Raw genomic sequence first — 288,358 nt, 5'->3', positions numbered from 1 at the left:
ACAGGGGGTGTTAAAATTTTATTGTGTGATTCAAACCCACAAGTAGGCAGAGAAAAGAGATTCAGAGGAACACTAGGATAATATCCAGGACCAAGAATGGGCGGAGACTGGTCGAGTTACGTTACAATGTGAACTCAGTTAAAAAAATAGACCAAGAAAACCAAGACATGGTTAGGAGAATACCAAAGCCGCCATTTACCACTCACTCCCGAGAACCACAGAGAAATCATGAATGTGCAAATCAGAAGGAGGCAAACATAATTCTGATCATTACCTCACTAGAATGAAAATCAAGCTGACATCAAACAGAACGAATAACAAGACCACGATGATGCCAAAGTTCGGTATGACAAAATTAAAATTACCATGAATCTGAGAGGAATGGGAGTAAGAGACAGCCGCGACCTGGACCTGGGCAGAATTCAAAGAGAAGATAACCAGTAAAACGAAAGAGAAAATTCTTCTAACCAAACAAGACATCCATGGTGGAATGACAATGCAATAAACCAGCTGAGAAAAGAATAATAGTAATCAACGATTGGAACAGCGGCAAAACAGAAAGTAATCTAACAACGCAACAATCACGTAAGAAAAATCAGGCTTCAGAAAGGGACATTCGTGTAAAGATGATATATTTATAATAAGGTAAATTAGTGAAAAATGACGGGAATTTGATTTAGAAACGTATTTACTTTTTATTAATTATGAGAAAGCCTTTGATAAGGTAAAAAGACCTCTTTTCTCGAAAATCGAAATAGAAGGTTTTCCTAATTACCTTATTAACACCATACAGAGCCTATCTGTAAATATAAAAATTATGAAGTGGAAAGATGAAATACACTAGGAATTAAAGTAGGATCTAGCGTATCATTAAACACTCTGTTATTTGGCGATGACCAGGAAACAGAAGATAATTTACAAAGAGCAGTATATAAATTTAGTCAAAGCGCGATATATTACGACTTGACTACATACGCAAATAAGTAAAAGATCGTGGCTTTTAAAGGAAAGAATCCAATCAAATAGAAAATAATAATAAATGAGAAAATTTTAGAACAAGTGTCCCATTTCAGTTGTATAGAAAGTGGTATTACTTTTAACTGTGACAAATACATTGAGAAGAAGGTTCATAAGTATCAAGCTATCTGTGGAAGAATCGGAGGAACTGTGGGAGGAAAAACAAAAAAAAAAAAAAACACAAATTAAATTCTGTAAAGTTATGGTTGTACCTTCTCTTGTATGTTGTTTCCAATCATAGACAGTAACAAAAAAAAAAAAAAAATCAGGTATACAGGCAGCAGAGATGAAGTTCATGAGATATGTAAGAGACGTTACACACATCCATGCCCGAGGCAGGATTCGAACCTGCGACCGTAGCAGTCACGCGGTTCCGGACTGCGCGCCTAGAACCGCTGGACCACCGCGGCCGGCCGTAAGAGATGGACGGGTGGATGATAGTCCAGAACAAGTGACTACAACACTTAATCCTTGGAAGGAGATGATAATGCTGCTGATGATGAACATACGTATAGGTTAGACAGCAAACGACAAGAGACATCAGGAGAATCAAAAGATAATATGAAAACGACCCGTTAAAAGGAACAAAAGAGGCTGTCTGAAACAATATCACAAGCGACTTCTACAAGACATTTAAAATCAGAATCACAGGATACCAAAATCTGTGTTTCAGAAAAAAGGATGGAGAACTGGCACTGAACAACAAAGACAACTGCGAGCCACATGCGAAGTACTTCAGCGAACTAATGAATTGTCGTGAATCGGGTGAGAGATACTCAAAGGGCCAAGAGATCAAGAGAAACGGCGAGTCAAAGCACCACACGAATTGGAGATCAAGAGACAAATTATGAAACGGAAAAACATCAGAACAGCAAGAGAACACGGTATTGTAGCTGAACTGCTGATAGAGGCTGGGCCCCTTAGCCGGCCGAGGTGTCCGAGCGGTTCTAGGCGCTTCAGTCCAGAACCGCGCGACTGCTATGGTCACAGGTTCGAATCCTGCCTCGGTTATGGGTACGTGCGATGACCGTAGATTAGTTAGGTTTAAGTAGTTCTAAGTTAGTGCTCAGAGCCATTTGAACCAGCTGGGCCCCTTCAGATCAATAACAGATATCATAACAAACATATTGGAGACCGATGAAATACCAGAAGATGGGAGAGCGCAGTTATGCGACCTCTTCGTAAGAAAGAGGGTGGTTACAGAGGGATATCTTTACTGCCCGTCACATACAGAATTGTCAGCGTCTGCTAGACCGGACACAGTTCCAACTTGAAAACAAGATAGGAGGGTATCAAGCAGGCTTCAGGCTGGGAAGCTCATGTGCTGAACAGATAATTTGAACACAGTCTTGCGGGATAAGAAATAAAGAGACCATGTGCTTCTTTGTAAATTTCAAAAAGTCATGCCATTCTGTAGACAGACCATCACTGATTCAAGAATTGGAAGAGACGAACCTCGGCAAGAAGACAGTAACATTATCAAGCAGACACTAACAAAGACCAAACCAAAATTACATTCATGGAAGAGTTATCAGAGTCCTTCGAGATTAGAGGAGATGTGAGACAGACCGATGGTGTTTCACCACTATTGTTCAATACACTGTTATACGAAGTTGTCAGGGAATGTGAAAAAGAATTGAAGATACAAGGAAGTCACAACCCAGTCAAGCTAGGGCGGAAAACCAAAGGACTAGATATTACAAGCTGGCATTCGTTGATGATCTGGCAGTACAGATAAGTCACGGATAGTGCAGTGGGGCAAATCAGTGCCCTGAAAGAGGAGGCTGAAAGGGTCGGACTGCAGATCTCCATCGAGAAAACAGAATACATGTCAAACCAGAAAGATGTACCATAAAATATCACAACAAAATATAATGACATCAAAAGAATTCACACTTTCAAGTATCTTGGGCAGACGATGCAGGCAAATAGGATAGAGAAAGATGCCTATGAACAGAGAAATCAGAAGATGACTAGAGCATTCAGGAGGATCTTCGCTGCTGCTATATAATTTTCTCAAATGCATTTTTTTGAAACATGTGTAAATAGGTCTTCCTTGCTAGCGACATTTTTCTGTGTATGGTGTTTTAGAAATTTATTGCGCTCCATAGTGAGAGATTACCAGAAATCCTTTACGTTTGCCTATCCCTTCGTCAGTATGGTTGATAAATAGGTATTAGTAGAACGTCTTTTAAAATTCATCATAGCTAGATGAGTGCATTGTTCAGGCTCCTTTGAATAAATAACAAAACAATGGAGTGCAATATCGAGTAACCGGAATCTGTTAGTTTAGGTACTCTGTGTCTAACGAATCAGTAAGCTCGCTGGACGAAGTGGAACCCTTCACACAGAGGTTTTCTACTTTCTTTTTCATTTACCTGTAAGGTCAATACGTGTGTACTTGAGTGAAGAAGTCGGAGTTGGCTGTAGAGCATCGTTTGCAGTGACTGAGTTTTTCAGGTACGTGAATACTCACATACAGCATTGAGGGCCAGAAAATTTGCGTATGGAGGAGTAACCTAACTTTTGTGTGTAATGTGCGATCGTTTCCCTCTCTCTTCACTTTTAAGCAGCGGTATACATCAGATAAACCGAGCAAGGTGGCGCAGTGGTTAGACACTGGACTCGCATTCGGGAGGACGTCTGTTCAATCCCGCGTCCGTCCATCCTGATTTAGGTTTTCCGCGATTTCCCTAAATCACTCCAGGCAAATGCTGGGATGGTTCCCTTTGAAACGGCACGGCCGACTTCCTTCCCCATCCTTCCCTAATCCGATGAGACCGATGACCTACACCAGATAAAAGGCAGTGTGACTACGAGACTTGTTACCGGGCATAAATATATTTATGGAATCACTCCATTACAATGTTTGCGATAGGGGAAGTTCATGGATACGTGCCTTTTCCAGAGTGTGTTGAAACACAATTTTAAATATATAGCTGCTTCGAGAATACGCAAGAGCAATAGCAATGTAGAAGACTGCAGTACAGTTAAATACGACATTCGCGATCACTTATGGTTTTTTGGCTACTGGTGATTCATACAGAAGTTTGATGTACTTCTAAGGTGCGCTTTTCACCGATGTGCCACTTAGTACCAGAAGTTTACAACGATTTGCAAGACGGACTCGAAGAACACATTAAAGTAATTCTGAAATAATGCTCGAATGTTTGTGGTCGACCAGTACAGTGAGAGATTTTGAATTTCGTAAAAAGGATACATCTACGACCAGAGTCATGTGACGTAGAAAGTAAGATATACGAAGCCCGTAATAGAAAAGAGGGACAGTTGGCAAGTTACTGCCGATGAATAGGGGAAAACTGTTTGACTCTTACAAAAGTTCAGAAGTGACATATTATTTTAAAGCCAAAACTCCACATGGAGGATAAAATCTTACACTCTGGTTGTTAAGATATTTTTATTTAAAAGTTACTACTGTTTTCGCTTCAACAGAGATGTAGCTTCTGGTTACAGGTGCAACAAAGTGATTGCTTAGAGCCAAGCCCCATCTTTCATCGTCAAGACAGCACGCTAAAAGCTGTGGTCCAAGCAATTACTTTACCTGAAGCTGCGTCTCTATTGATGCGAAACCGGTGGTGACTTTTTGATAAAAATATTTTAACAGCCTTACGGAAGATTTTTATTTACCATGTTCAGAAGTCTTAAGTATCTATACAGAATACAGTTATGGAAGTAAGGGAAATTAGAGTTTAACGTCAAGCCGCCGGAGCACAAGCTAGTATTGAGGAAGAGTGGACAAGGAAACCATCATTGCCCTTTCAACCCATACCGGCATTAGCCTTAAGCGATTTAGGGAAATCACGGAAACGCTGAATCAGGATGGCCGGACGAAGGTTTGAACTGTCGTCTTCCCGAATGCGAGTCGTGTGTGCTAACCAGTGCGCTACCTCATTCGGTTACAATTACGGCTCACTACTGTTTATCATCTAACACGACAGCAGCGAAAAAGTTTCTTTCCATATTGCTGTCTTTTTACGAGGGTTGCCCTGAAAGTAATGTACTGCGTTTTTTTTTTCTCAGCCGAAAACAATGCTAAGAATGCGAAACGTTACGTACGTATTATTTGAAGTCTCCTGAGTGAGTGCACCAAGTTTCCATCACTCCCGACAAATAGGACAGCTACAGGGCAGCTTGAAAATGACGTCTGTAGGTGATGTACGTTACAAGCAACGTGACGTCATGGAATTTCTCACTGCAGAGAAAGAAACTGTGGGGAATATTCACAAACGCTTGTGCAAAGTCTATGGAGCATCTGCTGTCGACAGAAGTGCAGTTAGTCACTAGGTACGGAGGGCGAGGTCATCAGAAGGCGGTTCGGCGGAGCTCCACGATTTGCAGCGGTCGGGGAGACCATCCACGGCCGTCACACCTGACATGCTGCAGCGAGCTGATGTCATTCGCGAGGACAGACGCATTACGACTCAGCAGTTGGTGCTGCATTTGTCAATCAGCAAAGCAAGTGTGGATGCAATTATCCGCATTCTTGGATATTCAAAAGTGTGTGCAAGAAGGGTCCCGCGGTGTCTAGCGGTGGATCACAAATCGCACAGAAAAAATATTTGTCTTGATTTGTTGCAACCTTTTGAAGCTGAAGGGGAGGCCTTTTTGTCCCGGATTGTGACAGGTGATGAAACCTGGGTTCACCATTTTGAGCCCGAAACAAAACGACAGTCGATGGAATGACGCCATTCCCACTCCCAACAGAAGAGAAAACTCAAAGCAACAGCTTCCTCCGTTAAGGTCACGATCACCGTGTTGTGGGGCTGTGAAGGTGTGATTCTCATTGATGTGATGCCAAGATTGGTTGGTTGGTTGTTTCGGGGAAGGAGACCAGACAGCGAGGTCATCGGTCTCATCGGATTAGGGAAGGACAGGGAAGGAAGTCGACCGTGCCCCGGCGTGTGCCTGGAGCGATTTAGAGTAATCACGGAAAACCTAAATCAGGATGTCTGGACGCGGGACTGAACGGTCGTCCTCTCGAATGCGAGTCCAGTGTCTAACCACTGCGCCACCTCGCTCGGTTGATGCCAAGAGACGGTACCACTTACTCAGAAGCATATGTCAACGCATTAACGAAACTCAAGACGCGCTTCCGGCGACTTCGGTGCCACAGCAACCCAGGATATGTTTTGCTGGAACACGATAACGCTTGGCCCCACACAAGTCTGACGATTGCTGAACACACTGCAAAACAGGGTTGGACAGTGCTACCCCGGCCACCCTACAGCCCTGACCTAGCCCCTTCGGACTTCCACATATTTGGGCCATCAAAGGATGCTATTCGTGGAAGACATATTGAGGACGATGAGGAGCTGGTTCACACAGTGAAGCACTAGCTCCGCCACCAGGACAAGGATTGGTACCGACAGGACATATACGCCTTGTTTCGCGCTGGAGGAAGGCCATAGAACGGGATGGAGATAACGTGGAAAAATAGGATGTGTAGATAAAACACCATTCTTTCGTGTGTGTAATTCTCATTATCTTCAATAAAGAATTGTTGAAGAAAAATAATCCGGTGAATTACTTTCTGGGCTATCCTCGTTTATGTAAGTATTACTTTATGTGCTTCGTAGCACTGGTCACAGATGAATCACATGTACGAAATCCGCGATTTTCTCGTTTGTCCGCGCCTACATTCCTGCAGACAACAAACACATCGAGTGTGTCTACGTACGCGCGTTAGTTTTCGAACCGAAGCGAAATAATGTTATTTCACTGCTCAAATAACGTGACGTGTCAGTGGAGTGCTGTCAGTGTGAGAAGGAGGAAACAAGTCTGAGCGTAAGGGGGAAGCTTTTACATACGAGTACAGTGGAACATATGGGCCAGCCATACGGAATATTCTCTACTCTTAGGTGGACAACTCTGGTCACACCTCGGCCATTCCCGCCATCTACCCACAACAGTCTGCCTGATCAGCAATACTGCCTGGCTACACCGCAGTACTGCCGTGTATTACTGACAAATTGCAACAGTATTGCCGACATCACTACTGCGGTAACGTACTGCGGTAAAATATGACCATTATAAACGTAGATAAAATTGCACAACTAGCAACTCGCGCCTAGGAACAGAAGTATCGTTTTTCCACGATCCCTCTTTGAACTGAATGACACCTAACTTCATTCAACGGCACAATAAAAACGTGCCTTTTGCCACGCAGAACTTTGCAGAGTAGTTTTTAGCGTACCACAGGGACTCATTGTGGTAAATCTTTTGTTAATAGTGTTAAGTACAAATCTCGCGGCTGTAGCATTTGATGGCAATATTCATTGCACGAGTCGTCTTGAAAACCGTGTGTGTGGTTATTACGGTTGTTTACGTCTTGCATGTTTCACAACACTGTGGGCACAGTGTTTTCAACATGTCTGAGTATGAATGGAATATTTCTTGGCTGAGCATTAACAGCGCGACCTTAATACTCGAGAATCACAGGTATTGCGCAATCTTACGGCATCTCATGTGCACTTATCACAAGAAACAAGCTAATTTCAGCCACATAATTGTTAACATGAGATGTGGCGAGCGAATTACATTAGAGACAAGGAAAAAGAATCATTTCCGAAAACGGAAAACAGTGCGTGCTACGGATTAGCGTACAATTATCACATTACACAGTCTTTGACGAGATGGAGTAGCTAGTTTGCATCAACGACACAAAAACCTGTACTGCGAGTACAATCACGTCGGAGTGATGTCTATGGACAAGTCAGACTAACGTATGGTTCCCGAATAGAGGTAGTTATCTTTTCAGAAGCTGCTGGGGTAATAGTCTGGTAACAGACGTAATAGCCTGGTCATAGACTGATCTAACCCCGTAACAGCCAACATGGACTTCCTATGTTGAGACTGCAAACGGCGGAAACTACAACGGTTGTACACAGAAGCACCAAAGAAACTGGTATAGGTATGCGTCGGCAACGTCTATATCAGACAACAAGTGTCTAGCGCAGTTCTTAGATCGCTTACTGCTGCTACAATGGCGGATTATCAAGATCTACTGTAAGTGAGTTTGGTCGTGGTGTTATAGCTGGTGCACGGGCGATGGGACACAGTATCTCCGAGGTAGTGATGAAGTGCGAATGTACGATCGTTTCACGAGTGTACCGTGAATATCAGGAATCCGGTAAAACATCAAATCTCCGACATAGCTGCAGCCGAGAAAAGATCCTACAATAACTGGACCAACGACGACTGAAGAGAATCGTTCAGCGTCACAGAAGTGCACCCCTTCCGCAAATTGCTGCAGATTTCAATACTGGGCCATCAATAAGTGTCAGCGTGCGAACCATTCAACGAAACATCATCGATAAGGATTTTCGCAGCCGAAGGCCCATTCGTGTACCGTTGTTGACTGCACGACACAAAGCTTTACGCCTCGCATGGGCCTGTAACACCGACAATGGACTGTTGATGACTGGAAACATGTTGCCTTGTCGGACGAGTCTCGTTTCAAATTGTATCGAGCGAATGGATGCGTACGGGTATGAAGACAACCTCATGAATCCAAGAACCCTGCGTGTCAGCTGGTGGAGACTCTGTAGTGGTGTGGGGCGTGTGCAGTTGGAGTGATACGGGATCCGTGATACGTCTGCTCGGACAAGCGACATGTGCGTAAACATCCTGTCTGATCACCTGCATCCATTCATGTCTGTTCTGCATTCCGACGGACTTGGGCAATTACAGCAGGACAATGCGACACCCCACACGACCAGGACTGCTACAGAGTAGCTCCAGGAACACTCTTCTGAGTTTAAACAGTTCCGCTGGCCACCAGACTGCCCACTCATGAACGTTATTGAGCGTATCTGGGAGGCCTTGCAACGTGGTGTTCAGAAGAGATTTCCGGCCTCTCGTACTCTTACGGATTCGTGGCGTGAATTCCCTCCAGCACTACTTTAGACATTAGTCGAGTCCATGCCACGTCGTGTTGCGGCACTTCTGCGTGTTCACGGTGGCCCTGCACGATATTAGACAGGTGTGTTTTCCTTGAACATGCGATTCTACTGAATGTCTTAATATCGATGGCATCCTGCTGACTAAACAATCTGGAGGTAAAATGGTCCCCCGTTTGGATCTTTAGGACGGGACTCTATGGCTTGTAGCCATCCCTTAATTGGGTAAGTAGATGACAGAAATGAATAGATTGAAGCTATACACAGGGTTCTCTGTTAAGAGATGTCAGGAGGTCCTTCTCTAGCGTTTCGGCAGACATTTGCAATTTCTTTTTCGCGTTGTGTAGGTGGAGTCAGCCCAGACGAATATTGCTCATCACGTCTTTTACGCAATTCCCGGTGTCGACGGAGATCCTCGTTTTGTTTCCCTTTGCAAATAAAACTATTTTTAAAGCGGAATTTCACGTGCCCATTCAATAGAGCGGTCCGAGGTTAGTCTAGTGCGATAATTGTTTCATTGGCATGTATTAACGGAGTCAGTGAAACGCCAAGAATAACGAGTTCTCCTGCAGCGATAGCCTCGACCCGCGCTCACTGCTGCCGCTATGCAGTAACAGCGCTCCTCGGTTGCTGTTAATAGATATCGCCAAAACAAATACCACTAGACTAATCTGGAACCTCTCTGTTGAATGGACACGTAAAATTCCGCTTTAAAAATGATTTATTTGTAACTGGAAACAAACGGACGATTTCCGGCAACACTGGACGTCGCATAAAAGACGTGATGAGCATTATCTGATTAGGCTGACTCCAGCTACATATTAAAAAAAATTGCAGATTGCCGGAACACCAAAGACAATCCACCTGACGACTGTTGGGAGAGACGCCCTGTTTAGCAGAAATGAGTGCAGTACGGTGGCGAGATGAACAGGACCTCTGGTCAGGTGAGTACACGGTTGTAAATACAAAAACATATGCAGTGGATGGGAAGGGAGTGAGACAGGGTTGTAGCCTCTACCCGATGCTATTCAATCTGTATGTTGAGCAAGCAGTAAAGGAAACGAAAGAACGGAGTAGGCATTAAAATCCATGGAGAAGAAATAAAAACTTTGAGGTTCGCCGATGACATTGTAATTCTGTCAGAGACAGCAAAGGACTTGGAAGAGCAGTTGAATGGAATGGACAGTGTATTGAAAGGAGGGTATAAGATGAACATCAACAAAAGCAAAACGAGGATAATGGAGAATGTAGTCGAATTAAGTCGGGCGATGCTGCGGGAATTAGATTAGGAAATGAGACACTTAAAGTAGTAAAGGAGTTTTGCTATTTGGGGAGCAAAATAACTGATGATGGTCGAAGTAGAGAGGATATAAAATGTAGACTGGCAATGCCTAGGAAAGCGTTTCTGAAGAAGAGAAATTTGTTAACATCGAGCATTGATTTAAGTGTCAGGAAGTCGTTTCTGAAAGTATTTGTATGGAATGTGGCCATGTATGGAAGTGAAACACGGATGATAAATAGTTTGGACAAGAAGAGAATAGAAACTTTCGAAATGTGGTGCTACAGAAGAATGCTGAAGATTAGATGGGTAGATCACATAACTAATGAGGAGGTATTAAACAGAATTGGGGAGAAGAGGAGTTTGTGGCACAACTTGACAAGAAGAAGGGATCGGTTGGTAGGACATGTTCTGAGGCATCAAGGGATCACCAATTTAGTACTGGAGGGCAGCGTGGAGGGTAAAAATCGTAGAGGGAGACCAAGAGATGAATACACTAAGCAGATTCAGAAGGATGTAGGCTGCAGTAGGTACTGGGAGATGAAGAGGCTTGCACAGGATAGAGTAGAATGGATTGCTGCATCAAACCCGTCTCAGGACTGAAGACTACAACAATAACAACAACAACAACAACATGGAAGAGTAGGTCCTATTGTAAATAAGAAGGTACGAATGCGGGTAAACTAATATGTAGAGCATAGTGAACGCATTATCGTAGTCAAAATAGACACGAAGCCAACACTCACCACAGAAGCTCAAGTTTATACGCGTATTAGCTCCACAGATGATGAAACGACTGAAAGAAAGTATGTTGACATGAAAGAAATTATTCACATGTCCAGCATGTGGAGCATCTTGGTGATGATTTCGCAACTGTGGTAATGGTTTTAAAGAATATGTCTGCACCCAGTTCCACTTCTCTCTTTCTTTATAGCCACGACAGGTTTCGGCCCCCAAGGGCATTATCTAGTGGTACATGTCAGGCGTCCGTGGCCTGTGTAACTGGTACAGACTTTTTCTTCCAAAATTATTCAGGTAATTACGGGCGACGATAATTTAATTGAGATGGAAGAAGGTAACACAATTGTAGGGGAAGGCAAAAATGAAAAGTTGTAGGAGAACGTGGACTGCAGGAAAGGAATGAAACAGAAAGTCGCATGCTAGAATTTTGGAGGAAGTATAAACTAATCGTCGGCTATACTTGGTTTAAAAATAATAAAAGAAGGTTTATACATGGAAGAGACCTAGAGACACAGGAAGGTTTCAAATAGATTACGTAACGATAAGACAGAGATTTCAAAATCAGATTTTAAGAAGTGAAACATTTTCACGAGCAGGTTAGGTCTCTGATCTTAACTTGTTGGTTATTATCTGCGAATTAAAACTGAAGAAGCTGCAGAGAGGTAAGAAATAAAGAGTTGCTAAATAGCTCAGTGACCGCCAGTACCGTAACTCAGCTTGTTCGGTCAGTAGCGTGACCGTCCTCTGTAACGAAGAACTAAGTGGAGTTTTCATTGTCGGAATCTGGAGGGGGTTCAAAAATGGCTCTGAGCACTATGGGACTTAACATCTGTGGTCATCAGTCCCCTAGAACTTAGACCTACTTAAACCTAACTAACCTAAGGACATCACATACAACCATGCCCGAGGCAGGATTCGAACCTGCGACCGTAGCGGTCACGTGGTTCCAGAGTGAAGCGCCTAGAACCTCACGGCCACACCTGCCGGCTCTGGAGGGGGGAGGGCGGGGGGGGGGGGGGGGGGAGGGAGGTGTCATGCAATATTCGCTCACAAGTGTTGATGAAAACTGGCGTAGAAACGGATAGGACGAAAGTAAAGTGGTAATGTACCAAACTACAGATCCAATTGTCTGGGGTTCGACCCCGGTCTATCGAAGTATTTTTATCTGCCACTTAACACTTCTTTCACCTCTCTAAGTGTTTATTGATGTGAAAAATGCTGAGCTGCAAGGTGGTCAGGAATCCACGATAAACTCTAGGTCCCCATATAACTGTCTGGGGAAGTCAGTTCAAAGGTCGGAGGAAGCAAAGGGCATACACCTGCAACAGGATCACGTCTGGTAAAGCACTGTGGTGTTTTAAACAATTTTCGGATGGGTGACTGCTTAACTTTTTTTAAAAAATATTAAGAAAGTAAAATATATGTAGATTGAAAAAAAATCGAAAGTTTCAGAAGGAGCATTAGGTAGTGGTGGTAAGTGCTATGGTACCAAACTGCTGAGGTTATAGGTCCCTAAGCTTACACACTACTTAATCTAACTTAAACTAACTTAGCTAAAGATAACACACACACACACACCCATGCTCGAGGAAGGACTCGAACCTCCGATGGGGAAGTGAACAGTGCTGGTGCAGACGCGAAAGAGTACAGTTCGGCTGGAGACACCAAAGGGTACAGTTCGGATTGAGACGCGAAAGCGTACAGTCGGTCTTTAGGCAGCTAGGAAGCGAAACGACTTGGAAAATTTCGCATTGTGTGGTATCGCAGGACTTAGTCTCTGAGCGGTAAGCAGCCTCGCGCCGGGAATGAGCTCTAACTTTTCGTGTAAATTTCGAGGTGGAGTATAGTGTTTCGCGATGAGATTGTGAATGATCGAACTGTGTCAAATGTATATGTGCTCGATTGTAATATTAATTCTAAATACGACGACTTTCGCTATTAGTTTGCTTTCTGAATAAACATTATTCTAACAAAATAGCAACTGTGTGGCCTACGTCATTTATGGGTCGTTTATTTAGTTCCCGATATTATTATCACTGTTATTACATGTTATGTTAGCTTTGTATTTCGCAAACTTGCCATCAGCCAGACAATTTAACCAAAGGGTCACAATTTGAGCCAAGACATTTCGACGAAGAGGAACCGCATGTGAGCCTCAAACATATTTGGGATGTTAGCTCGCAAGGAGAATATAAAAGCGAACAAAGTATGCGTGACTATGAGAAATAAAGATGTAGCCTTTAGGAAAATTAGAGAGACCTTTAGAGAAGAGAGAAGCAGATGTAAAACCTAAATCGAAACAAGAAGTCTGGAGTAGACAAGATTCTCTTAATATCTGCCTGCGAAATACCGTCAGACCTCCACAATGTGACTTTTTGTATAATGTTTGACATTGCATCAATCGTTGGAGGCGATCTGAAGGTATATTATTCTTGAAGAATCAAGTTTGCCATGATTTCTAGTAATTCTTTTTACCACCACTACCGGTTTCGACTGATCTGCGCTGTCGTCATCGGATCTTGTAACATTATTAGATGTATATGCTTTTTACAACACTGGAAGTCACATAGTGATTTTGCATCAAATTGTAATAAAAGGCGGCGGGGAAAACAGCATGTCACAAATAAAATGCCACACAACTGAAACATACAGAATCTTGTGCTGATGTCCCGACGTACACTATTCACTTAGCACCATGGCCATTGTGGTGTCAAGTGAGTAACGTGACACCATTGCCATTGTGGTGAACCTGAGATGACAAAGTTTTATAACGGATTGGACAGTGTCTTGAAAAGAAGTTATAAGATGAATATCACCAACAGTTAAATAATGGTAGTGGAATGTAGTCGAGTTAAATCAGGCGATGCTGAGGAATTAGAACAGACAATGGGACGCTAAAAGTGGTAGATGAATTTAACTGTTTGGTATAACAAATGGTGATGACCAAAGTAGAGAGGATATAAAGGCTGGCAGTAGCAAGAAAAACAAGAGAAATTTGTTAATTCGAATACAAATTTAAACCTAACATGGAGGATAAGCAGTTCAAACTTGGAGAGAAGGTTTTGAAGTATGGCGCTACGGAAGAATACCTAAGATTAAAGAGAAATTCGAAAGAGGCCCATACATTAACAGTCAACAGAAATACATCAGGTGTTCTACGGAAAAACTTGCGTGATCTTGGTATAAGCAAAGTAAACGCTGCAACTGACGTCATTGTCCCAGCCGAAGAACTAAACCGGCACTTCACATTACCAACAACCACAGTTGGACCACAAATGAAGCAGAGACTCGTTGATTAATTCGTGGGATATACGAGTGTAGCGACGAAAAATTATGTCCAAAGCTTGTTACTAGCAACATGCGTATCAGATCATCATCTACTGGACACGATGGCGTCACAGTCAAAATAATGAAGCTTATTATTGACCCGGTACTGCTCGCTATAAAAAAAAATATCTTCAACCACTCCTTAATTCTAATTTTTTTGCCTGAGACTTGTAAAGAGCGACTAATTGACCCGTAACCTAAAAAGGACGTTGCCACAGCACCCTCTGGTTACCGATCTATTGTCATTCTTCCTGCACTGTCCAAAGCCTTAGAATATATAGTCCGCAACGAGCTAACAAACTACCTAACTACAAACAACCTACCAGACGAATACCGATCAGGCTTCCATAAACATCTCAGCAGAACATCTATCTTAATAAAGGTAACAAATGATATGAAGCTTGCCATGGATGCACAAGGGACTTAAGCAAAGCTTTGTCGCCTTTGACATTTTACTTGCCACACTTAGCAACCTAAATTTCTTGCAATGTGGTGTGTTATAGTTTCATTCGTGCCTGACGTCTCGCCTGCCATGCGTCATATCCGTCACAATTAAGTCAAAATGGAAGCAGATAGTATCAAACGTCCCCCAGGGTTCGGTATTAGTTCGTATACTCTTTTCATTGCACGTAAATCATGTCATCAGTCCCGTCCAACTGCAAATACCACAGGTACGCTGATGACCTAGAGTTGTATCTAAGTGCAGAACGTATAAACCTGAAGACAGCAATGAAGAATCTCAATAGCGATCTGCGTGCACTGTCAAAACTGGAGCAGGATATAAGATTAAAGCTCAGTCCATCCGAAAGCGGTACTGGTTGGTCATTCTAGGCTCATTAGCCCAAATATCGACACTCCCTCTAAATGGGACCTTTATTAACTTCTCCCCTTCAGCAAAGAGTCTAGAAGTAACACAGATGAAAATCTAAATTGGACTGAGCATATGACTGCAGTATGGAAGAAGGCATCGGCCTCTCTCCAAGCCCTACAAAAATATTAAAAGCTCTTCCCTCATGACCTGAAAAAGGAACTTGAATGAATACTTATACTTCCAGTTAGTGATTACAGCGATGTTATCCTCTAAGGTCTTTCTCAGGGAAGCTTATGGCGCCTGGAACTGGTTGTGAATGCCTATGTTCGTTATATCTGTGGTGTTCGACTCTTTGATCATTTTGATCATCATAGCTATACTGACTGCGTGGAGACAAGCGCAGAAATTTCCATACCATCTGTCTTCTCTACCGTCTTATCAATGAACACTGTTCCTCATATCTCGAGCTTAACGCTCTTGTCCGAACAGCTTGGCGGAAACACCCGCTCCCATCAGAGCCAAATCCTTTCAGCCCCATTCCGTCGTTCAGGAGGTTTCTCGATGTCTTTCTCTGTAGCAGGAACCTGATTCGCGAAATATCTCCCACATTGTATTAGAGAATTGAATAACGTCTCCAGATTCAGAAGACAGTTAATGACATCTCTACTAAAGCAACAATAAGGATTACCATTGTCCTTGTATGCACTCGTTACTCTTCTATATCGGTCTTTCCACTAAAAACTTCCTCATTTCCCAGTATTTTTACTCGATCTGGTCTCCTTAAAATTTCCTTTCCCCAAAACTCGCTACATCGGAAAACATGTATTTTGCACACTTATAAATTCTTTTTATATCTGTCACTATCATTATTGTTATTATTGTCACTATTACTATTTTTACTGTTATCATTGTTAGTGGCAGCAGCTGCAGTAGCACAAGTACTGCCATTATTAACTTTATTAGTTTCATAGTCACTAGTATTTACTCACATCGCCATCATTTTAATACAATTTATGATATTAAAATTGTTATTTCTTATGTAATTACGATGTAAAAAGACACTGCATGTGTGAAACCCAGGTCCATAGGGGAGGACCTTATGGCTTTAATCAGGTAAGGTTTAATTATTTAATTAATTAAAAGGGTCGGTCGAATAACTAATGAGGAGGAACTGAATCGAATTTTGGGAAAAGCCAAACTACATCAAAAGTACGTTATGTTGATAGAGCGCAGTCTGAGACGTCAAGCAATCGTTAATTTAGTAATGGAGCGAAGTTTAGGGGAGGCCAGTAATCATATTCAAACTGGTGTAGATTGACGACTGATTTGATGCTCTCCATGCTACCTAGTTGTACGTTAGTTCGTTCGTCTCTGCATAGCTACTGTAGCCAGATGCATGTGAACCTACTTATTGTATTAGAGTCTTGGTCTTCCTCTGAAATCCACCCCCCCCCCCCCCCCCCCCCCACACACACACACATACTCACACATTTCCCCCCATTACCTAATTGATGTTTCTTTGATGTCTCAGGTTGTGCACTATAAATTGATCCCTTTTTTTAGCCAGATTTTCCATAAATGCCCTTTTTCTCCAACTTGGTCAGTACCTCTTGATTAGCTACTTTGTCCACCCATCTAATTTTCAGAATTCTTCTAAAGCACTGCATTTCAAAAGGTTTTATTCTCTTCTTATCTGCCGGCCGGAGTGGCCGAGCGGTTAAAGGCGCTACAGTCTGGAACCGCACGACCGCTACGGTCGCAGGTTCGAATCCTGCCTCGGGCATGGATGTGTGTGATGTCCTTAGGTTAGTTAGGTTTAAGTAGTTCTAAGTTCTAGGGGACTTATGACCACAGCAGTTGAGTCCCATAGTGCTCAGAGCCATTTGAACCATTTTTCTTCTTATCTAAAGTGACTACTGCCCACGTTTCACTTCTGTACAACGCTACACTTTAGACAAATCCTTTCAGAAAGACTTCACAACATCTTAATTTGTATTCAGTATTAAAAGGTTTCTCTTTTTCAGCATTTCTTTCTATTGCCAGACTGTTTCCTACACTGCGGTGAAAAAAGTCATGGGACAGCAAAATGCACTTATACACATGGTGATAGTATCACGTACGTAAGCAGGGGGCTGTAATAGTATTCAGATGATTCATATGAAAAGGTTTCCAACGTGATTATGGGCGCAGGATTGGAATTAACAGACTTTGAACATTGAATGGTAGTTGGAGCTAAAAGCAAAGGACATTCCATTTCGGAAATCGTTAGGGAATTCAATATTGCAAAGTCCACAGTGTCAAGAGTGTGACGAGAATATTTTAGGCGTTACCTCTCACCACGGATATAACGCAGTATCCGACGGCCTTCACTTAACGTCCGAAACAGCGAAGTTTGCGTAAAGTTATCATTGCTCAGAGACAAGCAACATTATGCGAAATAATTGCAGAAATCAATGTGGGACATACGATGAATGTATCCGTTAGGAGAGTGCGGCGAAATGCGGCATTAATGGGCTATGGCAGCAAAGGACCGACGCGAGTACCTTTGCTGACACCACGATATCTTCGGGCCTCGTGACCATATCGGTTGGACCCTAGATGAGTGGAGATCGTGGCTTGGTTGGATGAGTCCAGATTTCACTTGGTAGAAGCTAATGGTAGGGTTCTTTTTGGCGCAGACCCCACGAAGCCATGGACCCTAACTGTCAACAAGGTACTGTGCAAGCTGGTGGTGGGTTCATAATGGTGTAGGCAGTGTTTACAAGGAACAGACTGGGTCCTCTGGTCAAGCTGAACCGATCATTGAATGGAAATGGTAATGTTCGGTTACTTGGAGACCATTTGCAGCCATTTATGGACTTGATGTTCCCAAACGCGTCACCTGACCACAATTGTTCGCGACTGGTTTGAAGAACGTTCTGGACAGTTCGAGCGAATGATCTGGCCAACCCGACATGAATCACATCGAACATTTATAGGACTTAGGATAATACGCTGTGTCACTCCATTCTGAACTACAGGTTCCCTTTCATTTCTTTCGATCCTGATAAATGCTGTCTGATTTCTGTACTCGTACAGATTGCGAATGCCTTTTGTTCCCTGTATTATAGCCGTCCTATTATCAGAATTTCGAAGAATAGTCCAGTCAGCATTGTCAAAAGCTTTCTCTAAATCTGCGAATGCTATACATAACGTTCTTAATCCTTTCCTCCGTGGTAAGTCGTAGAGTCAAGTATTGCTTTGTGTGAGAATTAACTTACGTACTTTACCTGTTTTCAAGAAATGTTTTTAAGTTTAGCTGTCTATAAAGTTGCAGAAGTCATTATAGATTGTCAAAATTTACAGTCTAAGACATAAAAAACGACGCACCATGAAGAAGTTATGCAAATTGGTCACAAACTGTAGAGGACGGAGCGAGAGTCGTGCTTTGGCAGCTCAGATGGTAGAGCACTTTCCCGCGAAAGGCAAAGGTCCCGAGTTCGAGTCTCGGTCCGGCACACAGTTATAATCTGCCAGGAGGTTTCATATCAGCGCACACTCCACTGCAGAGTGAAAATCTCATTCTGGTCACAAACTGATATTCGTATAAGTATGGGTGGAAAGTGCAAAACTGTAAGCCTCGGCAGGCGATGGATGAATGTGTGACGCTGCAGCGCACTTTCACCGCGCAGCTGGCAAGAATAGGGGCCATGTCGATACTGGGACATAAAATCTTTGCGAACTTCATTCCTTATACTCAGCTGGACAGTAACTGTGCTTCGGAGAGAGGCGCGTGAACGATACACGCAGATGTCAGCATTTGAGAGGGAACTTGTAGTTTAGCCCAAACAAGCTGGTTGGAGTAATCGGCGAATCGCTCGACATCTGAATAGGTGAGATGCCACTATCCGACGACAGGAAGCGGTCTACCAAGAGGGACGAATAGAACGAGAGGACCGAGCAATTCTCAAAGAGGCACACAGAGCCCCGGATTCATCATCATCATCGATCCGAAGTGCAACTGGTGCTTCAGCGATCCTGGCCTTACATTTCAGCAAGATAATGTCCGCCCGGACACGACGAGAGTTTCTACTACTTATCCTCTTGGTTGCCAAACCCTATCTGACCAGCAAGGTCGCCGGAACTCTCCCCAATTGAGAATGTTTGGAGCTTTACGGGCAGAACCCTCCTTTTTGATGATCTAAGGCGCCAATCGAACACAATTTGGCACGAATCCCTCAGGAGGACATCCGACAAGTCTGTCAATCAAAGACAAATCGACTAACTGCATGCATAAGGGCCAGAGATGGACGAACGCGTTTTTGACTTGCTCAGTTTGTGAAGCTCATTCTCTTGAATAAATGATGCAATTTTTCTAAAATTGTAGTCATTTGTTTGTCTGCACACGTTCATCACCTCCACCGATTAACGACCCATTTGGGTCCTTCCTTCATGGTGAGTTTTTTCTTTTTTTTTTTTTTGTCTTGGAGTGTAACAATCATATTAAAGGTAGAATAGGTGCAGAAAAATGTATGGGCGAATGGAAAGAAGAGGAAAAAATTTAAAAAGTAAAGCCTGTGGAACGGCAGAGTTTTTGGTCACATCTTTGCAATCACGGAAATCATAAGAACTGTAATATCCAAAAATGGTTGTTGTAAATTTTTTGTGTGGCCACGATATGACCAATCCTTCTTAAACTATTATATTACACAATGATACTCCAAGTGTGCGTATAGTTAGTTTCGCCTACATTGCCCTGTTTTCTCGGGCGTGGTGTGAATATATAGCGACAACAGAATACTTATTTGTACCACACCGTGACTGGGGCACAATTTTCTGCTTGTTGTTAGCAGCTGCCTTGACGAATAGGCAATCCGTGCACGCCTGCAGACCTGACTCATCGCGTCGAAGTTTTTCTCCGCTCGGGGACAACGTGTTGTGTTGTCCTTACAATCGTATTGTCGTATTTGACATTCCACTCTTGAGGTGGCTGAACGGGCACGGTCTGAAAGCCAATAAAATGAAACAAAAAGGATCTGACTCAGATATTCGTTCCCACTGATTTTCTCCTTATCATTTCCGAAAAAAAAGTATCAAGAGTTCCTCCACCTCAGAGCAATCGAAGGTAAATAAAAACAAGAAAAAAGTGTCCAGTTGTATCACTATGTTAAACAACAAAAAATGTTTCCCAGCAGACACGGACAGGCGTCATTGATTTAGTGTTGTTATAGGTGAAAGTGGCAAGACATCGCATCGTGGAAGCTAATTTTTAGGTCTTGAAAATACGAATGGATGTGCCCAAAAACAAGTGTCCTGTAATTTACTAACTACTCATGGATATTGCTAATATTTATAGAGTTCACAAGGTCAATTATCTCGATATTTGCAACTACGAAGAAAGCCGTATCTTCAGAACGAAATGGGTATAGTACTTGTAAATTCTTGGAGCTTCGAGATACCACAGTGCGCAACAGAATTAAAGGATCACTTCGATGAAACCCCGTAATTGTCTCCCAATGTTGCATAAGTTTGAAATTTGACTCAAAGGTGCCTACAACGTTCCTCTGTAATAGTGCAAAAGAGTGGCGCCCTGCGATGTCACTCTTGCATTCGACAACGTTTCAAACAGTAAGGTGTCGAAAGACACATGCCGAAAAAAGCCAACAGCTCTGAAGTTCATGTGACATCGAGGTCAGACAGAGATTCCGAAATCAGATACTGGATTGCAACTCGACCCCATAAGCAGATATAGACTCAGATCACAATGTACGAAGGTCGTTCGACAAGTAATGCCCCACTTTTTTTTCTCAGAACGTATTTATTGTTAAGAGTCAGAATTTGGTGACAATATACATCAACATGTCTTGTCCATATCCTATTTTTCTATGTAGCCTCTATCACGTTCTATCGCTATACGCTGACGTTGTGGAAGAGCATGTACTCCCTGCTGGTAAAAGCTCTTGTACTGTAGGCACAGCCATGTTTTCACTGCACAGAAAGGCCTCCCCGTCGCTCTCAAAAAGCTCCAACAATTCAGATGAAATTGTATTCCTCTGAATCTTGTGGTCCGCTGTGAGCAGTCGTGGAATCCATCGTGAGCATCTCATTGAATACTGGAGAGTGTCGATCATTGCAGACGCACTTCCAATGCTGACCGACAATTGTAGAGCCAATTGTCGAGTTGTGATGCGCCGGTCGGCACGAATAATGGCATCCGCACGGTTCAGCATGTCTGGAGCAGTGACTGTGACAGGACGACCCGAGCGTGGCATATACTGGAGCTCTGTTTCTGTACTTCCCGAGGCTGTAACTTTCTTTACCCATCGTCCAGTTGTACTCCTATCAACTGCAGCATCGCCATACACTACACACAAACGTTTATGGATGTTCACCATGGTTTCTTTTTCTGCAAACACGAATTCAATAACAGCACGCTGCTTGTAACGTGAGTCGAATGTTGACTCCATTTTGACGCTGTACTACGGCTCCGCCATCGACGAGATTGGTTCGAGACTTCACCGGCGCACAGAGCAAACATCAAATGTTAAACATCAACAAGGACGTTTATCTATGCATATTAACGGCTTTTTAAAAAAAGTCGGGCATTACTTATTCAACGACCCTCGTAGTAGTGATGATGATAGGCTGAAGTTTAAGAGGTTAGTCAGAAAGGACCAGTGCGCAAAGATGGGGGATACGGATGTTCTTAGGAACGAAGTGATACGGTTGAAGTTTTCTAATGATATAGATACTGCGACAAGGAATAGTTCAATACGCAGTTCAGTTGAAGCGGAGTGGGCATCTCTAAAAAGGACGATAACAGAAGTTGGAAAGAATAGGTACAAAGAAGGTAACTGCGAATAAATCAGAAGAAAAAAACTGAAGAATTATTTCACCTGATCGATGAGAGAAGGAAGTACAAAAATTTTCAGCGAAATTCAGGTATATAGAAATACACGTCGCTGAAGAGTGAAATAAACATGAAGTGCAGGGAAGCTAAGACGAAACGGCTGTCCGAAAAATATGAAGAAATCGAAAAAGAAATTATCAGAAGAACTGAATCAGCATACTGAGAAGCCAAAACAATCTTCGGTGAAATTAAAAGCAATGGTGGTAACATTAACTGCGCAATGGGAATTCCATTGTTAAATGCAGAGAAGAGAAGAGAGAGGTCGATGTGATAGAAGAAGAAACGGAAGTCGATTTAGAGGAGATAGGGGATTCAGAATTAGAATCAGAATTTAAAAGAGGTTTGGAAGACCTAAGCTCAAATAAGGCAGAAGCGGTAGGTAACATTTTATCAGAATATCTAAAATCATTGGAGGAAGTGGCAGCAAAACGACTATCCACGTTGGTGTGTAGAAATGTGTGAGTCCGGCGACATACCATCTAACTTTCGAAAAAGTATCATCCACACAATTCCGAAGACTGCAGGAATGGACAAGTGCTAGTATTATTGCTCAATCAGCTTAATAGCTCATGCATCCAAGTTGCTGATACGAATAATATATAGGAGAATGGAAAAGAAAATTGAGGATGTGTCAGATGACGATCAGTTTGGCTTTAGGACAGGTAAAGGCACCAGAGAGGCAAATCTGTAGTTGCGTTAATAGTGGAAGCGAGACTAAAGAAAAACCAAGACACGTTCATAGGATTTGTCGACCTGGAAAAAGCGTTTGACAATGTAAAGCTGTGCGAGATGTTCGTAATTCTGAGGAAAATAGGGGCAAGCTATAAGGAGAGACGGGTAATATACAACATGTACAAGAGGCAAGAGGGAATGAATTATAAGAGTGGAAGACCAAGAAAGAAGTGCTCGGATTAAAAAAGGTATAAGACAAGAATGTAGTCTTTCGCCCCTACTATTCAATCTATACATTAAAGAACCAACGATGAAAATTTAAAAAAAAGGCTCAGGAGCGGGATTAAAATTCAAGGTGAGAGGATATCAATTATACGATTTGTTGACATTGCTAGCCTGAGTGAACGTGAAGAGCAATTACAGGATCTGCTGAACAGAAAGAACAGTCTAATGAGTACAGAACATGGATCGAGAGTAAATCGAAGAAAAACGAAAGTAATGGGAAGTAGCAAAAATGAGAACAGCGAGAAACTTAACGCCTGGATTGATGGTCACGAAGCAGGTGAAGTTACGGAATTCTGCTACCTACATAGCAAAATAACCAATGACGGTAGGAGTAAGGAGGACTAACGCTGTCAAAAATGGCATTCCTGGCCAAGAGAAATCTACTAGTATCACACATAGGCTTAATTTGAGGAAGAAATTTCTGAGAATTTACATTTGGATCACAGCATTGTATGGTAGTAAAACAGGAACTGTGGGAAAACCTGAACAGAGGAGAATCGAAGGATTTGAGACGTGGTGCTACAGACGGATGTTTTAAATTAGGTAGAATGATAACGTAAGGAATGTGGAGGCACTGCACAGAATCGGAGACGAAAGGAATATGTGGAAAACACTGGCAAGAAGAAGGGACAGGGTGATACGACATCTGTTAAGACATCACCCAATAACTTCCACGGTACTAGAGGGAGCTGTACAGGGTAATAACTGTAGGGAAGACAGAGATTGGAACACATCCAGCAAATAACTGAGGACATAGGTTGCTAGTGCTACTCTGAGATGAAGATGCGCAGGAGAGGAATTCGTGTGGTTCTCCTTCACAGAGGTGTCACAAGAAACGATGAAATATGGTAAAGGGATTTAACGACCTTCCCATCGTATATACAGTGTGTTTCAAAAATGACCGGTATATTTGAAACGGCAATAAAAATTAAACGAGCAGCGATAGAAATACACCGTTTGTTGCAATATGCTTGGGACAACAGTACATTTTCAGGCAGACAAACTTTCGAAATTACAGTAGTTACAATTTTCAACAACAGATGGCGCTACGGTCTGGGAAACTCTATAGTACGATATTTTCCATATATCCACCATGCGTAGCAATAATATGGCGTAGTCTCTGAATGAAATTACCCGAAACCTTTGACAACGTGACTGGCGGAATGGCTTCACATGCAGATGAGATGTACTGTTTCAGCTGTTCAATTGTTTTTGGATTCTGGCGGTACACCTGGTCTTTCAAGTGTCCCCACAGAAAGAAGTCACAGGGGTTCATGTCTGGCGGATAGGGAGGCCAATCCACGCCGCCTCCTGTATGTTTCGGATAGCCCAAAGCAATCACACGATCATCGAAATATTCATTCAGGAAATTAAAGACGTCGGCCGTGCGATGTGGCCGGGCACCATCTTGCATAAACCACGAGGTGTTCGCAGTGTCGTCTAAGGCTGTTTGTACCGCCACAAATTCACGAAGAATGTCCAGATAGCGTGATGCAGTAATCGTTTCGGATCTGAAAAATGGGCCAATGATTCCTTTGGAAGAAAGGGCGGCCCAGACCAGTACTTTTTGGGATGCAGGGACGATGGGACTGCAACATGGGGCTTTTCGGTTCCCCATATGCGCCAGTTCTGTTTATTGACGAAGCCGTCCAGGTAAAAATAAGCTTCGTCAGTAAACCAAATGCTGCCCACATGCATATCGCCGTCATCAATCCTGTGCACTATATCGTTAGCGAATGTCTCTCGTGCAGCAATGGTAGCGGCGCTGAGGGGTTGCCGCATTTGAATTTTGTATGGATAGAGGTGTAAACTCTGGCGCATGAGACGATACGTGGACGTTGGCGTCATTTGGACCGCAGCTGCAACACGGCGAACAGAAACCTGAGGCCGCTGTTGGATCACCTGCTGCACTAGCTGCGCGTTGCCCTCTGTGGTTGCCGTATGCGGTCGCCCTACCTTTCCAGCACGTTCATCCGTCACGTTCCCAGTCCGTTGAAATTTTTCAAACAGATCCTTTATTGTATCGCTTTTCGGTCCTTTGGTTACATTAAACCTCCGTTGAAAACTTCGTCTTGTTGCAACAACACTGTGTTCTAGGCGGTGGAATTCCAACACCAGAAAAATCCTCTGTTCTAAGGAATAAACCATGTTGTCTACAGCACACTTGCACGTTGTGAACAGCACACGCTTACAGCAGAAAGACGACGTACAGAATGGCGCACCCACAGACTGCGTTGTCTTCTATATCTTTCACATCACTTGCAGCGCCATCTGTTGTTGAAAATTGTAACTACTGTAATTTCGAAAGTTTGTCCGCCTGAAAATGTACTGTTGTCCCAAGCATATTGCAACAAACGGTGTATTTCTATCGCTGCTCGTTAAGTTTTTATTGCCGTTTCAAATATACCGGTCGTTTTTGAAACACCCTGTATAAGGCTCACCGGCCATTTGACCATGTTCTTCTATGCGGATGCACAAACAGTGCCCGAACTCTTACGGGAATCGGCAAAAAGCCGGTGAGTAATGAGCATAATGGACAGGGGCACTAAGAATATAGTGCGGGACAATAAGTTGGGAATGTGGGTCTCACGGAAGGCGTGCCAGAGATAAATCCCTGTAGTCGCACTATCCTATGTGTCCTCGGTGTCTCAGATGGATAGAGCGTCTGCCATGTAATCAGGAACTCCCTGGTTCGAGTCGCGGTCGGGGCACACATTTTCAACTGTCCCCGTTGACTTATATCAACGCATGCATGCAGCTAGGGGTATTCTTTTCATTGTAATTCCCATCGTGTGACACGTTAATGGTGGCGGTGGGCAGACTTGTGGTGAAGTTTGGTGCCATGTGACTTCATAACCCACTTTGCACGTCACATGAACTTCTGAGTTGCATACTTCGCCATGTGCTGTTCGAAGCGTCTTCGAGCCCAAGGGAGAAGTCGCAGGGCGCCACGCATTTGCACTGGTACAGAGGAAGCTTGTAGGCACCTTTGAGCCAAATTCCAAACTTACGCGTTGGAATGGGAGACATTTAAGGGGTTTCGAAAGTAATCCTTGAATTCTGTTGCGCAGCGTAGGATGAAGAGTCAAAAACATTTAGTTTACAATTAAGGGCGTCAAATCCATAGGTTGCAGGAACGATTTCTTTACTACCAGTTTGTTCGCACTTCGTCCGTAGTTTCAGTCACAGTGTGAGATCACGAGAGACAGTTTTTTATGTTTCAATATTAAATAGTGTTGTGGCTGGGAACAGGTAATTTCAAAAGTGCGCGTAGATTTTCACCAGAAGGCCCCATCAATTCTCTCACTTGCTGCCGATATGTATTGCGAACGGCAGCAATTGGTGCTCTCGGGTTTCATTTCCGTCCACATATGCACTTGTTTAGCTTGATACGTCGATATCTCAAACATATTGTAGATAACTATCTCGTGGTCGTAAATAAAGTTGACCTTTTCTTTAAAAGATACCACAGCTTGTCTGTCAATGAGTGCCACGGGGAAGGTGCAAACAAACTGCGCCGTTGTCAGTCCACCAGCCGTTGGCATTTGACTCAGCTTGTGTTGGCGATAATTACAATCCCCCTTCCCCTGCAGAAACTTCAAACGGAAACTGTGCTACTAAAATCGGTATACGTTGAAGAGGCTTCCGGTCCCAGGGGAGTTAAAAAAAGGGATCCCTACCGCATTATTTAACAAGGGGACCGCGCCTACCCCTCATCACCCATTTCGCCCTAATTTATGGTATTGCAGGGCTTCGTCAAAAACTATGGTGACAGAATTGATCAAGCGTTTAGAAAAAAAAATAGCATTTGTGGTGAATGACGGGTGAGGCATGAGCAGTTTACGTTCGTGTAGTTTCCAAGCAGTGGGTGATACAGCCAAAAAAATACGGAAGCGTAATCCGCAGGTCGTGGGACCAAGTCCCTCTGCGAGAACTTTCTTTCTATTGTTCGTTACTTACACAGCAAATAAACCGATATAATGCTCAATTATTGTATTCATTGATATTCTGATAAAAAGACGTAAATGAAATGCAAAGGAAAATTTGGCATTGTAAACAGATTTCGAGGAAGGGGGTGTAAAGTCTACATAGGAGCTTCGTAAACAAAATTAGATGCCTTTATTATCTGACACCTGACATTTTGCATGTGCTTGGGTAATATCTACCTTATAAACGGGGGAAGCAATAATTTTCTTGTCATCTTGTGCACGTCAGAAATCTCGTATTTTTACAATTACATGGTTCTTATAAAGTTTCTAGCTGGCCGTTGTGACCGAGCGGTTCTAGGCGCTTCAGTCCGGAACCGCGCTGCTGCTACGGTCGCAGGTTCGAATCCTGCCTCAGGCATGGATGTGTGTGCTGTCCTTAGGTTAGTTAGGTTTGAGTAGTTCTAAGCTCTAGGCGACTGAAGACCTCAGATGTTAAGTTCCATAGTGCTCAGAGCCATTTAAAGTTGCTATACAATAGCGAACTTGATTTACGTTAGTACAGTTAGGCAGCAAACCACTTGCAACGCATTATTTCGCCAGATATAAGCAAGAGCAGCTTGTAATGAGCAACGGATGGATTCTGATGCTGTCATTTCGGTATGTGCTTTCTTTACCGCTCTCAACGAGATAACAGCAATTCTGAACCTTTTTGATCAAATTCTTTAGATGACAATAAAAACAGATATCGTAGGATTGCACAAGCGGTGTGGCGGTCGCCTTTTGGTGGGGCGTGACTTTACTACCGCACGAGGGCAGTCATCTTGATAACTCACATCGTACGGTTGTGAATTATTTTTTTTTTGTCCTCCCCACGAGTCAGTTAAGACTTTTTTCTCCTTCACATACAGTCTCCTTCAAATACAATATTATGTTATATATTCCAGACTGCTGCTATAGTAATGTACTGTTTTATTGTGATGGATCAATTTCGGCTAGACTGACATCTTCAGACCATCTGCGAAAGTTACATAATATTCTTATTTTATTATAATGTTGCTTAATTATATTTTCGGATGCACAAATTTTGAACTGTGTCCATATATCATCTGTGGTCGCTGTCATTCTGTACTATTTACAGTGTGGTGTAGATTTAGGACTGTTATCCTACAAGCTGTGGTTTGCTGCCGTTGTTAATCCTCTTTCTCGTATTTGTTTTATAATTTAAAGCTTTATCGTCAGATTTAACAGACTGACAGTTGTTACAGTTGGTCAAAGATGCTATGCGATTACAGTTGCTATGATGGAGGCAGTTGTTTGTGTGTCTCTGCGTTATCTTTGGTTAGGAGTTCAATAAAATTTTATATGAAATGTTTTTGTTTTAAATCCGTTTGTTCAATTAAAATGTCATGAGGAGGTTGTGTGCAAGTAGATTTCTATCTCTTCAAATAGGTTCATTGTTAAACCTTTAGGTAATTTTTGTAAAATTTTCATTGGTAACTCCATTTGTTCTGCGTTGTGGTTATGCTTCTTTAAGTGGTTGAAGAATGTAGATGAGTTATTTTGGGTTATTCTCGTGTGCTCTCGATATCTTATAGTGAAGTTGCGCCCTATCTGTCCTACGTAAAATGTCTTGCAATCCTGACATTCGATTCCATATATGTAAGCATTGCAAGTAAAACAAATTTCCCACATACTTAATCGATTCCACGACCTCCTGATTAGCGGTCTGTATTCTTTCCGTTGAGCCACCCACTGCCTGCTATCAACGTAAACATTAATGACTCAGCCTCGCCCGACCCGAACCAAAAATGTTATTTTTTTTCCTAAAAGCTTGGCGATTTGGAGATCCCTCTTCCCTCAATTTCATTTCTGCCCAAACCTTGGATACACCGTAAATTTGGGAGAAATCAGTGATGACGAGGAGGCGAGGTGTAAATGAGATTTAACGACTTTTGAACTTTCCCACGAGAGTTAGTTCAGACATAGCAGTAATTATTCAGAATTGTTGATCCACGAATTATATATGAAATTCACAAAACTGGACGTATGTGACGTCCTTTTTCGTAAATGGAAGAGTATTGGAGCACAAAGTAAATACTACGTGTGGCCACTATAGAACAAAAAAGTGCAATACAGAACACTGAAGCGGCAAAAGTCTCAGCAAGTGGACAAGAGAAATCTGGGGAAATACAGAACTATAAAAATTCAACACCTGCAACTTTCTGGCAGACTGAAATAGTGTGGCGGATGGGGACTCGAACCTAGGACCTTTGCCTTTCTTATGTAAGTGCTGCATTGACTGGGCAGCCGAGCACGACGCACGACCCACGACCCACGATCCATGACCACCCCGCCCCCCCCCACCACCTCCCCCCCTCTCACAGGTTTTCTTCCGCCCGTATCTCTTACCTCTCCTTCTCTACTTTAGTTCTGCATGCCTTGTATGACTAGCACTCCTGACTCTGCGGATACATGGCTTAGCAACGGCCTGAGGGATTATTTCAGATTGAATTTTCACACTGCAGTGGAATGCATTACAGGTTCTGAGTAGTGCGTGGATACCTCGGTCGGTGAGCACTTGTCCGTGAAAGTCAAAGGTCCTAGGTTCGAGTTCCGGTCCGGCACACAATTTTAACCACCCAGGAAGTTTCAAAGCAGTGCACACTCTATTGCAGAATGAGAATTCTTTGTAAAAACAATCGCCTGGGTGTAGCTAACCCATGTCTCTGCAATAACCTTTCTTCCAGGAGTCTGAGTCTCGCAAGATACGTAGGAGAACTTCTGTGTTGTTTAGAATGTAGGAGATGAGGTACTGGCGAAAGTAAAGCTGGAAGAGAGTGTCGTGAGTCACACTTGCTCAGTCGGCAAAGCACCTGACTGTGAAAGGCAAACAGCCTAGGTACATTCCCCAGTGCAGCACATAGTTTTAATCTGCCAGGAAGTTTGAAACCAACGCACACTCCGCTGTAGGGTAAAAATTCATTCTGGAATTCAGTAACTGCCTATTAGTTGCAAAATGACATATTTTGGAAGGAATGAGGCTCTTCACGCCTGTTAAATACTAGGCTAACTCAGTAATCGTATCAGGACGCTATTCGAAGTCACCATGAGATAATATCAAACCAATGCCATGCATTTCTTACATTTTAAGCAGATGTAATAACCAACTGGAATAGTTCGTCGGTTGGAGGATACATCAACTGCACGGTCTAGGAAAAATAGTGATCCGATCGATACTGTGAGAAAATACACTCGTACGTACAGAACCTTAACTGAGCCAGCTATGTAATGACGTCCTATACTCGAATCCATAAGCTCGCAGTAGCGTGTAATATAAGTAATCCAGCCAAGCCAAGAACTTCCTGTCCTTACCAGCACAGTAAGCAACCACGTAACTTTAATCCAGGGCCGGCTGCGGTGGTCTCGCGGTTCTAGGCGCGTAGTCCGGAACCGTGCGACTGCTACGGTTGCAGGTTCGAATCCTGCCTCGGGCATGGATGTATTTGATGTCCTTAGGTTAGTTAGGTTTAAGTAGTTCTAAGTTAAAGGGGACTGATGACACAGCTGTTCAGTCCCATAGTGCTCAGAGCCATTTGAACCATTTTTTAATCCAGGCGTTGCTGACATAAGTGGTCTTTACATTCCACTGGATCATTTCCATCAATACTGTCAAAGGTAATCTAAAAAATTCCTCCTAATAGCTCTCGCATTCAATTATAAAACCATTTTTGTTAAAATGACTTACTGATTCCTCCAGGCTCTTCGACCCGGTCGTCGCCAGTACCGATCGATCAGGATGTAGTCGCGGTTGACCACGGCGCTACTCGCGGTAACATGCTTCAACACAATGTGTTGCGGGTGCAAACGGACAGCATACAGTCAGGTATTTTAGAATGTAAGCACAATTTCATACTCAAACAACCTACTCCTAGTATCCACAAGTAATACCTCGTCATCTCTGTAGACACGACTTGGCGCCATAAGCAGTCTACTCAGTTTCCCTTGCGTGCAAACAAATAGATGTCTATTACTTTTTCAGAACACGTCACTAGACCAGGCCAACGGCCTTGCCACAGTGGTACCACCGATACCTGTCAGAACACCGAAGTTAAGCGCTGTCGGTCTTGGCTATCACTTGGAAGGGTCACCGTGCGAGTCTGGTGAGTGCTGTTGGCAATTAGGGTGCACACAGCTCTTGTGAGGCCAATTTAGGAGCTACTCGACTGGGAATTAGCAACGCCAGTCACAAAAACTGACAAAGGCTGAGAGAGCGGTGTGCTGACCACATGCCCCTCAGTATCCGCATCCGGTTATGCCTACAGGCTCAGGATGACACGGCGGCTAGTCGGTACCATTGGGCCTTCAAGGTATGTTCGGAAGGTCTTTGTTTTGTTTCTGTCTCTAGACCAGGGATTTTCAGCGGATCAGATAGAAGCACAAAACCCTCCGAGGTAAAACGAGCGTCACACAAGAGCAGCCATCAGTCCCAGCCGTCAATGCATTGTGAGGTGTCGGACGGTATTTACACGGTTGGTACTAAACCATCAACGAGGAACACATCCAGGGCGCGCCTCTAACAAGGGCAGTCTCTGTTTCTCCCTCCTTTAACATTCCCCCTTCCCCCATCCCCCCCCCCCCCCCAATACAACGTGCCCGTGCCCCACAAAAAAGTGAAAAACGCAGGATGAGAGGAGGAAACGAAGTGTGTGTGTGTGTGTGTGTGTGTGTGTGTGTGTTGGGGCTTACGGTCGCTCTACGTCGAGGTCATCAGCGCCCTGACACACATATCAAAAGAAACGAATGTGGACAAATTTAGTAAAATGGAAGCATACACGCAAAGAAAGCGGGAAAAGATTAAAATGCTGTATATGAAAATAAAACGTAAGGAAAACGAGAAAGGAGCGTCAAGGATGCCACAGGAAACTGGCTGGCCACGTACGTAAAATATGGGCGAGCCAGTCATGCTGTGAACAAATTAAGACTCTCCCTAAAATCTTGGTAAAAACATTGAACAAGTCACAGAACATTAAAACTGTAGCCACATTCATTTGAGTATTTCCTAAAAGAGACAGCAGATCCGCCGGCAAGCCAGCCGCGGCCCGCTGGTCAGAAAATAAAACGCAGTCCAATAAAACGTGGCGCACAGTGACCTGGACGCCACAAGCACCACACATTGGAGGGTCCTCTCGCCGGAGCAGGAAGCCATGCGTCATAGGACTGTGGCCTATCCGAAGACGATTGAGGAGAACCTCGTCTCGTCTACGAGGTTGGAAATAAGTACACCACACTCGCGTTGTGGGCTTGACTAAACGGAGCTTATTGTCAGTCGTTTCCAGCCACTCATCCTCCCACCGACGTATGACTCGTGAGCTCAATAGCGAGGTGAGTGCGTGCAGGGGAAGGCACACTTGCGGATCGAGACACGCCTCCTTGGCTGCGATACCTGCCCCTTCGTTCCCAGCAATGCCGACGTGCCCTGGAACCCAGCAGAAAACCACCTCCTTCCCCAGTCGTTGTAGTTGGAGGAGGGCAGCCTGGATGTTCTATACTATTTTATCTGCTGGATACAAAAGTTGCAATGAGTGAAGGGCACTTCGTGAATCGGAACAGACAAGAAATTTTGGACGGGCATAGCATCTCATCTGCTCCAGCGCCACCAACATCGCAGACAATTCTGCATCAAAGACAGTAAATGCTTGATGCAGTCGGACCTTGAGGACGCGATCTGGAAGAACAACAGAGCAACCAACAGAATCTTCCTGTTTCGACCCACCCGTACAAACAGCTACATAGAAAATGTTGCATTAAAAACGGTGGCAGGAGTGTAATCTCTCTTCTAACGCACCAAATCTAAAATCACTCTGGTCCTCTCCAGTAACCCAGGGTGGCAGGCGGTTAAAACCCTGGATTTGGGGCTGTACGGGCTCCACACCAAGGGTCTCCAGCACACGTTGCACACGGATCCCTAACGGCATCGTGGCTCGTGGACGGTTGGAAAAAAGGCGCTTCAGAGGCGGACAAGCAGGTGAGGTTGGAGCTGCAAGAAACTTACAAGCCTGGCGCACCAACGGGAGCTGCCGCCGGATGGTAAGTGGCGATTCTTCCGCCTCAGCACAGAGGTTGGGTATGGGACCAGTCCGATAAGCACCAGTGGCCAGTCGAATCCCCGCATGGTGGACAGCGTCAAGGATCCACAAATAAGCGAGCCTCGCTGACCCTACACCGTGCACCCGTAGTCCAGCCGCGAACGCACAAAAACCCGATAAAACTGGAGAAGACACGCCCTGTCCGCTCCCCAAGACCTGTGGCTAAGGCAGAGGAAGAAGAGAACGAATAAAATGAACACACACACATTTATCGGCAGAAAACTGAAAACCCGTCTTTGCAGCCCACTCCTCTAACCGCCGCATTGTAAGTTGCAACTGAAGGATCATCACTCCAACACTGGAGGAGGAACAGAAAACAGCAAAGTATTGGACTCCTTACCGTAGACGTTGTACTCTTGATGGCTATGGCAAAGAGGGTAACACTTAAAACACTGCCCTGGGGAACACCATTCTCCTGCTCTAATAGAGGAAGCGAAATGGGATTTTACAGGTACAGAGTGCATGCGATGTTATTTCAGTGATTACAAAATCGAGTCAAATTTACAAAGAACTTGACAGTATTAGCCAACTTATCAGTATGATGGTTCAAATGGTTCAAATGGCTCTGAGCGCTATGGGACTTAACATCTATGATCATCAGTCCCCTAGAACTTAGAACTACTTAAACCTAACTAACCTAAGGACATCACACAACACCCAGCCATCACGAGGCAGAGAAAATCCCTGACCCCGCCGGGAATCGAACCCGGGAACCCGGGCGTGGGAAGCGAGAACGCTACCGCACGACCACGAGATGCGGGCTATCAGTATGACCTTGCACCGCCTCTGGCCTGGTTGCACGTATTGAATCGTTTGGGAAGGGTGTCATAAAGTCGTTCTATCCTCTCCTGAGGCTAGTTGGCTCACAACTGTTGTAACCGGTCCGTTGTATCCCGGATACTAGCGTTGGGGCGAAACTGACGTCCGAGCTGGTCCCACACACGTTCTATCAGGGACAAATCTGAGGTCTGGCTGATCACCAGAGTATCTCGACATCAAGCAGACAATCCATGGAAACAAGTACCATGTGTACACGATGAATGTCCTGTTGACCTATGGCACTACGCTACAATCGCGTGAGAGACGCATGAGGACGCAGGATGGCCACAGCGCACCGTTCCCTCCATAACTACCAGCCATGACGTGGAGTCGTATCCCTTGGCCGCTCATACCATGACGCCAGGAGTAACACAGTAGAGCCTCTCATAAACATTGGATGAACGGGACCTCTTCCCTGGTCGCCGCATATTCGCCGAGGACGGTCATCCAGGGTAGCCCAGGACTGCAAGTAATCGCTGAACGCAGTACGACGCCACTCATCAGTACAATGGTTACCACACTGGACTCGCATTCTGGAGGACAACGGTCCAAATCCGAGTCCGACTATCATGATTTAAGTTTTTGTGATTTCCTTAAATCGCTCTCAATGCCGCGACGATTTCTCTGAAAGGTCACGGTCGAATTCCTTCCTCCTCCACGAAACTATCCGAGCTTGTGCTCTGTCTCTAATCGCATCGTCGTCTGTGACGGTAAATCATAATCTTCCTTCTATAGCAGCAATTTGCATTTTGATGTTAACGGCAGGCTGCGCATGGGACGGCAGTTCTCTAGTCAGGTTCCTATAAGCCAAAGAGCATTTGTGCAGGACTATACAGATTGCTGCAGAGAGTAAATTACTTGTCCTGCGATGGAAGGCGCAGAAGTGAATACGTCGACCTTCCCTTATGGTGCTCGGACGTGGTCGACCGGAATCTTGACGACAACTATAGACGTTCTCGCGTTCCCAGGGAGTCCAACATGAGGCCCTTAGTACGTCCTCGTGGATGCGTGGTATCGTTGCCAGCTGGGAGGGAGCCAATCGTGCCATTGATAGTTAAAAGTTGGTACACGGGCAGGCTCAGGAGGAGTCTATCGTTGCGCTCTGCCTTGTGCATCGGCGGAAGTGTTAGCCAGTTTCGAATGCCTTAGTTTGAGTTGATGAAGTCGTACCACGACTATTGTGGTGTGGGGCCTGCACGGGGGCAAGATGTACTGTGTATCCATTACAAGAATGATGGTGCCCGCCGGTATAGTCGCGGTGTGCGATGGTGTTCACAGCCCAAACCAAAAGGAGTTTGGTGGAATGAGTTCGGATAAGTGGAGCGTTTCCTTGATCCTATTTTCTTGCCGACAATATGACAGAGCATGCCGCCGCGTCCTCTGTATGCTGTTCCGTATAGGTCGTAGAAGCGATCACTATGCTACGACTTGTTTTGGACCCATCCACTGTACTGGAATCTGGCAGATTTTCATCTATGACGTACCGTCTTTTAGCGGTATTTTAATTTGACGGACAACGAATGATGGGTAAAAAGATATCGGCCTTTTCCGCTCTAATGCTTTAATCATACACTATGTGATCAAAAGTATCCCGACACCTGGCTGAAAATGACTTACAAGTTCGTGGCGTCCTCCATCGGTAATGCTGGAATTCAATATGGTGTTGGCCCACCCTTAGCCTTGATGACAGCTTCCACTCTCGCAGGCATACGTTCAGTCAGGTGCTGGAAGGTTTCTTGGGGAATGGCAGTCCATTCTTCAGGGAGTGCTGCACTGAGGATAGGTATCGATGTCGATCGGTGAGGCCTGATACGAAGTCGGAGTTCCAAAACATCCCAAAGGTGTTCTATAGGGTTCAGGTCAGGACTCTGTGCCGGCCAGTCCATTACAGGGATGTTATTGTCGTGTAACCACTCCGCCACAGGCCGTGCATTATGAACAGGTGCTCGATGTTGTTGAAAGATGCAATAGCCATCCCCAAATTGCTCTTCAACATTGGGAAGCAAGAACGTGTTTAAAACATCAGTGTAGGCCTGGCTATGATACTGGCACGCAAAACAACAAGGGGTGCAAGCGCCCTCCATGAAAAACACGACCACACTATAACACCACCGCCTACGAATTTTACTACACACGCTGGCAGATGTCGTTCGCCGGGCATTCGCCATACCCACACCCTACCATCCGGATCGCCACATTGTGTACCGTGATTCGTCTCCCAACACAATATTTTTCCAATGTTCAATCGTCCATTGTTTATGCTCCTTACACCAAGCGAGGCGTCGTTGGCAATTACCAGCGTGATGTCTTATGAGCAGATGCACGTCCATGAAATCCAATTTTTCTCACCTCTCACCTAACTGTCATAGTACTTGCGGCGGAAAATTCCTGTGTGATGATCTGGATAGATGTCTGCGTATTACACATTACGACCCTCTTCAACTGTCAGCGGTCTCTGTCAGTCAACAGATGAGGTCGGTCTGTACGCTTTTGTGCTGTACATGTCCCTTCACGTTTCCATTTCACTATCAGATCGATAAAGTGGACCTAGGGATGTTTAGGAGTGTGCAAATTTCGCACAAGTGACACCCAATCACCTGACCACGTTCGAAGTCCGTTGAGTTCCGTGGAGCGCCCCAACCTGCACTCTCACGATGTCTAATGACTACTAAGGTCGCTGATATGGAGTACCTGCCAGCTCAATGCACCTAATACGTAAACGTATGTTTTTGGGGGTGTCCAGATATTTTTTATCATATAGTGTATGTTCACCTGGAGATGTGGCTTCTAGTGCCACGAAACCGGTTGTATGATCTAATAAAAAAATATAATAAGTGCTTAGATGTATGGAAATTATGAGATTAATTTTTCGGCGTGTCGGATAAGCACAATAAGCTGAGCTATGCCTGTAAATGGGTAAAGAATCTTTTCATAAGTTCCACATAAACGAAATATGCTTACTAATTAATAATGTTAAGTCCGATCGCCCTATCCACCTACAAAATCTTGACCGTGTTCATCATTTCTTTTGCAATCAGATCTTCGTAATAACTCCGAAGTACACAGGTGGGCTTCTTGGACTTTTATACACTCCTGGAAATTGAAATAAGAACACCGTGAATTCATTGTCCCAGGAAGGGGAAACTTTATTGACACATTTCTGGGGTCAGATACATCACATGATCACACTGACAGAACCACAGGCACATAGACACAGGCAACAGAGCATGCACAATGTCGGCACTAGTACAGTGTATATCCACCTTTCGCAGCAATGCAGGCTGCTATTCTCCCATGGAGACGATCGTAGAGATGCTGGATGTAGTCCTGTGGAACGGCTTGCCATGCCATTTCCACCTGGCGCCTCAGTTGGACCAGCGTTCGTGCTGGACGTGCAGACCGCGTGAGACGACGCTTCATCCAGTCCCAAACATGCTCAATGGGGGACAGATCCGGAGATCTTGCTGGCCAGGGTAGTTGACTTACACCTTCTAGAGCACGTTGGGTGGCACGGGATACATGCGGGCGTGCATTGTCCTGTTGGAACAGCAAGTTCCCTTGCCGGTCTAGGAATGGTAGAACGATGGGTTCGATGACGGTTTGGATGTACCGTGCACTATTCAGTGTCCCCTCGACGATCACCAGTGGTGTACGGCCAGTGTAGGAGATCGCTCCCCACACCATGATGCCGGGTGTTGGCCCTGTGTGCCTCGGTCGTATGCAGTCCTGATTGTGGCGCTCACCTGCACGGCGCCAAACACGCATACGACCATCATTGGCACCAAGGCAGAAGCGACTCTCATCGCTGAAGACGACACGTCTCCATTCGTCCCTCCATTCACGCCTCTCGCGACACCACTGGAGGCGGGCTGCACGATGTTGGGGCATGAGCGGAAGATGGCCTAACGGTGTGCGGGACCGTAGCCCGGCTTCATGGAGACGGTTGCGAATGGTCCTCGCCGATACCCCAGGAGCAACAGTGTCCCTAATTTGCTGGGAAGTGGCGGTGCGGTCCCCTACGGCACTGCGTAGGATCCTACGGTCTTGGCGTGCATCCGTGCGTCGCTGCGGTCCGGTCCCAGGTCGACGGGCACGTGCACCTTCCGCCGACCACTGGCGACAACATCGATGTACTGTGGAGACCTCACGCCCCACGTGTGGAGCAATTCGGCGGTACGTCCACCCGGCCTCCCGCATGCCCACTATACGCCCTCGCTCAAAGTCCGTCAACTGCACATACGGTTCACGTCCACGCTGTCGCGGCATGCTACCAGTGTTAAAGACTGCGATGGAGCTCCGTATGCCACGGCAAACTGGCTGACACTGACGGCGGCGGTGCACAAATGCTGCGCAGCTAGCGCCATTCGACGGCCAACACCGCGGTTCCTGGTGTGTCCGCTGTGCCGTGCGTGTGATCATTGCTTGTACAGCCCTCTCGCAGTGTCCGGAGCAAGTGTGGTAGGTCTGACACACCGGTGTCAATGTGTTCTTTTTTCCATTTCCAGGAGTGTATATTACCGTACTACTTGGAATAATAACTCAACTCTTCACTGTATTATTTCTTCTGCACACATCAAAAATACAGACTTTTTACTTATTCTCACAACCAAAATGGCTACCTCTGACTTCCCTCTAAAATAACGCGCGTCTACCTTCGTTCATTAACGGAGAGCGAGTCCTTCCTCTTACCGAGGAACAGGGAAAACATCTTATGTTTTTTAATGCTTGAAAATCAAAAATATATTAAGGTAGACGCAAGCTCTACGCTGGGCTACCGCATCACCTTTTCTCTTTGCCTTTGAAGAAAACGAAAACATAAAAGCAAGAAATGCAAAAGGTACATCACAGTTGTGGTCCAGCAATAAAGGACTAAATACAGCCGAGGCGGTTATTAATTAATACCCAAGAGGAAACTTAACTGTATTGCGCCGATCACAGGTGTTCGTATTCATCACCAGCTGGCGACTGTCAGAGAAGTTTATTTCTGTATTTCTCTGTTTGGATTATATATTAATGTAATTAAAAACGGTCCTTAACAATGTATTAACATTTATATGGAATTATGTATTTATTGTTTATGCAGTATACAAGATGATAATCCAGTTAACCGTCACAGTGCCACCTGGTGGATGTAAGCGGTGGTCGTTGTGTTTACGCCATTTCTCTGACAGTCGCCAGCTGGTGTTGAACACGAACACTTCCAATCGACGCAATAAGTTATTCTTCCGTCTGTACACAGTAACTTTACATTTGACAAGCCGATTTCTAGTGAAGTGCATATGCAATGAGAAACGACTTGCAACAATGACGGAAAATACGTGGTAATGTTTTAAAGACTAACAGATGTTATAATTCCATAGTTTGAGTTACAAGATAATTTATCGAGTTACGATATCATGATTACAAAATACTTTTCCTATCAATTTCCGGTCATTCCCTTGCAGATCCGTTGATGACAGCATAGCTCTGTCGAAACTGGGCCTCCAGTGTAAATGATTTTTAGCTATCTTGGCTTGTGTAGTTTTCTTCAGTTACCAGCCAGAACCGGTGTTACACAGTATTGACGTGATGTCTCCTGGGGAGGCGGGGGAAAGGGGGGGGGGGGGGAAACATGTTTAGCGTGCAGTGTGCTTACTTTTGCAAATTAAAATGAGTGGTTAGCGGCCGTTAGGCAGGATTTTGTCATAAAAATGGTTCAAATGGCTCTGAGCACTATGGGACTCAACTGCTGAGGTCATTAGTCCCCTAGAACTTAGAACTAGTTAAACCTAACTAACCTAAGGACGTCACAAACATCCATGCCCGAGGCAGGATTCGAACCTGCGACCGTAGCGGTCTTGCGGTTCCAGACTGCAGCGCCTTTAACCGCACGGCCACTTCGGCCGGCGATTTTGTCATACTTTCTGAACAAACGATGTAGGCCCAGGCAGTAAGACTTCGCGTAATGCATCTCGGCAGCGACTCAGCCGGGTCTTGTGTACACAATACCGTAGCGCTCAGACTGCCTGGTGCCTGGCCTAAGACAGAGCGTGGCGTGGCTCTGCTATCGCGACTGTCCTGTCGCAAGTGTCCTTGACGGACCCAAAAGGTGCGCCGTCTCTCTCTCTCTCTCTCTCTCTTTCTCTCTTTCTCTTTCTGGGCGGCGCAGCCGCCCAGGCTTATTTATTTTATTTTATTTACACGTCAAGCTCCGTAGCACCAAGTTGAGGAACAAATCTCCAAGATCATGGAACATGTCATTACGTGAAATTACAACATAAAAATAATAACAGATAAAAATAAGATGTTTATGAACCCGAAAAATGTCAGTCCCCACAAGTTTAAGTAAACGCAGTCAACAATGCAACAAGAATCAGCTTAATTTTTCAAGGAACTCCTCGACAGAATAGAAGGAGTGACCCGTGAGGAAACTCTTCAGTTTCGATTTGGAAGCGCGTGGATTACTGCTAAGATTTTTGAATTCGAGCGGTAGCTTACTGAAGATGACTGCAGCATTACACTACACACCTTTCTATACAAGAGTTAAGGAAGTCCGACCCAAATGCAGATTTGATTTCTGCCTAGTATTAACTGAGTGAAAGCTGCTTATTCTTGGGAATAAGCTAATGTTGTTAACAAGAAATGACAGTGAGGAATATATATATATTGAGAGGCCAGTGTCAAAATACCCAGACTTGTGAACAGGGGTCGATAAAGGGTTCGTGAACTTACACCACTTATTGCCCCGAACCGCTCGTTTCTGAGCCAAAAATATCCTTTTAGAATGGGAAGAGTTACCCCAAAATATAACACCATACCACATAAGCGAATGAAAATAAGCAAAGTAGACCAATTTTCGTGTCGAACGATCAACCACCTCAGATACTATTCGAATACTAAAAAAGGCAGCATTATGTCTTTGAAAGAGATTCTGAACTTGGGCTTTCCACGACAGTTTACTATATATCTGAATACCTAGAAATTTGAACTGTTCAGTTTCACTAATCAAACGTCCATTCTGTGAAATTAAAACGTCAGGTTTTGTTGAATTGTGCCTTATAAACTGTAAAAACTGAGTCATACTGTGATTTAGCGTTAGTTTATTTTCTACAAGCCATGAACTTAGGCCATGGACTGCACTATTTGAAACCGGGCCAATGTTGCACACAACATCCTTTACTACCAAGCTAGTGTCATCAGCAAGTAGAAATATTTTAGAGTTACCTGTAATACTTGAGGGCATATCATTTATATAAACAAGGAACAGGTGTGGCCCCAACACTTGAGTGTACTCAACTCAGACCCCACATCACAGCCATTCTCAACATTGAGAATAATGACCTTATACTGTCTGTTGCTAAAGTAAGAGGTGAACCAATTGTGAGCTACTTCCCATATTCCGTAATGGTCCAACTTCTGGAGCAATATTTTGTGATCAACACAATGAAACACCTTAGCTAATCAAAAAATATACCGAGCGTTCGAAACCTTTCGTTTAACTAATCCAGTACCTCACGGAGAATAAATAATATAGCATTTTCAGTCGCTAAACAATTTCTAAAGCCGAACTGTACATTTGACACCAAAACGTGTGACATAAAATGATCAATTTTCCTTACATACACACCCTTTTCAATAACTTTATCAAACACTAATGGCTTAGAAATAGGTCTAAAACTGTCTGCATTATCGTTTTCTCCCTTTTTATAAAGCGGCTTTACTACTGAGTACTTTAATTGTTCGGGAAATTGACCATTCCTAAGGAAAAAATTACAAATATGGCTAAATACAGGGCGAGCATGTGCAGCACAGTACCTTAATATTCTGCTAGGCACTCCATCATATCCATGACAGTCTTTAGTGTTCAGTGATTTAATTATTGACTCAATCTCCCCCTTGTCTGTATCACAGAGGAGTATTTCAGACATCAGTCTCGGAAAGCATTTGCCAAGAAAGTTCGATCGCAGTCTTCGAGAGCATCAGTACTGAGTAATACAAAGACGTTTCTTAGCCTGCGTTCAGCGAGTGGTAATGGGGAACAGTTATTGCTTGTAGGAGTCGCAAGCAGCACCTCAAGTTAAGTTATATTTATTTTCTTATTAGAAGTAAAGTATTGTAATAATTTGAAAGTTTAATGTGCACATCATTTTTAGATTCCTGCCGCCAGCCGTCGCAACTTTTCTCCATCCTTGTTTGTGTCATTGCTGACGCCCTCAGTAGCCAACACAACAAAGTGTAATCGCCTGAAATCAGCAGAAAGAATCACTCGTGAGCTACAAAGTGCTATCAGCAGTCTAGCTAGAGCAGTGATTGTATTTAATAAGTTAAAAAGAATCGGGTACAACGGTCGAGCAGCTCCTCATAAGCCACACAATTTGAAACTTAATAGTTTTTACTTCAACTGCTGAGTGCGATTGGATGCAAGTAAACCTGCTTAAACTGCTGAGTGAAACTGAATGTACTCTCACTTTGCTTGTTTTTATCGCTTCAACACTGGCCTACAGAATTTGTCCTAACAAACAGAACTCACACTTTTCCTATTCATTGATTACCCACAATATTCAACGGTAACGCGATCTGACTGCTTTAAAATTAACTCAGAAGATTGGCCCTGAATTAGTAGAAATCCTAACAATAACTTATACATTTCATAAATCAATTACCTCACAAAAATCTTCATTACACTAACTACTGTCACACAGCAAGCGCCAATACACCCAGGTAATTACAAGATTCGAACTACTGAAGGCTCTAACTACTAATAGGCATGTGGTTAGCAAAGGAAAGATTTTGTTGCAGAGCGAACAATGTATTTACCTTAAAAATGTGCCAACCAGTTCAAAAATTATATAATCATCAGTAATAAATTTCAATGACGGATTTACATTCAGACCGTCTGCGCGCTCTAATGCTGCAAACTTCCAACACTGCTAATTATTAATCTCAATCCTCCATCACTGCTGACTGCTCACATCTACATCTAAATCTACATCCGCACTCCTCAAGCCACCTGACGGTGCGTGGCGGAGGGTAGTTTGAGTACCTCTATCGGTTCTCCCTTCTATTCCAGTCTCGTATTGTTCTTGGAAAGAAAGATTATCTGTATGCCTCTGTGTGGGCTCTAATCTCTCTGATTTTATCCTCATGGTCTCTTCGCGAGATATACGTAGGAGGGAGCAATGTACTGCTTGACTCCTCGGTGAAAGTATGTTCTCGAAACTTCAACAAAAGCCTGTACCGAGCTACTGAGCGTCTCTCCTGCAGAATCTTCCACTGGGGTTTATCTATCATCTCCGTAACGCTTTCGCGATTACTAAATGATCCTGTAACGAAGCGCGCTGCTCTCCGTTGGAGCTTTTCTATATCTTCTATCAATCCTATTTGGTACGGATCCCACACCGGTGAGCAGTATTCAAGCAGTGGGCGAACAAGTGTACTGTAACCTACTTCCTTTGTTTTCGGATTGCATTTCCTTAGGATTCTTCCAATGAATCTCAGTCTGGCATCTGCTTTACCGTCGATTAATTTTATATGGTCATTCCATTTTAAATCACTCCTAATGCCTACTCCCAGATAATTTATGGAATTAATTGCTTCCAGTTGCTAACCTGCTATATTGTAGCTAAAAGATAAAGGATCTTTCTTTCTATGTATTCGCAGCACATTACACTTGTCTATATTGAGATTCAATTGCCATTGCCTGCACCATGCGCAATTCGATGCACATCCTCCTGCATTTCAGTACAATTTTCCATTGTTACAACCTCTCGATATACTACAGCATCATCAGCAAAAAGCTTCATTGAACTACCGATGTTATCCACAAGGTCATTTATGTATATTGTGAATAGCAATGGTCCTACGACACCCCCTGCGGCACACCTGAAATCACTCTTACTTCGGAAGACTTCTCTCCATTGAGAATGACATGCTGCGTTCTGATATCTAGGAACTCTTCAATCCAATCACACAATTGGTCTGATAGTCCATATGCTCTTACTTTGTTCATTAAACGACTGTGGGGAACTGTATCGAACGCCTTGCGGAAGTCAAGAAACACGGCATCTACCTGTGAACCCGTGTCTGTGGCCCTCTGAGTCTCGTGGACGAATAGCGCAAGCTGGGTTTCACACGATCGTCTTTTTATAAGCTCATGCTGATTCCTACAGAGTAGATTTCTAGTCTCCAGAAAAGTCATTATTCTCGAACATAAGACGTGTTCCAAAATTCTACAACTGATCGACGTTAGAGATATAGGGCTATAGTTCTGCACATCTGTTCGACGTCCCTTCTCGAAAACGGGGATGACCTGTGCCCTTTTCCAAACTTTTGGAACGCTACGCTCTTCTAGAGACCTACGGTACACCGCGGCAAGAAGGGGGGCTAGTTTCTCCGCGTATTCTGTGTAAAATCGAACTGGTATCCCATCGGGTCCAGCAGTCTTTCCTCTTTTGAGCGATTTTAATTGTTTTTCTATCCCTCTGTCATGTATTTCGATATCTACCATTTTGTCATCTGTGCGACAATCTAGAGAAGGAACTACAGTGCAATCTTCCTCTGTCCAACAGCTTTGGAAAAAGATGTTTAGTATTTCAGCCTTTAGTCTGTCATCCTCTGTTTCGGTACCATTTTGGTCACAGAGTGTCTGGACAGTTTGTTTTGATCCACCTACCGCTTTGACATAAGACCAAAATTTCTTAGGATTTTCTGCCAACTTCTACTGGCTGTTCACCTCCAGCTGCCATCACCGCTGACTGTTAACTTCCAACTGCCAGTGCGACCAACCACAGAGTCTCTTACAGAGTGCGCACAACGCTGTCAGAGTTATTAATGCAGAGCGCTACATAGCGCTGCCAACATACAAACACATAAATAGTCTACTTACAAATTCTATACTCAGTACAAAGCGACACTTGAGGTGCTGTGAAGACCGAGGCCACTTGCCAGTGGTCGGCTGGAAACTAACGATTTGGAGTGACGGATAACGCTACACCCCGTGCAAATCCGATGTAAGAGTTTGGGTTTGGCGAATGCCTGGGAATGTTACCTGTCGTCATGTATAGTGCCAACAGTGTATAGATGAGATGATGCTGCAGTATGGGGGTACTTTTCGTGGTTTGGATGTGATCCCCTTGTTGCGCTTAAGAAGACACTAAGTATGGAAGGACGTAAACAGCTTTTACAGTAGTGTTTTCTGCGAATAGTAGAGATGCTGATTGTTTGTATCAGCATGACAATGCATCCTACCATAAGGCAGTATCTCTGCGATATTTTGAGCACAATAACGTTCCTGAAACGGACTGGCCTCCACAGAGCCTCGACATGAAGCCAATGTAAAATCTCTGGGAACAGTTAGAGCATCGCCTTCAGGCGTCCAACGTCACTAATTTCTCTGGTTTCAGCTCTTGAGGAAGAATAAGCTGTCATTCTTCCACGGACATTCAGACACCTCACTGAAACTGCACTACCAAAATTCAAACCGTCATAAAGGCGAAGGGTTAACGTACCTCGTATTACCGTTCACTAATAGGTGCCATTTTGATCAGATGACGTACACAAGTTCCAAGGATTGGACAAAGTATACCCTTCTGATATGTTGCGTTGTCCACCTTTGGTGTCCAAAGCAACCTGTATCATCCAGAGTGCCCATCCATACATCATATTTATAGCACTACACATACCCAGAACAAGGATGATAGTGCTGTTGGCTTAATTTGCAGAGTTGAATCGCTGTACACGTGTCTCGTCTCACTCTTCAAGTTAAATCCAGACTTGTGTAACGTGGGTAGGGTTGCCGGACGTCTTGTTGCCATGTGCAAGTTCCTGGAAAATCGGTTTTCCGGATTGGGCGAAAGAACAACAGAGGCTGTGGATACGCAATGTCCGTGATAGTGTTGTACGCGGTACACCTATACGTGTAGAAAATTTGCATGTGCTTGTTGAAGGACTACGTTCTATCAGCGGAATAACCTCTTCTACTTCGCCCTCATTCTCTTCATTTGCAAGAACACGCGAAATATGACTGCAGTGATTCTCGCACAGTTTTGTGAAAACACGAATAAACACTCTAGAATTTGGTGCCCTGCGATTAGGGAATCGTCTACCGTATTATCTGCAAGCAGCAGCAGCGGCGTCTCCATTACGAAAGCGTTATACAAATACGATATCGGCTTACTCCATATTTGTAAATACCTGCGGCACACTTAAACGATGCAGTAAAATTGGTCAGCGGATGATGACCAAAATCACAGTTGAAAATTCAGCTATGTAAAATCAAGTACAACTTCACAACTTGAACTTCGAAGCGAAAAAGAAAATCTGCAAGCAGACCCACAGCAAATGGAGTACGAAAATGCGAAATGAAAACTAATCTGTGTAACTATTAGGTTGGTGCATATGCACGTAGCGTTTTTGTTTTGCATGTTGGCATTCCGGTTGCTGTCGGTTTATTTATCGATTGTCATATTCTTATGTGCAGTTCAGTATTGCTATTTGAGTTTACCTTATTGTCATTATGTCGTTTGAGCATAATGAGTGAAGCTGTAGACACTAGAAAATGGAGTGCCAAGTGAAATCGGAACATTTCCGATATTTTCTTCTGTTTGAGTTCAACAGTGGGATGACAGCAGTGGAGGCAGCCAGAAACATTTGCGCCGTGTCTATCGATAATGTCATTGGACAGAGCACGAGAAGAATATGGTTTTCTCGTTTTAAGGAGGGTCGTTTTGACATTAGTGGCTCTTCAAGTTCAGGGAGACCCTCGGAATTTGATGAAAATCTTTTTAATGCATTAATTCACAGCTCTCCACTTCATTGCACTCGAGAACTGGCAAATGTGAAGAATTCTGATCATTCCACTATTGTGCGACATTTTCATGCAATGAGGAAGGTTCAACAGTTAGATAAATGGGTACTGTATGTTCTAAACCAAAGTCGCAAAAATCAGCGAGTGGTCCTAAGTGCATCTCTGCATGCTCGTCACCAATTGGTTCGTAAACAACCTATCCTGCATCGTTACTGGTGACGAGAAATAGTGCCTATAGACCAACATAAGGAAAAAAAAGAATTATTGAGCCCAAACAAAGCAGCTACTCCCTGTACACTCTCTGTACAAAGACCCACGCACTCCAAAAAAGATAATATTGTCCATATGGTGGAACAGCGACGGTGTGGTGTACTACGAATTGCTTCCCCTAGGTTTAACCGTCAGTGTTGACAGTTACTGTCAACAACTGAGACGTCTTGCAGACACAGTCCAAGAAAAACGACCAGGAGATGGGTTGGGAAGTCATTCCACACCCACCTTATTCACTTGAGCTTGCATCCTCAGATTTTAACCTTTTGCGCTCCCTGTTGAACAGCCTTCAAAGAACTTCCTTTGCGAATGTGGCTCAACGAGTTCTCGCTCAAAACTGCGTGATTTCTACAGTCGCGGACTCGAAAAGTCACCCCAGCGTTGGCGGACTCTTGTAAATAGTGAAGGAGAATATAGACTGAAGCACCAAAGAAAATGGTATAGGTATGCGTATTAGACTAAAGAGATACGTAAACAGATAGAATACAGCGCTGCGGTCGGTAACGCCTATGTAAGACAACAAGTGGCTGGCGCAGTTGTTGATCGGTTACCGCTGCTACAATGGCAGATTATCAAGATTTAAGTAAGTCTGAACGAGGTGTTATAGTCGGCTCACTAGCGATGGGACACAGCATCTCCGAGGTAGCGGTGAAATGGGGATTTTCCCGTACGACTATTTCACGAGTGTACTGTGAATACCAGGAATCCGATAAAACGTCAAATCTCCGACATCGCTGCGGCAGCAAGAAGTCCTGCAAGAACAGGGCCAACGACGACTGAAGAGAACCGTTCAACGTGACAGGGGTGCAACCCTTCCACAAATCGTTGCAGATTTCAATGCTGGGCCATCAACAAGTCTCAGCGTGCGAACCATTCAACGAAACATCATCGATATTGGCTTTCGTTGCAGAAGGCCGACTCGTGTACCCCTGATGACGGCACGACACAAAGCTTTACGCCTCGCCTGGGCCCGTCAACACCGACATTGGACTGTTCATGACTGGAAACATATTGCCTAGTCGGACGAGTCTCGCTTCAAATTGTATCGAGCGGATGGCCGTTTACGCGTCTGGAAACTACCTTGAATCCATGGACCCTGCATGTCAGCAGGGGACTGTGAAAGCCCGCGGGGCGAGGGGTCCTACACGATATTAAGCACGTGTACCAGTTTCTTTGGCTCTATATATATATGTGTGTGTGTGTGTGTGTGTGTGTGTGTGTGTGTGTGTGAGTAGGGTAATTCAACTGCCCCTACCTCTGTCGTTTCATGCAACCAGCAGTGTAATTTCTAGCCTTCCCAAACCACGTGTGAGATTTTCATATTCTCTTGCTCAACACGTACAAACTGTTACGGCGCTCCCTCCTACTACTGTACAAATATTTGCGACTGCACAAATTATTTCTAGCATCGACCTTTCTTGGTCTTCATTGATGGCCTTATTTAGGCCGCCGGCTTAGTCGAGCACTTAAAATTGAAAAATTGACATTTGCGTAAATGTTACCTAACAATTTTGTGAACTGTAACAGCATAAAATAAACAATTACATCATTGTATTCGTCTGACCTGCTATTGTGCTTGCCAGAGTTAATTTTGGATCGAATGGTCAACGTAATTAGCTTTAGTGTAACGGTTAGAAAAATCGATTTTCCTTCGTGACCCTCTTGGTCACGTTTAAATTAATAATGTTTACGAAGTAGTCGACCTGCTGATGGAGACGTAGCTCAAACAGTAAAACCAAATATGGTCGAATATCAATAGTAGTTCGTGTAGTTGGATTTTTGTACCGTGGTGGGAAGGTGTTCCACGAACAACAAACTAGAAATCATGATTGGTGAGGGATCAGTGTGGGGCGAAGGAGCGTTTGAAGGTCATTTTCGTAAGTTTTTCTTGAATAACTTGAAAACCGTAGCCCCCAGCGAAAACATATCTCTGTACAAAATTGAACTACATTAAAAATACTACAAAAGGATCCTGTTCATTTTTCCTGTAGGACTCACAGTTTACACGTGGCGAGCTAGAGGATACGAACGTCTCGCGCGCGGTTTGTGAAGGCCAGATTGTGGGTTCCAACCGAAAGACCTGGTTTCGATTCCCGGCCGGGTCGGAGTTCTCCTCCTCTCGGGGAGTGGGTGTTGTGTTGCTCTTACGTTCGTATCATCGTAACTGATACGAAAATCGTCTCCAATAATCTGTCGTATCGCCTCACCATTATTGAGATGTATGGTTAGGTACGAACCGAAAGCCAATAAATTGAAATAAAAAAATTGTGATTTCAATAAAACGACAGTGGTAGTGGCAGCTGAATCGCCCTGTACGTATATTGTATACATATAAATGAAACAAGGTAACAGTGAACTTGTTAAATGTAACGTCTGAACATTGTTGAAAAATACGCGATACTCACTCAAATCACTAACGGCAGCAAAATACGAGAAGCAAGGAACTCATTATTGTATACCATTACAAATATACTCATGAAAACTGTTTTGTGAGAAAATACATAGAATATTTCTTATCGCTTTGCACAGGATTTGCTGTTAGGTCATAAGGATATCAAAGTATGCCGTCCTATTTAATCTGAGGCTTAAACAGCGCAACCTAAGCTACTTAGTTAATGAATTGGGTGTGACACAAAGGGCGCGTGCCAATCTTTCAAATGGACGCCACTTCGACTACTTAATGGTCTCTTATCACCTCGTTATCCAATCTGTGAAAGGGGACCTACAATGTTATTTGGAATCCGAACCAGGTGTCATTCCTGGCGACTCCTCGCATCGTTGAGCGGGAAAAGGTAGGTTAAAGGGAGACTGAAAATTCCCGCGGTCCGGACATGATTCGATCTCACGACCTGTCGGTTTCCAGTCATGCGCTTTTCCACTAGACCACCAGGCCCGATCCATGTTAAAGTGAGCTATCACAACCTTGCAACAAGTTAGGTAGCATTCTGGTGGAGTTTGTTGAGGTTTTCAGTACTGAGGTCCATAGCCTGTAAGCATATATTAGTTATTCATTCTTATTAATTATTTATTGCAATTGTGCTGTACGTATTAGTCTATCACAATCAGTTCTGATATTATCTGTGTTTTGTTTCTCACGCATTTCCGTAAGTTCTCTGTATATATTGATCACTTGATATTGGTTAGAAGCGGATGTCAGATGTTACTGATAGACCATAATTAAGAAAAGAGGCATCAGTAATTATTTGGTAAAGCCTGTTACCTACATGTCACAATTTTTCACTTAGTGACCTGGTTAATAAACTCATAATTTCTGTTTTGTAATATGAGTTAATGTACATTACAATGCAGCTTTTCTGCTGAGGTTGATAACACACCCTAATAAGGCGGTGATCATCCCCTAGGAAGTCGTTTCGAATTCTAACGATAGAAGAAAATTAAATCACTAATATTTTGCTATAAAGCGAAGTAGATGTGCTAGTGTACAGTACCCTATCTCCAAACAGTGTTCCTGCTTCAGTTCTTTCCAAAACGGCTTACGATGTGAGAGCCCATGTCATTGATGGCAATAATTCGTCCGTAGGGGTGGGAAGAAAGAGCTTGGCGGCTAACATGGTCGTGTTGGAATGAAGGCTATAAAGCGAAGGCTTTATATTTTCCATTCTTCACTGATGACCATAGATGTTAAGTCCCATAGTGCTCAGAGCCATTTGAACCATTTTTTCCATTCTTCAATTTTCGTAATCGTCTAGTCGAACAACAACACAAAGACCACGGTACACTGTACAGCATACGCATTAGCAACAGTCTTCTGCAAGACACAGATACTCATATGACGAACTATGTCGAGGAAAGAATAGGAAACTTAACTCAGTTTATCAGTGTGTGGCATGAACGCCATGTGTATGAGCGACAACTTCGCCTAGATACCATGTTTCCCGGTCAGCGCCTCTTGCCACCAGATCACTACCATTTGATGTTCGGTTATTTAAACAAAGCGTTATTACTAGAATAAGGAACTCGGAAGTAACTGCTCTGTTACGCAGCTACACTTGAAAGAAGAACTGAACGAGAAGTGGCTGTGTTGAAGACATTGTAATGGTATTGGGAAAGAGCGCGATTCATATTCCCATCTCGCAATGATGCTTTAGTTTTCGGTCGGTATCTCAAGCAAATAGAAACTAATTGATGAAAGGATGGTACGAAGATTAGGGTTTAACGTCCCGTCGACGTCGAGATCGCTACAGACCGCTGGGTGGGAATTTGAACCGCTGTCCTTCCTAATACGTGTACAGGGCTTTAGCACCAGCTGAGTTCCTTGCTATTAGTTATTTGGGACAGCATAAGGCTTCCGGTCAAACCCAGGTAAAGACACTTCATCTACCCTCTGGGGCACTTCATGAGTTAAGTTTAAAATGATTTTCTTTCCAAAGCTTCAATACTGGAAGTATGAGGGCTCCGTCAGTAATTAACAGGCCTTTCATCTTATTTAAAGCTTTTTATGAGACGTTTATCGGCACTTTGGCGACTCTACCACATAGAAAACAATGCAAAAATCGTATTTCTAGCTAACATATGGAAATCGGTGGAAACCGTAGCGGAAGACTACCAGAAATTCTAACATGAATGTCCTCTGCTTGACTGATAACAGTGGGTGAAGGGCAGGAAGCACTTTGTGCGAAAGTGATAAGCTAAACAAGCAGCGTCTTGTTCCGCAGGACATTGAGGAGAGCTGCTGGCGTGACGCTCTTGCCCTTCGTGTTAGATCGTTCATCTACTTTGACTGCCCCGTTTACAAATGCACGAATGTTATTTCAGGCGGTTTCTAAAATCCTTTCAGTCTGCCTCAACTGACGTACACTGAAAAGTGCAATAACTTGTTGGCTGTGACTGCTATACCAGTTTTTCCAGGAAGAAACGGCGCCACATCGATACCTGTTTATAATTCCATGGTTGGCTCGTGCAGGCAGGGATGGGTCGTTATACCCTACGGATACTCCAGGCAATACATATCATATACAGGTGCTATGTCTTTCGCTGAAATTATTGAGATATAATACAGAACTTCATTAGTACAACTTCCGTACATTCACCTGTTCCATACGTTTATCTCCCTACCTGTCCATTAATTACTTACATGCAACCCTCCTTTGTCCAAAATATTAATTTCTTTCGTTCACTGTTGAGATTTAAGAGACAATAAGCGAACTGCCATCCATAAAACTAAGGTTGTGAAAATATTTTCCACTAACACTTATTTCTTCTTCATTTTCCCAGTTTAAATATCCGAAAACTTCCTCTGTGCCTTTTAAGACTTGTTTTGACGATCTAAAATGTCACTAGGCGGCTCCTCTTTCAGTTTCCAATTCCTTATCACCCTGACGAGATCTATTAAAAACTGCACCGTTGTCGTATATGTATAGTAAGTAAAGTCACGAAAAATTCTTGACAGATTTCCTTCATATTTTTACACGATATTATAACGTGCATAGCCTATATATTTTTTCAAACAACAATGTACAGGTCTTCTGTTAAAACCGATTGCAAGAAAGAAAATGCTTTCCCATAATGCGCTGTGAAAATGTGCGGTTTCGTTTTGTTTCTCGCTGTCGGTTTTACGTACTACAGCAGGGCACTTAAAATGGTAGATCGTGTGCTGTGAAAATGTGCGGTTTCGTTTTATTTTTCGCTGTCCGTTTTCCCTGCTACAGCAGATCATTTAAACCAGTAGATGAAACTTTTCTCCAATAATATATATATTGTTTCTCCGAATACATGTTACCATCGAAGTGTGCAATCAAGGCACTGTATAGAATGCCTGGTAATATATAGGATGCCTAGAAGATTTTACCGAAGTTTTTATTTTAATTTTAGTTTAATACTTTTTCTAGGAAATGCATAAAATGCCTACGAACTTTATAAAATGCTGGATGGACAGAGACATAGTATAAAACTACAACGGAATAACTGAATAAATTTATATATTTAACGAAAGTTTAATTTTTAATTTTTTTGATTTAATCGTATGGCTAGGGCCTTCCGTCGGGCAGGCCGTTCGCCGGGTGCCGGTCTTTTAATTTGACGCCACTTCGGTGACCTGCAGTCGATGAGGATGATAGGATGATGATGAGAACAGCACAACACCCAGCCCCTGAGCGGAGAAAATTCCCCGACTCAGTCGGGAACCGAACCCGGGCCCAGAGGATTGACAATGCGTCACGCTGACCATTCAGCTACCGGGGCGGACGAAAGTTAAATTAAAAAATGAAAATAGCACACTTGTGTGTGTCTAAAAATTGGCTTATCCAGAAGAAGATATGATTTAATAGTTTTTTAATAATTACTGATTAGTAATGAACTGTTCTCACGATTATTACAAATGTATATACAACAAACAATAACTGAAGCTAAACTTTCAAATTTATACACATCAAACCTATAGGCCTATTTCTTTTATGCTTTATTTATCGTAGCAAGCCGAACTGAAATGACATTAAGAATTGCAAATAACTTTTCTTTTTACACACACAAGCACCTGAGATTCTAGCAAATATTTTTATACATCCAATTCACAAATCCTTGTCCAGTCTTTGTAGATGGCAGAGTTGCAACTGACCAGAGAGATGCTTCTTTTTGTCTGTCGGAACTTCTTCGGACTTTACGACAGATCTCTTACTTGTTGCAAACCGTGACGTTGTGCACAACTGCCTTGTAATTCCTTCTTTGGTACCCAGTTTATAAAAAAACATCATTTGTCACATAAACTATGACAGTCAAAACATTGCTAGGGTCCCTACGAACTTTATCAGTTCTATATTTTGACGAGTTATATTAAAGTATCTAGTAGTCATCGACATAGTCTCGTCCACCATAGCCAATAGAAGAATGGGTCTCATAAAGTATGCTAAGCAGATGACCGTCTAGTACGTAAAAATTGATTACTCCACGTATTTCATTCACCGGTTGCATCAGTTTCTGCGTTCCCTGAACGTTCATTACAATGTACTTCTTCATTAACCAATAACGACGAGATTGCTTCTTTTCTCAGTCTTAGGTGTACTCACGTCCCTTATTATTTCAGTACAGCCATCGTCCGTTAGAGGAACGCTGTTTCTAAAAAAATACTCCCGTTGTCTGTAGCTCTCTATAAAAATTTGGTTTCATTGCATCTGCACAATCGTCGACCACAACAGTTTCATAATCATTATATGCAGCCTCCATTCTAGCGAAAGTGACACTCTGGCACAACACTGAATGCTAACCGAACTGAACTAAAACTGATATAATAATAATCTTGTGGATCTTGTAACTGTCAAAATATTTAAATTTTCTATCTTTCATACTTTTCCTTAAACGTAACAGGCGTTCTATTAAATGCCTAGATAAAATTTTAAATAAGGTTCATCCATCATCACCATCACCTCAGTGTATTTGCTGGATGTATTCCAATCTCTGTTTTCCCGTACAGTTTCTACATTCCACAGTTACCTCTAAGTACCATGGACTGATGTCTTAACACACGTCTTATAGTCCCGTCCCTTCTTCTTGTCAGTATTTACCATATGTTCATTTCTTCGCCGACTCTGCGGAGAACATCTCAGATACTTCTATTCGCTTGGTCCGGCTTGCCCATTGTCCATCATTAACTACCATGCAATGCTGTGCTCCAAACGTACATTCTCATAAATTTATTCTTCTGGTTGAGGCCAACGTTAGATACTAGTAAACGTCTTTCGGCCAGTAACGACCTCTTTGTCTGTACCAGTATGCTTTTTGTGCTCTCTTTGCGTCGTCCGTCATGGGCTAGTTTGCTTGCAACGTATCAGAATTCCTTAACTTCGTCTACTTCGTGATCAGCAGCTCTGATAAGTCTCTCGCTATTCTCATTTCTGCTACTTCTCATTATTTGACTTTTCTCGATATCCTCTTAGTCCATATTCTGTACTCATTAGACTGTTCATTACATTCAACAGAATCATAGTTCTTCTTCACTTTCACTGAGGATAACAATATCATCATCGAATCTTATCACTGATAACCTTTCACCTTGAATTTTTTCTCTTGAGCATTTCTTTTATCTCCGCCATTGTTTCTTAGAGCTATAGATTGAACAGTAGGGGCGAAAGAGTACATCCCTGTCTTATACCCGTTTTAATCTGAGCACCTCATTCTTGGTCTTCCACTCTTTTTGTTTCCCCTGGTTCTTTACATATGATATATCAGCCGTCTCTTCCTATTGCTTACTGCTAATCCTCTCAGAATTTCTAACATCTTGCACCTTTTCACAGCGTCAAACGATTTTTCTAAATCGACATATACTATGAGCGTATCTTGATTGCTCTTCTGTCTTGCATCCATTATCAACCACAACATTAGAGCTTCCTCTCTGGTGCCTTTACCTTTTCTAATGTCCAACAGATCATCATCTAACAGAGTCTCAGTTTTCTTTTCCATTCCTCTGTATGTTATTCTTGTCATCAGCTTGGATGCGTAGGACGTTAAGCTGATTGTGTGATAGTTTTTTGCACCTGTACGCCCTTGCTATCTTCGGAATTGCGCGGATGATATTTATCCGAAAGTCTGATGGTACACCATTAGTCTCAAGATTCTACACACCAACTTGAATAGTCGTTTGGTTGTCACTTACACCAATGATTTAAAATTTCCGGAGGAATGTTCCGTCTGTTTTATTTGATCTTAAGTCTTCCAGAGCTCTTTTAAATTACTCAAACACTAGAGCCCCAATGTCTTCCTTATAGACTTCAGTTTCTTCTTCTATCACGTCATCAGACAAATCCTCCCCCTGACAGGGGCCTTCAATGTACTCTTTCCACTTATCCGCTCTTTCCTCTGCGTTTAACAGTGGAATTCCCATTGTACTCTTAATTCTACCATCGTTGCTTTTTAATTTCACCGAAGGTTGTTTCGACTTTTCTATATGCTGAGTTACATGCTCCGACGATCATTTTTCTTCTTTCTTCACACTTTTCCTGCAGCCATTTTGCCTTGGCTGCCATGCACTTCGTATTTATTTCATTCATAAATGATTTAGAGGTATGATCAAAAAGTAGTGAATGTTTGTTTTTCTTAAAGAACCTTTATTTATTCATCTACATCAAATTTGCCTCCTTCAAAGTAACCCCTTCAAATACAATAAACTTGTACAGCCGTTGCCGTGCGGGGTAGCCACGCGGTCTAGGGCTCACCCCGTCGGAGGTTCGAGTCCTCCCTCGGGCATGGGTGTGTGTGTGTGTGTTGTCCATAGCGTAAGTTAGTTTAAGTTAGATTAAGTAGTGTGTAAGCTTAGCGACCGATGACCTAAGCAGTTTGGTCCCATAAGGTCTTACCACAAATTTACAATTTTTTGTGCAAGCGCTTTCTCCAGTGTTGCATACATTTCTGGAACTCACTTTGCGTTATGCTGTTCATCTCCTTCATCAATAGCGTCAAAACGACATCCTTTCATGTTTTTTCTCAGCCTCAGGAATGGAAAGAAGTCTAAGGGGCTAAGTCCGGCGAATACGCTGGCTGAGGCAACATAATGGTTTTTGCTTTTTGCCAAAAATTCACGAACAAGAATCGAGGTGTGAGCGGGAGCATTGTCGTGATACTATTTCTACAAGTGGTTTTTCCATGATTTGGTCGTTTTCTGCAGATTGCTCCACCCACACGGCGCTTAACTACTAGGTATTTTTCCTTATTGTCAATAGGACAATAAAGCAGGAATACATGATGCACTGGCCCACTACAAACGAAGAAAACATTGAGAAGAACCTTCACATGTGATCGAACTTATCGAATTTCTTTCGGTCTTGACTCTTCAGCCAGTTTCCATTGGGACAACTGGGCCTTAGTTTTGACGTACTGCCTGTATACCAGTGTCTCGTCACATGTTATAACCTTCTTTAGAAGTTCTGGATCGTTGTTGGCTTCATTCAGCAATTCCTGAGCGATGTCGTTTTTGGTCGAAATTCAACAATTTCGGAACAACCTTAGCTGCTACACGTTTCATGCTCAAAACACCCGAAAAAACTGCTTGGCATGAGCCGAAGGATATGCCCACATGATCAGTAATTTCTCTGATGGTGATTCGGCGATTTTCCAGAACTCTTCTTTTTTTTTTTTTTTTTTTTTTTTTGCTTCTTCCGTATTGTCGTCGGTAAGTGATCTGCTAGGGCGTCCAGGGCGATCGTCGTCTTCTTCTCGACCCTCTTTGGAACGTTTATAGCACTCGTAAACTCTTGTCTTACTCAGCGTAGATTCGCCAAAGCCACAGTCAATATTTCGATTGCGGTGCTGCGCTTCATTCCATTTTTCACGTAAAATTTAATGTAAATTCTTTGATCCATCTTTGGCGAAAATAAAAATTGCCTAGTACTCGAAAACACGTATAACCTTTCCGACTGTGAACAAAAAACTAGATATTCAAAACAGCTGAAAATTCAAACATACGGCAGGAACATGTGTGTCAACGAGACAAGAAAAACTTGAAAATCGGAAGTATAAAGCCCGTGAAAAAAAAAATCCTGTTACTTTTTAATCACACCTCCTATATTCCTTTATTCCTATCTTTCCCTGGACATTTCTGTACTTCCTCCTTTCTTCTGTGAATTGAAGTTAGTTCGGAATTATCTTCCTTGCACCTCCGTCTGACTATCCGATATCTGTGGTGGCCATTTTTGGAGGTGGCCACTGCTTTTCATGTAAACTGCATACTGTGTTATTCCTTATCGTGGTATCCACAGCCTTAGCGATCATCAAACACGTCTAATCATTCATCAGTACTTCAGTATCCGACCTTCTTCCACATTGATTCTTCCTTACGATTTTCTTAAACTTTCGTCATTATTACTGAATCATGATATGAGTCTATCTCTACTCCTGTGTATGCCTTACTATACAATATCTGATTTCTGTATCTGACCATGATGTAATCCACCTGGAATCTTCAAGTGTCTCTTCGGCTTTTCCAACCATACCTCCTCCTCTTGTGATTCTTGAATAGAATTTTCGCTGTTGCCATCTGTAATTTATTACAGCACTCAATTAGTCTTTCTCCTCTCTTATTCTTACTACCTAGCACATATTCTCCCGTAACCCTCCCTCTCTGTCCTGCTTAGTATTAATAACGAATCCTACCCCCGTCACACCATTTACTACTGCTGCTCATATTACACTATATTCATCTGACCAGAAATCGTTATCTTCTTTCCATTTCTCTACACTGATGCCCACTGTATCTATACCGACACTCTGTATTTCCTTTTCCAGATTTTCTAGCTTTCCTACCATGTTCAAAATTCTCATATTCCACGCTCCGGCTCGTAGAATGTTATCCCTTCGTCGGTTATTCCATCTTTTTCTCATTATCACGTCCCCCTTGGAACGCGCCCTTCCGGAGATCCAAATGGGGGACTAATCCGGAATCTTTGGCAATGGAAAGATTGTCATGACACTGTTTTCAGTTTAGGTCAAATATCCTGTGGATACACATTATGCGTCCTTAAATGCAGTGGTTTCCATTGCCTCCTACATCCTTAAGCCACTGATCATTGCTGATTCTTCGGCATTTTTGGAGCAGTTTCCCATCCGAAGGGCAAGAGAATGCCCTAACCCTCTGTACGCTCCTTATCCCTCTTTAACAAGGCCGTTGGAAGAGCGAGGATGACTTCTTATGCCAGAAGTCTTCGGTCGCAGTTGTTATAATTAATACGCTAATCAGCAAAAACATTGACCATTGCCCACCGCGACCTTAGATGCCGCCTGATGGCGCTGCGGTCACTTGACGCGGTAACAAAAGTATGTAGGTGGAGCAGAAACGGATGGGAATACCCCTCTCGAAGATATAGACAACAAATGGGGAACTCATTTTGAGATAAGCGACTTGGATTATTATTACGCAGAGCCTGTCAACGAGTGCCTCGAAAACGGCGAAGCTAGTCGAATGTTCAGTTGCTGCTGGGCTACCACTAAGCGCTAAATGGTTGGACGTCCACGACTCTTCACAGAACGTGGGGTTCAGAGGTTTGTCTGTTCTGTAGAATAGCATAGATGGTGATCTGTGGAATCTCTGACGAAAGAGCACAATGCTGATGCACGCACAAGTGATTCGGGGCGCACAATTCGTCGTACATTGTTGAACATGGAGCTCATCAGCAGACCACCCCTCCGTGTTCACATGGTGACCCAACGATACCATCCATTACGACTGCACGTGACACAGAACCATTGGGATTCGACCGTCGATCAATGGAAACGTGTTTGCTCTTCGGGTGAATCACATTTTCGCCTCACTATGAAAGTTGTTATGTTTTAACTATCAAAAATTGTAATAATTATTATTAGCCTGGCGACAGATTACTGGAATGTGTAAAGCTCAGTCTCTGACAATATTATCGTTATCTCTACTTTTCACTTTTCCCTAAATATCGCAAGGTAACCTAGTGAACTTTATTGTCGTTAAGATAAAACCTGATATGTGGCCGTACAACTTGTATTATGAAAACTCTTATTCTGACATGTTAGTATTCAAACATTTTCTGTAACCTCCTACTATCGGACAAGTCAGTATTCTGATATATAAATTGAATGATCGGGAGGGATCTGGTCAATAAGCCTTAAGCGGTGTGAAGGAAGCGAAAGGAACCAACAAAAACTTTTGATTTACTGTTGAGACTCGGTTGCTATTAAGTCTTCGAATGAAGCACTAGTGAAACGCCGGCGGGAGTGGCCGAGCGGTTCTAGGCGCTACAGTCTGGAACCACGCGACCGCTACGGTCGCAGGTTCCTGCCTCGGGCATGGATGTGTGTGATGTCCTTAGTTATATTTAATTAGTTCTCAGTTCTAGGGGACTGATGACCTCAGAAGTTAAGTCCCATAGTGCTCAGAGCCATTTGAACCATTTTTTGAGCTAGTGAAACGACTGAATTCACAACATCCAGGGATATATGGCACTACACGACCTTGTTGTTTATTTGGAGAGATGCATATGGGGCCTGAAGATGGCATAGTGGAATGCCGAAAGTAGTAGCCTTCGAAATAAAATAAAATAACGTCTCAGTTACAGGGCCGTTGGAGAATTTCGTTAATACTGGCAATTACTTAACCAGCGGGTGTCCCCTGTCCATGATGGATCAACAGAGATCGTACCCGATTGTTTTATATCTTCCTATGAACGATCATTGTACCACGTGGACTGCTGGTGACACTTTCGGACTCACAAGTGAGGGCTTCCGCCGATTTCATGAGATTTTTGCAACTACCCTTCGCAGCGCTCGTGGTCCCTGTCCGTCAGTGCATGAGAGGCTGCCTGATCTTGATTTAAATGTGGTTGTTCCTTCTTAGTTGAAATGGCTCTGAGAACTGTGGGACTTAACTGCTAAGATCATCAGTCCCCTAGAACTTAGAACTACTTAAACCTAACTAACATAAGGATGGTTCAAATGGCTCTGAGCGCTATTGGACTTAACCTCTGAGGTCATCGGTCCTCTAGAACTTAGAACTACTTAAACCTAACTTACCTAAGGACATCACAAACATCCATGCCCGAGGCAGGATTCGAAACTGCGACCGTAGCGGTCGCGCGGTTCCAGACTGTAGCGCCTAGAACCGCTCAGCCACTTCGACCGGCTAACCTAAGGACATTACACACATCCTTTCCCGAGGCAGGATTCGAACCTGCGACCGTAGCGGTCGCGCGGTTCCAGACTGTAGCCCCTAGAACCGCTCGGCCACTCCGGCCGGCTGTTCCTTCTTGTTTCCACTCCACAGTCACATCGCTAACAGACGACTTGACAGCCTTAGAAGAACTGAAATGTTCATGATGGATTTGTTTCTCACGTGACATCCAAAGACTAGCCCACGTTCGAAATCACTTACCTCTCCTGACCGACCCATTCTGCTCTCTTGTCTACTGAGAACGCAGCGAGATGCGCCGAATGGATCTGATGAACCCTACTGTTTTAAATGACCGAGACCGTCAGTAGCTCATGCCTTCTATCTGAGATGAGAGCAATGAATCTCATGGGTTTATGATGTAATAAGTGTTATTTTTTGTCAGTGTATAGCGATTTTTTAGAGTTTCTTTAAATGCTGAATTGCCGTGTAATGGTCATCTTCGGAAATTTTGTGGTGTTCTGGTATAATATCTATGGGCGAATGAGTGGGTAAAGGGAATTGTGAGCTTTTTTGAATAATGATTCGCATTTTCTTTTGATGAGTCCTGTAGTTTCGGGGAAATTTGTTTGCATGTAGAGATCTCCATTACACAAATAAGGGGCCGCCTTTATTGCCAAGCACGAAAGCTTGTTTTGCACTGATCGAACTTTCTTAATATTAGTGTCACTAGCTAGCGACCACAGTTCCGATCCATACGCATTGCTGCTAACACTGTACTTCTGTAAATTTTAACCTTACATTTAGTGGCGAGGCCATTTCATTTTAGAAGTGGGTACAGCTGATAGATGAACTGCGATCCCTTACTAAATATCTGTGTGATGTGGGCATTGAATTTGAGGCTTCTGTCCAATACCACGCCTAGGTACTTGGTGTTAACTTTCCAGTCTAAGTTTATGTCGTTGAAAGTTATTTTGAAATTAAGGTTCATCCTTCGATGAGTAAACATAATTTTCTGTGTCTTTACGCTGATGACTGTTATTTTCTACAGGTTTGCGCAATCCCGTCAGTCCTCCCAATTCCTTTTTACTTTCGGGTCCGCCTTTCGTGACATCCGCTGGGCAATTCCGCATTACATGGCGGTGTCGGAATACTTTTGATCAGATAGTGTAGTTCAGCCTGGAGGCTGTTCTATAATGTTTGTGAGGTGTTTTTGGTACTACGACTTGTCTTGAAGACAAACCACGATATTTATGTCAATATTATCGGTGATCAAGTACCAATTTCTTCGATGTCTTCCTGATGACTAAACAGTGGATACTCTCGTCTTCCAAGATGACAACATCTATGTTCACAGGTCGTACATTCCTGGTTTGACGACCGCCCAAGCATCTTATCGCATATCAACTGAGCCGCTAAATCACCCACACAAATCGTCTGGGATCATTTCGGAACAGCGTGCGAAACGTCCCCTTAGAAAAATTATATACGTGACTGGGCTTGAACTGACATGCAATGTTTTTAGCGCAACGCAATCTGACTTTCAATAACCCTACAAAAGAATGGCCCCGACTAACATTAACCTATACCTTTCACAAATCACTTACCTCACAAAAATCTTCGTTACTCTAACTACTGCAATATAGCGAGCGCCACTACTGCCAGCTAAATAAAAGATTCAAACTACTGAAGGCACTAACTACTGATAGGCATAGTTAGCAAATGAAAGATTTTGATAGAGAACAAATGATGTATTTACCTTAATAGTCATAATATATATAGGAGTTCATGACATCCAGTCTTACAAATTTCAAAACTCCGCCATCTCTCTCCCCACATCCACCACTGCTGGCGGCTCACCTCCAACTGCCGAACCAAACTGACCGCTGTTAACATCCAGCTGCCCAACACTACAATGGCAGACAACAATGCAAACTATCCACAGACTGCACACAGCACAGCCAGTGATTTTCATACAGAGCGCTACGTGGCGTTACCAATAAGAAAACCTAAACAGCCTACTTACACGTGTGAAACACAGCAGTCAACACCGTCGTAATTTTGTAGCTCTAAAGGAGCTAATCACCGATGTGAGACTTTAACTGGATAGTACATACAAAAAGGAACTTCTAGACTCTCTTATTCGCCGAACTGAGGCCACTATCAAGGTGCGTCACACGGTAATTGCTTCATGTCTCCCAGGAGTGACATATCTTTTGCCCGGTGTGCTCACTTCTAAAAACTAAAAACAAACAAGTAACCTAAGTCAGTTTTTACAACACAGACAGATTTCATTTCTTTCCCTGTATAACATAAAACTGCAATAAAACAAAAACTAACGGGTCGATGGTGGGTAACCAAATGTATAAAATACATTATAACTATTCGGTAGTCGTGAGGAGATAATAAACGAAAGTTTTGACACTATACGAGGTTTGCGATTGTGGAAGTACTGTGTATGACAACTCGTCTGCATCTTCATCTACATGACTACTCTACAATTCACAATTAAAAGCCTGACAGAGACCTTCAATCTATTTCTGTATTTCAATGATCGTTTTCCCCTATGTAGGTGTGTGTCAACGAAATATTTTTGGTTTCGGAGGAGAAATTTGGCACTTCAAATTCCGTGAAAAGGTCTCGCCGCAATGTTTTCGTGATTGCTACCCCAATTCATCATATCCGTGACACTCTCTCCACATTTTAGCAATAATACAAAACGAGCTGCCCTTCTTTGAGCTTTTTCGATGTCCTTCGTCAGTCCTATCTGGTACGGATCCCATGCTGCGCAGCAGTAGTCCAGAAGAGGACGGACAAAATCGTAGTGTAGACAGTCCCTTTAGTAGACCTGTTGTGTCCTCTTAAGTGTTCTGTCAATATGCTGAGCCGAAAAAAGTCATGCCTCCTAACACCGTGTCGGACCTACTTTTTCCCGGCACAGTGCATTAACTCGAAGTGACATGGACTCAACCAGTCGCTGAAAGTCTCCTGCAGAAATATTGACACATGTTGCCTCTATAGCCGTCCGTAATTGCGAAAGTGTTGCCGGTGCAGGATTTTCTGCACAAACTGACCTCTTGATTATGTCCCATAAATGTTCGATGAGATTCATGTCGGGCGATCTGTGTGGCGAAGTCGCTTGCTCTAATTGTCCAGAACGTTCTTCAAACCCAGTGACATGGAGCATTGTCACCCACAGAAATCCTATCGTTGAGTGGCTGCAAATGGCTCCCAGTAGCCGAGCAGAACCATTTCCAGACAATGATCGGTTCAGAGCGACCTTAGGACCCAGTCCATGCTATGTAAACACAGCCAACACCATTATAGGCCATCACTTACTTGCACAGTGTCTTGTTGACAACTTGGGTCCATGGCTTCGTGGGGACTGTGTCACACTCGAACCCTTTCACCAGCTCTTACCAACTGAGATACGGACTCATCAGCCAAGGTCATGGTTTTCCAGTCGTCTAGGGTCGAACCGATATGGTCAGGAGCCCAGGAGAGGCGCTGCAGGCGATGTCGTGCTGTTAACGAAGGCACTCGCGTCGGTCGTCTTCTGCCATAGCCTATTAACGCCAAATTTCGCCGCACTGTTCGATACGTTCGTCGTACGTCCCACATTGATTTCTGAGGTCACCCCAGGCAGAGTTGCTTGTCTGTTAGCACTAACAACTCTACGCAAACGCTGCTGCTCTCGGCCGTTAAGTGAAAGCCGTCGGCCACTGCGTTCTTAGTGGTGAGATTAATGCCTGAAGTTTGGAATTTTCGACACTCTCTTGACTCTGTGGACCTCGGATTACTGAATTCCCAGGCTATTACCGAAATGGAATGTCCCATGCGCCTCGTTGCAACTGCCACTCCGCGTTCAAAGTCTATTAATTCCCGTCGTGCGGTCATTATCACGTTACCTTTTCTAATGAACCAGCTGAGTGCAAAGGACACCTCCGCCAGTGTACTGCCCTTTTATACCTTGTGTACCCGATGCTACCGCCATCTGTATATGTGTATATCGCTATCCCACGGCTTTTGTCACCTCAGTGTAAAACACAGTCGGCCGGAGTGGCCGAACGGTTCTAGGCGCTACAGTCTGGAACCGCGCGACCGCTACGACCGCAGGGTCGAATCCTGCCTCGGGTATGGATGTGTGTGATGTCCTTAAGTTAGTTAGGTTTAAGTAGTTCTAAGTGACTGATGACCTCAGAAGTTAAGTCCCATAGTGCTCAGAGCCATTTGAACCTTTTTTTTTTTTTTTTTTTTTTTTGTGAAACACAGAAACACAGCCTTCAGTTGACTTTCCTCACGGCATTACCTATGTGATCGTTCCACTGTAAGTTATTGGTAAGTGTAATCCATAAGTGTTTGGTTGAACTGACAGTCTTCAGATTTGTTTGATTTATCGTGTAACCGAAATTTAACGGATTCCTTTTAGTACACATGTGGATGAGCTCACACTTTTTCATTATTAAAAATCAATTGCGACTTTCCACGCCATACAGATATCTTGTCTTAGTCATTTATCAATTGATTTCGATCTTCTGATGACTTTATTACACGGTAAATGACAGCATCATCTTCAACCAGTCTAAGAGGGCTGCTCAGATTGTCTCCTAAAGTGGTTGAAATGGCTCTGAGCACTATGGGACTTAACATCTGAGGTCCTTAGTCCCCTAGACTTAGAACTACTTAAACCTAACTAACCTAAGGACATCACACACATCCATGCCCAAGACAGGATTCGAACCTGCGAGCGTAGCAGCAGCACGGTTCCGGACTGAAGCGCCTAGAACCGCTCGGTCACAACGGCCGGCTTGTCTCCTGAACCGTTTATATAGATTAGGAATAGCAGAGGGCCTATAACACTACCTTGTGGAACCAGATATCACTTCTGTTTTACTCCATGTCTTTCCCTCAGTTGCTAACAGTGACCATTCTGCCAGGAAATCACAAATCCAATCGTACAACTACATATGTACGCAATGTCTTTAGAAGTCGCGTTTGGGGAACGGTTTCGAAAGTGTTCTAGAAATGTACAAATACGGAATCAATTTGAGGTCACCTGTCGATAGCACTAATTGTTGTTTGTTGTTGTGGTCTTCAGTCCTGAGACTGGTTTGATGCAGCTCTCCATGCTAATCTATCCTGTGCAAGCTCCTTCATCTCCCAGTACCTACTGCACCCAAAATCCTTCTAAATCTGCTTAGTGTATTCATCTCTTGGTCTCCCTCTACGACTTTTACCCTCCATGCTGCCCTCCAATGCTAAATTGGTGATCCCTTGATGCCTCAGGACATGTCCTACCAACCGATCCCTTCTTCTAGTCAAGTTGTGCCACAAACTTCTCTTCTCCCCAATCCTATTCAATACCTCCTCATTAGTTACGTGATCTACCCACCTAATCTTCAACATTCTTCTGTAGCACTCATTACTTCGTGTAAATAATAAGAAAGACATTTAATGAATCCCTGCTGACTATTTGTCAATAGATCATTTTATTCGACGTAATTCGTAATGTTCGAACACAGTATATGTTGCAAAATCCTTCTGCAAATTGACTTCAGTGATACGGGTCTATAATTCAGCGGGTTACTCCTATTGCCTTCCTTGAATTTTGGTGTGATCTATGCAATTTTCCAGTCTTTAAGTACAGATCTTGGGCTGCGAATCGCCTGATTCTTGGAGCCACGAATTCACATCTTGCTAACGAGGTGTTACTAAAATTTTCCGAAATGACAGTTACGAAAAGAAAGATAAATGTCGGTGACATTCATGATGAACCAGACAGCAGCCAAATTTAGGCTTTTAATGCGCCAACGTCTCAGGGAAAAAGAAAATGCCAAAACAAACTCCTCTGCTAGTGAGTAGGTGAAACAGATTGCGGGATGTTACTAATAATCTTGCACGATATTGTACTACTTCCGATATTCATATGACATATTAATTACAAAAGCCCCTGAAAGAATTGGTGTAAACAGGCACAAAACAGTTTTAGGATAAATTGTTTACCAGCGAGATTTCTCTACGTACCACTCTTGTTGTCTTAGTCTATATGGTGCACCCGAACTCCACCGACAAAACTTTGGAGGCTGTTCAGGGGCATTTTCTGAGTATTCTGGTATAAGGGACCCGCGAATTCCAGAGGATTATTACAGAGTAATTGCATTTAGTTTGATTTCTTTCCCCCAATTATCATTGTATCTGTATTGCCCTGGAAATATACAGGGTGTCCCAGCTATCTTGTCCACCCAAAATATCTCTGGAACAATAACAGCTATTGGAAAACGACTTTCTCCGGTATCAATCTAGGGCTGGGGCCCATGAATGTACATATTTGGAAACATTCTAAAACGAAAGCATATGTGTTTTTTAACACAAACTTATGTTTTTTTAAATGGACCTCCTATATTTTTTCTTCAGCAATCCATAGCATGACAAAGCACATACACAATGGCGTTGATTGCATCGCAATATTCCCATTACATCCCGAGATATTAAGACGCGAAGTTGACGCTTGAAACACCCGACATGCGCTGCTAGCGCACGTCCTGAGGCTCAGGCGTGCACCCCATGCTGCCCGTAATCGCGATGCGATTGAGATGCGTAATCACGCTCCCATACTTATCAAGAGGTCCGAAACGAATAATACGGTCTGCTGCCATCCTGCATTAACGTCGTACATTCCAGCAGGTATTTATTCCGTAGGCTAGGGGTGATGCGGTTCTGTAACATATGTGTACCGCAACGTTAGTCACAAAGTTAACTTCGCTTATCGTTAATCCGTTACTAAAAAGGTAATGTCGTTCAACGTTAAAACTTTACTGTACTGTAGATCTAGCGCAAGTGACAGTTAATCATTCACTCGTAATAGTAAAATTCATGTTGATGGTTTTAGTGAAACGAGCAAGTGGACTAAAAGTTTTACCGTTGTTTAGGTAAAAATGTTTTGATTTGGGAAGTTCAGGTAGAACATAGAAGATGAATGTAAAAATGTTTAACCAATTAGTTTTATTATCACATAATTATCAATGTTATGTTTATCTAATGCGTTAAATGACAAATTGTTGCAAACAAATGTTTCTTAACATCACTGGGTAAAATGGCCCTTTGTAGAAACTTCCACTGTGATACCAGCACTACATACTAAACACAGCGTTCACATCTCATGCTCAAAGTGATGCCCATTGGCTTACATACATAGGGTCACTCTGCGGATGGAGGATGCTCTACTTCGTGCTACTGTTTCCTCTTTGATGGCTGTACAAGCATCAATAATGCGTTGCTTCATGTCCTCTGATGTTGTTGGTTCATGTCGGTAAACAGCATCCTTCACTGCTCCCCAAAGAAAATAATCCAGCGGTGTAAGGTCCGGAGATCGGGCAGGCCACCTAACTGGGCCACCTCGTCCAATCCACCTACCAGGGAACTTACGGTTCAGAAGTCGTCGTGCTCGTAAGGCGTTATGTGCAGGGCATCCGTCATGCTGATACCACATGACCATTCTCCGGTTCAGAGGTACGGTGTCCAAGAGAACAGGAAGGTTGTGTCGAATAAATCTGGAGTATTGTCTGCAATTTTGGATGCCATTTATAAAGAAAGGTCCGATAATGGTATCTCCAATAATCCCACAGCAAACATTAACTTTCCACGGACGTTGATGCTCTACCTGACTGAGCCATTTTGGATTGTCTGCGGACCAATAATGCATATTCCTCATGTTGACAATTCCTTTGTTGGAGAATGATGCATCGTCGGTAAAGAGAACATCTGCAAAAAAATTTGGATTAGTCAGAAGTTTTCGCTGAGCCCACCGACAAAATGTTACCCTCTTGCGGAAGTCATTTCCATGAAGGTCCTGGTGTAAATGAACATGGTAAGGATGAAATTTATGACGTTTAAGAATACGCTGTGCACTTGATTTCGACACACCAACTTCACGTTCAATTTGACGTGTGCTGATTTGAGGATTCACAGCTATGGTAGCGAGCACAGCAACTTCAGCACGTTCATCTGTGCATGTTCTAGGACGATGTCGAGGTCTTGGATTTAAGCTTCCCGTTCCACGTAGACGAGATGTGAGACGACCAAACATCCGGCGCGAAGGCGATGGCTTGTCAGGGAATTGTCTTCCGTACGGTCGTTCTGCCTGAACAGCATTTCGTCCACCTACAACAGGGTACAGTACAGGTATGTAGATAGGGTAGAAAACAGACATATTAACTTAATAATCATAATGTTCGCTAACAGTACTATCAACAAACAAGCAATCTCATAACGCATTTCTCGTCAACGTACATTCTCCATAGATCAGCAGCATTTCTACCATATCTTCATGTGTGTACATTATACTGTACAGTATAAGTTCCACAACACAACGTTTATTCACAATGTGTACTACCTCCGTGCCGTCACTAGATTACTCTGATGCACGACTACACTGGCAAGCGGTGTACTGCAAACCAAAGCAACAACAAATGGTATGCTCGGAGGGTGGTGGAGTACAGGAGTTTGCATGGGTCGCAAATCATAAAGAAGGCGAACTGTGGCAGTAGTGGGAACTACGTTGGACACTTGACTAGGTAGAGCCAGGCCCTGCGCGACAGGCACAATGGGTCATATAACGCATTAGATAAACCTTATTTTGGGTGTGCAGGATAAATAAGACAACCTGAAGGGGGGAAACCGATCGGTACTGGTTCGTATTGTGTACGTAGATACGTAAAACGTGCAAGAGGGAAACCATCATGTGCTTATGAGAGTTGATGGCAGCAGACCGTATTATTGGTTTCGGACTTCTTGATAAGTATGGAGGTGTGATTACACATGTCAATCACATCGCGATTACGGGCAGCATGGGGTTCACGCCTGAGCCTCAGGACGTGCGCTAGCAGCGCATGTCGGGTGTTTCAAGCGTCAAATTCGCGTCTCAATATCTCGGGATGTAATGGGAATATTGCGATGCAATCAACGCCATTGTGTATGTGCTTTGTCATGCTATGGATTACTGAAGAAAAAATATAGGAGGTCCATTTAAAAAAACATAAGTTTGTGTTAAAAAACACTTATGCTTTCGTTTTAGAATGTTTCCAAACATGTACATTCATGGGCCCCAGCCCTAGATTGATACCGGAGAAAGTCGTTTTCCAATAGCTGTTATTGTTCCAGAGATATTTTGGGTGGGCAAGATAGCTGTGACACCCTGTATACTAAGGTGACAAAAGTTATATTGCCTGCATATATACAGATGAGGGTAGTATAGCGTACACAGGGGATAAAAGGGCATTGCATTGGCTTAGCTCTCATTTGTACTCAAGCGATCCAAATGAAAAAGTGTCAGACGTGACTGTGGCCACAAGATGTGAATTAACAGGCTTTAAACGCGGTTCTAGGCGCTTCAGTCTCGAACCGCACGACCGCTACGGTCCCAGGTTCGAATCCTACCTCGGGCATGGATGTGTGTGATGTCCTTAGGTTACTTAGGTTTAAGTAGTTCTAAGTTCTAGGGGACTGATGACCTCAGATGTTAAGTCCCATAGTGCTCAGAGCCATTTGAACCATTTAAACGCGGAATGGTAGTTGGAGCAGACGCGTAGGACATTCCATTTCGGAATTCGTTAGGGAATTCAATATTCTGGGATCCACAGTATCAATAGTGTGCCGAGAATACCAAATTACAGGCTTTACCTCTCACTTTGGACAACGCAGTGGCCGACAGCCATCACTTAACGGCCGAGAGCAGCGGCGTTTGTGTAGATTTGTCAGTGCCAACAGACACGCAACACTGCGTGAAATAACGGCGGAAATCAACGTGAGACATTCGTCGAACGTATCCGTTAGGACAGTGCGGCGAAATCTGGCGTTAATGGGCTATGGTGACAGACAAGCGCCTCTTCCGAGGTTGTGGCCATATCGGTTCATCCAAGACGACTGGAAAACCGTTGCCCGGTCAGATGAGTCCCGTTTCCAGTTGGTCAGAGGTGATGGTAGGGTTCGGTTGTGGCGCAGACACCTCAAAGCCGTGGACCCACGTTGCCAGCAAGGCACTGTGCAAGCTGGTGGTGGCTCTATGATAGTGTATCCTGTTTTCACATGGAATGGACTGGATTCTCTGGTTATCTTCGGCTACTTGGAGCCCATTTGCAACCATTCGTGGACTTCGTGTTCCCAAACAACGATGGAAGTTTTACGGGTGACAGTGTCATGTTTTCAGGGCCACAACTGTTCGCGATTGGTTTGAAGAAACATTCTGGACATTTCGAGCGAATAATTTAACTACCGAGATTGCCCGATATGGCACGCAATTGAGAGGTCAGTTTGTGCACAAAATCCTACACAGCCAACATTTTCGTAATTATGGACGGCTGTAGAGGCAGCATAGCTCAAAATTTCTGCAAGGGACTCCCACGACCTGTTGAGTCCGTGCCACGTCGGGTTGCTGCACTACGCCGAGAAAAAAAGAGGTCCGACTCTATATTAGGGGGTATCCCATGGCTTTTGACGCCTCATTGTATTCTGAAACGGTGCAGATGGGGCGGTATGCGCTTTATGTCTTATTTGGCAATAAATTTGTTCCATTCGGTCAGCTTACTTGCTGTAGACAACAGTAGCGCCCACTTTAACCTTCGCCCTCGATCTTACATTCAATACTACTCGGTTTCGTTTTGTAGGCTGTTTTTTCAGCAGCAGTGGTTGTACGCTAACAATGATACACAACAATATGGCCAGGTTTATTGGTGGAAAGTCGGTAGATATGCGCCTCGGGTATGGGGGTTTTTCACTGAAAGCAACGGAAAAGCGTCACAAAGATGTTATGCTGATCTTTTCCCGCAATGACATCAGTTACACAGCCTGTCAATGAACAGTGACGGCGCTAGGCGAAAACTGAACTTCGGCGACGAATCAGCTTTGCGAGGCCTCTTTCACTTTCCAGTCAGAAAGAAAATGTTAAATTAAATCAGCTGAATTACACACTAATAATAATTAAACACAAATTTTATTGTTATAATAGACAAGGATTATTGCAATGACAAAAATTATATTAAACAAACACACATTAAAGTAAACTAAACATCCGGCTGTTCGCCTCGCTTAATCTTTCTAAGATCACGTCGTAGTTAATAAGAGCCGCTGCTTCCGCTTCAATTGATAGTACTCACAACGCAGATAGTCTTTTTTGGCACGTCGTGCTTCTTAACCCTCTAACGATAAGGTTGGGGTTGGATCCGACCCCAGCGAGTCTGTTTTGTTTATAACTCCCCATTCTCTTTTCTGAGAGCGCTGTGGTTCCAGCTACCCTAGCAGCCAGTCGTCCCGAGAACGTAGAGGAGGCCACGTCAGTCTGGTGAGTTACCTGCAGCTACCCTCTCTATCCGAAACCTACATTACCCGCGCTCGGGTTGGATCCAACCCCACCTTACTGTTTACGCCACACTTATTAGTTTCTTTTGTGGGGAGGATTCAACCCCATATTGATGTTTATATTACATCTTACGTCACACTTATTAGTTTCTTTTGCGGGGAGGATTCAACCCCATATTGATGTTTATATTACATCTAAGTTTTGTTTTCTCTTCTAGTATCTTACTAAAATGGCGCATCAACTCCTTAGAACTCCTGAGGAGATATACAACGAGTTTCTCCGACAGGAGGCTGAGTCAGAGGATGGCGGAAACATCGATGCAGAAAACTGTTCAGAAACCACCTATTACATTATGTGTACAAAGACATTTATTATTGAGAACTTTATATTTCGAAACTGCTGACACTATAATTATTTTCTACAAGTAGTAAGAGATGTTTCTCATTTACTTCCTATCTTTGGAATTTCTAAAGCACTCAAGTTTCTAGTTGATGACTGAATCTATTGATTTTTACTATGTTTTCAATAATTTTATAGAGAATATATCTATTAAGGTATTTTTTTGTAATCAAATTCCTATTTTTTTTCCAAAGTGCTTTATATTCTTACTTATTGACTATAAAAATAAAAAAAATTGTTATAACAAATATTATATGTGTTTAATTGATAATAAAACTTTTTCCCATTATTCATTTTTTATTTTACCCCGAAAAATCGATATTTGGAGGGTGGGGTCTGATCCAACCCCACCTTACCGTTTATGTCAGGAAACTCCACCTTACCGTTAGAGGGTTAAGCATGTCTTAATCAATTTCAACTTTGAGAAACTTCTCTCGGCAGAAGCTGTATTGACCGGAACTGTGAGCATTATTGTGATTGTTATGTAAAGATTTGGATATACTTCTTCCAATTATTTTCTAATATGTACTGAATAAGTTATTTTGGGTCTTTGACTGAGTCCTGTACATTGGATTTTAAAAGTAGGAGTTAGTTCCTCATAAAAGTTCGAAAGGCTGCATGTTGCTTTTGGCCTCCTCGAAGTGTTGTACCTAAAACATCACAGTGTTTGCGGAGGTCGTCCTTGGATAACGATTTCAAATAAATCATATCGTAAATAAAACGAAACCGTTCCAAATATTTGTTGAGCGATTTGAATAGACATTCAGTGTCTACTGTTGTAGCATCTATCATTTTTAAAAAAGCTAAATCTGTATTGTATTTCAGCAGATTGTATGGGTTCATCAATTTGTTCATAACCGAACATTCGTTTTTTCTGTGCTACTCTTTTTTTTTTAACTGAGACTCAATTTCGTAACTACTATTTTCTACTAACGATCGAGCTTCTGCAACGCTCATTAAATCCTGTGTTACGGAATTCTTGAATCCAGTCACGAAATGAACGTGAAGCATCAGTACGGTAGCGACTTTTCAGGTTCACATGAACCGATTGCCGTAGTTTACTTACATTGTTGACGCGTAGTAAAATCTCACACCACACGTGTATTGCAAAAATAAACTCAAGAGTTAACAATCCCTTCAAGACTGCTTCACAGTCGCTAAGAGTTTCAGAATCATCAGTTCTATTTTTCAGGTCACTCACGCTTTCGATGACACCTTCAAATTGCAAAAATATCGCTTTTGCATCTCCGATTCTATTTTCCCATCGTGTTTCAGACAGAGGTTTCAATGTCAATTTCAATTTAGTTTTTGTAAGATCCCAACGCTTCCTTGATTTTGTAAAAAGCACATAAACTTCATTAATGAAGCCGAAAAATGTTTCAGCTGTTGTAGAAGTGTTACTGGCATCTAGCAAAAGCAAGTTCCAACAATAGCATTCGCAGGGCGTAAACAAAGCTCATGGATTAATATTGAGTTATTCTTGTTCTAACACCTTTATTAATGCCAACCATATTGGCACCGCTGTCATATCCCTGTCCTCGACAGTTCTGGATGTCTAGGCCATTACTTTCTAGTTCCTTTAAAATGGCATTTGTTAAATACTGTCCCATTGTTCCTGCAGTGGCAATAAACCCAACGAAATATTCCTCTACCTCTCCTGTTGAGAAATTACAAAATCTTAATATTATTGACATTTGTTCCACACGGCTCGAATCCCTGGTACAATTGACCATAAAGGCATAATATTTTGCTTGTTTGTCCCTGTCTATAATTTTGTTCATAACAGATTTGGACATTAATGTAATTAATTCATTTTGTATGTCGTGGCTCAGATAATGCTGACAAAGTCGCTTTTCGTTAATACGTTGCAAGTGCTCTTTTAGTTTTAGATCATATTTGGATAACAATTTAAATAGGTCTATAAAATTTCCACTGGTTCCGTTATCGTTCATGTTAAGGGATTCTCGATGCCCTCTAAACGCCGAATTATGTGAAGTTAAGTATTTATAATATCGATCAATCTTTCAAACAAGCTACACCAATACTTATGTGATTCTCTAATCAGTCTCTCGTTTTCCTTATCTATTGTTTTTCCGTATTTAATTGCTTTACAGAATTCCATCAATCTAATCATGCACTCCATGTGTCCTCGACTTTGTTCATGCCTTTGCAATATCCTACTCAGATCTTTCCAGTCACAATATCCTTCTTCTACCATCTGTGTCTGCAAATGTGAAAAAAGTTGACATGGAAAGCAATAAACTTTGTCTTGAGATATGGAGTAAGCTAGCCACTGTTGCTTTTCGCCATTACTGAATTTTCAAGTAAAGTGAAATTTAGTACAATGTCTTTTATTTGCATCTTTGGGGTAACTTTCATCAGGTCTCTAGGTTCTGTTAGGGACAATTTTGAGTTAAATCATGACGCTGCGAATCTGTTACTGGAAATACCCACTTTACAGGATCTAATTCTATAAATGACTCTCTTATATGAACGGTTTGCTCTTGATTATCACTTCTGAAGTCTGTATTCGGCTCACAATCTCGGATCACAGCAGTTTCACCGAACTCTGATGCTGTATCAGAAAGGGTAACAGATTCATTCGATCTTGAAGCTGGTTCTGTTTCAGAAACTAAAGACACTTAGCGAGAGCTTCATCGGAGGTCTCTGGAGCAGTTACACCTGAAGTTTTCTTAAGAAATTTCATCATACTTGAACTCGTAGCTTGGTTGGATATAATCGTCTCAGCCTTTCTTTTTCTTTTTGATGCACTGGATTCCCATTTTCTCCCATGTCTCTGTTTCTTGAGGGTCCTCCAGACATGATGATCTAAAAAATCATTTTGTCCTAAGTACGTTGATAAGCACAGTATGGTACATAGAGCACTAAGTGTCATAGTATAGAGCGAATAGCCTGTGCGATTATCATACATGGCAGAATATATACACTCCTGGAAATTGAAATAAGAACACCGTGAATTCATTGTCCCAGGAAGGGGAAACTTTATTGACACATTCCTGGGGTCAGATACATCACATGATCACACTGACAGAACCACAGGCACATAGACACAGGCAACAGAGCATGCGCAATGTCGGCACTAGTACAGTGTATATCCACCTTTCGCAGCAATGCAGGCTGCTACTCTCCCATGGAGACGATCGTAGAGATGCTGGATGTAGTCCTGTGGAACGGCTTGCCATGCCATTTCCACCTGGCGCCTCAGTTGGACCAGCGTTCGTGCTGGACGTGCAGACCGCGTGAGACGACGCTTCATCCAGTCCCAAACATGCTCAATGGGGGACAGATCCGGAGATCTTGCTGGCCAGGGTAGTTGACTTACACCTTCTAGAGCACGTTGGGTGGCACGGGATACATGCGGACGTGCATTGTCCTGTTGGAACAGCAAGTTCCCTTGCCGGTCTAGGAATCGTAGAACGATGGGTTCGATGACGGTTTGGATGTACCGTGCACTATTCAGTGTCCCCTCGACGATCACCAGTGGTGTACGGCCAGTGTAGGAGATCGCTCCCCACACCATGATGCCGGGTGTTGGCCCTGTGTGCCTCGGTCGTATGCAGTCCTGATTGTGGCGCTCACCTGCACGGCGCCAAACACGCATACGACCATCATTGGCACCAAGGCAGAAGCGACTCTCATCGCTGAAGACGACACGTCTCCATTCGTCCCTCCATTCACGCCTGTCGCGACACCACTGGAGGCGGGCTGCACGATGTTGGGCCGTGAGCGGAAGACGGCCTAACGGTGTGCGGGACCGTAGCCCAGCTTCATGGAGACGGTTGCGAATGGTCCTCGCCGATACCCCAGGAGCAACAGTGTCCCTAATTTGCTGGGAAGTGGCGGTGCGGTCCCCTACGGCACTGCGTAGGATCCTACGGTCTTGGCGTGCATCCGTGCGTCGCTGCGGTCCGGTCCCAGGTCGACGGGCACGTGCACCTTCCGCCGACCACTGGCGACAACATCGATGTACTGTGGAGACCTCACGCCCCACGTGTTGAGCAATTCGGCGGTACGTCCACCCGGCCTCCCGCATGCCCACTATACGCCCTCGCTCAAAGTCCGTCAACTGCACATACGGTTCACGTCCACGCTGTCGCGGCATGCTACCAGTGTTAAAGACTGCGATGGAGCTCCGTATGCCACGGCAAACTGGCTGACACTGACGGCGGCGGTGCACAAATGCTGCGCAGCTAGCGCCATTCAACGGCGGAAGCGGGCTGTAAATATGGTATAAAGAAAAGTAAGTGTATTTTCCGTTTAACATCCATCTTTCTACGGCGATCAGCTTCCTCCGTAAGTATATAATTTAATAATTTATTTTAGAAAATTTTTTTAGTCTGTATGAACGACTTTACAACAAAACAGTCTCCTTCGAGTTCCATGCGTTACTGCCGTCTAATGCGCAATCGCTGATACGCGAAAAGATATACTGCGCGAATCGTGTGATGTATAATAGGCCTACCACAACCAGTCTGCAGTCCCAAACTTGTATGCTTGCGCGCTGCCGCATAGGTGTACACCTTAGATGCAACTTGTAATATGACTTAACTGTCATAATGTTGCCAGTCGACCCTAGAGAAATACTACTACATTTGTACGGAAACAGAGACGGACAACTAAGTAGCTAAAATTTTAACAGGTTCAACAACTTTTTTGCGAGGCCCCAACAGGCGCAAGGCCGTCAGCGCTCGCTGGCGTCTAACGCCGCCACTGTCAATGAAAGTGAAGCACTCAGAAGAAACGGTCGGATGTCAAGGTAACTTCGTGCACGTAAATGGCTACATGGACTTTCCGAGCATAGTGTTTCTGTTATATAGCTAGAGAAGGCCGAGATGCACGCGCTAACTCACGCAGGCTGGCGTTAGGTCTGAAACAGCATACGTAATGAATGCTATAAAGAAAAGTACGTAGCTGCTGGAATACTTAACTTTAATCCATCATTTGTATACAGCGTTCTTGATGATACAAGTGAGACTCTCTCTAGAAATGGTTAATGGCGCCTTGCTAGGTCGTAGCCATGGACTTAGCTGAAGGCTATTCTAACTATCTCTCGGCAAATGAGAGAAAGGCTTCGTCAGTGTAGTCGCTGGCAAAGTCGTCCGTACAACTGGGGCGAGTGCTAGTACGTCTCTCGAGACCTGCCGTGTGGTGGCGCTCGGTCTGCGATCACTGACAGTGGCGACACGCGGGTCCGACATGTACTAATGGACCGCGGCCGATTTAAAGCTACCACCTAGCAAGTGTGGTGTCTGGCGGTGACACCACAGTTTACGACCCTATTGTGGCACTTCCGACCAAGCGGTTTCGGACCGTGGTGTTTCCGGCCAGGTCTTCCTCCACTGCTGATCTACGTCAGTCGCTCAGCAGCAGCGGACGTGCTGTAACCGTCATTCTGGCAGTGTCCTCGCCCACAGCCCTCGTTTCTGTGCGATTTCGTATGCCACTTTAATTCTATACACCGCGAGTAATGGAGTAATGACAACAACGAAAGGAATTATGTCTCTTTTCAAGGGTGGTCATCGCGACCAGATGCACAGAAAATGTGGAAGTATACGAACTGGTTGTGTGTGAGTTCCGGACAGAGTAAGTGCCAAGACTTCAAAAATTGCGAGTGGCAGAATCGTGGCTGAAAAGCGACATTCTTGACTACCTGACGAAACGGATGCGTAGAATAAAAAACGAATCCATAACTGCAAGGAAAGAGTCCGCGAAGAAAAGACAGTGCCTACTTTCCAAATTTCTAAAGAGGAACTCCAAGTTTTGGAATATAAAGGTTTAATTTTCCTCACAAATATGCCAAATCATGATAACTCCAAGACTGTATTGTATAGAGCAAGAAGAGCAGGTATTGGGACGACGTAGCCTAGTTTACACGACGACATTGGGTTGCGCCACTCGTTGGAAGGAATGAGTTGCACGCAAATGGTTTCATGTTTGACTGTAGACACAGCGCCACCAGTATACACTTCAGTTTCGCCGTTTTGAGGGTCTGTCTGTCGTGTCTGAAACTAAAGTTTTGGCAGCTGCACGTCGCACGAGTTGTGATGGAGTTAAATCTAGTAGCGTGGAATCACTACATAAGAAGAAGAAAAAATAAGAAACGTGTTTCGATTCGTGACTGGAGTTACTCAGCATCCTTGCTGAAATAATTTATAATGGAAGACCCAAGAAGTTCTTTCAGTTATCTTAGAATGTCACGCCGGCCGGTAGCCGGTGTGGTCGAGCGGTTCTAGGCGCGACAGTCTCGAACCGCAGGTTCGAATCCTGCCTCGGGCATGGATGTGTGTGATGTCCTTAGGTTAGTTATGTTTAAGTAGTTCTAAGTTCTAGGGGACTGATGACCGCGAAGTTAAGTCCCATAGTGCACGGAGCCATTTGAATTTAGAATGTCACGAGAACTGTTCACGTTTCTTCTAAGTAGAGTTAATTATGCGATAAGGAGTAAAGCTACTGTAATGCACGAAGCATTGTTGCACAGAACTGAAATTAAATATCATGTTGCGTGCATTACACTCGGGAACACTCGGCATGTTATAAGATGCGGTTTTAGTTGGTGCTGACACTTTTTCCATTAACACCAATAATTATTAACATTAACAGTAATAATTATTAACATTAACAGCAATAATTATTCGAAGGAGGCCGCATTAAGAAGAGAATGGTTTTGAAACTACTCTCTTGAAAATAGATCTGTACAGTGACAACATTTCAAAATTCTAACATATGTGAATGGGGACCACTGCTGTGACGTTATAAATAGATGAATATTGAATAAAGAATGCAGCTTCTTGATTTGTGTAGCCTTCCCTCCTGTCAACAATATTCCTTAACAAAGAGTTGGCCAACTCGAACGATGGGAATTAGTCTTGTAGACGAGAGCAATGCCACATCTAGAATTACTTGTATTTTTCTTAATTCAGTTGTATATGTGCTCCTAACCCAATAAATTTTGCCCTGCAGCTCAGATACTGTCAAACCATGTTCTGATCGCACGTGAAGGTCTCAGGAGCAGCAATATGTTGCTTATTTTTGAAATCAGCATCACTGAAATCCCACAAACACCTCTGCAATGCATAGATATCCAAAAAGCGAACAATGTTCTCCGCTCCCCATTTCATATTTTAGTTTGTCTACACTCCATGAACACACACAACCTCAAAACTCATGCAACTAATGTCGCTAAAGTTGGAAAACGCCGAAAGTGTTTAGTTTCGCCAACCCCGAGTTGCGCAAACGAGCGGCGCGCATGCGCCGTGGACGGTAGCATGGTTGCGTGCAACCTAGTGTCGTCGAGTAAACTAAGCTTTAGGACCTGGCTCTAGTTCAGAGATTCATCTGCTCCAAGAAATTTTGAAATTAAGTGAAGTAATAACTGTTTTTTTCTTTTTCTTAATTACGATCGGTTGCCATAAGAAACTAAACTCTTCAGTAGATCGAAAACATTTGAACGTATACTTACCGATAAAAAAGTTGAACGAGGAAGTAGTAAAAGCTGTACTTGAAATTACGAACGTTTCCATTGGCCTCCTCTTCAAAAGAGAAGAAAAGGATATGTAAATCTTGGCAAAAGTGTAAAAGACATTATAAATACATGTAACGATTCACGGATTTGAGAAGATGTTACAAAAAATTAAGGGAGAAATTAAAACTCGTAAGATAAAAAGTTTAATCATTTCCTGCAGTAATGTGGTAGAAAGGAAAAAACTTAAAAATATATAAAAAGGAAAAAACACTTAAACATGCATGTGTACCATGTGCAAAGACAGTCTTAATCTGGGACAGAAGTGGAAGAGATGTTCTCATTATTAAAACGGCCGGAAAATCCACGGCTAAAATGTTTGTTGTTGGAAATACTTCATTGACGTCACGGGTCGTAAACTCGCGGTCGGAAAGTTCATGACACCACATAAGCACCATAGCCGGGAATGTAAATGATAAGATTTGCAACTTTCTTTAACAGGTAGAAAGTCCACCAGAGTGTATTATTGTTCGTGTTTTGTATTTTGTTACCGGGCCTATTAGCCTATACAGGGTGATTCATGAAGATATGCAAATACTTTAATATGTTATTCTACAAGTAAAACTAAAGAAAAAAGTTCATATAAAAAAAACATAGATCCGCAAATATTTAGTTATGAAGTTATTGTTTATAAAAGATTTTCCCTGAATATTTAGTGACTTTGCTAATATGGAGCCGCCGCGAAACTCTACGAGGTTAAAGTAAAGCACAATTTCCATTTATTTTGTTGTTATTGGTCTGGTGAATCTAATGTCCGTCCCCGGTAGCTGTGTGGTCCAGCGCGACGGACCGTCAATCCTAAGGGCACGGGTTCGATTCCCGGCTGGGTCGGAGATTTTCTCCGCTCAGGGACTGGGTGTTGTGTCGTCCTAATCATCAACATTTCATTCCCATCGCCACGCAAATCACCGAAGTGGCGTCAAATCGAAAGACTTGCACCAGGCGAGCGGTCTACCCGACAGAAGACCCTCGTCACACGACATTATTACGGTAAATCTAATAAAACATGTCCCAAACGAGTATCTGCGGTTATTTTCCAGAACATTCAGAGATGCTAGAATTGTTAATACAAGTAAATTTGTTTACTTTCCATTAACAATGTAGAAACGTTTACGTCATTGTTGGCAACCGTTAGTAAGTTGTTTCAGTCGTCTCCTAACCTTGAAACGAGTTACTTTTCTGTATTGTTCAGTGAAAGAACGTAATAATAACAGTGTATTTAAATGAAACTACATAGTAACTGTTGTAGTTTGTAGATTATTTATGAAATAGGGATGCTTTCCAAATTTACGACGGAGGAATATGCCGATATGGTGTTTATTTATGGCAAATGTGATGGTAATGCTACGACTGCAGTTAACGAATGTCGCGGACGTTATCCGACTCAGATTACGAATACACGAACCATTAGCGGAGTATTTCGAATCTTACAGGAGACAGGTTCTCTACCTACTGCAGACACACGTCTGGGCATTGTTTTATTAGATTCACCAGACCAATAAATAAAATACATGGAAATCGTGCTTTACTTTAACCTCGTACAGTTTTGCGATGGCTTCATTTTAGCAAAGTTGCTAAATATCAGGCAAAATCTTTTATTAGCCATAACTTCGTAACTAAACATTTACGGACCTATGTTTATATGGCTTTTTTCTTTAGTTTTACTTTTAAATATTTGCATATCTCCGTGAATCACCCTGTATAAGAGGCGAGACCAGAGTCAGATGTTGAGTGATCATTGTGAAGGACATGGAGAATCTGTGTACTCGTGTGAGACAGCATTATCAGCACCTAATAGTGTTTGAAAGGGACATAACTGTAGGTCTCCATTTGGCCGGCCGGTCGAACCGCGCCATACCCAGATTTGTGAGGTATTCGGAATTGATGTTTGACTGCATGGGAATGCGAGGGCAGGCATTCTCGTCCTCAAGGTCCCGGTCGACCACGTCTGACCAACACAAGGGAGAATCGCCACACTGTGCACCAACGACGTGGTAACCCTTCACATCTGCGCTTGCCATCCGAGTAAAAGTAATGGACTGCTGGCAACATTCAGTGTCATTCCGCATCAGTCGTTGGAGGCTATCACCAGCCGAACTAAGAAATTACCGTCCCATACGTAGGTTGGTGCGATCACTACAACACGAACCGCTGCGTTTGAAGAATGATGCCGTTACCAAGAAGCATGGACTGCTGATTAATGGCGTCGCTCTGCACTCAGCGATGAGTCGCGGTTATACACTAGCCTGGATGATCACCTTTGACCAGGGCATGCTTCCAGTGTTTTGGAGAGTTACAGCGGCTTTAATCTTGGCATCATGGTATGGGAAGCCGTAGGGTATGACTTCAGGTCACGGCTGGTAGTGACTGAAAGACCGTGACGGCACAACGGTGCGTCACGAACATCGTGCGTCCTTGTGTTTACCTCTAATGCCACAGTACTGTGGTGCCAGTTTTCAACAAGACAATCCTTGGCCACGCATGACACATATCTCTATGAACTGTCTGCGTGATGTTGAGGTACTCCCGTGGCCAGCAAGATTCCAAATCTGCTCCTGATGACACGTATATGGAACCAGCTCGAGCGTATTCAAGTGCCAGCATCCGGTACATCAAGGAGCAACTGCAGCAGTTATGGACCATCTTACCTCAGAAGAGGATACAACGGTTTTAGGACACCATTTCAGCCGAATCACTGCATTCGGGACCTCATTTGGATGAAATAAGCTATGGAAGGAGTCGATTTTCCGCGAAATCAAACTGATTTGAAACTCCCAGTGCAACAGTTATTGCGCGCCAGTTGTCCATAAGTGTAATTTATCTAATCTGAAAATCCCAACTGACATCGTAATACAGTTGCACTGCTAAAATTCCATTACTGTAGCCGTTATTTTAAAAGCTCTACGATTTGGCGAGGTGAGGTGCCAAGCGTTTGAGTAGGTGCCAGTGGGGATTTGAGGCGAGAGAGAGCTTTCCACTGAAAATATTATTAGAATAATCCTATAAAAATAATTTCATCTATGTCTTTTACGATTAATGGATCCCGCGGATCAGTATTAAGACGAAGACATCTTTGTTATAGATTTTTGTGGTGAGGGCTCCTAAACCTGCGTAGCCTGTGCAGAAATGCGGTCCTGATACTTAATCTGTATGATTCTTCATGTACTGTTACATATAACATGTTCTATATAACCTTGTCACCATAATTCTTCATATATGTTTCCAACTATCAGAACAACATTTTTGCAGTTGGTATTATGAAGGGGGTAAGTAATTTGTTGTATAGTCTATACTGGTAAAATTTCCCGGCTATTTCTTTCCAAACAGTGACTAGTGTTTGATTAAATAGAAACTGAATAATAATGATTCTACAATGGCGAATTTTGTTGCTCGTTTTTTGTGAAATATGTAATCTGTATCGAGCGATGAGGACTGCAACATATTTGATATTACAGCCTGCTCCGAAATGAAAAGTAAGAGAAACTTTAATGCGTTTAGCCTTCGGTAGGTAAAAACAGCAGATAGTGTGACAAGGCTCTTGTCAGTATAGGCCGCCGCTGTGTCTTAAACCACTCTACCTTAATTTTGTTTTTTCTTCTCTCACAGAGAGTGTTTTCTCTTCACGTGTACATCTTCTCTCTCTCTCTCTCTCTCTCTCTCTCTCTCTCTCTCTCTGTGTGTGTGTGTGTGTGTGTGAGAGAGAGAGAGAGAGAGAGAGCGAGAGCGAGAGTGTGCGCGCGCTGGCGCGAGAGATGTGGTGAGGGAAGAGGAGGGGAGCTAGGAGAGGTAGCTGTCACGCTTCTGAATTCATTCACGTTGCAGAAGCTGGACATAAACATCTGCCAAACGCAAGTAGCGGTTCCGCATCTTCTTTACGAAGCATGTTTTGTACCGGTATCTTAGTAAAGTTACTAAAGGGAACAGGAAAAAACCGCAAGGAAAGTAGCAATATGTGTCTTATAGAAATGTCCATTGCACTTTACGAAATCATCTTTGATAGCTAAAGAGACGGATTATGTGCCAGGTGGATGTCCTGAAAAAATAGTTCGTCCAATCAATTATAATTTTTTTTAAAATCTTCTGGCACAAAGTTAATGACCAGACACCTGAGACAATGTTGGTAACCAGTTTAGTATAATTTTCAGTCGCGCACTCTGTAAAATAAAGGATTGTAATGTATTTTACTGTTCAGACATTAACAAAGCACATTACTAGCAGTGAAAGAGGAGTCTCATTCATAAAACCTAACGCAGTAGATAAGATTCAGATAAATCATTCTCACAGAGGAACTGCCGTCGCTGGTAAATATTTACAGGTACATGTTCAAAGAATAGCTCCTTTCTTGACACAGAATAGTCCCAAGGCGTCTTATCAACAGCGGAAATCCAGTGTAAGCAAGACGCCCGATCTGCTTGCCCGTCCCCTTCTTTATCTCTCCGGCCCCCTGCCCTGCTCTCCCTCCACCAAATCTGTTTCCGACCATATACGTAAAATTGTGGTGAAGGGAAGTTGCGACATGCAGGAAGTAGCCTACCTCCGAGGGGTTATGAGTACTCTCCCTCCTCCCCGCAACTCATCCCATGACCCAACAGCACACGCTATTCACTCGTTCCGTCGCTCGCGTTTGTCATTCGGGATGGAGCAACATGGCGGACATGAGACATGAAGTACGGGTTGAAGAGCGTTTAAAAATAAAAATCGGTAAGTTATTTAAACTGTTAAGAGTATCTTTATTCAATACTTTGAAGTTTAAAGCATGAAGTTCTGTCTTCCTTGTCCAGTCTGTGAGGTGTGTGCTTCGGTAAACGGTTATACGTTTCATTAATGTTTGTCAACATGATATTTGAACAGGTGGTGCGAATAAGATAAACATAAGCATGTAAATTATTTTCTGAAGTTGTGAATCACAACGCAGTAACGTTTAGAAACAGATCCTTACATAACGAAGGCTTTCAATAATTATCAGCTTCGATTTTGCTTGGTTAGCTGTGTTAGCTACGGTGTGTAGACAAGCTACTACTGTACCCGTCCATTCATACGAGTACTTCAGTAGTCAAAATCTCTTTATCAGGAAGTCATACATAACATAATATCACGTTATTTCATAAACTGTATTAATGGTAAAATTAAGATCCGAGAGCCAGACCTTGTACAAGATAATGGTTAACTTTTTACAATTGGGACATGTATGAGAGTGATGATAAATGCCGTCCATTCATAAGTGTTGATTGACTATTGGATTCCCAGGAAATTACTGAATGAACGCCTTGCTTCCTTTCGATGATGAATGAAGAGTAGCAAAAAATGAGTAATCATTAGTAATGTTACTAGGCTCATACTTACTGCTGCAGCAGCATTTTGAATTGATGTTATCTGTTCTGGGAACTTGTTGACTGTGCTGTTGTATAACATTTTATATTAGTTATGAATTATCAATTGGAGTGTAAAGCATGCTTTATAGAAGATACCATATCCGTATTTCTGATATTTCTGCTTTGTAAAAAGTCAAGTTCCAGGTACTAATACATGAGACGACAAAAATCGAAATCAGAATAAATAATGGAAGGAAATTTTAATGTTTACCACATCACATGTATAAGAATCGTCTATATAATTTGACTTCTTCGTTAGGAGAGTGGAGGTCTGAAATGTGTAAACAGTGTGATAGTTTACCATAATGTTCTCTATAAGAAAACTGAGAACTGGAGAGAGAAGACTTTTGTTAAGATATTACGTACATTGTCAATGTTTCGAATGTTTTTCACTAACTACAATTAGTTCAGTGCACATTTGTTGCTTAGCATCTGAATTTCTTATTGTTAACATGGAACATACAGTTTAGTTATCAGGAACAACTTATTTCTTTTGTTTATTTGGCTCTGAATTAACAAGTGTGTTAAGTTAATTGTCTGCATAAGAACGTCTGTTCAAATCAAAATAAACAATGGAAGGAAATTTTAATGTTTACAAGACCTCATTTATAATGTTTGCTCAACAAGTCCTTTATTGAATAGTAGCAGTTCTCAGTCACAAATGATACTGTATACTCCTCTGGCTTGATTAAACCACAAGTATTTAATTGCATCTCATTCCTAGAATTAGTTTGCATTAGAGCTGGAAATCTTTTTTTCCAGTTGTGACTCAATCTTGTTGACAAATGTCATATATATGAGAATCTGTTAGTTACCAAACAGTTTGGGCAAATGATACTCATAAATTGTATTCTTTGATTATCTCCACTATGTAAACATTACTGTACTAAAAATTAGTGTGTGTAAATAGTTGTGCACAGATGTACTGAAAGTGAATGTTATTTCAGTTTTAAAGTTTTTATTTATTTATTTTTCAATCTAAATACTATTTGATCTCATCTACTCCATCACTTTCCTTCTAGGTGAAGCAAAAAATCTCCAGTGTCGTAGTCATGGTTCAGTTGGTCAACGTGATGTGTACTGCACATTGACACTTGATCAGGAAGAAATTTTCCGCACTACTACTATCGAACGAACTCTAAAGTAAGTATTTTAACACTAATCTGATGCTAGAAGACAAGTGCTATATTTAGAGTAAATGTCTCTGTTGCTACCTGTATCTGATGAATGTTTCCAAAAGCACTATTTCAATTATTTGATCATTTTTGACTGTTGGAGTTTAAATTAATTTGTGCTGGTCATTTGATCAGACTTTACTGGATTTCATATTCAGCTTTTGCAAAAGAAAACAAAGAATACCATATATTGCCCATGTCATCTCATGATGAAAAATTTGACATAACTGGCTATGTAAATGTATTATGTTGCTTGATGACAGTGAGATATTAATAATTGTTTGTGCTGTACTATGTTGTTGTTATGTACCTCAGTGGAAGTGATCACAAACATTTTTGTTACTAATGGTGGGAAAAGAAGTGAGTAAAATATTATATGACGGGAATAATATTAACTGTGATTAGCATTTAAGATTTTCATAACTCTGGTCATATTGACCAGTGTAGCTACTGTTAAAATATATTTTGCTGTTGATTCAAACTTTATCATATTGCCTGTATTTCATTCAAAGTTCAGGTGGTGCTAGAATAGTATTTCAGTTAAGCTAATTTTGATGTAAAGATGTTAATTTATCACTTTGTTGCAAAAATGAAACTGCCAACTAAGAAATTGCTCTTTTATCAAAGTAAATGTCAAAAGTTAGTGTTCTTTTTTCTGTAACAGTATCAGAGTTATTTTATGCACATTCACAAAATCTTGTTTTAACAGCCCCTTCTTTGGTGAGGAGTTTCAATTTGAAGTACCAAGAAAATTTCGCTACTTGTCAGTGTATGTTTATGACCGGGACCGTCATCTGAAACAGGACAAGGTGCTGGGGAAGGTAGCCCTGAAACGTGAGGAACTGAATAGCTATCACAATAAAGATCATTGGTTCCTCATTCGACCCGTCGATGCAGATAGTGAAGTTCAGGTATGTTGCTAATTTTTAAATTATCGTTTTTATTGTGTGCCTTGTGAGAACCAATATTTTAAGAGTACCACACTTACATGTGAGAATGCTTACCAAACACTCTTCTGTCGTTTATTGTCATTATCCTGAAAAAAGGAACAGAAAATTTTCTTTATAAACTAAACTTTGTCCTTACCCCCCCCCCCCTCCCCCCCCCCCTTTATGCACACCCTTCTATTAAAAGTAGCACTTTTCTTCAGTAATGCTATTGTAGTGATGTGGCATCTGATAAGCTACTTACAAAAATCACAATTGAACATTTTTCTCAAGTGCTTCACATTCTGCCAGCTGTGAGAATGTCTGGATTAATTACTGGTATAATCTTGTGGTGCTGTTCTATAGTCTTCAATCAGTAGTGGCACTTTCATGTTTTATGTTGTACATAAATGACTGCAAATCACTGTTAAGACTGACAAGACTGAAGGAGCTTCTTTGGCTTCATGTTACCATTCTTCATACAACTTTGATTCAAGACGGGCAAGCTGACTACTATGTTTGATAATTGCCATGAAGGGTGGCAGTTATCTTACTGGTTTCTCAGAGCTACAGTATGTGACAAAAATATCCGGACACCCCCAAAACCATACGTTTTTCATACTGGGTGCATTGTGCTGCCACGTACTGGCAGGTACTCCATATCAGCAAAGTCAGTGGTCATTAGACGTTGTGAGAGAGCAGAATGGGGCGCTCCACGGAACTCACGAACTTCCAATGTGGTCAGGTGATTGGGTGTCACTTGTGTCTTACGTTTCTACGTAAGCTTTTCCACACTCCTAAACATCCCAAGTTCCCCTATTTCTGATGTGACAGTGAAGTGGAAATGTGAAGGGACACATACAGCACAAGAATGTTCAGTCTGACATTGTCTGTTGACTGATAGAGACCGCCGACAGCTGAAGAGGGTTGTAATGTGTAATAGGCAGACATCTATCCAAACCGTCACACAGAAATTCCAAACTGCATCAGGATCCACTGCAAGTACTAAGACAGTAAGGCGGGAGGTGAGAAAACTTGGATTTCATGGTTGAGCAGCTGCTCATAAACCACACATCACGCCGGTAAATACCAAACGACGCCTCGTTTAGTGTAAGGAGCGTAAACATAGAACGATTGAACAGTGGAAAACCATTGTGTCGAGTGACGAATCACGGTACACAATGTGGCGATCCGATAGCAGGGTGTGCCCAGTGAATGTCATCTGCCATGTGCGTAGTGCCATCGGTAAAATTTGGAGGCACTAGTGTTATGGTGTGGTCATGTTTTTCATTGAGGAGGCTTGCACCCCTTGTTTCGTGTGGCATTATCACAGCACAGGCCTACATTGATGTTTTAAACACCTTCTTGTTTGCCACTGTTGAAGAGCAATTTGGGGATGGCGATTGCATCTTTCAACACAATCGAGCACTTGTTCATAATACACGGCCTGTGGCGGAGTGGTTACACGACAATAACATTGCTATAATGGACTGGCCTGCACAGGGTCCTGACTTGAATCTTATATAACACCTCTGCGGTGTTTTAGAATGTCGACTTCATGCCAGGCCTCGTCGACCGACATCAGTACCTCTCCTCTGTGAAGCTGTGAAGAATGGGCTGCTAATCCCTAAGAAACCTCCTAGCACCTGATTGAATGTATGTCTGCGAGAGTGGAATCTGTCATCAAGGCTAAGGGCAGGCCAGCACCATATTGAATTCCAGCATTACCGATGTAGGATGCCACAAGCTTGTAAGTCATTTTCAACTAGGTGTCCAGATATTTTTGATCACGTAGTATATATTGGTGTCACTCACTGTGAAATGTTTTGGGAATGGTAGGGAGTGTGTCAGTAAGTGATCCTAAGTAGTTAATCAGAGAGGAGCAGTTAGGCACTGTGAATGGGAGCAGTGAGTTGAAGGTGTCAGATTCATTGAATGAGGATATATTGGGGAATGATAGTGGTCATAATGTCTTAAGACATATACGCCATAATAATGAATATAATTCTGATGCGTACAATATAGAGGTGAAGTTACATTGCAAAGTGATGTGATATGTCAACTTGCAACTAGATTACTAACATGATCGTGGACCTTGCTACAGAGCAGTGTATCACCACAACCTTGTTAAAAAAAAAAAAAAAAAAAAAAAAAAAAAAAAAATGGGGCTGGGGATAATATTGGAGGCGTGACAGTGACATTCTTGTCAGATTTCCATTTTTTTCTAAGTAGATGTATGTAACACACACCAAAGCATTATGGTATATTTAAATTGTAGTAGCAAAAAGTTTCATTTAATGGAGTTGACAGCCATAATGCTTTGTATAAATGTAAGATTGCAGAACATAAGCCCACAAACCTTGATGAGCAGCAAAACTATAAATGGAATGAATGAAATGCACTTCAGTGCCTTTATGCTTAACATTAGCATCTCTGTCCTTTGTTTACTTTTCTGTGTACACATTGCTGGCGAAAGTTTTGGAAAGAGGCACTGACAGGCAGACTGGATTTTCTGTGCTGCGCTTAGATCGGTGATGAACATCTTCACAAAGCCAATTGGAAGATAGTTTTATGTACACAATGAGAGAATGTGATGCATGGCTCTTGCCCAAATGAATGTAACATCTAATTTGCTTACAAAGTATGGTATTGTTCAATTTACATAACAGAAGAATCAGTAATAAATGTAAACTCTTCCACTGCTATGTGCATTTGTATGACACACATAGTCTTTTTCCATTTTCACCATGTGCATCATATTCAATCACTCAAGGGCTCATGAATATTTGCCTGTTCTGCATACACATCACAACTTTGTTGAAAGCAAATAGGTGCCACATACTACTGGCCAGTGACAAAAGTTCTGTGGTGTAGGTTATGTAGTGACAACACCAGATGACAGTGGTTGTTACCTCATTATGGTGTAGTGCCAGTACATGTTCCTCACTGGTACTGGTGTTTTGTTTACATACATGACATTGGATTGTGCTAGTTTTCAAAAAGACTTTGTGGATACACATGCAAGTTACGGATGATACGTCCACAGATGGGACGAACAAAGTTTCATCTTCCACTGACAAAGACAGTGGAAGTGAGCTGTCATGTGAAGGGGTGTCTTTTACTGATGGGGTCTCTACTTCACAAAATAAGTGGTCTGATGTGCAGGGAAATGTAAACAGTTTTGTTTTTTCTGGTAACTGTGGAGTGGTCAATACACTTTTTAGCAATCTACATGCAAATATTTGTCCCACTAACGTTTACAATTTCTTCCCTGATGAAGAAATATGCAGTTTCATAGTGAAGGAAATAAACAGTTTGGGTGAACAAAAGATAGATATTTGAATAACTGCAGCAACATTGTGACAAAGAAAATGTAGATGAACATGATGAGGTGTTCAAAATTGGGAAGCTTGTGGACACACAATTCCACAAAGCTTTAACTCCAGGTGAAGTTGTTTGTATCAATGAAACAGTGGTTCCATTTTATCAACGGTTACGCTTTTCTTCAGTACATTCCTGGAAAGTGTTTGAAATAGGGAATGAAACTGTATAAAGTGTCTGCAGTAGGTGGGTGTACTTAAATGTTAAAGTGTATTGTGGAAAAGTAGTTAATGCTATAGACATTACAACTACTACCACTACTACTACTGTGGATTTAGTGGAGTCACTTTTGAATTCTGAAAGGATACTTTTTGTAGAGAACTTCTACTCTTCTATAAACTTAGCATATGTTCTATTAGAAATACAACCTTCTCATTTGGGAACACTCTGCAATAAAAGGGGCAAATCCAAAAACTGTTATCACTAAACCATTGAAGAAGGGGGAAATTGTGGTAGTGGAAACACAACACTGTGGCATGACAAGGGCATCATTTTTTTCACAGCCAAACACAACCTGAGCTTGTGGCAGTGAAAGTGAGGAGGAGTGAAAAATCCAAATGCAGTTGTGGATTACATTGCAGCCAAAAACTTCATTGATCTTTCAGATAAAAAAAAAGCTACGACTCATGCCTGAGGAAGTCAGTGACGTGGTACTGCAATGTGGCTGAAGTACCACAATGTGGCCTTTGAATTGCTATTCAGTACTATGTTTGTAAATGCTTGTGCTTTGTATGTTCAAATTAAAAAACAAAAAATGGGTATCATTGCTTTCAGCAAAGCTGTTGCAAATGAGTTACTCGGGATTGATGATGATCAGGAGACACCAGTGAATGGGAATCACAAACTGGTTGAAACTGCAGTGAGATGTTGACGTTACCAGAAACTCTCCATAGCAGGTGAACAAAGGCATGCTATCAAGCATAAGAAGCAGGTGTCATTGAAATACCAAATCTGTCCTCAAGACTTTTATGCGCATGGCCTGTCCCCCCCCCCCCCCCCCCCCCCCCCCCCTCCGCCCCCGCCCAATGGACAAATGTGTAAAAAAAATTTTTTTCGTTTTGATAAGTGAAGCAGTTATATGACTGGTAGTTGGAGTTTTTATTTGGCATTAATAACGTCTTCCTAAGATCAAGAGTGATGCACATGGCCCTATAAAAATTCTATTTGTATCTTAAGATTAAAATGGACTGTGTGCATCATATTTCAGGGTGTATACGATCCGGAAGAAACCCGGGAATTTTTTCATCCGGGAGAAACCCGGGAATTTTTTAGAATTCCGGGATTCTTCATTGTTTTAGATTTCAGTTTTGTAGGTTTGACGTGTAAGATCAGATACGCTGACAAAGAACTTTAGTCCACTACTGCTGAATAATACTGCAGCAATGAAACATAAATCAGAGAATAACACCAAAATAAAAGTTTAGTTGGATAGAAAATTGGTAATTTACACAATGCACAGACCAGTTTGCCAACACCAAAAAGTGTCAAAGGCTTTAGGTCAAAGATTATGCAGTACGTCCGCAACAACTAACGTGCATTCGATGTGCGTGATGTCACAACTGTTTAAATTTCTAACAGATCACCAGAAAATATTACGAATAGTGGCTTGAGATGCGTTACTTTCAAAGTAAATTTCCATGCAAGATGATTTATGTTACATGTGAGAATGTGCAGTGAATTTCTTAAATCACAGGGCTTTATAACTCTCATTCAAAACGTAACGCTTTGAGGATCAGCTATTTGAAAAATGTCGGGCCCAGAAGATAAGTCATTTATGCCACTATTTAAAATTTTGCCGGCACATTTGTATTTGATATGACTTAATATGTAACACACGCTAAAAAAAGACCGAGCTTCAGGTTAGTTTTCATATTTAATGTTGTTCTTTCATAGATAAAAAATTATGCAATCGATGCCAAAAAGTGTAATTGACCTTAAAAAAAAATGTGCATAATGTGTTACTGAGCAATGTCACAAGTCTCTTCATGCCAGAACACTTCGACTTTTCTACGCAACTGATAATCATTTTGGCATGATTTTAATTGCCAAATTAGAGCCTGTTAGTAGGCCTACGGACTTCCTATCATTGTAGGACTAATAACAGTGGATGCCAATAGACGATGCAATTCTCGTTCGTACATACACATCTGCTTATGAGTTAACCGGTGTAGAAACGCACTTAGCTGAGTTGAGCGAGCTCGGCATAACTTCGTAACGTGCGCGCCGCGGCCTGTCTTTCTCGTAGGCGCCGCGGCCTGTCTTTCTCGTAGGCCTCGTGCTCTGAATAACTGCCGTCATTCGATAGCGAGGTCTCGTGACATGAGCTATGACTGGCTGACAAAAGTGCATCGCTCAACGCAATCTCTATTTTAGAGTTTCGGAAGCTACTGTGCTGTAATTTGTGGAATTTGTGTAAATACTTTCGCAATACGAAGATAATTGTCTCGCATCAAACAACTTTCCAAACGCATTGTTTTTCCAGGATTTCGTTTCCTAAAGTGGTGGGACATCCTCCGCCGGTATAAGACCTTTATGATTCAAAGGACTGATACGTTTTATAGCTCCGAGGGAAAGTATACTGTTACTTAACCCAGATGTATTTTCACCCGCTTTATACGCAATTTCATCCGGGAGAAATTGTGTTTTTAACCGGGAAAAATCCGGGAATTTTTTTTTTTCTTGTCCACGTAGACACCCTGTATTTGAGCACATCGTATTTATCAGGTTAAAACCAATTTTTTTGTCTTTTCATGGATTATCAGATATACTGGCTTTAGTTTTTTAAAATAATGTGAAGGAAAAAAAAGTCATGGCCAAAATGAAAAATTAACCAAAATGCTGCTGGTAGTAAAAGTGTGCAGAAAGATAGGAAAATATATTTGCTCAGCACGAGTAACAGGATACAAATTACAGAGTTCTTGAAGTTCAACATTGAATATTCCACTCCGAGGATGTAAATATAGAGCAAAAATGGATAAAAACGAAAAGTATTATTCAGTATGGATCAGACCAGTATGTGCTCAGCAAGGTTTTGTGGGATGAGGAAGACCTACTGTGGTTCAACGGCTTCATTAGAAAGTTACTACAAAAAGCAGAAAGATCTTCAGGGCACCCTTTTATACAAAGTCAAAGTGTAGCTGAACAAAACCAAAATGAGCATAAGGAGAGTAATGTGAGAAGCACTCAATTAATTTGCAATTAAAATTTTTCCATACAATCTGACAAAAAACTCTTAAGAAGTTTTGGTCTTGCCGGAAGTCACTAAATGTTTCTGAATCATCTGTTTAATCACTCAGTGAACATGCTAACACCAAAATGGGATGAAGCAGATGTAAGGCCAAAGTTTTCTTAAACTATTTCACAATGGACTATTGTAATATGGTTCAGTCACTGCACGTGTGCTGAATTGAGAGATATTGAGGGAAGTGATGGCAGAATATTATAGATTTTCCACAGTCACCATGATGTTCTGCTATCATTGTTTTTTTGTGTTAGTCTAGTGGCACATAGCATTGTTGTTCTGCCATACTTGTGGTGACTGGCCTCCCTGTGTCCCCCCAAGTAATTCATGTACTCCTTCAGCATTGAGATACTTAATACATCCTTGAAACTTGTCATGTCATGGATCATGTGGCTTCTGCAGAAAATCGGTTTGGAACCCCATCGGTGAAGAACATTGCGTAGTCTTTTAATGATGCTCTTTACATTTGATAAGTGCACTTGGGGAAGCTTCTCTTCTTTGCTTTCTTCTCGTTTTGTTCTGGTTGGCTGTGGTTTATAATGTTGTCATATCCGTTGGTGTGAAAGATGTGGTATAGTGCACCTCAATTCTTCTTGTATATTATTAGTAACACTTATCCGGTGGGCACAGACAGTCATTGTATGAAGGACAGAATACTTCTGAATTGGATGATAGTGGTTCTCCTCATGCAGATACTGGTTGGTGTGTGTTGGTTTCTGTTTCACTATGTGTCCCGTTCAACCATTGGTGGTTCTGCATACCTCGGCATCAAAAAATGGTACCACACTGTTATTTTTGGTTTCACGCATGAACTGTACGTTCTTATGCAGGCTATTGAATACTCAAGTATGTTTCCCAGCTGCACTTTTCTGTGTGACCAGGTAAGGCATGTGTCATCTACATACAACAGAAAACGACGGGGCCATAGGGTGCATGAGGTGGTGGTGTTTTATCAAAAGCTTCTAAAAAGAATTCCCCAGCAATGGGAGAGCCCATTGCCACTCCTTGTAAATGCTTGTAGTATTTTTCCCACCAGGTGAAGTATGTTGATGATGGGCATAAAGGCACAAAATCACAGATACCAGGTGTGATCTGCTCATGTGCTCATTGAGAACAACTGGGGCCCGTTGACACATCACATTGTCATCCATAAAAATTCCACGATTGTTTGAGAACATGAAGTCCATGAATGGCTGTAGACAGTCTCCAAGTACTCAAACATAACCATTTCCAGTCAATGATCAGTACAGTTGGATCAGAGGACCCAGTCCATTCCATATAAACACAGCCCACACCATTATAGACCCACCAACAGCTTGCACAGTGTCTTGTTGACAACTGGGGTCCATAGCTTCATGGGGTCAGTGTCACATTCAAACCCTACCATCAGGTCGTACAATCTGAAATTGGGATTCGTGTGACCAGACCATGGCTTTCCAGTCCTCCAGGGTCCAACCAATATGGTCACGAGCCCCTGAGAGGCGCTGCAGGCATGTCATGTTGTTAGCAGAGGCACTTGCATTGGCCGTCTGCCGCCATAGCCCATTAAAACCAAATTTCACTACACTGTCCTAATAGATACGTTTGTCATACATCCCACATTGAATTCTATAGTTATTTCAAGCAGTGTTGCTTGTTTGTTAGCACTGACAAACTTTACGCAAATGCCACTGCTTTCAATTGTTAAGTGAAGGCTGTCAGCCAATGCATTATCTGTGCTGAGAGGTGATGCTTGAATTTTTGTATTCTCAGTACACTTTTGACACTTTTTATTGGTGTAATATTTAACTCCCTAACAATTCCCGAAATAGAATGTCCCTAGCATCTAGCTCCAAATATCATTCTGCATTCAAAGTCTGTCAATTCCCTTTGTGTGATGCTGCCGTCATCTATATATGTGAATATCACTATTCCATGACCTTTGTCACCTCTGTATACATAGTGAAGCTATTTTCAGTTTATAAAATGAATGCTTATTTTCAGTAGTTATGTGAGCTTTTATGTCAAATAGTTCCTGTTAACAGTGGCTGAGAAGTGCTCAATTTGTAAGTTTTATGTTGTCAGTGACCTGTGTAGTGTCGGTGGAAAAGGGAGTGGGTTGACAAATGTGGCACCCTGCTGCTGTCTCCCATTGACAGCGTATTGTAAAGCCATTTGCGTTGTAGTCACACTTATCTCACCATTGATTGTGGAACTGGTAGACTGCTTGTAAAGTAGGTTGCACTGAGTGGAGTCACTTCCCACACATCCACAGTATTTCTTCCAAGATGGGTGTAAATATGTCTGATGGACTGATTGTATTCAAGTCTAGAACAGTAATCTGTTGTAATTCATTGCTTGACTTATGTCGAAGTACCGGAAGTTCTATAGCACCTAGATGATCTGCCTCTGTTCCAGAGGCAGACAGATCAAGCCTCTGGGCCTTTTAGAATAAGAGGTGAGGCTGGGTGATGCATTTGATACTCCTCGGGCTGTGAAAATTATTCCAGATAGCAATCGGGGAGACAGTGAAATTGAGAGCGTTTAATACATATTGACAGTATCTTACACTTGGGACAGCAGTGTGTATATGCCCAAGAAAATGTGGAAAAAACACGGGAATTTTGTCATCTGGGAAAAATCTGGGAATTTTTCATTGTTTTTGTTTCCAGTTAAATTTTTGTAATTTTGACTTGTAGGAACTGATACTTTGGCCCGCTACTGCAGAATAATACTGCAACAAGAAAATATAAATAAGAAAATAACTGCAAAATAAAATTTTAGTTGCAAAGAAAATGCGCCATTTACAACAAAACAACTGCATGCACAAGTGTCTGCCAACAGCGAAATGTGTCAATGGCTATAGGATGAAGACTGTCCAATACTTCATAACAGCAAACTGCTTTTGATGAGTGTGATGTCACAACTGTTTACATTTATAACAGGTTGTGGAAAATTATTGCGATTGGTTGTTTGAGAAGCATTATTTCAAAGAAAATATCCTTTTGTCCAAGAAGAATTACGTTACATGTGAGAATGTGCAACTAATTTCTTAAATTGTGGAGCATTTGACTGTCATTTAAAAATTAAATCTTTGAGGACCAACAGCTTAGGAAAATTTCGAGCCAAGAAGATCAGCCATTTATGCCATTATTCAAACTTACCAGCATGTGTGTGTTTAAAATATCTTAAAGGGTAACACATTAAAAAAGACCAAGCTTCAAGGTATTATGCAATAATGATGGTAAAATGTATAATTATGATTTTTTTTAAAAAAAGTGTGGGGTGAATTAGTGAGCAATTTTGCACAGAATTGACTTTTCCATAGAAAGTGCTCATCAGAACATTTATTCAGCCAGGTAACCCACAAAATGTTTGGTACATAGCAGTGAAATTTATAATTGTGCTTGTCAAAAATATTCATCTGCTACAATTTAAGCTGTGCTCTTAGCATCCTGTCTAAACACACCCTCAGGAAAAACAGCAATAAAATTTTGATGACTAGCATCGTTGGTGAAAGCATGTAGATATATTGAATGTATATTAATTTAAACAATCAGCTTTTCCTATTTGTGTTTTCACACGGCTGAACAGTGATGTTATTGGCTGACTACATCACAAGTCCTATGCTCTCAGTATCTGCTGTCATGGGCTTTTACAAAAGCAGATCACAATCACAATATCAGTACTTTTGAATGTTACCAGGCTGTAATTGGTGGAACTTGTAATTTATTTCCATAACATGAAAATGTGCGTGCTACTGCACATCAAAGATCTTTCCAAAACACATTGGTTTTTGGTCGGTCTCATTTCCTAAAGCGCCGGGAGTTTCTATGCCGGTATACAATACCTTTACCATTCAAAGGATCTGCGAATTTTACAACTCCAAGGAAAATTGTATTGCCACTTAAAGTGAAAAAAGTCTCTGCCCCCTGGTGCGATAGAGTGTATTATCATGTGGGGAAAAAATGTAAATATGGGAATCATTTTCCTTTTCCATATATACACCCTGGGCAGGAGCTTTAGTGCATCATACAGTTAACAGCTCCAGCTGTTGAGCTGTTTTTCGTAACAGCTCGCTCAGTGACTCCAAATAAGTATGTGCTTAATGAACTGAAAATAACTCCATAATATACAGGGTGTACATAAAGTCTGGAAACACTTTCAATTATTTATTGCACAAGAACTAAACATTGTACAGATGTCATACATATTGCATTTTGAAGAGAAACTCTGAAAGTTTTTTTACAGACATGTGATATGCAAAGCATGAGTGGCTCGACAGACGTCAATATGGTAATCAAATTCTTGTCGTACCCGTCCAAGCATGGCATCTTCGACTGTGGCAGTTGCTTCTTGTATTCTCTCCCGGAGCTCTGCTACATCATGTGGTAGAGGTGGTACGTACCCCAGATCTTTAATGTGTCCCCACAGGAACAAGTCACACGAAGTTAGATCTGGTGATCAGGGAGACTATTTCATGGAACAGCTGTCCCTTTCTGTAGCACGGCTGATCCACTGATGCGGCAGCTCCGTGTTCAGGTACCCATGAGCTTCACAGTGAAAATGGGGTGGAGCCCCATCCTGCTGAAAAATCAAAGGAGAGACCGATTCCATTTGTGGCATCAACCATTGCTACAACATATCCAAGTAGGAATATCCAGTGAGAGTGCTCTCGGCGAAGAAGAATGGCCCGTACAGTTTTTGACGTGACAAGGCACAAAAAACATTTACTTTTGGGGAATCACGCTCAAATTCAATGCATTCGTGTGGATACTTTGTACCCCAGATTCAACAATTATGCCTGTTCACTTTCCCATTAGTGTGAAAAGTGGCTTCGTCGCTAAAAATTAAGCGATCAGCAATGCCATCCCCATCCTCATTCAGTTGTTGCAATTACGAACAAAACTCAAAATGCTTGTCTCTGTCATCGTCATTGAGCTTCTACATTAGCTCCAATATGAATGGTTTCATACATAGCTTCTGTCACAGGACTTTCCGCACTGTCATTGGAGCCATTTCGAGTTCGTGGTATGCACAATGCACAAATTTCTTTGGACTCCTTGTGAATGTCTGTCTTACGCACTCCACATTCACTTCACTCGCACTGGGATGTTTGCTTCTCTTTGCCGGGCACATGCAACCCATCGTAATGAATTTGTTGTGCTATTGGTAAACGGCCTTCCTTGTTGGTGACTTCTTACCGTACTTGCTTCTAAACATCTGTTGAACTGCTGTAGCGCGCTTGTTTTTGTCGAACTCCAACACACAGAAAGCCCACTCCTCACCTGAACTTGCCATATTTGCGACTAGAGCTATCAACAAATTACCAAACAACACTGTCGCAGTATACATGAAAAAAAAAAAATAAACTTTCAGGGTTTCTCTTCAAAATGACATATGTATAATACCTATACAGTGTTTGGCTCTTGTGCAGTAAATAATTGAAAGTGTTCCCGGACTTTATATACAACCTGTATAATTACAAGCACAGTGAAGTTATTTTGTCTCCTCACATATGAGAATTGGATAGAAAATGCTGGGGAGCTTCTGTTTATAAACTGAAAAGTGAATACTGCTTGTGGTGGGGGAAGTTTTTTCCCAGAACAACACTAAAGGTGCCACACAGGATAACCAAGAATCAGTTTCCCCTCTAATGGTGTAGAATAGTGTGAAGAGATTTACTTAGATTCTGTCCATAATTGTTTCATGGGTTGGTATTATTGATAACTCATGATAATGGTCAAAGTAGGGAGGATATAAAATGTAGACTGGCAATGGCAAGGAAAGCTTTTCTGAAGAAGAGAAATTTGTTAACATTGAGTATAGATTTAAGTGTCAGGAAGTCGTTTCTGAAAGTATTTGTATGGAGTGTGGCCATGTATGGAAGTGAAACATGGACGATAAATAGTTTGGACAAGAAGAGAATAGAAGCTTTTGAAATGTGGTGCTACAGAAGAATGCTGAAGATTAGATGGGTAGATCACATAACTAATGAGGAGGTATTGAATAGAATTATGGAGAAGAGAAATTTGTGGCACATCTTGATTAGAAGAAGGGACCAGTTGGTAGGACATGTGCTGAGGCATCGAGGGATCACCAATTTAGCATTGGAGGGCAGTGTGGAGGGTAAAAATTGTAGAGGGAGACCAAGAGATGAATAACTAAGCAGATTCAGAAGGATTTAGGTTGCAGTAGGTACTGGGAGATGAGGCAGCTTGCGCAGGATAGAGTAGCATGGAGAGCTGCATCAAACCAGTCTCTGGACTGAAGAATACAACAACAACATCATCTGCATCTCATGTAGTGTTATAGCATTCTGTGGGAAATACACACACATCTCCCCCCTTCCAACTTGTTCTGTCCCTTCCTCTCTCCTGTGCATGTCTGCACACTTTGTCGCCAGTAATTCATAAGATGCACTGTGATGGGCAGGTCAACCTTGTGAAATGCTCATTAGTTCTTCCTGTGATGCGATGGGGTAGATAAAGTGAGACATCACCTGCTCAACCTTCAGTTTGCAGACCTATGTTGGAGGTAAGTGCATAAACACAATCAGGTGACCTGCATTCCCTCGTGCTTCTACCACACACACATCTTGCCCCCTCAGTCCAATTACACCCCCAGATAAAAACACAATTTATCCCTTAATAAGGTTCTATTGAACTTACATGTAGTACACACATTTAATATTTGTTTTTAACCCACTTTATTTAAATATTAACATTAATATTTATACCATTAAACCAATATTTTTAATAATCTGTGATTTTCCATCCCCTGCAACACAGAAACTATTAGTTCCGAAGAAAAATGAACAGGAACATTTTTGTGGGAAATTTAATGTAGTTTATTTTGTACTGGTAAACATTTTTGCTAGGATTCACAATTTTTTAGTTATTCAGGAAAAAACATAAAAAAGTTACCTTTAATTACCCCCACTCACCCCAACAGACAGGCCCTGTTCGTCAGAATTTTCAGTAAGTTGTTCATGAAACTTCTTCCCCCTGCTGTACAAAAACTTGCAACTACACAAGTTTTTTCTCCCAAATCAACATTGTTTTGTTTTCATTGACTGGACAAAATGAGGTCAGTCAGCACACGGGTGGCAGAGCAATAATGCTACGTGCCATTAGGTCACCAATAGTGGGAAACCCCTGTGATTGTTGACAACTTATCACATTGCAGGGAGCTCATGTACTAGCAAACATGCCAACACAAAATAAGAAAGGCAGTTGAAATTATTAAGCAGCATTGAGAGAGGATGACTGCAAACTTGTGATGTCATGGTTGTCAGCTTTCGCAGTCCAGCAGGGCACAAGTGGTCGCGGGGCAGAAGCCTCACTGGACATTGGTGCAATAGCCTAAACAAATGGGTAAATAGGAAATGTCAGTGTATGCCCACGGAAAGCCAAGCACTGACAGACACCAACCATTGACAAGCCATATAGTCCATGAATAGCCTCCTTCCTACCCTCTCCCTCTTGTAATGACTAGGCTGTTATTACAATATAATGGCCTAGTCATGACAATAAAGTTCCAGAAATGTGGCGTATTAATACTGTTAGTTTGCTGTATATAGGTTACCCCTCCTATCTTGCCCTGGCATTTAACTGATCGTGTGGCACAGCCTGTGGGTCTGTTTATTTTTCACCTTGAGACTTCACTTCTAAGTGAAGTCACTAAAGTGACCGTTTTCTACACGTCTGTAGTAGCTGCTGCAGATTGATAACAGTTGTTTTTTAAAATTATTTTGAAGATTTGTTGCATACCTTGAAATTGTATCAGAAATTCCAATGAAATACATGTTCAGCCTGCTATCCTCTCATTCGCTACTTCTGTGTGTGTGTGTGTGTGTGTGTGTGTGTGTGTGTGTGTGTGTGTGTGGGCGGGCACGCGCATGCATGCATGCTTGCTGCTTGTCTTTTTTTGTTTTCTTGTGCTACCCCTTCCTTTTACAGCTTTTTAGTTGTTATGACTGCGGTATGAGCACTGACATTACATTCTCGTGTGACATTTGATTCTTTCTGTTAGTCAATTAATAATTTCTCATGGAAACCATCTAAACTGGTCTTGCAGCAGCTATATATCTGTCACATCCTGAGGCAGAAGTTAGAAGATTTCTCTTGGAATTTGGTGTGTTATACATAGAGGGGATAGTTTTGTTTCAAGTGTCCCATGATAGCATTCCTCCATGTGGTTCCATTGGTGCTGGGTGTAGCAACAACATATGTGGAGTGACAACTAGGTAGGCCAGCAGAGTTTGCTAGGCAGGATAAGGGGTATTCAGATGCATCGAAGCACCTCTCCTACCCCCTAATTTGTTGAAAGTCCATTAAATTATTGTGACACAAAGGTAAGGCTTTGTTATGATAAAAATGATGGGATTTCCTTCAGTGTTGTTTGGAGATAACTCATTGGCATCACTGAGTGAGTAGGCATGGTGTTTAAGACTCTGGGCTTATCTTTTGAACCTCTTTTTTTTTCCTTCCTGATAGGGCTCAGTTTCGGAATTATGGCAGAATGCCTGACCTTACCAGGTCTTAGACACTTTGCTGGCTCCTGTCACAACTTTACTATTCCTGTAAACATTGTCCCACAAGTAATTATTTTGTTTACTGCCTTCCCTTTTGCACCTATTTTTCTTAAAATATGTGGGAAGATATAATTTGCTTGCATCTAGACCATAAGTGTTGCATTAATCTCTCAAATTGACAGTTGACAATATGGAAAAATCATACATTTAAAAAGTAAGGACATTTTATCTAGTTTTAAATATTTGGTGCTCATAACAAAGTTGCACATGTGGAGCACCACCCATTGACTATTTATGAGGCCACAGAAGTCATTGTTGTAATTCAGTAGTCACCTGGCTGCTGTTGAAAACAGATAACTGCCTGTGAAAATTTTTACTCCCACCAATTGTGAAGTGTATGCTGTTACTTGATTTTTGTGTGCTAAATGATCTACAATTGCCAAAAACTTATCTGGAGTTGTGCTTAGCTTATGTGCCTATAATAATAAGAGCAGGAAAGCCCAGACAATGTTGCAGAGACTAAAAGTGGTTGTGCAAATGTGTATGATGAAGTGCTTAGTGGCAGATCCAGTATCCAAACCAATGAAGTTTTGCAACAAGTGGACCAGCAATTGCAATCTAGTTGGTAGTTGGTGTTATGGGTGGTGATTTTCTTCCTATTAGAAGCACGCTACTTACAGATATTGTGACAGAAGGGCCCCGATATCACAAATTGTGTGCAAGGTGGGCACTGGAAATATGCACTGGCCAACACAAACACCAAAGAATGTCAAGTAAACGAGGTGTTCTAGACCACTGTCAACAAGATGGAGATTATTTGTTTTCTAATATTGTTAAAAGTGACAAGATGTGGATGTTTTACACAAGTACAATGGCACCATTTAGCTTTGCCAGAAACTAAAAAAATCAAGCACTCTTCTTATTAAAGTTGAAAAATGATGGTTACCATTTTTGGGATGAAAAGGGCATTATTTTGGTTGGTTTCAGGGAAAGTTGGTCAACAGTTAAAATTAATGTCTTACATTACATTGTCTACCACACACCAGATGTCATCCAAAATGATAGCACAGAAAACTTTCGTTCTGGAAAGTCCATCTCCTCAAAAACACATGTGGATGCACTGCCGGTTGTACAAAGCATAAGATTCAGCACTTCCGTTGGAAACTTTTCTGTCACCCATTTTACTGCACTGACCTCATTCCCAGTACTTAAGTGTTAGCCTTCTTGCACTTGAAACATTGAGTTGGTTGGCAACAGTTTGATGATGAGACAATCAGTACTGCCATTACCAGCTGGTTCAGTTACCACATGGAGATATACGAGGAGTAGTAAAAAATATTTAACTCGCATGATAAAATCAAGCTGCGACCATGAAACTCGGTTATGGTGATAGTCCTCTACATATTCATCCTTCAATGCTTCACAATTTTCCAAAACAGAGGTTGACTTGACAAAAATATCCTTTGTGGAAGTCTGCATCTTGACTGTTGAGAAAACGATCCATCCTGAAAATCACTTTGTCATTCTATGTATGGTTGCCATGCAATTTGTGTTACTGTGTTCTTTCCAGAATGAACTGGGACTTTGTTATGAAGCTAAAAGACCCCTGGGACAGCCTCCCATTCCATAACACTTGGTCTCAACAGCCTCCCCTAAGCTCATCAGGAGATTTTGGTGCTATGCTCCTGTGATAGTCTGTATGAGAACACTGTTAGCACCACACTATGGTAGCCCCAATATACATTTAGTATCATCTTTCACAGTGATTCTTGGGTATTTTTTTTTTTTTTTTTCAGTGGTGAATCCACATGTTTCCACTGCTTGCTTTGATTCTGTATCTCAGAGCTATAGTGATACACTCAGCAGGTATCTGTAGCGATTAGATGTCTAAAGGAGTCATCTGGATTGACTGAACCCAGTCCCAGCATTTCTTCTGCTTCTGCTTCTGCTTCACTTCAGCAGGCTTTTTGAAGGGTTGTGAGCATTTGTGATACCAACTAGGCAGCAACCTTAGTAATGTTCAAAATCTCGTACAAGATGTTGAAAAGCAATACATGACTGATTTTCCACTATGGCCATGATTGTGACAAGCCACTCACAGAGCACCATTGCTTCCAGTTCTCATGTGACTCTTGTTTCTTCACAGGAAATGATCATTTCGTTCATTATCTTTCAGAGTTATTTGACCACATTAGAAATGCTTGCAGCATCTAACCAATGTGTCATATGATTGGTGGGTTATTGCAGCATTGTTGCCATTCAAATACAGAAAACCTATTAGCACAGAATACTCTACTTTCTCTGTGGGCTGCACCATATTGTTTCGGTGCTACTTTCCGTGTGCTATGGTAATGTAAGGTAGGGACTTCAGTGTGTACCAGGCTGTAGACATACACCTACAAACAAATAAAAATTACATAATTTAATTTTTTTATTGTTATTCAGCCTTTATGATTTTTGACATAACAAAGTTTTTAAGTGTCCAAGTATACAATAAATACAGAAGAGGGCTTATAATTGAACCTTGAGATGAATCTTGCTTTCATGTTCTGGGACCAGTTGGCTTATTTTTGTACTCTTATGAAGAAAACTTGAAGAAACTAGTGCAGCATTATAAAAAGTGCTTAAAGAGAGAAAATATTTGATAAAAACTTACTGTAGAAGCACAGTACGCTAAGTCACTTTATCTCCACATTATGTATTTTGTATGTCATTGTTTATATGACACGCGCATCGCTATGCTGTTTCACAGCTGCCAAAATGGGTTTTAACTGTAATGACCTCAGCTGTTTTGCACCCAAAAAATATTGTTTGTATTTTAACAAATTTGTCTCGTGTCTTTCAGTACTGTGTAACAAATTGTATCTTTCATGGATTCCCTGAAAATCATTTACTAATTTGTATTACTGTAGAAATTGTTCACTGGCAGTCATTAGTATGAATGTCTACATTGTTACTTTCAGAATTTATGCTCTATAACCAAGAGGAAAACAAGTTCACTTTAATCATTAATAAATAAAACTTTTATTTTCATTTTAATGTGTACAAAAAGCATATCTTTTTCAGGGTAAAACACATATAGAAGTTAAAATTGAACCTGTTATAAAATCAGTTGATAATGAGCAGCAGAACAGTAGAGCAGTTGTGAGGTACGTGATTATCTAGCACAAGTGGCTTATTTTTAGAGCCTCCGGTAGTAAATTTCTGTACTATGTTTAAGATAATCTGAAATTTATTACTGACTTACCAGTATGTTCCAAATGGCTGATAAGCTGTTGTAAAGTATCTCTCTCTCTCTCTCTCTCTCTCTCTCTCTCTCTCTCTCTCTCTCCATTTTTTATTTTTTATTTATTTAGTTATTTATTCATTTTTTTTTACATTGAGATTCATTTTTACAAGCTCAAGCATATAATTTCATGGTCTGGCTTTTAAATGGTATTGAAATTGTTAAAATACACTTTTTATTATGTTGATATACACTTTCCATTTATGTAAGTCAACTTCATCTGCAAAAGAAGTTTTGTAGTATGTGTATGAGGTTGTTGTTGTTGATGTTTTCTTCAGTCCAGAGACTGGTTTGATACAGCTCTCCATGCTATTCTATCCTGTGCAAGCCTCATTATTTGCGAATAACTACTGCAGCCTACATCCATTTGAACCTGCTTACTGTATTCCTCTGTTGGTCTCCCTCCATAATTTTTACTGCTCCTCCCACTTCCCTCCAATACTAAACTGATACCTTGATGTCTCAGAATGTGTCCTATCAACCAGTCCCTTCTTTTAGTCAAGTTATACCACAAATTTCTTTTCTCCCCCATTCTACAAGGGTAAGTCAATTATTATCCACAGTTTAGTTATATTTTTGTTTATTTTGGTATAAGGTCTTTTTACATTGATGTGCAATGCTTTGTTTATTTGTTGTTATATATGTTTGCAGTTTTCAAGTTGCTAGGTTAGTTTCGTTAATGCCGCCACACGGTTAATCGTGGCTGCACCGCTGTCTATTTGCACCAAAGAAGAGCAATGTTCAGGGATCAGTCTTTTGTGGTCAGTAGGTGTATTAGGGGCCGAAATTCATTGAAGACTTTCGGTACAACAGGGCAACAGTGTTTTGCCACACTGGGGTGTCTACGAACGGATTGAAAAATTCCAAAACTGTCGCACAAGTGTTATGCATGATGAAGGAGCTGGAAAACCGTTTACCGCCAAAAATGAAATGATTCTCTTAGACAGATGATTAACTGTTGACGAAGTGGCACATCTTCTGGAAATTAGTCACGGTTCTGCCTTCAACATCATCCACAACAGACTTGGGTTTCATAAAGTTTTTGCAAGATGAGTCCCAAAACAACTCACACAATTGCATATACAAACGCGCTTGGACATCTGCAAAAAACATTTGGATTGCTGTGGTAACACAGAGAACAACTTCTAAGACAGGATCATTACTGGTGACAAAACATGAATCCATCGAGTCAGAGAGTAAATAGCAGAGTATGGAATCGAAACATCCGTATTTGCCGTGAAAGAAAAGTTGAAGACTCAACCATCTGCAGGAAAACTGGTGATTATGGTTTTTTGGGACGCACAAGGTCCAGTATTGGAACATTGTGGGGAAAAGGGCACAGCAGTAAACAGTGTACGTTACAGTGAGATGCTTACTACCAGGCTAAAGCCTGCAATTCGCAGCAAATGCCGAGGATTGCTGTCAAAAGGTGTTGTGCTGTTGCACGAAAATGCCCGTCCGCATACTGCTGCTCGCATTGCTGAAACACTCCAGAAGCTCAAATTTGAAGTACTGGATCATCCTCCATATAGTCCCGATCTTGCCCCTTCTGATTACCACTTGTTTGGTCCACTCAAACAGGCACTAAGGGGCCGTTGATTTGCCTCGGACGAAGCGGTGAAAGTAGCGGTGCATTCCTGGCTCACAACTCAACCGAGAACCTTCTTTTATGAGGGCATCAGGATGCCTGTACAGCAGTGGACCAAGTGCTTTGAAACACAAGGAGACTACATCGAAAAATGATGTTCTTGAATTTTCTTATTTGATTACAATAAAATTTTATAACTACTTTGCAGATAATAATTGACTTACCCTCATATTTAGTATTCTGTCATTGTGTTCCATAAAATGAATTAATTGGAATAACTTCTAGCATTTTATTATTATTATTATTATTTATTTATTTATTTATCCCCCCCCCCCCCCCCCCTGGACACTTTATTGCCTATGGAAGGTATTACAAAGTTGGTGTTACCTGTCATGCCATTTCTTGTTGACCCCTTTGAAAACATGAGAATTCTTTGCAAATAGACTGCAGCATGTCATTCTTAACTGAGAGGAATATTGAGGATTACAAGTAGCTTTTTGTGTGCACAAAGGGATTGTCACAGCTGTTCATTTTTATACAGTATCCATTTTGCTGCATTTTGTAGAACATCTTCTATGGCTTCAACACATGTTGGTTGTATACATACAACAAATGTCCTATAATATATCCAGATATGTTACTATATTTCAATTTTTTCGTTAGTCTTGTATTAGGTATGAAACATTATTTTTAAGTGCAAGTTTCATTTTAAATAAATGTTTAGTTCTACTTAAAATATTCTGAGCTCTTGCTGTCACACGTGTTGTTCTGGAACTATATCTCTTTGCCCTGCGTACACCAAGATGTCTGATTTTCAGCATTATGAATACATCTCACTTAAAAACATAACTTTCTCTGTATGTTTTCTTTTTGTAAAATAGTTTTGCTTTTGTTTATGTATTTACTGTTCATAGTGTTTCAAACTGTCACTGTGTTAATTAGTCATCTTGAGTTCATTTTGTAGTGTTTGCATGCAGTTCGTTATTTGTTTGCATGTTGTACAGGTGCATGTGTTATTTTCTTCTTTCTCCCCCCTCTCCCCTTCCCTCTCCCCCTCCCCCTCTCCCTCTCCCTCTCTCTCACTCCCCCCTCTCCCCCTCCCCCCCACTCTCTCTCTCTCTCTCTCTCTCTCTCTCTCTCTCTCTCTCTCTCTCTGTCAGGTACTTTAATGGGAAAGGGAGGAAGTGGCAGTGATAATAGAAGTGCACACTGCCACAAACTGTACTTCTTCCTGTTGTCACAGTTGGTCAGAAAAAGTTGCTGAATCACACTATACCATCAAATTCCTACACATGCTTAACGAGGCATGGGTGTGGCGATCCAGCCTGACACTCGTAGTGCCATATTGTGTCAGTTAGTGCTGTCGGTGCTGTGTGATCAGTATGCAGCTTTGTGTTGTGTCGACTGAGGCATCAGTGGTTCATTCCTTGGACCAGTAGTACCAATATGGATTGACAGCTGACCACCTCATGTTCTCTGTTTTGGCACACCAGGGGGCTTGCCACTCTTTGGCAGGTTCATGCGTTGCTACAATGAGACCCCAGCCTTTGCAGCATCTTTTTCCTTCCGTGCTGCATGTCCATCCTCTTGCCGTTCTTTTTATCCCTCCCTTGGGGAACATGTCTGGGATGATTTGGGAAATGTGTTCTGCATTTTCAGTAGTCAGTATCGGACCAGTGTCTGCACTGTTTTTCCTTTCTTCTTTCTTTGTTCCCCATCTCCTGTCCTTCCTCCACTTCTGTGTTTGAGGTTCCTCTTTTTCTTATTCCTCCATGTATGCTCCTGAAGGCCAGCCCATGCATCTAATGTGTAACAGGTGACTAGGTAATGTGTAATTCCCATCCCCGGTTGACAGGTAGGGTTTGCAAGTACCCCTGGTACACACCAGTCCCAGGAAAGGGTGACTGTCTAAGCTACTATCTTCCCAAATTGCAGATCGGTCCCTCTGTCGGGTGTTACGGAGGTGTGAACTATCACCTAAGGCGGGTGGGCCCCCTTCTGAAGGGAGCTCCCAGTTGGAAGGTGCGCGCCATGGAGATGCTATCAATCATAGGGGATTTTCTCACAATGAGCCAATCATTTTCTTTACAGTCAAAGTCGACAAAATGTAAAAGGAATGAGGCTAATGATTCAAAGACCGTCTCTGCAGCACCATGGTTCCTCACGGTTTCACATACTGAAGACGGTCAGTCCTTTGCTATGGTAAATCTGTTTATTGTTCAGAAAGGGGTTGATGCAGTTTCTGGCCGTGTGAAATGCTGCTGTTGTTTAAGCAGTGGCACTTTGCTTTTGGAGACTTCTTCTGATTCTCAAGCACGACAACTGCTTGCAGCTTCGCTCCTCCATGGCTATACTGCTGGTGTCGAGGCTCCTCGAATGCTGAATTCTTCCTGTGGCATTATTTACACTAGGCTGCTTGATGGCCTGACCAAGGCAGATTTCCAAACTTAACTCTCTGTGAGGATGTCATAGCAGTCCGTCGATTGATGAAAAAGGTAGATGCCTCCTTAGTACCCACATGCACTGTTCTTGTCACTTTTTATAGATTTGTTCTTCATTCAAAGATCAAAGCAGGTTAGACCTTACATTCCGAACCCAGTGTGCAGCTACCAGTTATAACCACACTAGTGTGTCCTTTCAACACCCAGCCAAATGTGTCACCTGTGGTAGGGATGCTCACAGGGGTGATTTTCTGCTTCCTTCTCCCCACTGTATCAACTGCAAAGGCGACCAGAACCACCTCCTCCCAAGATTGTCCCATGCATCTCGGTGAGTGGGCTGCCTAAGAGATACGGGTGAAGGAAAAAGTGCCTTACCCGGTCGCTCACAAGTCGTTGGCCAGTCAGAAGCCCTGCATTCCACCATCCGGCACTTATAGCACTGATCTTTTTACTTCTCGCTCCACAAAGGACATGGCCACGCAGACATGCGACCTCAAATTCTGCACCGCAGTTGTAAAATCACCCAATGGCATTGTAACAGCCCCATCTCCTCATCCATCTGTGCAACAAGCCACCAAACTTTTGCCTCATGGGGCGAAGTCACCTGCTGCACAACCAGCAGGCCGGAAAGGAGGGAAGGAGTACTACGCAAGGACTTCATACATCCATCGAGCCTACTGGAAAGGCTCCAAGGAGTCAAACAGAGGCAGATGGTCTTCTCTTTTGCTGACTCAGAGATTCTCTTCGACAGTGTCGCCACGTGATAACCCTGCCAGTCGACATCCATGGTGCCAGCGCACACCACCAACCGTTTTTCTGCCCTGGACTCCACAGACCAACCAAAGGAGAATGCTGACTCACCTGTAGATCTCATGGAGCAGGATCCTCCAATCTCTCTGCCCTGTAGCAGTGAGTCTTCGAAGGCTGGCACTCGGCAGCCACCAATGTGACAATCCTTCATTTTTACCCTCCTCCCCTTTGCTCATTATCACTATCTTCGAATGTAATGGTCGCGGCCTTCAGTCCAACAAAGAGGACTTACGGCTGCTCTTAGAATTGTAATGTGTGCTTTTTCTCTGCCTCCAGGAAACAAAATGGTGTCCTCATGACCATTTTGAGCTCCCGCAATTCTCCTCGGTCTGCTTTGACCTTCCCCCCGAGGAGGGCATTGCACTCATCGGTTAGTCATACTGTCATCTGAGATGACGTTCATAGTCAACCCATCTCCCTGACTAACCAGCTTCAAGTTCTTGCAGTTTGTCTTTTCCTTCCTCGCTTGAACTTTTCCCTTTGTACTGTTTACATCCGCCTGTCATTCAGTGTCACTGAGGCAGACTTCCTCCAGCTTATTGGGCAGCTCCCTCACCCCTTTCTGATGCTAGGTGACTTTAATGTGCACCACCCCCTTTGGGGCTCTCCGAGAACATCTCACAGAGGTGCCCTCTTGGCCGACCTTCTCAATCAATTTAGCCTCATCCGCCTTAACGTGGGAACATCCTTGTTCCTTTCAGATTTCACGCACACCTATTCCCATTTGGACCTCTCCTTCTGCATTGCCCAGCTTGCCCATTGTCTCGAATGGTCCATTCTCTCTGACGTACTCGAACGACCATTTCCTGTGTGCTATCCGTTTGCTAACACCTATCACACCTACGTGCACACCCAAATGGCAGCTTTCTAAGGCTGACTGGAGGCTTTACTCCTCCCTGGCATCCTTTGATGAACCACATTTCCCCAGTTGTGATGACCAGGCAGAATACCTTACAAACGTTATCCTTACCGCTGCTGAATGTTCCATTCCTTGCTCTTCCCCTTTATGATGACAAACTGTGTTCGTTACAACCAGTTGGGTGCACAATGTTGTCATGTTCTTTGAGATAGTGTAAAAGCTAGAGGTATTTCATTTAATAGTTCTTTTAATAGTTCCACTCCCTCTTCTGCCATTTGGGCCAACCTCTGGCGACTCTCTGGGCCCAAGGTCCATTCCCCAATTGCCAGCCTGACAGTAGCAGATGATGTCATAGTGGACCCAATTGCTATCCCCAACACCTTGGGCTGCTATTTTGCACAGATTTAGAGCTCCTTCCATTCTCACCCTCCTCCTTCCTCCATCGGAAATCGAGTGGAAGAGGCTCGGGCGATACCCTTCTCTTCTCAGAATCATGAGTGCTACAGTGCCGCCTTTACTATGAGGGAGCTAGATCATGCTCCCACTTCATCCCGATCCTACACCCCAGGGCCAGACAATGTTCACATTTAGATGTTGCAGAACTTTGCCCTTGCAGGCTAGCAATTTCTTCGTAATACGTACAACCACATCTGGGCAGAGGGCACGTTTCCCAAATGCTGGCAAGGATCCATTGTCATACCAATACCTAAGCCCGGTAAGGACAAACACTTTCCTTCTAGCTACTACCCCATTTCTCACACCAGCTGTGTTTGCAAGGTGATGGAACATATGATTCATGCCTGGCTATATGGTGGCTCGAGTATCGTGATTTACTGATCACTGCACAGTGCGGATTTAAAACACATACGCCTTTCTGCATCTGACCACCTTGTCAACCCATGTCACGAATGTTTTCTGTGAATACTATAGTGTGGCCGTGTTTTTGATTTGGAGAAAGCCTAGGACACCGGCTGGAGGACTGATATCCTCTGTACTCTCTACACGTGAGACTTCCATGACTGCGTGCTCCATTTCTTTGAGGAATTTTAAAAAGACCAAGTTTTCAAGGTCCTTTCATGCGTCATACCTGGCTACCTACTGTATGCGTCCCTCAATGTCCTACGTGTCCTCAGCGGAACTTCCTGGGGAGCAGATTGGACCACCCTCCTCCATTTGTACTGGTTCTTGTATTCAAAACTAGACAGTGGGTGTTTTTTTTATGCATCTGCAAGTCTGCCCACCTTACGCCGTCTCATTGTAATCCACTATTGTGTCATCCGTTTGGCCACTGGTGCCTTTTACACTAGCCTGGTTGAGAGTCTGTATGCAGAAGCTGCCAAACTACCACTGTCTTACTGCCGTGACATCCTCCTCAGCAGATATGCATGCTGTTTGTCTGCCATGGGTGGCCACCTGTCCTATGCCTCCTTCTTTGATGATTCCTTTGATCGCCAGTATGGGGCATGTCCCTCTTCTCTGTTAACTCCTGGAGTTTTCTTCCAGCTCTTTCTCCGGCAGCTTAACTTTACGCGACCTGGCACTTTCCCGATGGGTGTGAACCCTTCATCATCTTGGCTTGGTGCAGCCGTAAGGACACTACTCCGGCCTCACTGACCTTCGCACAGAGCTTCGAAATAGTACGTTTGTGTACACTCATGGCTCTCAGACTTAGTCATGTCAAGTGTGTCCTCATCATTGACACTGAAATTTTTCGGTATTTGCTTCTGGAACGCTGCTCAGTATTTACAGACAAGCTCTTCACCCTGTATCAGGCCATGCAATACACCCAGACACACAGGCTTTTCAATTGCGTCATCTGCTCTGACTCTTTGTGCCCTTCATAGCCTCTGTGTGCTGTACACCGTCCATCCCTTAGTGCAGCGTGTGGCGGTTCCACCTGCTTTTATTTCTTCATTTGTTGTTGTGAGGGTCGACATACTGTGTTGCTACACTGGCTGAAAAATGGGGTTTGTGGATTCAGACACTGACTTCTTTAAATGATGTAACTGACAGATGCACAGTTACGTTTTTCAGTACTTTAATTTCACTGTACACAACCCCATAATAATACGCAGTTATATGGCCAGTGCACTATTATTTAACCTTCGAAAAGCCTCATTAATAGTTAGCAGGCGAAACTCCACAAACTGCTACAATAATTTCTTGTTGAACATATACGAGCAGTAAAACCTAACCACTAAGTTCACATTCCTAATGAATAATCAGGTACGTATGGAGCTGACACTGTCACTGTTTTTACACACGGCCTAATTGTTTAACACTTGTTCCACAGTTAATTTGAAGCATTGTTGTTGTTCTAACCAGCACATGTGACTCGTCTGAAACTCAGACGTGGGCTAACTTAACTGCCTAGTGACCAAAATCGGGCCCTTATATATCATCACAATAATCAGTACTGAAACTAACATTGTTCGAAGTTTGATTTATGGAAATTACAATTAAAACTTAACTCATTAAATTAACTGAATACATCAAGAAATTGGCTCTTTTTAACAGTTTCTTCTACTGCAAGAGTTAGGCCGAATTATTTGTTTAAATTGTGAAATTTATATATATATAGTTATGCAAACAATACTTTTGACAGAACTGTTAATTACTTTGGAGTTAATGAAGGGCTGGTTTTGCTAACATGTTTTCGAATATAGCCAAATAGATACTTTAAGATTATTAGTATTTTGTCTTCCAAATGTTTACAATTATTACAGAATTTATACTTGTTTATATGTCAACAATAGAATTTACATTATAAAACAATTACTGATTTCACCCTGTAGCAAACGATACTAACGAGGAATAGTCAAAATAAATTAGAAAATCACTTACATACATAAAAACAAGCACAAAATTAGATCTGGTGTTATTTACTTTAAAACTGAGGGCCAATCTTTCTCTTTTATGGAAATGCAGATTATATTCACTTATGTTAATGATAATTAGTTAAAAATAACAAAACGAATTTAAGGAAGAAGATGGCAAAACAAGAGGGGGAATTAAAATTATCTCAACTTGCTTAATCACTAGCGGGTCCAGGAAAGCTGTCACTCGCTCACTCTTGATGGAGCCACTGGACGTTTATGTGGGTTCCTGGGGGAGACAAGGCTGCTGATACTGCTACGAAGGCTTCAGTTCTGGTACCTCAGCCCACTAGTCCTTCCATTCCCTCCAATGATCTCTGTGTTGCCGTCTATTAGCAGGTGGTGTCACTTTGACGTTGTTATGATTCTCGGCGCCGGTTGTTATGATGACAGGTGGTCGATGCTAAATAGAAACATATATTGCAGGTTTGGCAGTGAAGTCTGTAAGGAGCATAGTTTGTATCTGCAACAACTGAAATAATTAGTAGTTGTTGATAAAAAAGTAATATATATTGTACTTAACTTGTGTTACAGGCTTCTTAATATGCTGCATACTTACAATTAATTACAAACATATCTAGAGAGGCAGTACTTATGCCATTCATGACTAAGTGCCTTGTTAGAGGTTGCTTCCTGTCATCTGAAGGCTATGCTACATTCATAGTTGACGTCCCGAGCAAGAGCAGACGAGAGCTCGCTAGATACTTGTCACAAGCTGTGGAGCGGTGCTAGCAGTAACTCCTGGGTCCAATGATATCTATTATGGACCCGTGGTCGATATCTGCAGCCCCTAACGAGTGTGGTATCAAAAGTTGATACCACTTTCCTCCCCCGCAAATCTGTGAACGGCCGTTGAATATGGCTTACGACCGCTGGGTGGAGGACCCCATGCTGATGTAGTCGAGGAGGTGAGGAGCCTGACTACAGGCGAGGCATGCCCACCCGCACCCTGCCATTCGGACCAAGGGCAGACAGAAAACGCCGGGAAACCTCCTCCAGGGTGCACATCAACATGAGGTGTCTGCACTTCAACAACAATGGCAGGAGCTGAAAGGTCGACCTCCATCGGGTTGGGGCACTCGACCAGCAACAATGACTGGAAACCAGGAAGCGCAGACTGTTCTACGTCAGTGGACGGCGTTGTAACCAGAACGTCACTGTACCCTATCACAGTTGAAGGCACGCGGTCCATATGGTCATCAGGTCACCACAGCGATGCTGGCACTGTGGGCGACTCCGGCGCGAGACATGGCATCCGCGGTGGCGCATTGTCGTGTGGCGCTGGCACCCAGGGGCAAGGAGAGCAAGGAAGAGGTCCACACGGGGGCAGCCCCGACAGTGCCGACACTGGAAACAAAGGGCAAGCGGCAGAGACCCCATGACTAAAGAGGCGCATCTGATTCTGATGCCTGCGCACTTCACCAGATGGACCTGATATGACATAGTGCGGCCAAGATTGTGAAGAATGTGACCTTTCCACCACCGACGATTGCTGTGGGATGACGAAAACAGACAGTATCATCTGGCAAGAATTTGTGCCTCTGAAACGTAGTGTGGAGGGTGCAACAAATCGGAGTTCGGTGAAGACGACCGTGCGACAATTCATCCGGTGAAGCACCGTCGTAGGGCCGAGATTGGTCATTGATAAAAGATTGTTCTCGCTAGAATGGGAGTCGCTCAGTTTATACATTTGCAACTTTTTACATCCAAATGAATCTTTCAGCTGCTCTGTTCAATTGAGGAGAGAGCGGTGTTGAAGTTAAATGCTGAATGCCAGTAGATTCACAAAAGGTTTCGAACTCTGCAGACACAAATTGAGGTCCATTGTCGGTGACGACGACTTGTAGCAATCCTATGGAAAGGGTAGAAGACAAGGCTTTGATGGTAGCAGACGATGTCGTTGATGACATGCGAACAACAAATGGAAAACTGCTAAAACAATCAACAAGAATTAACCACCGTGTGTCCCAAAAAGGACCAGCGAAATTTAAATGCAAGTGATCCCATGGCAAAGTTGCCTTAGGCCAAGAGAGAAATTTCTGCAGTGGTGCGGATTGGTTTTCAGCACACACAGAACGAGAACAACAAATCTTGGTTATGTCAGCGTCAATTCCAAACCAGGTACAGTGACGGCGAGCTAACTGTTTTGTCTGTACTATACCCCAATGGCCTTTGTGAAGAAGTCTTAGCACAGTTGACTGCAATGAACATGGAACAATAACATGAGACTGATCGTTCTCCGTGCGGAGCAAGAGGACACCACGTTGTACAAAGAGTCATTGTCGACAAAAACAAAACGATGAACCAACAGATCTTCAATCCAATTTTTAGACAAAGGCCACTGCGTAGTAACATCACGCAAAACAACACTTAATACTGGGTCGTTAGCTGTTGCTGTGGCTATACGACGATAGTCAACAGGAAAACTTTCTACAACATCATCATTTTGCACATGGATGAGTCCCCCCCCTCCGGGTTCGGGGGTTAGAATAGGCCCGCGGTATTCCTGCCTGTCATAAGAGGCGACTAAAAGGAGTCTCAAATGTTTTGGCCTTATGTGATGGTCCCCTCTCGGGTTTGACGTCCATCTTTCTAAATTGTTCCGAAGAGCGAGCCAATTGGGGAAGGGCGCCTTACATGGTGCACTGTGTCCGTCGTGCATTGAGACCTTTAGCCGGCTTTTTCGTCGTTACAATGGTGTCCCGCTCGTTTTCCATCTCTTGGGCGAGGATACGTCCCTGGGTACGATTACCACGCTGCACTCTGCAGTGTTGCTTTTAACTGTGACGACGACCTTGGACATTTTTGCACCTAAGATCCAGCACAGTAGCCAGTCCGTTGTGGTGGGGCCGCCATGTACCCTCTTGGTTATAGCCCCCTGACAACACAGGGATCGCTCTACTGATGCCTGCGCCGTTAACTCCCCACGTATGCCAAGGAGTAGATGCCCATCTCCCTGGGGCATCGGGACTCCCGGCAATGGCCGTCCTGCCAGGTGGCTATTGCTGCGGCTGGGTGGCGCCCGTGGGGAGGGCCCTTGGTCGGAGTAGGTGGCATCAGGGTGGATGACACGCAATGAAGCGTGGCACATCTTCTTTTGCTGGTGGCCAGCCACCAGCAGTCTCTAAGCGTTCGAGGGCCCATTTTAAAGCTAACGTTTATGACCCCAAATCATTCCCCTCCCTCGCCACACCATGGGAGGAACGGAAGGCATTGAATGAAAGTGAGACGTATTCGCGCAGATATCTTGTCTGTACCAGAGCTGATGGGGAATCTTTTATATCCGTGAAGCCTCAGTTCTTTGAAGAGCATTTAGAGGACAAGTTTGGGGAGGTGGAGGGCTTGTCCAAGATGCGGTCCGGATCGGTGTTGATAAAAACGGCATCCTCCGCCCAGTCGCGGGCCTTGCTCGCTTGTACTAAGCTCCATCACTATCACGCACCATAAAAGTCTGAATATGGTCCAGGGCATTATCTTCCACAGGGATCTTCTTTTACAGTCCGATGACGAGCTGCGCGCCAACTTGGAGCGCCAAGGTGTCCATTTCGTCCGGCGCGTCCACTGGGGTCCGAGGGATCGTCAAGTTGCCACCGGTGCCTTCATCTTGGCCTTCAAGGGTGACACGTTACCTGAGAAGGTCAAGGTGATGGTGTACCGTTGTGATGTCAAGCCATATATCCCTCCCCCGATGTGGTGCTTCAAGTGTTGGAAGTTCGGCCATATGTCTTCACGCTGTGCTTCCGACCTCGTCTGTCGCGATTGCGGTCGATCATCCCATCCTGATCATCCCTGTGCCCCGCCTCCAATCTGTGTGAACTGTGGTGCGCACCATCCGCCTTGCTCGCCAGACTGTCCGATTCTGCAGAAGGAGCGGGAGATCATGGAAATCAAGACTCTCGACCACCTGACGTACACTGAGGCGAAGCGGAAATATGATCGGCTTAATCCAGTGCGCATGACAGCTTCTTATGCCGCAACTGTCACTCCTGCTACAGTTCCATCCGCTCCAGTCAGCTCTCAGAGTCGAAGTCCCACACCTGCCCCCTTGATGGTGGGGGGCCCTAAACCCACTGTTGCTCCTGCTCCATCTACTTCAGGAGCAACACCCCCCCAACCATCGGGGACATCAGTTCCCCCTTCCCAGCCAGAGAAGCGTAAGACTTCTTCGACTACTCTCGCAAGGAGGGGGTCCCTTGGGGACCTCCATTCACAAGTTCCGGCCAGCGGCACAGCAGACACCCGCAAGTATCTGAAACAACCACCGGTTGCTGGTCGTAGGGTGTCGCGGTCGTCTTCAGTCCCTGAGACTGACCCAGTACAGCCCTCCCAGCCAGAACCACCTAAGGCACAGCGCACAAAGCAGACCAAGAAAAAGGCTCCCAAGCATACTGACATTGCGGTGGCACCTGTCCCACCGCAACCTTCTCACTCTGCATCCGAAGATGAGGTGGAGATTCTGGCGTCCACAGAGGACCTGGATCTCGCCAGTCCCTCGGACGCAATGGATGGCTGTTGTACAGGTGGTGACTCAGTAGCAGCAGGGGCCCCGGAGGCGTAATCTGCCTCCCCAGTCCCTTCACGCCTTTCCCATCCATGGCCAATACCATCCTCCAGTGGAACTGCAGCGGTTTCTTCCACCATCTGGCTGAGCTCCGCCAACTTATCAGCCTTCATCCTTTCCTTTGCATTGCTCTGCAGGAAACTTGGTTTCCAGCAATGCGAATCCCTGCCCTCCGTGGCTATCGGGGTTATTATAGGAACCGAGCAGCTTATGAAAGGGTGTCTGGTGGCGTCTGCCTCTACGTTCTTAACTCTCTTCACAGCGAGTCTGTCCCTCTACAAACAGCGTTAGAGGCTGTCGCTGTTAGGGTGGGGACGCCGCGGGCTATTACCGTCTGCAGTCTTTACCTTCCACCGGATGGTGATGTCGCGCTGCCTGTCCTGGCTGCACTGAAAACCCAATTGCCGCCACCTTTCTTGTTGCTGGGCGATTTCAATGCCCACAACCCTCTATGGGGTGGGACTGTCTCTGATGACCGCGGTCGTACCGTGGAGCATTTGTTGGCTCAGCTCGACCTTAGCCTCTTGAACACCGGTGCTCCCACGCATTTCAGTGTGGCCCAGGCCTCGTTCTCGGCCATCGATCTCTCTCTTTGCAGCCCCGGACTTGTCCCATCCCTCCACTGGAGAGTGCATCCTGACCTGTGTGGTAGTGACCATTTTCCCATCTATTTGTCACTGCCCCAGTGTCAATCTTCTGGGCGCCTGCCCCGCTGGGCTATCCACTGGGCTGACTGGCCGGCTTTTACTTCCGCTGCAACCATTGAGTCTCCCCCACAGGGTGACATTGACGAGGTGGTCCGTGTCTTAACCACGTCCATCATTTCAGCGGCCGAGGCTGCCATCCCCCGCTCTTCTGGACTCCCTCGGAGGAAGGCTGTCCCCTGGTGGTCGCCGGAGATTGCCGAAGCTGTTCGCGACCGTAGGCGGGCTCTCCAGTGTCATAGGCGGCACCCGTCTCTAGAGACCCTCATCGCCTTTAAGAAGCTCCGTGCCTTGGCCCGTCGCCTTATCGCACGGTGTAAGCAGGAGTGCTGGGAGAGGTATGTCTCATCCTTGGGCTGCCGTGTCTCCCCCTCGATCGTGTGGTCCCGGATCCGGCGGATTTATGGATACCAGCCCCCTTTGGGTGTCCCTGGGATCTCCTTGGACGGCGCTGTCCACACGGATGCTGCCGCCATTGCTGAACACCTTGCTGCGCACTTTGCTCAGAGCTCTGCGACTGCTACTTATCCCCCCGCCTTTCGCTCTCTAAAGGAGCGAGCCGAGCAGACGCCGTTATCGTTCCACACGCGTTGTTCTGAAAAATACAATGCTCCTTTCAGCGAGAGGGAATTCCTCGCTGCCATCGCCGACTGCCCTGATACGGCACCAGGACCAGACTGCATCCACGCACAGATGCTGAAGCATCTCTCGAGGGACTGCCAGAGACACATCCTCACCATCTTTAACCGCATTTGGAGCGAGGGCGTGTTCCCATCGCAATGGCGAGAGAGTCTTATTGTCCCCATCTTGAAGCCCGGTGCGGACCCACTGGTGGTGGACAGCTATCGGCCCATTACCCTCACCAACGTTTTGTGCAAATTACTCGAACATATAGTGGGGCGGCGTTTGTGTTGGGTCCTTGATTCGCGCGGTCTCCTCGCTCCATCCCAGGGTGGCTTCCGTCGGGGCCGGTCTGCAGCGGCCAATTTGGTGCGGCTGGAATCTGCTATCCGTACGGCCTTTGCCCGACGACAGCATCTCGTTGCTGTCTTTTTTGATCTGTGGAAGGCTTATGACACCACATGGAGGCATCACATCCTTGCTACGTTGCATGAGTGGGGTCTTCGTGGTCAGCTCCCGGCTTTTCTTCAAACCTTTTTATTGCGCCGCTCTTTCCGGGTGCAAGTGGGTGCTGCCTCTAGTTCATCTTATATACAAGAAAATGGGGTCCCGCAGGGCTCGGTGTTGAGCGTCTCCTTGTTTCTAGTGGCCATTGGTGGTCTGGCTGCAGCCGTGGGGTCGTCGGTGTCTCCTTCTGCCGACGACTTCTGCATCTCATTTAGCTCCACGACTACGGGAGTCGCCGAACGCAGGCTGCAAGTAGCCGTTCGCAAGGCAGCATCATGGGCTCTGACTCATGGTTTTCAGTTCTCTGCAACCAATACTCTAGTTATGCACTTCTGCAGGCATCGGACGGTCCACCCTCATCCTGAACTTTACCTCGACGGCCACCTGCTTGACGTGGTGGACACTTGCCGCTTCTTAGGCCTCGTCTTTTATGCCCGGCTCACATGGGATCCTCATATTACTCAGGTGAAGCAAAAGTGCTGGCGGCTCCTCAACGCACTCCGCTGCCTGAGCCACACCTCTTGGGGTGCGGATCGCTGCACGCTGTTGCAGTTATACAGAGCCCTTGTGCAGTCCAGGCTTGATTATGGCAGCCTGGCCTATGGGTCTGCATCGCCCTCAGTGTTGAAGTTGTTAGACCCCATACACCACTGTGGGGTTCGGCTTGCAACTGGCGCTTTTCGTACGAGCCCCGTGGATAGTCTACTGGTGGAGGCCGGGGTTCCCCCGCTGCGGATTCGCCGCCATCGACTGCTCGCCGACTATGCTGTCCACGTGCATTGCTCGCTGGGCCATCCCAATCGTCGCCTGCTTTTCCCTGCCATGTTCCTCCATCTGCCCGAACGGCGACCTAGGTCTGGGCTTTCCATAGCTGTCCGCATCCAGTCCCTGCTGTCGGAACTGGGGTCTTTCCCTCTTCTGCCTCCCTTCCGGGTCCGTGCACCTACGCCTCCCTGGTGTTTGCCCCGGCCATCCGTCCGTCTGGACTTGGCACAGGGACCCAAGGACTCGGTTCCGCCTGTGGCCTTCCGTCGCCGTTTTCTTGCGCTCCTCGCCTCCTTTTCGGGCTGTGAGACTGTCTACACTGATGGTTCCCTGGTTGATGGTCGCACTTCCTACACTTTTGCTCACGCTGCCCATGTTGAACAGCGCTCCTTGCCTGCTGGCTGCAGTATTTTTACTGCAGAGCTGGTGGCCATATTGCGCGCTCTTGAGCATATGCGTTCCTGTTCAGGTACGTCCATCGTCATCTGCAGTGACTCCCTGAGCAGCCTCCAGGCCATCGACCGCTGCTATACGTCTTCTCCTCTGGTGTCCTCTATTCAGAAGTCTGTTTCCACCATTACCCGCTCTGGTCGTTCGGTGGTCTTTATTTGGACGCCAGGTCACATTGGCATCCCGGGGAACGAACGTGTCGACAAGCTGGCCAAAGGGGCGATCGACGCCCCAGCTTTGGAAATCGGCCTCACGGCTCGCGATCAGCAGCTGGTGTTGCACCTTAAGGTGCTTGAGATGTGGACTGCTGAGTGGCGTGGCATGACATCTCCGAATAAACTGCGGGCTGTCAAGGGGATGACCGATGTGTGGCGCTCCTCCCTGCGGGCTTCTCGCAGGGACTCTGTCATCCTGTGTCGGCTGCGCATAGGCCATACCTACGTGACGCACGGTCATCTTTTGCGTCAGGAGGATCCCCCCCTGTGTCGGTGTGGGTTCCGGCTGACGGTCGCCCACATTTTGCTGGAGTGTCCCCGACTGCGCACCCTCCGGCAGTCTTTTAATCTCCCGGGCACTTTGCCTTTGGTTTTATGTGACGATGCCTCCATGGCTGACAACGTTTTAAATTTTTATCCGTGGCAGTCCTTTTTATGCTTCCATTTAGGGCAGTCCTGCACCTTTCCCTTTCTGTGTCTTTTGTCCTCACGTCTCTCAATATTTGTTGCTGTTTTGGTGTGTCGTCGGATGGTTGACTCTTTCCCTTTTTTTTTTGTTCTTGTGGTCAGTCAACCAGTCTCCGGCCATCTTCTTTTCTTCTGTTTCTTTCTGTCTGGTGTCCATCTCTACTCTTCTTGTCTGTAGTGTTTGTTGGTGCATTTGTGTTCTTTTAGTGCCTGGGGGGGGAGGGGGGGGGGAGTCTCCTCCCGCCCCTCTGGTTTTTACCTGCTCCGCACATTTTCGGCTCGCCAGTTTTTGGAATGGGGGACTGATGACCTTTGCTGTTTAGTCCCCCTTAAACATCCCAACAACCACCACCACCACCACCACCACCACCACCACCACCACATCGATGAACATACAAGCCTGATCGGAAGAGTCATACAGCGTGTCTTTAGCTATTGGCAATCGGGATAAAACGTCGGCATTACAGTGCTGGGCAGTAAGCCGATACAACATGTCATAATGGTAATGCAACAAAAATAGTGACCAGCGAATAAATTTTTTAGCCATACGCGGAGACACGGGCTTTGGCGGGTGAAACAAAGGTCAAAGGCTTATGGTTGGAGAAATGTAAACTTGCGACCATATAAGAAGTTGTGGAATTTTGTAACTCCAAAAATCAAAGCGAGCACTTCCTTCTTGATCTGCGAATAGTTACACTGCACAGAGGAGAGTAGCTTTGATGCAAGTGCGATCGGGCGGTCGCGCAAACCAAATTTGTGAACCAGAACAGCTCCTATCCCGAAATCAGAAGCGTCAACCATGAGGACAAGAGGTTTCACAGGATCGAAGGGCGTAAGACATGTGCTAGATAACAAGGCAGGTTTAAGCTGCTCAGAGGCATGTTCACATTCAGGCGACCAAATGAACGGAACGTTATTTCGACACAGTCAATGTGATGGTGCTGCAAGAAATAATACGTTAAGCAAAAACTTGTGATAATAATTGAGCTTGCCTAGAACTGATTGCAATTCTTTAACCGTCTTGGGTGCTGGTAGCTCTGAGATTGCTCTTAAATGATCCAGACTTGGATGGATGCCTTGAGAGTTTATCACATGTCCCAAGTAAGATAACTGTTCTGAAAAAATGTACACTTGTCCTTATTGAATCTAAGTCCATTTTCTCAGAGCACTTCAAAAAACTGTCTCAAATTTTGCAAATGTTCTTGCAGCATAGGACCAGAAACTACGGTGTCATGTAGGTAATTACACACTGAAGGAATCGACACACAAAGAGTCTGTAAGTACTGCTGAAATAGTGCCGGTGCAGAGGCACAGCCGAACGGAAGCCTTTTAAATTTGTAGAGACCTAAGTGCGTATTCATGATGAGAATCTTATGGGATTCTTCATCCGCAGGAATCTGAAGATAGGCATCTTGCAAATCTAATGTAGAAAAATATTTGCCTGGACACAATTTGTCTAACAAGTCTTCTGGACGTGGCAAAGGAAATGTTGCAACAAGTTGAGGATTGACAGTGGCTTTAATATCCATGCACAGCTGCAATTTGCCTGATGATGGTTTCGTTAAGATAACCAATGGTGATGTCCATAACGATTCTTTCACCAGTTCAATTACCCCTTGATCCTCAAGTTCATGCAATGTTTGAGCAACTTTGTCTTGAAGCATGTGAGGCACTGTGCGAGTGCGAAAACATTTAGGCTGTGCATTGTCCTTCAATTGAATATGCGCCTGAAAATTGTTCGTGCAACCTAAACCTGGCGAAAAAATGTCAGCAAACTCTTGACATAGTTGAGAAACACTGTTTGTGGGAACACTTTTAGTGACGGCTAGTACGTCATCGCGCACATTGAAGGAGAATACATCAAATAAATCAAGACCAAAAATATTTACAGATGATGGTGAACACAGTACATGAAAAGAAATCACCTGAGTTTGTCCATGGTTTGTCGCTGTCAAACTACACAGTCCATACTTTGACCACTGTAGGTAGCTAACGTAACATTTACATTACGCAATGGAGGTGAACTCCACAATTCGTAAGTTTTATGATTCATTAGTGAAACAGACGCTCCAGTGTCCAACTGAAGAGAATCGTATGATTTTGAATGTGCAAGTCGACAAAAAGTTAGTACTGCCGTCGGCGAAAAATGTCGTTCTGAGAAGCAATGTTCACTGACAAATGATGACAGGCAGATCGGGCGTGGCAGGACTTCTTTCGTCAGCGTGCACTATCATCACGAACAAAAGTGTCACAATCGGGCAAAGTCACCGGTACTGGAGGAGAATTTACAACATTTATTTCCATTGCATGTGGCTCATTGTGATAGGAAGTCTTATTGCAGGAACCGTTCCGGCGGAATCTACTTTGTCCGGAAACGTGATAATGTTTTTCAGAGTTCTGTCTTTTTAAGCACACTGCCTAGACATGTCCCGCTTTGTTGCAAAAATGACACACGGCCTTGTGCGATGGGCAATTCTGGTGCGAGTGCTTGGAATTACACTGCGGGCATGATAGCAACACGGGCAGCTGCAGCCGGCACTTAACAGGTGTCCATTTCCTGGAAGTGAATTGGGCCGGTGTGTGCTGAGCCAGCACAGCGGCATGTATATGTGATGTGCGCACAGCTGGCTTGCTAACCTGACAGACAACAGGAATTGATTCCAAAGAATTTGCAGCAAAGTTCAAAGTGTCCTGTCTGTCCAAAATGTCCACCACTTGTTCTAAAGTGGGGCTGGATAATTTAAGAATTTGCTCTCTAATGCATGTGCCTGACACGTTTTGCGCAATAGTGTCCCGTACCATGATGTCAGAATATGATATTCCACAAGAACATGAAAATTCACAGTCATGATTGAGGCCTTGCAAAGTTGCTACCTACTCACAGTAATTCTGCTGAGATGCACGTTTTGTGCGGAAAAATGCGTACCTTTTTGTCAGAATGTTTATATTCTCCTTGTAGTAATTGGTCAATGCTTTAACAAGGTCTTTGTAACTGTACTGTTCTGCCAAACTTCTTGGGAATAGTTTGAGGAGAGGCCACACCAACACAAGATAAAAGCACATGCAGCCTCGTTTTACCTTGAATGTTGTTTGCAGCCAGATGGTGTGAAAACTGCACCTGCCACTCCTGCCAGCTCTCTACACTGGCGTTGGACGCGCAAAACGGCAGTGCTGTGGCCCGCTGTACGGTCAGCTCCTGTGCAGCCAGTACATGTGACACAGTTTGTTGTTGTCCCTGGACGAGCTGTCCCAAGGCCTGTAGTAGTGCACTGGACTGCTGATTCTGCAATTGTAACAGTTCTGCCAGTACATTTTGTTCCCCCAGATTTGCCATCACAAATAAATCAAAGAATCACAATCGGGAGTAGGAAAAAATTTCCTGCACACATCAGTCATACAAATTGGAGAGGATGGGTGGCGCAGCCCGGTACATACTCTAGAAATAATCCAGACACAAATGAAATAAACGTCTTCTCCGATTTATCGATGAATCAGCTCTGCTGTCACTGCTCAACTTTCCTATAAAGAACTGAACTATCATCCTCGTCACCATTTGTTATGATTCTCATTGGCAGTTGTTATGATGACAGGTGGTCAATGTTAAATAGGAACATATATTGCAGGTTTGACAGTGAAGTCAGTAAGGAGCTGGCTGCATGGTTTGTATCTGCAATGACTGAAAAATTAGTAGTCGTTGGTAAAAAATAATATATATTGTGCTTAACTTGTGTTACAGGCTTCTTCATATGCTGCATACATTTAATTACAAACATATCTAGAGAGGCATTAATTATGCCAGACTTGAGTAAGCGCCTTGTTAGATGTTGCTTCCTATCAGCTGAAGGCTATGCTACATTCCTAGTTGACATCCCGAGCAAGAGTGGACAAGAGCTCGCTAGATACTTGTCACAAGCCGCGCAGTGACACTAGTCACGACTTGCAGGTGCAACGATATCTATTACGGACCGTTGTTGATGTCTGCAACCCCTAACAAGTATGGTATCGAACGTTGATACCACAAGCATCACCACTGGTCCACCCTTCATGGAAACAAGCTCCAGGAAATTAAACCTCTCCCAACAGCATGGACGATCTCCTCTTGGCCATATTGGCATAAGGAGATCATTTTAGCAAAGTCATATATTGGGCATTGTCTTTTTAGCCATTGCCATTTGTTAAGTGATGCTCCCCACCATTTTGTGGTCATTGCCCTCAATCTTTGACAGTTCGCCATTTACTGATGGAATGCGTATTTTAACCACTTACATTCCAATTTATCCAGAATGAGATTTTCACTCTGCAGCAGAGTGTGCGCTGATATGAAACTTCCTGGCAGATTAAAACTGTGTGCCCGACTAGGACTCGAACTCGGGACCTTTGCCTTTCGCGGGCAAGTGCGGGCGAGTTCGAGTCTCGGTCGGGCACACAGTTTTAATCTGCCAGGAAGTTTCATTCCAATTTATGTTTACCATCTGAGCTATCAGCTGTTTTAGCAAATGACGTGTGGCTTGTCAACCACATTTTACTTTTTATCTGTCATAGCAATATGCCGAAGGACATTTAACCTTTAGTTCAGGATCTCTGTTTCTCTATGGAGTATTTTATGGACCTTTCTCCGAGCACCTGTTTCTCCCTCCCCTTGTTCTCCAGTTCTGATGTGGGCACATATGACCCTCTTTGTTTATGCCCTAAAACAAAGCAAACTCTGTTTTGGGTTATCCTTCCAGAGGGCTAGCCTGCCTCCTAGCAACTCACAATATGGCAGCACTGACATTCTGCTAATTGCTTAATTTTGCTAGTTGTAAAGGGCCTTACTTCTCACCTACTGTCGGTGCTCAAACAAATATGGTGTTCTTGTATAACATTGTTAGATGTATTCATTTTTTATTTTCCATTAATTTTCAAAGTGTCCTGTACCGATATTATGTCCTTCTGATTAAATTATGTATGATAGTTGTTGTTGTTGTTGTTGTTGTTGTTGTTTCTTATTTATCATTGTGTTTTCTCTTTCTTTGCTGGCAGGCTTATTGAGTGCAGTGACCTGACAATAAAAAATGGAAACTGTGATCCATTTGCAACTGTAACTATGTGCTACTCTAATGGCAAGCAAGAAACAAGGAAAACAAAAGTTAAGAAAAAAACTGTTTCCCCTCTGTTCGACGAAGTCTTGACATTTGAAGTGAGTGTCACAGTACGTCTGTATTACAGGGAATATACATTTCATTCTTTACCAGGAACTTTTTGTCATAAATATTAAGTGCAGGCAATGTAGTTGTCCAAATTAATAAGTTGTCATCTTTTTTAAAATAACCTTCAACTGTGTACTTACACTATGATAAGTTTCAGCAAAACTGATCAGTTCAGTGAATGAACAATTTACGACAGACAGTTTCTTGCAATCTGCTGGAAAAATTGTATGCGTTGTAACATACAAAAGAAATTCAACTAGGTTGCAAAGCACCTGAAATGTAGTTCCACAGAATTATGTTAGAAATTAAAAATCAGTAGATGTATGGAGGGAGCTTGAAGGTAGAAACAGATTAAAGTTGTGATTGACCACGTTGTGGGTATGTGTGTTTAGGTTTCCATGGTCAGTGTCAATTTGGTAAAGTTCTATTAGCCAGTCTGCCTTGTTTTTTTATGAAAATATATAAGAACTCTAAAACAGAAGTGAGTGTTTTCTTTAGAGCAAAGAAATTGCTGCATTCTTAAAAAGGTGGTTTTCCCTGTGTATTGATAGTTATCTGATAACCAGTGTCATTATTGTAGGATGTCCTTAGACTGTCTTAAAGACAAGAGGTGGGAGGGGGGGGCAATTATATGGGAGGCTATTGTTTCTATTATTCAGTCAGATAATTGGCAGACAATAGCAAATTAGTGGTCTGTAATGGGCAGTGCTTCCCTACAGAAAATCATTGTCAGAAGGCAATTCTTTTGGGGTTGTTCGTTTAATTGGTAGGAGTCAGTTGTAGTGGAGCTACTGCCTGTCTCTTTGGGCTGAGCTTACTGGCAGACAGGCCATTGGCAGCTTGTAGTTAGAAATTGATGCTTAATTGGTTGCTTATGTTCATCATTTAATAACTCCATAAGACCTGCATGCAAGTGAACAGACAAGTGGCCACAAGAAAACTGTCACTGTGACATCAATGTCTTCCTGCAGGAACTCATTCTATTAAGTTCCTTTTTGTTGTTTTACTGTTTTCTGCCAACCTTCTTTTTAAGCAGTACAGGCAGTAGCAACTGCACTGTCCTTGGCAGTGCCACCAGCTATTTCGTGAACACAGTTCTCTGTTATTGTAGGCACCCAATAGATCATCAGAGGCCATAGCTGCATTTAGAGGAGGCTAAAACATATTCCCCTGTGTTTGTTCTTTAATCTGAAAAACCTCAGCTTTGGATTTTGGTTATCTGTAATAGAGCTGTAAGGTGAGAATTAGAGTTTACTGTTGGTCCTCTGACTGCAACAGTGTTCACAGTGCTTAAGTTTATGTTGCTAGATCATTGTGTGTTATAGGTACCAGGAATCCTCGTTTTGTTTGTGTATAAAGGGAGAGAGACTTTTACAAGATAACCCTTCCCCTTAGGAACGAGGAGAATAATAAACATCTTATGCATTCTGAATATTTACTGAGATTTAATTGGATATATGGAAAAGTTACACAAACTATTGGGGCTAAAACTAAATGGTAAACACAAAAATATACTGTTGAACAGCTAAACTAGGGGAACTAGAAAATGATTTTGCTAAGCAACTGTTAGGGATTGATAAATTTCATGTTCTGATGGAATTAATAAAAGTGTGTATTAAAACACACAAACTAAAGCATAGTACCAATTCAGTGTTTGATGACACAAAAAATGTAAATTGGGTATTTAATGGGACATTTCTATTGGAAGCAGACAGTGATGAACTTCAGAGTACTATCATTGGTGTTCCAAATAGTAGCAAGAGCTTGAAAGGCCATTCTGGAAATGCTGTTGACGTGGGAATAAATTATTTACATGTGGAGTAATTTAAAAACTAAGTGGCCTAATATAGCATTCGACATTAATTCGCATATTTAACTGTATTTCAAGTAGCTGCTTGAATAGGTGCATCTAAAGCTCTGACATTCTGTAATGTGTTTGATATTTTGAGGAAACAGCAGCAGTTAGCAAGTATGAAAGGCAATGTGTACATGTGCCTATAAAAGATTTTACATATAATAAGGAAAGTTCAGGCAGATTGTAAATAATTTGAAGTAAAGGAGACCATTCACTGAATAGTCGTTGACAGGTGCACACACAAGATAGATGAAAACTTTGCAAGCATTTGGAAGAAATCATTACACATATGTGCACGCAAACACGAACATGCATCCCCCCCCCCCCCCTCCACACACACACACACACACACACATACACCTGAGTGCCTACATTGTGCTGAATGTCTGCTATTTAGTTAAGTGTGCATTAAATGGTGTCATTTTCTGTTTTGTAATATCCAAACCCCGGATGAAAATTAGAATTACCAAATGTTTATCTAGTAGTCGTATGAGGGCTTAATCTTCTTGTAAAAAGTAGAGGAAATGATTTTAATGCCAGTTGTCTAAGGTCTTTATCTGCACTACACATGTCATTGCCATCCTGACATTTTCAAAGCACAGATAAAAATAAGTAATAACTGTGGAAGAGTAACTCATTATCATTATATTTGAGTGTAAATAAGAACGTGAATGCATACACATGATCTGAATGGGCAGGAGCAGCTCTTGCTACATCAAAAATGTGAAGGGAGTAGTGGTGACAGAGTACAATAAAATTTTATATTTTAACAGTACCCACCATATTCTGCAGTGCTGTAATTATTTAAGTGTTTGCATTGACTGATGTATGTATTACTAAATGTTCACTTTAGACGTTGGCGATGGCTTACTGCTTGGCCTGTGTTTCGTTGAATACATCTATGTTGAGATTCTTCCCAGTCAGCCTGGAAATAGTTGTACATTTTTCTGTTTAATGTCCTGTTAACAACTGTCTTGAACCTAAACATTAAACATTCCTTAACTCAATTTTGTGTTTGTAGCTTCCAGGTTTGCGTGGCCAGAATCATGACAGGGATACATATTCAATTCAGCAAGAAGATGTTGAATTCAATGAACTTCGTGTGAGCCTGTGGCATGATGCACCAGGGATGTCAGACAATGTATTTCTTGGAGAAGTTCGCATACCTTTGAGGGAGCAGCAACAGCAGCAGTTAGCAAGTACAAATGCATGGTTAGTAAATAACAACTGTGAACGAGTATTTTTGTCAATGCGGATAGGCACTTGGTGCAGGAAGTGCCAACTGAGCCTTAACATAGACAAATGTAATGTATTGCGAATACATAGAAAGAAGGAGCCTTTATTGTATGATTATATGATAGTGGAAAAAAACACTGGTAGCAGTTACTTCTGTAAAATATCTGGTAGTATGTGTACGGAACGATTTGAAGTGGAATGATCATATAAAATTAATTGTTGGTAAGGCGGGTGCCAGGTTGAGATTCATTGGGAGAGTCCTTAGAAAATGTAGTCCATCAACAAAGGAGGTGGCTTACAAAACACTCGTTCGGCCTATACTTCAGTATTGCTCATCAGTGTGGGATCCGTACCAGGTTGGGTTGACAGAGGAGATAGAGAAGATCCAAAGAAGAGCGGCGTGTTTCGTCACAGCGTTATTTGGTAAGCGTGATAGCGTTACGGAGATGTTTAGCAAACTCAAGTTGCAGACTCTTCAAGAGAGGCACTCTGCATCGTGGTGTAGCTTGCTGTCCAGGTTTTGAGAGGGTGCGTTTCTGGATGAGGTATCGAATATGTTGCTTCCCCCTACTTATACCTCCCGAGGAGATCACGAATGTAAAATTAGAGACATTCGAGCCCGCATGGAGGCTTTCCGGCAGTCATTCTTCCCGCGAACCATACGTGAGTGGAACAGGAAAGGTAGGTAATTACAGTGGCACATAAAGTGCCCTCCACCACACACCGTTGGGTGGCTTGCGGAGTATAAATGTAGATGTAATTGTCATGTACCTCTCTACCAGTATTGAATACTGCTTGTGACTGTGCCACACTCAGTGTATAGTAATTAATTATTTTTTGTATTTGTTTATTAAATTTATTTAAGTGAGGTACAGATGTGATATTTGTTGTGGGATCAAAAAGAGAGTGATTTGCTACTTGTACCTCAGTCGGGATAAGATGAGATAGCAAAGGTTGGCACCAAGAATTGGAACATTTGAAGTAGATGTTGGGAGCCTTGTAAGTGGTCAGTATCAGCAGACATTCAGTTGAAGTAGGGTGGTGCACAGCATGAGGTTGTCGTGAGTGTATATTGCCATCATGGTGACAGAATGACAGCTGCATGGAGTGTGTTTCAGCACCTATATTATGTCCCACCCATTGATCAGTTGGCTTCTTCACACACAGTTGAAACATGGGTTTGAACTTCAAAGAAACTGCTCCAACTTCCTTTTTTTAATTAAAAAAAAAAAAAAAAAGGCCTAGAGGACATGTATTGTTGCGACAAATACTGACAGAAAGAAGTTATGTTCATGAGGAGGGGGGTATTAAGCACGAGAATTAATTATTGAATGCCAAATAAGAGGTATTTCTGTTTTCTGTTGGAAGAATAAGCTCGCTGGACAGAAAAATAATGTTTTTGAGGCTAATACTGAGTAACAACAAAAAGCATTGGTGTAATCTGTGATTTGCTATGGCATCAACTGGATAAAGTCTTCATTGTCCAACAACTCCCGAGACAACATTACAGGGATTTCAATTTGGTTCACGTTCTACATCTTTGTGAGACAGTGCTGAAGTCTGATCGGTGCTGGGCATTAACCACAGTGATCAGTTGCAGTTTTAATAATGTGTACTTGATAACTGTCTTTTTTTTTTATCAGGGCTGGATACAGTACTCATTAAGGTGAGAGCCAGATGGCAAAATCTATTTTTTTTACTGCCCAGTGCAGTCATTGTTATTTAAGTTGATTAAACATATCTAGATTGTCACATACTTTCCTCCATTTCACCACCCATTGTGCCAAATTCTGAAAAATTTGTGTGATAAACATGATGGCACAAATTGTTCACATGCCAGCGGACACGGAAACACCTGACAAAATAAAATGTTTCCGTCAATTGTTCATGTACGTACACTCACATGGAAAACTTTGTGGGCAGGAGTTAACATGCAATTCCTTGCTTGTATCTTTGTGCTGTCCTCTGACAGGAAGCATGTGTGTCAGCACATCATATTACAACTGCAAAACCTACCCCTTCCATCACAGAATGATATTGAGTATCTTCATCTGTATTTGCGCTCTGCAGACCACAGTGAATCCATGGTAGAGGGTACGTCCCATTCTACCAGTTATTAGAGCTTTTTTTCTGATTCCATTCACTTCTGGAGCGCAGGAAGAACGACCGTTTAAATGCCTCTTTTGCATGATGTAATTAATCCAATCTTGCCATCGCAATCCCTATACGATATGTACATGGTTGTATTGTATTCATAGAGTCATCATTTAAAGTCAGTTTTTGAAACTTTGTAAGTACGTTTTCTCAGGATAGGTTACATTCACCTTCCAGTGTCAGCCAGTTCAGTTCTTTCAACATCTCTGTGACAGTGTCCTGTAGGTCAGACAAACATGTGACCATTAATGCTGCATTCCACTGTATACACTATGTATTCCCTCTTACTCCTATGTGCTTGGAATCCCACATAATTGAGCAATACTCTAGAATGAATCACATAAGTGATTTGTAAGCATTCTTCTGTGTTGACTTACTCCACTTCCCTAGTATTCTACCAATAAATCGAAGTCTGCTACCTGCTTTATCCACGACTGAGACTAGGTGATAGTTCCGTTTCATGTTCCTGTAAAGTGTTACATCCAGTATTTGTATGAGTTTACTGATACCAGCTGTGACCCATTGATACCGTAGTTGTAAGATAATACATTTTTTTTGCTTTGTGAAGTGCATAATTTTATGTTTCTGCACATTCAAAGCAGGTTTCCAATCTTTGCATCACTTTGAAACCTTATCAAGGTCTGATTGAATATTTATGCAGCTTCTTTCAGACAGTACTTCATTATAGATAATCGAAGCTGCAAAAATTTGAGGCTGCTGTTAATATTGTCTACAGGATCATTCATATACAACATAAAAGTCAAGGTACCCAATGCACTTTCCTGAGTTCACCTGAAGTCTACATCTGTCGACAGCTCTCCCTCCAAGATAACTTGCTGTGTCCCCTCCCAACCAAAAAGTCTTCAATCCAGTCACAGATTTCACTTGATACTCTATATTATCATACTTTTGGCAATAACCGTAGATGTGGTACTGAGTCAAATGCTTTTCGGGAATCAAGAAATACTACATCCACACCTGACTGCTGCGATCCACGGCTTTCGATATGTTGTGTGAGAAACGAACAAGTTGGGTTTCGCATGATAGATGTTTTCAAAATCCATGTTGGTTGACATGGAGGAGGTCATTTTGTTGGAGATACCTCATTATGTTATATTCTACAACAAATGGATGTCAAGGATATTGGATGGTAGTTTTGTGGATCATTTTTTGCTACCCTTTGTTTAGATGAATGCGACCTGTGCTTTCTTCCAACTACTGGATACTGTTTTTTGTTTGAGGTCTCTCCAATAGGTTATACACTACTGGTCATTAAAATTGCTACACCAAGAAGAAATGCAGATGATAAACGGGTATTCATCCGACAAATATATTATACTAGAACTGACATGTGATTACTTTTTCACGCAATTTGGGTGCATAGATCCTGAGAAATCAATACCCAGAACAAACACCTCTGGCCGTAATAACGGCCTTGATACGCCTGGACATTGAGTCAAACAGAGCTTGGATGGTGTGTACAGGTACAGCTGCCCATGCAGCTTCAACACGATACCACAGTTCATCAAGAGTAGTGACTGGCGTATTGTGACGAGCCAGTTGCTCGGCCACCATTGACCAGACATTTTCAATTGGTGAAAGATCTGGAGAATGTGCTGACTGGGGCAGCAGTCAAACATGTTCTGTATCCAGAAAGGCCCGTACAGGACCTGCAACATGCGGTCGTGCATTATCCTGCTGAAATGTAGGGTTTTGCAGGGATCGAATTAAGGATAGAGCCACGGGTTGTAACACATTGAAATGTAATGTCCACTGTTCAAACTGCCGTCAATGCGAACAAAAGGTGACCAAGACATGTAACCAATGGCACCCCATACCATCACGCCGGGTCATACGCCAGTATGGCAATGACAAATACACGCTTCCAATGTGCGTTCACCGCGATGTCGCCAAATACGGATGCAACCATCATGAAGCTGTAAACAGAACCTGGATTCATCTGAAAAAATGACGTTTTGCCATTCGTATACCCAGGTTCGTCGTTGAGTACACCATCGCAGGCACTCCTGTCTGTGATGCAGCGTCAAGGGTATCTGCAGCCAGGTCTCTGAGCTGATAGTCCATTCTGCTGCAAACGTCATCAAACTGTTCGTGCAGATTATTGTTTTGCAAACGTCCCCATCTGTTGACTCACTGGCTCCACGATCCGTTACAGCCATGCGGATAAGATGCCTGTCATCTCGATTGCTAGTGATACGAGGCCATTGGGATCCAGCACGGCATTCCGTATTCCCTCCTGAACCCACCGATTCCATATTCTGCTAACAGTCATTGGATCTCGACCAATGCACGCAGCAATATCGCAATATGATAAACCGCAATCGCGATAGGCTACAATCCGACCTTTATCAAAGTCGGAAACGTGATGGTACGCATTTATCCTCCTTACACGAGGCATTACAACAACGTTTCACCAGCCAACGCCGGTCAACTGCTGTTTGTGTATGAAAAATCAGTTGGAAACTTTCCTCGTGTCAGCACGTTGTAGGCGTCGCCACCAGCGCCACCTTTGTGTGAATGCTCTGAAAAGCTTATCATTTGCATATCACAGCATCTTCTTCCTGTGAGTTAAATTTCGCGTCTGTAGCACGTCATCTTCGTGGTGTAGCAATTTTAATGGCCAGTAGTGTAGTTTATAAGAGGGGCTAACTCAGCCATAAACTGAGTATATAACATGATAGTACTCCATTGTGCAATTGGGCTGTGTTTAATTTGAATGGTTTCAGCTGTTTTTTCAGTGCATCTGACAATAATATCTAGGTCAATCATCTTTTCAGTATTCCGAGAATTAAATTGGAGCAATATTCAAGGGTTTCATTTGTGGAGGGACATATGAAAATCGAGTTACAAGATCATGAAAGTGATAGCTTCTACTCGTCAAATAGCTGAAGTATGGCTTCAGCTGCCGCAGACTGTGGTCCTGTGTGATTAGCAACTATCCCTTTCATAATGTTGTTACTTTTCATCCTGGATTTTTCCATTGTTTGAAAATAGATGTAAGCATTTCTGCTTTTGCTTTGCTATTCTCAATTTCAGTTCTTGACTTGTCCTTGGGTGACTGGATACTAACTTTGAAGCCTTTAAAAGCATTTACATATGACCAGAATTTCTTTGGGTTTTGTGAAAGGCCTTTTGACAATTTTCTCCTATAGTAGGTGCTGAAGGCTTCACACATCGTCCTCTTGACTCCCAAATGTGTTTTGTTTAGCATCATCCTTCCCAATGCTTTGTTTTATGTCTGTTAGGCAATAGTCTTTGTTCCTTTAGATGTTTCTTTACAGTGATAGTAAACCATAGAGGGTCCCCTAATTGAGAAATGGTGTACTAGGTTCATATCTATCCAGTGCATAAACAAGTATTTTTTTTAAACTTCAGCTATAATTTTTGTACTTGCTCTTGTCCTGAGCTCAAAGTTGCAAGTTTTTCATTGTGAAATGACACTACTGCTTATTTGTGTAGTTTGCTGAACATATCAATCTTTCTACTTGTTTTAGTTGCTCTTTGTACTTTGGTATTCATTCTCACTGTTACTGTCTCATGGGCACCAGTACCAGCAGCATGCAACCAACCCCATAACATTCTGTTACATGGGTTCTGGATCCACTGTTCCACATGACATCTGAAAATGTTGCATCTTTTTTTGGCAAAATTAACATTGATAATTTTTTAACAATTAGACACTGAAATTAATAGGTTGTCATGCTACATGCTTGAAGATGAAGCATTAGTGCATTGAAATTTACAGTTTAAAAAGCAGATGATTGGGGAGCTTTTTGATTAGAAAGTTTGCTTTTGCAAAAACTACTTTTTTCTCGTATCGTCTTTACTTGTGTTCTTCTTTTAGTGCTATTTAAACTTTCAATAAATTATTGTTTCTGCTGTGGAACTGTAGCATTTTCCCATTAGCAAATAGAGTGCTTCTCTGATTTGGCCTCAACATTATTTTTATTTTCCTACTCAATTCAATAATTACAGAATCTGCAGAATATTGTTTTTACCTTTTTTGTCATGAATAGCCATGCAATCTGTACTTGACAGTGCTACAGACAGAACCAACAATGTACTTAGAGCAGAAGTGGAAATGAAAATAACTGTATTCGCACATTACGGGAAGAGTTTGTGTGGTTGAAATTCATTGACTGATTTGTTCTCCGGTCATTATAGTGCAGAGTGCAGTCACTATAAACTGACAGACTGCCGGAAGCCCATACAAATTAGAATTAAGTCGCACAGAGGGAAGAGGAATGATGCAAGGAAACAATCCTTGCCTGCTTTTAGCAGGGCACATCCATATTCCATGTTTCTGCGGAAGCTGGACTGACACTTGGGTCATGGCGATTGCTGATCCCTTCTGGTATTGTGAGGATTGTAAATGTGTGAATTCAGGCCCAACCTTTACCTATATTTGACACAACCACATTTCAAAAACACCTGCTACATAATAGTGCCACATTAAGTTTCTCGCATGATAAAAAATTTTGAACGTAATGTAGCAGCATTTCTTTGTCCTAAGATGTTAGGCCCCATGACTGAGCCCTATGTTGCATTACGAGGTGTGTATCTTATACAGACCATTCAGCCAACCACAGTAGATGTGGCTCTAGAGCATTGACCATACTGATATGTCATTGCAATCATGTACTTCTTATTTTGCAAATGTTTTCATGCACACCTTTTCAAATTGGGCTTAACTAAATGAGACGATGTGCAATGCCAGTAATCAAAACTTGTTTGTATTTTCAATATTTATATTCATAAAGTAAAGAGGTTTAAAACTTTGTTTAATAAAATAATTCACCTGGATACAATTCGTTATGAAATAGAGTTTATTAGATAATTTCGTTTTCGCTTTTTGAGGCAGAATTTGCTTAAAAATTCACATTTATTGCAAATGTGGATGTTCCAGGCTCCTACAAAGGGGATACTCTGCTGTACAACACTCATTAACACATCTTACATCATTCTCCCCTTGGTATTTCAGCTGCATCTTTTTGCACCCTCCACACCAGCAGTTACTTTAAGTTACTGTTAGCTTTGATGCCTACAGTGCTTAAGTTTTTATCCAGTTAACTTGTATAATTGTGAAATTCATAAGATCTCCTTGTTGTTAACTGTTGCTGCATGTTGTTTTGAAGGAAAAATTATATTTCTCTTTTTGTTGTTTCATTGCTGCGACTCCAAATGTAACCTTTTTTTTTTTTTTTTTTTAGGTATTTCCTGCAGCCCCGATCTACTAAAAACCGACCAAGTAAATCTGTTGGCAATGGTTCAGGCATGTTGGGAAGTCCATCCGACAGTCTTGGATCTCTCAGATTAAAGATTCACTACACAGCTGATCATGTGTTTCCTAGTCATGTATACAGCCAGCTGCGTTCGTTAATATTACAAAGTGTACATATTGAGGTGAGTATCATTTGTATTTTGGTACTTGACTATTATCTTTCTTAACTTAACAGCAGGTGGAATTATGTAACAGTTCGTTAAATTCACACACACACACACACACACACACACACACACACACACACATACAAATAGGCAGGACAGCACTTGCCATTGGGAGGTGTAACTGAAGTATATACAGTAGATATGCATAAAAATAAACAGCAGCAGCACACTTTCCGAGAGCTAAGAGTGCTATTGTTAAGTATTTCAATCAGCTATATTGAATGTTGCACATCTTGAAAAGCTGGCTATCAGACCTGTCTCCTGAATTTAATAAATTTTGAACTGTAGTTTTCCTTTTTATGTAATTATGAAAGTTTCTTTTATTTTAACAGCCAGTCACATCGAGTGCAGCATATATACTCGGAGAGATAGTGCCTTGCAAGTTGGATGCAGCCCAACCACTCGTGAGAGTGTTTATGCACCATGGAGAAATCGTTCCAATGATTCGCGCACTTGCACAGTGGGAGATTTCTAAAGTCACGTAAGTTACACTCGATCATTTTGTACAAATTTAATGTGTAATTAGTAGTTCCTGTGAAAATAATTATTAGTATGAAATCTGAAAAAGTATAAATGGTCTATTGGAATATGCTGAATTTTGTATCAGCTGATAAAAACTAACAGAATACTTTCTAGTCTACTAGGTAGCCACTACATGAATTTTTTATATTCTGAACATAAAATATTATTTCTTCAACAGTGTGTAATGTCTACATCTACTTAAAGTAATGTCAAACAGAATTTCTTATGTTACAATTTAAGTCACAGTCCTACCTATGTATACATTGTAGGCAATAAAATAGTTACACATTTTTTCTTTGCAGTTTGAAAGCTGTTTGCTCTATGAAGCTTTGAAGTAGAAATTTCAAAGATCTCCTTGGTTTGTTTCAGTGATGCAAATACAATTTTCCGTGGTAACACTTTGGTTTCAAAAATGATGGATGAAGTCATGAGATTAGCTGGTCGCCACTACTTACATAACACACTTAGACCAGCCATTGACCTCGTTTTCCAGGAACGCAAACCATGTGAAATAGATTCCAGCCGTTGTAAGGATCCTAGTATAATACAAACAAATTTAGCTAATCTTAAGGTAACGAAATTCTCTACATTTGGAATATTGTAATATGACAGTATTTTTATGCATTTATAATGCTGCTTAGATTTGTTTTCTGTTATCTCAACAGGAGTACGTTGAAATTATATTTCAAGCCATCACATCATCAGCTCTCCAGTGCCCCACCGTCATGTGCCAGCTATTCCATGATCTCAAAGAGTTAGCAAGTACTCACTTCAAAGGTAATCATTTCTCTGTAGGCATATTTAAACCAGCAATAAGTACCTGGCCCGGTTTCTCCTGATGCCACTTCTTTGCATTCCATTGAGTCAAACTCAATTCAATTTGCACTTCCTGTTAAACACAATTTTCCAAAGTCATTTTAAATTTGGACATTTTTGGCTATGCTTTACTGTGACTATTTTTGATATTGAATTAAACAATAAGTTAACCATTACCAGTAACAGTTTATTTATTTCAACTAAGTGTTACAGAGATTTGAACCATCAGGAGGATTTATATGAATATGATAATATGTGTATCTGTTGTGTTACAACTTTAGAGTAACCTGTGACACCGTCATCAATAGCCAGGGCTCTTCTTTCTGTCCTGCTGCATCAAATACACCTTCTGTTGGTGTATGTGATTTAACACAACAGAAAAAGTAGCCTGTGTCCACTGAAGATACTGCCACAGGTTACCCGAAATTTTAACCCAACAGGTACATTTCTTATCAGCCACATAAATTCACCAGGTAGTGTAAACCTCCAAAAGCTATTGTGGATATAAATAAATTGTGATTGTTAACAGTGAACTTGTTTCATTCTCTTTCAAAAGCACATTTTTTTCCGCCAAGCATGTGTGTAGAAAGTTAATGAAAAACCAATTCTGAACAGTTATGAGACTGATGGACAAAGCAATCAGATTCATTTTTTCCCACTCTTTTACTAAATACACAGGACCACAGTCATCACCACTTGAGAAAACAAAGTATTCCCTCAGCTGGAAACACAAAATTATGTTTGAAATCAGTTGTGATTACATTGTAACTCATTTTAAAAAATGATCCCCTTAAGCTGAATTTTAATTAGATGTCTGTTACTTTCAACAGATTGCAATTAATTTTAAACCATTTGTGCTATAACTTTTCTTTGTCTCTGAAATCATTTTGAGTTACAGGAATTGCTGTAACATAGAAACTGACACATTTTAATTAGAATGTTCTGCAGTTTTATTAGCCTAGATACTTAGTTGCTAAAAAACACTAAGTGAGCAGTCATTTTTGACTATCCTAACTGGCGAGTTTTTAATTCATATCCAGTGACATCCTCTTGACAGAATTCCTCACTTTTACTAGAGATTGGTGTTTTTCCTGGATGTATTCATTATGCAGTATGATGTGACACACAGTTTTTGCAAGTCAGTTGTTAGTGACAACTGTAACTTCGGAATTATACATCTAACTTGGTAAGCTGTCTTAATGTGGATTTTATGTCTGTCTGTATACAATACAGATCATGACAGATTTGTAGCTGGCTCCCTCCTTAAAAGAAATTGATAAGCCATAACAATGAAGTTAGTTTTCTGTGTAAGCTTTTTTAAATAGAATTAAGAGAGATTTGCATCTTAAGCGTCTTAAATGGTTAATTTCATTGTCCATGGGTTCTTAACTGTGTATTGCATAAAGAATGACTTGCATCTGAAGTGTCTTTAGCTTTCGGCCAAAAGGTCGTCTTCTGAAGTAGAAAAACAGGCAAGCATGAACGCACACGTGCGTGACTGCAGTCTCTGGCTGCTGCACCAGATGGGTGTAGTAGTCCAGTGGTAGTGATAAAGAGAAGACATGTGGCAGAGAGAAGAAAAGGGGGAGGGGGGTGTTATAGTGCAGCTTGTGGGAGTGTGCAGGGATGTGGTTGGGACAGAGTAGGGCTGCTAGGTTAGTCAGGAGATTTGGGGAGGGGGGAACGGGAAAAGAGAGAAGGGGAACAGGACTACTGGGTGCGTTGGTGGAATGGAATGCGCTGTTGTGCTGTAGTGGGAGTAGGGAAGAGGACAGGTTAGGGCAGAACAGGAGGGACTAGTGAAGGTTGAGTATGGGGGTGGGAGGTACAGCAATGCAGGATATATTGCAGGGAGAGTTCCTACCTGCATGTTTCAGAAAGGATCCAGATGGCACAGACTGTGAAGCAGTTGTTGAAATGAAGCACATAGTGTAGGGTAGCATGTTCAGCAGCTGGGTGGTCCAGCTGTCTTCTGGCCACAGTTTGTCAGTGGCCATTCATGTGGACAGGCAGCTTGCTAGGTGTCGTGCCCACGTAGAAAGCAGCACAGTGGTTGCAGCTTAGTTTGTACATCAGATGACTGCTTTGGTCGCCCTGCCTTTGATGAGATAGGATATGGCTTCATTGGACTGGAGTAGATGGTGGTGGGAGAATTTATGGGACAGGTCTTGCATCTTGGTTTTTTGCAGTTATATGAGCCATGAAGCAAGCCATTGGAGACAAGTGGAATAGGGATGGAGGAGGATATTGCGCAAGTGCAGTGGGCAGTGGAATACCTCTGTGAGAGGGGTGCAAGGGATAGTGCGTAGGATATTCCTCATTTCAGGGCATGATGAGAAGTAGTCGAAATTCTGTTGGAGAATGTGATTCATTTGCTGCAATCCAGGGTGGTTCTGAGTCACGAACGAAGCACTCCTTTGTGGCCGTTTGGTAGGTATTGGGAAGTGGTAGGTGACTGGAGAGATAAGGCATAGATCTGTTTCCGTATAAGGTTGGGTGGGTAATTTTCATATGTGAAGGTGTCAGTGGTAGCCTTGGCAAATTTGGAGAGTTACTGCTTGTCACAGTTCTTAAGGGTGTTCTACAGAGTTGTTTTTTCCGTTTTATGTTCAATATTTAGATGACTGACCCAGCCATTGTCTTCAGATGGTACTAGATTTGTTACTGAGTGAGGTGGTGCTGTGGTTAGCACGCTGGACTCGCGTTTGAGAGAATGGCTATTGAAATTTCTGTCCGATCATGCAGATTTAAGTTTTCTGTGATTTCCTAAATCACTCAAGGCAAATGGTGGGATCCTTCCTTTCAGAAGGGTACTGCCAGTTTCCTTTCATATTGTTGTGCTCCGTCTCTAATGACCGTGCTGTCGATAGGATGTGAAACTATAAACACTCTACCATCCCTGGTTTTGCTGTTACGTGTACACACTACCTTCGCGCCAACTAGAGTGGTTGTTTTCATAATAAACTACAATATACACTCCTGGAAATTGAAATAAGAACACCGTGAATTCATTGTCCCAGGAAGGGGAAACTTTGACACATTCCTGGGGTCAGATACATCACATGATCACACTGACAGACCCACAGGCACATAGACACAGGCAACAGAGCATGCACAATGTCGGCACTAGTACAGTGTATATCCACCTTTCGCAGCAATGCAGGCTGCTATTCTCCCATGGAGACGATCGTAGAGATGCTGGATGTAGTCCTGTGGAACGGCTTGCCGTGCCATTTCCACCTGGCGCCTCAGTTGGACCAGCGTTCGTGCTGGACGTGCAGACCGCGTGAGATGATGCTTCATCCAGTCCCAAACATGCTCAATGGGGGACAGATCCGGAGATCTTGCTGGCCAGGGTAGTTGACTTACACCTTCTAGAGCACGTTGGGTGGCACGGGATACATGCGGACGTGCATTGTCCTGTTGGAACAGCAAGTTCCCTTGCCGGTCTAGGAATGGTAGAACGATGGGTTCGATGACGGTTTGGATGTACCGTGCACTATTCAGTGTCCCCTTGACGATCACCAGTGGTGTACGGCCAGTGTAGGAGATCGCTCCACATACCATGATGCCGGGTGTTGGCCCTGTGTGTCTCAGTCGTATGCAGTCCTGATTGTGGCGCTCACCTGCACGGCGCCAAACACGCATACGACCATCATTGGCACCAAGGCAGAAGCGACTCTCATCGCTGAAGACGACACGTCTCCATTCGTCCCTCCATTCACGCCTGTCGCGACACCACTGGAGGCGGGCTGCACGATGTTGGGGCGTGAGCGGAAGACTGCCTAACGGTGTGCGGGACCGTAGCCCAGCTTCATGGAGACGGTTGCGAATGGTCCTCGCCGATACCCCAGGAGCAACAGTGTCCCTAATTTGCTGGGAAGTGGCGGTGCGGTCCCCTACGGCACTGCGTAGGATCCTACGGTCTTGGCGTGCATCCGCTACCAGTGTTAAAGACTGCGATGGAGCTCCGTATGCCACGGCAAACTGGCTGACACTGACGGCGGCGGTGCACAAATGCTGCGCAGCTAGCGCCATTCGACGGCCAACACCGCGGTTCCTGGTGTGTCCGCTGTGCCGTGCGTGTGATCATTGCTTGTACAGCCCTCTCGCAGTGTCCGGAGCAAGTATGGTGGGTCTGACACACCGGTGTCAATGTGTTCTTTTTTCCATTTCCAGGAGTGTAGTATAGTAGGTTGCATCAAATTGTGATCACATTTTTCTCATTGTTTATGTTAAGTATCTGGGCATAGGATCTGACAGACAAAATACTAGTAACAGTTGAAAAAAGAAATGTGTATTTCATTTGGATTTATTCAATATTTTAGATTTGTTGCCATATGGCAACAAATCGAAAGTATTGATTAATTATTAATTGTTCAATTATAGACATATGGAAACACAATAAGTGTTATCATTAAGTATTATTTTATGTACCTTAAAAATCTATCTGGCAGAAATAATTCTCTCTTTCAGCTACTTTCACATATATTTATGTTCTCTCAACCTTTAGCAAAGCTTTTTGATTTTGAACTGTGTCTGCCAACACAGTCCACCTTGATACACCCTGACTCTGTGTGTGTGTGTGTGTGTGTGTGTGTGTGTGTGTGTGTGTGTGTGTGTGTCAGTATCAGAGGGTGGGGGGGGGGGGTGTACATTTTTTTAAAATGTCATTATTAACTCAAGGATTCATGCTGGTTATAGTTTTTAAATTAAGAATAGCTTAACTGGTATTTCTCTCTCTCTCTCTCTCTCTCTCTCTCTCTCTCTCTCTCGCTCTCTCCTTCTCTCCCTCTCCCTCTCTCTCTTCTGAAATAATACTTCAGATTTGTCAAAGGGAGAAAATAACAGGACATTAGGCATAGCTCATAAGATGTGACAATTAGAAGCTGGGGAAAGTGCTGCTGATGAGGAAATTATGTGGCCATTGATAGGAGTAGCATTAAATGTCTTGATACCACATTTCTACATCACTTTGCCTTTCTTGAAATATTACAAAACTTAGCACTAGTGTTTCGTTGCTATATTTGATTTTCTTGGGTCACTGATTTATATTTGCTTGTGATTGTCACGTAGTATTAAGAACTACATTCAGTTGTTTTCCTTCATTTCAGATAATAAGGAAGTCAAGTATTCAGTTATATCTGGTTTCATCTTCCTCAGGTTTTTTGCCCCTGCCATTTTAGGACCGAAGCTGTTCGATTTAACAACAGAACAAATAGTAAGTTGATACATTCTTAAACATATATAACATTTATTGTCTCCTAAGTATCTCTGTAGTGACTGTTTAATTCATATAGATTATCATTGTTTAAGAGATTTTGATACATCGTATAATATTTTCTGCGGAAACAGCACCGAAACTAAACACTGTTTGTTTCTTGTCCAGCTTACCCCTTATCTTTTACATTGGACAGCTGGAGCTACTATTTAGTCAAAACTTTTTGCTAGTGAAGATATTTGTAAAGCTTCCCTTCGTTAGATTGCTACTGTATGGACAACTGAATTATTTTAATGTTTTTTTGTGTCAGCTACAGATGGTGCATCTTGAATCACATATGTCAGAAGGAGTGAGTTCTTCCTCTCCCTGCATTTCTGAATCAACAAAATATTGCACTAGCTACGCACATTTTATTTTTATTTACCTGTCTGACCCTAGTTCTCACTTACCTGGAATCAAATACTTTGGAAAATTTGTTGCCAACTTTTGTGATAAAATAGTACTGTGTTGCAGTGTGAAATAACACATCAATCATAGAGTTTCATTATTTAGTGTTCGTTGTATTATATGTCTGTTACTTCCTTTACAAATGATTTGTGAAGTAATTCTTGGCCTTCTGTAGGTCCCAAGTGCTTTGTGTGGAGAAAATTATTTTAGTGGCAGGTATATGAAGGATACAAATATTAATTGGATAGTAAGCATAAAAAAATTTATTTCTCTTCTTGGCAGTAATACTTGAGTTTAGATGAAAGTTACTACTTCACCTCATAGCCTCAATAGTACATTTTCTCTTCTTCTTGCTACTTGCCTCTAAATTGGCAAAGAAGGAACATTCATTGCCTCTGTTGTTGACTATACCAACTCTTTTAGTAAGGTGAAAAACCATTGACGAAGTCTGGACTAAAGTAACTGTTCTTGTATGGAGTGCCCTTCCTGACCTTTTTTTTCCAAATAATAATTTTCTTTCTGTATGCACATTCTTCACAAACTTGTTCAGTATTTCTATTCAGCTTCCCATTCAGTTAGCACTTGTACGTATAAGGCTGTTCTCATATCTCCAAATATTTACAGACCTTTGCTATTGATTTGCCTCTCAATTTGCTATTTGTCGTTGCTTGTTTTTCTGATTAACACATTTTAAAGCTTACTGTCATCTGATTGATATTTTACATATAAGTTGATCAAGAGCTTTAAACATAAATGTGTTACAGAAAAATTTGTCCACCACTTGTAAAGCAAAACATTGCTTTCATCTTAAGGAACAGGCATTTCATTAAATCATCATATCAAAACAAAATAAAATGATACAAACTAGTTTTAGTGACACATTCCTGTCAAAAAACACTGTATCTGCATCTTATAGCCCTTATTACTAAGGACAGGAGAAATAGTTTTATTTTATGTGCAAGTGTGGAGTTATTTGCTGCCACATTCGCCGTTACTTTTTGCCAAATTTGGTATTGTTTATTTTGACAATTTCAGTGTGATTTAGTTTGTCAAATTCTGTGTTGTTTACTTTGCCAAATTTGGTGTTTTTTGTCAGATTTAGTGTTTTTGTCAAACTCAGTACTGTTATCGAAAACCTTCTGGGAAGTCAGCCAGGTAACACTTTCAGCGACCGCTGATATTTCGGTGAGAGAACACCCCGCCATTTTCAAGGCAAACTGCAACAGACAGGCAAAGTACATACAAATTTAAAACCTCGGTTCTCGGACAGATGCAGGAAAGATAACACACACTGAACACTTGTGCCACCAAAGATGACTAAAGTCAGAGCTATGGATAGTGAGACTACGAACTTGCAGGTGAGGTAGCATTGACTCTGTCCCCCTGTGTTTTGACAAGGGAGAGAGCCGGATTCCAAACAGAGTTTAAACAAAAACCTCCATCGCTGTTAACGAGGTTGCTCGCTAATTTAATCCCAACTACCTCCTTCATAAGACTGTCCCAATAGCTGGACGTGCATGCCAATATCTCGGTGTTATTGTATAACATGGGATGACCAGTATCCAAGCAATGTTCAGCAATAGCAGATCTACGTGGCTGCTGTAATTGTGTGTGCCGTTTATGCTCAGTACATCGGTCCTCCATGGTCCTGATAGTTTCACCAATATAAGCCATGCCGCAGCTTCAAGGAATGCGATATACACCCGCGTTATGCAGATTAAGATCATCCTTAATAGAACTCAAAAGCGCTCCAATTTTAGATGGAGGTCGGAAAACACATTTCACATTGTATTTCCATAAAATACAACCAATCATGTTGGAAGTGTTTCCTTCGTAAGGCAGAAAGGCAGTAGACTTAGGTGTCGACTCAGAATTATCATCAACCACCCAATGTACAGTTGGTCAATAGTGCAACACACGTTCAATCTGTCTATCTCTATAACCATTTTGTTGAAGTGTGACTTCAACATCGGACAGCTCAGCTGGCAAAGTCTCAGTGTCAGAAACGACGTGCCCTGTGCACCAGGGTACGAAGTACCCTTTCGTGCTGAGCCGGATGGTGACAACTATTAGCCTGTAAGTAGAAGTCGGTGTGAGTACGTTTCCTGTAGACTGCATGTCCTTCCTCCTAACCAACACTTCAAGAAAGGGAAGGCAACCATCCTCTTCCACCTCCATCATAAAACGAATGTTCAGGTGAATCGATTTCAGATGTTCTAGAAAGGCATTCAAATTCTCCCTACCATGAGGCCAAACAACAAAGGTATCATCAACATATCTAAAGAAACAGGCGGGTTTCAAAGGCGCCAACTTCAATGCACGTTCCTCGAAGTCTTCCATAAACAAATTTGCAATCACAGGAGACAATGGACTACCCATCGCAACTCCATCTGTCTGCTCGTAATACTGGACATTGAATAAAAAGTAAGTGGATGTCAACACATGCCGAAAGAGATTAGTTAATTCAGCTCCAAACCTAGCCTCAATTAACCGCAAGGAATCAGACAGAGGAACACGAGTGAAGAGAGAAACCACATCGAAACTCACTAAAATATCAGAGTCATTCAACCGCAGTCCCTCCAAACGACGTAAAAAATCAGCTGAGTTCCTGATATGGTGTTCACACTGATATACTAGTGAACTCAACAGAGGAGGAAGATGCTTGGCTACACGATATGTCAGAGCACCGATGTTACTCACTATAGGATGGAAAAGAACCCCTTCCTTGTGAACCTTTGGAAGGCCATATAACCTAGGGGGAACAGCACTGTAGGTGTTAAGACTCTTGATAGGATAGTGTCCTGCGACAAACGACTTTTCTTCAGGAGGCTGTTGGTCTTTCTCTCAACACTTTTTGTGGAGTCAGCATCGATTCTGCGACAAGCTGAATCAGATAGTAAACTTTGCATCTTTTGTACATAATCCTGTTTATTTAAAACAATGGTGCCATTGCCCTTGTCTGCAGATAAAATAACAATATTAGGATCAACTGTGAGAGAGCATAAAGCAGCCCTCTCTCCTGCTGTTACATTACTCTTGGGTGGACGAGCCCTAGTCAACACACGGCATACCATCCTCCTAACCTCCTCTGCAACATCAGGAGGTAGTTTGCGAACTGCCTGTTCAATTGAACTAATAAAATCAACTATGTTCAAACTTTTCCAAATGCCGGCCAGTAACGGAATTGTATTCCCAGTCAGCTTGAGTCCATGAGGCACCGTCCAACCAATCCCAAGTGAAGTCAGACAATTCCGATGCAACCATTAAACGAAAACAATACAATTCTTTGGAAACAGAATCCAAACGTCGATGAGTAAAACGAATCCTTTCACAAACAAGAGCCAAGCCAGCACATTGCTTGATGCGATTGGTGGCAGGAGAATTAACATGGTGCACAACCTTGGCAAATGTTGGGACATGATTTTCATCACAACACCTCAGTAAAAACGACAAAGCACATTGCAGTCTAATTCGATAGCTATGAAGTTTATCCAACTTACATAAACACCGATACATTTCCTCCCCACGTGTTTCTTTAGGTATGTTGATGATACCTCTGTTGTTTGGCCTCATGGTAGGGAGCATCTGAATGCCTTTCTAGAACATCTGAACTCAATCCACCCGAACATTCATTTTACGATGGAGTTGGAAGGGGATGGTTGCCTTCCATTTCTAGACGTGTTGGTTAGGAGGAAGGATGATGGATCATTGGGACATGCAGTCTACAGGAAACATACTCACACCAACTTCTACTTACAGGCTAATAGTTGTCACCATCCAGATCAGCGTGAAGGGCATCTTCATACGTTGGTACACAGGGCACGCGTTTCTGATGCTGAGACTTTGCCAGCTGAGCTGTCCCATCTTGAAGTTACATTTCGTCAAAATGGTGATAGTGATAGACAGATTGAATGTGCGTTGCACTATTGACCAACTGTACATTGGGTGATTGATGATAATTCTGAGTCGACACCTAAGTCTACTGCCTTTTAGCATTATGTAGGAAACACTTTCAACAAGATTGGTTGTATTTTACGGAAATACAATGTGAAATGTGTTTTCCGACCTCCGCCTAAAATTAAAGCGCTTTTGAGTTCTGTTAATGGATGATCTTGGTCTGCATAAGGCAGGTGTATATCGCATTCCTTGTAGCTGCGGCATGGTTTATATTGGTGAAACTATTTGGACCATGGAGGACCGATGTTGTACTGAGCATAAACAACACACACGATTACAGCAATCTGCTATTGCCAAACACTGCTTGGATACTGGTCATCCCATGTTATATAACAACACCGAGATATTGGCATTTACGTCCAGCTATTGGGACAGTGTTATTAAGGAGGCAGTTGAGATTAAATTAGCAAGCAACCTCGTTAACAGGGATGGAGGTTTTTGTTTAAACTCTGTTTGGAATCCGGCTCTCTCCCTTGTCAAAACACAGGGGACAGAGTCAATGCTACCTCACCTGCGAGTTCGTAGTCTCACTATCCATAGCTCTGACTTTGGTCATCTTTGGTGGCACTAGTGTTCAGTGTGTGTTATCTTTCCTGCATCAGTCCGAGAACTGAGGTTTTAAATTTGCATGTACTTTGCCTGTCCGTTGCAGTTTGCCTTGAAAATGGCCGAAATATCGGCGGTCGCTGAAAGTGTTACCCGACTGAATTCCCGGAAGTTATTTGAAAGTTGTATACACCAGGAGAAACTCAGGTCTCACTCAGTACTGTTATTTTTGCTAATTTTGATGGTATTTTCATCATCACATCAAAGATCATTATACAGGACAAACTGCAAGTTTAATGTTATACATAAACACAGGCTTCAGAAGATTGGAAGTCAAGTTGGAGTTTAACATTTGATAATTATCAGTTACGAACACCAGTGATAGTAAACTTCCATCCTCTGATTTATAACATTTTTATACAGAAAAATTACAAATTTTGCAGTATCTCATAAAAACTGCCGATTTCACCTTATTTTGCTAAAATCCAGTAATTTTGCATTGTATTTCAGATTATCATTTTCACGAAATTTTCGTGTCCCTACTTATTACAGATTTGTCAAGATTCTTGAGTCTAAGTTGAAAAGTTGCTTATTTAACAATTTCTCTAAGAAATGTTAATGTGTTAAGCAATAGTTGGCTTAATTATTGATTTTGTTCAAATTCTTTACAGGACTCTCAGACAAATAGAACTTTAACTCTTATTTCCAAAACAATACAAAGCCTAGGAAACCTTGTAAGTTCACGGTCTTCCCAGCAAACATTCAAAGAAGAATATATGGTTGCAGTCCACCGAGAGTTTTATACGGAAAAACATATTGAAGCTGTGAGACAGGTACTTAAAGATATTAAAAATAAAATGTCCTGAGAGATTGCTCATTTGAGAAATATGTATTGTATTTCTTATTTTGTCATTGCATTGCATGTATCTGGGCTTGTGAGGGCAAGGAAAAGTGTTCTCACCTGATGTTTTGATATTATTCTGCTCAGTTGTCCACAACCCATGGTCTAGTGATTAGCATCACTGAACCGAGATCAGAGGTCACCAAACTTTTTTCACAGTGGGCTGAATAACTGACAAAATGATGAGTGCAGGCTGCATCACCATTCTGTACAATAGTTGCAAGACAGAATGACATGTCTGGAAAAAAAAAGATGAAAAACTAAGATCTGCATTCCATTTGCACTAGTGAATGGCATGCAACCACCATGTTTATTTACTAAAAGCTATCAAAGAAGATGACAGCAGCAAAAAGATTTTAAACCTAGTGTACACATATGTGAATCTCACAAACTAAGCAGAAAGAAAACATTAGAGATTTGTGATACAGTTATTTGACTTTCAAGATATCGCCAGTGTTTGGATTGGTATTACTGCATCCAATCCAAACACTGCTTTCAAATGTTCATCAGTCAATCTCATTTGATGTGCTGATTTATGGAAATGTTTGCACACATATGTTGATCCAAACACTGATGCCATAAGGCAGCAGATTTCTTCAGTTTTGGAAACTCAGCATCAGGCAAGCAGTGGTAAAATTCAATGAGTTTCTCTTCTCTGTCCTTCCCCTTCAGCAAGTCACTTATTTGCATATCAGTGAGCTCCAACTGAAGTTCAACTGTCACATCGTCAGTGTTACAATTGAATGGATACTAAGATAGAATGATGTCACACTCAGTTCTGTTAAGAGCTGGTAGTCTCTCCAAAAAAATCAATCTTCAAGTCAATATTAATTTTTTCAGAAAGTCGAGGTTGACTTCTTTGGGGATTATAGCACAAAACTCTTTAAAATAATGAAAATGAGAAAACTTTTCCCAGTTGTGCTTCATATAATCACAGATTTGTCTGATATCTTTTGATGGTTCTGTAAAGATTATGCAGGTAGTGTACAACCTGGGAAAGCCAGGAAAAACCCAGGATCTTTTCATCCAGGGAAAACACTGTAATTTCTTGGAACTCTAGGAATTTTTCATTGTTTTAGTTTTCAGTTAAATTTTTGTACTTTTTACTAGTAAGAACTGATACTTTAACCCACTGCTGCAGAATAACACTGCAGCAATGAAACATAAACAAACAAAAGACTTACACCGAAATAAAACTTTTGTTGCAAAGAAAATGCACTATTTAAAGCAAAACACAGTACACACACAAGCGTCTGCTGACAGCAAAATGTGTCAAAGATTATGGAATACTTTGTAACAGCAAACTGCTTTCGATGTGTCTTTCTCATGGGCCTCACTTCAATGAGTGTCATGTCAGAACTGCTTACATTTCCAACAGGTCGTAGGAAAATATTGTGAATGGTGGTTTGAGAAAGGTTACTTTCAAAGTAAATTTCCTTTTACACAAGATGAATTTCGTTATGTATGAGAATGTTCCATGAATTTCGTAGATTAAGGAGTGTTAGACTTACTTAACATTGAGGACCAGACACTTGCAAAAATTTCGGGCCCAAAATACCAGTCATTTATGCCATTACTTAAAATTTTGCTTGGACATTTGTGTTTGGTACAACTTAGAGGATAACACACACTAAAAAAGACCAAGTTTCATGGTTAGTTTGTCTTACTTATTTTAGTTCTTTCATACATTACAAATGCAATAACAATAGCAAAAATCATAATTATTCTTTAAAAAAAAAAAAAAAAAAAAAAAAAAAAAAAATGTGCAGTGAGTTCTCCAGCAATTTCAAACATAATTAGCTTTCCTTGGAAAAGTAAGTGCTTGATGGAACATGTATTCTCCCAGGTAACCTACAGAAGGTTCGGTGCACACCAGTGAAATTTATAATTGTGCTCATCAGAAATGTTCAGGTGCTGCAATTTAATCTGTGCTCTTAGGATCCTATCTAATCACACCCTTGGAAAAAGACAACAAAATCTTTTTGACAGTCAATTTGATATGTGAACGCTTAGCTTGTCTTGTAGCTACATGTATGCATTTTAATTTGAACCATTAAATTTGGTGAAGTGGAGTCTCTTAGTAAGATGCAGTCGGGCTCCCTGTTGATCAAAGCTGCCTCTGCCATCCAATCTACAGCTCTTCGTGCCTATGATAGTCTTGGCATGTCCCAGAGTCTATAATGCCTCACCAATTTCTGGTCCAGGGAGTGATTTTTCATAGGGACCTCATCCTGCAAACAGATGAGGTACTCCGGGCTAATTGTGTGCAGAAGGGTTGCAAAGACAACTGCACCAATACCGGTGCCTTCATTCTGGCTTTCGAGGGGTTTCACTCCTAGAAATGGTCGAGGTTAGGTGCTACAAATGTGAGATGCGACGTGAAGCCATACGTCCCTCAACCTATGCGGTGCTTTCAGTGCTTGCGTTTTGGGCATATGTCCTCCCGCTGTACAGTGGTTACTGTGGACACACACTCCATGAGGGAAGCCCCTGTGTTCTGCCACCTGTGTGTGTTAATTGTGCTGACCACCATTCCCCCACTCACCGGATTGCCTGGCTTGCAAGACAGAAAAGAAGATCCAAGTCCGTGGATCATCTGTCTTATGCTGTGGCTCGCCAAAAGTATGAGAGAATCCACACAGTGTCACGATCTTCAACTTTTGCATCCGTTGCTTCATTTCCTCGTCCTACCTCTTCCTTACCCCAGCCCTGGTCCCCCTCCCTTGCAGTTCCCCCCTTCTTTGGCACCTGCCGGTGATTGGACTCCCTCCCAGGATCCCACTCCCCAGCATATTTCAGGCTGGCAGACTTGTCACCCGCTCTCTTTCAGTTCCAGATCTTGCAGACGCCTGTACTCCCTCTGTACCCTAGCCCTCCTCCACCTCTGAACGAGGAGAAGAAGAAATATAAATACCATGACAAAGCCCCCACCCCACTCCATGCTGAACCCTATGACGAACCCTTCACCAAATGGGAATTCTTGCAGGCTCTTACCTCTTCACGAGACATGACCCCAGGCCTGGACTCCATCCACAACCATATGATCCAACATTTGGACGTTACCCAGAGGGAACATCTCCTCAGGGTCATCAACCACATTTGGCTCACAGGTGCTTTTCCGTCACAGTGGCGAGACAGTATTGTTATACCCATCTTTAAGCCTGGGAAGAACCCAGCATATCTCGACAGCTACCGCCCAACTAGTCTGACGAATGTACTTCTTAAACTGCTCGAGAGAATGGTCAGATTCAGATTATGTTGGGTACTCGAATCTCGGGGCCTTTTGTCCCCATATCAGCGTGGCTTCTGGACAGGACAATCCTCTGATTGACCATTTACTCCAATTGGAATCAGCCAGCCATCAGGCTGTTACTCACTGCCGGCATATTTGCACAGTCTTCTCTGACCTGCTGAAGGCATGCGACATGGCTTGGCGCCATCACATTTTAGTTACCCTCCGTGACTGGGGCTCCCGTGGTCCCCTTCCTATTTTTATCCACAAGTTTTTATCTCACTGGCCATTCTGGTTTCAAGTTGGCACTTCGGTCAGCACCCCTCAGATTCAGAACAGTATCCCACAGGGTTCTGTGCTAAGTGTCACACTCTTCCTCATTGCCTTCGATTTGCTTGTGACCTTTGTTGGGCCTCTGGTTACCCCAGCATTGTATGTCGACGTTTTTTGCATCTGGTGCAGCTCCCACTCGGTAGCGTCTGCTGAGTGTCAGCTCCAAGGCGCCATCCGATGGACTGCTGTGTGGACCACATCTACATCTACATTTATACTCTGCAAGACACCCAACGACGTGTGGTGGAGGGCACTTTATGTGCCACTGTCATTGCCTCCCTTTCCTGTTCCAGTCACGTATGGTTCGCGGGAAGAACGACTGCCGGAAGCCCTCCATGTGCGCTCGAATCTCTCTAATTTTACATTCTTGATCTCCTCAGGAGGTATAAGTAGGGGGAAGCCATAGATTCGATACCTCATCCAGAAACCCACCCTCTCGAAACCTGGACAGCGAGCTACACCGCGATGCAGAGTGCCTCTCTTGCAAAGTCTGCCACTTGAGTTTGCTAAACATCTCCGTAACGCTGTCACGCTTACCAAATAACCCTGTGACAAAACGCACCGCTCTTCTTTGGATCTTCTCTATCTCCTCTGTCAACCCAACCTGGTACAGATCCCAAACTGATGAGCAATACTCATGTATAGGTTGAAGGAGTGTTATGTAAGCCACCTCCTTTGTTGATGGACTACATTTTCTAAGGACTCTCCCAATGAATCTCAACCTGGCACCCACCTTACCAACAATTAATTTTGTATGATCATTCCACTTCAAATTATTCCGTACGCGTACTCCCAGATATTTTACAGAAGTAACTGCTACCAGTGTTTGTTCCACTATCATATAATTGTACAATAAAGGCTCCTTCTTTCTATGTATTCGGAATACATTACAGTGGCTACTCCCTGCACCAAGTGCCTATCCGCTGCAGATCTTCCTGCAATTTGCTGCAATTTTGTAATGCTGCAACTTCTCTGTATACTACAGCATCATCCACGAAGAGCCGCATGGAACTTTCAACCCTATCTACTATGTCATTTATATTTATTGTGAAAAGCAATGGTCCCATAACACTCCCCTGTGGCACGCCAGAGGTTACTTTAACATCTGTAGACGTCTCTCCATTGAGAACAACATGCTGTGTTCTGTTTGCTAAAAACTCTTCAATCCAGCCACACAGCTGGTCTGATATTCCGTAGGCTCTTACTTTGTTTATCAGGCGACAGTACGGAACTTTATTGAATGCCTTCCGGAAGTCAAGGAAAATGGCATCTACCTGGGAGCCTTTATCTAATATTTTCTGGGTCTCATGAGCAAATAAAGCGAGTTGGGTCTCACACGATCACTGTTTCCGGAATCCATGTTGATTCCTACAGAGTAGTTTCTGGGTTTCCAGAAATGACATGATACGCGAGCAAAAACATGTTCTAAAATTCTACAACATATCGATGTCAGAGATATAGGCCTATAGTTTTGCGCATCTGCTCGACGACTCTTCTTGAAAACTGGGACTACCTGTGCTATTCTGTGTAGAATCGAATTGGTATCCTGTCAGGTCCAGTGGACTTTCCTCTGTTGAGTGATTTCAGTTGCTTTTCTATTCCTTGGACACTTATTTCGATCTCAGCCATTTTTTCATTCGTGCGAGGATAGAGAAGGGACCTCCCAAGGCTTCAAGTTTTCTCCCTTCAAAATGTGGGTTATACATTTTTGTCCTCAACCCACAGTACACCCCAATCCAGAACTTTATTTTGGCGACCAGTTCCTCTATGTTGTAGCACAGTCCCGTTTCTTGGGCCGTATTTTTGATAACAAGCTGACATGACTGCCCCACATTCGCCACCTAAAGACTACATATATGTGGAAGCTTAATGCTGTCCACCTCCTGGCCAACAGATCTTGGAGGGGAGGGGAGGGGGGTGGGGTGCAGACTGTTCCACTGTTCTCCACCATTACCATGCTCTGGTCTTGTCCAGGCTAGATTATGGTAGCCAACTTTATGGCCCAGAAGCTTCTTCCACTTTGAAACTGCTTGTCCCTGTTCGCCAGTGAGTGGTGTGTCCGGCTATTGGTGCCTTTCGCAATAGTCCCATCTCCTCACAGAAGCAGGCATTCCACCTCAACATACACGATGGAGCCAACTCCTGGTTTCTTACGTATTTGCCATTTCCCTGATCATCCCATATACCCTGTGCTCTTTGTCAGAGAGGGATGTGTTCCTCCTAACACCCGCCCACAGGTGGGATTGCTGGTTGAGATGCACCTCACTTCCCTCTGTTGGTATCTCCATCTCCACTCACTGGAATGCACCCCATGTCTTTCCTCCCATAGCCCCCTTGGATGTTGCCTAGACAACGAAATAGGACCAATATATTCCAGGGTCCTAAGATCTCTGTTGTTCCTATGGTTTTCCGGCATCTTGTATGTGCGATCCTCGCAGAGTTCCAGGGTGTCACCATATTTTACACTGATGGTCCTAAGGCCATTGATAAGGTGGAATATGCTTTTACGTCATCTACTAGCTTAGAACACCATTTATTGCTGGGATCATGTAGTGTGTTCACAGCAGAGCTTCTAGCCATTCACAGATCCCTTCTTTTTGTTTCTCAGGCCTCCCTCCACAGTGTTTTAATTTGTTCAGACTCAATGAGCAGCCTGAAGGCTATCGACCAATGCAACTCTCATCACCCTTTGGTCTCTGCTTTCCATGACCTTTTTTTCTGCCCTTGGATGTACTACCTGTTCAGTTGTCTTTCTCTGGGCCCCAAGTCATGTGGACATCCCAGGGAATGAACTGGCTGACCGTGTAGCTAGAGAAGCAGATACTTACCCCATTTCCTGTCATGGTTCCAGCTGCGGATATGCGGATTTATGTCAAATCTCTCTTTGCCCAAAAATGGAATGACGTCTGGTGCACTACTGCTCGTAGTAATAAACTCTGCACAATCAAGGAGTCTACTGCAGTTTGGCGCTCTTCCTTCCATTCCTCTCGGAAGAAGTCTACTGTCTTATGCTGTCTACGTGTTGGTCATACCAGGCTCACCCATTGTTTCATCCTATGTAATGATCCACCCCTTCAATGTGGTTGTTTCAGATGACAGTATCCCACATATTGGTGGAATGTCCCTGTCTTTTGGTCCCTTGTGCTAAGTATTGTCTTCCCAACTCCTTAAATTTAATATTAGCAGATGACTCACGGATGGTTGAACTGGTCCTCAGTTTCCTCCATGAAAGTGGTTTTTATTTCCAGGTATAAGGTTCTACTTTAGCCTTGGAGCAGGGACAGGTTGGTTGTAGTTGGGACCTCTTTTCCAGTTTTCTCGGTCTGTGACCCCATGACCGCCCCTTTTTCCAGTTTTTGGATTTGGTCTCACCTTTTATGCCTTTTGCTGTGTGTCTTTAATGTTTGTTATTTTATAATTTGACTCCCCTGACTGGATCCATCCACTTTTAGTAGACCCTCTTTCTTCTGTGACTAACTTCAGAATCGCGGGACTGGTGACCATGCCGTTTGGTCCCATAACCACTCTCAATTAATCAATCATTAACTTTTCTTATTTGTGTGTCTGCACCACATAACCATGATGCTCCTATTGGCTGACTAGATCACTTGTGCCTATACTCTGAATTTGTTGTCATTGGCTAGCGAGATTGCATAACATGAACAACAATTGGCAGACGAAAGCACATTGTAATCTAGATTTCAGTGCTATATTTGGTGGAATTGGCGTTCATACTTTTGTAATACAAAAATATGGAGTGTAAATGTTGCTGCGCATCAAAAATCTTTACAAAACATGTTGCTGGCCGGAGTGGCCGAGCGGTTCTAGGCGCTTCAGTCTGGAACCGCGCAACCACTACGGTTGCAGGTTAGAATCCTTCCTCCGGCATGGATGTGTGTGATGTCCTTAGGTTAGTTAGGTTTAAGTAGTTCTAAGTTCTAGGGGGCTGATGACCTCAGCAGTTAAGTCCCATAGTGCTCAGAGCCATTTGAACCATTTGAACAAAACATATTGTTTTTTACTGGGTTGTTTTTCCTAAAGTGCCAGGAAGCTCTGTGCCGGTGTATAAAACATCCACTGCTCAAAGGATTGACAAGTTTTACAGCTTTAAGGGAAAGTATATTGTTACTTACCACAGAAAAAAATTTACTTTTACGCAAGAAAAAGTGAATTTTCCCCTGGGAAAAAGAGTATTTGCAATCAAGAAAAAGTGTATTTTTAACTGGAAAATCCATGAAAAATTTGTTTCTTCTTTTCCCTACATATACGCCATGTCACAGGTAAGGTTATAATTTTGCTAATGTTTCAAGTTCAGTTCATTTGTATGGGATGTGATGTCGACCAAATATTACAACTTTGAAAGCCAGGTAGGATCAGACAGCTGTGACCAGCTCTGTATTCAGTGAGAAAAATATGTATTTCATTTGGGAGCTTGTAAAAACGAAACAGGACTTTACCGCATCTGGGCCAGTTGACAGCTGTGTGATATGGCGAGTCACAGAATCTGGAATAAATTTCATCTAGAATAGCCTGGAACTGATGGTGATGGAGTGTGCATGTCCTAATGAAGTTCACAGCAGAAAAGATTTGTTTCAGTGCACAAGAAATATTTTAGACTCTCCCACAGAGAACTGAAATGTGATGCAGTGTGTGAACAAAGTGCCCGGAAATTGCAAATCTTTCAAAATGAGTTTGTTCATTTAACATGGTAAATTTAAGGCACATAGCAGCCAGGACGTCACTGCGCATGTGAGATTGTCCTAGTGTTCTAAACATACTTAATTTAAATTTTATAACAATGTCTTGTGTTTGATACATTTTATCAAGCATCAAGTACCATGTGATAACAGTTATATTACGGTATGGCTTCAGTTACAATTGATGATACAAAGGAACACCATATTTACAATTAATGTTCATACATATGATCTGATGTTAACATAAACTCAATCTAACAGTTCTGTTTGAAGCTGACATATAGAATGAATCTTCTTCTTTTCTTGTCTAACATAAGCACCAGTGTTATGGCATGCCCCTCTTCTCTGAGCCAAGATACTGTGATTTCCCTAAATCATTAAGGCAAATGCTGGGATGCTTCCTTCGAAAAGGGCACGGCTGCTTTCGTTCTCCATCCTTCCCTGATTTAAGCTTGTGATCTGTCTTTAATGACCTTGTTGTTGGCTGGACATTAAACACTAATCTCCTCCTCCTCCTCCTCCTCCTCCTCCTCCTCCTCCTCCTCCTGCCAGGATGTTTCCCCAATACAGAGACTTACAGTACACACTTGACACAGCGGTGCATAAAAGCCCAATGCTTGCATCGCCTTGGGAATGAAGTATCTCATATGTTGGGCACTGTAATCTGACCACAGTCAGACTGCTGTCATCATGAAACATGCTCATCCTGCATTTCATTGTTATGCCAAGTGACTGTACAAGAAAACATTCAAGTTCACTTGCTCATCTTTATCTGTGTTCCCAACCAAACCTTACTTGGAAATTGAAGTCACTGATCTTTGCTATATGGGCTATGAGAGACCTCTCCTGCTGCTGGATCTGTGAATATAGCAGGCTTCAGTGACAGTATTTAGCATAGTTTTAATGTGCAAATAGGTAGGATTACAAAGTTTCAAACGATTCAGATTCCATAGTAGTATTCTTATTGTAAGCCATTTTCTATGTACATTACTAACCATCTACATCTACATGTCTATCTACATCTACATGGATACTCTGCAAATCACATTTAAATGCCTGGCAGAGGGTTCATCGAATCACCTTCACTATTATCTATTATTCCAATCTCGTATAGCGTGCAGAAAGAATGAACACCTATATCTTTCCATACGAGCTCTGGTTTCTCTTGTTTTATCGTGGTCATCATTCTTCCGTGTGTAGGTCGGTGTCAACAAAATATTTTCGCATTCGCAGGAGAAAGTTGGTGATTGGAATTTCGTGAGAAGATTCCATCGCAACGAAAAATGCCTTCCCCCCCCCCCCCCCCCCCCCCCCCCCCCCCCCGCCCCCATAATGATGTCCAGCCCAAATCCTGTATCATTTCTGTGACACTCTCTCCCATATTTTGCACGATAATACAAAACGTGCTGCCTTTCTTTGAACTTTTTCGATGTACTCCATCAGTCCTATCTGGTAAGGATTCCATACCGCTCAGCAGTATTCTAAAAGAGGACGGACAAGCGTAGTGTAGGCAGTCTCCTTAGTAGGTCTGTTACATTTTCTAAGTGTCCTGCCAATAAAACGCAGTTTTTGGTTAGCGTTCCCCACAACCATTCAGAAGGAACAATAATAATGTAAGGCCAAGAAAAAAGTGCCGGATTAAAAAAGGTGAGAGACAGAGATGAAGTCTTTCACCCCTACTGTTCAGTCTGTACATCAAAGAATCAATGATGGAAGTAAAAGAAAGGGTGAAGAGTGAGGTTATCAATGATAAGATTCGCTGATGATAGTGGTATCCTCAGTGAAGGAGAAATAAAAATTACGGAATATGTTGAATGCAATGAACATTATAATGAGCACAGAATATGGATTTAGTGTAAACTGAAGAAAGATGGAAGTAATGAGAAGTAACAGAAATGAAAATAGCGAGAAGCTTAACATTAAAATTGATGATCATGAAGTAGACAAGTGTGAGGAATTCTGTTACATTGGAAGCAAAATAACCCATGATGGACAAAGCAAGGAGGACATAAAAAGCATATTAGCACAGGCAAAGAGGTCCATTCCTGACCAATAAAAGTCTGTTAGTATCAGACATCAGCCTTAATCTGAGGAAGAAATTTCTGAGAATGTGCATTTGGAGCACAGTATTTCATGATAGTGAATCATGGACAGTGGGAAAACCAGAAAAGAAGAGAATCAAAGCATTTGAGACATGGTTGTACAGAAGAATGTTGAAAATTACGTGGACTGATAAAATAAGGCATGAGGACGTTCTCCACAGAATCGGCAAAGAAAGGAACATATGGAAAACAGTGACAAGAAGGAGGGACAAGATGATAGGACATTGGTTAATAAATTCCATGATACTACAGGGAGCTGTTGAGGGTAAAAACTGTAAAGGAAGACAGATATTAGAATATATCAATCAAATAAAGAGTTGTTGTTGTTGTTGTTGTTGTTGTTGTGGTCTTCAGTCCTGAGACTGGTTTGATGCAGCTCTCCATACTACTCTATCCTGTGCAAGCTTATTCATCTCCCAGTACCTACTGCAGCCTACATCCTTCTGAATCTGCTTAGTGTATTCATCTCTTGGTCTCCCTCTACGATTTTTACCCTCCAAGCTGCCCTCCAATACTAAATTGGTGATCCCTTCATGTCTCAAAACATGTCCTACCAACCGATCCCTTCTTCTAGTCAAGTTGTGCCACAAGCTCCTCTTCTCCCCAATTCTATTCAATACCTCCTCATTAGTTATGTGATCTACCCATCTAATTTTCAGCATTTTTCTGTATCACCACATTTCAAAAGCTTCTGTTCTCTTCTTGTCTAAACTATTTACCGTCCGCATTTCACTTCCATACATGGCTACGCTCCATACAAATACTTTCAGAAACGACTTCCTGACATTTAAATCTATACTTGATGTTAACAAATTTTGCTTCTTCAGAAACGCTTTCCTTGCCATTGCCAGTCTACATTTTATATCCTCTCTACTTCGACCATCATCAGTTATTTTGCTCCCCAAATAGCAAAACTCCATTACTACTTTAAGTGTCTCATTTCCTAATCTAATTCCCTCAGTACCAAGTGCTAATTTGAGATGATGAGGTTGGCATAGGAGAGGAATTTGTGATGGCTACATCAAATCAGTCAGGAGACAGATGGTACAAGAAGGCGGTATTCAAGATCATATTTATCTGTTTTAGAGCTGACTGCAAATGAAAACAGCGAGGCATTAATAATTAACAATTTTTCCCATATTTTTAACAGGTGTCATGGAGGACAATCTTATGTGTGAACAACCCGAGAGAGCTGATAATTTTATTTAATGTATTGTTAATATATGCTGTGAACAGCAACAATACTGTAATATTTTCTCGAAGCATGTCCTCTTTTATTTTATTTTCTGATAACCCAACATTGAAAATAAAATAATTTAATTGTTGGGAAATCCTCAATCCAATTGCCTATCTCCTGTGATCTTAATAGATATTGTGTAATTGTTTTCAATGTTTCTTGACAACTGGGTTAAATAACATAACCTTCCTCTTACATCTCTACCCACTGTCCTGCAATGACCCACACTATAAACGGCTGTCTCCCTTACAACTGTCTTCCTCCTTTCATCAGGGTATATGTTTTCCGCTTGTGAACTGTTAAAGATATATTGATATTTGTAACTCATACATTATCCAACTGCTTCAGTGTACTTAATTTCTATCTTTGCCAGCCCGTGTGTGAACCCAACTATTTAGTGAAGGTAATTCTAAGAAAATAATAACAATATCAGTTAAGATTTTTCCAGAAATGCATGATTTTCTTTTTTTTAAGCCTAACTTTTTTATTTATTTATTTATTATTTTTTCTCCTTAACAGTTCTTGGAAATAATCTCAGCTTCGTCCAACCCAGGTCATAGAAGTTTAGACTCTCCTGTTGTTCTCAAGGAAGGGTGAGTAACAGAACTTAGTTTCATTAAAAAGGAAAATTGAGTCCATTCCTAATAAACACATCAAATAAACAAGCCATTTTCTATTGCCTTGTGTCATTATTATTGGTTTATCATTCATTAGGAATGATTTCAATTTGTTATAGAAGTTGTGGTATTCATTCAAGTAAGTTATATTAAACAGTTAGCATTCTGTCAGGAAAAGTCATTCAGGAAAGGTATTTTTTTAACTAACTTAAAAAATAAACACCGAAAAATCTTATTTTAGGATGGAAAGTGACAATTTGAATATACAGTGTAATGGTTTTGCTATGGCATAGTTTTTAGCACATAATGAATGCTTTACACATGGTTTTTCAATTGTCACTGTGACTGTGGGAAAGCCACAAAGCCTTAGATAATTTTTCTTTTCAGAAAGAGTGATAGTTTCTGTAATTTACAGAATAATATTGTAGCGTAGAGCCAACAGTTTAAATCTCATTCCGTTTTCTTCTCCTCCCCTACTCTCTCACACTGAAGAAAGTGCATAGAAATTAATTATATAGGTATTGATGTAAATTAATTTGTGTCAGAGGAGAAGCTGCAGCAGGTGGTGGTGGTGGTGGTGAACAACATAGAGAAATGAAGCGATAGAATCACCCGTTGCTTGGAGCCCAATAAATATTCAATTTACTTCAGTGTGGGAAGTTAACATTTAGCACATCCAGAGAGTGTTATTTGTGCACTATGCAGTCAAATATTAAACTTTAATGGTTTTAGTAGGTGAGGTCTTCTACTCAATGGATATTGGCCTGCATTACATTCAAAGTGCTGTATAATCTCCTTTTCAAAAACAGTACTGCATCATGACAGTATCTGATATACAATATGATTGTACAAGCAATGGATACATGATGTTCTGAGCAGTCAACTTATTGTGCAGGTTTGAACTCTGGCCTCATACATACACACACACATCTTCAGAATTTTCTTGGATACACGGGAGGTAGAGGTGATGGTGCAGTTTTAGTTGAAGGTCATATCGAAGAGGGCCAGGTAACAAGTTCTTAGCCTGATGTACATATCATTGGTTTCAGTAAAATTTTGTTCTGACTATGTTGATACATGTTGTGTGATGATAAAATTCTTGTGTTAACTTGATCACAAAATGTCTTAGTGTATACAGCTTTCCAAACTGATTGGATGTTCAGTTCAAAACGGAGGAAGGAAGATTAGAGATTAACATTTTGTCAGTGTGTGTTCCTTCTCCTGCCCCTCCGCTGAATTATAAACTGGAATAGTATGCCATCATACATTCTGCTCGTTGTATGGTTTACAGCCAAACAAAATTGATCCGAAGTTCACAGAGTTTTACAAGAAGTTTTCTCTTTCATTTCCAATGGCTAAGTAATTGTTTAAATCCAACTAAAGGTGACCCAAGTGAAGGACATAGCAAAACTGCAGTCAGAAATGAAAACAGGAATGTGTACAGTGTGATACTGGACTGGCGGCAGTGACGAGTGTACAAAATGGGTTATACTGCTAGCACATCAGAAGAACAATTACGGTACACTAAGGGGTACTGTATTGTTAAATTCTGATAGATAGTAAAACTAATTTTTCAGCAGTATTTTGACCATTTAAATAAAATAAAACTGATTTTGTGGATCAATATGTGATGATAGATCAGACATGGGTCTGCCACTAGAGACTGGAACACAGTGACCCTGCACCAAAAGAACGCCAAGTCAGTTTCACCTATCATAAAGTTGTGACCAGTGCTTCACAAAATGTTTCGAATTGATTAGTTTACCAGTGTAAAACGAAACCTGGCAAACACTGTGTAACTCTTCGGCATCAGTTGGCTGCCACAAGGGGGAAAGCGGAGATGTAAGCTGAATTTGCAAAGAAATTAAAATTTTATTTTTCATCTGACCAATACACATGCACATTAAAATGCTGTCAGTGGGAAAACAAAGGAAATTTAAGTACAAATTTTTGAAACACACACAAAAAATTGTAAGTGAAAATATTTCAGATATCTCTGACAATGGAATACATGTACTGGTATTGTTGTTAGTAGGATTGTAGGGTAGACAACTTTCAGAGGTGATAGTACAGACTAAAACAAGAAAAAAAGTCCACTAAATATGGGCTATGAAATGCATACCATAAGAGCTCTTGTCAGTAGAAGAGGTGTGTTTCACAATAGTGAAGAGTAAGTAATGCTCAAAGTTCTTAAGATATGCATTTTAGAGAATATATTTACCAAACTTTTTTTTTCTTGTTTTGCTCCATAACACCACCTCCAAAAGTCACTACCTTGCAGTTTTAGCAACAACAGTATTAATAAGTGTATTCCACTGTCAGAAGCATCAGAAAATTTTTCCCATATAACTTTAGATTCAATAGTTTCTGGACCAGGGTCCTTTACCTCAAATTGATACATTCACAATTTTCTACCACATCTGAAAATTTGTAACATTGTCATGGAATCACCTTGTATGAAGAAATTTGTGGCTGAAAAAATTTAGAATCCACTGAAGATGTTATGACAGTTGTGGAAGGGTATTTTTCATAGCTTCCAGAAACACGTCCCATGGTCGAAGCACATTCTCATTGAAAAGTTAAACATACAGTTTCATAAAAAAAAAAAAAATGTGTTTGCTATCCAAAAATACAGCCATGTGGAAAATTTTCTCCTTATACTCTCCCTTCTCTAATACCTGTTGAATTTTTTTAAAACTGTACATTTGTTAATTGAAAACATTTTGTCACGTACTTCCATTACTGAATGACTTTCCCTGATGCGGTGGATGGTTCGTCATCAAGACAGACTGGTGACCTTTGCTATTTCCAGTTTCCATGCTGTCACTCTGTCCTAGCATTGTGACTGTAGTTCTTATTTTGTTTTGTCTGATTTTTATGATTAACTTAGAATAAATCATCATATTAACATAATTTTTTTGAAATTTAGAGGCTTGCTTTGTGCAGTTTCAATTTTTGAGACACAGAACAGTTAAATGTTACCTTGATGCAGTTCCCTGCCATGCCATGGTTGGGCCTGCAACTGTGATGTTCATTTTGCAGAGGGGGGAGGGGGGAGAGAGAGAGAGAGAGAGAGAGAGAGAGAGAGAGAGAGAGAGAGAGAGAGAGAGTGTTCACCAAATAGCTGCAAACATTTTTTTCCCCTGGCCTTTAAGTGCAGACTGGTTTTTGGGGATGAAGATAACTTTCCAAAACCTTTGTACAAAAAAAGAAAAAATGTTGTAGTTTGGTGGATTCTTTTCCTCAACAAATTTCAGTATTACATTGCGATTAATATGATTTGTTTGTGTGTTCTCCATACTCATGAGGACAAATTCTTAGTTTATCATTATGCTAAACTTCATTTCTAATTTAACAATTCTTCTCTAACAATACCATGAACTCCTACAGCAATCACTATATTATTCTGATAGTTTGACACCATAATATTGACAATTTTATCTTCTAAAACCAAAGCAGCAGCTGTTAACAAAATCCCCAGTGTTGTGCTCAAAATACCGTCGCGTTGTGACACCGAAGGAACATTTCCACTTCATCTCACGATGTAGAAAGTCTGCAGTAGGCTCATTAATTATGGTACTGTAAGCCAGTGATGTGCAATCCTGAAGGTCATGTCAGTTGTCATGTTAACAATGTAAAAAAACTGTGTTGATGGAACAAACTGCCATGCCATATTGATCCCAAGCAGGAACATAAATAACAACCTACTCCTAGTCAACAAAGCAGGTTGTTTTTTGAAAGTAAATTTGTGCACCTTCAAACTTGGAAAACAGGTATCCTAACAGTCAGGGCCAGTCCAAGAACATTTATGCATTCAAACGACGTACCTAATGTCCCCCGCCCTTACCACCATCCCCCACCCCACTCCACCCCCCATCCCCCTACCACCACCCCCACACACACAACTTTCTTTCCCTCTTACCCTTTCACTCTAGTCTCTTTGGCTCTCCTAGTGCCCCTCTCAGCTTAGCAGCCGAAGCAGCTGCTGCTAGTTGTGATACATTCTATATAGAAACCTTGCAGTTGGGGTGCCTCTGGGGCCCCTCTCTGCTTGGCACCCCCAAGCGGCCGCTGGTGTTACCTGGGACTTAAACTGGCCCTTCCCACAATACTAATTATTATTTTTCTTCCCCATTGAATACATGACGTGTTTGTGGAACATGTCCTTCCTGACGAACTAAGCACTGTATAGTCTCAGAATACCAATGATTCTACTTCCTTGCCACACCATGGCCATATTACTTAGAAAATTTAATCATTGCAAACATCCACAAACAGATTCATTTTTTTTACAAATAAAACCACTATCTTCAACAGCACAACACTGATAGGTCTTTTGAGTGCGAAGAGCCTTTAGTCAAATGGCTTGATGACTATAATTGTGCTTCAGAGCATCAAACTTTCTGTTGATCGTTTTAACAACTGGTTGCTAAATGCATTGCATGACAATTCTTATTTTATTTCTTGTTGTGTGTCAGCTTCTGTGTTTTTAAACTGGGGTGCTTTATATCTGGTAAAACAATTTTTCTGATTTGTGTATATATCAATTTTCAATTTGAAAGCTTCCATTTATAATGAAATTATACTAGATTTTTGGCAACAATAGCACTTGATAGTTACTGTCAGCTGACCCATTGCAAGTGAGTTGTAAGTTTTGGACAAACGTGAAAAATTTGCCAAGGATTTTCAAACCTACTGGGAATAGGAAATATCTTTCTAATAAATACACTTCAGTGATGTTTGATGAACAGTTATCCCTGTAATAGTATAAAAAGTATTAATTTTCTGTCTGTGTGTTCTTTTGGCTCCTTTATTTGGATGTATAGGAGGAGGTAAGTGGTTTAAACGTTTTGTTCTCATGTAATTAATGGGAAATTTTTCTTGGCAGTATTAAAATCCAGCCTTGTAATTACAGTTGATCAGTAAAGAAATTGTGCTTTGCATGTTACAAAGATCTTAATTAGTGATTGATACAGTAAATACTTTTGTGTCTGAAAGACTAATGGATGTGGGTGCAAATGATATAAATAATGTTTAATATGAAGCAGTTTAATGTGTAAGAACCTGTGCATCTCTAGTGGGTGAAGAGTTTTGGGATGTATGTGGTTGTATTCTGTAAGTACACACACATAGTAATAAGTTTCAAGAAAAGAGGTTAGCCATGTGGCATTACTATCTGGTAGAATGAGAGTGATAATTTCAGTTACGAAATTGGAATTGCTTTTTTTATGATTGTGCTTGACAGCATATGTCCTTAACAAAATATGACTGTTGTCACCAGTGCATTTGCAGATGCTTGTTGTGAGTGTACTGTTTAAGTGTTGTTTTCGGGGTATTGATGGTGGTGATGATAATAGAGAATAGAAAGAGTGAAACCTGATACCAGCCGGCAGCCTACTCTTCTTGGATAAGTTCATGGGGGCCAAACCATAACAATAACAAGAACAACAACAACAACAGTAGTAGTAGTAGTAGTAGTAGTAGTAGTAGTAGTAGTAGTGTCGCATGCCCTCAGCTGTACAAGACACTGTAAAGAAGTTTGGGATATAACAAAAGCTTTTGATGCAAAGTATGGTGATCATAATCTCGAAACCACAGTTTTCCATTCTTCTTTGTGAAATATTGACAATGAAAATTTCTTTGCCTGCCTTCAGACTGAGTGCTGCTGTATTAGCAGAACAGTACAAACACTGACTTTTATGAGATTGCTTACTTTCAAAATCATAACAGTATGCAACATTTATGAATATTTACACTCTTGTGTCCTACAGTTCATGAGAACTGTCTCTGTAAAAAGACATCCTAATGTACTAGAACCAAATTTTTCTTAAAATTTATACCAAGGCATTAATTGCAGTTGTTTCCTAAGATAAAAAAATAAAAATAAGTATATATTCCACCTCAGATTGTTCACTTTTTTAAAGTGAAAAAGGTTTACAAATTCCTTGTACTGTTGTCTGCATTTGTATTTGCTCATGAAATGTGTCTTTTGTCATAACAGGTGTCCTAATGCAATATCTGTGATTAAAGAAATAAACTCATCAGAACTTGCTATGACTTGGCGGTTAGTTTTCTTGATTTCTTATCAATCTCTTGAAGAAGGTTTTTTTTCATTTAGAGCTGTACAGAAAGTAACACAAAAGCCAGTAACTGATTTTGCATGAGGTGGAGCAATTGATTTTGCGTGAGGTATAATGTTGAGCACCAGTGTGTGGCTGTAACTGCCTAACCAGAGCTGCAAATTCAGAGAAACAAATTGAGATAAAATAATTGCATACCTAGGGCCAGGAGAAATAGTGTTGGAAAGATGAAGATGATGATGATGATGATGATGATGAGCAGAAAAAACAGCCTAGATAATGGTAGGATCAATAGGCATTTAGACAGTTGAGCAAGCCAGGAGAAGAAAATGAAGCATTTCAAAGGGGATAGCAAATATGTGGATGTCATATTTACAAATGTTGTGTAGATGCTTTATAAATGGTTGAAGATTAAACTGATTAGCACAAGCACTTGTAATTTCAAGAAAAAATAACAGGAAAATGGTGCTAAATTGTTTGTTGATACAGACTAACTTTGGTAGGAAGTGTAGTATTGGAAATTAGCATTATATATATTCCTTTTTATTTACAACGTAAAACTTTCACGTGTATGTACGAGGGTAAGCCAATCATTATCCGCAATTTAGGTTTAGAGTTGTATATTTTGGTAGTACTGTCGTTTTATGTTGATGACGCATGCTTTGTTTATTTGTTGTTATATCATTGCAAGTTTCAAGCTGCTAGGTTAGTTTCATTATCGCTGCCATGCTGTTAATCATGGCTGCTCCACTGTCTATTTTCACCAAAGAAGAGCAATGTTCAGTGATACCATTTTTTGTGGTCAGAAGGCGTATCAGGGACCGAAATTCATCGAAGACTTTTGGTACAGTACGGGAACAGTGTTTTGCCACAATGGAGTGTCTACGAATGGATTGAAAAATTCCGAAACGGCCACACAAGTGTTACACATAATGAAGGAGCCGAACGACTGTTTACCACCATTGAGCGTTCATGTGAAATGACTCTCTTAGACAGACGACTAACTGTTGATGAAGTGGCACATCGTCTGCAAATAAGTCGTGGTTCAGCCTGCGAAATCATCCACAACAGACTTGGGTTTCATAAATTTTGTGCAAGATGAGTCACAAAACAACTCGCAGAGTTGCATAAACAAATGCTCTTGGACATCTGTAAAAAACATTTGGATCACTGTCGTAACGTAGGGGACAACATCTTACACAGGATCATTACTGGTGAAAGAAACATGGATCCATCATTACGAGCCGGAGAGTAAACAGCACAGTATGGAATGGAAACATCCAATTTCGCCGTGCAAGAAAAAGTTGAAGACCCAACCATCCACACGAAAATTAACGCTTACGGTTTTTTGGGATGCATAAGGTCCAGTACTGGAACATTGTGGGGAAAGGGGCACAGCAGTAAAAAGTATACGTTACCGTGAGATGCTTACTACCAGGCTAAAACCTGCAATTCGAAGCAAATGCCGAGGATTGCTGTCCAAAGGTGTTGTGCTGTTGCACGACAATGCCCGTCTGCATACTGCTGCCTACACTGCTGAAATGCTCCAGAAACTCAAATTGAAGTACTGGATCATCCTCCATATAGTCCCGATCGTGCCCATTTTGACTATCACTTGTTTGGTCCACCCAAACAGGCATTAAGGAGCTATCGATTTGCCTTGGACGAAGCAGTGAAAGAAGCAGTGCATTCCTGGCTCGCAGCTCAACCAAGAACCTTCTTTTTTGAGAGCATCAGGATGGACCAAGTGTGTTGAAACGCAAGGAGACTATGTCGAAAAATGATGTTCCTGTAAGTTTCCTATTTCATTACAATAAAATTTTATAACTACTTTGCGGATAATAATTGACTTATCCTCTTAGTTTAAGCCAGCTTATAGAACAGCATTAAAAAAGGATCAGAAATTCACAGTAGGACATCAATATATATTGAAGTGTAAAAGTCCTCTTATGAGACTTCCCTGATTGGGTGTGGCCAGAAAATGGTAGAAATATTATCCAAATTGATAAATCATTGAAGTTGTTATTCTTCTGTCACACAGTCGATCTTCAGTACAATTTTGTGCGATGTTAGTAGTTGCGGTGGTGATAGTCAATGGATGGCTTGCTTGTAGGGGTCATATATATGTTATATCTCCGTGAAAACCTTTTAATATAGTGTTTATTTTTAAGATTTGTGTTTAGGGTGGTTCAGATTTATGTTTACAGTTCTTCTCTCACTTTGTGTGTGTGTGTGTGTGTGTGTGTGTGTGTGTGTGTGTGTGTGTGTGTGTGTGTGCGTGCGTGCGCGCGCGCGCACACGTTTCTCAGGCGTGTGTTTTGAAGAGCTTGATTTATTGCTTACACTCCTCATCCAGCTTTCTTTATTTCTTCTGTTTGTACCTGCACCATTGCATGTGTGTTCACATAACGTAGATTCATTAGTAATAAATTGGTCCTCAGCTGTTAACATGATTTGCTGTATGTTTCAAATTTAAGATGCATGAACTCAAAAACAATATTTTAATTGTGACAATACAATTATTCTTACATTCAAGAGTGGTATGTATGTCATATTGACAGACTTACTTATTGTGTTTCATTTCATATATTTTACCCATCTGAAAGCTTTGTTGATTCTTAATGAATATTTCTAACATATTTGAGAAAAATCATTTTCCGTCAAAACTTCCTACTCACCACATAATAAAATGTTTTGAAAATGTGTGAAATTCCTTCTAGACCTGTCCCATTACAAACCTGTCCTTGCAGTTGTGTGATCTTGAGGAAACACCAATACATTGAGATACCATTGTATGAGTTTGTTAGGTAAGGATTTGTATTTCTAAAGAGAGAAAAAAAAGAGTGTGAAATATTGTCAACTAGTATACACAAACTTCAGTATGAAGTTCAGTGTTGGAAATACAACTTCATTGTTTTCTTTCTTTGGACTGTGTAGTCAAATGCTGTTCATTTATAGGTTCATGTCAATTTAAAAAACAATGCGTGATACACACTGTGCTGTCGTATTATATATTTATTCACAACCAGTTTCAACCATCGATCATCTTCACAATGCAGGCAGACAAATGAAAACAAAGTGAAAACTATGAATATGAACACAAATTACATTTTCATGAGACTTATTAGTCAGAAAAATTAAGTGCACTATCTGTTGTGGCAACTTTACATGTCATACATGCTATTTAACAAGAAAAGTATTCATCATAGCTGACTTACAGATGTCAGAAAAAGACACTTCACACCATAATACCAGGTTAAGCAAGCAGAAAACATGAACTGCATTAAGCGCACAGCACCATTGCTCAGGCACAACACCACCCAGTAGTTTAACACACAAGTGTTGATCAAGAAGCTACAAGCCAGATTGAAAGAACAAGTTCCAAACTATATGTACACTGTAGTATGGTCCCAGAGAGATACATATGCACTAAAATTATAAAAAAGAAATACAACAAAAGCAAATCAAATGGATAAATATTTTTTTCTCCCCCTCAGTACATTTCTTTCTCTCCCCCCTATTTTTCCATTTGATTTTTTTGTGTGTTTAATTTTTCCTGTTTTTCTTTTTCACTTCACTTAATTTCAACACAATGTTATGTAATACAGTGTTGTAATTATATGATTGATTAAATTTCTGTATGACACCGTTAAGTTATTTTAGACTTGGCGTCTCCACTGGTTACATTAGGTTTTGTCCAGAACTTCTGATGCGGACTTGACACTGAAATTGTTTTGGTTGTTGTTTGGTTTTTATGCACTCTTTTTTCTGTGGTTATTGCTTCTCATAATGTTCTAACATTATATGTCTATGTACATTTTTTATTGTGGTAGTGTTCTCACCAAATATTTCATTTGTTATGTGACATTGTGATACCACTGGATTTTTTAATAGTATCTTGTGATTATTATATTACATCATAGTGTACGCACTGTGCAGCTCCTCATGTGGTTACACTATTTGTATACTCACACTTCTGATGTGGATTTGACCTTTTAGTCATTTGCTGCTGCCAGTCTGAATGATTTATGGTAGTTGGATTGCCTAATATGATTGTTTCAATGTCACATACCATTTCATATGCTGTAGGTCTTAATAAATAGTCGGTCTGTTTTTATCATGTGACATTGTAACATCATGTGACATTGCAGTAGCATCATGTGACATTGCAGTAGCATCATGTGACTGTTGTATTGCATATTATTGTACATGACTGTATTTTGTTACGTGGTGGTTTTCACCAAATGGTTGGTTTGTTTTTATCATGTGGCATTATATCATGTAACATTATAATAGTATCATGTGACTACTGTATTACATATTATTGTATTGAAATGAAGTGAAAAGATAAAAAATGAAAAATAAATAAATAAAAATGCAAAAAAGAGGGAGGATTTTTTTTTTTATAAATGTGATACGTTTTTATTGTATTTCTTTTATTGTGATTTTAGTGCATATGTATCTCTCTGGGACCATACTATAGTTTACACGTAGTTTAGAACCTGTTCTTTGACTTTGGCTTGTAGCTTCTTTGATCAACACTTGTGTGTTAACCTACTGGGTGTTGTGCCTGAACAATGGTGCTGTGCATCTTTGTATGTTTTCTGCTTGCTTAAGCTGATATTATGGCATTAAGTATCTTACTCTGATGTTTGCAAGTCAGCTAGTTGTACACTTTTCTGGTTACATAGTGTGTGTGACATGTAAAGTTGGCACAGTAGATATTTTTTGAAAGTACAGTTAATTCTTCTGACTAATAATTCTCATGAAAATGTAATTTTTGGTGATATTCACAGTTTTCATTTTGTTTCCATTTTTGTGCCAGTACTGTGAAGGTGATCAATGATTGAAATCGGTTGTGAATAAATACCTGGTGGTTACAAAAACTTTCCCTATTTAACATGTTATAATGGAAACTAATTACCATATGAGTACCAAACTTGATAGCATTAATGTCCAGAGTATTGGATGCATGATTTCCATGCATCACAGTGCCATCATCCGGTTCCAACTGTGGCCACCAAGTGCCATGATCAGTCATTGTCATTCATAGTCTCTCACACCCGACCAGTGAACAGGAGATTGGAAAAAAGGAGCAGGACATTATTGGTGAAGTTCTACTATGAAAAGAACAGTAATGCTGCAGCTGCACTTCGAGAACATCGTCAACTGAAAGGATTACGGAACGGTCATTATTCTTCACCTGCTATGCGGAGCCGGATGAAGATGTTTGAATCAACTGGAGAACTGGGTATTGCTCCAGGAAGAGGCTGATGATCAGTGCACAACAGGTGGTTGATGAAATTGCTGTTGCCATGGCAGAGAAGGCTGTGCACGGTTCCCAATCGTCAGGGAGTGTGTGTACTGTGTCACAACAGTTGAACATCGCATGGTCCACTGTACGGAAGGTGCTTCGAACCATTCTCAACATCCTATGGACAGGCGAAGATCATTTTTCTCTGACAGGCGAGGTGAACGTACAGAATTACCAAGTGTGACGGTCTTCACCTCCAGCCACTGTGCATGAAGTTCCTCTGTATGGTGAACGTGACACCGTATCGTGTGGCTTCATGGTTATGTTCATTATTGGCTGATTCTTTTTTGAACAGGTTGGCACTCAAGGACCAAAGATTTGCAGTGTGACTGGCCAGCGTTACTGCAATACGCTTTGCCAGCATGTAATAACTTCTCTACAGGAGAGAGAAGCATTGAACTCAACAATTTTTATGGGACCCCCACTGCACATCGCTCAAGAAATTCACCTGCTTCTTCGAAACACATTTGGAAACGATCAAATTGTCAGTCGATCTTTTCCAGGTGCTTAGCTGTCATGACCACATTATCACACACCCTGTTTGTGGGACTACCTGAAGGACAGCGTTTACCAGAGGGACATTCGCACATGCTCTGATCTAGAGCACAGCGTATCAGGAGGGGTAGCCTGAATACCTATGGACATGCTTGATTCTGGTGTGCAGAATGGAATCCTGCACTTTCAGACTCTTCTAGATACTAATGGTCACTGTATTGAGCCCCTTTTGTAGCAATAATGGTTCCGGTTTGTAATGGTATGATGTACCATAGCACCACATTAAAAGTGTTTCAATTGAATTTATTGTGCATTATTTCTCTTTCCCATGTCCTTGACATTAATGCCACCAAGTTTGGTACTCATACAGTAATTAGTTTCTGTGGTATAACATGCTAAATAGGGAAAGTTTAATTAGAACCACCCGATATATTGTAAGACACGGTGTGTATCGTGCATTTTGCGAAGTATGTCGATGCTGTTGACAGTCTGAAAAAAAAAATTTTGATCATTTTTGAAACTAATATTTTAATTTTCTGTACCTTTTCTGTTATTATTAAATATATTTAAATTTTTATCAGGAATTTTTAATAATAATGAAGATTTGTGTACTTTTATCTTGAAATCTGTTAAGTTTATTCACCACTTGACAATCTTATTTAGGAATCTTGAACTTCCTGTCATATTTTTAGATGTGAACTACTTAACCTTTATTTAGTAAGACAGAAGCTGGTATTAGTTTAGTTACAAAGCTGTATTTATACTGTAGCTTAAGTTAGAGAAAGCATTTAAATCCCTTGGAGCTACACCAGTTCTTCTTGTGTCTCCACAAAACTGCACGCTCATGTGAGATACAGCTTGATGTAACACTTAAGTGTAGTGCATTATGATCTTAAGAATGGGCCATACATATTAAATTTCGTAGCAATTGAACTAGAGATAGCTGTCGCGGGGGGGTGTCACTGTACCATAACAATGAATGGAACAGATGTGTCATGTGAATGGATAGTTATCAGACATTGTGCTGGCCATCAACACGACAGTTCAATGCGGGATGACGATACAAGTGATTTCAACATTATGAAAAGGATAGACTCACCATATAGTGGAGATGTTGAGTCACAGCAGGCACAACAACCAGACTACAAAACAGATAAGCTTTCGTTCAGAAGGCCTTCTTCTGTAATACAAACTGACACACACACATTCACGCAAATGCAGCTCATTGCTTCAGCAGCTGGAGGCAGTTGTGTGAGCTGCATTTGCATGAATGTGTGTGGGCCTGTCGGTGACTCGACATATCTGCTATATAGTGAGTAGCAATGTATCCTTTTTGTAATACTGTCATTATTGTGCCCTGGATTTTCCATTGTTCATATATGTAATTTCAGCACATTTTGTTGCGACCAGATTAAATGAGTCCTATGCACGGGTCATTCCATCTCTGTGATTGTGCATGCAGAGGAGTTTTCATGTCCCACCTTATTGAGGTTGTAATGGGAGTATTTTAATGCATAAAATTTCATTGCAACTAAAGTAATCTGCCATGGACAACAATCACATGTTGAAAATGTTCACCGTTCTGTCACAGATTGTAACAATGGAGACATGAGCCTCCATGTAGCTAATCACTGTTTCAATGCCGATCATCATGAGGCAGGGAGCAGCCATATCATCCAGAACCATCTTTCACTGTCATGTACACAAACATGCTCCATACATATACCTCTGCATTGAATGTCAAAAGTAGAGATGCTACTGTGCACGTGGGCGTGGGCATGCACACACAGGAACACCAAAGTTGGATGCTTAAAGGACAGAAAAATATCATTCACACTGATCAGTAGCAGTAAACATTGCTAATGCTGATTGCAGAATATGAATGTGTTGCAAACCATCCTCCTGCTTGCCAGTAGGGCTTCAGTGAGGCATATAGTGGAGATCTTATTACGTGGGGAATGTTTCAATGAGATGACATGAGGTCCATTTTACTTGTGCTATGGTCTCTCTCTGGTGAATAACACAGCAACATACTGCTTGATAATGTATGTCATTTTGTTTTCCTACAGCAGGCCTGTCCAGGAGGTGGCTGGACGAGTATGAGCATTTGCTCTTGGTAGCTGCCTGCGTAATGAGTGCTCCCATTAAAATGAGGCTGTCGGACATCATTATGTAGTGCAGGGAAGCACAAACTGAGCAGTGTCTTCAGAGAAGTGTCTCCTTAGCCTTACACAAAAACGTGTATTCTTATGGTGCGGTGCTTAGTGTAGAGCAGTTCATTTTAAAATCATTGAAAAGCACCATGATGGCAGGCAAAGTTCAGGAACACCAACATCAGTTTACGAGATGCCAGTGCAGAATGCCAGCTATGGTTAGAACTTATAGACCTACAGTGTCACAGGCAGTTGTGCAATAAATTCTCATAGACTTGGATAAACATTTTCCTCAACATAACTTTCCACAACGTTACATGTTTGTAGCTACGATTATGTCGATGTTTGGACCTACATACTTGTGCAAGTAACTTTCTTCCTCAATGAAGAGAATAAAATCAAACCACAGAAGCTCACTGACACACTTCAACTTAAAAGTTTATCTTCAAATTAGCAGTGCTCAGAAACTGGTAGAAGACATTGATGATTTGGTGAAAACATGTGACTAAAAGAGTCACAAGTTGATGTCAGTTTAAACTTCATCTGAAAATGACAATCATCATAAAGTTGTATCAGGCCCAAGAAAAGTCATTTTCATACTTAGCTGACCACGTTCATCACTTAAACTATTAAAAGGAATGTAAGTTTCATTTAATCATCATTTCTCTTCAGCGTAAAAATCTTAGAAAATTAATTTACCATGAAAGGCATTAATTAGGTGACACAAAGCAATATCTGTTTGTAGAACTAACATTAGTAACTGAAGAATTGACTCGTTGACAATAGTTTGTCATGTGGACCCCTCCCCTCCTTTTCCCATACTGTTACACGCGGATCCAAGACAATGCCACCACCATATCGTGCCAAATGGTGTTTGGGTGGATGGAGGAACAATCTGTGGACATTAAGTTAGTTGTGTGTGCCCTGTCCATGTCACCTGATGTCAGTTTTTTTCCATATCATGCCTACCTTCAAGTGATTATTTAATTGGATAGATAAAAAATTTTCTCACCACCCGGTGGTAGAACGCACACATAAAAGATGGTTATAATTGGCAAGCTTTCAGAGCCAGTGGCTCCTTCAGGCAGAAGGGTTGAAGGGGAAGGAAGAGGGGTGAAGGAAAAGGACTGGAGAGGTCTAGGAAAGGGGGTAGATGCCGGGGAAGTCATCCGGAACCGTAGGTCAGGGGAGACTTTCCATATGGAATGAGAAGGAAAGACATTGTTGGGGACTGCATCAGACGAGATTTGAAAACGTGATAGCTTAAAGGTGGAAGACAGGGTAATGTGCGGACATAGATTACTGCTTAAACATCATGCATGAGTTAATAATAGTGAGAAGCTTAGTGCATTGTATGTTGGGGGCGGGGGGGGCGGGGGGGGGGGGGGGGGGAATGGTGAAAAAAATAGATGGGAAAAACAATGAAAGATGTAGAAAACTAAAACAGAGTGAAGCAAAGAGTAGTTACAGTAAAGAAATGCTGTGATGGAAGAAAAAGGCCAGGTGGGTGGTGAGAACTAAGGACATGTTGTAGTGCTAGTTCTGACCTGCGGAGTTCTGAGAAACTGGTGTCTCTGGGAAAATTCCAGATAGCACATGTGGTGAAACAGGCACTCAGGTCACAAATTTTATTTTGTAGAGCATGCTCTGCAACAGGATATTGCGAGTTGCCAGTATACACCCTCTGCCTATGCCCTTTCATCCTAATTGATCATTTGGTGGTAGTCATGTCAATGTAGAAGGCAGTGTTAGTTAAGTGTGACACCATCATGCCGGTTCCTCATGACAATAACTATGTACAGTTTATTAATGTTAGTGGCTTAAGAGTCGGTAGTAATAAGTATTTGTTATTAATAACCATATGAATGCACTATTTAAATATTTCACCATTACAGTTGTTATGTGGTTTTCTTGTTCATTACTGACAAGATTCCCCGTGACCACATGTTGGGGTTTAATGTTCTGAATAATTGTTGGAGCCAGAATCATGTTTGGAGCTATGTATTTCCAAACATTTAGCAAGAACTAAGGGAAAGAGCTGCAAAATAATAATAATAATAATAAAATAAAAAAATAATCTTTTGCTTTTAGCAAACCCTTGAAACGAGTTTCCTCTTCAATGAGTGCTGCACCATTAATAGGGTCAATCTAAATGAAGTGGTCCAATGAAAACTAAGTTCATTGCTTGACCATTTTTAAATATTTTAATTTTTTTATATGTGATTGTCCTACAATTGAGGAGTTTAAAAAAGTTTTTAAAAAAATTTTGCCTTTCACCTTTACTGAATAGTGGCCATTTTCATTTGTAAGTGCACGGCAGTGTTTCACTTTAGAGACGTTAACAAAAATATTAATGTGTCTGCACTGGGTTAAGTTACAACATTGCAATTGACATGACTGTTTTTAGAAAAGTGCCTTCTACAACATTGTCTATGACACAAAATACCCTAAATTCAAAAATAACCAGGCAATATGACCTCCAAAGTCTGGTATCCAAATTTTCAAAAAATCCACATTTTAGGCCCAAAAACAACAAACAAGGAGTGATTTATGAGAGTCTATTTTTTCCTATAGTTAGATATCATACACTACTAGCCTCATATACAGCAAGAACACTTACTAATGTTTCATTAATTTTTTATGAATTTTTGAAATTTGAAAATTTTCATATTTTGCAAAGTTTGGGATTAGTTCTCTCAGGCGGGACTGAATATAAAAATATGATTTTTGCAGTTTGTACACCTGTATGATAGCAAAGTACTGTAAACATTTCAGCACTGATTTCTGACTTTAAACAAAAATGTGAATTTTTGAAAATGAGGAGATAATTTATATTACTCTACAATGCGTTAACTAAAGAAAGTAGTAACACAGTATTATGGCACAAAATTAATACATTCAGGAACAAGGCATCTGACCGATCTCCAATGGAAGCACCTTGGTTAGATGAATTCACTGGTCAAATATCACCCCTTCAGTATATCCTCAACCGCTCACTTGTGCACCAGGCCTCCGCCACAGTGATGGCTGCCTGTTGTCTCTGTTTAACTTAGAAGAACTGAAGACAGCAAATCACTCAGCCACAGACAGCTCTCCAGGCATCGATAATATACACTACAATATGATACGTAACATGCTGTCCAATGCGCTACCACTCTTGTATTTTTATAATCAACTTCGGGATTCTAAAGACTTGATTGAAGCTTGGAGAACACACACAATTGTCTCAGTCTTGAAAAGAGACAAAGATAGTTATCAGACCACATCATACAGACTCATTGCTCTTTCCTCTTGTATTAGTTGACCACAGTATTACTGCAGGTGGGATGAGAGTACTTCAGTTAGCTTATCATGAGTCATGCTGAACCACTTGATAGTATATTCGCAACTTTCATGAAATCATTCACAGTGTAAGTACCACTTTACTTTACAACTGTAACATCACCCCTTGTTTGCAATAATGGCCACACGAGGTCATGTGTAGTAATATCGTGGTTAGGTAGAATTGGGAAAACACTGGAACGATTAGTTAAACACTGATTTTAGTGGTGATCGCAGGAGTCACACAACCTCCTGGCTACTTCCCAGTTTGGGTTTAGAAGGGGAAAAGACACAATTGACATTATTACTCTTTTGTCAACACATAAGTTGACAGTCTTTTCGAAGAGTGGAAAGTCCACAGCTATGTTCCAGGACATCAAGGGAGTTTTTATGGCAGTGTAAACATAGATTTTTTGCTCCATAAACTGAGAGCTGTAGGTGACCTGAAAAAAATGCTTTATGGAGTAGTGTATGATTTTGAAAGGGAAGATGTTCTTAAAGTTCCCAGGTAAAATGATGTGCCCCTGCAGTGTCTCAACTGGCTTCCAACAAGGGGCAGTTCTCAGTCCTTTACTATACAGGTAGTAATAAAAGTGTATGACACAAACTGCAGGACACATTCCTCACATGTAAATGAATAAATTATGTCATATGAACATGCATCTGGAAACATTTTGTTTCCGTGTTACAACTCGTTTTCTCCAATTCAATAACCATGGGAAACACACACAAACAAAATGCAGCTTTTTCTCACAGCAAATGTTCAGTATGGCCTCTGTAGGCATTGATACATGCATCAGTCTGCTGTTGTAGTGAATCTCGGGTGTGCTGATATATCCCCAGAGTATTGCATATGGTTTTGCATAATACAGGCATGGAGACTCTGAACATCTTGTACTGGGGTTCCATACACGAGCTTTCAAATGCCCCCACAAATAGAAGTCCAGTGGGTTTATGCCCAGAGAGCATGGAGGCCAAGCGATTGGTCCACCTCTACCTATCCATCTCTCACCGTATCTTTTACTTAGAAGCCATTGTACAGGGTTATTACAAATGATTAAAGCGATTTCACAGCTCTACAATAACTTTATTATTTGAGATATTTTCACAATGCTTTGCACACACATACAAAAACTCAAAAAGTTTTTTTAGGCATTCACAAATGTTCGATATGTGCCCCTTTAGTGATTCGGCAGACATCAAGCCGATAATCAAGTTCCTCCCACACTCGGCGCAGCATGTCCCCATCAATGAGTTCGAAAGCATCGTTGATTCGAGCTCGCAGTTCTGGCACGTTTCTTGGTAGAGGAGGTTTAAACACTGAATCTTTCACATAAACCCACAGAAAGAAATTGCATGGGGTTAAGTGGGGAGAGCGTGGAGGCCATGACATGAATTGTTGATCATGATCTCCACCACGACTGATCCATCGGTTTTCCAATCTCCTGTTTAAGAAATGCTTCTGCTTTAGCCTTTTCCGTAAGATTTTCCAAACCGTCGGCTGTGGTACGTTTAGCTCCCTGCTTGCTTTATTCGTCGACTTCCGCGGGCTACGCATGAAACTTGCCCGCACTCGTTCAACTGTTTCTTCGCTCACTGCAGGCCGACCCGTTGATTTCCCCTTACAGAGGCATCCAGAGGCCTTAAACTGCGCATACCATCACCGAATGGAGTTAGCAGTTGGTGGATCTTTGTTGAACTTCGTCCTGAAGTGTCGTTGCACTGTTATGATTGACTGATGTGAGTGCATTTCAAGCACGACATACGCTTTCTCGGCTCCTGTCGCCATGTTGTCTCACTGCGCTCTCGAGCGCTCTGGCGGCAGAAACCTGAAGTGCGGCTTCAGCCGAACAAAACTTTATGACTTTTTCTACGTATCTGTAGTGTGTCGTGACCATATATCAATGAATGGAGCTACAGTGAATTTATGAAATCGCTTCAATCATTTGTAATAGCCCTGTACATTAACACCAAAATGAGGTGCTCCATCATGCGTGAAGTATGTTATGTCACAGAGCTAAAGGCACATCTGCTCACAAATCAGGTTGAACATTCTCTATGAAATTACTGTCGAGTGTGGGTGGAAGAAAGTGAGGCCCTACCAAACAGTCACCAACAACGCCGGCCCAAGCATTGACTAAAAGTTTTTGAGGACTTGTTTCAACAGTTGCTTGAGGACTGATGTCTGCCCATACAAGCAGATTATGAAAATGAAAATTTTCTATCTGATCTCATTGAAACGACGCTTCATCTTAAACAGCACTGTTGCGCTCACATTAGGGTTCAAACTTCATTGAATAAACCATTTGCAGAAGAGTACCTGTGCAGAAATATCAGCTGCTGATAGTGCCTGCACACAGTGTCAATTGTACGGATGCAGTTGGTTTTTGTGTAACACTCGCCAGATATTCTTGTCAACATTTAGTGTTGCAATTACTTGTCTTGTACTGACTCTAGGGTCATCGTCAACAGCATGAAGAATTGAAGAATTGCCGCTTCCTGTTGTGGTGTCCTCGTGTTTCTAGGCCTTCCCTGGTCGCAAGTATCGGGCTTAAAAGCCCCATGTTCCCCAAGATGATGATAAATGGCTTCAAATGTTCTCCTGTCAGGACACCTTTGCCCTGGAAGTCTCTCCCGGTACAAGCGTTGAGCACGAGCACCATTGTGTCAGCTAATCCATACATCAAATTGGCATCTGCCATCTCTGCGATTGTGTACATTGCCATTGCACAAGCCAAGTATGTGATTAACTCTATGTAGTTACCCCTGTGCTGCAATGGTCATGCTGATGGTTGAGACAGTAGATGTCACCTGTAAACTAACAATGACATACATCACTTGGCAAAAGGGACACACAAAACAAAACAAAACACTGTCAGTGCACAACATAACCAGACATCACCAAGAGTGCGTGTTCCCCATGATTCTGACTTTCTGTGCTTGTGTGCTTCCCATGATTAATGAGTTAAAGAAAATGAATTGTAACATGGAAACAAAACATTTACAGGCCCAAGTTCATGTAACATAATTTCATCACTGCATGTGAAGAATGTGTCCAGCAATTTGTGCTGTGCATTTTTGTTACACCCTGTGCGCTGTGTACATCATGGCTCTAGAAACAGCTCTTCCCACATTGACTAAAATACTTCAGTATATAGATGGTGTTTATATGTGTACTATCTCCACTAAATAGGCTAGAGTGAACTTCTTAATGTGGTATAACTAGCTGGCTTTTGATTGCTACCTACCTGAGTTGTGAGCAGAATGTGAAATATGGTTAGCACTACTAGTTTGCCTCCATGCTGTAAGTTGGGGCTTGACACACACAACATTTACCATCACTATAGACCAGGCATTTAAGTAAATGTAGAACCATTATTCACAGCACCTGAAGAAGATGGCTAGGTCAGTTGTCCAACTGGTGGCCCAAATTGGATTAATTAACACAGTTTGCGAGTCAAATATGCACCACGAATAAAATACATTGCAGCAGTATGTTTTCGGCTAGTTATTTGCCAAGTAGGAATCATAATACAGAAAGAACATGCACTCATAGGGGTTATAGTAAAGATAGTGCCTAGCTTTTGTTTTTCTCTGAGTTTTTTATAAAAAATCAATTGTAGGTCTTTATCATGTGGATGATTGGTGGTTGCTTGTACAGTGCTGTGTAGTGTTTTGCATGGTTTAGAATGGAATGAAAGAAAGGGAGAGTGTGAAACATAGTGTCAGCACATAACCCACTCCTCTCAAATTGTGCCATGAGCCCCAAAAATGTTTACATCTCTATCTATTGAACAAGCCAGTGTTGTCACATACACTCATTCCATGATTCATAATGAAATGGCATAGCTTTTAACCCAGGACATTACTACATTGTCTGGTGTTCAGGATCTGTGCATCCCATTCTGTCCTCGTACTGAGCAAGGTGATGCTCTGGTAAGAGATTAGACTCTCTTTCAGGAAGACCAAGATTCAAATCTGCCCTGGTCACCAGATTTAGGTTTTCCTTGGCATTTCCAGTTTGCTTAAAGAGATGATTGCTTTGAAAAGGGGATGGCTGATTTCCCTCTCCATTCTTTTATGTTTTGGGCCTGTACTCTGCATGTAAATACTGTGTTGCCAGTAGGAAATTAATAAACCAGAACTTTTCCTTTCTCTTGTCCCTTTGGCAGACAAATGCTGATGAAATTATTTTGCACATCCTTATTCTGCCGTCATTACATGTCATCATGTTAGTGTGCATTAGCAACCTTAGTTGTAGAGCTAGGATATAGTGTGTCAGAATTTGTGAATAGATTTTGTCTTGTGCAGTTTTGCAAAACAGGAAAGTTGAGCAGGAAAGATATTTGAAATGTATAGCTATGAAATATATGTTCCTAGTTGACATTAGGTAGCTAAGGCTTTTTTTTTTCTCTCTTCACATTTAATTATTTAAAGTATGTAATGAGAATGTTAATGGTGTTAACAGCCAAGTCAGTAATTTGTTTTACATATATGTAAAGCATGCCGGACTTGTACTCATAAGGAGAATAACACAGTAGACAGTGATGCAATGACAGCATAGTTAATGCCTAGATGCAGTCAGTTACTAAACTGCATCATACATAGTTATACGAACTTCATTGATGGATAAGAGCGGTTGTTTGGCTAAGACTCAAACCCACATATCTGGTACTTCTGGAAGCACCTAGCTATGAGAGATTTACATCAATGCGCTCCATTGTTAAGGGGTACTCTTTGGAAACAATGTTAAGGGTTTAAGTTTTTCAGCAACCACTGACAATTGTGTAAAGAAGATACACTGATAGAAACATAATTACTGTCCAAAATTGTGCATGAAGCACTGTTTGCCACAATGTACATTATATATAAATCCAAATGTATACTAGCATTTCCATGTAAAAAAGAAAAGGCCTTTCAATTGTGTGGTTTCTTTTTATTTCTTATAGAGTTATGATAAAGCGGGCCCAAGGTCGGAAAAGGTTCGGGCGTAAGAACTTCAAGCAGCGGTATTTCAGACTGACTACTCAAGATCTCACATATTCAAAAACCAAAGGTATGTGTTACAGATGGTGTCATGTGACAAATGGTAAACTATTAGTGTTTTTCTTACTATATCTTTAAAGATATCACTCTTCTGTTAATGTTGTTATTCAGATTCTTGAGTGAGTGGGCAGCAGACAGACGTAGTGGGATATGTGTCTATAATTATTTTCCTTTTTTTATATATTTCATTCTCAGATGACACAAAATATATCAACAACATTGATGATAACATTTGTGTTGCTTGAAGTTGAAACACGTAACAAGAATAGTTTATACAAGGCCACCACTGTGTTTCCCTAAGGCAGCATGCCTAGTCTGTATATAATTACTTTACTGATTTAATAGATACCTTTATAGTTGCCAAAGAGTGCATAGTTGAAATTTTTTTCAGCAACTTGTTTGTCAAGTTTGATAGCAAAGTTATTGTGCTTGCAAGTAAAGTATTTCATTATTTCTGATGTTTCATTGTTCCAAATCAAAATTTACACAATTGTGCTGCTAATAAACAGTGGGTAAAATGTAAGTTGAAACAAACACTGCTGCCACTATGCATCCAGCAATAAAAATGAATAAACTTACTGAGCTTGTTAATTTGGACAGAACAGCTGAGTTATAGATCCGTTTAACAATGAGGATGTAGGTAGAAAATGACACTGTTAGGAGTGAAGACAGTAGATAGATGGAGATCATCGTCTTTGGGTACTAGGGAACGATGGATGGCAGAGGATGTGGAAGAGGAAGAAGAAGACAGGCTGCTGTATGTGTCCAATTACAAATAGGTTGAGATAATTGTTTGGAAAATATCCATTGACCAGTTTCCCCACAAATTATTTTTTGTCTACTGGAATATCAATTTTCATCATTATTATAGCTAGTCTTAATCCATAGTATGTTGTTATTCTTTCAGCAGGGTCTTCATTTGTGTTGTGTGGAATATCATGTGTTTTACAGGAAACTACCAATGTCTTTGGAACTTGCTACAGTCACAGTGATGGATCAGCCTTTGATCAACATTGTTTAACTCCAAGTTGAAAAAAATCAGCTGTCAGGTCTCTCATATTAAGAGGTTTCCAGAGCCTCTGTGACTTGCAGACATTCTTCCACATAACACATACCAGTAACTGTATACTGACAGTTGTAAACCATACATTTCATCATAACCCTTGTCACAATAAAAAAAAAAAAAAAAAAAAAAAACAGCTGTCACTCTTATACTGTATTCACTGTGATTTTGGACTGCAAAATTAACACCTTCAAAATCCCACAATTTGTTTTGCAGTTTTGTTGGATGATCATAACTACAAACACTTGTTAGAATGTTGTTAACTTAGTGGAGTACATCACACATACATTCTGGGCATTTCATTGCAACAGAAAGAGTGGTGTGCTGCTGCCTCATTTATAAAATTGTGTGGCACTGCTGCAGAGTGAAACTACTTTGAATTAATGTAGGCTTGCAGAACATAAATAGCAGGTACAGGCTTCTTTTCTATTTTCTGCACTGCAGCATCATTTTCTTTAATTACCATAAGGTCAACTTCAACAGATAGAGTCTTTGGGATTGGAGTTTCCTCCTATAAACCATCTGAATGTGCAAGTAATGCTGACAGTTCTCTCCAACTACTGAAAAAACATCCCTGAAGCAATTTGATGGATGTGGAGGAATTAAAAGTTTGATGCATGAACCATACAATAATTTCCACCAGTGTGTGATAGCAAAAGATCTTGCAGAGAATCCTAGAAAATTCTGGTCCTATGTGAAATAACTAAGGCGGTCAAAAGCTTCTATCCGGTCACTTATCAGCAGTCTAGAGTGTGTCAATAGGACATAGCAGAAGGAAGGCTGGAATGTGAAATTTTACACTTAAAAATTCTTTCATGCGGGAGGATCACACATACACACCATTATTCAACTGCCATACAAAGCCCTTTATGGAAGACACAGAAATAGGTATCCCTGGCATTGAAAACCAACTGAAAGAGTTGAAAATAAACGAGTCGCTAGGTCCAGATGTGCAATGTAATGCTTCTTTTAAAATTAAGATTGTTGTTACTTGCTGTGATTAAAACTTGACAATGTATACTCAGTAGTGACAGGTTACGTGGCTCAGATAAATAACTTCTTCCTTACTTGATGTCCTGGTATTTGTTGTCAAGTACTGTGTATGTAAATAAGGTCCATATAGTGTGTAACATGAATTGAGTTCAAGAAACACCAAGAAACTTTTTATAACATTTTATTCCATAATGCAACATAGGTCTTATATTATGGAAGTCGGATCAACAGTGAACCTAATGTTCCAAAACTCACTCGCTTAAATATTTCATGACAGTTGTAACATTGTTGTTACAATTAAAAATCATAACATCTTGTTAATTTAACAAACATTTGGAGAAGTTACAATTGCTATTGTTTGATCAATACACACAATTCAGTCTGAAAAAAGTTATTGCAGTAATTTACATCTAATATGCAACACACAGTTTTTTGCTGTTTTCCTAATTACATAATAAATAAATGGAGTAAGGCATTCCTATCATGTTTTCAGCATTTAATTAAACAGACTTTTTTATCATTATTAACAGATGTTTTAACATTTAAACAGAAAGTAACTTGAGTCATTTGTTTATATTGTTTTTGATTGGCAGTCATTATAAAATTTCATAATTACAGTATTACAAGAATTAGTGAATGTAGTTAGATACGTAGATCATACTGATGAATAATAGCTGTACACAATACAAGCTAAACTTCATCTGAAGTATTTTGGCTGATAACTGAAAATGAGCAACTCATTGAAACGTGATTTCATTATATTCTAATTACAACAGAATGTGACAGTTTCAGATGTCCCTACCAGTTGACTAAGCTTTATAACTTTGATATGTCAGTAAAGTACATCATTTGCATACTATATTATCCACAATGTAGTGATTACTGGTAATGACATTTTAATTACCTTGTTAAATGGAATGTGGGTGGTTGCTTAGCCCCGAATGAGCTCAAAAATGTGGTATTAAAGTGTTCAGTATGCTATCTAAGCTGATTTGTTACATTTCAGATGGAATCCCACTTTGGTTTTCAGAGAGTACTCTTTGGCATTGGCCCATCGCTTAGCTTGAATTTACTGCAAATGCCTTGCGTAGCACAAAGTCCCAAGCAATAGCCCTAGTGAATGAGTAAAATACTCCTGTGAATAAGAAGGGTAAAAGAACATACACGCAAAAATTACAAATCAGTATTCTTAACCCTTTGACTGCTTAAGGCGCGCCACCTGCTTGGTGCGCTGAGGTGGCGCAGCCTGTGGTGTAATACGTCTACCTGCGCTGCGTGCCTGTCTCTTGGAGCTGCTGCCGGGACCGGATCAGCCCGCACTGCTCAACCTGCCCTGTGCTGACTATTTCTCAGCTGAATACGGCTTGTGCAGAGCAGCGTAAATTTTTGGCAACTTTGGGCTGTAATATCTCGGGCAATAGTTTTTGTAAAGAAATAAAATTTGGCCATCTTGTACAACTTTACGCATTCTCTTAAGAATAATAATGGAAAGAATTTTACAAGCCGTATTGAACCAGAAAATTGTAGGTAAACCAGCCAAAAAAATAGGCACCCGAAAAAATTTCGAAGTTTGGCTTCTTGCATCTCCTGAACTAATGCTATGACAAACATGAAACTTGGCATGTAGTAACCTAACAACACAAGGTTCCTAAATATAAAGATTCATTTCCATAGCAGTTTTCAGTACTGAATTAATTAAGCACAAAATTGAAGATTTTGTAAAAACGTCAAAAATGCGGCATTTTTGTTCCGATTTTGCTAAAAACTATGCTCCATGAAACATACCAAGCTGTACAACTGGAATGATAATTGACAACGAAAACCAGGCCCGAAAACAATGTAAACTTCTGGTTAGCATGTCTAGTAGTGTGAATGCATGATTAAAATGAGATTTCGAGTGCAATAGATTGACTGCACAACGATAAGGAATAAAAAATTATATTCCCCTACTATTTTCCAACTATCTACAAATTAGTCGAAAAGATGTTGATATTTATGAAAAGATGGAAGCGGGGTGTATTCAATACTTCTTTTTCAAATACCGTTTTCTATTAATGCTTCAAAACCAGTCTCATTCGAACAACAAATTTTAAGTCCCCCCACCGTCCCCAGAAGAGTGAGTTTAATTTTTATTATTGGCTACCAACAGAGACAAAGTAGCAAGAAAAATTGCACTGAGGAAAGAGTTTAGCTTTGCCTTGTTGTCTCTTATTGATCAAAGGCGTTTAAATCAGTTATGGAGAACATGTTTTGTGCAAGTAGACCGAGTGTGATCTACATTTTTACTACTAAAAATAAAAGAATATAACTGTCCATGTTATGTGTTAATAATTTAAATGTATTTTACACAGATTAATGTATGGGTTTTGTTATACTGGCACAATGTACTTGGCGTAATTACATTTGCCGCAGTACAGATATTACGCTATCTCAATCACCAAGTCCGTTCATTTGCCAGTAAACTGCTGCATATGAAGAAGTCAGGCTTCGTTTGAATAATATTACACCTGTTGCATCTATTTCCCATCCTTCTTTTCGATCTGGGCTTTGGACCGGCACTGGCGAAGTTAAAAATACATTTATAATTTTTTTTTTTTTTTTTTGCATATTTGCCTATTTTTAGTAATTCATTCAGAAGCGTCAATAAATCTTCTCAGATTTCGTTCCCAGTGATTAGTAATGCTTCTTTGTATGATAAGTCTCAAAGCAGGGTGCAACACATAATGGAACGTCGCAAGTTTTGCATTGGTATCTAGTTTCCCAGCACACTTTCTGTTTCGTGCAAACCACGTATCTGCGCATTTTTCTGCGAATGTTCACTCACGATAACAGCCGGAAAATGTCTCCCTGTGAATCGCAGAGGATTCTTGTCATCGTAGCACCTTCCCCTACCAGCTTTTCTCCGTTCTGTACCATGTTTTTCTACAATCTCTGTTACGAGAGAAAGGTGAAACTCTGTGAGTGCCATTTTTCGCCCTGTAACTGACTGGTGGAGAGCATGAGCATTTAGAATGCACAAATCCAGAATGTGAAAAAAATATTTCTTATACCATTTCGCAGTCTTACTCACTGATCCCACTGAGCTCAGTAACATGTCACAATGGTCAACTGCATCCATACTCAAATTGTAATCTACAATACATTGCAGTTTCTTTATTAGTTCACCAGTATTTCTGTCAGTCTTCTCTGTTTCAACCATTTGTGTTGTGTGACTTATGGTCAACATGTACACCTCTCTCTTATCGCACCACTTGATAGCAAGGACCTTGTTAGTGGACCTTAACTCAGTTTCTCCTCGTTTTAATTTCTTCTGCAGTTTTGGCATGTTGCGCCTGTTCTTACGGACAGTGCCACATGCGGCTGTTCATTGTGAAGCCAGGGGAACAGGTCCGGGCTGGAGTACCAGTTATCGACATGTAGAATATGACCCTGTTCCAAATATGGTCCCATAAGAGTTGCCACTGTGTCACCCAAATTGTGGAACCCAATTTCTGTTGTTGCACCTGTATATACAATGAAATCTAAAATATACCCACTCTAACAGTCACACAGTACAAATGTCTTTATTCCGAATCTGCTTCGCTTAGTTGGAATAAATTGCTTAAAAGATAATTGTCCTTTGAACAACAAGAGGCTTTCGTCTATACAAAGCTTGTGATGTAGGCGAATATGAATTACAAAACGGCTTACAAACTTTGCCAACAATCGTCCTAATTTTAAATAGACTGTCGCCTCCATTACTCGCAAAGTTATCACTGAAGTGTAACATTCTCAGAAGTAGACAAAAACGGTCTTGGGACATAATTTTGCTGAAAACTTGTGTGTTCAAAACTGTATCTCTGGATCAATAATCACTTAATTTTAACTTCTTAACTTGCGCCATTAGAAGGCAAACAGCAACAAAACAATACATTACCTCAAATCCAGTGTCTTTCCACTTTGACAGTCGAGAATTCACAGATTCTGTAGTACTTTCTCTGGTGTAAACGTAAAAACGATTTGTTTCATCTGCAATAAATTGCAACAGTTCTTGAGACATAAATACCACAAAAAATGACAGAATGCTTGGGTCAGTATCTAATTGACATTTGTGTCCTGAACTCGAGTCATTGAAGGAATGGTTTAACCGCTGGAAATCGGTTTCTTTCCAGTCAAATGCGTCACTTAAGCGCACTCTTTTCTGAACCATTTCACTGTCACTTTCTGATTCCTCGTATTCAGAGGAACTGCTGACTGTAGTTCATGCTCTCCCCTCTGATGTAAAGGGCTGAGGACTACAGGTTCAAGATTCTGTTGAAGACTCATCACTGGTAGCAACGTCAGATAATTCACACTCACTGTCACTCTTAGTGAGCATATCCGGGATTTCTTTATCTGTGCAACCATGGGGCGACGTGACATTTCTCACATAGGAAACAATAAAACTGACAAAAATACAGGAATCTAAGTCTAATTCTGCAAAGAGCAAACATAGCAACAAAGATATATGCACTCTCAAACTACAGTCAGACCACTGAACAGCTACTAGACAAGCAGGGGGAAAAGACAGCTCTGCGTGTATTCATGTCCGTAGCGCTCAGGTAGCTGTGACTCAGCACGCCTAAACTCGTCCCTAGCAGTGGGAAGGCTGGTGGCGTGGGATGCATAAACACTTCCTTAGCGCCGTAGGGAAGACCCATGGCTGCATGTATACACGTCAGGCATGCCAGGGGAACAGCGAGGCATGACGAGTTAACACGTCCACAGCAGTCGAAGGGTTAATGTCAGTTTTGTTACAGAATTCTTCAGCATATTATTTGTTAGAATAATGGAAGAGAACAGTTTCTGTCCATACATCAACATAGAAAGCATCGCTAATTTGAAATTTAGCTTGCACTTTCCTCATGGTACCCTGCAAGGATGATGGGCAATAGGCAGATTCCATATTGTTAGATCTCTGGAAAGTGTTTGACATAGTTCCATACTGCAGGCTGTCTATGGAGGTCTAAGCATATGAAATAGGTTCTTAGATACATGAGTGGCTAGAAATGCTTTTTAAGTTGCAGTTCTATTTGGTGCTCTGAATGTGGAGAAATGTAAGTTAATTTAGAAGAGTAGGAGATAAACAGTGCTGCAGCATTCGAATAGAGTATTGGTGATGTGCTGCTTGACAGAATCGGATCGATTAAATGTGTGATTGTAATGCTGCAAATCAATAGGAAATGGAACGAGCACATAAGATCAGGTGAAGGGAAGGGCTTTAGTCAACTTTGATGTATTGGGAGAATTCTGTTAAGGTGTAGCTCATATGTAAAGGAGACTACATACAGAACACTTCTGTGACCCATTGTTGAGTACTGCTCGAGTGTTTGGATTCACACCAGGTCAGATTAAAGGAAAACAGAGAAGCAATTCAGAGGCAAGTTTTGTTACCGGTAGGTTCGAACTACTCAAGAATATCACAGAAATTCCCTGTGAACACAGATGTGAATCCTTGGAGGAAAGAAGACGCCCTTTTTTGAGAAATGCCGTTGAGAAAGTTCAGAGAACAGACATTTCTGACAAACTGCAAAACAATTGTACTGCTACCAACATACACTTCAAGTAAGGACCATTGTGGTGTGCATATGAAAAATAAAGGCTATTACAGATGCATGCAGACAGTCACTTTCCCTTGCTCCATTTACACTGAAATAGGAAAACGTATGACTAGATGCAGTGAAATGAAATTATTGGCTGGGAGACTGTCTAGGGTTGTTCGGCCACCTGGTGCAGGTCTTCCCATTTGATGCCACTTCAGGTGCTTGATGAAAATGAGCTGAAATGTTTAGGACAACACAAAACATCTAGTCCTCAAATGAAGAAAATATATAGCCCTGCTGTGAATTGAACCTGGGACATGGCTATCAAGGGGCATTGGCATTCACTACTAAACCACCAGGCACCCACTGCCATTCACTAAATGGTGGCGTACAGTGTATGTATGTACATGTAGAAGCTATAATCCACTAGAAAGAAAAATTACATTGAGACTCTGAATTTCAGGGTTATCTCTCTCTCTCTCTCTCTCTCTATTCCACATCAACATCTCTACACAATCTATGACACAACTGACACTAGCGATTTAAGTTCTTGGTGATTTTGGCACTTGGCTGCAGTCCGTGTACACACAGGAGGGAGTTGTCACTTGGTTGACTAAGTTTCACACTGAAAAACAGTGTTAGTATGTTTTGTTCAGATATGTTTAAATGATGGGCAAAAGTTTATATCTTACAAACACAGTGTTACAAGGAAAACTAAGTTTCTGTCTGTTATACATGTAACTTAAGTCGAATACACAATTTATTGTTATTTACAAGGCATGAAATCAAGTACCTGTTTAATATGCTTTTCCTGTTTCATAATAGGAAAGGAACCACTTTGTTCTATTCCACTGGACAAAATACTGGCCGTAGAACGACTACAGGAAGACTCGTTCAAGATGAAGAATATGTTTCAGATTGTTCAGCCAGAGAGAGCTTTGTACATACAGGTAAATATTTCTGTACTTTGTAGACCAGTGAGATATTGCTCACACGCATTATTATTTTTAGCTTCAGTGAAAATCTTTAAGAGAATGTGATGTGTTAACCACTTTGTAAAGGATGTCTTAACCACTTTGTAAAGCATAAGATCTGTACAAAGAGTTTATCATTTTCATCATTGTAAAGACATACAGAAAGTAAAATTCAGTTGTAGATATTGTAGCAGCACACACAGTACAGAATGCCAGTAAAAATACAGCCACTTTAATGTTTAGACCACAAACACATTCAATACATTATCCATCTACATTGCCAGCTCAGTACCAGTTTAAAAAAGAGCGATCCATGAGTGGAGTGAAGCTATTTATCACATGGAACATTACAAAATGAGAATGACAGCACTCCGTTCCAGTGTAAAATAGAAAAACACCTGATGGTGCCGAACGGTGTCTGTGCCCGCCACTGGGGAAGCGTGACTCTCCATACTGTCTGAAGGTGCCGTCTCCTATCAGCTATTGAACTTCGATGGACGGCAAGCTGCCGGTACGATTGATGTGGTAACTACAGGTTACCACAGTGTTCTCCTCGTATCAAGGTTCCTGTAAACTGTGTCCCTTCCCCATAGTGTGGGATGGTGCTTGGTGCTCAGGAAGGCTGTTGGTGGATGCCCACTCTGTCCTAAAGTGCTCCCTTGTTGCTCTGCACTGGAGTATAGGGCCAAAAGTGATCCAGACAGTGATGGCATTGCTGCGGCCTGGTGGCACAACGCTTGCACCGGATCCATGGAGACTGCTTGGGGCATGGGCCAGAACATGCCTCCAGTGGAAGCGGCACCTACTGTCTCTGCATTGCCTTCCTCTGTAATGTATGGCCTTCCACATCTGGGCTCTGATGAACTGGCAGAAGGCTGGAAGTGAGAACAGCAGAGGGTGAGCAAGGCATACTGTCATATGGGGCAAAATCAGTTGAAAGGTCAACAAGAATGGAGGTGAGCAAAGAGAACCAGGCATGGGAAGAGTGGACTAACTGGAAAGTGTGGGAGAGGCAGCAGAGGCCAGTTCTCTACTTAGGGCAGAGTTGATTGTGGTGGCAGGTCACCAGCCTGTATGCTGTCTGCAGTGTGAAAAAGTGCTGCCTGCAGACGACTTTTGGGATCCAGTGCTTGTGGAGAGCGAATGCACAATCCCAGACCGGAGTCGCAGGTGTGAAATGCCCCATAAGAGGGACCTTTGACAACCTGAGTGTGAGAAGCATGAGATTAGATACCATGCATGGCTGGCAGCTATGCAAGAGCTCCATCAGGGTCTTCTCCCCAATGGGAGTGAATCTGTATTAGCTAAGAAAGCACCTGTGTGCCTCATCTGCATAACTGTCACCAGTATACTTCTTCATTTTCGTCTTAAAAGTGTGGATGGGGCATTCTGCTGCATGAACATGTTGAGTACCATGGTACGTGTAAAAATCATGAAAAGTTTGAGAGTTGGATGTAGCACCATTGTCAGCTACCAGGGTGTGGGGCATGCCTTTGATGGAAAAGATGCAAGTGAGAGCCCGCGCCGTTGCACCACTGTGATGGAGTGGCAGGTGACTACGTACAGAAGCTGGGAGAGGCACTGGTGACCGCCAACCAATAGGCATCCAAGAATGGGCTGATGAGATTGAAATGGGCCTGCTCCCATGGCTGTGAAAGCTAAGACAATGGTGATAAACACTGCCGGAGTGAGGCCTGATGGCCTGCTCATTTAGAGCAAGCAGCGATTAACTGTTCAGTCTCACAATTGATTTTGAGCCTGTAGACAGGCAGCGAGCCAGCTCCTTTGTGTGTGAGATGTCCAAATGATCTTGGTATAGAAGATGAAGAATGTCAAGCCTGAGAACAGGTGGAACAACCACCCTTGGAACAGCGTTTTTTGTGAACAACAAGAGAACATCAATGACGAGTATGAGTATTTATCACATAAAAAAATAATTATGAACGGGATCCAGTACAGGAGCAGGAGGTTTTTCAGGCCACCTTTACTAGAACATATCGTCACACTTGACGAAGAACATGGTTGGAGGCAATGGCTTGTGTGATGCGAGATTTGGTAATAAGGGAGCTGTCCAGTAAGTTTTCTTGTCAAAGTAAAAACAAAGTACTTCATCTTGATCAAAACCAGGGTCAGGTTCCATTAGCAAACATGAAAGAGCATCTGCATTTGAGTGCTGAGCCAAAGGGTGGAAATGACTCTCATAAATATACATACTAAGGAACAGGGCCCACCACTGACACCGATGGGTTGTCTTGTCTGGGAAGTGTACCATGGTACTAAAAAGAGACACTCGCTAATGGTCTGTGATCAGTCTCCAAATGAAACTTAACACCGTATAGAAACATATGAAATGAAGCTTCTTTATAGCATAGATAATGCAGGGTGTATACGACCCGGGAGATCCGGGAAAAACCCGGGAATTTTTTCATCTGGGAGAAAACCGGGAAAAACCCTGGAATTTTTCATTGTTTTGGTTTTCAGTTAAATTTCTGTGATTTTGACTGGTAAGAACCAATACTCTAACAAAGGATATTACTGTATCCGGCTACTGCAGAATAATACTGCAGCAACATAACATGAACGGGGGGGGGGGGGGGGGGGGGGGACGAAAATAAAACTTAAGTTGCAAAGGAAATGCGCCATATACAACAACAAAACAGTGCTCATACAAGCATCTGCCAACAGCGATGTGTGTCAAGGGCTTTAGGAAGACTATGCAGTGTTTTATAACAAATTGTACCAATGAGCGTGACGTGACAGCTGTTTAAATTAGATTCGTTTGAGCTGTTGTGGGCGGGCTCTTGAGCATGCACAGTTGAGTCGCGTATGAGTAATACGTTCTCCCGCTTCTGGTTACAGAAGTGTGGCTGGGCGCCACTACTTAATATTGCCCCGGTTCGGAAATACAGTAAATCTGGGGCTGATGCACAGAGCAATCTGAGTTGAGGTGGGTAGTCTCCACGTGACCTGTGTTTACGTTCAGTGATTTTGTTGTTTCCTCTTTGTTTATTGCTCTCACGTTAAATGATAACAAAACGGATTTTTGTGGCCAGGAGCTATCAAATGAATTAAAATACGTTTGCATAATTACAGAAGGCTAAAATATGTCATTAGTTTCAGATTTTATCTCCACCTTTCTGACAGTCAAGCATTAATCGCCTTACAGAACAATCAAGTTATTTTTGCCGGTTTGCTAAAGAGATTTGGCTGAAAATTAATCTTTTCTGCTGAGGCAGTCAATTTACGTGAATCGAAGTGTTTAATTTCACTCTATTGGCTAGTTTCAACTGTTCGCTGCATTTCAGGTGCACATATGGCATTATGCCATAATAAAAAACCAAACATTAGATAATACAGACGGGTGCACCAAGAAAATTTACACATGAATGTGCATTTTAAGCCGAATTATGCGTTTTAGTATAGTTCACGAAATTCTGACGCTCTTGAAGTATCGTCTGATGTGTTTGTTTCTTTTATGACATATGTAAGATCTTTTAATGTTTTACACGTACGAACATTGGGCTTCCTGTGTCATCATAGCTGCGCAAGCACGGTGACGCCTGTTATGTGGTGCTCTCTTGCTGAAACAAACCTATTTCTAACAGGTCGTGGGAAAATATTGCAAATGGTGGTTTGAAAAGTGTTACATTCAAAGCAGATTTCCTTTTATGCAAGGTGAACTATGTGCGAGAATGTACGATGAATTTCTTAAATCACAAAGCGTTTGACTCTCATTTAAAAATCAACTCTTTCAGGATGACCATTTAGAAGAATGTCGAGCCCAGAAGATCAGACATTTACGTCGTTATTAAAAATTTTACTGGCACATTTGTGTGATGTATCTTAAAGTGTAACACGCGCAAAAAGATCACCATTATATGTGGAAGCTTAGCTTCTCTTCCAGCTTAGTAATCTTGGAGACCAATATTATATATGAATGCTATGTATGTTAATTTAAACCATTAACACGTCTTATTTGTGTGGTCGCGCTACTGAAGAGTAATCTTGCTATTGGCTTACTAAATCACGTGTCCTATGCTGCCATCAGCTGGCGAGATCATGTGACATGAGCTATGACTGTTTTACAAAAGCGCATCGCAATCTCGATTTCAATGTTTCGGAAAGTGACATGCGGTGTTTAGTGGAATTCAAATTTATACCTTCATAATACGAAAATATGCAGCGTACATGTTGCTGCACATCAAAAGTCTTTCAAAACTTGTTTTTCCCCCTGGGTTTTCTAAAGTGCCAGGAAATTCTACTCCGGTACATAAAACCATAAACATTCAAAGAATTGATGAGTTTTACTGTCCTGAGGAAGAGTATACTGTCACTTAATGCCGAAAAGTTTATTTTCACCCAGGAGAAAGTGTATTTTTAACTGGGAAATCCGGTATTTTTTTTTCCTTGTCCACGTATACACCCTGTAATGGGAGGAGTCTGCTTCTCTATTTGAGAGCAATTCTTATGTGCTTCATTAAGCATCTTTGATGCAAAAGTGATGAGTTGTTCTGAATCATCAGCACAGTATTTGAGACAATATGACACCTGTGCCATACTGTGATGTTCCATTGCAACCTTAAGCTGAAGTCGCGGATGATAGGTGGCCAAGCACAGAGCAGAATGCAAACTGTCTTTTGAAGTCTTGAATGCATGGTCAACGGCAGGTGCCCACTTCAGCATTGCACCTTTATTAAGCAGCCGATTGAGAGGATAGAAAACCAAAGCTGGGTATGAAAGGAACTTGCAGTGATAAGCGACTTTGCCTAAGAATGCTTGGAACGTCTTCACATTCGAGGGGTTCAGGAGGGTCGCAGTAACTGTTGTGTGGCTGTCAGTCTGCTGATTACCCCGATGAGAAATAACATGTCCCAAGCATTCTGTAGAGGGTTGGAAGAAATGTGACTTTTCCAAATTGCAATCAAGACCTGCATCACCCAAGGTCTGAAACAAAAGACGAAGATTGAGGAAATGGCCCTCAGTGGTGGAACCAGTAATAACAGTGTCATTGGGTAATTGATAGAACACAGTAAGCATTGAGTAAGCTGTTCCATGTAACATTGAAAAATGTTAGGGATGCTTGCAGTGCCAAAACCAATCTATTGCATCTCTAGTGGCCATACAGTGTAGTGACAACAAGAAGCTGGCATGATTTATCATCAAGTGGCATCTGTAAGTGCCCTTCTGACAAATCAAGTTCTGAGAAATATTTACTGCACGTCAGTTTCATCATAAATTCATTCAGTTGAGGAGTGGGAAACTTATCAGCCATGGGCTGTGAATTAACTGTCACCTCAAAGTCACCATGAAGACAGAGCTTGCCCCTCAGTTTTCTGATAAAGAACAATCATGTACACCACTGACTGGACGAAATGGGTTCCATGACACCTAAAGCTATTAATCTGTCCAGTTCTTCCTTCACTGGAGCACGAAGTGAAAGTGGAGCAGGCCTGGCGCAGAAAAAATAAGGTCGCACCAAAGATTTGAGAGTGATGAAGTTATGTGTGCTACGTAGTCAGTAGCTTTCAAAGTCCTGATGAAAAAAGGGCGAAATATTCATTGTACAAATTGTTTAACACTTGATAGGGCACAAGATACAGTGCTAAATGAACAGAATCAGAGGCCGTAAATCCAAAATGCTAGAAAGCATCCAAACCAAACAAATTTTCCACAAATGTACTGTCCACTACCACAGAAAGGTAATAGGTCAAACCAATACCTTGTATGTTGTTTCTACAGTAAACTGGCCAAGAATAGGAATCTGCTGTTTGTCGTAGTGTGAAGGAGGCAACAGTGGAGGGGAACTAAGATGTAGATAAGTATTTGAATTCCAAAGTTAGGTCACTGCACCCATATCCATATTGAGGCATAACGAGGTAATGTTAACATGCACATTGATGAACAGTTTATTAGAAAGAGTTGCAGTCTCTTCACATACATGACTAACAAGATTAATGTCCATGGAAGTGGGAGGCACAGCAGAAGTGATCAAGTGTTGCACACAGTTGCAATGTGACCTTTCTTATGACATATTATGCGGCACAACGCCCAACATTGTGGACTGTGTTGAACAAAATGAGGAGGACAGGGGCTTGTGGAAAGTTTTCTGCCAAGATCATGTGAAGAAGAAGAGGTAAACTGTAAATTTTTGCCACATTAATTGTAATGGTAGTTTTAAAAGCTGATGTCCTTACGGACCATACATGAAACTTTTCTTTTTGGATATTGAAGTATACTACAGACAGGAGAACGTGGCTAGCATATTGATAAAAGGCAGCAAATTTGTGTTCTAACAGAGCTACTGTAACAATTTTATGAATGTCTATTTTTGTAAACAACTGTGGTAGCAAATTATGTTCCATGTGATGTACTAGCATGTTTCTGAGTGACCAGCAACCACAATGGAACCCTACTCCATTTCCGAACTACTTCCAAAAACTGAGAAATGTAAAATTTGGATACCTGCAAGTGTTGGTCTGCTTTGCACAGTTAGGAGTCTAATTAATGGAACATACATTTTGAGAACAGAATGTGCGATTGTGAAGTTGCGCACACCATTATTCATTTTTATTTATTGGAACTAAAAATCACATTATTTTTCATAATTTAGCTTTAGTGTTTTACTTTTCCTTGATTTAGTAAAGTGTCTTCATTATTTGAAAAAACTAGCATTGTATACAGTAATTCCATTTATTTTTAGGCAAATAACTGTGTTGAAGAAAAAGAATGGATTGATATTTTGACAAAGATATGCCAGAGGAACAGCAATCGACTGAAACGATACCATCCCTCTGCCTATATCAATGGAACTTGGCTGTGGTAAGCAAATGTTCGATTTAAGATAGAATCATTTTTATAAAAGTAATTTAGTAATAACAGTGTTATGCAATGAGCTCTGTTCTCTTTGAGAGGGCATACAAAACAGTGAAAAGGAAACATGGAACATTCTGTTATTTTTCCTTCTGTTCTCTTGGGACCAAAATTAAAGTGTGTTAAGAATTCATTTTCTTTGAGTGACCTACCAGCCAGTTCTGGGTATACTATACAGGGTGTTACAAAAAGTGTCCGGAAACGCTTAATTTCCATGTTAGAGCTCATTTTAGTTGTGTCAGTATGTTCTTCCACCTACGTTCAATGGAGCACGTTATCATGATTTCATACGGGATACTCTACCTGTGCTGCTAGAACATGTGCCTTTACAAGTACGACACAACATGTGGTTCATGCACGATGGAGCTCCTGCACATTTCAGTCAAAGTGTTCATACGCTTCTCAAAAACATATTCGGTGACCGATGGATTGGTAGAGGCGGACCAATTCCATGGCCTCCACGCTCTCGTGACCTCAACCCTCTTGACTTTCATTTATGGGGGCATTTGAAAGCTCTTGTCTATGCAACCCCGGTACCAAATGTGGAGACTCTTCGTGCTCATATTGTAGACGGCTGTGATACAATACGCCATTCTCCAGGGCTGCATCAGTGCATCAGGGATTCCATGCGACTGAGGGTGGATGCATGTATCCTCGCTAACGAAGACATTTTGAACATTTCCTGTAACAAAGTGTTTGAAGTCACGCTGGTACGTTCTGTTGCTGTGTGTTTCCATTCCATGATTAATGTGATTTGAAGAGAAGTAATAAAATGAGCTCTAACGTGGAAAGTAAGCCTTTCCGGACTCATGTTCACATAACATATTTTCTTTCTTTGTGTGTGAGGAATGTTTCCTGAAAGTTTGGCCGTACCTTTTTGTAACACCCTGTATTATAGCAGCTTTTTTTGTGTGATCCGGCTCTCTAACATACATTCATTATGTGCACACGTGGCTTTTAGGGAATTTTTATTTTCCAATACTCGATGACTTTTTTGATTATTTTTGTTACTTTTAACCACGCTCATCTGGTTAGCAATTTTAGTACAGACTCTAAAGATCTTGCTGTCACGTACCCAAATCAGTATAACATAACCATTATCACTAACACCACCATTATTATCATCATTGTCACCACCACCACCATCACCACCACCTGGTATTTTTACACATTTATTGAGGTTTTTCAGCATTAAAATTTCAAGCTACACTGCTGCCTTCCCATTCATTGTTACAATCTGAGACAATCTATAGCAACTCCTGTCATCAAAACTTTTGTTGTCCATGGCATTACTCTTGGGCAGCAGGAGATTTCCCCAAATAGTACTTGCAGTAAACCTATTGCATGGTAGCATATGAAAATCCCAATGCTTGCAAGATCTCAGATATTGAGAGTGCCATGTGTTAGGCACCAGTTATGTGGTCTTGCTCGCTCAAACTTTCCGGTATGTCATATCTTTCCCATAAGTGCTGAATTGCTGTACCGATAGTCAGTATAAAGTCTTACAGCATCTGAGCATTTCAATCCCATGACACACTAAGGTCCATTTGCTAAAATGTTTAACTGTGAACCATGGTGCATCTTGGCATTTTTCACTTACATAAATTGTTGTCAGAATTGGAAGAAGCGATAATTGAAAGAAGAAGAAAAATCCTAGTATTAACAGGGTAGACTGTTCTAACACTACCCCATGGGACTCTGGTGCTTGCAGGCAAGCACAGATAGTATGCACCACCTGCAAAGAACCCTATTACTCCATGCTCACAGCTTGTTCTGATGCATGCATGAGCAATTTACCCACCCCAGCCTAGCTCAGGCACACAATCACACAAGCTATAGCACATTTCTTGATTGCATTCATGAGCTGTTGTTTACCCTCCCCTGTGCCCCCCTCTGCCCACAGGCGAGCACTTAAGCTGGAACAGCCTGTGGCACTAAATAAATGAAATATAACTTGAACTGTAGTAAACACTGTCATGTTGTACACATAATTCAAATATGACATTTCAAAATACTAATTATATATAAGAGCGAATGCATATGTATGAGCATTTTCCTTTATTTTGATGTACACCACATGGTTTCTTTATCTGCAATTCAGTTGACATTATCTTGTTCTCAATATCAAACAGCATGAAACTGTCAGTAACGCTGTTGTTAATAGTTGTACTGTTGTCTATATTGACTTCTTTTGGCTTTATTTCATGTTTGTTATTGATAGTAAGTGTAGTTTTGTATCTTGTGTGTCACTACAAATCCAGAGTTTTGGGAGTCAGTTCATTTTCAGTCTTTGCATTTTGTGATAATACTGTGACCTCTAAAAGTGTTATAAACTGCTCGAAAAGAGTTTTGTATCCACACCACAGCAACAGTCATTTGACCATTCACCCACTGTTGTGAGACACGAAACATTGTATACCTGCCCCTTTTGTGCTCGCCCACGTTTAACACCACTGGCTGACAACACTATCTTCAAATTATGGCTTATAGATACTCTGAACAGAACCCAATTGATTTTGTGCTGCCTTTTTGGAGGCAACTGGGAGAGCAGCGTTAACACAGGCAGTACACAATCATCTCTACATGATCATGATAATGTGTATGGAAGGTGAGCAAGGAAACACTTGAATGGAATCTGGATAAGTACACAAATGCACCATTTGTCTGATGCCTGATAATTATCACAGTGGCCAGGTATAAATGCATGTCTCAGCCACACAGTCCCATGATTTAACTAGCGGAGAGGGTCATTCATGTTTTGGGCCTACTGATTACACACTTTTACATGGCCCTTGAGCAGAAGATGCTGCGATCAGAAGCTTATGATCAGTGTGTAACACATTAGCTGCAGAGACAAACCCTGCCTTCTCCTCCCAGAGCAGCTTGTTTAGAGCTTATAAAAGAAACAAACATGTAATGGTTTAATGGCAAGTCACTATAAGCACCAGATGTGGCCTCTTCACTCATTTCTGTAACTAATATTAACAATCACTATGCATGACACCACATGTAGCTCAACACTATATTTACAGTGGCTGCTTATTGCTATGGTACACAATATTGTTACATAGCTAAGGTCAGCAACACGGTGATATTCCGGAGCGGCAAGAAGTCAGCAGACTTCCACCAATCACAGAGGGACCAAGATAAAATGCGGGACTAGTGTATCACGTACAGACGTCAATCTCTCTCATTGCTGCCTATTGTTTTGTTAGTTATTTTGTTCTTATCTTAAGCAAAGTTGCCTTTCTGAATATTGTTGGGCTTATTCCTTATCTCCCAGCTGTCCTTGAATCTAAGCTCATACCTGCTCATAGGTGTGCAGTTAATAGATGCGAAACTTCTATTGATCAGTTTATACATATGAAGAAAGTGTAGTTGCAGTTCAGTGTGTATTACATTGTTAACTGTAGAGCACCATTAAATGCTGGGTGAGTTAATTTATAGACCTTAGGATGGCAAGGCATATCTTCACCCACAGCCCTATCAGTGCTCAGGGGTGTCCAAACGAATCTTCAAACTGGTGACTACACATAAAAGATAATCATCAGTTTGATTGCTCTTATGTCTTGCATCCTATCCTTTACCTTTGCCCTATGCCACCTCTTCCCATTCATGTTAAAACTATGCGGGTTCACAGAACTATACCATAAATTGCATTAATAATATTTGTAAAGTACTGTAAGATACACTTTGGCTTACATTAACCAAATATATGTTATTAAATTTCACTGCCTAAGGCACACTTTTGCTAATTTTTAAGTGCATGTGTTAATGGGACCAGGAATAGTGCAAAAACAGTGGCGGGGAGTATAGTCATCTCCATATCTTAATTCAGAAATGTTGTCTTGATGTACCTTTTTTGTAATCTGTAACTTCATGGTCTTACTGTCTTAGGATTGAAATTATAACAAACAATATTAATTATCAATAATAACATAGCTCTATAGGATCTGCTTCACTAATTTTTTTTCTCCTGTGCAGCTGTAGGTCATCAAATGAATTTGAACCAGGATGCAAGGATGTCTCACCAGGTTCCGAAGCAGGTCTTCAGATGAATTTAGATCCTGACCGAGAATTACAGAGAATTCATTCTTTATTTATTACACATATGGCTAAAGTGGAAAGTCTGAAAGGTGTGTATTTAGCTGCTTTCTTGCATTCTACTTTTTAATACTGCAGTACAAATCTTTCTAACCACATTAACATGATTTTTTGTATTATACAGTCGTATGCACTGCTTTTGGTTAGTGATTGGGTACTTCTTGAGGTTACCTGAAAGTAATTACAATTATTTCATTACGAGTTTTGTATAAGGCACCACATATCAAACATATAGTTATTTTCATATAGTTGTCAGATGTTGTATAAGTGTCCAAACATTTTACCCAGTGCCGGATACAGTTTGAACTCTTCAGACATTTTGCTGTCTAGTACTTTCCACGATTGTTTTTTCTTTTTGTCTTTTCTAAAACCTGAAATACTTCCCTTTCAGGTTTCTTTCCATTCTACAAAACAGAAAGAAATCACAGGGCGACTGGTGGAATTATAAGGGTGGGTGAAAAACCAGTCTCATGGTGTGGCAGCCAGTCCCCAGACTGCAACAATGCAGGCAGGTTTCTCCTCACTGGCTCAGCACTTGTTTCAGCACACAAAGGTAGTTATGTTGGTTAACAGTGGTATAGTGGAGCACACTGTGGACAGTTTCCTAGTTTTTGAGAGGCGAACCAACCATATTTTCGTGTTTGATTGAACCTGCCTTACTTTTTTCTGTCTTCATGGCAGAACGGTCTTTCAGTAGTGAAATTGTTGCTTGATTCTTAGGTCATATCCACAAAATCATGATTTGTTGCCTCTTTTGATTTTTGAGAAAATCCCCATATTTATTTCTATTCTTCCAGGTTTGTCGCATCTCTTCGGTAACTGGAATGTACTCGTAGGATGACATTTTCTGGGATATATTTCAGTTCCGATTTTTCTGGTAACATTTGTCAGACACATTCAGAAAAATTCTTCAAAGATATTCTGATTCAGTTCTGTATAGATCTGATCACAATATGTACATCTTAAGTCAATAATTAACCACTTTTAGAATGAGAGAGGATCACTTGTAAGTTCATGGTTGGCTCAGTTTCTTTTTTGTATGTCTTCAAAAGACTGGTGATTTTTGCTATTGATTTGCCAAACTGTAAACACACAAAACAGACTAACAAATAAATCATCATCATTTAAGACTGATTATGCTTTTCAGTGTTCAGTCTGGAGCATAGTCCCCCTTATAAAATTCCTCCATGATCCCCTATTCAGTGCTAACATTGGTGCCTCTTCTGATGTTAAGCCTATTACTTCAAAATCATTCTTAACCGAATCCAGGTACCTTCTCCTTGGTCTACCCTGACTCCTCCTACCCTCTACTGCTGAACCCATGAGTATCTTGGGTAACCTTGCTTCTCCCATGCATGTAACATGACCCCACCATCTAAGCCTGTTCGCCCTGACTGCTACATCTATAGAGTTCATTCCCAGTTTTTCTTTGATTTCCTCATTGTGGACACCCTCCTGCCATTGTTCCCATCTACTAGTACCTGCAATCATCCTAGCTACTTTCCTATCCATAACCTCAACCTTATTGATAAGGTAACCTGAATCCACTCAGCTTTCGCTCCCATACAACAAAGTTGGTCGAAAGATTGAACGGTGCACAGATAACTTACTGACTTCCTTCTTGTGGAAGAGAGTAGATCGTAGCTGAGCGCTCACTGCATTAGCTTTGCTACACCTCGCTTCCTGTTCTTTCACTATGCTGCCATCCTGTGAGAATATGCATCCTACGTACTTGAAACCGTCCACCTGTTCTAACTTCGTTCCTCCTATTTGGCACTCAATCCGTTTATATCTCTTTCCCACTGACATTACTTTCGTTTTGGAATTGCTACCATAGTCCTTACATTTCTCATCTAGCTCTGAAATATTACTTTGCAAACTTTCAATCGAATCTGCCATCACAACTAAGTCATCCGCATATGCGAGCTGCTTATTTTGTGTTCACATATCTTAATCTCATCCAGCCAGTCTATTGTTTTCAACATATGATCCATAAATAATATGAACAACAGTGGAAACAGGTTGCAGCCTTGTCTTACCCCTGAAACTACTCTGAACCATGAACTCAATTTACTGTCAACTCTAACTGCTGCCTGACTATCTATGTAAAGACCTTTAATTGCTTGCAAAAGCTTGCCTCTTATTCCATAATCTCGTAGAACAGACAATAACTTCCTCCTAGAAACCCGGTCATATGCCTTTTCTAGATCTATAAAACATAGATACAATTCCCTGTTCCACTCGTGACACTTCTCCATTATTTGCCGTAAGCTAAAGATCTGGTCCTGACAACCTCTAAGAGGCCTAAAGCCACACTGATTTTCACCCAACTTGTCCTTAACTAATACTCGCACTTTCCTTTCAACAATATCTGAGAAGATTTTACCCACAACGCTGATTAAAGAGATACCTCTGTAGTTGTTACAATCTTCTCTGTATCCATGTTTAAATAATGGTGTGATTACTGCTTTCGTCCAGTCTGATGGAACCTTTCCCGACTCCCACGCCATTTCAATTACCCTGTGTAGCCATTTAAGACCTGACATTCCACTGTATTTGATGAGTTCCGACTTAATTTCATCCACCCCAGCCACTTAATTGCACTGCAATCTATTGACCATTTTCTCCACTTCCTCAAATGTGATCCTATTTCCATCATCATTCCTATCCCATTGTACATCAAAATCTGAAACATTACTGATCGTATTTTCACCTACATTGAGCAACTCTTCAAAATATTCCCTCCATCTGCCCAAGGCATCAACGGGTTTCACCAGCAGTTTTCCTGACCTGTCCAAAATACTTGTCATTTCCTTCTTACCTCCCTTTTGAAGACTGCTAATCGCACTCCAGAATGATTTTCCAGCAGCTTGACCCAAAGTCTCCAACCTGTTTCCAAAGTCTTCCCAAGATTTCTTCTTGGATGCTGCAATTATCTGTTTGGCTTTGTTTCTTTCTTCAACAACACTTTCTCTGTCTACCTGAGTTCTAGTATGTAGCCATTTTTTGATACGCTTTCTTTTTCCTTTTACAGGCTGTCTTGACTGTGTCATTCCACGAAGCTGTTTGCTTCATCCTACCTTTACACACTACTGTTCCAAGATATTCTTTATCCACTTCTAGTACTGTGTCCCTGTACCTTGTCCATTCCTTTTCCAATGACTGTAATTGACTACATTCAACTAACTGGTACCTTTCTGAGATCGCTGTTATGTACTTGTGCCCGATTTCCTTATCCTGAAGTTTCTCCACTCTTATCCTCCTACATATGGACCTGACCTCCTGCACTTTCGGCCTCACAATACCAATTTCACTGCAGATTAAATAGTGATCAGTGTCATCAAAGAATCCCCTGAATACATGTGTGTCCCTCACAGCCTTCCTGAATTCCTGATCTGTTATTATATAGTCAGTGACAGATCTGGTTCCCCTGCCTTCCCAAGTATACCGGTGAATGTTCTTATGTTTAAAAAAGGAGTTAGTGATTACTGAGCCCATACTGTCACATAAATCCAAGAGTTTTTCCCCGTTCCTGTTGGCTTCCATATCCTCTCCAAATTTAACCATAACCTTTTCATACCCTTCTGTTCGATTTCCAATCCTCGCATTAAAATCACCCATGAGCAGAATACTGTCCTAACAAATAAAATCACATTGAATTCTCTTGCAGAAAATACTTGGTTATTTGATCCACAGGGTTATTAAGTAAGTGCCGTGTAGAAAAATGTATAACTAGCATGCCCTTGTCTTCAAGACAGTGGTTGTCATTACTTATGTATTTCCTGTGCATGATTATGACTTTCTTCTAAAGTATTGTGATTTAGACCATAATTCTGCAGGAAAATGGCTAGTTCATTTAATCTACCAGAAAGATGTGAATTTCTTTTACCAGCTCAACTGATCTACTTCTTCTCATTGCCTGTTCTCAGGTGTGATGTAGTTTATCCTTGTGTTTTTTTGAATCTTCCTCATGCCATTTCAACATTTGTTTTTACAAGTAAGTCCAGGTGCTTGCCAGGGTGATTTATTATAAAAGGAAGAGAAGCCAATTCCATCCTATGACATCATCAAAACTCGTAACTTGGGACTTTATCTAAACTCATAACTTGTGGTTGTTAAGAGAACCTTCACAGTTACCAGTAAAAGTTCAGAGAAAAGTAATGTGATCCAACTTTGCATCAGATTTTGGCTTTTCAATACAGGCTTTATAGGGGTGACTGCCTATGACTGGTTTGTAGGAGAGGGGTTAATATTTCAAAAATGATGGTGAAAGAAGAGACAAATGTGGACCTTCTACAGCTGACAAAATATTAACATGCAAAATGTACACATGCCATTATGTCCATAGACAACTTAATTACAGGTGAAGACCACAGGGGGAAAAAAACAATAGAGCCCAAAAACTGAAATTTTTCAGGACAAGAGACATGACTTTCAAGAGCTAAACTCAGTTACATTTGGACCTCTTCTTTCAACAGTACTTTTAAACTTTAGTTGAGTTCTTGTTTGTTTATCCCTGAAAGTATATTTTACCACCATAATTAGTTAGATAAATAAATAATGACTGGACTGTGTTGGTGTTTCCTCTGAAGTTTGCAGTAAACAAATCAGAGCTTCTTATAACACTATTTATGAGTTTTGTTTTTTTGTTGACAACGAATATTTACGTTTATAAAGATTTTGACCTGTTATAATCAAAGTTCAGGAAATGTGTGTAATAAAAAGACATTCCCCTTAAAAATCGCTTTCATCGATGTAGGTATCTTGTTCACATGGTAATCCAAACTATAGTACTCTCAGGACTCCTTGTCTTCACACAATTTTATTGGATCTGCAAATCCTTGAACTTGTATTTGGCAGAATAATAGGTGCATGATAGAGCTGCTCAGGGTCCTGAAAATGTTGTAGAATGGTCTGCTTCTTCCGTTGATGCTAAGTCCATGCTACAAAGAATAAATGTCTCTATTTTCAATGATTTTTAATTTTGATTGAAGGAATCATAACTGCTTCACTGGCCTAACAGCATAAGAAAGCTTTTCCTGTCTGACTTAGAAGAAAGAAATTTACTCCAGCTTTCATGCTCCATTCACATGAGAGAGCAATAAATGGATATCACTTGACTCTGCCCCTACAGTCCCTTCTCTCCAGCTGTCAGGAGTTTCAACCTTTGCACACTTGGGAATATGTGCCATATTTTTATCTGGCTCCATCAAATAATGGTCACAGACTGGATATGTAAAAGTCATCTTCTCAGAATGCATTAATTCAACGGTCATGTAGTGCAGTAATGGAATAATGGATGTTTTCATTTTGTCCCCCATACGACTCAGTGAAGACATGAACCTTTCTGTTCAGGTAATTGTAGGAAAAATTACAGAGCATTTATACAGCAGCATGTGATCCCTTCTTCACCACAGGCTGGTCATAGATGTACATAATTGATGCCATGGTTTGCTTATGGATGTACATATTTGATGAGCTAGTTGATAAATATGGACATTGAAAATGCAGAAAGAAATCTATGTGAAGTTCACTTCACTAGAGGCTGTATTCATTGTAGGAGGTTTTTACCACAGTCTGTTGCAGTGGCCTCAGTAGATGTTTACATTGTTTTTGGCACTCTTTCCTTTCTGTAGAACCAGTCAGCCTTCTTGAGGTTCTGTATCTCAATTATTTTAGCTTTCTGCTCTCACCATCTACATGCTTCGGTTCAAGGGCAGCTGAAAGTGATGTTGAAGTTTGAGACAAAAATGTGTCTGAATGTTTTATAAAAAATCTGAATGTCTGGATATTTGGTCAGAAAAATGTTAAGGAGGTTCTTCTGGAAGATATACTTTTTGGGAGAGTTTTAAGCTGTAATGTGGTAAATTCCTTCTAAGGCACTAAAAAATTACATTACTGCTTCACAAGTCTGTTCGGCAAGCTTATGATGTCAGTTAGTGTGCTTTCCTCGTCCATTGGCTGGTGGCTTGCCAGTTTTTCTTAAAGATGATTTAATTGTGTGTAAGTGGAAAGTTTAATCCTAAAGAGTGACTGGAATGCTTTGAAACAAACTGGTACCTCTACTGCTTCACTATCCCTTGTCACCCTAACTTGCTAGCTGTTGGAGCTGTCATTTAACGTGGCATCTTCATTCTGCCTGGGTCTGTGATGTGCTACAAGATGCACTGATATAAATCTTGATTAATAACTGTTTTGTGCATCAGTAACAGCACACCCAAGATCATTTTGTGTTAATAGGTAATGCCATTCATTACTAGAAAAATACTTGGCATTCATATTGTCAACATCAGCTCCAGTCTCAAATGAAGAGGTGCGTAGCTTTTTTCCAACATTACTGAGGCGACTGTGTCTTTAAATTTTTTTGTTGATTTTTCATCAGTAGCAATTACATTTTTGTTACTTCCTTCACTTAAAGGATGTTGAAATTCATCACCCAACATTATTCTAGAAAGAATTCAAGCTGCAATGAATGAAAAACTATTAACCAAGAAACACAATACACACATTGTGAATCAAATGAATCAGAAGCTGTAACCTCAAACATACTGACGGTAGACCCTGAATTGGAACACAGCGCGCACATGCACCGATTGTACCTTAACGGACAGTGTTGTTTATTGCCGTGATACAGATTGACTCTGTCACGTGATCCATTGTACATGAATTCTTTAATCATCTGTAACTTGGTCAATGTTGTGATTTTCCCTTGTACTATATACCAAGATCCAACAGTGGACTGAGAAGCAAGCAGTGTACTAATATCTTATTTTAAATTTTTTAGACACTCTTTCTTTTGCCCTGTACCCTTCAATTCCCAAACAATTGGAAACATTCTTTTAATTCAGTTCTTTCAGTTCTTAAAGACAGCTTATGTAATCCATGTCACTGTGAGATTCACGTCTAAACTGCTCTGAACTTTGGGAGAATACTTTCCCCTCTCGTCTAACACTGAGTATTAGAAGTAGTAGACTTTATGCAGAGTCAAGTATTATATCTATATAAAAATTTGCCATCAAATTTGTACATAAATTTGTTTAAAAAGACAGGTAAAGAGTGCAGGTTTGCCATGGAATATAAACTGCAAAAATGAATAGCTTTTCCAGTAGACTAATGAAACTGTCTTCAGCCTTCATAATTTATCGATAAATATTAAGGATTTCATAAAATAAACTGCGCTGCTGTGTTGTTTTCCTGCCTAACATCTCAACACACTGTTTGCAGGTTACCATCCCATTAGCTGACTTTCAGTATTGCTTTCACTTGATAGGTTTTTCACTTGGTATCTTACAGAAACTTTAGTGTTCCATATTTCTCCCCGCCTTATCTGTACTTTTGCTGTTGATATATAAAAGTTTTTTTCCTCCATGGGAGTAATGGGTATTTGTTTAATGTGTTACTGGTATACACATACTAAAAATAATTTTTTGTTACTCTTGGTTTCCAAACATAATTTGCAGTAATTGTTCAGCCTGATTCCAGTGTTAAGAGTCTGCACTAACCAAATGGGGAATTGAAATAAATACACAGCTTTCTTTTTATTTGTGTTTGCTTTAGCACAATATACACCCTATTTATTTTGGGTATTGATGCAACTCCTTTTGTTACAGAGTCCTGTGAATGTCAAGCTGTATATACTGGTGATCTGTGTTTCTTGCCAAATTTTGTTATTGAAGATGTCCAGTCATGTTTCAAGACACTGACACAAATCTGTGAAGCTGCTTATGAATTGGAACAAGAACATCGAAATTATTTAAGATCTTTGGCTCGTGAAACTAAGTATGGGAGCAAGTAAGTTGATAACTGTTTTGCACTCGTTACTTGTGTACTGGTTGGACACTATACGTAGAAACTATTTGGAAGAAGTCCATCATTTCTCAGATAAAAAGATAAGATGATAAAGAAAATATTAGAGATTGCAGTAATACAAAAACCTAAAAATTCTATGTGGAGTAGAATTTTCTCCAAGTTTGTTGCCCCTGGAGAAGCACGTATGTGGAATTCCTGAATTTAGTATTTATTTCCTATCTGATATTTCAAGCATTTTGTTTGCCATTTCAGATACACCCTTACATATTCACTTTATTCATTCAGTACTTATTTTGATTTATATTTTTATGTTGATCATTTGAAATGTTGCTGCATGCGGACACCGCAGTAAATTTTGGACTTTGTTTTCTAGGCAAGCACCAATTGGCGATGACAACTACCTGTTACTTGCTGCTAGTTTTGGACGTATGGACAACAGTATCTTAAGAAAGACTTGCAGTATACCTAACTGACAATTACTTCTTTCATCTTCTGTGAAGTATGGGTATGTAACTTATTAGCAGGAGGCTGCTTTTCTATTGTAAATTCCTATTAAACCCAAAGTGCAAGGTGCTGGATCAAAAGTCTTAATCCAATTATAATAAAATTGAAAGGGAAACACATGATTCAAAGAGGCAGGGCAGAAAGAAAGATTGAAAAGTGTAGAAAGTCAAAATTTGCAAATGAATAATGCGGTTCTGATATATAATCTACAATAATCTCTACTTTTCATATACCTCTCTACTGTTAATCTCTTAGTCTGTGTAGTTGGTGGCGTCATAATTATTAAGTTAGAATAATATATTCAAGTAAAGAACGTTTTTAACCCATTCACTGCAGAGCTCTTTGCAGCAACGCGACAGCTGCATGCACAGCTGGGCGTCTCACAGCATTCGTGGCTGTGCAAGACCTTTTTGGCATGCAGTGTGGCTCGCCTTTAGTGCCACATTGATATTGCTGTTACTGTTGAAGGAGCATTGTGACCACTGCTAGATGAGAAATGGTGCAGGGAAGAAATTTCACTCAGTGCTGCCAACACATTTGAACTTTGTATTTACCGTTTGCTGGTTTGAAATTGATATATGTAATTAACAAATTTTCATGAAAACAGTTTTCAGAGAAAGGTTGGGTACAAAGAGTAAAGCTGTCTCATGCCTACTGAAGTGCTATGCAACGGTAGATTATATAGGTTGGAAGCAGCTGCTAAGGACATATATTCCAAATTCCATTGACAAGTTCCGAGTAGAACTACGTAAATAGTGTACAAGGAAAGCATGACAGGCAGTGCCACACTTTTGTTTTTATTGATATAAACAAAGGGTAATAATAAATAAAAAGGTAACAATACATTTCATAAATTCTTTCTGGTGCAATACATTTTGAAGCATGGAACAAAATACTGTCCAACATCACATCTTTTGCAACAATACCATGATTCCCTTCACTTGTTTCTCTTACTGCAAACAACACATCCTTTCATGGGGTGCCTTCCTTTTCGAGATGATTCGGCAGTGTGCTTGGAATGTGTCTTCCTTGTAGTCATGAGGGGGTTTTCCTCTTCTCATCAGCAGCCTCCAGATTTTGTTGTTTTGTGATAATATTTTTCTAAAAATTCTTGAATATGACTCGCACTTAACTTCAGCATTGACAGATTTTTCCATGTGTGAGCTTTGCACGTGACCTGGGAATTTAGTAAAAGTCTAGAAAGTGAAAAGAGAATTGGTTTTTCGAACACATTCAGTTGTACTTAGTATCATGTCACACTTTTCTACTGCTCGTATTGATTGATTATAATCTAACATGCATTTTGGTTTGAGTTCTTCGAGATTTTTTTGATGGTTCCTTTTTGCTGTTGATGCCATTTCAGCTGTATGATGTAGTCAACAAGCATACATCTCTCCTGTCACACCATTTCATTACTAGTAGCCTGCTCATCGACTATACTTCCATTTCTCCTTATTCGTTCAAGATTTAGCATGTTTTTTCTATACATGCGAACTGTATCTAATGCATTAATTCTTCTGTCATGCAAATACTGGACTTGTGTACCAGTTGTCAACAAAAAATGGGTGCCCTCTTCCCTGATGAGGTTCCAGAAGCATTGTCACTATATTGCTTGATTTTCCCAAATAATCTTTGCTAGTTTCTATTTAATTTGTTGCACCAGTGGAAACTAAGAAATCCAGTTTCACAGTCACACAGAGCAAACATTTTTATTCTAGAAGACTTCTTTTTGACCGAATGTACTGTTTGAAAAAGAGGCACTCTTTGAACAGGAGAAGGCTTTCGTCAGCACACACATTTTGAAATGGTGTGAGAGTAAATCCAAACTCTTCTTTCACATACACTGTTACAGACCGTATTGTGAACAGTCTGTCACCCTAAGAAGAAATGTTATTGTCACAAAAATGAAGCATATGGACCAACAGCTAATACCTGACTTGAGACATTATTTTGCAAAAAATTAAAGTATGAAGAAGAGCAGCTGATGACCAGTATTTTGACATGTTCAACTTGTCATTGTGTGGCATAATCAGGGTTACCACCAGTAAACAGTACATTTCATCCACACACACATCTCTCGAAGCATTTACACAACTATTCCCATGACTAATAATGTTCTACACAGGGTATTTATGATACTTGTTAGTGTCTTGTAGTAGTGTAAGTGAAACTGTATTAGACACAAAAAGATTTATCAAAAATTAACTTAGTGTCCTGCGTGACTTTTACTATATCACTAAGACTTTCCAGACCCTTTTCCTCCTTTCCACTCTTAAGCCTGAAGAAGAGCACTAGTTGTGAAATCAGACAAATTGACATCTTCCTTTGTATTTTGTTCTGCTGCTGTCTGGCGAGTACCGTATTTACTCGAATCTAAGCCGCACTCGAATCTAAGCCGCACCTGAAAAATGAGACTCGAAATCAAGGAAAAAAATTTTTCCCGAATCTAAGCCGCACCTGAAATTTGAGATTCGAAATTCAAAGGGAGAGAAAAGTTTTAGGCCGGACCTCAAAATCGAAACAAAGTTGGTCCATTGTAATATGAGACACAATTTCGGTCGAATGAATGACGATACAGCTACAGTAGTTTGGTTCGAATCGTAAGCTTAGCAGTTAAGCTTTACCAGGTAGCCATTGCTATGCGTCAGGTGCTCCGTCCGTATTTATGCGGGTACCCTTCCTTTTTCACGTGCTTCGTCTGGGTTGAATTGATTGCTTATTTTTCTTTGATCTCATAAGTGCCGTTACTTTGTTATAGGTGTTTACGTCACTCTAAGCTGTAAATGCATTATTGTACTGTGTCACGCATTGTTTGTTGCATTCTGATAATGAGTGTTTACGACCTGTCGCCGCTCGCGGCATCGCTTGCTTTTGTACGCGCTACCGCTGCTTCCAATTAAAATAAATAAATAAATAAATAAATAAAATCGTCTCATTAGCGAAACAATGGAAAGAGACTGCAATTTGTTGTTACTTACACTGCTGCTTTCTTTGATAATGATCAACAAGAACCAAATAATAGACTGCATGTGATAGAAGATGTTGTGAAGGAGAGTTTAGCGAAAATTTTTCTCCGTTTGAATATCTTTGCAGATACCTCTTTAGTACATAACCTTCTGCACAGAAATTAGTCATCTTAGATTTAAAAATCTAGTCAGTTGTCGTGCTTCATTTCTGACTGTATCTCTAATCGGCGTAAGAATAATACTAATATAAACATGGCATGATATGTATATTCTTCTGCGATTGCTGTTGTCTCACTCTAGTTTCGTTGTTTATTAGGCAGACAGGATTTAAATGAAGTAGCACAAAATAATACATGGCAAAATGTTTATATTCGTATTATTCTTATGATGTAGAGAATACTGCGTGTGATTCACAATTCATAAAAGTTCCTATTAGCAACCATCTCTTGTCACAGGTAGGAAAAAATTCAGAACGTAGAATTGGCCATATTGACAAACATCCCAAGCAGTCTTGCCAGTCGGATTTTCGTAGTACATTGAAAGGCTGCTACATTCGAAGATGAACAATACGGAATTTGTATTTACTTCATTGGATAATGTATGAAAATGCAGTGGTCGAAACTCAGGGCGGAGAAAAAAGCTCATCTTCCACCTTTTTATTTTTTTTAATTTATTTACTGACGCAGAGATTTTGGCGCCAGTATTTATCTTTGTGCCTGCAAAGCATGCCTGTGTAGCGCTACATATATTCGACAGCAAAAGTTACTTGTGGTGGCACCTACCAACATTTTACAGAACTTCCGCTTACTTTGCACTCGATTCTAAGCCGCAGGCGGTTTTTTGAATTACAAAAACCGGAAAAAAGCGCGGCTTAGATTCGAGTAAATACGGTAGTTCTCTTTTTTTCCCATCCAAGTCATAGATACTATTATTAGGAGTTATAAAAATACCATACAAAAACTTTCTACAGCAAATTTCTTGCTCTGAATTTGATTAAGAGTATGATTGTTAGATGCAGTTCTCTTTCATTTCTTTTGGTTATTCTTTATGAAGCATGTAATTTTAGTGTAAATGGAGCAGCAGAAAGGAAACATTTCATAGATTTCACTGTTAAAAGGGGCATGGCAGTCTGGTAGAATGGGACATTAATATGTGTATGAAGTCTTCATTGGTTTTCATTTAGAAATATCTCTATCTTTCATCTCTACTTCTGTGAATTTTTCCTGACGCTGTTGATCTGAAACTCTGTCTTTTCTTTTAATCTGCTCAATTCAACTGTAAATTCAATTCCTTTAAATTAGATATTGCCCTCAATTTCTAATATATTAATTTTTTCCTTAATAATTTGCAGGAGACTGTTGCTCCAACTAGAGCTTATTTGGTGCTGTGAAGTTGATGTTTGAGAAGATTAAGTGGTAATTACAGAGCTGGCACATCAGTGGTATTTTGTATTTTTTCAGTTCTTTAAAATTAAGCATGTGAAATTACGTGCTTAATATCAGAAAAGTGTAATTGTGAGGTTCTGAGAAGACAGAAATCGCAGTGGCAGTGTTCAAAAAGGTAGAGTTGAGATTAATGTTTTTTTCGTAGAATTTTTTATTGTACAATATGCATATGTTCTTGCATGCAAACATCCATATGCATAGGAGTGCACATGGCAAGTGCAATAAAACAGCCAACTAGATACTGACTAGAACATAAAATTTCTGCTAGAAATAAAAGTGCATTTGTGATAACACAAAATGGACACCATGTTACTGCTGTATATTTATAGTTGCAAAAACTGTAAGGTACAATAAGAAAAGGGCATTTGTAGGGACTGATAGATGATATGTTCTCATTATGCTGTTGGACATTTTTAAATGCAAAGTTTGGTGCTGTTATATGATAAGAAATCTCATGTGTAAGAATATTGTGTGATTGGGTAACTGGAAGCATTTAGTCATATTGACATTGTTCTGTATCAATCACTTACTTTTGTTTTAACTCTCATTCCATTGTGTAAGACTTGCACACCACACACAACAAAAGTGTTTTACTACTCACTAATTCATTGCTTTATGAAATGTGACTCATAAATTATTTTATAAATTGTATTGCATGCAAAGGTTTTCATTTCTGTAACAATAGGTGCTATTATAAATATATTCCCTGAGATGTTGACAGCTAATATTATAATCCACAAATGCTGATAATGTTTGAAGAACAGATCACAAATTATTCATTACATAACACAAAATTTTCACATGCCTCTTTCCACAGTACTTCCAAGTGCATTATTTACAGAGAACATTCACCTGAATATAGAGAGATCATGTCAATATTTAAAAATTCCTAGCACTGTTCTCTCTTACAAATATGCATTCCAAAACAAACTTTTATTAGATGTGATTGATTGATTGTAATTGGGCATCACAGCCTCAATAAATTCCAATGAGAATATGGTTATTTCCCAAAAGACTTCAGCTACACTGACATCAATGCTGTCTCTCAAATTTTATGGAGTTACAGCAAAACTGTCTCTACACTCACAAGTAAGTTACTATTCTCTTCACACTGACCTCTCTTGAACTGACTTGTTCTGAACTTCAGTGTGAGTTTTCCATTGAAGAGTTGCCTTTTATTCATGTAACACCACTTGTACACTCTTGGCACAGAGTAAATTTGTGCCCAACAAATGGGGAACAGTCCAACTACAAGCCTTCTTTACTATTGAGTTTTACTGAATGGTAACAAAATCTGTCATTACCACTTCCGTCGTATGTTGATGATAATTTCCTGACTTCCACAGTGATTCATAGAAGGAATACTGCTCCGAACTTAAATATATTAGTTACTTACATTACCTCATTAGCTGCTACAGAGTCCTTGAAACAGTTCTCTGACTGCTCAAACACAGAGTGCAATAGTTTGGCTACAAGTAAACAAAAATTTATTTTTAATATTTAACACAAATTTGCCATCTGTTCTTCAGAGAACCCTTATCAGCTTGAATGGTACTGTGAAACAGTGCAGCCTCAGTAGAAGAAAGTAAACTATATGGTCTACAAGTCAACCACAATGTTATTGCACCTGAGTGTGATGGCATTTCAGTCAGCTCATGAGTTTACTTTTGCACTTGAAGTCCTTCAGAATATGCTCTGTTTTTCTAACAATCAGACGACTTGTTCTTGAAGCTATTCAGACTCCACATTGTAAAAAATATTTCTGATAATGGCCACAGGAGGCCAAGTGCAATAATATCTCAGTTGGGTAGTACATAAATTACACAAATAAAAATTGTTATGTTTGAACTGATGAGATTCTAATGCTGATATCGTGTAGTATTGTAAATCATAGTCATGGCTTGCTTCAGTGGACTTCATTAACTCTAAAATTAATAATTAATTTTTACACATCTCATTCATTGTGGGTCACAATGATTGTCTAACATTCAGGTACATATAAAATTGTGACATTACACTTTATCAAATATATGATTATAAACAAAGTATCAATTGAAGGACATTATATTTGCATTGTTCTGATTGTGAAAATTCAAGAGGTAATTTCTTATACATGTTTCACTAGCTCTGATGCTGCACTGTATCCCATTTCCAAACTTTGCGGTATCTTAATGTGCTCTCTCTTTTTAAACCATTGAGGTTCGTGTACTGGCTTCCTCTTTAGATATTAACGGTGTTTATTGTTTAAAGTAATGTTTAATTGAGTGGTGTGTGTGTGTGTGTGTGTGTGTGTGTGTGTGTGTGTGTGTGCGCACGCAAGGGATAATCAGTGTTTTCCTAGCTACATTTATTAAGTTTATTTATTTCACTTTCATAAGTAGTGTCAGAAGTGTTGTATATTAGTTTGTACAGTATTTTCATTGACATGTTGTACTGTGGAGGAAGATTTAGTTTCCTTACATCACAAGAGGAATTTTTTTGTCTCCAGAGAAACCGATTTCATATTTCTGTGTGCCAAAGTGGAACGTGTCATGTATTTTCTTATGCTGACTGAGCAATTGTTATCAGAAGCAAAGAATAACATTTGCTATTAGCAAGAAATGTTCGTTTTATGTTTGTCAAATTTTTAATGACTTTGTACCAATCTGAAGGCTGTGAAATTCAACTCACATTTCTGTGTACTGTTGTGTGTGAAATTATTTGTTCTTGTTTTGTATAGTGTGATTACCTATGTAGAATAGTAATTACTTTTTATTTTACAAGACCATTGTCTTAAGTACAAATGTTGAGCAGAAATGCAAATGTATTTACAAATGACTTATGTACATTACAAGAATGAAGTTTGATTACAAGTGTGTAAGGTAACAATGTAATGTATTGTAAGGTTTTCCCAGTGTTCTCTTTTGTAAAAAAGAAAAAAGCTAACCTGTAAATTTTTAGCTCTCATAATTTTATACTTTAATATAAAGAAAGATGTTATGTTTTGTGTTTTTATACATTATAAATATATATATAAAATGGTTAATATTGACATAAATGAAAATGTTTCATTTTTTATCACGAATTTATCCATAGAGTGCATCCATAGTGCATGTGAAAGTATCTGTTTACGCAAACAAAGTTAGATTTGTTGAAGCTGAAGCTCTATCAAAGGATCAACTAAGGTTAAGTCTTTCAGAATTTGATACGAGGCCTTTTCTCCCAGCAGATCTTGAAAATCTGTTGCAAGTAATGCCCCATGCCAAAATGTAGAAATTTATACGTTCCTTGTGTAAAGCCTTCCTTGAGCTGTTAGTGTTGTTGTTGTGGTATTCAGTCCAAAGACTGTTTTAATGCTGCTCTTCATGCTACTCTATTCTGTGCAACTGCTTCATCTTCACTGCAACCTACATCTTTCTGAATCAGCTTACTGTATTCATCTCTTGGTCTCACTCTCTGATTTTACCCCCCAACTTCCCTCAAATACTAAATTGGTGATTCCTTGATTTCCTTTGATCAAGTTGTGCCACAAATTTCTTTTCTCCCAAATTGTGTTCAACACCTCATTAGTTATGTGATCTACTCATCTAATCTACAGCATTCTTCTGTAGCACCACATTTCAGAAGCTTCTATTCTCTTCTTGTCTAAACTGTTTATCATCAGTGTTTCACTTCTGTACATGCCACAGTCCACACAAATACCTTCAAGAAAGACTTCCTAACACATAGTCTATATTTGATGTTAACAAATTTCTCTTCTTAGGAAATGCTTTTCTTGAAATTGCCAGTCTACATTTTATATCCTTTTTACTTCGACTGTAATCAGTTATTTTGCTGTCCATATAGCAAAACTCATCTGCTACTTTTAGTGTCTTGTTTCCTAATAGTTTCCTCACTATCACTTGATTTAATTCAACTACACTCCATTATCCTTGTTTTGCTTTTGTTGATGTTCATCTTACATAAGCTCTAAGTTAAAATATAATTTCATCTTTTGCAAGTGCTACTGCTGGCCAGGGGAGGGACGCAAATAAAAAGACAAACCAGGCCCTAGTTCCCCTGTGAGCTCCCTTCTACCTTTTCATTATTTTCTGTTTTTACAATATTAACGAGAAAATTAATTTTGTGGTGACTGACCTAATTGTTTCCTTATAGTTTAAAAACATATTTCATTTTGTTCCTACGAAATTTTAGTCACTCATTTAATAATTTTTATGTTGGTTGTAACAATCTCATAACTAAACTGGCAACGGCCTTGCTGCAGTGGATACACCGGTTCCCGTGAGAGCAGTGTGCTGACCCCACGCCCCTCCTATCCGCATCCTCCACCGAGGATGACACGGTGGTCGGACGGTCCCAGTAGGCCACTCCTGGACTGAAGACAATGCGTAACTAAATTGGTTCTGCCAACTTAGTGAGGATGAAGAAAGATCAGAAGATATGAAAGTGCAGAACTAAAATGTGATATAAAAGTAAATGACCATATTGGTCATGGATGAAGCCACGATTTATTGGACAGACTATCAAATAAATGAGAAATTTTGACTTCATTATTTACAGAATTGTGTAACAATGTTGACAGGAACTTCACAATAATGTTGCGTGATCGATTTAGAATCACACTTTCGATATCTATTGTTTGGAGCCTGCAGCTTCGATAGGCAAACAATTTTGGAAATTACCCGAATTTCAGTCTAGAAGCAATCACTAAATAACTAGCGTAGTGAAACCAAGCGCAAAATTTCAGGCAGCGACTTCCATGAACTATGACATGAAAACACCAACAACAAATAAAGACTTCTTCGTGTTCTTAGCGGGAACAAATGAAACGAAAGACCTAGTGATCTCACTCAAAAGAGGGCTACATGACTTGCCAATCTGCTTGTGTGTAAACAAACAAGTGCGAAGATCATAAATATATGTGCGAGATTCAAAAATGTTACATTTTGTGACCATAAGCTGCGTAGGAAGAAGATTCCGCATATCCCATGGCTTACATCTCAACAGACTAGTATGGGGAGGACTTAATTATAACAAGGATCCAAGATTTAGTGAACAGCAAATTGAATGTGCAGTGTTGTGCTACAGAGGCCATCCCTCTTAAGGACAAAAATAATGAATACTTGGGAGAATCAACCACGAACTCCCAGTTCAGTAAAACAATACATCAGCTGGACAAGAGCGATGTTTTTTTAGGACAAAAAACCGAACACCAGATGCAGGTGTATGTGTTTCATGTGTGCCTTTAACAGGCTTCAGTCCACATGAGAATAGTTTATCACTTTTGCATTATAATGTTCAGGGTTTAGGAGACAGAATAGATGCTTCTGAATCATTTATTACAGTACTATCTTCACATATAGTAATAGTTACAGAACACCAGAAAAAAGTGGACAACGTTCAATATTGCAAATTAGAAGGCTACAACCTAGCTACATTCTACTGCAGATCACACAATAAAGGTGGTGGTGTTACCGTCTGCTCCAAAAAAATGTAAGTTGATAACCACCACGGAAAAAGTGCCATGGGGAACAATTTCTGTGTTGCAAAAATTTCGAAATTGCAATATTTTGCACTGTTCCGTTCTGTGTCATAAGTGTATATAGATCCCCCTGTGGAAATTTTGATGCTTTCCTGAAATCACTTGATGGAGTTTAATGTATAGGGTGTCCCTCTCAAAACTACTTGATTTCAAAGACCCAAAGGGTGGGGGGGGGGGGGGGGGGGGGGAGGAGATCACAGTAGATACGACAATGAAAAATGCACCACATTGTAGAGCATCTCAAAGAATTTATTTATTTATCATCAATACACCTCTCCATGTGAACCATTTGTAGTACGAAGAATATCGAGTCTATATTCAATTGCTTGTCAAGTTCTTTGTAACATTTCCTCTATTATTGTTGCAATCACATTAGTGATACGATGTCACAACTTAGGAATATCGTCCACTTTACTCGCATGCGTGCGGTCTTTCACGAATTCCCACATGAAGCAATTGAGCGGCGTAACGTCAGATAAACGTGGTGGCCAGGCAATGGGTCCTCCACATTCCAACCAACGACTGGGAAATTTCCTATCCAGGAACTTGCGAACAGCCGTTGACCAATGTGGCAGAGCTCCATCTTGTTGAAAAATGATGTTGGGCTGCAAGTCTTGTATCTGAGGGTACACAAACTGCTCCAACATGTCCAGACACACTGACCCATTCACTGTTAGTTCTGCAAAAAAGAACGGTCCAGCAGTCCTGTCATGCGTTAGCCCGCACCAGACATTTAGTTTAGGGCTATCACGAACATATCCAATGACAACGTGCGGATTTTGCGAACCCCAGATCCAAACATTATGCCAATTAACCCTTCCTGATAGATGAAAGGTTGCCTCATCTGAGAATAAACATCTTTCCAGGAAGCTGGCATCCATACCAATATGCTGGAGCATATCCGCAGCCAATTGTTGTCAGCGTGGTTTGTCATTCAGCGTCTGATGTTGCAGAATTTGCACTTTGTAAGCACACACATGAAGACACTGATGAACTACACCATGCAGTATTGATCAAGGTAAATCAAGTTGCCTAGATACTTCACAAATTGACTTCTGTGGGCTTCTGAGAAATGTTTGTGTGATGTTCACTGTCTCTTCTGAAACTCCGTAATGTGCACCACCAGAATGTTTCTGAACACTACCTGTTGCCAGAAACTTCCTATACCACTCCTTAATTGTTTCCACATCAGGTTTATCACATTCATACACAAGACGACAATTTATTTGCACAGTAATCGGCGATTTTGTTTCTGCAAACCACACTATGCTTGCTTGCGCTGCTGTGGAGTCGCCATTTTCACTTCACGTGACCATGCTACACTCTGGCGATCGTATTTGGCACTTCTGATGCGGGAATATAAATTCTTTGAGATGATCTACAATGTGATGCATTTTTCACTGTCGTATCTACTGTGGGTTTTCTCTCCTGGGTCCTTGAAATCAGGGAGGTTTTACTGGGACACCCTGTAAATTAATGCCAGGTTGTAGAAGTATGGAGCTAAAGATCTTCTTGGACTATTACCCACACATAGTAGTTCAGTTGATCATGTTATCACAAATTATGACCACATCATCTCAACAGATATCATAAATGATCACCTCTCAGATCATTTAGGCCAAACACTAGTGCTAAAACGTAATACAAAATTCAAACAAAAAAAAGGTACAATCACAGACGAATACTATCTGAAAAAAAAAACATTGCTACACTACGACATACTTTAAGCCAGGAACCATGGGAATCAGTTACAACTACCATTAGGGTCAACAATAAATGGAACATGTTCACAGAAATTCTGACAGCACTTAAATAGGCCATGGAATTTAAAAAAGTGAGTATCCAGGAAAATCAACCTTCAAAACCTGTGCCATTAGATTTTAAAGCAAAAGATCTGAAAGAAAAAATGGAAAACGTATAGTTTACACAGACTGATTAACTCAGAGTGAAATAAAGAACTCTACAAGTCCGCAAAGAAGTCAGGAGAATAAAATCAGAAAGAATCAGCCAACTGATACGAGGTTCAGATAATGTTTCAAAGACTTGCTGGTCAGTTGTAAATAAAATCAGAAACAATGAGACAGAAACTAAAATCAATAATGTACAATTAACTGTGAATAATGAAGATATCTCTGATCCCCTTCTAGTAAGCAATATTTTTAATAATTGCTTCATAGATACGGTCGAAAATTATGTCTTTCAAGTAACAGGATACACAGCACACATTTGAGACCAGTAACAATCAGAACTGCAGTCTACTATTCACAGTAAATGCATATGACATTCAGCAGCTTATTGACAGCCCCAGAAACAAAATATCAACAGGATTAAATGAAATTTCTCCACATCTATTGAAGAAATGTGAACATGAACTAATGAAATCACTAGTTCATCTAATAAACTGTGTTCTCGAATAAAGTGTGTTCCCTGAAAAGTTGAAACTGGCTGTAGTCAAAGCAATACACTAAAATGGGGAAATAAAGCATGTGCAGAACTATGGGCACATTGCCCTAATCTCAACTTTCAGCAAACTGACAGAGAAAATTTTAAAAAATCTTGGAACATTACAACAATGTTGACACATTAAGTGATATCCAGCATGGTTTCAGAAGAGATCAAAATGCCATGTCAGCAGCAGTACAGTCTGTCCATCATGTACTGAAAAAATAAATGAAAAATCCCAAGCAGCAGGAGTATTCCTGGACCTCATTACATGCTCTTATCAGATATTGCAAAGAGTGGTGTCACTGGAGAACTCACGCAATTGCTAGAAATATATTTAAAGGGTAGGCAGCAGTGCACAGAGACTATACACACTAATAAAGAAATACTGGAGAGGAGAACGTCAAGTATAAGAAAGATAAATTTTAGTGTTCCTCAGGGCTTCATTTTAGGTCCAGTCCTATTCATATGCTATGTAAATAATTTCTCTTGACAATAAGCAATTGATCACTACATATGCAGATGATACATCTGGTGCCTGCTATGCTGACAGTGAGCCCAGCCTAGTTGAAGAGATACATAACTTTATCAAAAAGGCAAGAGCTCACTTTGAAAGAGGCAACTTAAAAGTAAGCATAAAAAAACTGAATTATTCATTTTAAACAAAGTGGTCCAAACAGACAAAATACTATTACTGATGAAATTCTACCAAAAGTTATAGTATTTTTGTAATTGTTTAAGTTTGACAGTAATTTTGCATTTTTGTCCTTTCTAGTTTTTTAATGTTAATGGCGACTCACTATAATTGAAACTGGTTAACTGAAAGATACCTGTGCAACAGACTTTGTAATAAAGGCAGTCACAGCCTGCATTTATTATTCTGAAGATAAGGCCGATTGACTGTCGGTCCTTTATTTATAGGCATGACCAGTTTCACAGCATTTTAGCTGCATCATCAGGTGCAATAAAATCAAGTCATGTCCTAACTGAGAAAAGCAAACAGAGTAACCCAGCATTCATAATCATCAATTTTTCGCTACGCAGAACATGCCAAATATGAAATAGCATAAAATAACATAGAACGCTCCTGTGATACAATAAGTAACAGTATCTGATGAGCTAATGGGATCTCATATACCAAAAAACTGATCAAAAATCAACAATAAATGATCATATATGGGACTATGTAAAATTAAGCAGCTCCCCATCACTCATTAACCACCGCAATCAAGCACACCGGATATGTACTAACAGGCAGCTTGTCAAGCTGATTACCCTTTTTGGATGGAGAGACATGGCTACAGAAACGAATTTAGTTGCAGAAATGGTTGTTTGAAAAGTGTAATTCGGAATGTTTTGCAAATATTTTTGCACTTCACTATTGCAAGTGAAAATTGTTTTGATATTTGTTTTACCACGTCTCCAAAAGTGATCCAGTATGCAACTGTGGAGTAAAACCATGAAAAATATTCAACTCTTGCCGTATTCTATGCTGTGCATGTTTGAGAGTAAATGTAAAGTGAAGCAAATTGAGTTCAGGCTATTTGTGAGATTTACAGTATGGGCCTTCTAGTTATGGTTTTCATCTAGAAGCAAACCAAAAAATTTGGTGGTACATAGCCACTCTGTTTGGTAGTTATTAAGACTAAGAACAAATATTTAGTATGACTATTTTCCTTAAAGAAATGAAATTGTTTTTTGGAACATTTAGAGTCAGCAAATTTGTTGGAGTTAAACTGGCTCTGTATGTACCTCATACTTTGCTTGCCGTTCTTGACAGCTCCTATCTATGTACCTTACTCCTACATTTCTATTACCAATATTTTCTTGGGAAGCATTTATGAACTTAGTGGCAGCAAGTAGTATTGACAATGCATCATTCATGACTTTTAATGGAATTCCACCTGTGCCTTACATTTGCCATTTATTGCAACTGTTTCACAAGAGCTTCCACATCAGACAGATGAAACCAAACCACTTCTTACAATTAATTTTTAATGTTGGGGAGGATAGAATTTTTTTGATGACTATAATGTTTCTTCGCATTGAGACACTGAGATTGTCAGGGGATGGGAGATCATATAATATGGTTCACTACAAACAGTGGCTAGTACTTGTACATCTGTGCTGAAATGGTACACTGCCTGACAAAAAAAGTGAAACACCCAGTTGGTGAGGAGGAAACAAAATGAAACTTAACAGCTTGGGAGGGATGTTGTTATTGATTGTTATTGTTGTTGTCTTCAGTCCAGAGACTGATTTGATTCAGCTTGCCAAGCTACTCTATCCAGAGCAAGCCTCTTCACCTCCAAATAACTAGTGCAACTTACATCCTTCTGAATCCAAGAGGGTATATGATGTCATTTCAGTGATTACAGAATGAAATGAAATCTACAAACAACTAGGTAGCATGAGCACAACAGTCAGTATGTTGTTGCACGTCCTCCAGCCTAGGTACATACACCAATTCAGTTAGAAAGAGCTTCATAAATTTGTTGTAGCCTCTCATGAGGCGAGCTGGCCCACAACTCTGGTCATTGATATGCCAGATACTGGCACTGGGAGAGAGTTCTTGATTTCCTGTACAGTTGTACCGGGGCAGACTTGATGTCCAAGCTGGTCCCATAGATGTTCTGTTTGGAATAGATTTAGGGATCTTGTTGCCATTGGGAGTGTCTCAACATTACGCAGGCAGTTCATAGAGACACACAGTGGCGGATTTAAAAATTTTGCGCCCATAGGCACACCATATTATATACGCCGATCACTTCACAATAGCCGTTTTGGGTGGGAGTGCTGTAATCTGTTTCCGTACTCTGCCATTCATTGATCTGAAGGACGCGTCAGCGGTATAGTCTCGCTCAATCAAAATGTGATATGATTCCTAAACGGTACTTGATGTGCGGCAGCGGGTGAAACAAACTTAAAACTGCATTGTGTTAACACACTCTTCTCTCGAAAGACAACGGAAACGAACACAAGGATAATAACTTTTCTTTTACGGCCTAAAAATTCAGCAGAACATGGAGACAACGGATTTTTGTTATAGGCCTACATTGACTTTTAATATGTTATTTTACACCAAACCGTTGAAAATGAACATAAAAAAGTTGTATTACGATCTAAAAATTGAAGCGAACGTGTCATACATTAGAAATTAATACGTGCTTTTACAGAGATGCGTTCAAAATTAAACTGTCGATTTACGATCTAATAACTTGAATGTGAAGCACATTAAAAATTAAAAAAAAAAAACACGTTCGGAATTAATACGTGAATCTGTAGGAAAGTGTAAGAAACTGAAACAGAGATTTCGGTGCACAAACTAATAACTAAACACAGACGAACAAACACAGAACGGGATTTGCTATTACTTAATTTTACAGGCTAGTGTGGAAAAATCAAATTTGTTTTATAATCTAATAGTTAACCTCTAAAGCATTACAGTCTATGTAGCTAGATGCTGCATAATAAGGTTACACAATACATTTAATCCATGTAAGGACTGAACAGTTTTGTGCTGCAGCTACTGCTCTCACAATAGCTCTTTGTAACGTTATAGGCAAAGCTTTTATCTAAGTGCCCACGTTATTTATTAACACCTTTTCATCTGAGCATACTCTTCGATAACATATATTTCCCCGATGACTGTACATTTCAGCAGACACCAAGAATACGCTTCAGTTGTACTATACTACAGTATCAGTATGACTCGACTGTACAGCGCTGCGCGGCCTTGGTCATTCAGGTATTGTTTAATATTGTCGCGCACCTTCGGTCGCGTCTGCACGTAAACGAGATTTTTCTGCGTTCTGCCTTCGGCAATTGTAAAATAAGCACGTAATTTGTAGTTTGCAAATCCAATGACTATGCTCTAAGTTATAATAAAAATCGCATTATAATCTTAAATTTCTAAGAGTAGGCCTAATACGAATAAATAAACAAACTCAGCAGTCAGCAAAGTTTGCGTCTGGCTTTGACTGCAGAAAACTCGTTGATCATACCTTCATAGTTCAGACGGTTATCAGTTAGGAAGACTTACTTCACAACCACCCGGCAGCCGACAAGCCGGCATTCTTGCCGGGCCGGCAAAAGAGCCGTGTCGCTTCACACTCACCCGACTACAGCACGGCATGCCGTGCCGCTCCGTCCTTCCGCCGGCAGACGACAAATGGAGCCCGACCAGTTATTAGCGTGGCTTGTCTTGTACAGACGTTTGAAGAGAAGAAAAAGAAGATTGCATTGGGTTCATCCACTCAGTGTGGGACGAGACGAAATGGGTGCATTCTTTGTTCTTTTTGAGGAATTAAGGGGAGATGAAGATAAGTTTTTTAATTATTGTCGGATGAGTGTACGAACTTTTGACGATCTACATGATCGAATGAAGAGTTCCATTCAGCGCCGCAACGCGTCCTTCCGAGAATGTATCCAGCCTAAACAAATGTTGGCAATTACAATCAGGTTAGTGGGATAAACAATAGTTAAATTTTTAAAAAGTTTATTATTCTGAAAGATGAACATTTTTGTAATCATATTAAAAAATTCAAACATAGCTTAAAAATTGAACGACCCAGCACATGAGTTTTCAGAGATTTGTGATGGCGTAGAGGATCTGGAACATGTCTCTGAAAATTGCTCCACTGCTTGTTGGTAACACTGTGTGTTGGTTGTGGGTCGTTGCCTATTGACTTCTGCATTTGCAATTGGTTGTACCTCATAAAGGGGCAAACGTGTATTCACGTGATGTACTAGGATGAGCGGCAGTATTATTTTTATCCCACGACTTTTTACGCTGTTTAATTTCAGAAACAATCTGCATAACTCTTAATTGAAACTCTACTACCTCATCGTCGTCAAATGTTTCCAGCGTTGGAACTATCCCGCTGAAAAAAGACATATGGCGATTGGATTTTCTGTGCAGTGCATTGATCAGCTCTATCTCTACAGGGTCAAGCTTCCTCTTCTTGTTACTGCCTGATTTCGGTATGTCAGAATTACGTACTTCCTCTGTGAATGCCTCATTACAATCAGTTTCTGGATCCTGAGTATCGTCAGTGAAGGAAAAAGTGTCATCAGGGACTGGTCTTTCCGTGGTCGCATTTTCAGTCAGCGAGAAACTGTCGGCAGTCGGATGTGCTTCTGTTGTTTTCTTCAAAAATTGAAGCTGTTGGCTATATATGTACGTTCTGGGTGGTTGCCTCTCACTCCCAGATTTTAGAGATGACATACATCCTCTCGCTTCTTTGGAAAGAATCGCGAATATTCGCCCCAAATACTAGCTGAAGAGGTACATCACACTACTATCCTTACAAAAAGAAGTTTAAAGGTTTTCAACCTGTCTGATATGAAAGCTGGAAAATTAAAGTGTCGAGTGGTCTAGAAATTAACGTGTTTAGAAAACCAGTATTGCCCACAATATAAAATGTATTGGAAAGCAGTAGGAGAACGAAATTTTGCATTGTAAAACCGTATTTTTATAAGTTATTACACACGAAGTTTAAGGTTTATCGTGCAATTTCTTCTCAACATATGAAAAGCCTGACCTCACACTTCTTTCAAGCGACAATTTTTTCATTAGTCCTCTTTTCAGATCGCCTTTATGAAAATTTGTCATGCAATTTTTTTTGTTATTTCACGTAAGAAGGCCAAAACGTTGTACAATATGTCGTAGATTTGTTTCTTTCACAAATATATTGCCAGAGATATATTTCAACGTTGTCGAAAACTAGGAGCGGGCTGTTGAAAGGTGCACGATAGGGTCAAGTATTTCCAGAAGTATTTAATTGGTTATGTGTCAATGTTCATACAAAATTTAATCAAAATCCGTGATGCAGGAATACTTTCCGATTTTTGATCACTGTGCGTGGATTGGGCCTAATGTAGGATAGTTCATTTTATTCCTTACGTTACAGCACATGCTATATTCAATTTACTTTTCCAGAAAGCTACACAGACATTCTACAATACTGAAACTTTCTTTTCAGATATCTGGCCAGTGGCTGTACGTTCACAGATCTTCATTATAATTACAGAGTTGGCATTTCCACTATCAGTAAAATAGGCGGATGTGTGTGTCAAGCTATTTGGTGTCTACGTTGTGAATATATGCCTTTGTCCACCAAAGAAGACTTCGAAAACATTGCTGCAAAATTGGAGATAAGAGCAAATTTTCCTCACTGCATGGGAGCTTTAGATGGAAAGCATGTTCGTATCGTCCATCCAAGTAACTCAATGTATTACAATTACAAAGGATATTCATCAATAGTGCTGATGGCTGTGGCAGACTCAGACTGTAATTTACCTACGCACAAAAAATGGTTCAAATGGCTCTGAGCACTATGCGATTTAACTTCTGAGGTCATCAGTCGCCTAGAACTTAGAACTAATTAAACCTAACTGACCTAAGGACACCACACACATCCATGCCCGAGGCAGGATTCGAACCTGCGACCGTAGCGACCTACGCACATATCGGCAGTTATGGCAAACTGGGTGATTCTACTATATTTAAAGAATGTTCATTGTGGAAATCACTGATGGAAAAGAAGCTGGTAATTCTAGACGGATGCCTTCCTAGTACAGCAACTCCAAAGGTACCTTATTTTTTTGTTGGTGATGAAGTGTTTCGACTGCATCAACACCCTCTACGACCGTTCTCTGGACACCAAATAACAGTTGCTAAAAGAGTCTTCAATTATCGTCTGTCAAGAGCCTGGAGGTACATAGAGTGTTCATTTGGGATACTGACTAATAAATGGAGGATTTTCCACACAGCTATAAATTTAAAACCCAGTTTTTCTCTTGACATTGTTAAGGCATGTGGTGTTTTGCACAATTTTGTTCTTAAAAACGAAGGCTACAACTCTGAGGATACTCTGTCCATAACTGGACTTGAAAGTATAAGAAGAAGTGAACGTGCATGTGTGGGAATTTCTGCCAATAATGTACGAAAAATCATGAGGGACTAATTTATGACACCTGAAGGATCTGTGACATGGCAATTACCTAAAATTTGATGTGCCACTGATTGTAAAAAATGTTGTGGATGAAGGTTCTGTGAAATGGCAATTATCTAAAATTTAATGTACCATTGATTATGAAAAATGTTGTGGATTTAACATAAAAAATAAAGATATGTACTTACCATAGTTGTCTCTATCCATGTCACACATCCGTTCAAAACCTTCGTTCAATTCTTTGCAGACTTCGATCGATGCATTCCTGGTTTGTATTCTGTCCTTATAACTACTTAAAGTCTTGTCCCATAAAACTGGTCGATCCTGCATTAATGTTATCAGAATTTCGACAGTGATTTCCGCCATGGCACACTAGAAATCTTCAGAACAGGCTGAACCACCAGAACAAAGCAAAACGCAACTGATCGGCAGACGAGATGTGAAACCACCTGTTGCCTGCCCCGCTACACGCGCGGGGTGTTTCCGACAGTCGGCACCGGGCCGACGCAGTGGGGGCCGCCGGCATCCCACGGCATCGGCCCGGCTGTCGGCTGTCGTCCAGCCGGCCACGTCGTCTTTCGGGTACGTGTGAAACGTCCCGTAAGCTCTTCACCCCCACAACCGGGTAGCTGGCGTCGGCTGCCGGGTAGATGTGAAACAAGCCGAAGTCGGCTTCGATGTAAAGAACGGACAAGGCATTCAATCTCTCCTCAGACAACGTAGAACGTAGGTACGATTTCAGTCTTTTAAGAGCCGAAAACGAGTGTTCTGCTGAACAATTTGTGTCATACATAGAGCAGTGTCAACATTTGGAAACACGTACTGGAACGCGAAATGTACACATTCACTAGGGAAGGAAGCCTCTAAATCTGTGTCATATGACGCTTGGAGTTTTGCTGCACATTCAGCAATATCGTTGGGTGAACTGCTCTTACTGAAAACTGTGAAGAAGACCAACAGTGTTTTATAGCTTTATTCCTCCTCATTATTTCGGCGTACAAGTTGTCGAGTACTGGGAGAAATACTTCGACTCTAAATTTTTCTCTTCCAGTCAGAAAAACTTCTTCAGAGTCCGCTTCTTCGTCATCATGAAGTTTGTGTTTTCATGATCTTTTATATGTGCATTCATAGTCTATATCAGTCACAATCTCCATGGATTTACTTTCATAATAGTCGAACATGCCATGAATAGATGCAATAAATCCTACAAGTGATTCATGTAATTCATGCACTACTTTAGTATCAATATTTACACTTTGCAGTTTCAAAATTTACACTATTAAATCTCTGGAGTATGTCCTTCCAAATTGTCATCATGAATAGTCTACTGAGTTGATTCAATAAAGCTGAAGCCTCATTTCGCACAAGTGGTTTTTCAAACGTATTGTTGGCAATATGTGTGAGGGCATTGATAACACCCTCCCAGTTTTCATATAGACTTACACACACTTCCTTTCTTGCTGACCAATGTGTTTTTGATAAACTTTTTATCGTTTTGCTTCCTGGTTTTATGAAAGAAAGAAGTTTATCCCAGCACTGTGTAGAAGCAGAGAAAAAAATTATAAAGGTTTTGCACTGCATTGAAAAATGAACATGCTTCCCAACAAAAGCTTACTGCACCAGTGCTGACTAAATTCAAAGAATGTGCTGTACAAGGCACATAATGCACTTTCGGATTTTGTTCTTCAATGTGTGCCTGCAAACCAGTGTAGGTTCCTGACGTATTGCTTGCATTGTCATATGACTGGCCTCTACAGTCAGTTATATCAATGAAATTTGTAGACAGGGTTTTTAGTATGGCCTCAGCTAAGTTTTCGCACTTGTGTCCCAGGTTTGGTAAAAACAGAAGGAAACGTTCAACAGGATCAACATTCTTAATGTGAAAGATAATTGATCAGTGTGTGAAATGTCTGCAGTAGAATCTACTATTATAGAGAAATATTTGGCCTGTTTTATTTCACTTATGATGATCCTTTTATTTGTTCAGAAAGAAGCTCTATTATTTCATCGCAGATTGTTGAAGAAAGATAACTTGTATGTCCCTGCCCTGGATTTCCAAATCGTTCTATGTGCTCTGCGAAAAAAGAATGAAACTCGGCTATAAGTTCAAGAGCCATCATAAATTGACGATTTTGTAATGAATGGAATCTTTCAACATGTCCGTGTCCACGACTTGTTAGGTTCTTCACTACTGCAAACACGCTTTTCGACACACTGCGCCACTACAATTTTTTCTCTCTCAACATATGACTCAGATTGGTTATCTATTGTTCCAAGTGACTTTTTTCTTGTTAAGAGTAATAACTCAGAATTTTTGTGTTTATGTGAATTCTCATGATGAGATAAAATATTAGAAATATTTTTCCAATCTTCAATACCATTAGTAGCAATCGCGGCCTTACCTCCGAACAATTTACATAGAACAAAAAAAACAGCACTGGTGCTACAGGAGTATACTAGAAAAGCACGAAAAGTTGAATTACCATTTAAAAGTTTACAGTAAAATAGTTTTTGGTCAAATATCTGGGTTTATTGCCTATTGATCTTCTACCATTAGAAAAATACCGCTACAATTTTGATTAATGCCACATTGTAAGAGAATTTCGATTGTTGATTCATTGGCAAGCCATTCTGCAGGATCATCACTAATGAGGTTATTTCTTTTTGTAATGTCTGGCTCGACAGTTAGTTTTTCGTGAAACTCGAAATCAGGAACAATTTGTTTTTCTTCATTTTTAACTTTTGTTTCGTCTGTATTTACTTCTTTTACAACAGCTGCAGTGCCAGAAATATCATAAGTACTACTTGAACTTGAAGTCGAACCGGCAACATTTTTTGCGAAAAATTTATGTACTCTGCCAAGCATTTTTAGAACATTGGCTTCTCGTTCTTGTCTTTCCTTCGATAATTTCCGAAATGCCGCCCCACTTGTCTGCACGTTTGCTTTTTTCACTGTTATTCCTGTTAAGGCACTTACAAAATTGTCAACCAAGAGTCAAAACAAAAGAAAAAAAATTGTAAAAGGAAAGAAAGAAAGACTGGATCCAGTTCCAATCGTACTACACGCACATTAGCACAAAGCTTTTCTACTTTAAACACGGAACACTAGCACAGAGATTTTTGCATTAAACATGGAGTGATGAACTGACCAACTCGGATTACTAGACGTAACTGTGCAATGAAAGAACGACAATGCAGAATAATTTAATTTCATTGTCGCCTGTTTCTCTGTTCTCAGTGAATAGTAGAAGCACACCTGCCGGCTGGAATTCGTCTCGTGAAGGAAACGAAACAGTCCCTTTTTTGGCTTCTGTTTGCTGCGTCGCCGGAATTTTAGCTGGGACGCAAATATGTTCTGAATATTCTTGACACTGTCTTTCTAATTTAAAAAGCAAATAATTTTTGCAGTTTCTTGCAGTGAGCTGTGCTGGATCGACTCTTATCCCACTTATTTTTATAACATTTTAGCAGTTTCTGTGGGCAGAGAAGACAGACCAGAAAGTCTTGTTGGCAGTTGATGTGGCGTGTTGTGATTTGAGTGAACACTGCTGTTATGCCTAGACGCAAATGCATATTTTGTTCCAATATAAAATAAAAATAACCTATCATCGAAGAAAAAAGCTTAGTTAAGAAGTTTAATATAAAATTTGCAATGCCACTTACTATTTGATTGCAGAACTTTGATACCATGCAGGCTGCAGCACAATAAATGAGACAAACGAAAGTTGGTTTCTTCTTCTTTTTTCGCCAAAAACAGTAAGTAAGTAAATAAATAAATAAAATTTTTAAACCTTTGTGAAGTGTATTTCACAAATTATTAGATATTCTGCCTATGTTCTTTTCTTATAAACATTTGTTTCAAAATGTAAAACATTCCCAGTATCAACATGTTTTGTTAAACGGGTATCATTAAATCAAAGCTCAGATATTGAAGATCACAGAGCTTTCACATTTATTTACAGTAATGGAGGGTTGACTATATACTTCCCCGTAATTTCTACAAGGAATTTAAGTAGAGTCGGGTTTTACATACTGAGGCCCACACATGTTACAGTATTTAAGAAACTGTTGATTAGTTTATCACAGCTTTTCAGGGGTACCGGTATTTTCACAGGGAAAATATGGTAGGGTTAAGTAGAAGCCCACAACATTCTCAGATTAATAACGTTTCAAACACTGTATTGTAGATTGCCATCCTGACAGCTTACTTCAAAATATTTTGAACAATCATGAAGATGATATCAGACAGAAATCCAATGTTAAATTTCTATTCAGTCACCAAGTAAACTATGCATATTTCGAAGCTTGTATTGCCGAATTTCGTTCTTAAGGCTAATTTAAACTAGCAAATTGTTTAACAATATTAAAAATTGTTGTCGTTTGCAATTGCAGTTATTTTACAATGTAAAAGGTTAAAATGAGTACAGAGCAAAAAATGCCGCCCTCCTTAAGGTGCTGACCCTAGGCCCATGCCTAGTGGGCCTATATGTAAATCCACCACTGGAGACACATGCCGTGTGTGGATGAGTATTGCCCTGTTGAAAAATTACGTAACAATACTGATGCATGAGAGGTACAGGCTAGATGTGACGTACTGTTGTGCCACCAGAGTTCCCTCAATACAAACAGCTGTGACCAGAACTCATACCCAGTGGCTCCCCACGCCACGACACGAGGAGTACACTGTTGAACCTTTCCAAAACATTGGAAGAACAGGAGCTCTTCCTAGACCATTACCATACTCGCCAACGATGGTCATCCGGGTTAGGACACAACTGCGATTAATTGCTGTACACAGTGTGACGCCATTCATCACTGTTCCATAGTTCCTAGTCACTGCACCACTCAAAACACAGCTGTTTGTGCTTTGGTGTTAATAGCAGACGTGCAAGAGACATTAATTCTCTAGTCATGCTGCTGCTAGTTTCTGACCAATGGTGTGGGATGACACAGAATGTTGCAGGGAGTTCATTACTGATTTCAGGTGGCAGGCACAGATGTGAAGGAGTCATGATAAGCTTGGTCACAACCTCGAGATCTTCTCTTTTGGTGGTAAGACGTGGTCGACTGGAATCTTAGCAATGAGTATGCCTGCCCTCGCAATCCCATCTGTTGAACGTCGGACTGTCATCACATCTGAATGCCCAACTAATATGGATGCAGCACAATTCGACAGGCCGGCCAAATGAAGGCACATAATCAGATCCCTTTACACTCTGCCAGGTGTACACAAACATTTAATTTTCTGTAGCAATGTGTGTGTGGAAATCAATGATGTAGGGCTATCCTACTGTCCTGGAAGATTTGTAGATGAATAACTAAATAATATATATGATCAAAAGAGCGAGTTGTATAAACTTCGAGATTTGTGAGACCGAGCACTGTATAAATCGTGGTACACGCGAGAAACAGCCCCCAAGAGTGATGTGGCAGCAGTTAAACTAAAAATTAGTTATTAGAAATGCCGAGATCAACAAATACAACACGATTCTAAAATCTTGAAAGAGTGGCGTGTCTGCAGATGATATTTATGCTGTTGGTTAGTTTACCATAGCACACGGCATTCTCGTCTATGAGTTTTATCTCTGTTCAATTGTATTTGTGGCCCCTGATTTATCCCGGGGCGAGATAAATCTTTGGATCTAACATTTAGATTTCGTCTTCCTTGTACTTAAGTCTTGTCACAACTCTAATGCCATAAACTGCACTATAACAATAATATCCGCCCATATGCTTTTAGTTGATGCCATGATCAAAGCTGAGCAAATTCTTGAAATTTCGGTGTCCTGTGTGAACACTACCTCATGGTGCCATTACAGAAAGCCAAAAGCTGCGGCGTCACATTAGTTACATGTCTTAATCCAACTTAAATCCGGTCTTCCACAGGCATGAATTTCTTATTCTGCACCCCCCCTCTCCCCCACCCCCACTCCCATAAGTCAAATTACATGTGGAAGCACCTTACTTGCACACTGTCATGCCAACTTACGCTTAAGTTACGGAAGCTGAAAGAGGTTGTACTTTCTTGCACGATGTCGCTTCCCCACCATCGCCTACAAGCTTTCAGCTAATGTCAGTTAGCCAATAGGTGGAACTGCTATGTTCTCGTTCTCGTACTGGTTTCTTCAACAGTACACGTCCAGAATCGTTCGTTTATGTAGGTGAAAAGTTAGCATCGTACTAAAATAAAGGGTTCAGTCTTTACCTAAATAAATAAATACTTTCTTAAGTAGCAACATTTTCTTAAACATGCGATAGAAACGTCATTCTAACATTCAGCAACTGTTTATAATCATTTATTTGTAACAAAGCAGCACACTATCGTTTGAAGTGGCGGAATGGATTAAAAAGTATGGAAATTGAGAGTGTGAACTTGCTGATGTTCATATTATTGCATAATAGACGAAACTGTAAAGATATTTTTTATTTCAGTATAATGACAAATAATTTTTTCTTTTGTTTTTGAGTGTAAATATTACTGTGAAATGGAAATTAATTTGTGGCTTAGAGATTTAAAACTACTCTTCACATTCATTAAAATCCGGTGTAACTATAGCTGTTTGTATTAGCGCTGCCATTGATAATGACTTTTCTGCTCAGTAATTCAGCATTTGGTTACGAAATTAAGTACCGTACCGGTAAAACAAACGCATATTTATAGCATCATTGACCTATTGGAAGACTGACAACTCTGAAAATAAAAACAATGCTGAACTGTTAAGACAAGAGCCTTACTTCCCGTTGTACCTTCAGTGTACTGGAGATAACATAAGAATTGGGAACGAGTGCTTTTAGAATGCAATAAGTACATTGTAGTGACTCCAGTTGCGAGATATTTCAGTGCTACTTGAAATTTAATCTAGGCTCTAATGGCATCTCTCATACTTGTATTAGACGTTTGTACAAAGCCAGAAATATTGCTCAAAAAGATTTAAAAACTGATTTTACTCAGTCGAAAAGGAGTTTTGAACGATACGTCATTGTCGAATGGTAATTCCCTTATTAGCATGTTGAATGTTCCTAAACGATTTCTTTGAGAAATAACATAAGACAAAAGAGATAATTTTATATTATTTTGATACCAAAGATAAGTCATTGCTTGAAGGCTTGCATTTGAACTTTGATTCAGTCTCTAACGAGATCGCCATACCTTGCTTAGTTCTTTGCGGTAAATAGCCTGCAACGCACTTATTTCTCCATTATTGTATCCTTGTTTGCTGCAGGTCAACCAACGCCACCTAGGTGGCGTTGGGTCAACTGCCTGTAATTTCTCTGTTAAAGAAATATAAGCAGCTGTCTCCTCATCTCAGTCGCCGTATTGCTTGCTCTTGTTGTGTCTACTACAAAGTTTGTAACAATTGCCAATGTTATTGTGTTCACTGTAGAGATGGGCAAACTGAAACACGTAACTGTTTTGAAACAAATGCAACAGTACAATGTAATGTTTCGGTACGCTGTTTCGAAACAGTGAAACAGTTTGTGTTTTGTAATCTAATAAACCTACACATTTTATCATCTTCAATGTCTACTGTATAAGTATGTCCATATTAACACAAATGAGGAGCGAGAGCGCTAATCATATCGCAGAAAGTATGAAACTATCACTAATGCTCGGTTTACACTAGCAAGTTATTGCAGCAATTTACATCCGCGGAGGAACTTGCCGCGCGATTTGCGAGTGTAAACATATCGCCAAGACGACTTACGACCGTAGCAATTTATTGCGGAAGTGACTTGCACACGTTTTCCGCTTCCAGTGTAAACACCACGCAAAAAGTATCTGCAAGTAACTTGCAGCTTTTAGGATTTATTTCTATTTCCTGCAAGTAGGAAGCGCAAGTTATAGTAAGCATGCCGTCTGCATAACACTCATATTTAACATTTTACTTAATGTAGTGACTCAATTTTATGCAACTATCTTATGTATTATATGCAAACAAAGTTCAGAAATGGGGAAGAAACGGGAATGGATGAAGCAGGATACAGAACATTTTATTGAAGTCGTGGAGAGCTACCCCGAAATACGGAACGTGCATAACCGAGACTTTAAGGATAGAGTGAAGAAGATGAGCGCATTAAATGAAATCTCGTCGATTTCGACACATCTATAAAAGAAGTACATAGAAAGTAGCATAACTTGAAGACACAAACCCTTTGCCACCTGCATCCACTCGCTTGTTGTTTTAGGAGTCTAGAAAAAGACGATGTGTAATTATTACATGTTCTATTTACTTAGCTTGTCACTTTCCATTTTATGAGCATTAGAAGAAAAAAACATTTTTATAAGCATATCATTCTGTAAAATTCAGTTTATTTCAATACAAATTTAATTTCATTGTTGTGTTTTCACATACCTTCAAATAATTTTCCCTTTTCAAGACGTTAAAAATGGCTCTACATACAACGGGTACGATCAGAGAAATCGTGCTGACGGGAATAGGAAACAAGTACATTAGGGACTTGTATGAGTCTCCTACAAAGAAAAGATTTCAAAATTCAAACTTTTTTTGGTTGTATGTTTCACAGAAATAAATGAAATGCCTATTTTATTCCTAGCTCACCGGTAGCTATAAATCATAGAGTGACTAGCAAACGCTTCTTTTGCTGAAATAGCAGTACCGAAGTTTGTGTCTCGTTTTGATATGACGGGCGCTGTTAACATCAACAAATATTCTAGATCATTTGAGGACATTCTGCAAAAGTTTTCAAAAGTATCCATGTTCTCGATACTAAGTTCTTGCAAAAGGCACCAATTTGCGATGTTCTCATTATCTACTCTCTAACCCAAATACTTCTCTTTTTCTTTTTCACGTTTTGCATTACAATTACAAGAGCTGCAGCATATCTCACCCGCCTACTTGTTATTTTACACTTCGGCTCACACTTGTAGTGGTACTGAAAGCATATGTAAACAGTATCAGCAAGTTGTTGACGCAAGTTTCTTGCCAAAGAACTTGTGGAAGAATCTTGCTTAATTCTTGCGCTGCTGTGTAAACACAGCTGCAAGAGGCTAGCAATAACTTGCAGCAATAACTTCTGCAAGCGACTTGCTAGTGTAAACCCAGCTTTAGGCGTCTTGGCAGTTTCGTATTTCCTGCAGCAAATGCGCTGTTTTCGTGTCGTGTGACTTTCATACTTTTCAATTGACTGAGGACAGCCATAGCTGAAGACAGGAGAACCACCACGCACGGAACTGGAGGTGGGAGCAAACTGCAGAAACTACGGATATGCTACTAGGATTCCCACATTCCGTTAGCATGGGTAATATACCCATCCTGCTATTTTCCATGCAGACCAAGGGAATCATTGTGGATGATAGGCACAGTGACTATAGACTCACAAATAACGCAAAATAATTCGAATAAATAACAAAATATAACAGAAAAAAATTTTGCTTTCAAAGTGTTTCGAACCGTTACTATAAATTCACCATACTTCCCAGCCCTTCCCGTTCGCCATTACACTATCAGTGATATGTCAAACAGATTGCTTGCAATTATACCTACATCAAATTTATGTATATGTCTAATAACTGTCACTCTACACATTTTTTTTATTCAAAATGTTGTAGGCTTACTTGCGTTTCTTAATATGATTACTGTACATGAACAGAGAAGGGTATGTTATAAAAAAGAATGTAATTTAACTGAATGATTTTCACGTATTTATTACACTCCTGGAAATGGAAAAAAGAACACATTGACACCGGTGTGTCAGACCCACCATACTTGCTCCGGACACTGCGAGAGGGCTGTACAAGCAATGATCACACGCACGGCACAGCGGACACACCAGGAACCGCGGCGTTGGCCGTCGAATGGCGCTAGCTGCGCAGCATTTGTGCACCGCCGCCGTCAGTGTCAGCCAGTTTGCCGTGGCATACGGAGCTCCATCGCAGTCTTTAACACTGGTAGCATGCCGCGACAGCGTGGACGTGAACCGTATGTGCAGTTCACGGACTTTGAGCGAGGGCGTATAGTGGACATGCGGGAGGCCGGGTGGGCGTACCGCCGAATTGCTCAACACGTGGGGCGTGAGGTCTCCACAGTACATCGATGTTGTCGCCAGTGGTCGGCGGAAGGTGCACGTGCCCGTCGACCTGGGACCGGACCGCAGCGACGCACGGATGCACGCCAAGACCGTAGGATCCTACGCAGTGCCGTAGGGGACCGCACCGCCACTTCCCAGCAAATTAGGGACACTGTTGCTCCTGGGGTATCGGCGAGGACCATTCGCAACCGTCGCCATGAAGCTGGGTTACGGTCCCGCACACCGTTAGGCCGTCTTCCGCTCACGCCCCAACATCGTGCAGCCCGCCTCCAGTGGTGTCGCGACAGGCGTGAATGGAGGGACGAATGGAGACGTGTCGTCTTCAGCGATGAGAGTCGCTTCTGCCTTGGTGCCAATGATTGTCGTATGCGTGTTTGGCGCCGTGCAGGTGAGCGCCACAATCAGGACTGCATACGACCGAGGCACACAGGGCCAACACCCGGCATCATGGTGTGGGGAGCGATCTCCTACACTGGCCGTACACCACTGGTGATCGTCGAGGGGCACTGAATAGTGCACGATACATCCAAACCGTCATCGAACCCATCGTTCTACCATTCCTAGACCGGCAAGGGAACTTGCTGTTCCAACAGGACAATGCACGTCCGTATGTATCCCGTGCCACCCAACGTGCTCTAGAAGGTGTAAGTCAACTACCCTGTCCAGCAAGATCTCCGGATCTGTCCCCCATTGAGCATGTTTGGGACTGGATGAAGCGTCGTCTCACGCGGTCTGCACGTCCAGCACGAACGCTGGTCCAACTGAGGCGCCAGGTGGAAATGGCATGGCAAGCCGTTCCACAGGACTACATCCAGCATCTCTACGATCGTCTCCATGGGAGAATAGCAGCCTGCATTGCTGCGAAAGGTGGATATACACTGTACTAGTGCCGACATTGTGCATGCTCTGTTGCCTGTGTCTATGTGCCTGTGGTTCTGTCAGTGTGATCATGTGATATATCTGACCCCAGGAATGTGTCAATAAAGTTTCCCCTTCCTGGGACAATGAATTCACGGTGTTCTTATTTCAATTTCCAGGAGTGTATTTTGAATGTGAATAGTATGCATTGTTTTCTTGTTTGGTTAGTGTTTATAAAGCAGATGTTACGCCATTTCGGAATAGGACAGTCAGCTAGAAACGAAGCTTTATTTTCGGATATCTTAAGCTTCATGTTATTGCTCGTCAAAAAGATTTCGACACTCTTGAAAGTGTTTCATGAAGTGGTATGTTGTGTTTCAGTACCTGTGGCAAGTCCGAATCTCGTCCTACACAGAGCGGAATGAAACATCACTGTTTCGATACAATTAGTCCGTTCCAAGCACAGGTGGACTGAAACAGCCTGATTTTGAAACAACGATACAGTTCCTGTGTCTGGCTCAAGATCGAATCTGGTCCGTTTATCCGAGACAGGGGCGGAATGAAACACCACTGTTTCGAAACAGTGAACCACAGCTGTTCCGAAACACTGAAACAATTCCACGTATCGATACACTGTATCGAAACATAGGAACAGTGACCAAGTCAGAACATTTCATCTGTGAGGTAAATGTTCGGATTCATAATCAACTCAGAGAGTAACCACTTGTTCAATCTGTTTAGCAGACACTGTTACTACAGTAAAGATTTTGTTCCATTGAAAGCTCCACACTCAGTTTGCTCATGCCAAACAAAAGTCAGTTATCCCACATCATACTACTCCCAACACGTGGTGCCCCTAATGTCATCTGAGCTGAAGAAAAAGGGTGAGTGACTGCTGCAGAAGTTAAGTATCATGCAAGACACAATCACGTCAACATTGTCCAGACAAGTGGTCTGTTTGCCTCCATTCCGAAGAAACAACCCGATCTTATGATTTACTCAACTGAAAGCTGGTTTTAGCTATGCAGGAATTACAGCTGACTCAACAAAATTCGTTCTCGTCATGAGCCAACTTGTCCATCGCTATGCTGCAGAGGAACAAGACGTGATCACTGTGCTGTCGCCCGATAATTCCTATGAAAAGTTTAAATCTAAGTTAATCTGAAGAGTCATTGCACCATGCAAAGAGTGGATCAGAGAGGCACTGACACAAGAAGACTTTGGTGATTTAAGCTGTTACAATATCTGCATCATCTGCGGAGCAACGCCGCTTCAGTTAACATCCCTGGCAACCCGCTACACATGCTATAGAGCAGCCAACTAGTTTCATAAGTCGAAGCGACTGTGGTATCACAGACAGCAATGTCGTTGGACACAACGGTGGAACTCGCAGATCGGATTCCAGAGGCCATCGTACCTGCACAGGTTAGTACAGTGAAAGTGCCTTGCAGAAGTATGACATAGCACCAACGGTCGCGTGTACGTAATTCGACACGCTGGCATTGAAAGCACACATGCTATGTACACAATTCGGCGTGCTACTGTCTCAGAGCTGTGCTTAGAATGGTAGAGGACATAATCACAGGAGATCCAGAAGCCAATAATCAACAAATGCTACTTCGTCAAACTACCTATGGTACTACCTTAGGTTCAGAGAACATGCATGTAAATGTACAGCAGTATGTTCACACTAACAACAGCTGTTAGGAGGCGCAACCGACTGCTCACCAAAGTTATGGCAGCTGTTTGTTAGTGATAAGATACAATCAGAAGTATTTAATAGACTCCATCTCAAACTTAAGTAACCTGCCAAGTTCTTCAGTCCACCATTACAGACCACCGACTCCATTCCGTTTATCTGCTGCAAACAAATCATCAGTCTCTATGTATGGAACACAGCAGATAGAGTTAAATCTGGGGCTGTGCGGACTATTTACATGGGACTTTACCGTCGCCGATAATAGGACCTGATCTTCTGGTGCATTGCCATCTGCACCAGATGTAGTCAACGCCAAACTGGTCAACAGCATTACTGGACTGATGTCAGCAGGTTTTCACTGTGACATATTGGTGCATAGTACCAAGCTAATACAGACATGCAACGACGAATATGCTGCGCTGCATGAGCAATATCCGACCTTAACCAGGCACGCCTATGCACATGACACATACACAGTACACGATACAGAAACCACAGATGGTCCATCTATATCTTGCAGACTCAGGAGATTGGTACCTAATTATTTGGCTATCGTTAAAGCAGAATTCCATGTGATTATGAGGGCATAATCTGGCCATGAGCTAGCCTGTGGTAATCTATGCTACACCTTGTCCAGAAGAAAGGAGGAGCCTGGCCATCCATGCAGTGATTATTACGCACTCAGCACAAGAACTATGGCTGATCAATATCACATGTAGCTGCAAATATGCGCTACATAGTGCAATAATATTCAGTGTTTTGGACTGTGTGAAAGCATATACACAGATACATATGGCAGAAGATGACATCCCAAAACATAATCACTCCCATCTGGACTCTTTGAGAGCCAATTTATGACATCTGTGTTATGCAATGTTGCACAAACCTGGCAGAGGTTTACTGACTCCATTCTATGAGGACTGCTATTTTTTTTGCATATCTGAATGTGTTTCCTGTCACCAGGAAGCAACATCACTAGCATTTACGAGAAGTTCAAATGGTTCAAATGGCTCTAAGCACTTTGGGACTTAACTTCTGAGGTCATCAGTCCCCTAGAACTCAGAACTACTTAAACCTAACTAACCTAAGGACAGCACACACATCCATGCCCGAGGCAGGATTCGAACCTGCGACTGTAGCGGTCAAGCGGTTCCAGACTGTGGTGCCTAGTACCGCGCGGTCATTTTACGAGACGTATTCAAGTGTCTAGAACGATTTGGTGTGGTGTTGAATGTGGCCAAGTGTGTGTTGGGACAGCCTGAGGTGACATTCCTAGGCCACCACATTTCATCTACAGGCTCCCTACCACTAACTGAGATGGTGCAAACAATCTTACAGATACCACAATTGACGACAGTCAGAAGTTAACACCGGTTTTTAGGCATGCTAAACTGTAACTGCCGACACTTACCCCACATAGCGGAACTGCAAGAGCCATTATATGCGGTACTTTCCAGCCCCAAGATACATGGAAGCACTCCAGTGCAGAGGACTGAAACAATGTACTCTGCTTTTGAGGCTGCAAAAAACGGAATAGCAAACGCAGTGCTGCTCACGCACCCTAATCTGGACACACCTTTGGTGTTAGTGGTAGAAGTGAGTCAAACAGCTTTCGTCGTGGTACCGCAACAATGGTCAGAAGATTTGTGGCAACCACTTTCATATTGCTCTCGCAAATTGTCACCATCTCAGCATAAGTAGAGCGCATACAACTGTGAACTCCTGGCCATATATGAGGCAGTAAAATACTTCCAGCCACAAACAGAAGCAAGGACGTTCACAATACATGGATAAAAAACCGCTGGTCTACACATTCAAAAGGAATAGCGTCTCCTCCAGTTAAACAATATAGAGTTTATAAGCCAATTTAGTATGGACTTAATGCACGGTTCTGGCATTGATAATGTAATAGCTGACTGTGTCTTACGCAACAACAGCGTAGTGAGCCCTGTTGACTTTGCAGAGCTGGCAAGTGCACAGCAAGACGACCAGAAACGACTTTCGTCGATGATACCATATTAACACTGCAGTTGCAACTCGTTGACATTCTGGGAGAAGATGCCAGAGTACATTGCACCATCTCCCGAGGAAGATCTCGCCCTTGTCTCCCATCAACTTTCCGTGACAAGCCTTCAAAAGTGTCCACAACCTGGTGCCTGTCCCACCTTTCACCTCATGTCACAAAGCTTCATTTGACCAAGTACGAAGAGGGATTGCATAGAGTGGATACGGACATGCCTTCAATGCCAGTGCCACAAAGTAGCCTCTCATGTGCACATGCCAGTGGGTAACTTTCCAGATGCAACCTCTCGTTTCGCTCATGTAGCCATTGATGTTCTGACACGTGGACAACATCACCATTCAGCTTCTGCTTTAACATCAGCTTGGCTAGTTAAGTTTTGTGCCCACTACTCATAACTAATGGTTGAAGCATGCAGCTGGCTAGATCTGTGGGTTTTTACATCATAATACTACTAGCAACCATCCTCCTAGTAATTGCATAGTCGAGAGGTGGCACGATTTCCTGAAGGCAGCGCTCATGTGCCATGGTACATCCTGAACTTCTGCCCCCCTGATCGTTCTCCTTTGACTGAGAATAATGCATAAGCAAGATTTGGACTCCTCGACTGTGGAATTAGTGTATGGTGAACCACCGCATCTTCCTGGGGAATTCGTTAAGGCCAGCTCACTACAGTTACCAACTCAAAGTCAGTCGGGATTTCTTCAACAATTAAAAGACCGTATCGCGTGCATACAACCCCCCACAGTCTCCAGACATGGTACATCAACCACTTACACGCCCTGCGACTTGGAAAGCTGCATGGACATCATGCTTTGAACGGACAGTCATAAGCCACTGTTGCAACTGCCATACGTTGGCCTGTATTGTGTCCTATGATGAATCACACGGACTTTAGACATTGTGGTAAATGACAAGCCTACGACTGTTGCCATTAACCATGTCAAATACGCATATAGTCTCAAAGAAGAGACACTACTCACAGCTCTGAGCCTACGGCAGCCACAACAGCAGCAGGAGCAACATGCTGCCAATGTCAACCGACAAAGAGAGCACATGGCTTTTTCCAGCTGGTTCAGTGAAAACGCTCCACTTCCACCATGGGGGATGATGTAATGTCTGCTATGAGGTTCATGCCAACCGGCAATGTTATTGTGTTTATAGTGTGTTTAAAATTAGTTGCGACTTTTGACATATGGCTGACAGGAGGGGGGTGTGACGCCATTGCTCAGGTAACAACAATGGCGAGTCGGCTTTCCCTACCACACCGCCAACAGTTCTGCTGGTAAAGCGCCCCTGTTGACACACCACGAATAAACAGTACCACTTGATGTCACACACTAGACGCATCAATGTTCATCAGCTCTCGTTAAAAGTCGTATTTTCTGGTGTTGAAGTGTTCTGCAGTCGTCAGATATTGTGAACAAGTGTTTTGTCTTGGCATTGCAGTCCATCTGGATAAGTGATTTGCAATAATAGTGTCGTCCAAGAACACTTCACCGGCCTGGAAGATAACGTTCTGTTGTAAAACATTCCTTGGAATTCGAGAATAATAATGGACGAAACGCCATACCACTCTGATGTGATGTATGAAGCTCCAACAATGCAGTGGAGGAAACTGGATATTTTGCTCTGGGCACAAAGAAATCTTCCATGAGATATAGTTGAACCTAGCATGTATAAGATAAAGTTAATGGAACTTCTACTACCGTACAAGACAAAACTTCACACTACCAAGTCGATGAACAGACTTACGGTAATGGACATTGTTTAATCAGGCTTCCTCTGTATCATGTTCATTTAAATCCGACAGAGAATATATGGGCCTAGCTAAAAAGCAATGTGGCGAAAAACAGCAAGTAGTTTAGGCTCACTGATTCATGAAGGATTGTGACGAGTTTTGAAGAATATGTAGCTACTGTTGTTGCCATGTTAGAATCGGCTACGTTTGTCAAAACACAGCATTGTAACGCAGTTGAAATTACGACAGAATCCTGAAATAGTGTATTATGAGACCAGCCACCGAGTGCGAGTCAGGTCAATAATTTTTGAAATGGCCCATTCTCAGTATAAAACTAAATGTGTAACTTCTTCATTTATATTGTTGCAAAACCCACAGCTATCGACTGCCCTCAATAATTACATTATTTCATTCAAAAAATCTGTAGTGGCTAGAATATTGCAGTAGATATGGAAGGTTTGCATATTAATTGTACACTATCATTTGCCAAAATCTTGTTTCGGTATCTCACACCATTACGAGATACCAGAGGAATTTATGAATGTTTTACTCTAGTTTTTTTCACTAATCATGAGTTCGTGATGGAGCACTTTACGTAAGTTCCATTTTCTCGAGATTGGAAACCAACAGTGATATCGCTCCAAGTTCAAAGAAACATTCAATATATTATCTTCATTTAATACACAACAACATGTAACCTAACGTGCACAAAACACAAATTCGTAGCGACACCTATTTTTCACAGCAAACTAAGAATTTCTAGCAGTAGGTACCTATTAACAAGACATCACAATAACTGTGGCCATTAATGAAATGATATACTTTTCATCATGAAGATGGCTATTATTATACTTTAAGATGTGCGAGAATGAGAATTTATTACCGATTGTTTCCATTAAAAAGTGCTTGAGACAGATCGTCGCACGCAGTCAAGCGAGCCTGCCATTATATTGTGGTCACCTGCTGACGCGCCTTATAGCACACACTGGCAACTATGCTTCCATCCACTCGCTCCGCTCCGAACTGTCAAATATCGCAACTAATTTCAAACGCTCTATAGTGGTGCAGTGTTGAGTGTATATGGTCTATGATAACATATGAGTCACAGCTGTCAAACAGCTTCCGCGCCAGTCGCTGGGGGCAATGTGTTTCATAATGTGTTTTTACATTCTCTTGTATTGTTTATTCTTTGGCATGCGAATTTTTATCTGATTTTGTATGTCCTGTGTATATGTGTTATGTTCTTGATTCAGTAACTCAGGGTACAATGTACAATAACAGATTTTCTTACTGTCTCGTCCTGAGTTATATGCACATTCAGAATGTTTCACCTACGCATTAACTGTTTGGGTTCGTACCCAACTTACTGAATAACCACTTGTCCAATCTGTTCAGCAAAGACGGTTACCGAAATAAAGAATTCTGGTCAGTTGAAACCTCCAGGCTCAGTTTGTTCATGCTGAGAAGAGGTTTGATTAGTCCAAATTGTACTAATTCCGACACTCTTCATTTTCCACAAACATCTCTGCGCCCTAGACATTTCTCTAAGTTCAGCAACAAATACTTTAGAACATTGAGGTGTATCTACCACTTCAAGATTCACTGTGCCCACACAGACGAGAAACACTAGACTAATCAAAGAGCTGACTCAGACATGTTTTGCACATCAGGTTTGGTGCGATCTCCTGTTCACATTTTACAAATTGTCTGTGCAGATGTGATAGGTGCCCACCATATAGGTAATTTTATACGTCCACGGTGCCCGCAGATTTGAGCAATTTTGTTCAAACCTCCAGTTCCAGCTTCCAGATTTGCACATACCTCATGTCTGCGCGAATGTACTGTTCACACGTGATGTCCGCATGTAGATCGTTGCACGTGGACGGGTCTTTAAACCGGTCCTAGATTCTATTATTTGCAATATGCTATTTTATAAACTGGTAAACCACAGCTGTTGAAAGGCATGATGGTAGGTAGAATTCCGCTTACAGCTGGTAAAATTGTTGTTTATTAAAGCAGACCGGTTTCGCGGCTTCAAGCCGTATCATCATGTGAACATCATTAAAAGATCATAGGCATACCCACTGCTGCTAATCAAAATTTACTACTCAGTGGATATCGTCAATACTATGACGGGCGACTCTCTTTGTCGTTCCATTGGACTGCTCTTGCCTTGCCCTGCACTGAGCTGCCCTGCTGTCAAACTGATGCAGGCAAATTTTAAGGAAAGGGGCACGTCTTCTTCACTTTTCGGTGGCCAGAGTATTCACGATATTTTCTGAATAGTAAATTTCGACTAGCAGGGATGCGTATGCCCATGATCTTTTAACGTTGTTCACCTGATGATGCGGCTTGAAGCCACGAAACCGCCCTATTTTAATAAACAGCAATTTAGCCAACTATAATCGGAGTTGTTCCTAACATCATTTGCAATAAGATGCTTGCACACATTCAATATTTAATGATATTACTAGGTCGTCAAACCTTCAATAATTAAAAGGTGAAATGTTTTGTGGAATATCTCTTGTTCCTATGTGCATTGCTTGTGTGTGGACGCATCTGTACCCGAAGTGCTTTGTCACGGGAAGTTGTTCGTTCATTTCCAGTTGCTATACCGCATGTGAGGCAGGGTTGTTGACGGTAGGTGTTACAGGTTGGTTATGGAATCTTGTTGTACCTTGTACATCATGTGCATAAAATCATTCATTTAGTGTACTTAGTGTGCACAAAAGGTTAAATATTGTTGTTCGATGATATTTAATGTGGTACTGAATTGTAAATGTCCAAAAGACGTGGCTTCGCGCCATGCCGCTTGCGAAGTAATGTGTGAAGTATTGGTTTCTTTGCAGTCCTTAAATTGTCTCGTTAGAGAAGTCCTTACACGCACAAGATGGGTAGGGAGGACAAAGTAACATGGAAAACCAATTACTTCACAAAACTAGTCGTGAGTATATACTATAAGCTACTGGTGATGCAATTGCATCAAAATTATAATTTTAATATCACACATGAAGGCGATTTACTTTAATCGTTTGCGACCATGTCATGACTTTTTGTGTTACTTAGTAATTAATGTTGTCAGTCGCATGCCTTTTACAAGTGTGCTTATGTTGAGTAACAAATACATATCTCTTTAAGTACTGTGATTGAAAATCTTCCATGAAACTTTGCTGAAAAATATTTTTTATCTTCAGCAATTACTGGACGACTATCCAAAATGTTTTATCGTCGGTGCCGACAATGTTGGTTCAAAGCAAATGCAACAGATCAGGATGAGCCTGAGAGACAGCGCTGTAGTTCTGATGGGAAAGAACACCATGATGCGGAAAGCCATCAGGGGACATCTGGAGCGAAATCCTGCACTTGAGAAGTAAGTTTTTCACTTACAGAATTTTTTCGTTGTTTGCTATTAAACAAGCCTATCAGTTATGATCTGTATATAATTTGTGATGACTATACTTGATTATTTATTAAATTATTTGCAGCTATTCTCTGTGGGATTTTTCCTGTGTATTTGTCTGTATATATCTGTTTTGAAGTGTTCTTTATTTGGGTGTCTCTAAGGCCTCTAGATGGAAAACCCAACTTTATAGCATTTCGTTTTTTCATAGTTCCAAAAAAGCTTCCACACTCACTCCCCAATAACATTGATAAGTTGTGTTCACTTTAATATGAAACGTTAGTGTTGTCAAATTATCTTGAAATGCTGTACAAATTTTTCACTTAAGGGATAAGTTGGTTTCAAAGAACGCTGATACTGTTTATTTTTATCAATAGGATCACATAAATTGTAGGCATAATACGGACATCACAATTCAGTGCATGTAGAATACATGATATAAAGGTGATCAGTTTCTTCTAAGATATGTTAGTTGTAGTCACCAGCTCATGACAAGACTGTTGCCTCCTTCACATTTGTCGGGCTAAATTAATGGGTGGTTGGTCGTGTCCAGCTTCAGAGTAGAAACAGTATGAATATTATTTTAGCATAGGTTGAACTTATACCAATTTCCTATGTTCAGTATTGTTATTGCGTGATCAATGCTTCAATGGAAAATATTTAAATTCTGTTATACAGGCATACAGTTTCCACTTATATTAATGTCAGTGGGTATCTATTAGTCACTTCTGCACACCAGAAACATTACTGAATGTGCATGCAGTGTGATCTGAAAGGGATCAGTATTTTACTGGATTATCTATAGGTTCGTTTGAGCAGTTGGCAGACAACAGGCTGTACTGTGCATGTGCTTGCTCTGCTTGTATGCTTTTCGTCGCATTTCTGTGTGTGTGTGTGTGTGTGTGTGTGTGTGTGTGTTTTTTTTTCCCCTCTGCAATTTTTTTATGTAGCATTTCCAGTCAATTTACATCTATACAGCACTGCAAAAAGCTAATAAGATGGAATACAAATTTCTTGCAAAGAAGGTTTCTGTATCTTACTCGAGAATAAAGGACAATTTTGTGACTATTTCAAAATGCGTAAAAAAATTAACAAGGTTGTCTGAGGCAAAGAAACTGTAAAACTGACGGTTTATATTCTATTCTAGGAATCAATATAATGCCTTGTGGGGAGCTAAAACAATAAAACATGGTATGCTGCCAGTCTACAATTTAGCATAGGGTGGCATTCTATAAGTTTAAGATGTAAACACAAATTAAGAAATAACTTAAGGCCTAGAGGAAGTACTAGACAAGTGCCTTGTGATCAAAAAAATGCTTTTTCACAGAAGGCAGGTTTCTAAAATTCTGCTACAGCTGTCAATATATTTGAAACAAAATATCTAGTTCAAAACTACAGACCAAATTTGCCTACTTAGTCAGCTTCAAGTTGGTTTTATGTATGTTCGTACATATATAGCATTAAGAGATCGTAGTGTCATAAAAGGAACAGGACATTGGAGACTACTCCAGCAGCATCAGAATTTCATAAATCATACTAAAATGCTTCATTCTTATCGCATACATCTACGTCCAAATGCACATGAGAACCTGATATTCAGCTTTTCTATGGTTTTCGTGATACCAATTTTCTTGGAGGTCCAGTATTGCATTCTCATGCTTGGATCTTTATTATGGTATAATGTCATTCCTCCCAGGAAATGAAAATTTGCACTTGAAATTGAACGAAGTTGAAAGTAGCCAATAGTGCAGAATGAAATAGTTTGAAATAAACTAAGTGCCTCAGTGGAAAAAATTAATAGAAACAAATTTCTCTACAAAACTGACAAATGTCTTCATTATGACATTAATGGTTGATTGCTAATAATGTGTAAATAATATAAAAACAGAAATTTGAAACTAATAACTTATTTTGGTGTTTCATGATTGAGAATGTATATTAATTCACCTGATGGCTCCCGGCCACAGAAAACTGTTTTGTTTTCATTTAACCTGGGAGCTGTAAACGAAGAGACCATGAAACACATGCACAGTTCATGTGGAGAAGGACCCCCCCCCCCCCGCTATAACTCAGATTGCTCTGCTCATGTGGGACTCTGGCAGCATGGGCGCATCGGAAAAATTTTTCTGGGTAGCATCTGGCTACTTGCTGCTACTGCTCATACAGCAAACAGCCACGCTTCAAGTAGCCAGAAGTTGGAGAAGGCATTGCTTATACACAAATTCAGCTCTCTGCATGCGCACCAGCCTGATAACTGCTCAAACGAACATTGTCATTGTGTGGTTCAGGGCACTTGGAATTTTGGCAAGTAATGCTCCATATGGTGATTGTAGTTTAGTGTGGTAGTGGTTCCTGTTGTGAAAAATGACTGCCTAGTGTAGCCTTAGATGTAGGTTAGGTTGTGAGATGAGTGTGACTTGATGTACAATGCCTGATTGATCTGTAGCATAGTTGTATGTTTGCATTATGTTCAATGAATGTTAAGTTTTAAAAACTAAAACTGTGAGTTCAGAAAGCCCGTATTAGAAAGTAAAGTATTTTGATGTTTATTTAATACATCAAAGTTAAACAATGTAAAAAATGAAAGGTTGCCACCTCCTGCTGCCCCCATTTTAAATGTGTTGGTGCTGTAACTGTACTGGATGGTGAATAGCAGTACTTCATTCTGAAAGAGGCATATCCTCATGTGTAACTTGGCATTTATCAAGATTTTGCATGGTTTTTTAAAATTCTGAACCTCTTTTCATCCACCACCTCTTGCTTTTACATGCATTGGTGGTCAGCTAAAAAGAGGATATTACTTCCTTCCTAACTAGACTGTTTGTTTTAATTTGACCTACAGTAGTTAGAAAGGAAACAATGTATGGTAAAATATTTTATCTAATATGTAATGTGTCGTGAAAAGTTTGATTTTGGAAATTTATCACGGCTTATTATAATATGCATACTATCTTCTAGAGCTTTGGATGAAATCCTTTTTGTAAATACTCGCTTATGTTAGCAGAAATGTCGGAAATCAGTAATGGCTATTTTATAGTTCACAATCTGGAGGACCAAGTGAATTACGATAAAGCACTCCTGGGTGATTGGAAGTGTCAGATTCCACCTGTCTGCTTTGACCTGTGCCATAATGGCATTGTGGTGTGATACCACTATGGGGCAGTGTTTTTGAGTCGTTCATTGTATGAGGTGTCTTGTCGTATTTGATGGCACCCTCTGGTGGTGGATGTTGATGGGTTGTTTGTGTAAGATTGTTCATTTCAGTATGGGTAGTTAGTGGTGTAATATGAATGTGGAAGTGTTTGCTTTGGTTTCAGTGAGATGTTATGGTTTCTTCTTTTGTGTGTTGGATGTTTGTTATAGTGATACTTTTTAGTGGGTGTGTGGGGGAGGGGTTTGACCAACTGACGTGCTTTTGTCAGAGGCTTTAGTTTGTATGTGATTGGTTTTGGTTGTATTCCATAATAACAGTGATGTTTTGTCTGTTTTATATTCGTGGTATTTTTGTTGTTTTGATTGATCTAGTGAAAATGGGGTTTCGGTTTCGGTGGTGTTTTGAGTGAAATAGGTGTGTGAAGTTTTTTTTTTGTGGTTTGCCACTAGATATCGAGAGCTGTGTTATTGATGTTACGGGACAAAGCAGACGGGTTGAATCGGATTCCTAATGGCTCACTGTTCATAGTACCTTTAGTTGGAATACTGCTTCATCTGCTTTTAATATGTAAATTTTTGTTGTCTCATTAAGTGGTTAGCAAAACATATAAATATATTTGTAGTGTCAAATGAAAGCATCATGTACTTCCATTTATGTAAGTTCCAGGAGTAACTGGTTAGAAATACCAGCTAAGGCACACAGAAATTAATTGCTGTAACTGATAATGTAGATGGCACTGCTAATTATTCTTACACTGTACTGTGTTCATTCACATCCTCAAGATAATTGTTTTGTAAATGTAACATGTTACCTGGTAATACATTAAAGTAATAATACCAAGGGTCGACAGAAGCGTCCAACGCGTCGGCTTTGACCCGTGACGTGAGGGTGTTGTCGTGTGTGACGTCATGACGGCGCGGAGTTTGGTTTGAGTGTGGCTCTCCAGTTCTGTTTTATCTTATTTTATTTACTTTTCTGTTCTGTTCATTCTATCTCGTGAGATTTTTTTAATTTAAAAACACTTATTACTTATTTTAATTATCTGTTTCCTCAAATTTCTGTTTTAGTTTATTATATTTATCTTTCTGATCTGTTTGTTCTATCCCGTGAGATTTTTTTAAAAAGACAAAACACTAATCAGCTACTGAAGCATCTTTATCTTCTATAGGTTGCAGGGGTTATGACCCCTGGGGAGGTAGGTGGGCATTCATGCATGGCTGTCTTCAGTTACACGTTGTAGCTACGCAAAGTGTCTAAATTTGTTTATATTTAGTTTGCCCCCCAACCAAAACACCCAATTCCCCGTGCTTGTCCTGTTGGTGTCATTAGGCTTCTTGTGGAAAGTGTGTGTGTTATTTTTTGTTTCCGCCATATTTGTGACGTCATGGGTCAAAGCAGGCGGGTGGGATCGGACGCGTCTGTATTTCCGATACCAATATGAATTAATCATGTTCCATATCTTTCTTCATTTTGAAGAATAGTTCCCCGCATTGGTAATGATTATGGATTTCTTTATTAGTACTTGTTTTAACTTGATCTGATAAGTTTTATTTAATGTAATTTGACAGGCTGCTGCCACATATTCGTGGGAATGTTGGCTTTGTTTTCACACGAGGAGACCTAGTGGAAGTTAGAGACAAGCTTTTGGAAAACAAAGTACGTGCTCCAGCAAGGAATGGAGCGATTGCACCCTGCCCTGTGATCATTCCAGCTCAAAATACAGGTCTTGGGCCAGAGAAGACATCATTCTTCCAGGCCCTATCCATTCCCACGAAGATTTCCAAGGGAACAATTGAAATTATTGTAAGTATGCAGTTTTTTTATAGTTGGTGAAATGTTAACAGGAGGAAGTTATCTACTAAAATGTTACTTGTTGGAAGTTATGAATATTTTGACTTTCTTTCAATACCCTCAGTTTATGGAGCAAGTTCTTGATTGGCAGTTTCTAGAGTATCTGAGGTTGTTTAGCACCAGTTCTGCTTTGATCAATGCTGAGTAAGAAAAGCACGTTTGAAAGATACCAAGACCGTCACATTCATTCATTTTTTAGAACTGATTGACAGGTCGTGTAAGCATGGGAAGTAGCTGTTCAAACTTGCTCCTAAGTTAGCATGGTTGTCACAAAATCTGGAAAATTTTGTCCAGCACTGAAAAATATCTTGCTTTCTTCAGCTTCAATGGCCAAATTTTAGGAACTTGGGTTGGAGACTTAAGTGCAGTCATCATGATTATTTATAGATGCTTTGTTTGGAGTGCTCAGAAGATTGTGGTCAGCCATTGTTTACTGATCAACAATTGAAAGTTCTAAGTTTTGAATGAGGTGTAAGATTGTCACTTGCAATTTGTGTCACCTCTGGCAATGTTTAAGATAATGCTGAGTTACACTGTGGTTAGGGGTTGTTAAACTGTAGGTGCCCCTATAACATGCTGGGTCAGTTGAAAGTTTGGAGAAAGGCAGTGGTGTAACACCACCACCATGGTGATGCATAGTAAAGCACTGTGGTGTTAAAACCAATCTTAAGCTTCTGGGACAGCTTCCCTTAATAGTAACCTTTTTTTTAATATAACCAGGGTATGATTAGTTTGTCTGAGCCTGCCTTAGGGCATTTTCCCCAGACTTTGCCATTGTTTAGGTGATAAGTTTGTTGCTGTGGGCAAATTATGCCATGCCTGTTGTCACATTTTGTGTAGGTCATATAACCTATTAAACCCTGGCATTATTGGAGAGCTTCATATTTAATCTGTTCTGCTACAACATTTAATTAGGTGGTGGCCTGCATGATTTCAACAAACTGTGAAGTTTTTCCTGAGTTCAGTTTAATAGGGAGATTTTAGTGAGAATATGATATTGGCTCCCTGATTATTTTTTTTTATTCACATCACCCCGTTACTTAGAAACTAATCTGGTTATTGTTACATTTGTAAATCCTGCCAGTTTTACTAAATGAACTGGTTGTTTATAATTAAAGTGGATAAGAAGCAGAATTCTGTGGGGTGTTTGTATGGTAGGGTTTATGGTACAGAATGTGACTGTCCCAGTCTGGATATACGACATTCTTAATTCTGTCACAAACTGTGATCATATTAGCATTTTAGTTAGTGGAATTTCTTCTAAGAAAGTTTCTTGTAATACATAATCTTTAGATAATGTTTAATGCTTTGGATTAGGTTGTAGAATTGGTAAATGACTGTCAGGTGGTTTTTTGTCTACAGGTAAAATTTTAAGTCCAAAGAATGCCATTGTAATTGAATCAGTGACATGTGTTAAGACATATTTGACGTCATCTAATTATAATAGTGTTGCAGTTAGTAAATTTGTGCAAATGGTGGGTGTAAATTTAGGGGATGCTGTCAAAGCCTGATTCTTAATTTCATAACTACTAATTTTCCCTGCATTGTTCTTGTGTTCACTGCTGTGATGAGTGTAACACCTGTCTGATGCTGTCTGACAAACCACCTGGAGCCAGAAATGGCAGAACCCACCATGGTGGCAGTAGCTTGGATGACAGTTGGACTGATGTGCCGTCTGAGCAGTGTTACAAGAAAAGCAAGAGTTAGGCACATTAGGTCACTTCAACCTAAAGATACCAGGTATCAGCTTTGTCCCATAAGGTACAGATGTTGGCTTGTGACATACATGCACTAAAAAAACAGAATGGAGTGCTGACAAAAATCATATTTTTGCAATATCTATTGTGGTGACAATGTATGTTGTACAGCTTTGAGGCATGGGCTAGATTGAAGTGTGACAGTTTGGTTGAGAGTTGGCAAACCAGTATCAAAAGTGTCAGTATGACACATTTATCTTCTTACTCCTCCCAACTATTTGAAGAAAGTTATTTCATAAACATTTGTAAAAAATAGATAGTTAGATTGGGTGAGATTAGAGCTCTGAAGAGATCACTTAATTTGTGATGCAGTCAGTGTGAATTGAAATATTGTCTATTTTGTCTTCAGTAGTCTGTACTAGTTGAGATTTTGTGTGTGTGTGTGGGGGGGGGGGGGGGGGGGTTGGTGTTTGACACATTGTAGTATTACCAAATATTTTAGCACATAATGAGGTGGGTTGTTGGAAGCTTTGAGCAATTTTTGCACAGTGAGATTGTAATCCATTCAGGTGTCAGAGCAGTCTCTGAAAGCTTACCATCTGTTTAATATAGTCTGTCACAATAGTTTAATTTCAAGGACTGGCAGACCCTAAGATTTGTCTGGTGGGTGCCATTTTATGAATGGTAACATCAGTGAAACTGGAACATGTTAATGACATTGAGGTTAACTTTGCTACTTAGATACATCTGAATACACTCCCTGTCCAAAACATTACTCCTAGTGTAAAAGTGCTGTTAGTGCAATAACTACGGTGACAGCTTTAATTAACAGCTGTAAATGCCACATTTGCTAATGACCTTGTTGCAGTGGTAACCCCAGTTCCCGTCACATCACCGAAGTTAAGCACTGTTGGGCTTGGCTAGCATTTGGATGGGTGACTGCCTGGTCTGTCAAGTGCTGTTGGCAAGTGGGGTGTGCTTAGCCCTTGTGAACAAATTGAGGACCTACTTGATAGAGAAGTGGCTGCTCCAGTCATAAAGACTGACAATGGCCAGGAGAGCAGTTGGTCAAGACTGTTAGGGGCTTCAGAGACCTTTTCAGACACTTTTGTGAACACCACATTTGCATTTGCCTAGTCAGTTGAATAGGTGGTATTAACAGATGTAATGTGTCAATATTGCCACAAATAGATATGGAGCAATGAACTGAATATATAAATATTGGAGACATTTTTCAATGTTTTGAAGGAAAAAGTATTGGCAAAGTTTCTCTCACCCACCTTAACTCACCAACAGAAATGACACATGGACACCTGCCGGAACTTGACATTCAAAATGAGCAATTTTTTACTGGAAAAAATAATCGTGCAGTGAGACTTTTGTGTCAATAGTATGAACCTACCACAAAATGACAAACTGTACATGGGTGTTTGATGCTTCAGAAATACTGAGGAAGGTGCAAATGTCGTACATCGGGTAAACACCATCCCAAAGGAGAACTTTCTTGACTTTTCATGTGGTTGTATGCTCATGGGGGAGACTGTAGAACACTTGAAGCATCAACTCTTTTTTGTAAATTCTTGGACTCACTATTTGTGTGATGGTGTCTTTTAGCACTAGAGAAGTTCTCTCTTTAGTATCCCTTCTGCAAGATTGTCACTTGGTGCTGTTTGATAATTTTTTGACATGCAATGATGAAACGGACTTGTGAGAATGGTGATTAAAATGCTTGTCCAGCCATCCAGATTTAGATCTTCCCTAAGTCATTCAGAGCTAATATGGGGATAATTCCTACCAAATGGCACAGCACATACCATTCTTTATCAGACCAAGCTTGTGCTCTCTTGAATGAGCATGTTGGTCTGACATTAACCCCACATCCTTCTTCTGTCAGATGACTGGTATAATTAGGATCAGTTTAAGATATTGATAAAATTCATTAATGGATATATCTAAAGTTCGTGTAACTTTTGTCTTAGCTTTTTGTTTGTATTGGTGGAAGTGTGGAAAGGGTATATTAAAATTTCTTGGTTCATCTGATTTTCTGTGCTTTCTGTAGGCTGTTTGTCGAATGTTTGGGGTTGTTGTCTAAAAGACACTTACTGCTTCCCTTATATACACACTTGTTTTATCTGTCTGTAATGTACGGAAGCTTTAAACCCCAAGTCGTACTGCCTTTTTCAATATAAGATAAACCTTTAGCCTATGAGTGTGTTTGCAAAATTAAGAATAGATTTAATTGACCAATGTAATGGAAGAATACCATTGTTTAAGTAAATTTAAACAGTTGTAGTAGACATAACCTCTTTTGAGATAAAAAATAAAATAGGTGCTGTGAAATTTAGAGAAAGTATTGTCATGAGGGATTGTGAAAGTCAACATTTCAGTGAACTAAGTTTATTTCCCAGTGTAAGATAATCATTAACATCCAGATTTTTCCATAGTTTGGCATTGTGTTCATTGCTTTGAATTTGGTTGAAATTCAGCTTGGGGAGCAAGCTGTGGAGCTTCATTTCTGAGAAATGTTTTTAAGCCTTTATAAATTCATAACTAATTTAGTATCAGTTGAAACTATTACTACATGGAGTAGTAATATCAGAATGCTGAGGATCTGGAGACCATCTTAGTTTTCTGTACAGGTACCTCACTTTCAAGTATTTTAGACATTAACTATTACGCTGGACAGTTAATTTAAAAAACTCTAGTCTTTCTTGGACATGCAAGAATGTTCCAGAATGACTGTTGGTTTGAGGGCTCTCCTGACAGATTTTTTTAGTGGGGTGAGTTGGCTTCGTGAATTTCTCCACAGCTGGTTTTCTTTTATTATCTGTGAACTTCACACTGTTTGGCAGTTGGTATCAGGACCTAGTGGAGGGGAGAACTGTATATGTTACTCTTCCAGGACTGAGGTAATAGAGATGAATTTGATTTGATTTAACTTTCATGTACTCCTTATTTAGCTCAGATTGTGCAAGTGTGTTGCTGATCATAGGTTTTGTGGCTATAAGTAGATGTTAACGAAGCATTAGACTCAAGGCCTTTGTGTTCCAGTGTGGTAGGAGTACCTAGAAGCAGTCGAAGCTTTGAATTAGACCAGTGTCAGATTTGTTACACACTTCTTTCACTGAACCCTGCTCCAGGCTGCAAGCTGGGCTTCGGCCAGCAAGTCTGGTCATAAGGTAATATGCCAGTTCTTTTCCTCTAAGTTTTGTCTGTGAAAAAAGCTTCTCAGGCAGAGTAACTTCTTTACGCTTGAGGCTAGGTGCCACTTTTTTAGCAGTCTGGTGCTCAGTGCAAGTGCTTTTCTGTACTGCAACACTATTCAGTATTGATGTCTTCTGTAATGTGTGTAACTGTTCAATAATGAATGGTATTATAGTGACAGGAAGCTAACTTGTGTTCTTCCAACATTTTGTAAACTAGGCAGAAATAGAACAGTTGTATTCAAAGCAACAAATTGTTAGGTGTTGTTAGATTGTGGATGTGTTGTTTCCTCCTTTTGTCTATTATATCCATATGTAATGTTGACCTTTACAGGAACTGGATTAAAGCATTTCTGCCATTGTATCAAATTCCATGTTAACTGATAGGATTAAACTAAATAAACCCCCTTCGTCTGGTACTGCAAATCAGTCTGAGGAAGGTCAGACAAGTTCTTGAGTGACAGAGGAAGACAAAAGTATAAGTGGTTTTTTGTCAGCATTTCTGTTTTTCCACAGAGGTTGATGACAGATCATAAAGGTGTCAAGCAGTTGTGCAGTTTGTTACTGTCAGTCAGAAAGAATAAACCTGCAAATAAAAAAAATTGCTACTCCACATGGTTATTGTTCACTGCTGTGATGAAGGAAATACATCTGATGCTATCTGATAAACCACCTGGAGCCAGAAATGGCAGAACCCACCAGGTTGGCAGTGGCATGGATGATATATGCACAGAAGTGCTGTCTGAGCAGTGAAGATTGGCCAACTTCAGTCATGATTAATAATTTTATATTCTGTAACATTGCTGTGGTCTGGTTTGATACCTAAATGTAAAATTGAGAGATTGAAAATGGTATTGTAATTCAAGCAACTAGTTAGTACGAGGCATAAGAGGGTTCATTGTCAAAGCAGTCATAGACGTGCATAGTGAATGTTGTGAATTGCTGCAGAATGCCCGACTTAGCTGAAGCCTGTGAGCATTTGTTAAAGCAGTACTTTCATAAGAAGGAAATGTATACTGAACTATTCTAGAGGAAAATTATCTGCCCATTGAAATGAAATGAGCTTGTGGCATTGTTGGCCAGGAGGCCCCATCTGGGTAAGTTTGGCTGTTGAGTGCCCATTAATAGCTTGCAATAGAGCAACCAGAATTATCATTTAAAGTACTGTGATAACTCCAGCAGTATGTTCTAAATTACTGCTGACAGTGCAGCTTTTGCATATGTGTTTATCCTAATTTGTTCGGAAAGCAGTAATTTTGGTAACTGAGGTGCTTTTGTGTATGTTGTAGACTTTGAAACTGTACAGATCGTTTTATTGTAAAACTCATTTAACAACAATCCACTTGTAATTTATTACAGAATGATGTTCATATTTTAAAAGAGGGTGACAAGGTTGGTGCTAGCGATGCAACACTGCTGAACATGTTGAACATCTCTCCATTTTCTTATGGTTTAGTGGTAGAGATGGTGTATGATTCTGGTACCATCTTCGAGCCTGCCATATTGGATATCAAACCTGAAGATCTCAGAGTTAAGTTCATGGAGGTAAGTTCCAGGACTCATTTTGTTACTAATACATGCTATGTGATAGTTTAGATGTATATCCTGAGCTTTGATTTTAGGTATTATAGAAACAAATTTTTGGTTACGAAATGAAATTCACAACATTTTTCAGAATATTGCCTATATTCCAGTCACTTTCAAGTGGGGCTAATGCATGAAGTTTAAATTCCAACCTTGAATTCCATGTTTTCCTAAAATAAGCATTCACCAGCTTGAAAAATCCGTAAATAACATGATTTTACTCCATGATGCTGTTGGAGATAGTATGCCTTTGCCATTAGCAGACCTCCAAAAATGGCTTGGAGCACATAGTTAAACAAGGAATTTGTTTTGATAAAGTAAATTTAAATTTGCTTTTTGTCATAGTCTTATCAAATGTTTGATCAAATATCAGATATTCTAATTGACGGCAATTCAAGTGAAATGTAATATATTGAGTCATTATTCATATGAAATACAGAAACATAGCCATTGTATGTAGTGTTTAGTTTTAATTTTTTCCTTAAGGATAGCTTGTTGGGTTTTTTAGGGTTGCATGGAAGGTGCAGTTCTGTTTCTGGTGAGATTGTCTTCAGTGATGTGAACATTTGTAAGAACAGTAATTTTGCATGCTTGTTCCACATAGGGTGTCTGCAGATTGGCTGCTGTTTGTTTGTCCATTGGATATCCAACTATTGCATCAGCACCTCATAGCATTATCAATGGATTCAAGAACTTGTTGGCCATTGCTGCTACAACTGAAATTGAATTTAAGGAAGCTCAGACTGTCAAAGAATTCCTTAAGGTATGTACATGTTTGGTTGTCTTTTTTATAGTTTAAAATAATAGTTATCAGTTTCATTCCTGTAACATATAAATAGTACAGGATGTGTGTGGTCACAATGATGACAAAAACTGTGTCTGATGCTGTCTGACCAACCACTGGAGCCAGAAATGGCAGAACCCACCAGTGGCAGCAGCAAAGTTGAAAATTGCATATCTGTGCTGTCTGAGTAGCCACGTCTCGTCACAACATAATTTTCCTTTGATATATAGCACTTTATTTTTCCATGTTTGCTTGTGCTTTCCAGCAGACCTAAATTTGTTATGTCTCTTCCAGGATCCATCGAAGTTCGCTGCAGTAGCTGCAGCAACAACAGCTGCTCCTGCAGCAGCAGCTGCTGCTCCTGCAGAATCAAAGAAGGAAGAGGCTAAGGAGGAGAGTGAAAGTGATGAGGATATGGGCTTTGGATTATTTGATTAATTACAAATGTTAACAGAGAACTAGTGTCCACCATTCCAGTTTTGTTGGAAGTTGTACCTTGATTTCTGTGTTTTGTCTGTATTGTCCATGGAAACTCATGTACATTTGTACTTGACTGATATCAATAAAACACCGAAATAACCTGTCATTCCATAATTAACCCTTTCAGTGACATGCTGCTGATTGGTGTGAATGCTGTTCCAGATGCCTTGTGGAAAGACTGCTTTATAAACTTAAAACATTTTCACTACATGACATGTCTCAGTGTATTCAAGCTTGGGATTTTCAGCAGCAAATGATTTTTCTCAGAAATGGAAGAAATCTTATGTTTGTGGTTGTTACTATTATGTAGTAGGTGCTATCAGAATACTTTCCCTGTCCTGTTCCTCTTGGCAAAGAGAGAGAATGGAAATGGAGGGAATATTAGGGAATGCCTTCAGATTGACTTTGAAATGACCCCATATTTTTGTAGCACTGCTGTGGACTTGTCACTAATGAATAAACATTTTCATAAGTGAACATGTATAAGTTCTTTGAAATCTGCCAGACTTGACACTGATACCAAACTGATTTTTCACACAGTTCTTCTGGACATTAAAAACAAAGTAAAGATACATTCCTCAATATTTAATGCAATAGACCAGTAATGTTTTAAATGATTTCTGTTCAAAAACAGAGTATGTAACAATGCAGTCTTGGGCTTTGCTACATGGTACAGTGGTAGCAGTGTCTGTCAAGGTACTGGTGCTTCATACAGTTTGTTGTACTGTGGGAACTGTGTATTGTTTTTCACTGCTTGAAGGGGTACAATACTGAAGTCATAGGCTACAGTTTACTATTGGACAACCATGGCAAATTTCAGTTTTCACACGTCACTGTTAAGGCAAGAGGAAGTGGCAGATGCATGTGTGGGACAGTATTAAATCTGGCAGATTTTTGTGGCATATTAGTAAATGAATAACAAATACTACGTATTTGAGCAGCTAGGGATTGTGCTCTAAATAGTATTGCCTGTGCTGAAACCACAGAAGCTACTTTTACCCATTTGACACTAATAATACTTTTTCATCATACTCCACAATCTGAAAAGATTTTTGTATGAATAAATATTGATTTGAGTGAATTAGAAAACACTGCAGTTAACGTGCAGTAAGGTCAGTTGATACCCTCCAAACTAAAATCCTTCTTATACTGTCCTGAGTGCTTCCATCACTTGTATGTCATTAACTGAAATTTTATTACAAGAAGTCATACAGAAATATTTTTGATACATCTACAGTATGTGGTGCCTTAAAATGGCATACTTCCATAACATGAGTTAAAGTATGAAAAACTTAACTACTGTTTGTCATTTTATTATTACAAACTGTACTGTAAAGTAGATGTTCTTGAGAAATCCTCAATGTGCTTTGGGATAACGTAAATTGATATGTATAAAATAACCACCAAATACAAGCTTCCTTTTTTTCTTCTGTGCGTGTGACTAATGCCACCACTGTGGTGAGTAGTGATCTGGCGTCAAGATATTCTTCCCAGATTTATCCACACGTGAAATGGCTATTGTCCCTGCATCATTGCACGTAGCAGATTCCGTGCAGTATCCAGGGTACATTTTAATTCCTTGTATAAATTTTCTTATTTTGAGAATAAATACAAAAAATAATTAGAATGTCACAAGGACTGTGTGTAATACAGTACTGCAAGGTTAAAAAAAAGAATGAATATTCAATTTCAAAGAAGAATAAAAATTGAATGTCCATGTAAAAATGTAATTGCTAGTGAAATGTGCTTACTCATTGAAAAAATCATTTCATGCTTTCATTTTCTCAATTTAATACATTTACAACTTTTTTATACTCTGGATCACTAAACTATGTGGCATAGAATACCTTACTGAACTGTACATTGTTCCTCTTCCATTTACGCATGGCGTTGGAAGAATGAATGCATCTGCACATATGAGAGGTCATTTCCGATATTTCATCTGCACAGTCTCTAAGTATAGACATAAAAGGGTCTAAAGAACATTTGTGATGTGCTGAAAAATAAATCTTGTATTTTTCAAAGTGCTTTCATGAGGTGTGCGTGGTGTTTTGCTTAGTGCTGCTAGTAAAAGTTTCAATATATTTGTTACACTTGACTATTTGCATCACCTTAAATGCTTCATTTTAGGATCTGTGCCCCAGGCAGGTCAGTGGTTCCCAATGTTTCAGAGACCATTATTCCAGGGTACAAGTAGATATCATCTGGTACACATCTCCCTTCCCCCCAGGAACGATATTAGTGCCCAAGTAAATTCTTTAAAGAAAGAGTTTACGAGGTGTGACCAAAAAATATTAATTTTTTTTGCATCATCTGCTGACATAACCATTGGATGTAAATTGCCTGATCCATCGAGACAGGGAACATCAAGTTGGAACATGTACTGACTTGACAGTGTCGACACTAGTGTGAGGTAGTGTTTACCATGTCTGCACATCATGGGTTTCGAATATCATGTGAACATATAGTTCTGCTTAAAGCTGCAAAAAAAAAAAAAAAAAAAAAAAGTGCCAAAGAAATCTCTCAAGTAAAAGAATTTAAATTTTTAGGTGAATGGATTGCAGAAAATTATAAGGAAAAGAAATCTGTCAGATCAAGAGTCCAGAAAATGGAGATTGCATTTCAATTAACAAAAAACATTTACAACAAAGTCTCTTGTGGAGCTGCAAAATACGACACTACACAACAATAATTAAACCCGAAGCTCCCTACGCATCTGAGACACTAAACCTTCAATACAGAACACTAAAAGAGGGATTAGAAGTGAAAGAACGTTAAATAATGAGGAAAATTCTAGGACCAAGAACTAAAGATAGTGTACATTATCTAAAACCCAATGCAGAAATATATAAAATATCTCCAAAATAAGACACAATGCGCATGAGAAGAATCCAGTTCATGGGGCATTTAGAAAGAATGGGCTCAAACAGGTGAATGCACAAAATCCATACATTTTTAAAGACCAAAACTACAAGACCGAACTGGTACAGACAGACAGAAAAAGACCTGGGAGAATTAGGGTCTCCAAATCTACATGATATTTAAATCGGAAAAATCACAAACACACGGGGTTTTGAGGAAGAAGAGAAAAACTGACACGTGGTCTACGCAACGAAAGCTAGCCCATTCGTTGTTTATGTAGGAATACTGGGCGAAAAGGAAGGCCAACAAATGTTGATTACGTGTGGTCCTAAGTGATCCATCCGCGAAGAAGAAGAATAAATGTTGAAATTGGTGCATGACGATAATATTGCTTAATTCTGAAGACTGTTCAAATGGTATGTGATTTAAAAGTGGAAGGAGAGAAATGTTTGGGTCATGCACTAACCTGAAAATCAGAGGAAACTTGTAAAGAGTGGAAAAAATTGTTTAAATGGGCGAATAGCTGTTAGAGAGCTAACCGAAGAAGTTGGTATCTCATATAGGTCCATATAAAGCATTTCGACTGATAATTTGTGAATAAGACAAGTGCTAAATTTGTTCCCAAACTTTTTAGTATAAACAGAAGGAAAATCTTGTATCACCTTGTGTGGCATTGGAGGATCATCTTCATTCAGATCTGATCTTCATGTCCAAAATTGTAACTTGAATGTAATGGAAGGAAACATTCCACGTGGGAAAAATTATATATAAAAACAAAGATGAGGTGACTTACCGAACAAAAGCGCTGGCAGGTCGATAGACACACAAACATACACACAAAATTCAAGCTTTCGCAACAAACTGTTGCCTCCTCCTTCCCTCTTTCCTGATGAGGCAACAGTTTGTTGCGAAAGCTTGAATTTTGTGTGTATGTTTGTGTTTGTTTGTGTGTCTATCGACCTGCCAGCGCTTTTGTTCGGTAAGTCACCTCATCTTTGTTTTTATATATAAATTGTAACTTGAGATGGAAATTGGCTCTATAGTTACGACCCTGAGACGAAAATCCAAGAGTTCTCAATAGAAAACTGGGTATGTATGTCAATCAAAATCAGAGATCAGTCATTTTTTTATTCAACAAGTGTGATCAAACTGTAAATGTCAAATTTCACATGGGTGTACTGTGACATTTGTCAAACAATTACGAAGAAAGGGACCAGAAAAATTGGCCAATAGCTGACATTCATCATCACGACAACGTGCCATGTCACACCTCACTTTTGATTTGGGAGGTTTTGGCTGGGGAAAGTGTTCCTCCCTGTCTGTATCTGCCTTACTGGATTTATCACAATGTGACTTTTGGCTCTTCCCAAATATTAAAATTGTGCTTTTAGGAAAGTGTTTTGACACGACTCCTGACAGAGAGGGCCATGACAGAGCAATTGAACTGCTGAAAGAAACCTTCCAGAAATGTTTCCAGTCATGGATTCAATATTGAGATAATTACATTGCTAGCAGACAGTACTTTGAAGATTTTCAGAGTCCATGTAGGCTTATTACTTCATTTCTAATAAAATTTATTTACTATATTTTTTTTTATAACATCTACATAGGCCATTTTAAAATGATGAGATATGAATAGTAAACAACAGACTAATGGGACAATTGGTAATGCTTGCTTGCTTCTAAACAACCTCTTTTACAGAATGATGAAGCAGTGCGTCACGAGTGCCACCTACTACTACACAAAAGAAAGCTAACTGTCCACACTGAGAACAGCTACTCTTCGCAAATCAGGATTCCTCTGCACCACTCCTCTCTCTAGTGTCATTTGGTTCACTCACACCTTGCATCCCCACTTAAAACTAACCAACTTAAAGTGTGTGTGCTATACTTATGCCTACGGTGTGTAAATTACTTGATTGCTGGACTCTATTTCTGATCCATAGCGAGTGGAAGAGAAAAATGTGCTAACTACTCTAGTTCAGTAGTTCTGCCACGAGATGTCAGTTTCTCCGCTTGATACCCATGAATGTGCATGTTACTACTGCAAAACCAGAACATGGGCTCATCCATTCATGAAATGTACGGTGGGGAACACAAAGCGTTTTATTGTTCCAAAACTCTGTCTCGATTCTTCTGTTAATGATGATTAGCTAATATCTGCATTTGACTTGCATGTGGTGTCAGTGAAAATTGACATTTATGTTCACAGTTACCATGGGAAGGTAATGAACATCTTACGGAAGTGTAAACACATTGTAACTTGTGCAAGATGAGGGAAGTCTGTTACTGACAGATCATCACTGCAACTCAGAGACACAATGATACTAAAATAATGTTGATTCCAGGAAATAACTGAGGCCTCTTTTTGTTTAAATATTGAGGTATTCCAAAGGTACGGTCAGTAGTTAGTCGTAGAAGTTTGAAAGAAGCTCTTTCGGAAGCAAAGCCGTTATTTTTATGGGCGAGAATGCTTCTCCAATTCATTTATGTTTTGTCAGCCTCTGTGTTTTTGTATACAAAACATTACTAAAACACATTGTAACTTGTGCAAGATGAGGAAGTCTTATTACTGACAGATCATCACTGCAACTCAGAGACACAATGATACTGAAATAATGTTGATTCCAGGAAATAACTGAGGCCTCTTTTGTGTAAGTATTGAGGTATTCCAAAGGTACTGCCAGTAGTTAGTCGTAGAAGTTTGAAAGAAGCTCTTTCGGAAGCAAAGCCGTTATTTTTATGGGCGAGAATGCTTCTCCAATTCATTTATGTTTTGTCAGCCTCTGTGTTTTTGTATACAAAACATTACTAAAATAAATGTGTGTTCACCAAGTTGTTCTTACATAAAATGATTGGCCATCTTTGAATCATATTGCTTTAAATTCCTTGAATTTTATGCCATTGGCTACTGAGTTACTGCAGGGCTTCGTTGAAATGACTTCGGATCCAAGTGAGTGGAAGTTAACTTGTGGCAGCCTTACAACCCAGCGAATTCGAGGAAGTATCTTGTCGGTAAAAGTTTTAGTTGATGACATCGTCATTAAAAAGTATATCAGTTTTATTATGTCATGTGTTTCTTATGCACTTTATGGCATAAACAGCATCTGAAAACACCCATATTCTCCTGGCTTTGTCAGCTAGATTTGATACACAGCAGGCAACTATTTCATGTGCCAATACTATCTAGACGTTGCCAGACCTTTTTATTCAATTGGCTACCATAAGTTTCGTTCCAGCTTGCTCAGCTTCTTAGTTGATTCGATATATGTGAGACTTCACAAGGAGTGGCATTGTTACTTGTGTACACAGCAACAGGTTGAATCTAGTTCTGCAGCAGAGCACAATCATGAACACCACAGTGTGATTTGCAACATTATTATTACAATCCTATGGAATATATTCTCCTAATTTGACAAAACCATCAACTTTCAGCAAAATGTTATTAAATGTAGCTTTTCTTGGAGCTTAACTTTATAAAAAAAACAGCATACTTTTGTTCTCATCTTGTTCTTCCCGAAAATAAATCTCAATTGCTTCCTCAGCCAGTGTGTTAATTCTACTTGTGCATTTGAGATCACTTACTAAAGTTCGGGAACTCTTATCAGAAGATTGTTGCAACAATCTGTGCTCCAACATCTGTCCTTTGGACTACTTAATTTTTAAGAGCACGCTGTCCAGAAGGAACTCATTATCATACCGTATTCTCTTGTTTTTCAATTGTACCATGGGAAGCAAGGAGAGGATCTTGTTTGGTGGCCAGTATCCTCTTTCTGTAACACAAACTGCACTCATGTATTAACAGGGTTCTTTATTCATAAGAGCAAGAAGTTACTTAATGTAAGATAGTCCAGGTGCTGTGATACAAGCTCTTCCATAATAGTCCACGTTAGCTCCACTGATGGTGAAATACAAGTCCTGCTGTGCACACTACTCTGGTCACTAGGCACTGACTGACTCTGAGCTACTGCGACTCCCACAGGGCTGGGACTGATGACTCAACTTGATGACTGACTGGGCCCCTGTCTGCAGTGGTGATCTAAATATTGGCGGTCGAGAGGGCATTGGTAGCGCGTTGTTTGCCTCTCTCCTGATAGGCTCACTTTCTCCGGCATCTGTTATAGATCTTCTCACAACCTCTTTGCCACCCTTAGTGCTGGTGCCAACACAGGTCTAGGAGATTTGACTTAGCCATCTTACACTTTTCATCTGAGACATTGATTTTGGCATTCACTGTTCTTAACTTATTAAGTAATCACAAAATTTCCAGTTTCATGCTCTTCGACATTGGTTTTAACGTAGTCACTAATCCATTCCCTATATTTTCCTTGACAGACGAAACACTGGCAGACACCGCAACTGTGTCTTGTTTACTGCCTTGTGTTCGCAGCTTCATTTTTGCGAGTGTTTTACTGGTGATTTTCTTTTCTGTAATATTTTCGAAAGATATTTCAGTAAACTGGGGAATAAGTGAGGAACCACTCCTGCTTCCACCATTGTCAAGGCATTTCAACATGTTTATGGATATTAAAGAAGTCGTCTGATGATTTTCCTCAGTGAAATGTGAATTGCACACAAAACTATTGTGAACCAGATGTTTATCTTTCAGAGGAATTGCTCTCCCTCATTTTGAAAATTCTACTTCGTTTCTTGAAGGTGTAAAAAATATTTAACCTTTAGTTTCTCTGCAGACAGGTTTGCAGGCTGCAATGAAAAAACGTGGGCACTCTGTGTTCCTTTCTTCTATAGAAACGAGTAAGTAAAACTTTCAACACCTCTTTGTAATCACAGCCTTTCAAAGTTCAGTAAATACCCTTAACAAACTTACAAAATACATGCGGAAAAAAAGCAACACACGCCGTTCAACTACTCATCAACTAGAGTCTCGAGCAACTCGCCACCTTTCCTATGCTGCCTGTTTCCGGCGTGGAGTCAGCGAACTTTCGCTTCTACCCGCACTGTCTGAACTAACAGAGATTGAAAGACTTTACACTGCCAATGCTTTATGTCTGACCATTGCCACTAATAACAATGATGATGAGGATAATAATAATGTAACAATAGTAATAATAATAAATAATAATAATAATGCAGACCATTACACAGTCGCTATTGTATTATACTGCGCTGTGCTACAAATTATTTCGTTTGTTGCAAAGTGGATAATGAAGCAATTTCTGGCCTTTTGCAGGAACTGTCATACAACTCGAAGATGGCATATTCATGAGATATTTAGGCATGTGACGTATATCTCCCAGTTTTACTGTCATAGATGCATGATACATACTGTAGTATGTGTCTAGAGGGTGGACTATGTGAGAAATACATTGAAGAGCCAAAGAAACTGGTACAGCTGCCTAACATCGTGTAGGGCCCCCATGAGCACGCAGAAGTGCTGCAACACGAGGTGGCATGGACTCGACTAATGTCTGAAGTAGTGCTGGAGGGAATTGACACCTTGAATCTTACAGGGCTGTCCATAAATCCATAAGAGTATGAGGGGCTGAAGATCTATTCTGAACAGCATGTTGCAAGGCATCCCATATATGTGCAATAATGTTCATGTCTGGGGCACTTGGTGGCCAGCAGAAGTGTTTAAACTCAGAAGAGCCAGTCTGTAGCAATTCTGGATGTGTGGGGTGTCACATTGTCCTGCTGGAATTGCTCAAGTCCGTCGGAATAAACAATCGACATGAATGGATGCAGGTAATCAGACAGGATGCTCATATATGTGTCACCTGTCAGAGTCGTGTCCAGATGTATCAAGGGTCCCATATCACTCCAACCGCACACACCCCATACCATTACAGAGCCTCCACCAGCTTGAACACTCCACTGCTAACATGCAGGGTCCTTGGATTCGTGATGTTGCCTCCGTGCCCATACACTTCCATCTGCTTGATACAATTTGAAACGAGACTCATCCGACCCGGCAACATGTTTCCGGTCATCGACAGTCCAATGTCGGTGTTGACGGGCCCAGGCATGGCGTAAAGCTTTTTGTTGTGCAATCACCACTCATGAAATGATCATACTGGAAAATCTCCACTTCATCGCTACCTCAGAAATGCTGTGTCCCATCGCTCATGCGCCGACTATAACACCACTTTCAGACTCACTTAGATCTTGATAACCTGCCATTGTAGCAGCAGTAACCGATCTAACAGCTGTGCCAGACACTTGTTGTCTTATATTGGTGTTGTCGACCACATCGCCGTATTCTGCCTATTTACATATCTCTGAATTTGAATACGCATGTCTATACTGTTTTCTGTCAGTCTGTCTTTTTCTTGCGCTTCAGTGTATGTTGTTTCATACGTTTGTTTCAAAAGGTGAAACCTTCACCATATCGCTTCAGCTGTTGATATTAGTATTTGAAAAAAAATGTAAATATTGCTAACTTATGTAACCAGTATACGGTCTTTAAAAATAGTGACAATAGTAATGATTTTTTTGTTATTTTTGCCCAAGTTAATTCCCTATCAGCCTCCTGTCCACATAAAGCGCGTCAAAGTGCTTCTCTACCATTTTCATTAATTTGTTAGACAGTTTACCCACGCTGGCCCATCATTTGGATATGTTGAAAGTTTTGTCAAGTAGTATGTCACATGATCCTTAAATGATAGCTATTTCTGAGAGCAACTGAGTGATATATTGCACTGGTAAGACACTGGGTCATGTTGAGGAGGCCAGCAATTCAAATCCATGTTCACCCATCCAGTTGATTTCCGTGATTTCCCCCACATGAGGCAAATGCTGGGAGGATGCGGCTGGTTTCCCTAGTCACCTTTCCACTCACAAGCTTTAAACCCTAATCTTCCATCCTTATTTCTGGAACACTATTCCTAAGAAGTTAAATTGAGTTGTAATGTCCATACTTTCACACTGCAAGACCTTAGTTGGTGTGGGGACCACACCGTGGTTCAGGTTGAAAAAAATAGATTTTCAGTTTTTATCATCTTTCGATAGATTAAGGTTTTATTTAAGTACCCTGAAAAGGATTTTGCTGAAATAATTTTTTTTCGAGCATTTAAAGAGCATTTTCCTACTACGTGTGTTTGTGTGCCACGTCCACTTTTCTGTAACCCATCCACTGTCAACTCTTAGCCATATGGAGATGCCATTATTAGCAAAATAGAATGTGTAGGCCATGTTCTAAAACGTTTGGGAACTAGGCTGAGAAAAGTAACTGTCGATATGAGAGGAAAAAAGTTAGACGAGGGAAAATTGTTGACCGGACAGGGTCGGTTAACTAAAACTGAAATAGAAAACTTGCAGGTATACTATAGGCAGGTAATTAGGAGAAATAAAGAAAATCTGGAGGCAATGAAGAGAGTTGTTGGGCCATATTCTTCCGTAAGTCCTCTACTGATGATAAGCCATGTCGTGGATTATGTACTGAAAAAGCTGAGAATTAATCCTGGTGAAAATATGATCACTGGGCTGCAACATTGCAGCAAAATGAGGATAGCCAATGCAGACAGGTCTGCATCTAATATGGCCAAGAAAGCAAGTCAAACATCCAGGAAGGTGAAAAAGAAGGTGGAAGACCTGCTAGAGGCCAAAGAATAGCCGTCATATGCAGCAGGACAGTTTTAATTAACTGTAAGTAACAAATTTCAAAAGTTTTTTTCTTTAAAGTCAATTTCCTGCAAACTAAAATGTTCAGTACATGTGCCCATATTATATCAGAAATAATCATAGATAAATGAATGAAATTTTCAGAGACTCTGCATAACATAAAAAGCCACCTCTGGTACTACATTAATCCAAATCAATTTTTCATTATTTTGAAATAGTGAAAGACTTCTGTTTCTTCTTCTTCTGCTTTTACGGCCTCATTGGACCACTTCAGTCAATCATTTCTGGTCCTCTTCTTTGGTATTTTCCCCTTCCGAGTGGCCCAGTATCTCTTCATTCTTTCCGATGCTTTTCGTCGTTCCTCATCTGTAAATACCCTTTTCATTGTATGTCGTTTGTCAATTTTTGGTTTAAATCTTATTCCTGTGTCCCTCAACTTCTTTAAATTTGGCGTTTTGTTCTGCAAATCATCCAGAGTTATTTCCAGTTCTTCCATATCCTCTCTTATTTCCTTAAGCCATCCTCCTTGTTGTTTCAAATTCCAGAGTTTCTCAATAATTTTCCTTGATAATCTGGTTTCTGGTGTCCTCAGAATGTGACCACAAAAAGAGATCCTTTTCTTTCGTATAGTATCGGTGATGGGCTCCAGTTCTCTGTATACCACTTCATTTGGAACTATCCGCCATTGCCCAGCTTTTTGATATTTCTTATTTATGCATGTTCTAGCAATTCTTCTCTCTACTTTTAAAATTTTGTCAATTCTGTTTTTCTGGGTGACTTTAAAAAGAGTTTCACTTCCGTATGTAACCTCTGGTTGAACCACCGTCTTGTAATGTTTTAATTTTGTTTTAATTGATAGACATTTTTTATTGTACGTAGACCATTTTAGTTTTTGAGCTTTTATCATTTTATTAGTTCTTGCTCGCCATGCAGGTTTCTCGTCCAATTTATGTGTTATAATTTCACCCAGGTATTTAAATTGTTTCACTATTTTAATTTCCCTATTGTTCACTGTGATGTGATCTATTACAAGTGGATCCGTTACCATTATTTCAGTCTTTTCAAATGATATCTGGAGTCCTAATTTTTGTGCTATATTTTGTAAGCTTGTTATTTGTTTCGTGGCTTCCTGAATATTATTAGCTAGTAATGCTAGGTCATCAGCAAATCCCAAGCAATTTAGGTTTATTTTATCTTTCTTAGTTCCAATTTTAATATTCATAGGATTTTCCTTGTACCATTCTCTCATTACATATTCAAGAGCACAATTGAATAGCAATGGTGATAAACAATCTCCTTGTCTCAACCCTGTTTTAATCGTAAATGGTTCAGATATTTCTCCTCTAAATTTTACTTTGGATTTGGTGTTTGTTAAGGTTAACTGTATCATTTTTATTAATTTAGGATGAAGTCCAAAATTCCTTAATATTTTCATCATTGAAGATCTATGGATGCAATCATACGCCTTTTTGAAATCTACAAAGGTTATGACTAGTTGTTTTTGCCTTCTTTTGTAGACATCCATAACTAACTTCAAGGTGATTATCTGTTCTGGGCAGCTTCTCCAGGATCTAAACCCTCCTTGATATTCTCCCAGTTCCAGGTCTAGTTGATCTTTACAGCGGTTGTATATTATTCTTGACATGATCTTATACATGCAGTCCAAAAGGGAAATTCCTCTATAGTTGTCTGGATTTGATTTTTCTCCTTTCTTATGTAATGGATGTATTATAGCAGTAGTCCAATTTTCTGGTAATTTCTCTTCATTCCAGATTTTTACTATGCATTGGTGTAATGCTATCTTTACTGGTTCTGCTGCATATTTCCAAAGTTCAGCAAACGTTTGATCTTCTCCACTTGCTTTGTAGTTTTTGAGTTCTTTCAAAGCTCTGTAGACCTCATTAATTGTAGGTGGATTTATATTTTCTGCTGGTGTTTTAATTGGGGTTTCTGTGTTTATCTGAAGAAGTTCTGGGGGATCTTCACAATTTAGTAACTTGTTGAATGTTTCTGCTAGAATTTCTGTATTTTTACTATTGCTATGGGCTAGGTTATTATCTTTATCTTTTAACATTAATGTTGGAGGATCATATCTTTGTAATTGTCTGCCAAATATTTTGTAATAGTCTCTTGAGTTTGTTTTTTCACTATTTGTTTCTATCATTAGAAGTATATCTTTTTGGTACTGACGTTTAACTCTCCTTATTATATTTTGTGTTGTCTTCCTTTGTTTTGTGAGTTCCAAATATGATTTTTCTGTTTTTTCATTTTGATGCCTTAACCAAGCTTGGTGTCGATCCAACACTGCTTCATCACATTCATCATTCCACCACTGGTGTTTTTTCCTTGGATTTATAGGGGCAACTTGTTCAGCTATTTGTTTCAATTTGGGAATTATTTCTTCTAGATCATCTGTTATTTTTATATCCCTGGTTTGTGCTTCATAATCCTCATTTCGTATCAGTTTATGAGGGTCATAGGTTCTCTTCTTCTTCTGATGGGATTTTTTCTTTGCTAATGGGGTTAATTTAATTTTAATTTTTATCATGTAATGATCTGATCCGGTATCTGTCCCTCTCAGTACTTTCACATTGTAAATTTCCTTGTGGTAATTCTTATCCATGCAGACGTGGTCCAGTTGCCATTCTCCTTTTTTCCAGTCTGGATGTTTCCAAGTTTTTAGTTTACTTGGTCTTCTCTTAAAATACGTCGACTTTGAGATCATGTCATGGTTTCTGCAAAATTCCACTAGTCTTATGCCATTTTTGTTTGTTCTTCTTTGTGCTGTCCATTTCCCTATTATGTCTCTATATCTCTTTTCCCTTCCTAACTGGGCATTGAAGTCTCCAATTAAAATTTTGATGTGATTTTTATTAATGTTATTCGTCGTTTGATCTAAGAGCTCCCAAAATTTTTCTGCCTGTTCTCTGTGTTCTTTTTGATTATTTTTATTATTTGTCGGGGCATGGGCATTTATTATTGTGTACATTTTATTTGCAGCTTTTAGAGTTAATGTTGAGAGCCTGGGAGATTGTGCTTTAAATTCTATTATGGACTCTATTATTTTCAGACTCACCACGAATCCTGTTCCAAATTGTGGACACTGTTTCATGACTCTTTTCCCTGGTATTCCCTTATAAATCCTATATCCTTGTGATTCTATCGGCTCCTGATCAGTATTTCTCATTTCTTGAAGTCCGGTTATGAGAATCCCCTTGCGATCCATTTCATCCGTCAGAATTTTGAGTTTGCCTGGTTGTATGAGGGAATTTATATTGTGTGTCGCAATGTAGTTTATTTGTCCTGTCTTGAGTTTTGGTCATCTGTCCGTTTTGGGTATTTTCAGATGCTCCGACTCATCCAAGTTATCTTTCAGGTGACTGCCCACCGTATCCGAGTGCAGTCTTCCTTGGTTATTGCCAAGCGGTGGATTATTCCTTGAAAGATTTCCTTCCATGTTTGACTTTCAAAGGTAGTCAACCTTGTATGGAGCAAGCTCCGAGTTACAACTACGGTTGTTAGCCGTAGAGGTTGCTTAGTGTTTGGTCCGCGAGAGCTATTTTATTTCGCTCAAGTCCGCCGGTAAACCGGTGAGGACCCCCCTATCCGCCACCTGGGACGCGCCACGTCGGAGTATCACCTCTCCGCCTGCTACGACACCGTAGTAGGTTCGTTTATTCTGTTTATTAATCGATTTTACTTAATTTTCCACATCTCCTACCCATTTAAATTTCTCCTCTTTTTCTACCTTATCTTTGGGGAGTACCTGCTAGGCAGCCCGATTCCACATGCTCAATGCATGAACGACCTGCTTGGTTATGTGTGACCCCCTGCGTTTGGCCAGTGGATTTCAATTGTGTAAGCTATGGCCTGGCTGGAAGACATCCTGCACATCACGTCAGCCGTTTTCCCACAACTGCCTACCTGTTCCTGTGCCTGCCCAGCTACTCCTGGGCAAGCACGTGAGCTGGAACAGTTCACTCCGGTGGCATTTTGTTCATGTTGTCCCAGCCGAGCTACACCCTTGCAGTTACTGCTGGATGGTTTCTTAATTTTGCAGTGATCTTTTTCCACATGTCCTCTTAGACTCTTAAAGTAAACAATATATATTCTGACATGACACAGTTGTCAACAGTACAGGGGTTTCTGCAGCAGCCCATGTCATTGGTTATCAGTTTCAGATGAGATGACTCACAAGCAACCTGAATTTATCTATCTATGAAATACAGTAAGAACATGGAGCAATGGTAGCAGCCAGAAGGTAAGCCATCAACAAACATAGAGTTCCACCAACCTGTGGCACCGAAAACAGTCATCAAATTAACTGTACCTTTCAGGGGACACACAACCTTAATTCCCAAAGGCACTTATATTTCTCGTATTTAATTAAAATGGAAATCTTCAGCCCTGCAATTATATTCAGGGTAGTTTGATTTTGCAAACCAGTTATGCACATTGTTTATAAAGATTTGTGTGAGGCAGTTTGTGTTGCTGGAGCATGTATTTTATAAATCCTTTAATTATAGTTAAATGGAAAGAATAAAATTCTGCTATGAAGTATCCATGCCAAGTGATCTGTATACTTGCTCATGTACATGTTGTTTGGCAAGTCAAGAGTGTCATTGTGGTGGTTTGAAACTGGCTAGGTAGACATAATTGGAATGCAGGCTGCTAAAATATTAATTCTTCTCACTGCCAACTTTGGTGATCAGATGATACTGTGCATAATAAGTCTAACACTATAAATGTCATTGTTTCATGTGGTGTTAAGTATCATAGAAATTTCTGGGTAACATGTGAGATATTGAATTTAAGTGATGAAAGAAGAAAATGTGCAGCAAGTGAAGCATGCAAAAGGTAATACAGATGCCTCAAAAATTGAGACTGACAGAAAGTGTAAATTCGGTGAAGAAGAAATGAATAACACAAAATTGCAAAGCTGTAGAAAAATGCATGACTACAGGAAAAATGTAGTGCCAGTCATTAAAACTGCAACACCTTGAAGTCGGCATGCAACAAATGTAAAATTGGCATGATGTCTACTACATGCTTGGGTATACAAAAGGTTATCATTTCAGCCCAACCGTTAATGTAGGCAGAAATAAGACTATATTATGCACTGGGTTTTTCATTGAGAAATCCAATTTAAGTGATGGTTGTTTGGGAGAAGATTGTGTTAAGCCCCATGTAAGAAGGAGAAATGTCTACTAGCACTTGTGGGAATTTGATAGGAATTGGAATATGGTCTACTGAGACTGCACTCTGTTGTTTGGCGATATTGCTGCTCGCACTGTTTGGCATCTCAACTGTCATGTGACAATGGAACTATGGGTTCAGGCAGGCCATACTCAGTGCTATGCAGATCTCAGTGGCATCTAGTGACTATTGTCTGAGAGGACAGACATATTCATTCTGCTGTGCAGAATCATACAGCCGCATCATAAACCTTGAACCAAGAACTGGGCTTCTTTGCAGCAAGACTGATATCCACATGGACAGAATGATGATGTCAGGAGCACTAATAATGGTGCACCCAGTGACAACACAGGACACAGAAGTGGCACCACATTGCCATTTCAGAAGAGTTCTCGTTCTGCATATAGCATCATGATGGGTGTCTCTGTTGTGCTGAGGCTCAGAAGAGGATGGCTTTACCAGATCACTTTCATTGTCATCATATGAGCCGGGCATCTGGTGTGATGATATGGGGTGCCATCGGGCACAAAACTTGCCCACAGCCAGTAATTTGGACATTAGGCATTACATTCCTGATGTGTTCGGGCTGGAGTCTGTGTCTGTATCTTTGAATAAGATAATGAAAGACAGCATGTTTCCCATGTTGTCCTGATGTATTTTGATACAGAATGTGTTTGACTATTGTCCTGGCCAGCACGATCCCAGACGTCATGTCCACTGAAAACAACAGGTCGTGGGTTGCTGAGAGACTGACTCACCACCAATTGCCAGCCACTACAGTAGATGTACTCTGACACAGAGTTAAAGCAGCATGGTCTGATACATCCACACCTGTCATCTAAGCTCAATTTGACTGATGCCCAGCCGGGGTAGAGATGTTGTAACTGCCAGAGGTGGCAGCCCTATGTACAAAATTTCACACCAAGTATACTTATAAACTGACTACAAATTTAAGCACATATTCTTTGCACTAAGCTGCATAAGCACAATAAGTATAATTTTGTTATTTCCTATACTTCCTGTGGTTGTAAATTTAATATTCAGCAGTGTCAATGCCGCATATAGAAGAAAAGATAAGCCACTGTATGAATATAAAGTGGAAGATGTATATAGAAGGGATGTAAAACGGAAATAAACTTTAATGCAATATTAAGGAAAGGGCATAGGAAGTGGATAAAGATGAAGTGAGAAATGTTACACTGTGAGACAAATTTGACATGGTGCTGAAAGACCTAATTCAGAACAAGGCAAATTGAGGTGGCAATATTCCTTCAGAATTATTGAGATTTTTGGGAGAACATCAGGATTAAAAAAGAATGTGCTAACACTAATTCCAAAGAATACAGGTCGTAACAAGTGTAAATATTACTGAACCAACAGTTTAACAAGTCAATGGTTGAGAAATACTAAAAATTATGTGTGTTATTCATTGGTGGATATCTTTTAGATATCTTTTCAAGGAGTTATGCCTTGTAACTACACTTTCAAAATAAGTATTTTCTTAATAAAATTCATCATAAATAAAAAAGAAGAATAGTGGTGTCTGTACTTACCCCATTAGAAGAAAAATTACTTTATTACTCATTATTAAAGCAGTCATTGTCTAAATCTGATCATTTTCCCAGTAGCAAAACATGACTGACAGGTAGAAGAGGAAGTTTTATATCTAGACTAAAATCATTTGCTCTTGAGAACACCTTCTGTTCCATAGATGAATTTTTATTTAAAAACTGGTAGTCTATAATAAGTAAATAAATAAAACTATTTTTAAGTGTAGTTGCATGAATACCACTGAAAAATAATATGTTCATTAATGTTAAAACGAATCATGTCTATATTATCCTGTAAAATGACTTGTTCCACATAATTTTGATAAAAAAGTCGTACAAATAGTCTGCAGAACATGTAACTAACTAACAATTAAATCAAACTAAACTCTAATTATTTACTGGTAAGAGCAGACTTGGGTAGAGAACAATATGGGTCCTGGAGAAATGTACGAACACATGAGGCAGTACGGTCTGCACAATTTATCTTAGAAGATAGATTGAGAAGAAAGCAAACCTATTTGTACTGCATAATTATAGATTTAGAAAAAGTTTTTGACAATGTTGATTTGAATACACTCTTTGAAATCCTGAAGAAGGCAGGGATAGAATACAGGGAATGTAAAGCTACTCACAACTTCTATAGAAACGAGGCTGCAGTTATGAGAGTAAAAGGAGATGAAGAAAGAGTAGTAATTGAGAAAGGTGTGTGACGGGTTTGCAGTCTATTTCCTGGGTTATACAAGCTTAGCATTCAGCAAGGTGTAAAGGAAACCAAGAAGAAATCTGGAAAGGGAATTAAAGTTCTGGGAGAAGGTAGATAAACTTGGAGGTTTGTCGATGAAATTGTTAATTCTGATTGCTATTTCCTGTAAAGAAGACACACCAAGTTGGAGGCAGGCATGATTAAAACACACTCACTTACAGCTATCGGCCATAGCCTTCATCAGTAAAGGCAGACATACACACACAACATTCAGCTTCATACACAAGCAACCACATCTCATGCACACATGACTGTCAACTCCAGCATCTCAGGCAGGGATGCAGTGTCACATGGGATGCAAGCAGCAATCTGGAGGGGATGGGGAAGGGGAAGGGATGATAGTGGATGGGTGGGGAGGGAGACGAATGCTGTCTGGTGGAGTATGCAGGGACTAGACTGCAAACAGGTGCAACATCAGGAGGTTGTGGGGCAGCAGCATGGGAAAGAACGGAACAAGAAAGGAGAAGATTGTGGAAAGACAGGCAGGTGCACTGGTAGAGGGCTGCAAATAATAAACTGCATCTGCCCATCTTTCCCTGCTCCTTTCTTGTTCCATTTTTTCCCATGGCCCTGCTCCACAATCTCCTGATACTGCGTCTCTTGGCAGTCTAGTCCCTCCACACTCCACGAGACAGTGTTCATCTCCCTCCCCATCCGTACACTACTATCCCTTCCCCTTCCCTGCCCCTTCTACGTTGCTACTTGCAACCCACGTGATGTTGCATTCCAGCCCAAGATGCTGGAGTTGGTGGTCATGTGAGCGTAAGGTGTGCTTGCTTGTGTGTGCATATGGACGTTGTGTGTGTGTGTGTGTCTCTCTTTACTGATGAAGGCTGTGGCTGAAAGCTATATGTGTCTTTTAATCATCCTGTCTGCAACATGATGTGTAATCTGTCTTTTACTACATTGTTGATATTCCTGCCTGGAGTTTCCATTGTTTGAAATTGTTAATTCTGTAAGAGGCAGCTGTGGACTTGGAAGATCAGTTGAGGAATGTATAGTGTCTTGAATGTAGGTTGCGAGATGAACAGAAACAAAAGTAAAACAAAGGTAATGAAATGTGATCGAAATAAATCAACTGATATTGAGGGAATTAGGATAGGAAATATGACTGTAAAAGTTGTTTTGGTATTTGAGGAGGAAAATAACTGATAATGCAAGAAGTAGAGATAATATAAAATTCCAAACTGTGAAAGCAATGACAAGATTTCCTGAAAAAAGTGAAACATGTTAACATATAATATAAATATAAGTGTTAGGAAGGCTTTTCTGAAAGTATATGCCTGTTGGGTTGGTTGGTTGATTTGGGGGAGGGGGTCAAGTATAACCAGCAAGGTCATTGGTCCCATTGGATTAGGGAAGGACGGGGAAGGAAGTCAACCGTGTCCATTCAAAGGAACCGTCCTGGCATTTGCCTGGAGTGATTTAGGGAAATCACGGAAAACCTAAATCAGGATGACTAGACATAGGTTTGAACCATCATCCTCCCGAATTCCAGTCCAGTGTGATAACCACTGCGCCAACTCGCTCAGTATATGCCTGTAGTGCATCTCCTATGAAGTGAAACATAGACAAAAGGATAATAGAATCTTTTGAAAATTGTTAGAGAAGAATGCTGAAAATTAGATTGATAGATTGGATAACTAAGGAGGAGGTATTTAATCAGACTGAGAAGAAAACAAATTTATGGCATAACTTAACTAAGAAGATGGAATTGCGATAGGACACATTTCAAGGAATCAAGGGTGAAGGTGGACCTACTCAAAGGTGAAAGGATTGCCCCACACCTGAGTGCTGAAGGCAGAGCACACAATTGATCACTAAAATAATTAGTAATTTGTACTCAGAGCTACTACATTACTAATTTTATCATATGTATGAACATGGTCAACAGATCTGTTTTGTGTGGGTGACAAGCTTCTGAACACTAGATGTTTAATTGGGTCTTCCTGTACCACTGATGCCGGAAATACTTGTACTCTGTAATGGATACTGTTTGATAGCAAGAATGGGTTGTGAGGAAACTTGTATCATGTCTCCTACCATGGCACTGCAATTTATGAAGAGAATGAACATCTCACTCATGTGCTGGAATAACTGAGCAGCAGATGTTTATCTCTTGTGTGGAATTCAGTCCTGTTAAGATGTATTATGCTAGTATGCCGTATCAAGTGGCAGGTTTCACAACCTGCTGAATGTTTAAATCAAGAATGATGAAAAACAGGATTTTTCAGTATACATTGTCCATGCATTTTGGAACTTTATCACATGAAATAAAATTAATATTACAAAAAAGGTTTGAAAACCATCTTTTAATGACAGCCAGGCTGCATTACTGATACGTCTTCTCACGTACTGTGGCTGGCACATAGAGGCAGTTCTTCATGTCTATGTGGAAGACACAAATGGAGAGAGAGAAGAGAGAGCATGGGTGTGTAACACAGGGTAGTACAATGGGCATGGCTCTGTGCTTAAACATACCATGAGATTGTTCACCGTGTCATAAATGAGGGCTCCATATTTGTTGTTGTCAGTCAGCTTTGGATCAGGAGTATTTTGTGTCCGACTGCTGCCAAATTTTTGATCTAACAATGTAGTACCTATGTGAACTATAGCTGTTTTGAAGTGATTGTAGTGCCATGCCATGTCAAACCAGTAAGAACATGTGTAGTGTCAGAAATGCATGAGGGAAGCACTGCTTCTTTCCCCTGCAGCAGCACATTGTCCCCAGCTGTCTACTTGTTTTTTGGGCTTTGGTAGGTGGAAATTTCTGCACTGTCTGCCAAAAAGTTGAAGCACCCAGAACGGGAGGACGAAATGAAATGAAACTTCACAAGTTGGGAGGGTTCTGACATGGATGCATGCACTGATTCGGTGCATCCTTTCATGAGTCAAGGTGACCCCCAACTATTATAACTAGTTTTTTATATCCTGGAGGATCATACTGGAACAGAGTTGATGTCTGATCGGGTCCCACAAATGTTGTGTTGGGGACAGATCTGGGAATCTTGGTGGTCACAGAAGTACTTCAACAACATGCAAGCAGTTCATAGAGAGATGTGCCATGTGTTAGATCAGAGGTATACAAATTCTCCTTCCACTGCAACAATTAAAGCAGCTCAACCTGCCACAACAGACACACAAGAGTACACGTGCATGGAAGCACAGTGGTTAAAGCAGGTTCTGCAAGCCTGGCAAGCTTCATGGGACCCATTCAGCCTGCAGCCTGCTAGATCTGCCAACAGTTTGCAGTATCAATCCAGCGTGTCTGGCCAGATATACGTTTGCATAGGCAGCTTCACTACAGCTCAGGTAATGGTGGGAGCAACAGAACAAACAAACCAAACTTACGACCAATTGAGGAGAAATTAAGAAATGAGCACAAGTCTAGCAGGGGAAAAGATATTGTGCGTTTATGAGCCAGCTTCAAATAAATCGGTAGATGTCTCCCAATGCAAAATGAGTAAAAAGCTTCTAAACACTCATTCGGGAACCTCGTGTATGTTACGATATGTTTGTAAATTTGACCAGTAGTTTCCTCACTCCATAAATGTTTTGAAAGAGCACAAAGACAAAGTTTCTGACAAGTGTGTGGCAAAGTGTGCTAAGGATTTGAGGCCATTTAGCAGTACAATGTCTTTCTAAATTTAGGGCAAACATTCATTGAGATAGGAAAAAGATATAGTTCAGTGGATATTAAAAAGCTCACGTTCTGCTAATATGTAACATAGTGCGAAGAAAGCTTAATATGAAAGAGAAGCTTCTTCTTTCAAATATGTACTTTTTAGAGTAACGTTATAGGAAATGTTTTCTAAAATGCATTTGGGGAATTTAGAAGGAACTATTGTGGTCAGTTAGAATGAATTCAGCGAACACATCCTGGAAAAACGTTATTAAAATTTGTATGATTGGGCTCATATTTGGCAGAAACACTTTAAGGTTAGAGAAATTACACTTCCAGAACCTTAGTTTAGTTGGTACTGCAGTATGATAGACATGTTAAGGATTGTAGGTGCAAAAAAATGGCTCTGAGCACTATAGGACTTAACGTCTGAGGTGATCAGCCCCCTAGAACTTAGAACTACTTAACCCTAACTAACCTAAGGACATCACACACATCCATGCCTGAGGCAGGATTTGAACCTGCGACCGTAGCGGTCGCGGAGTTCCAGACTGAAGCGCCTAGAACCGCTTGGCCACACCGGCCAGCTGAGGTGCAAACAACCTCGATTTTCTGAGATAGTTGTGGGTACTACAGAAAACATGTATTACAGGCAATCTGATGGTTCGATTTGAGAATAGACGGTACTAGTCGAATGAGGGTTAAGTTGCAGGGAAGTCGTTCATATAAAAATAAATAAATAAACCCAAAATACGCTGAAAATGAAAAAATGGCAAACAGAATCCATCATTTTCTGGCCTACAACGATCTAAAATGAATATATATTTCATTGAGCCTCGTCTCATGATAGTTGGGTAAAAAAAAAGACTTTAGATCGACTTCTGAATCCAACCCATAACACTACAATGAAAGTGTGCAGAATAAACTGCTACATAGCGTAGCTCCATGGGAAGAAGGGCAGGCAAGCAAGACTCGTGTAGCCTGCTTGGATTGGGCACAGATTGGCTTGGATGGGAGTAGAGCGGCCTGCTGTTCTGCTGATAACGTGCGGCAGCTTGGCTAACAGGCACGCATGAGCAGGTTAAAAGGGAAGTATGTACACCTTTGGTGTAGATGAGCATTGCCCTGCTGAAAAATGGCACCACAGTAGGTCGCATGTGCAGTAACACATGAGGATGCACAATGTCTGTAATGTACCATTGTGCCAGCAAAGTTCCCTCAGTCACTACTGGCTGTGATCTGAAATCATAACTGAAGGCTCCTCGCAACATGATGCCAGGTGTACCATCTCGCCTCTCTAAAATATTGGAAGGATGGGACCCTTCCCAAAGTCGCCAAGATACACATCAACACTGGTCCTCTGGGGTGATGCAGAACCATGAGTCATCGCTGAGCACAATGTGACGCCATTCATCAGCAGACCATACTTCCCGAACGTGGCACCACTCCAGACATAGGCATTTGTGTTGTGGTGTTAACGGCTGCCTATGCATGGGACGGCAATTCCCTAGTCCAGTAGCTGTGCCATTCTGACCAGTGGTGCAGGATGAGACAGAATGTTGCACACATTACTTGTTCTCGGATGGCAGGCGCAGATGCGA

General features: G+C 41.0%; 2 protein-coding genes across 4 annotated transcripts; both read left to right on the top strand.

Moving 5' to 3' along the window:
• The first annotated feature begins 84,300 nt into the window (after positions 1-84,300).
• Positions 84,301-220,720, top strand: LOC124595466 (GTPase-activating protein). Of its 2 annotated transcripts, none has more exons than XM_047134218.1 (20): positions 84,301-84,454; positions 86,148-86,268; positions 87,010-87,211; positions 105,430-105,512; positions 127,537-127,693; positions 130,580-130,770; positions 138,180-138,372; positions 138,750-138,898; positions 139,309-139,510; positions 139,581-139,716; positions 144,870-144,976; positions 150,598-150,759; positions 162,948-163,021; positions 185,358-185,464; positions 193,897-194,021; positions 200,746-200,864; positions 204,900-205,051; positions 212,630-212,810; positions 213,202-213,333; positions 217,650-220,720. In XM_047134218.1, exons 1-19 carry the CDS (start codon positions 84,334-84,336, stop codon positions 213,299-213,301), a joined length of 2,682 nt encoding a protein of 893 aa, XP_046990174.1. In that variant the 5' UTR covers positions 84,301-84,333; the 3' UTR covers positions 213,302-213,333; positions 217,650-220,720. The 2 variants fall into 2 exon arrangements, with proteins under 2 accessions (XP_046990174.1, XP_046990175.1); XM_047134219.1 differs by having other exon boundaries at positions 84,323-84,454; positions 139,605-139,716.
• A 30,885-nt stretch (positions 220,721-251,605) lies between these two features.
• LOC124595464 (60S acidic ribosomal protein P0) lies at positions 251,606-265,297 on the top strand. Of its 2 annotated transcripts, none has more exons than XM_047134215.1 (7): positions 251,606-251,670; positions 251,880-251,974; positions 252,225-252,400; positions 257,153-257,387; positions 263,695-263,880; positions 264,524-264,682; positions 264,998-265,297. In XM_047134215.1, exons 2-7 carry the CDS (start codon positions 251,921-251,923, stop codon positions 265,139-265,141), a joined length of 954 nt encoding a protein of 317 aa, XP_046990171.1. In that variant the 5' UTR covers positions 251,606-251,670; positions 251,880-251,920; the 3' UTR covers positions 265,142-265,297. The 2 variants fall into 2 exon arrangements, with proteins under 2 accessions (XP_046990171.1, XP_046990172.1); XM_047134216.1 differs by having other exon boundaries at positions 251,624-251,683.
• Positions 265,298-288,358: the final 23,061 nt, after the last annotated feature.

Source organism: Schistocerca americana, chromosome 2, assembly GCF_021461395.2.
Source record: "Schistocerca americana isolate TAMUIC-IGC-003095 chromosome 2, iqSchAmer2.1, whole genome shotgun sequence".
Lineage (NCBI taxonomy): Eukaryota > Metazoa > Arthropoda > Insecta > Orthoptera > Acrididae > Schistocerca > Schistocerca americana.
This window is presented reverse-complemented; position numbering and strand designations above follow the sequence as displayed.

Coding starts and splice junctions, on each gene's coding strand:
- LOC124595466 (XM_047134218.1), top strand. CDS start 84,334: ATGACCCAACAGCACACGCTATTCACTCGTTCCGTCGCTCGCGTTTGT. Junction 86,269..87,009: donor ACTATCGAACGAACTCTAAA/GTAAGTATTTTA, acceptor TTGTTTTAACAG/CCCCTTCTTTGGTGAGGAGT. Junction 205,052..212,629: donor TAAAGTGGAAAGTCTGAAAG/GTGTGTATTTAG, acceptor CTTTTGTTACAG/AGTCCTGTGAATGTCAAGCT.
- LOC124595464 (XM_047134215.1), top strand. CDS start 251,921: ATGGGTAGGGAGGACAAAGTAACATGGAAAACCAATTACTTCACAAAA. Junction 251,975..252,224: donor ATTACTTCACAAAACTAGTC/GTGAGTATATAC, acceptor TTTTATCTTCAG/CAATTACTGGACGACTATCC. Junction 264,683..264,997: donor CTGTCAAAGAATTCCTTAAG/GTATGTACATGT, acceptor TGTCTCTTCCAG/GATCCATCGAAGTTCGCTGC.